At 50.2% G+C, this 278,982-nt stretch overlaps 11 protein-coding genes and 1 long non-coding RNA gene across 35 annotated transcripts in view; 5 read left to right on the forward strand and 7 right to left on the reverse strand.

Annotated features, from left to right (window-relative positions):
• Positions 1-37,571, forward strand: part of CDH23 (cadherin related 23) — a 189,188-nt gene extending 151,617 nt beyond the window's left edge. Inside the window, exons 31-69 of one of the 2 annotated variants that reach the window (XM_053949428.1) lie at positions 28-416; positions 509-610; positions 1,134-1,136; positions 2,172-2,321; positions 3,015-3,143; positions 3,265-3,393; positions 4,320-4,547; positions 19,718-19,939; positions 20,022-20,141; positions 21,983-22,163; positions 23,014-23,147; positions 23,379-23,588; positions 23,739-23,846; positions 24,277-24,379; positions 25,213-25,338; positions 25,423-25,626; positions 25,848-26,306; positions 27,127-27,243; positions 27,822-28,046; positions 28,130-28,299; positions 28,554-28,691; positions 28,847-28,966; positions 29,378-29,555; positions 30,181-30,392; positions 30,964-31,158; positions 31,463-31,573; positions 31,757-31,886; positions 32,045-32,308; positions 32,433-32,594; positions 32,711-32,967; positions 33,226-33,323; positions 33,409-33,529; positions 33,702-33,781; positions 34,086-34,126; positions 34,432-34,492; positions 34,891-35,020; positions 35,102-35,224; positions 35,398-35,511; positions 36,469-37,571. In XM_053949428.1, the coding sequence (XP_053805403.1) occupies positions 28-416; positions 509-610; positions 1,134-1,136; positions 2,172-2,321; positions 3,015-3,143; positions 3,265-3,393; positions 4,320-4,547; positions 19,718-19,939; positions 20,022-20,141; positions 21,983-22,163; positions 23,014-23,147; positions 23,379-23,588; positions 23,739-23,846; positions 24,277-24,379; positions 25,213-25,338; positions 25,423-25,626; positions 25,848-26,306; positions 27,127-27,243; positions 27,822-28,046; positions 28,130-28,299; positions 28,554-28,691; positions 28,847-28,966; positions 29,378-29,555; positions 30,181-30,392; positions 30,964-31,158; positions 31,463-31,573; positions 31,757-31,886; positions 32,045-32,308; positions 32,433-32,594; positions 32,711-32,967; positions 33,226-33,323; positions 33,409-33,529; positions 33,702-33,781; positions 34,086-34,126; positions 34,432-34,492; positions 34,891-35,020; positions 35,102-35,224; positions 35,398-35,511; positions 36,469-36,795 (6,371 nt within the window). In that variant the 3' untranslated portion in view covers positions 36,796-37,571. Of the gene's footprint in view, positions 1-27; positions 417-508; positions 611-1,133; positions 1,137-2,171; positions 2,322-3,014; positions 3,144-3,264; positions 3,394-4,319; positions 4,548-19,717; positions 19,940-20,021; positions 20,142-21,982; positions 22,164-23,013; positions 23,148-23,378; positions 23,589-23,738; positions 23,847-24,276; positions 24,380-25,001; positions 25,339-25,422; positions 25,627-25,847; positions 26,307-27,126; positions 27,244-27,821; positions 28,047-28,129; positions 28,300-28,553; positions 28,692-28,846; positions 28,967-29,377; positions 29,556-30,180; positions 30,393-30,963; positions 31,159-31,462; positions 31,574-31,756; positions 31,887-32,044; positions 32,309-32,432; positions 32,595-32,710; positions 32,968-33,225; positions 33,324-33,408; positions 33,530-33,701; positions 33,782-34,085; positions 34,127-34,431; positions 34,493-34,890; positions 35,021-35,101; positions 35,225-35,397; positions 35,512-36,468 lie in introns of those variants that run through there. The other variant, XM_053949427.1, reaches the window with a different exon arrangement.
• Positions 7,911-18,229, reverse strand: VSIR (V-set immunoregulatory receptor). Its single transcript, XM_053949430.1, has 7 exons — positions 18,018-18,229; positions 13,006-13,464; positions 12,292-12,339; positions 10,934-11,041; positions 9,472-9,499; positions 8,852-9,039; positions 7,911-8,606 (listed from the first exon to the last, which is right to left on the reverse strand). The coding sequence occupies exons 1-7, from the start codon at positions 18,079-18,081 to the stop codon at positions 8,569-8,571; spliced, it is 933 nt and encodes a 310-aa protein (XP_053805405.1). The 5' UTR covers positions 18,082-18,229; the 3' UTR covers positions 7,911-8,568.
• A 239-nt stretch (positions 37,572-37,810) lies between the features above and the next one.
• On the reverse strand, positions 37,811-45,390 carry LOC128791235 (prosaposin-like). Of its 3 annotated transcripts, none has more exons than XM_053948671.1 (14): positions 45,322-45,390; positions 42,092-42,216; positions 41,755-41,829; positions 41,543-41,668; positions 41,154-41,336; positions 40,520-40,663; positions 40,227-40,283; positions 39,802-39,909; positions 39,515-39,601; positions 39,233-39,416; positions 38,993-39,162; positions 38,834-38,914; positions 38,581-38,688; positions 37,811-38,495 (listed from the first exon to the last, which is right to left on the reverse strand). In XM_053948671.1, the coding sequence occupies exons 1-14, from the start codon at positions 45,380-45,382 to the stop codon at positions 38,460-38,462; spliced, it is 1,545 nt and encodes a 514-aa protein (XP_053804646.1). In that variant the 5' UTR covers positions 45,383-45,390; the 3' UTR covers positions 37,811-38,459. The 3 variants fall into 3 exon arrangements, with proteins under 3 accessions (XP_053804646.1, XP_053804647.1, XP_053804645.1); XM_053948672.1 differs by having other exon boundaries at positions 39,233-39,410; positions 41,755-41,832; XM_053948670.1 differs by having other exon boundaries at positions 41,755-41,832.
• Positions 44,239-46,077, forward strand: LOC128791236 (uncharacterized). Of its 2 annotated transcripts, XR_008432011.1 has the most exons (3): positions 44,239-44,364; positions 44,591-44,795; positions 45,721-46,077. It is a non-coding gene; the product is annotated as an uncharacterized LOC128791236 (long non-coding RNA). The 2 variants fall into 2 exon arrangements; XR_008432010.1 differs by having other exon boundaries at positions 44,239-44,795.
• Positions 46,078-47,589: 1,512 nt separating this feature from the next.
• LOC128791234 (prosaposin) lies at positions 47,590-68,408 on the reverse strand. Of its 2 annotated transcripts, XM_053948668.1 has the most exons (14): positions 68,320-68,408; positions 59,522-59,655; positions 58,439-58,513; positions 57,643-57,768; positions 57,198-57,392; positions 56,334-56,477; positions 55,752-55,808; positions 52,920-53,033; positions 52,046-52,141; positions 51,663-51,849; positions 51,361-51,512; positions 49,627-49,707; positions 48,982-49,089; positions 47,590-48,435 (listed from the first exon to the last, which is right to left on the reverse strand). In XM_053948668.1, the coding sequence occupies exons 1-14, from the start codon at positions 68,372-68,374 to the stop codon at positions 48,400-48,402; spliced, it is 1,560 nt and encodes a 519-aa protein (XP_053804643.1). In that variant the 5' UTR covers positions 68,375-68,408; the 3' UTR covers positions 47,590-48,399. The 2 variants fall into 2 exon arrangements, with proteins under 2 accessions (XP_053804643.1, XP_053804644.1); XM_053948669.1 differs by lacking the exon at positions 47,590-48,435 and having other exon boundaries at positions 48,842-49,089; positions 68,320-68,389.
• Positions 68,409-82,704: 14,296 nt separating this feature from the next.
• Positions 82,705-91,286, forward strand: CHST3 (carbohydrate sulfotransferase 3). 4 transcript variants are annotated; one of them, XM_053949691.1, is made up of 3 exons: positions 82,705-82,762; positions 88,677-88,881; positions 89,028-91,286. In XM_053949691.1, exons 2-3 carry the CDS (start codon positions 88,745-88,747, stop codon positions 90,256-90,258), a joined length of 1,368 nt encoding a protein of 455 aa, XP_053805666.1. In that variant the 5' UTR covers positions 82,705-82,762; positions 88,677-88,744; the 3' UTR covers positions 90,259-91,286. The 4 variants fall into 4 exon arrangements, with proteins under 4 accessions (XP_053805666.1, XP_053805667.1, XP_053805665.1 ...); XM_053949692.1 differs by lacking the exon at positions 82,705-82,762 and adding an exon at positions 84,988-85,414 and having other exon boundaries at positions 89,188-91,286; XM_053949690.1 differs by lacking the exon at positions 82,705-82,762 and adding an exon at positions 85,333-85,414.
• Positions 91,287-99,218: 7,932 nt separating this feature from the next.
• AIFM2 (apoptosis inducing factor mitochondria associated 2) lies at positions 99,219-103,873 on the forward strand. The gene is made up of 8 exons (XM_053949046.1): positions 99,219-99,440; positions 100,287-100,402; positions 101,087-101,206; positions 101,552-101,644; positions 101,914-102,022; positions 102,207-102,359; positions 102,679-102,879; positions 103,412-103,873. Exons 1-8 carry the CDS (start codon positions 99,266-99,268, stop codon positions 103,564-103,566), a joined length of 1,122 nt encoding a protein of 373 aa, XP_053805021.1. The 5' UTR covers positions 99,219-99,265; the 3' UTR covers positions 103,567-103,873.
• A 423-nt stretch (positions 103,874-104,296) lies between these two features.
• Positions 104,297-124,374, reverse strand: LOC128791406 (core histone macro-H2A.2). Of its 6 annotated transcripts, none has more exons than XM_053949049.1 (10): positions 123,438-123,595; positions 123,186-123,284; positions 119,773-119,990; positions 113,121-113,227; positions 111,703-111,900; positions 110,338-110,448; positions 109,873-109,972; positions 108,851-108,940; positions 107,021-107,195; positions 104,297-105,007 (listed from the first exon to the last, which is right to left on the reverse strand). In XM_053949049.1, the coding sequence occupies exons 3-10, from the start codon at positions 119,942-119,944 to the stop codon at positions 104,842-104,844; spliced, it is 1,119 nt and encodes a 372-aa protein (XP_053805024.1). In that variant the 5' UTR covers positions 119,945-119,990; positions 123,186-123,284; positions 123,438-123,595; the 3' UTR covers positions 104,297-104,841. The 6 variants fall into 6 exon arrangements, with proteins under 6 accessions (XP_053805024.1, XP_053805026.1, XP_053805025.1 ...); XM_053949052.1 differs by adding an exon at positions 105,413-105,459 and having other exon boundaries at positions 104,786-105,007; positions 123,186-123,595; XM_053949051.1 differs by lacking the exons at positions 123,186-123,284; positions 123,438-123,595 and adding an exon at positions 124,308-124,374.
• Positions 120,896-125,683, forward strand: LOC128791156 (basic proline-rich protein-like). The gene is made up of 4 exons (XM_053948496.1): positions 120,896-120,996; positions 123,515-124,220; positions 125,069-125,204; positions 125,537-125,683. Exons 1-3 carry the CDS (start codon positions 120,896-120,898, stop codon positions 125,192-125,194), a joined length of 933 nt encoding a protein of 310 aa, XP_053804471.1. The 3' UTR covers positions 125,195-125,204; positions 125,537-125,683.
• Positions 125,684-137,775: 12,092 nt separating this feature from the next.
• COL13A1 (collagen type XIII alpha 1 chain) lies at positions 137,776-195,438 on the reverse strand. 11 transcript variants are annotated; one of them, XM_053948867.1, is made up of 41 exons: positions 195,435-195,438; positions 190,185-190,220; positions 189,539-189,565; positions 187,763-187,813; positions 184,015-184,050; positions 182,516-182,542; positions 181,689-181,715; positions 180,603-180,629; positions 180,471-180,497; positions 180,165-180,191; positions 176,323-176,388; positions 172,664-172,780; positions 172,169-172,210; positions 171,331-171,357; positions 170,565-170,600; positions 169,225-169,287; positions 168,611-168,637; positions 164,804-164,848; positions 163,046-163,078; positions 162,446-162,472; positions 161,806-161,868; positions 159,947-160,000; positions 158,845-158,931; positions 158,327-158,380; positions 158,072-158,116; positions 157,421-157,489; positions 156,843-156,866; positions 156,368-156,421; positions 155,670-155,714; positions 155,244-155,396; positions 154,351-154,449; positions 153,179-153,220; positions 152,613-152,639; positions 151,281-151,361; positions 148,880-148,915; positions 146,750-146,803; positions 146,417-146,470; positions 145,636-145,671; positions 142,812-142,898; positions 138,748-138,786; positions 137,776-138,220 (listed from the first exon to the last, which is right to left on the reverse strand). In XM_053948867.1, exons 2-41 carry the CDS (start codon positions 190,203-190,205, stop codon positions 138,218-138,220), a joined length of 1,959 nt encoding a protein of 652 aa, XP_053804842.1. In that variant the 5' UTR covers positions 190,206-190,220; positions 195,435-195,438; the 3' UTR covers positions 137,776-138,217. The 11 variants fall into 11 exon arrangements, with proteins under 11 accessions (XP_053804842.1, XP_053804843.1, XP_053804844.1 ...); XM_053948868.1 differs by lacking the exon at positions 176,323-176,388 and adding an exon at positions 178,074-178,130; XM_053948869.1 differs by lacking the exon at positions 180,165-180,191.
• A 17,301-nt stretch (positions 195,439-212,739) lies between these two features.
• Positions 212,740-223,334, reverse strand: LOC128791157 (collagen alpha-1(XIII) chain-like). The gene is made up of 4 exons (XM_053948497.1): positions 222,991-223,334; positions 222,489-222,803; positions 215,036-215,105; positions 212,740-212,912 (listed from the first exon to the last, which is right to left on the reverse strand). The coding sequence occupies exons 2-4, from the start codon at positions 222,789-222,791 to the stop codon at positions 212,740-212,742; spliced, it is 546 nt and encodes a 181-aa protein (XP_053804472.1). The 5' UTR covers positions 222,792-222,803; positions 222,991-223,334.
• A 49,554-nt stretch (positions 223,335-272,888) lies between these two features.
• On the reverse strand, positions 272,889-273,434 carry NEUROG3 (neurogenin 3). The gene has a single exon (XM_053948498.1). The coding sequence runs from the start codon at positions 273,432-273,434 to the stop codon at positions 272,889-272,891; it is 546 nt and encodes a 181-aa protein (XP_053804473.1).
• Between the last annotated feature and the right edge of the window lie 5,548 nt (positions 273,435-278,982).

A 278,982-nucleotide genomic window follows, 5' to 3' on the forward strand; every position in this document is an offset into this window, starting at 1 on the left:
GCACCACGGTTCCTGCTCCCTCCCCAGGGAACGGGGGTCTGGTGAGCTACAAAATCGTGTCGGGCGCGGAAGGGAAGTTTGAGATCGACGAGAGCACGGGCCTCATCACAACCATAGAGTACCTGGACTACGAGACCAAAACCAGCTACCTGATGAATGTCTCTGCCACGGACCAAGCGCCCCCCAACAACCAGGGCTTCTGCAGCGTGTACGTCAGCCTGCTGAACGAGCTGGACGAGGCCGTGCAGTTCTCCAACAGCAGCTACGAGGCTGTGATCATGGAGAACATCCCCCTGGGCTCCGAGGTGCTCCGCGTCCAGGCTCGCTCCATCGACAACCTCAACCAGATCACCTACAAGTTCGACCCCAACACCAACCCCCAAGCTCTCTCCCTCTTCAAAATCAATGGGATCACGGTAAGCAGCCGCAGCGTGGACCCTCCTGGCCTGTTTGGGCACTGTGACCTTTGGTTTTGGTGGCCAGCACAGCTGTTGCTCATGCTTGGCAGGGTGTGATCACGGTGAAAGGCCAGGTGGACCGAGAGAAGGGGGATTTCTACACCTTGACAGTGGTGGCTGATGATGGAGGACCAAAGATTGACTCCACAGTGGTGAGTAGCTTCTCCCAATTTCCCCACCATCTGCTGTCCTCTCCCAGGACATCCTGTCCTAGCTGAGCTTTCTGCTCCAGCTTCCAGGGTCTAGAAATATTGTTTTGGGGGAAAACCTGCTAAAACAGTTTTGAAGGAGGTAAATGTAGGGGCCTTGAAATACTCCACAGTGGTTTGTGTTTCAGAGGGTTATATTTAGCAGTTTCACAGGCAGCCTGGCAGGGGCTGATTTGCATTTCTCTGCCGCGTGCAGGGCCAGCCCATGGGTGCCGATGGCTCTGCTCTCTGTACAGCACCATGCTCTTGTCTGAACCTCTCCCAGGGTGAGGGGCAGATATGCCAACGTCAGCTAGAAAAAATCAAAGGGATGCCCCAACACTGGAGCCTCCAAATCGCTGCAGAGGGGTACCCATGACCCCTGGCACTGCTGTGGTAGGATGCAGGGTTAACCCACACTTCCTCATCCCTCACTAACTCCTCATTGTTTGTGTTCTCTGTTTCTCCCTCTGCTTCCCTCCAACAGAAGGTAAGCGAGTTCGTCGTGCTGGGGAGCAGAATCCCTCCCAAGGTGCACACTGAGGGACTGGGGTGAAGGTCTCCAGCCTTGTCCCACCAGCACCAGCCTCCCTGCCACCCCCAGGACGTGGGGCAGCCCCATGAGCCCCGCTGCTGCCGCCGAGCAGAATCCCGGCTCCCTGATCTGGCACTTGGGACAGCAGCTGCCGGATCTGCCGCGGTGGCTGAATGAGCTCTCCCTGCTCCTGGCTCTCAGTTTTGAATTCAGCAGCAACAATAACTGAATCACCCCAGGGCGCACAGCTCGCTCCCCAGCTTCCTCCCGGGATGTTGTCGCATTCAGCCGGGCCGCACCTGGGAGCTTGGGGCACCCATAAATAAATCCCCGGGAACAGAAAGGCGCTTCCTCTCTCATTTCTCTCTTGCCCTGCAGCACTTTAATTACAAACTCGATGAGAGCATTTCCTCTGTCCAGTTGTGGCCAAGGTAGCCAGGTCCCCTTCGAGCATCATGTGCCTTTTTCCAAGAGGGAGCTCAGGTCTCCTCCACACCCAGCTTGCCCTCATTGAGTTAAACACACTCAGCTCTGCCTTCTTTGTGCCTTTTGAGCTTAGAGCAAATCCTGCCTGACCCTGCTGCTGTGAGCATGGATGAAATCACTGCTAGTGAAAAGTTTAGCAGGAAAGGGTCACCCTGCAGCAGCCTGAGCTGCTCTGTGCCTGGCTATTTGGAGGATAAAAAACAGAGGATGTTCCACAAAAAAATACACTGCTTGAGAGATGCAGCAGCCTTGCACTGTTTTTGAAGCCTCCAAGCGTCCCTCCTCCCCTCCTCCTCCTCCTCCTCCTTTGCAGGCAAGGATGTCACTTCAGCTCCCGGGCTCAAACAGCTGCCTCATTCCCACGGGGGATGGATGACACGCTGTTGGCACCTCAGAGGGGTGTGGTGTGTTGGTTGTGTGCCAGGGCGTCAGGGTGGCTGTCGTTGCCCACTGGGCAGGGGTCTGGCTCCTGTCCATGCCCTGAGTCCCGTGCCCCCCTCACAGGTGACCATCACAGTCCTGGATGAGAACGACAACAGCCCCGAGTTTGACATCACCTCTGACTCGTCTGTCAGCGTGGCCGAGGACAGCGCCGTGGGCAAGAGGGTGGCCCTGGTGCTGGCCCGAGATCCAGATGCAGGCAGGAACGGCCAGGTAGGGAGGGAGACGTTTGGATGATGCTCTCAGACACATGGTGTAATTCCTGGGGTTTTCCTGGGCAGGACCAGGAGTTGGATTCAATGATCCGTGTGGGTCTCTTTGAGGCTGTGTGTAGTGTTCCACTGACATACAAATCTCCCTGCCAGCATCCTCCCAACCCCTTCCCTCTGTGTCCCTGTGAGAGCAAACTCTGGTCATTAATGCCAGTGGTTTTGGGGGGGTTGTGCAGTGCGTACCAAGAGTCCTCAGGCAAGGCAGCAGGAGAAGTAAAGCATCGTCCTTGGGCTGTCTGGGACAAAGAGCTCTGTGGAACAAGTGTCAGAAGGAGCCCTGCAATCTGAAAACCAGCTGTGGCCTCTCCTGCCGTGGGGGCCAGCAGCAAAGTCCTTGGCAGGCTGAGCAGGAAGCTGTCTGACATTTGTTATTTTCATTACCCTGCAGACGAGCATTAATGAGGTTCCATCACCCGTAGTGGCAGCATGGGAGCTGCCTGGGGGGCTGGCCCCATTTGCTCTGGGGGTGCTGCAATAAGTCAGCACACCTGTGGATCCCACTACATTGGACCTTTTCAAAAAATGACACATGCTGGGGAACATGCTGGATTTATTTTTGTAGGGTCTCCTTTCCCTTCTTCCTCCTCAGCATCACTCTGCCTGCCTTGGATTTCTTTCCCTGTGATGTTTCCAGGTGACTTTCTCACTGACATCGGGGAATATCGGCCGGGCTTTTGAGATCCGTACCACCAACAACACCTATGGCGAGGTGTTTGTGGCACGGCCGCTGGACCGGGAGCTGCTGGATCACTACACCTTACGGGTCAGCACCAAACCACCCCCCTCACCCCTTGGGCTTCTGGTTTGAGCACCAAGGCTGTTTGCTAGGAGCTGTGAGCTTCAAAATAGCACTTTTTTCCTCGGAAATCCACCCCCGACCGCAGATCCAAGCGTCGGATGGCGGCGTTCCCCCCCGGAGGAAGGAGCACATTCTACGAGTGAACATCCTTGATGTCAATGACAACCCCCCTGTCATCGACAGCCCCTTCGGCTACAACGTGAGCGTGAGCGAGGTGAGCACCCAGCTCCTCTCCTTCCATCATCCCGGGGTCCCACAAGGCAGGTGGGAACAGCGGAGTGACCCTTGCAAACATCACCCTGGGTCATTTAAGCATTAGTGGCCCTGTGCAAACCTCATCTTTGGTCATCTGATGGTTGGCAGCCCCTTGCAAACCTCACCTTGGGTGATGCAAGGCTTGGTGACCCCTTGAAAGCCTTCACTGGTGATGTACTCCTCGTTTTGGGCTAGGAAAAAGCTCTACGAGCAACTTGAGCCCGTGAGGCTGCAGGGACCAGCCGGAAGGAGACGTGGCTACACACCCATGGAAATGCCACCTGAGTGACACAAGAGACGGTGTGGTGCAGAATAAGAATGGCTTTCAGGAAGCAGCTTAGCAAGGGCTAGATAATTAAGCAATAAAACACAATCAGGCATGAAAAAAGACAACTTATTTCCTGACAGTTTAATTCCTGTACTGAGGCAGGGGGGGATTCTCAATTTGGTGATGAAAAATGAAATATGAGTAATAGCCAGTGCCACTTAGCTGTGAGGAACTGCTGCTCATGATTTATAGCTTGGCATTAAGGATAGTGCCCTGTTAAGGTTTTCTTATCTATTTAATGCATGTTCAGAGCAGGCTGAAGAACAGAATTTCTGTTTTGATTTTCCCCATAATGGGACTATCCAAAAATAATTAGCCGAGCTCTGGGTCCATTACACGGCCTTCACCTTTGCACATACTGTGGGTTTTATGTTCTTCCAGGCTGTGCCAGACTAGATTAGACCTAATGTGCAACTTTCTGCTGAGCTGCCGGGTGTTGGGGCAGCGAGTTTGGAGCCCCAAGCACATCAGTGCCCTCTCTATATTAGAATGACATTATTAATTAGGCATTTCATACGTGATGAGGCTCGTGGGATTCATGTCGCGTATCTCCGCAGAACGTCGGCGGCGGCACGGCGGTGGCCCAGGTACGCGCCACTGACCGGGACATCGGCCTCAACAGTGTCCTCTCCTACTACATCACCCGTGGGAACGAGGACCTGACCTTCCGCATGGACCGTGTCACCGGCGAGATCGCCACCCGGCCCTCCCCGCCGGACCGCGAGCGCCAGAGCTTCTACAGCCTCGTGGTCACCGTGGAGGACGAGGGCAACCCCTCCCTGTCGGTGAGCCACCAAAATGGGCCTTTCGGGGGCAGGATGGGGCTGGGCAGCGCTGTGGGAGCGAGCTTGGCACTGAGTGTGGCATGTGAAAGGGGAGGAAAGGCACAGGGTGTGATGTTTTGGGCACTCGGGGTCCAAACCTGCTGTGCACGGATTTGGTTCAGAGTCTCCTTCGATGCCTGGTCGTGCAGGACCCTCCCTCACAGTCGTTCAGCAGGCCTCATCCCCCATCTCCAAATGCAAAAAATAGGAGCATCCCTATGGGGAGGTGTGCTGGCTGCTGCTGCCCTGCTCACAGGGTGCTGGGTGTGGAAGGGCTCCAGACATTGCCCACTCGTCTCAGTACTGGGAGTGGCTGGAGCAGCAGCTCAACCACAGTTCCATTCACCATTGACATGCTTGTCTGCTGCGGTCCTTGTGAATGAGAAGAGCTCTGGTGATTTTGACAAAGGCCTGGAGTGCCAGGACGAGGGGCAATGGCTTCAAACTGAGAGGGGGTTGATATGAGAGCTCACCCATCATCCCATGGTCTAGGGAAGTGACTGTTTTGCTTGGGTCATTGTTTGTGCCTCTGAGGATGACTCAGAAAGTTGAAAGAGCAAATACCATGTGGGCCATTTTCCAGCTCTGAGTCCCTTCTAACCCCACGTTTCTGCAGAGAGGTGACTGAGCACCCACGTGCACAAATGGTGAGATGAGCTGACGCCTTGTGTGACACTGCCATCCTTCCTGTCCCCCACCTCCACCTGCTATCTCTCACCATCTCTGTGCTCTGCCTACAGAGCTCTGTCTGCAAAGCCCTGCTCTACATTTTGATGAAACAGGTCGCAGCCAGCAGTGCAAACTGTGGCTGTGATTCTCACTTCAGGCTTTGCACTCTCAGCTCCTCCCTCCCGGCTGGTTCACACTCCAGCTTCTGCATTACCGTCTTTTCCATTAGTTGTACTGCCACTGAGGCTTAAACCTAGCTGAGTCTCTTCCCCCAGAATGAGAGAAGGCTGTGCTGTGGCTGCACTGCATGATGCCACCAGCTCCTCCTTGTCCCCATCACTGCTGATCCTGGTGTGCTGGGGAATGCCGTGTGCTGAGCTGGCAAATCCCGTTGCCGTGGCAATGGCCACTTCCCTTCCCAGTGCCAGCGGGGACAAGTGGCACAGCTTATCACTCCACACTGCCCAGGCAGAGTCCCAGCAGCCCTGCCTGTCCCCACAGGCCCTGCTGCGTGCCCACCATGTCACGAGCACACGTTATGCCAGCAGCAACAATCCGAATCCCAGCCACACAAAGTGCCCACTGACCCAGTTCCTGAGTGGAGAGAGGAGTTTTGGCCCTTTTCAGAGCTCGAGGAGGGCTCAGGTCTTGTGAAAGGCTGTCGGGCGTGTTGCTGGGTGCCCCTGGCCTCACGCCTGGCTGGGGAAATGATGTCTGTTAGAGCCTTGCTGACTGCCAGAAACTGGGCTTTCACAAGTTGCTCCAGGCTGATGCAACAACGCACAGAAGGGGGTGATTGTTTGTAATTTGCACATCCATCCACGGGTTTCAAGGTTTGGCCTTCCCTGTGTGGGAGAGGCAGAGGACATGGAATTGAGAGAGAACTGGGAAGTCCTCACTTGGAAGTGGTGATCTGGGATGCCCAGGACAGCAAGGGAGCAGGGAACACTGGCAAAGAGGAATCTCTTGGGAGCTGGAAATGTGGGAAGAAAAGGATAAAATGCTGCTGATAATGTAAAAATATTTCATTTAAAAAGCATTGCAGGAGAAAAAAAAAAAAACTTCACAAGCTGGTGATCTGCAGCTGGAAGGTGTGTGGGAATTGCAGGAGTCACCTGGGCACTGTCTGACATGGGGCAAGCCAGCAGCTGCACCTCCCCAGGGGCTGGCCCTGCTCCAGAGTGGTTGGGATGCTTCCTGCAGGAAGGTCTCTGCCCAAGGAGGCTGCAGCACCCCTGTGCACTGGGGCAGAGATCCTGCTGGCACCCACAGCCCCAGGCACTGGTGGCTCCAGCAAGGCAGGGTGGATCTTCACTGCCCAGATGTTGGTCTTGCAGCTGGGTCACCTTCATCACAAGCATCTGTGTCATCTTCTCCATGGAACTGGGGGCTGAGGTGTAGGACCGGCACCCCTGTGCCAGGATTCTTGCTCCAGAATGCGTGGAAGCCTGGGAAGCCATTTCTTGTCTCTCCTAGAAGTCTTTAATTTTCCTTCTGGAGGGAAAACTGATGCCACTCAATGCCCCAGCATGCCACACCAGAGCCTCTGGCAGAGAGCTTAGCTCTGCCTGCAGCTCCAGGTATCCCAAAAAATGGAGTTCCTGCCACACAGAGCAAAACCTGTTTCCAACAAAGCTTCGTTCTGTCATCAAGCAGTGCATTCGTTAGGGAACACAGCAACTTGGAGAGGGTTTCAAAGCCGTTAAGACCTGCAGGCAGGCAAAGCCCCGGCGTGCCTTTCCAGCTGGAGCTGCTGAGACAGGGAGAAGGAAGTGCTGGAGGCACCAGGTGCTGGATTCCCCTGGGAAGGGGCTGAGCTGTGGGTGGCAATAAAGCACGAGTCCCATGCTCAGGAACTTCCACCCGTGGTGGTGTGGGTGCTGGCTTCTCCTTCACCCCTGAACCACCCTGAGGGTGCTGGCTTCTCCTTCATCCCTGAACCACCCTGAGGGTGCTGGCTTCTCCTTCACCCCTGAACCACCCTGAGGGTGCTCCTGCTGAAGCCAATGCTGGATTAATCAAATCCTGCAGCTCCCCAGCCCGTTCCAGAGGCAAACACTGTTTCTTTCAGCCACAGTGTGGAAACTTGTGTGCTGCCGGGGATGCTCTGCCTGGCCACACTGCCTGGTGCAGCTGTTGCTCAGGTCTGACTCTGTTTTGCTATGACTAATGTTTATGTTTGTCTCATGGCCATTTCTTTACCCACCTTACAACGAAAAGAGAAACAAGAGGAGGAAAAAAAACCAAACAAAAGCAAACACGCTGAGTAACAGTGTCTGCCACAAGGTTTGATATCATCACCAGGCTGAGTCACGCTGGAGCCGTAGTTTCTTTTGGATAAGCAGTGCCAGATGCTGTTGTTCAGATGCTGCACGAGCACCCACGGCCCCCAGGGCATCACAGAGTCCTCTCACAGTGGCCCCAGCGCGGGCTGCTCTGGCCGTGCTGGCCCCAGGAGGGCAAGGGGAAGCCATCCATAGCATTTCCCACTGTGCCCCCCATGCCTCCAGCTCTCCACAGGGGCTCTCGGCCACCTCACAGGAACATCCTGCAACACCCTCCAGATCAGATGAACTTCCTAACTGACAGGCATTAAAAAAAAATTAAAAAAAAAAACAAAAACAAAGGAAAAAACCCAAATGAAAACCATAAACATCCTTTTTTCCTTTTAATCAGCATTGATAATGAAACAAACAGAAAGATAAATTGCCCTGATCCCAAGCCAAGGATAAAACTGCAGCAGAAATAAGGCTCCTCCCAACATGTGTTCTGCTGAAAGGCAGCAGCATCACAAGTCCATGGCTATTTCAAAAGGCTGGTAAGGAAAGAGGGCTCTGGTGGCAGCAGGGAGCCTCTCCCCTTCCTGTTTTGCAAAGAAAAAGGTAGTACAAGGTTGGCTGGTGATCCTGTTTTGTTCCATGCTGAATAAAGTATTTTACCATCCACTCCCAGAGAGGATGTTCAGTCAAGGATCCAGAAATGTGTTGATGTTGCATAGCTTAGACCCTGGCAATAAGTTAATCCTCAGGGAAATCTGCAGGTGCAGGACATCCTCAATTTTCAGCTAGTCTGTAAAATGTGAACAGTACAGAGCCACGCACTTCTCCATGGAAACAGGTAGTTAAAAATCGAAATCCGAGCATGAGAGATTCACTTCCAGTCCCAGAGCAGTGGCAGGATGGGAGACAAGGGCAGGGATCCTGCACACAGCTTCATTTCTGAGGCCATTGCTGCCCCTGGCCCTGCCACCCTCCCGGGGTATTGTCTTGGTGAGCGTGGCATGCTCTGCAGGATGTGGTTTCCTCTGGGGTCTTCAGGCTTTCAAGGAATTTGGTGAGTCAGGAACAGGATCTGGAAAAGGCACACCAGGGATATTAGTCCAGCTTACAGCTGAAGGGATATTATTCCAGGAAGTGACCAAACTCTGCTTCTGCTTGGAAAACAGAGGGTTTAGGTCCTTTGCATTTTTCAAGCCACGGGACTTGATGTCCCACACAACCCCAAGTTTCCCCGCTGATATTTAACCCCTCACTTTCCCCTTTCCTTCCCACCTCTCCCGCCATCTGCAGAGGGGCTCAGCATTGCCAGTCACTCACCCAGGGTGGGGAAGAAGCAGTCCCCGGGCCCGGGGGGGGACAGGGGGGTGTTGGGCTCCGAGAGCAGATGCCGGCCGGACTCGGAGGGCAGCCTGCTGGCCACGTAGGACAGCTGGGGCCGGGGCCGTGGCTCTGCGCTGGCCGACGGCACCGCCTCGAACACGGGGTTTTCAATGCCCTGGGCGCTGCTGTGGGACAGGAGAGGCGTTTGCATCTTTATTTCGGAGAGTTGTTTTTATCCCCAGGGGTTTGGCTGAGCGTTGGGAACAAGCAAGAAGGGCAGGGAGCAGGTTCAGGCCATGGCATCTCAGCTGAGAGGAAATGGGGAGCCCAGTGCAGGGGGAAAGTTCAGCCAAAGTGGTTTCAGGCTCCTCCTGAAACCTGCTCGGGGTGCAGGGAGATTCAGGCCCATGAAAAACGGAAGGAGGCACTTTCCACGTAGAGAGAGGGAAGAGAAACAGCGATTTCCCAGAAAGGGAAAGGACTCAGGGTGTGGGTGACACCCCTTTCACTCTGCCGGGCTGAGGATATGTGCTGGCTTCACAGGGAAGGAGGAAAGAACAAGACCTTTGCAGGCTCCAAGGGCGTGTGAGGAGCTGGGAGCTCGTGGGTGTCCTTACCTATCCATCCTGACAAGCTCGTGGGCACCTGCCAAAGACAAAATGTTTGGGGTGAGTGCTGGCAGAACAAGGCCCAGCATCAGGCCCAGACCCACTGCCAGGGCGTGTTCTGGTGTCTTATCCACCACCAGTTCCTCCTCTCCCTTTGCATTCCTCCCTCCCTCACCTGCTTCTTTAGCCCTCTGCTTTGCTCCCAAACCTCCTTCTGTGCATCCCTGCCCTCTCCCACCTTGTTCACTCCCCAGCCCAGCTTCCTCCCACATTGAGACCACAGGCTCCAAAGAAGGGCAGGAGCCACTTCTGCAGGCGTGGGGCGAAGTGAGGTGCAGCTGCAGTCTGGCCCCACTTGGGCCCAGATGCACTCACCACCCACCTGTGGCACCGTCCTGGGGCTCTGCAAATGCCACCTGGCACTTGGTTGCCCCTGTCTGGCTGGGCAGCACCGGGCTAGGCATTCCCTCACCCCCAAATCCCACAGCCCGTGTTACTGGGCTCTGCTGGGAGCCTGCCTGGCCATCACCCTCAGCTGAGGTGCTGGAGTCTTGGCCCAAACTGTGCCAAAGAAAGGTGCTAGGTGGAAATAACCCGGTCCAGGACACCTGAGAGGCAAACCCCCCTGGATTTTGACTGCCCTCTGGGGTGAAGTAGCATCCAGGTGATGCTTTGCAGGTGGAGGTGGGAGCTGCAGCCCAGCCACTGCTAAAGGGGCGCCTGAAGGGGGTGGCTGTCGAAAAGCCAGTTCCCATTCTCGTGGCTGGCACTGTGCCCTCTTGCTGCTGCAAAAAACCACTTCTCCAAAGGTCTCCTCGGGACCGCACAGCCGCCCACCGAGCTGGAGAGGAAAACCGCAGGGCCCCGCTTGCCCAAGGGCTGATGAAATGGCTCTGCCAGTTAAGGTGGTGCCCCTTTCCGCTTAATTACCGAAATCTCTGGGAGCCAAGCATGGGCAGGAGCTGGCAGCCAGCTCTGCCTCAGCACAGCCTGGGGCTCCAGGGCTGGGGCAGCAGAGGGGAGACCTGGCTTGCTGCAGTCCTATGGCCACAGACACGTCAGGGGTCTCTTTAAAGAGGAGGGTGAGAAAAAGTGCACATAGTGCTTTTAGAAGGCAAAGCTGCTATTTCAGGTGTGCAGTGGAGGGAGGGATGAGTAAATGAGATGGCTCTCACAGTGGGTGTGGAGGAAAGGGCTCAGCAGGGAGCATCCTCAGAGTCTCAGAGCCTCCAGCGCGCTGCTGGTGTCCCCTCCTATCCCACACTCCTCACCAGCAGCCTGCAGAAGGTGCTTGCTCCCTGCCAGGACAGCTCTGCAGGAGGCACCTGGCAGGGACCTGTCTTGGGGCCACCTTACACCATGCCCGTGGGACCTGGGGCAGCCAAAGCAGCTGATCCCAGCGGGGCACACCCCATCCAGCCTTGCCAGGCTGGTGCAGCCCAGCAGGTGAGCTGGGGGTCCTGGTACATACGTCTGCTGCTGGCAGCTTGCCTCTGCTTGTAAATGAGGAGCAGGATGAGGGGCAGGCAGAGGATGCCCACGATGCAGGCGCCCGTGGCCAGCACAGCGGCCGTGATATCTGCAACAGAAGAGCAGAGATGAAGCCTCCCATTCACCTTCCCTTTCCTGGGCTTCCCCAAGCCAAAATCACGGGATTGTTTAGGATGGAAGAGACCTTAAAGATCATTCAGTCCAGCACAGGGCAACCCCGTGTTGCCTCAGAGCTGATGCAGTGTGGCTCCCACACACACAGGATTCACACTGGGATGCGTTGCCAGCTGTGGAGATAAGCTCTGAGGCATCCTGTTAGAACCCCAACCACAGTCCTTCATTGCTGCAGGACATCCCAAGGCTTTTGGTCTTCTAGGCATGAGGAGAGAAGCCCTGATAAAGGCTCCCAGCAACTTTGGGGCTCTGACTGACCCACTGCCAGCCTCAAAGAGCTTGGGCATCAGAGGGCTTCTTACCCACAGCCTCTGCTAATTAATGTCACCCACAGAGGCTCCCAGAAGGGCTGCAGGCACTTCTGTGGCCATCAAGGTCCTTGTGGGATGGCTCATGGCGAGGCTGAGGGCTGCTTAGGGCAAGGTTCAGCTCCTCTCCTGCACATCCATCTGAGGAAGCAGCTTCTTTCCCTGTGTGTCTGTGTTTTAGGAGAGGACATTTTTCTCCTTTTTCCTGACAGGGCAGTGTGTCCCAGCCCTTGAGACTGAAGGTTAGGGACAAGAAAGCACAGCTCCTGGGGACCAGGAACTGCTTCCCTTGTCTGGGCATGCTGCAAAATAATTTTAGCCAAATCTGCCCATTTAGGAGCCAGCAAAGGGGGACAGACAGAGCGACCCAGCAAGAAACCAGCTGCACAGTGAAGTGTGAGCATCTCTGTGTCTAGACACAGCTCTGGGGGAGCCCCACTTTGTCTGAGCACTCAAGCAAGGTTTGGGTTTCCCCTGTTCAAGACAGAGGTGGCCCAGGCTTGGGGTGTAGGAAGAGGTTCCTGCAACTCTTTACCTTTCTCTCCCTTCCTGTTTGCTTATGGCAGTGGCCACTCAATCCCTGTTGTGGGAGGGGGCTCAGGTGCTTTAGAACAGCTTTAGAATGATCTCCATGGGCTTCAGGACAGTCATGTCCAGGTGATGGGCTGAAGAAGGCTTTGCTCAGCCTGGGGATGTGCCTGTCATGCACACCCTGTTGGAAAAGCACTGGAAACCACCCTCCCAACACCCGGCTGTGAGGTTGCATGTGGGCACTGGTGTGTTGGCAGGGATCCCTAGGGAATGCATGGGCCAGGATGGCGAGCAGCACATTGGAAAGAGGGGTTTTGCCCTTTACCTTTGCCGGTGGCAGTGTGAAATGTGCAGTTTTGAAGCCCTCCTTTGCCTGCAGAAGAGAACAGAAAAGCTCAGGATTCGCTCAGGTCCCACAGAACTCCCGACCTGCTGGCTGCCCTTGCCTTTTCTCCCTGGTATTGAGAACATCATCCCAGAGCAGCCCAAAGCAGGAGTTTAATCCTGACAAGTGTTCACTGAAATCCCTGCTGCAAGACCCCCTTTGTCCATGGCAGCAGGGCCCATCCCTGACTGTGCAGCCAATTTTTTTTTTTTTTTTTTTTTTTTTAGTCTAAAAGAAAAGCTATCTAACACTGCAGATCAAGGCCAGGAGATGCCTTCCCCTCCCTCATGCCTCTCCCACTGGGCTGCTGTCCCAAGGTCATCTGTGAGCCCTCACCCAGGCTTGGCTCCTTTTAAGTTGAGGCTTGTTTTCCTCTCTGCCAGAAGGAGGTTGAAGAAGATCAGCGAAACTATGTGCCATGGATTTTATTGCATTCCAGCCTCTTGAGTTATTAAGATTTCTTTTCTTTTTTTTTTTTTTTTTTTAATGTTTCATTGCTCTCAAGCTCTAATCCAAACCTTCAACATCTGCTGCTCTTTGACTTCTGGAACACGCCCTGCACTTCCAGCATCAGTACATGCTGCCTCCCCAGCCCCAGTGCTGCATCCCTCACCACCCCTTCCCTGGCACTGTGCCCTGCCAGGGCAGCCTCACCTCGCTGGATCTGCAGCTCCACAAAGCCATGAGCCACCTGCATGGTGTGGGGCTTGCCGTGACCTTCCCTCCTGACCTCCACGGCGTAGCAGCAGTAATTCCCGCTGTCCTGCAGCGTCAGGTTCATCACCACGATGTGGAAGGCGCCGTGGTGGTCAAGCACAAACTCCACGCCGTGGTGGCCGCTTTGCCGGCCCGGGGGCGGCTTTTGGGAGGCGTTGCCCGGCAGCTCGTGGTGCCTGCTGAGGTCGTGGCGCAGCTCCTTGTCGGTGACGTTGCGGATGTGCCTCTTGTCGGAGCAGCTCTGGTCGCCCGTGCTGCTGAAGTACCAGGTTTTGTAGAGCAGGTCGTGGCGCTCGGCCAGGGGGCCGCTGATCCGGCAGCTCAGGGTGACGTTCTGGCCCTCGGGGCAGACGCACCGCGAGTACGGCGTGGTGACCAGGAAAGCTGCTGCCCCTCCTGCCAGGGAGAAGGTACCAAGTCAGAGCCTGGGTTTACCCGGAGTTTGTAGCAAAACTGGCCAAAAAAACACTGCAAACCCACCACCGATGTTGGCAAAGGGTGGGGAGGCCCTAGCACGGGTTGCCCAGAAGAGCTGTGGCTGTCCCATCCCTAGAAGTTTCCAAGGCAAGGTTGGAGGGTGCTCTGAGCAACCTGGGATGGTGGAAGGTGTTGAACCTACATAATCTTTAACTCCCTTCTAACTCAAATCTTCCAGGATTTTGTAGTGGGGCTGGGGGCACAACATCACCCTAGAAACCAACTCTGTAGGAGAGACATGCTTTAAATGCAGTTAACATCAGCAGAAGGAAGGCAGAAGCTTCTCTGGGTACAGCAGAGATGTGGGGCAGGGAGGCAAAGGAGGACGAGAGGCGAAGCAAGGCAGCAGGGTTATGGCTTGTGAAGGAGGAAACACAAGCACAGCTGGGCCAGCTGCAAAAAAATAAAAGGAGCGAAAACAAACAGAAAAGTTCCAGGAGGAGCAGTGGCCCCCCTTCTCCCCCAGATGAGGCGGGGAGCAGGTCCCACCCTCCTTGTTTTTCAGCCCCCAGGGAGGAAAAGGGGGAACTGGCTGATGCTGACAGTGAGGAGCTGCTGGAAAATGAAAACAATTTTCAGAAAGAAATTCTGGAATGTGGGCAGGAGGCGTGGCAGAAGTGGGAGCAAGAGGCATTGCTGGTCTTTCCCCAGCACACAGATGGGGGCTATTGTTGGGTAAGGGGAGCTGTGCTTGAGGGGAGGGAAAAGTGCAAAGACAGGAGAGGTTTTCGTGCTCTGGCCCTGCCACTCCTTCATGTTTGCAGAAGCGCTAATGTCACTTCGAAAACAGAAGAAAAAGCAGATTCTGGCTTTATTTACTTTAAATTAGTGTGGCTGGTTTGCAGCAGAGAAGATGTTACAAGGACGAGATGGTGGTGGGGTTTTTTTTATTTTGGTAACATCCTGTTGTGCCACGTTTCCCTTTGAGGTTTCTCACTTGCTATATCGAGAGGCCGTCAATCGCAGGCAGGGCGTGATGTGCCTGCCCTCAAGCATCCAGCCAGGCCAGGGGCTCCCCAATGCTGAGCCACCCAGAGAGCATCCTCCTCCTGAGAGCAGAGTCACTGTGTCACCTGCCTGGCCCTGGGCTCTGCTGGAGAGAGTGAAACCAAAAACGTGCCTCCCACCTCTGGGTGGTTATCTCTGACTCTTCGGTGATGGTGCAAGAGAAGCCCCTGAGTCCCTGCCAGAGAGTGCTCTGCAGAGGGAGAGGGATGCTTTGGGAAGGAGATTGGCCCCGTTGCACTCCCTGCTCTGGAGCCCACAGTGCCAAGGAGTCCCCAGAGCCAGAGCTGGCGTGACCTTTGCCTGACCACTCCAGCTAATTGCTTCCTGCTCCCCACAGCACGTGCAGCAGCACGTCCTGGAGCTGCTCTGGGGCAGAGGTTTGTGTGGCCTGAGCTCAGCGCTGCCTCGTTCAGTCTCGTTTTCAAGCCCTGACTTCTCCTTATCCCGGGGTGCTGCTGGGGCCAGGATGCACAGCCAGGCTGGAGGGGTTCTGGCAGGCAGCAGAGCGGGTCCCCCACCTCGTCGCCAAAGCACCGAGCACAAAAGGCACTTCAGATGTGTTTCTGATACCTGCTGCAAGGGGAAGTGCCCCATTCACATTGGGGGTCTCCTGGGAGCCAGAGGAAGGGAAGCCAGGGCTCTATTGGAGGAAGTCACACTTGCAACACCTTCCAAAAGTATCTGCAGGAGTCTTTTGTTTCCCACACACCCCGCTCAGATGAAGTAGGGCTCATCCCCGCACGGTTTGTGAAGCTCTGCCTTGCTAAAAACCATCCAGCCTCCACCTCCAGAGCTTGATGGGAACCGTCTGGCTGGAAAGTCAGCGCAGCCCACGCTTTCGGGGAGGGGCAGAGGTTACCATGTGTGCAACCTTTGGCTTTACAGGCTTCCTCTCCTTCTCCGCAGCGGGGGAAGGCTCTCAAAAGCCTTTGAGTGGAGGGGAAAGCAGCTGGCAAGGCACGGTACAGGCCAGAGCAGTGCCAGGGCAGTTGGTGCTCCCTCCCCAGGATGTACCGAGGCTTCAAACACATGCTGGATGCCAGACAGAGCCCAGAGGAGACATCTTCTGGTGGTGTCTTTATGCTAAAGCCCATGGATCTTTAATCTCCTGGGCTTCTTCCATGCCCAGAGCCCAGGCTTGGCTCCTTCCACATCCCAGTCAAACCATTCCCTTTGAAGTCAGAGCTGCTGGCAAATGCCAAAATAAAGCCAGATGCCCATCTCTGTGCATCTCCAGCTGGTTGGACCAGCTGAGGGCTGAGCTGAGAGCTGTTGTCTCGTCACCATCTGGTAAAGGCAAAGGAGGTCTCAAGCAGGTGCCAGAAGTGCCCCTTTTCCTCTTTGACACCTCAGTAACTTCATCTCCAACCAGTGGTGGTGCATCGGTGAGGCGCAGAGCCCAGTGCAGTGTTGGTACATCCCAGTGCTGGCTGGCATCACTCTCCTGACACCTGGGAACTCTGCTTTCAGACAAAGCAGAAACACAAAAAAGTGCAGAAACCCATGCTGCTTGGCCGACAAACAGCTTAAATAAGTCAGGATTTCACACTAAATTCTGGGTCGGTGACCAAAAGCCTCTCCTGGCTGCTTCTCCTATGTTTGGTTCCCGGTCCTGGCAAGCAGGTGTTTGACCTGCACTGAAGCAGGTGATGAAGCAGGTGTTTGATCTGCACTCCTGTGCTTGGCAAAAGTGATTTCCACATGGGGCCACCTCTTTCCACTCCGAGGAAATCTGCAGGGATCGGAGGGGCTCACCTGCTGCAGAGGAGGGGCTGCTGGAAACAGAGGTGGAGCAAAGAGCTCTGCTTGCTTCCTCTTCTAGGAGTTCTTGTAGCAGGCTCACATCAAAGTGCCCTGAGCCCCATCGTCACTGTGCTGTGATTATGCCTCAGTTGTCAGCCAGGTGAGATGTGCAGGAGCACCCATAGCTCTGCAGAAGCACCTCAAGCACGAAAGAAAGAGGAGAGAAAAAAGCTTGCTGAAGATGCCCGAGACATGTTAACAGCCCTCATCTCCTGCACCCCAGGGGCCAAATGGCTTTCCAGCAGCGGGGGTACCCATCATCCAGGCACTGGAGGGAGCAGCCTCGGGGGATCCTGCCTTGCTCCTCTTCCTGCACAGCCCTGGCTCAGGGACAGCACTTGGGATGTGATTTTGGAAAGCCCAGCTCAGCTGCCGTGCTTTAGGGGAAGAGGAGCCACTTCCCCATCCACCTTGCTGCCAGCATCCCCAAGCTGGATGTCTCCAAGGGCTACTTCTCCATCAATCCCTGCTAAAATTAGCCGGGGGCTCAGAAAGTTTTGGCAGGCACGGGATTGCGCAAAGCTCAGTTCCTCTGGCACCAGCCTCACGCTGAACATCAGCATCCAAGCTTGTTGCATTGCAGAAGGCCTGAAGCTCAGTCCCAGCGCCCCAGATGCATAAATGAAATCATCCAAATCCCTGTGGAGGTGCTGGGAATTGCTCCCTGATGCCGAGACTCGGATGAGAAGCAAAACGTGGTTCAGTCCACACCAACCTTGCTGTCCCAGAGGAGAGGAGAAGGGACCTCTGGCCCCATTGCATTGGGCATCTTTGGGCATCTTTTCTTCCCGATCCCGGCAGAAATCATGGAGGCAGTCACTTTGTCCCAGGAGAGAGGGTGAAGCCAAGCCCGATGCTCATCCTCCGCCTGCGCAGGGCAGGGAGGGATCATGGTCCTTCCCAGCTTCCTTCTCTGAGTCGTTGCCCAGGGTGGAACCGCGGTTTTAGTGCCACCGCCCCCGTTCCACTGCCTGGCCCCGGACCCCCGAACGGAAACGCTGCCCACAAGGGCTGGTGTGGAGTCAGGCATGAAGGAGCCCCCTCCCAAAGCATCCCGCTGATAAGCAGCCAGCGAGCTTCCAGCACCGGGAAGCGCTCACTGCGGGGAAGGGCAACTCGGCAGCCACTCGCGGTGGCCCTGGCCACGGCTGGTTGCCCACCCGGAGGAGCTGCCCGGCACATCTCGGCGGAGCGCAGCATCCATAGAGAGGGCATCCCAGCCCCTCTCTCCGCTCCCCCTGGGCTGTTGGAAGGGTCTTTTCACCGTGGCACAGCCGGGGACCCCCACCGTGCCAGGGAAAAGTGCCGTGCGGGAACGGAGCAGCTTTTCCAGCCCGGGGTCTCCAGCGGGAGGCTGGCGGGACAGGGAGCTGTTTCCCTTCCACGCATGTTAGATCAAAGCAGAGGAAGAAAGAAAAAAACACCTCCGAGTTTTAGAACAGTAGTTTCCCTGTGGCCCCTTTACCCCAGCACAGCCAGCACCGTGTGAAACACTGGCTTGACCCGCCACACACACCAAAATCACAGGAGAAGAGAGCGAATAACGCCCCAAACACTCCAGATTCCTTGTGCCGAAGCGCAGCCCCGGGCAGGCGAGCGCGGTGCCCCAGTGAGGAGAGTTCCTCCGGGCAGGGAGGAGAGCAAAGCGAGCTGGAGCTTACCGTGGGAAGCCAGCAGGCAGAGCGCAGCCAGGAGCAGCCCGGTTCGGGGGGACGCTGTCCCCATGGCGGCGGGGTGGCCGCGGAGAGGTGGCCTCTGCGGAGCCACCGCACGCTCTGAGCAGCCCCGCAGCGACAGCCGGACTTGCACTCACAGGAAATTTCATTGCGATTCGCGCAGCGCTGGAGAGAACGGCGAGCACCCCCCGGAGGTGAGAGGCTGCAGGGAGCACCCGCGGGTGGGGATCGCTTCGGACCCCACCTCCTCGGGCAGTGGGTGCCTCTGCCGGGTTTCTTCCCTTACAGCCTCACTTAGAGCCAGCTGTGTGCATTTTTGGGGTGCTAAGGAGGGTGCTCGCCGTGCCAAGGGACTTGCGGGTTCTGGTCTCCATCCCTTTCCCGGCAGGAGCGGATTCCTTGGGCCGGCTTGTAACTTTGCTTGCAATTACTGTTTTTCCCTTGTTTGTGAGGATTTTTGTGAGGATTAGGGAGGCAGAATCTCTCCTGGGATGAACGGGCAGCAGGTACAGGGAAGGGTTACTCAGAGCAATGCTGACTTGGAAAAGAGAACGGAGCTTCCCCCCCCAAAAAAATGGGAGCAAAGCATCCCCCTCCTACAGCCCATTTACACTTTGCCCTGAAATAGCAAAGCAGCCCCGTGGTCTGACACATAATTCCTCCTGGAGCTTCTCTTCAAATTCCAAAGGCGTCAACAAAATTTCTGGCTGCAGCTGAGAGCTGCCTCATTTCCAGTCAGCCTTCCCTGGAAAGTGGAGCCCAGATAACGTGGAATTTTGCAAACCGCAGGAAACTTTGCTGCTTGCCTGCTCTGAATCCGGAGTGTTCAGGGAAATAGAAAAGTACCTAATTTCCACGTGGCATTTTGGTTTTTACAGCAAACACGGCTGTGATGCTCCTGCCAAAAATGTAACCCTTGGCTGGCTGGGAGAAATTTGTCACTGGGGGAAGGTGTGGGCATGAAGCCCAGACACCCCAAGAAAATGAGCCCTTAGGCAGAGAGGTGTGCCATTGTCACCTGCCCATCCCCAGGTGGGGTGACACCCCCATAAGACAGCCAGGACATCCAGGTGCCCATGCAGGGGCTGGGACCACGGGAAGAGGCTCCGATCTGGCTGAGCCTCACCAGCAGTGACGTTGTGGTCAGCAGGGAGGTGGTGGGACCATGGGAGGTCGGTCCAGTTGCCCAAGATGCTCGGTTTTGTTCCTCACCTGAGCCCTGGCAGCATCGTCTCCGGGTATTTTCCATCCGTATTGCCACGCTTGTTAGGAACAATCAAGGTGTCCCCAATGGCAAGGCAAGGACTCACACACGCCCCTTCCAAAGGCAGGGAGGCACAGTGGGGTTCAGTGTCTGGTTTTCCCTGTGCCGTGGGCTGCTCCCTGGTGTTGCCAGCAATGGTAAACTGTGAAAAGGAGAGGGATCCCACAGGGACACGCTTTGCTTGGGAATAAGGGTGTGATTTAATCTCAGTACATTTATCTCTGTACCCAGCCGTCACCTGGAAGTGCGTCTGAAGCCACGGCTCATTTCATCTGGAGCCCTGCACGCTGTTTGTGTCTCTTGGCAGTGTTGAGCCATTGTTGGTCACTGACCTTGACACATCCAGCCTTTCCTAGCCAGCTCCAGAGATTGCCCAGCAAATGCCTCCACCGTGCTTAACACGATGTCCCGTGTCCCACAGGCCACCACCACGGTGTACGTCACCGTCCTGGATGAGAACGACAACGCTCCCGCCTTCCGGCAGCAGCTGTACGAGGTGACCCTCGACGAGGGTCCCTCCACACTCAACGCCACCCTGGTCACCGTGCAGGCCCTGGATCAGGATGAGGGACCCAATGGCACGGTGGCCTATGCCATCACCGAGGGCAACATCTTGGGTACCTTCCACATTGACAACGCCACGGTCAGTACGGATGCCGGCCCCTCTCCAGACGTGTCCCTGTCCCGCTCCCCTCACTCCCAGCTGCTCTCCCCTGTCCTTGCAGGGGGAGATCCGCACGGTGAAGGAGCTGGACTACGAGATCAGCCACGGGCGCTACACCTTGATCGTCACCGCCACCGACCAGTGCCCCCTTGTCTCGCGCCGGCTGACATCGACCGCCACGGTAAGGAGCTGACGGAGGGGTTGCAACACTGTGGCCTCTCTGGGGTCAAGGAGTTCCCACTTGGTGAGCAGTTTCACATCTCCTTCCCAGTGGTCACCACTTGCTTTTCCCAGCTGTAGCTGGTTTGCCCTGTTGCTGTCGCCTTGCTCCCTCGAGGCTGTTTCAAAACAGGGTCATGCACAAGAGATGCTTCTGGGTTAATTAGCCCAGTTATTTGGTCCTGCAGAGACAGAGAAATTCCTGGAACTCCTTTGAAGTTGAATTATATTTTTTTGAGATGTCCTCTTGGTCCTTCCAGCTTGAAGGGACCAAGTCGTCCTGCAGGTAGTAAATTATTATGGCATTAATTTCAGCTTCATCTTTATCTTTTCTTGCTATTTAGGTGCTTTTAGAATTCCCTTTTCCCTTGTAAGGAGGTTATTTAAAGCCTGTAGTCATTTTTATGTTGTTTTTCTCTGTAGCTCTTTCTATTTTCCCTGGGCCATGGTGACCTGAACTTAGTGCACTGCTCAAAGACTGGGGAGGGCAGGCAAGCAGCTCCAAGGCAAATATTTTGCGGGAACCGATTATTTTTGTGACCAAAGCCAAAATTTGACGAATTGTACAGCACGCCCAGATTGATTTGGTGGTCTGCAGGTGGCAGGGACCTTAAGTCTTCTGTCTTGATTGCCACGGACCATTGTACCTCACCTTGATATCGAGCCACAGGTTTTGTAATCCCCCAAAAGGAGATAAGTTCTTGTGTGTGAAGGAGAAAAAGAAGAAAAACTGAAGGGGAGATACCAGTGTGGGAAATTTCTATGGATAAAATCTGTCCACACAAGCCTGGCAGTGGGACTCCATGCTTGGACAAAGGGAAGGCCTTCAGATTTGGGTATCTGATAGTGCTGGGGATGACTTCCTGGCTCTGGACAGAGCCAGGGTTTAACTGCAGGCAGCAAAGGCAGCAGCTGCCATGTAGTGCAGGCAAGGACAGATCTTCCCCTGCACTTGGCTCAAGCAGAGACATGAACTTGGAAACCCCTTCAGCAACAAGCACCGAAGCCAGGAAAGATAGGAAACACCCTCCCTCCACTGCTCAAGGAGTTTGTGCCAGCAGTGTACAAAAACACAGCTTTTAGGAGGAGGTTTAGGGATTATTTGAGATCCCCAGTGATGGGAAGTCCATCACCCTGATAAGGCATGCCAGGGTTTGTTTTCTCCACTGCTAGGAAACGGAGCAGAAACTTGGATGTACTCTCTGTAAAGATTAGATTTAACCAGCAACAGATGCCCATCTGGTGGATTCCACTGTTCTTCAACCCAGGAGGTCAGAAAACTCCTCATTTCCAGTGCCTTTCTCATAACCACCTGTACCACCAGTGGTGGTGGTGGCTTTGCTGGAGCAAGGATGAAATCTGTTAATTTTTTAAAGTTTGCTCAGCATTAGGAATTAATATTTGTTGGAGGAAAAGGGGTGAGCCAGTGCGCAGCTGGCTGCAGACATCGCGTGTTTCCAAACTCATCTCTGTGGTTTTGTCTGTCCTGCTTGGACGTGGATGTGGAGGACATTGGGCCTTTGGGCTGGGTTCCCCATTGTGGTGTATGGCCCAGAGGTTTAGCAGTGTGCAGCTGGAGTCCTGTAGTGTGGATGTAGGACGGGCATGATCAGGAATAACCGAGTTTGAATCTCCGAGCTGTGAGCTGGATGTCTGGTGAACCCAGAAAAGCCAGAAATACAGGAGGTATTTTGCCATGTCACACATTCACAGCTTCCCACGCTCATGGCCAGCGGGGTGGTCTTCCCTTCCCCTTCCATCCCTCTCCTCTCTCAACCCTCACGCTTCTCACCGTGGCCGCAGGTGCTGGTGAACCTCAATGACATCAACGACAACTGTCCCACCTTCCCACGGCCCTACGAGGGTCCCTTCGATGTCACCGAGGGGCAGCCCGGCCCTCGTGTCTGGACTTTCCTGGCCCATGACGGGGACTCAGGACCCAGTGGACAAGTGGAATACAGCATCATCGCCGGGGACCCCCTCGGTGAGTGGGGACACGGGGCGTCCCCTCTCCCGCTGGTTGCCCCATGGAAGAGCCTGGCTTGCAGGAGCACGGGGAGGAAGCGCTTCAGAAAAGCCGTCCTCCCTCTCAGCTCAGCCTGTCGACACCAGGAAATCCTGTTTTGAGCAACAGGAAACTTAACCTGTTCGTGCCTGGACAGGGGGTGGCTGGGGCTTGTGGAGGGAAGGGGGAAATCTGCTAAACAACAAAGGCAAAAAGAAGTCCAAAAAGCAAAAAAACAAAGCACAGAAAGAGAAACTGAGCCTCGTCCCTGAGTCCCTGTGGGGTTTGCAGAGGGCTGGGGGACCAAGTTGCTCTGCAGCACTCACAGCTCCATCAACACCATGGTGCAGATGGCAGAGGAGCTGGGGGCATTCCTAACCATGGGGACATCTGGATGTCCCTCGGTGAAGGGAGTGGTGACTGCGGTCCAGGGGATCTGGAAGGCAGAGCCCAGTCCCGTCTTCCAGCTGACCCCACTGCAAAGCTTTTCCAGAACAAGCAGGACGAGGCCCTTTGGCTCATGAAGGGTCTGTACTGTGTAGCCCACCCTGCTCTGGCCATCCCAGGGCACGGAGGGGCTGTTGGCATCTTCAGAAAGGCCCAGAAAACAGGGACAGGCACCTTTTATTTGGCCATTCACCCCATCCCCTTCTCCTGCTGCTACCTAGGGGTGCATCCAGCACAATCCCCAGCTGTCAATCCTCCTATATCTGCAGTAACGGGCCATGGGTTTGTCCCCAAACCTGCCACGGTGCCCCAGCTCCCAGACAAGCCACTCCCTTGGGGAGCCAAAGCACGGTGAGAGCCAGGGCCCCTCTGTCTCTGGCAGGGGAATTTGTCATCTCCCCGGTGGAAGGAGAGCTGCGGGTGCGGAAGGACGCCGAGCTGGACCGCGAGAACATCCCCTTCTATAACCTCACCATCGCCGCCCGGGACCGGGGCGTGCCTCCCCTCAGCTCCACCGTGAGTCCCTCAGGCTGGCACGGGGGGGCTGTAAGCTGTCCCCCGTGCTTAGTTCCTTCCCTTTTGGTCTCTGGCTTCACTCTCCTCCCCTCCACCTCCTTCTCCTCGTCCCTAGGCCTTCCCATACTGGGCTGAGTTGGGGAGACCCAGCTCTTGCCTGGGAAGTGCAAGAAAAAGATGGGAGGCCTGGAAACATGTGCCACATGCCTGCCCTGCTTCTCTCCCTGGCAGATCCTGGTGGGCGTCCGTGTGCTGGACATCAACGACAACGACCCCGTGCTCCTGAACCTCCCGATGAACCTCACCCTGAGCGAGAACGCCGCCGTCTCCAGCTTTGTCACCCGCGTCCTCGCCCGGGACGCAGACCAGGGCCCCAACGCCCTCCTGACCTTCGATATAACAGCAGGGAACACGGAGAATGCCTTCTACATCAACAGCACTGTACGGCCCCAGAGGGCGAGTGGGTTGCTGGGATAAGGAGGGTGGGAACCCAGCTGTGCTGTCTGGCATCCTTGTCCTGGCAGGAAACGCCCTAGGGGAAGCATTCCTCGAATCCCACGTGGTGTTTTCTGCCTTGCTTTTCCCCGGCAGAGTGGCATTGTGTACGTGAACCGCCCGCTGGACAGGGAGCGGGTGGCCGAGTACAGGCTGACGGTCACGGTGAAGGACAACCCCGAGAACATTCGCAATGCCAGGCGGGTAATTACAGACGCTGCCGGGGCCTCCAGCGGGGCAGACGGGAGGGCGGGTGGCAAAAATGGCCATGAACAAGCTGTGCCTTTGCCCACAGTGCTCCTGATAGCAACCCCACCCCCAGAAAGCACCTGGGGATCACAGGGAGGGGGCTACAGCCCCATTCCCAGCAGAGAACAGGATCAGTAGGATCTAGGGCCAGTCCAAAGTCATTTGTTTACTCCATGCAACAGCAGTAGATGTCATGGAAGGAGGGACAATGTTGGGCAACCACAATGACAGTGGAGCATCCTTTGATTGCCCCAAAAGGAGGGTCCCTGCACATCTTCGAGGCTAGTCCAGGGAGTGCAGCTTTGACCAGAGGTGGGAGAGGGGGAAGGTGAGCTCAAGGAAAGGACATTATGGTCATCGCCCTTTTGTCCCAATTTTCCTTTAGGATTTTGACCTGCTGGTCATTTCCATAGCGGATGAGAACGACAACCGCCCCCTGTTCACCCAGAGCTCCTACCAGGCTGAGGTGATGGAGAACTCGCCCCCTGGTAGGTCTCTTCACTCCCTTATGCGGCTGCTGGAGACTCCCTTCAGGGCTGGATGAGGGGAGGTGTCTCCTGGCCGTGGCGGAGGAGACAGGACGTTGAGCAGGGCAGGGCTGCATTGGGACAGGGATGCTGGGTTTGAGGAGCTTGTGCCTTGATGAGCCTTGAGGAGAGTGTAGCTTTGGTCCATGCTGCTTGTGGAAACCCTTCCTGGCACAGGTCAACAATGGGCACCATTTGGGATTTGCTCAGCTGCAGCAGGTGCCCGTGGGCTTAGCAGAGCCCTGGGGGCAGCCTTGAGGGCACCCATCTGCCCAATGCCCTGAAGAGGATGGGCTGCCATCTCTCCATCACCTGGAACTGCCTTGCTCCAGGGGTTAGAGATTTTTAAAAGAGTCCAGCCTGTCCAGATACACATTTCCCAGACAAAGAGCTAGAAACACTATTCTTATTTTGTGTTGCCTTCCTGCCATTTAAATTGCTCCCTGCTCCAAGACCTCGGGTATCCTGTCCCACCACTGAGCAACATCTCAAGCAAAGGGTTTGGGTGCCTCCAGGTGACACCCTCGGTGGCAGAGTGCTGGTGCCACCCCTCTGATGGATGTGTCTGTCTGTTTGCTTTTAGCTGGATGTCCCACCACCTCTCCGGGGCCTCACGAGTTGGTCTGCAAGGCTGCAGCAGCCATCCCCCAGTGCCTCATACCCCATGAGGCCCAGCTCTGTCACCTCCTCCATCCATTCATTGCTGTCCCTCATGTGTCACCGGAGTGGGAGGGGGACTGAGGGGTCCTGCGGGGGACTGCCACCCTCCCTAATGCTTCTGTCATCTCATCCAGGGACTCCGGTCACAATGCTCAATGGACCCATCCTAGCCCTGGATGCTGACCAGGGCAGCAATGCCGTGGTGACCTACGAGCTCCTGAAGGCATCCCCGGCCCTCTTTGTTATCAACAACAAGACAGGTGGGGCAGCTCTGCTGGTCTGTCCCCAGCCCAGGGCCACCAGGTCCCCATGTGGTCTGCCACTAGGCTTTTCCTCTTCTCCAGGTGTGGTTTCGGTGAAGCCCGGTGGTGTGATAGACCGAGAGGCTTTGCTGGACCCTCACCTGGAATTCACGCTGGTGGCTCGTGATGTGGGGGGGCTGAACAGCACTGCTAGCCTGGCAGTGACCATCCTGGATGACAATGACAACCGCCCCGTCTTCCAGCCAGCATCCATCACGGCACGGCTGTTGGAGAACAGCCCTCCAGGTCAGGACTGGATGTGAGGGTGGGAAATGGGGTGTCCTGGGTGTCCCCTTGGCACTGTGAAGATCCAGCTCCCAGTGACACAGTTGGCCAGGATGGGGTCAAAGGGAAAATCTGGGGATTGAGGCTGCCCATGTTGCTTGATGATATTTGCCTTGGGACCAAGGACTTGTTACTGCTGTCCTCCAACCCTCGCTTGAGAGGGCTGTGTCCCACCTTTCCAGGCTTCTCCGTCCTCCAGGTGACAGCCACGGACGCTGACAGTGGCCTCAACCAACAGCTGGACTACCGTATTGAGGGTGGTGGCCAGGACAGGTTCCTGATTGATGCCACCACGGGGGTGATCCGCGTGGCCAACATCACCATTGACCGGGAGGAGCGCGATGCCTACCGGCTGACGGTGGTGGCCGTGGACCAGGGCACGCCGGCACTCTCGGGCACCGCCACCGTCAGCATTGTCATCGACGACGTCAACGACTGCCGGCCTGAGTTCATCAACCCCATCCAGACCGTCAGCATCCCCGAGTCAGCTCCCCCTGGCACCGTGGTGGCCGAGGTGACCGCCATCGACAGGGACCTCCACCCTCGCCTGGAGTACTACCTGCTGGGGATCGTGGCCCGCGATGACACGGACGCGCTGGTGCCCGAACAGCAAGGAGCGTTCACGGTGGATTTTAGGACAGGTAGGAGAGCGGGAAGGGCGGAGTGGGCAGTGTGGACCCCTCTCCTCGTTTCTGCTTCTACTTCTTCTTCTCTGCCTGGAGGTAGGTGTCCGAGGTACAGGGCGGTGGTGCTCCTCTCCTGCCTCCCCGCCGTCCTACAGGTGCCCTGTCTCACCCTGCCCTGTCTTCTCATTCCTGTCTAACTGACTTAACTTTGCTTTCTTTTCTGGCTCTCGGCCTGCCAGGTTTGTCTCTGTGTCTGTGCTCATTTCTGTCTCCGTGCCACCCGTGGCCTCTCTCCATCTCACTCATCTCCACTGGCAGAGGTGGCCTCCGTTGCAGGCCGGGGGCTGCTCAGCCTTGGCAGACTGCACCCCAGCACCCTCCCTGGGGGAGCAAGGGGGCACTCCAGGGCAGGTGGTGGGCTCCTTTGGGGAAGGAGGGCCAGGAGCTCCCCGTGTCTCTTTTGGAGGCACAAAGCTGATCCAGGACAGAAAAATGCACTTGTTGGAAAAGATACAGGACAAGGTTGTTAAAGATGCTGAGCTCAGGTGGATGGGGTTGTGTAGGGGAGCAGCAACAGCTGCTCCCAAACCCCTTTTATGTGCACAACCAGGACCACCTGAGGCCATGTGGAACAGGCAGGTAGGAAGGACATGGAGAGCAGGGGGAGAGCAGTTGTCTCTTCCTGTAGCCCTCAAGTGTTTTCCTCATTTTCACTCTTTGGAGAGGCAGGAGAACAAGCGTGGTGCAGGATGCAGCAGTCGGCTGGAACACACCTCCCTGCCCAGGCAGGGGCACAGGCACAGCCTGTGACATCCCTCTTTTTTGGGATTCCCAGGAGCTGTGAAGATCAAAACTCCCCTCAACCGTGAACTAGTGGCCACCTATGAGGTCACCATCTCTGTCCATGACAATGCCAGCGAAGTCATCGACCGCTCGGTCAGCGTGCCCAACGGTAAGGGTGGGCTCTGCCCAGGCAGTGTGGGGACAGGGACTGGCACAGCCCTTCCCAGGCACCAGTGCAGCTTCTGGGTAATCAGCAGCTTTCCCACCTTCCTCTCCATCCTGACCAGCAACATTTCCTGTGGGACCAGTCCTGGACAAGCTCCCATCAGGTCCAGGTTCTCCCCTGAGGACTCCTTTAGAGAATGTCCCAGACATCCCAGGGCTGCGGTGGGTATGGAAAGGACTGTGTGCCCATAACCTTACCATGGGAGACACTCATCCCTTAATTACCTCTCCCATCATATCTTGCCAGCCCACTGTGGGTAAATTCAGGCTCATGTGTGAGAAGACACACAAAGATCAGGAGCAGGTGTCCCACTGCAGCATAGGGGGACACCCATAACGTGTTCAGGGCACAGTGGATTTAGGGCATATTAAAATTTTTCTTGATGAACCAGCACCTGCTGGCTCTCTGGACTTTCACATTTGTGCCTTTACAACCCTCCTTTCCCCCAACTTTCCTTCCCTTCTCTTTCTCACTTTTTCTTCTTCCCTTCTCTTCCCCTGTGGTTTCCACCGTGGCCACAGCCAAGCTGACAGTCAACGTCTTGGACGTCAATGACAACACACCCCGCTTCCGCCCCTTCGGGGTCACCTACTTCACTGAGCGGATCCTGGAGGGAGCCACGCAGGGCACCACGCTCATCTCCATCTCAGCGGTGGACCCAGACAAAGGTGCCAACGGGCAGATCACCTACGAGCTGCTGAACCTCTCTCCGGAAGGTTACGCCTGTCTGGAAGACCATTCGGCAGGTTGGTGGTCTGGGGAGGTGGGATTCTGGGCCAGGTCGGTGACCTGGGTCAGGTTTCTCATTTCAGGGTCTGCCATCCTCTAGGGAAGGTTGTGGCCAACAGGACAGTGGACTATGAGGAGGTGCAGTGGCTGAACTTCACCGTCCGTGCCTCCGACAACGGCTCTCCCCGCAGATCCGCTGAGATCCCCGTGTACCTCCAGATCGTGGACATCAATGACAACAACCCTGTTTTCAGTCAACCCTCCTACCAGGTGAGCACCCCTGTCAAGCTGTGTGGGGGGCTGGGCCCTGCCTGCCTGGTGAGGACAGGCACAGAGCTGGGGGTTGTCCAGGGACGCATTCTCTTCCTTCCGCCTGTGCTTGAGCCATTTGGAGAAGACGGTCAAGCCTGGCACGCGTCTTCTGGGAGTCTGGCTGTGCCCAGTCCTGGTGCCAGCTGTGCCCTCGGTAACTGCCCGCTGAGACAGCAGGGGCTGAGCCAGTCCTGCCTGCTCCCTCATTGCAGAAAGCTGTCTTTGAGGACGTGCCATTGGGTACGGTCATCCTGAGCGTCACGGCCACCGATGCAGATTCCGGGCAGTTTGCTCTCATCCAGTACAGCCTGGGCGATGGAGAGGGCAAGTTTGGGATAAATCCCAACACGGTAAGGAGCCAGCCGAGGCTGGAACAGAGCAGGGGAAGGGAGGGGAGGCTGAAATGGTCCCGGCTTGTGCCTTGCTCCCACACCTCACCTTCTGCCCCTTCTTGAGTACCAGCTCTGCCAGACGAGGTCCACCTGAAGGTCTCTGTGTGCTGCAGGGTGACATCTACATCCTGTCAGCCCTGGACCGGGAAAAGAAGGATCACTACACACTGACAGCTGTGGCCAGGGACAACCCTGGGGATGTCTCCAGTAACCGTCGGGAGAACTCTGTGCAGGTAGGGCTCTCCTCCTCCCACCACCCCCCTTGGGTGCTGGTCACCAGCAAGAAGGCATTAAAGCTCCACCTTTCCTCCCCAGTGGCTGGACTGGGGGGAATTAGGCAGAAGGAAGAGTGGGTGACGCCAGGAGCTGTGGGGTGGATGGTGCAGGGCACTTTGTGCTGCAGGGACAGCACGTCAGCACGAGGGGCAGGGGAGGGTGACACTATTGTCTGCAAGTGCTGTGGTATGAATGGGTGCCCCAGCCACGGCGGCCCCCATTGTTGGAGGCAGGAATTCAGCTGGTGGAGTTAAACAAATAGCAGGAAAGGCACCTCTCTCCAGCAGCAGAGCTGCAGGTCACAGCAAGGGTATGGCCCCGGGGGCTGCCCAGCCTCACATCACCCAGCTGGCTGTGCTTTGCCAAAGGTGCTGATCACAGTGCTGGACATCAACGATGTCAGGCCCCAGTTCAGCAAGAGCCAGTTCAGCACCAGCGTCTACGAGAATGAGCCGGCGGGGACGTCAGTGATCACCATGAGTGCCACCGACCTGGACGAAGGGGACAACGGCGTGGTGACCTACAGCATCGAGGGCCCTGGAGCGGGTAGGTGCTGGGAGCTGGGGGCTCTTCCCCAGGGAGGAGGGTTATGAGGAGGAAGGAGTCATAGGCACCATATCTACACCCCATCTCCTGCGGCTGGTTTGGACTCCTGGGAGCAATACTGAAAGCGTGGAGCTTTCTCCATTTCTCTGCAGTTTCCAGTTCCTCATGATGTGGGATGTTAGGAACTTTGCCTGCCTCCATCGTGCAGCCCAGCCTTGGCTTATGCTCTAGTCTTCCCCACCTCAGCAGGACTTTCTGTTACACCCAGTGTGTCTTGGAGCAGACTCGCTGCCTGCTTTAGGTGAAGGCTTTGAAGGGCAAAGAGGTGTGGGTGGATAGTGATAGTGCCTGAAATCCAGTATATCTGCACACAGAGAAATTGCAGAAATCAGTCTCCACTGTTCCAGCCTGGGCGGGAGGGAAGCACGGACAGGGCTGACCAGGGAGTAGGTCCCAGAGACAAGGATGTAGCAATGGGCTGGCATGCTCTGAAAGCCCTGAGACCACCCACACCCGTGGCCTGCTGTGAGGGGTGCACTTCAGCTGGTTATACTCATTTCTAGTCATAATTTATCTGGTGCAAAGTGTCCTGAGCCAGAGATGTGGGGTTTTTCTCTGTCCCCAGAGGCTTTCAAGATCAATAAAGACTCTGGGCTTGTCATATCCCGGCGGCGCCTGCAGTCCTACGAGAGGTTCAACCTGACTGTGGTGGCCACGGACAAGGGGCATCCCCCTCTCTGGGGGACCACCATGCTCCACATCGAGGTCATCGACATCAATGACAACCGCCCTGTCTTCGTCCGCCCACCCAACGGCACCATCCTGCACATCAAGGAGGTAAATCCCTTGGGAGGGAGCAGGGTCGTGGCATGTTGAGAGTGTGTTCAGAAGCACTCCTGCCTATAGCAGCAAAATCCAAACTCCATCTCCGCTGGGGATGCAGCAAGACCTTGATTTAGCATGTTGCAAGAAGGTTTGGGTCATGGGGGTGGATGTTCCAAAACAGCCTCTCTCCATACATGCGAGCAGGGTGATGGGGCAGATTTGGGGAACAGAAACCCCAGCAGCACTCAGAATTAGTAAACAGACTGTGTTTAATAAACATGGGAAATGCTGACAATTGAGATGCTTCTCCTTTCTAGGAAGCAGGCTTGACTCAGCCAGTCCCCAGTGCAATTCTCGGGCAGTCCCTGAGAATTGCACGCAGACACTGTCTCAGCCAGTCCTTACCCACCAGGCCAGAGGGGATCATGGCTCCATGTTGCCAGCCCCCTGTTGTGTTTCAAGTAGTGGGAGCTTGCTGACCTCCAAACCCAAGGGATTTTGGACCAAGGGGGCCTGGAGGGGCAGGGGGTGCAGGGGGTTTGCGTACAGTGCCAGGGCTGAAGGGCTGTGTGTGTGCAAGCAGGAGATCCCCCTGCGATCCAACGTCTATGAGGTCTATGCCACGGACAAAGACGAGGGTCTCAACGGAGTGGTGCTCTACAACCTGCTGAAAACCGGGGCAGGGAACAAGGACTGGGAGTATTTCAGCATCGACTCGGTCAGCGGGCTGATCCAGACGGCCATGCGGCTGGACCGGGAGAAGCAGGCAGTGTACAACGTGAGCCAGCCAGGGGCCAGGGCGGGCCTTGGGGCTGTGGGTCCAGCATGGGACTGGTGGGATGCGAGTGATGTGGTGGGGATGGCATCAGCTGACACAGTTGTGGAGATATCACACCTTAGCAGGAACTGGGTGGTTATCAAGTGTCTTAGGGGGGGTTGCATCCTGGTGGGCCAGCACCCAATTTCCTGTTAAATGCCCCCAAAATTCTCCAGCATGCAGCTGTCCTCTCTGTCCCTGCCTCAGTGATGTCTCCCAGCGCGTGTGGTTTTGCCCGGGACAGCCCTTTTGCCTCTCTCCCCAGCTGATCATCGTGGCCTGCGACCAGGGCCAGCCACCCTACGAGACGATGCAGCCGCTCCAGGTAGCGCTCGATGACATCGATGACAATGAACCCATCTTCCTCAGGCCACCTGTAAGGCACCAGGGTGAAGGGGGTGGGATGCAGGGGATGCAGGGATGGGGATGCCAGCGAGCACATGTGATGGAGTGTGAACACCTGGGCGTCACCATGGTGGAGAGCACCGTGGAATTTGTCCAATTTTGTTTAAAGCAACCCCAATGGTCATAACGTTCCTTTCCCTGGGGTCTCTGGCAGAAGGATAGTCCCCAGTACCAGGCACTCTCTGTCCCCGAGCACTCACGGCCAGGCACCGTGGTGGGGAACGTCACCGGGGCGGTGGATGCAGATGAGGGCTCCAATGCCATCGTCTACTACTTCATAGCAGGTGGGTGTGGAGATGGCAGCTCTGTTTCCCCCACACACCCCTCACCCAGGATTTCTGTCCTCTTCTTGCTGCCTCTCTGCCCTGCTCAACGGGCAAGGTGGCATTTTGGAAGCGCCAAGCCCAAAGAGGACTAACTGGGGATGCCTTTCTGCTCTCAGCTGGGAACCAGGAGAGCAACTTCCAGCTGAGCCGAGAAGGGAAGCTGAAGGTCTTGCGAGACCTGGACCGGGAGAAGGAGCCATACCACTCCATCATCGTCAAAGCATCCAGCCAGAGGAACTGGGCTCCTCCCCGGGGCCAGCGGGCAGCAAGAGCCCAGTTCTGGGACCTCAGCGAGGACCTGACCCTGCAGGAGGTGCGGATCTTCCTGGACGACATCAATGACCAGTCCCCCCAGTTCACCAAGTCGGAGTACACGGCGGGTAAGAGGTGCCAGGGGCTGGGGGGGCACCAGGAGCCAGAGATACTTCCAGGAAAATCCAGCAGGATGATGGGGCAGCGAGAGCCAGCCTGGCCCCAGGTCCCTTTCCCATCTCTCCCTCAAAGGGGTTGCCACCGATGCCAAGGTGGGGTCGGAGCTGATCAGAGTGCTCGCAGTGGACGCCGACGTGGGCAATAACAGCCTGGTCCTGTACAACATCCTGGGCATCCGCTACATCAAGCAGCACTCCAATGACTCCGAGGAGGTGGCCAACATCTTCAGCATCGGTGGGTGCCCAGCCTGCTGCAGGAGCATGGGGCCTCGGGCAGAGACACCCCTGTGGCCAAAGATGTCCCCATGGCTGGGGTCACTGATCCCGGGCTTGTCACCATCCATTCCACAGGAACCCTTGACGGCATCCTGCGAACCTTTGACCTCTTCACAGCCTATAACCCCGGCTACTTTGTGGTTGATATTATGGCCTCTGACCTGGTGGGCCACAATGACACGGCCATTGTGGGGATTTACATCCTGCGGGACGACCAGCGGGTCAAAATCATCATCAATGAGATTCCTGACAAGGTCAGGCAGTTCGAGGAGGAGTTCATCAGCCTGCTCTCCAACATCACAGGCGCCATCGTCAACACGGATGATGTGCAGGTAACCATCTGCCTTGGAGGTTGCTTTGAGGGGTAGATGGCCTTCCACATGCTGTTTGGGAGGTCTCCTTCAAGGGAGTCCTGCCTGGATAACCACAGACACCCCTGGGCTCTGAAGGTGATGGATACACCGCAGGTTGGGGTGTACTGAAAAGGTCCACACTGATGCTTGAGGGTCTCCTGCCATGCGAGCACACCTCGAGGCATGCTCAGGAGGAGGCTCCTCTCCCACCCTGCAGACCTTGCTGTCTCTCCCCAGTTCCACGTTGATAAGAAAGGCCGGGTGAACTTTGCCCAGACGGAGCTGCTGATCCACGTGGTGAACAGGGAGACCAACCGCATCCTGGACGTGGAGCGGTACGTCCCCTGGCCCCCCACCCAGCCTGGCTCCCTGGGGACCCTGATTAATGTCAAGGTGCCCAAGCAACCCTTCTCTTCCCAGGGTTATTCAGATGATAGACGAGAACAAGGAACAGCTGAGGAATCTCTTCAGGAACTACAACGTGCTGGACGTGCAGCCTGCCATTACTGCCCGGGCACCAGATGACCTCTCGGCTCTGCAGGTAAGGGTCCAGCTGGGGTTGGAGGAGCTGCTCACAGAGGGGGTGGTGTGCCTTCCCAAGGGGACTGGTCAGTGCCTGGAGAGTAGTTCCACCCATATAATTTGGGGCATGTGGCCACCAGCAGGTGCTGGCTGCATGCTGGAGGTTTCCCCCATGCCTCTGTCTCTCCTAGATGGCAATCATCGTGCTGGCCGTCCTGCTCTTCCTGGCTGCCATGCTCTTCATCCTCATGAACTGGTACTACAGGACAGTGTGAGTAACTGCTGGGCTCTGCCCAGCCCCTGCAATGTCACCTTAGACCAGGGAGACCACTGTGGCTTCTCCCGGCCCTGGAAATGCCAGCAAGCAAAGGAGGGCATCAGCTTCCCAAAGCCTCTTCCTCCAAAATGCATGATTTTATTACTGATGGTATTAGTACATCTTCCCCTAAAGCTCCCCGGCCTTATTTAATATTTAATGTCCACCCTGTATGAAGGGTTATTGCAAATCTGTGTGTCCTTCTCCTTTCCAGCATCTTCCTTATTTTCTTCCCCAATTGGTTGTGTTTCTTTCGCAGGCACAAAAGGAAACTGAAAGCCATCGTGGCTGGCTCCACTGGTGAGCAGTGTTTGGGGTGTCCCAGCTGCATGGGAGAGTGGGGCGCATGGAGAGCAAGGAGGGGGGTCACAGGGAGACGTGGGGATATCATGGGGATATCATGAGAAGTGATCCTGCCCAGCGAGGTGAGATGGTGGGAGGCTGTTCTCAGCATCAAGCTCTGTGTTACCTGCCACACCCCACCGTGTTTCTCACTGCCTTTTTGGTTCCTCTTTATCCCTCCCTGATAAAGAAGTGTCACCCCATGGTTTGCTGCTAAGCCCGTGCACGTGCTGCCCTGTAACTCTCATCCCTGCCTCTTGCAGGGAACAGAGGCTTCATGGACATCATGGACATGCCAAACACCAACAAGTACTCCTTTGATGGGTGAGTGACACCTCCCGGGGCTGGAGGCTGCTCCCAAGAGAGAGATGCCTGTGTTTTGGAGCCAGGAGGTGGAGACATGATGTCTCTCTGCTCTGCTCTGTTCTGCTCTGCTCTGCATGGATTATTACTGATCCTGGGGCACATGCTCGCTCTGAGAGCTTTCTAAGCTAAAAAATATCATTATTTCTCCTGTGACTCCATCTCTCCCAATCCTGGCCAGGTTTGGGGTAAGCAGAGATAATGGGCAGGGTTTGACACACACCTGGATCCAGAGCATCCAAATTCATACCTGCACAGGGCAGGAGGAGGCAGTGCAACCTCAGCAGCGTGGCTGTGGACGGGGTTAGGGATAACGCCGCTCCTTCCCTGCCCTGATGGCTGTTCCTCCCCCCGGGCAGGGCCAACCCGGTGTGGCTGGACCCCTTCTGCAGGAACATGGAGCTGGCGGCGCAGGCGGAGCACGAGGACGACCTGCCCGAGAACCTGAGCGAGATCACCGACCTCTGGAACAGCCCTGCCCGCACCCACGTGAGACACGGCCCCGCCGGGACACCGTGTCCCCGCGCCTGCCACCCCCAGCAGCCCCTGAGCCGCTGTCTCCTCCCGCAGGGCACCTTCGGGAGAGAGCCCTCCGCCGCCAAGCCCGAGGATGACCGCTACCTGCGGGCAGCCATCCAGGAGTACGACAACATTGCCAAGCTGGGGCAGATCATGCGGGAGGGACCCATCAAGGTGAGTGCTGAGGGCAGGCGTCCTGCGCCGAGGAGTCTTCCCTCACAGCTGCACCTTCCAGGTTCACAGCGCCGGAGGGTGACGTCGCTCCAAAAAATGCTGGGATGAGGCCGGCCTCCCTCTGATCAAGCCATCTGCCCTGGATAACCCACGGTCTCTCCCCCTCCACCCAGGGCACTCTCCTGAAGGTGGTCCTGGATGATTACATGCGCCTGAAAAAGCTCTTTGCCCAGCGGATGGTGCATAAGGCCACCGCCAGTCAGGGGGACCGCTCCTCGGTCTCAGAGGTAGAGGGGTGTGCATGGGTGTGGGGAGATGCTTGCCGTGCCCTCTGGGATGCAGTGTGGTCTTCCTGGCCCCACAGGCTGCGGTCACTCGCTGTGGCCGTGCTCCCTGTCACCCAGTGGTGCCCCCACTCTCTGCTTGGTCAAAACAAGCCGGATATCGGTTTTCCACTGGTTCCCACTGCTGGTTTTTCACTGGTTTTCCAGACTGCTGATTCCCCACAGTGACTCCCTGTGTTTTCTCTGATCAGCACGCAGCACCTTCTCCCTTGGTCTTTCTGACCCCAGGAGAGGACATCCCTTTTTGCAGATTGATTGGGCTCTATCCATCAGCTCCCATTTCTGCCAAGGCTGGCCAAAGCTGTGGGGGATCATCTTCCCTTCCTTCTGCTTCTCTGGTTTTTGCCTCAAAACCACAGATTTTTGAGCAAAACTGTTGGGATGCAGAGTGTTTGCTGGTGCAGAAGGGCTGGTCTGGGGAGATGAAACTCCTCCTGTGGCCTTCTACCCTTCACGGGGGTGCAAAACGAGGGACAAAGAGAGCAAAGGACAGCAGTGGGAGGGGAGATGCCTTTCAGCCCTTCTGCCCTCCATCTATCCATGCCCTTATTCCCCTTCAGCCCCATCCAGCCTTCCTTCATCTTCCTTCCCTGTCTGCCTCCTGCCCCTCCACCCTCATACAACCCCAAATTCCGACCTGGGTCCAAATTTCTCCTCGGCCACTCTGGGGACAGCTGCAGGACATACCACCCGCCTGGCAGCCGGTGCCTAAGCTGGGGCATCCGCCAGGGGCGATCCACGTGGAGGTCATCTCCTGGTGATCCTCATCACCGTGCTCTGAAGGTGCTTCAGAAGAGGAGGGCCCTTCCCTCTGGCTGGACTCCAGCATTGCAGGAGTCAGGGAAGCCAGGAGCTGCTGTGGCCACGGTGGCGATTCCCTCCTCCACGGCTCTCTTGCAGCTGATCCAGAAGGAGCTGGAGGACGAGGAGGAGGAGCGCAGCCCCAGCCAGGGCAGCCTGCGCTTCCGACACAAGCAGCCGGTGGAGCTGAAGGGCCCCGACGGCATCCACGTGGTGCACGGCAGCACGGGCACGCTGCTCGCCTCTGACCTCAACAGCCTGCCCGAGGACGACCAGAAGGTGCTGGGTCGCTCGCTGGAGACTCTGACCGCCGACTGCGGGGGCTACAGCGACCACAACGCCCGCACCGAGTCGGCCAAGTCCACCCCCCTGCACAAGATGCGGGAGGTGATCATGGAGAGCCCTCTGGAGATCACCGAGTTATGACGAGCGGTGCCGCCGCTGCTGCTGCTCCTCTAGGCAAGCCGGGGCCGGCGGGGATGAAGCACAGAGCAGGGGGGCCGTGGTGGGGGCCAGGGGCAGCCAGGTGCTTGGCCCCCTCTTCCCCTGCAGGAGTCCAGGCTACCCGGTGCAGATGGCTCCGGCAGCCTTGGAGAGCTTGGCCCCGGCAGAGGGCTCTCAGGACCGGAATGCTTTTACTCGCCTGTCATTTATCCATGAAACCATTAAATTTTTTTTATTTTTCTTATTAAAAAAAAAAAAAAAGGTTTTTTTTTTAAAAAAAAAAAAAAAAAAAAAAGGGAAAAGAACAGCTGAATAAATCTGATGAGTCCAGACTGGACGGGGGGAAGGTGCAGTGAGGATGCGGATGATGTGCTAACACAGCATCCCCGGGCACAGGCTGGGGACAAGCAGCTGTCACACCTCGAGCATGGGGAGGGCCAGGGAAGCGTGGGGAGAGACCGAATCCTTTTGGCATTAACGTCACCTTTCCAGTAAGGAAAGACCCAAAAAATTCAAAAGAAAAAAACCCAACCCAAAGACATTCCTCCATTTTGCTGGCTTTACCAAAACTTGTTGCGATGTCAAAAAAGAGAAAGACTAACTGGGGCTTCTGGATGTCAAGTGCTCGTGCGTGTCTTTTGTTGCCCTTTTCTTTCCCCTTCTCTCTTGCATTTGGGTTTGTTTGTTCGGGGGCTTGTTTCCAGTCGTAACCTTGTGGAGAGTTTCGGGCACGGTCTGTTACGGGACTCAGAAATACACTGTCTATGGCTTTGGGTAACCTGTCTGTCGTCCTTCCTGCCCGGATCCATTAGGCCCAAACCCCCTTTGGAAGAAAAGACTCTCTTTTAACTCACCCCTCAATCCATCATCTTCACGAGATGCCACCCTGGGTGTTGCTGCACCTTGGATTTTGGGGGAAGCATTAAATGTTCTCCGGGTTTACCCACACTCCCATTGCAGCCCCCAGCACAAGGAGGAAGGACACAACCAGCCAGGCTCACGGGAAGAGTTTATTTGTGATGGGATACTCCCATGCACGCCCAGGATCAGGCACTGCAGGCATCCCCCCGATACGGTGGGGAGGGACGAGCCAGCACCTCGCTGCCCATGGCTCACCACCACAGCTGGGTCAGCACAGGACCCCCAGCAGGGATGGGGGTGTGAAAGGAAATCCTGGCACCCAAACTCATTCGTTTTACGTTCAGGTGAGGCTGCCGCCAGCCAGCAGCGGGGGGCCAGTGTTTGGGCAGCAGAACCCAGCCCAGCCCACGGGGACAGATCCACGTTGCAGGATCTGGGCCGTACGAGTGGTTCAGGGTGGGATGGAGAGGTGGAGAAGGGATTGGGGATGGAGATAGAGGTGGGAATAGAGGTTGGGCATTTTGCAGTCACCCTGAGAGATGTCAAGGCTGAATCCCTAGTCCTGAAAATATTAACGAGTCCCTTAACCTGATTTGGAAGTCCAAGCCCCAGGAGTGGAAGAGGAAGCGGCCGAGGCCGCTGGGGTTCCCCGCAGCCCCGCCGGCGTGACGAGGCCGGTTGGCTCCTGCCGTTGCCGTCTGCGAGTGCAGGCACATCCCAAGGGAAGGGAGCCAGGATCCCGAACCAAACGGCAGAGCAAGTCCAGCCAGCTGGGGAGATGGCTCCTAGTTCCACACGTGGCGCTGGCAGTGTGCGACGGCCTGCGGGAGGGACGGGCATGGCTCTGGGCTGCGGGGACCGGCGGCACCCTGCCGGCCCCGGGGAGGGGACACGGCCGGCACTTACATTGCACTCGACCGCCGTGGCCATGTTCTTGCACCAGTACTGCGGGCCCCAAGCACAGGGGGCCGAGCCCAGGAGATCCTCCTTGCCCGAGTCACAGGCTCTGATTTTCTGCATTGCAAAGGAAAAGGGTGGGAGGGAGAGAAAGAGAACCTCCATGAGGAGCCTCTGATCACCCCGGCCCTCTCCCAGCCCGCAGGCTCGCAGAAAGGATGCACATCTTGGCCCGGGCCGCCCCAGGGATGAGGACACTCACAGTGCAGACGAAGGTGGGGTCCATCATCTGCACGAAGAGCCGCACGGCCGCCGGCTCGTACTGCAACACCAGCGCCTGGCACTGGGAGGGAGAGAGGGGTGAGCCCGGCGGGGCCATCGCGGGTGGTTTTCTTGGGTTGGGTGTGCCCCCTCAGCTCACCTTGCTGGTGAGCGGCATGGGCAGCATGGCGCAGCCCTTCTCCAGCACCTCGCCCAGCTCCTCCAGCGTCTCGTTCTTCAGCAGCTCGTTGTCGAAGTAGGTGATGACGATCTGGCAGACGTTGCAGAAGGCGCCCGTGCTGACCGCCAGCTGCTCCAGGGATTCCGCCCCTGGAGGACACGGCCGTCAGCACCCAGCGGAGGGGACACCCCGCTCCCCGGGGTCGGGGTGCCAGCTCACCGGGCCGGGTGTCCCCGCTGCGGGGGCAGCAGCGCAGCATGGTGCAGACGGCCGCGGGGTCGGTGGCCTCCAGCAGCATGATCACCACGGCTTTGCCGTAGGAGTTGACAAAGTCCTTGCACTGCCCGATGACGCCGTGGGGCAGCATGTAACACACCTTCTCGAGGTCATTCACCAGCTGCTCCTGCCGGCACAAGGCAGAAGAGGGAAACCCCGGCTCCTTGCCGCCCCTTGGCCCCCTGTCCCAGCCCCGCAGCAGCACACCGCGGCGGTGGGGCTCACCTCTGTCACGTTGTTCTCCAGGAGGCTCTCGACTGTCTTCACGGTGAACTGGCACACGTCACACAGCGGAGTGCTCCCCACCCTGTCCTGTCGGGACAAGGAGGTGGGATGCATGCCGAGCCCCTCCAGAGCCACCCTCACCCTGTTCCGCCACCATCCCCCACGTAAGGCATTCCCCACCTCAGATAAATGGAGGTGCTTGAGGAAATAAAATACAAAATAAGGCTCCCCCTTTGCAGTGTTTGGATTTTAAGGAGCACAGCAGGACTGAGGGGGTCCCCACGTACCCCCAGCACGCTCAGGACCTGCATCACCCTCTCTGTGAGCAGTGTGTGGAGGGGCAGTGCTGAGTTGGAGGCACAGAGTCCCAGCTGGCCACACAGCTCCGTTGGGTCCTGGGGAGAGAGACATCCCAAGTCAGGCAGGCTTTGGCCCCAGGGAAGGGAATTTCAGCGTGCCAGAGCATGGATCTCACTTACCTCAGCCTGCTGCCAGTGGAGGGGCCAGAAAATGGCAAGAGAAAATGAAAACAAAATATAATTGCAGCAGTTGCAAGGCAGAGAGGAGGGGGAAAACAAATCAATATTTTGTCGGAATATTAGGCAGTGAGTTTAACAAAAAAAAGGAAGCATTTGCTGATGAGGCCCCTTGGCTGCACCCCTCAGGCCCCCAGATGGAACCCAGTGACCTCAGGGAGCCCTCAGCCTCTTACCAGGTAGTGCAGCAGCTGGGCAGCCGTGTCCGTGTACTCGGCCAGGGAGCGCTTGCACTGCGGGAGGGACACACAGCGTCAGGGCCGATCCTGGCCACCCCTCCCCATCTACAAGAGATGCTCCCATCGAGGAGGAGAAGGCAGCCCATCCCTGGAGGTGTCCAGGGCCAGGTAGGACAGGGCTTGAAGCAGCCTGGGATAGTGGAAGGAAGTCCCTGCCCATGGTGGAGTGAGATTGTCTTAAAGGGCCCTTCCAGTCCAAATCCTTGTGTGATTCCCTGCTGGCCCCTCACCCGCTGTGCCAGGTCGGGTGTCAGGGTCTCGCAGACGCGCTTGGCGTGGCCCACCAGCGCCCAGGTGAAGGCGGTGTTGGTCCCCAGCGCCTGCTGCACGGCCGTCACCAGCTGCAGGCAGTCCCCACACACCTCTTCCATCTCCTGCAGGATAACAAGGGCAGGGACACGTTGGTACCCCACAAAATAAAACCAATCCCCCCACCCCCAACCTGCATTTGCAGGGCTGGGATTTAAACACTGGCTGCAATTTGGGGCAGCACTCGGACCAGCATCTCTCATTTCTCTCCTGCATCCTGAAATATCCCCCCAAATTTGCAACACTGCCAGCCAGAAGTCATTTCAGCTCTGCAGAAATTTTAGGGGCTTTCTCTAATTGCTTTTAAGTAGGTGATACTTCTAAGGGGATTCTCACCCCTGAGCAGCATTAGGATACTGGCACAGATTGTCCAGAGAAGCTGTGGCTGCACCATTCCTGAAGTGTCCAAGGCCAGCTTGGATGAGGCTTGGAGCAACCTGGACATGTTCCCTGTCCATAGCAGGGCTTTAGAACAAGATGATCTGTAAGGTCCCTTCCGACCCAAACCATTCCATGGTTCCATGACCAGCACCATCCTTGCCTGGGCCACGGTACCTGAGGCCGATCCTGGGGATGGAGCAGGAGGGGCACGTTGGCCATGAAGGGGGCGATGAGGTCAGCAAAGTCCTGGGTGGGGCCTGTGGCTGCTGGTGGTGGCTGCTGATACTTCAAGGTCCCCGTGGGTCTGTCCCGGCGCAGGCACAACCTGATGGTCCCACACACCACCTTCGGGTCTGACTGCGGGAGCAGAGGGGTGGGGTGAGGGCTTGAGGCTGCACCTCCTCCATCACACCAACTCCCCTGCCCCCACCCTAGGTCATTTCCCTCTCCATCTTGTCCTTCAGATGGTTTGTCCCAGGCTCCAGGAGCATCCTTTGCCCTGCAAGCCCCGAAGACATCCCGAACTACGGAAAAACCCAAACCCGGGGCTCCCCCTGCATTACCAACACTTGCTTGCCCAGCTGGACAAGGACGAGGATGCCGGTGTCCACCATCCTCTTGCACTTGACAGACCAGTCCTGGAAGGGCAGGTATTGGCATCTCTTATCCAAGAAGAGCCGCAGCTTCTCCTGGGTGACAGAGAGAGAGTTCAGGGCCTCGGTGGGGTTGGTGGGGAGGAACAACAGCCCCACTCCCCCTTCCCACTGAGACCCACCTCGGTGCGGTTGTCCTGCAGGATCTTGCCCACCAGGGAGACTGCCACCTGGCACAGGTGACAGGGGATCCCCTTCTGCTGAGAGAGAGGGGACATGTCGGGATGCTGTCGTGGCACCCAGACCCTCCCCAGATCCCAATCCTCCACCCAAAAAACATCCCACGTGAACGGCCCGGGGGCACCCATTGACTTTTGCCATTTGCTCTGCGGACGCGCTGCTGCCGGATGCGGGGTGCTGGGGTGGGCAGGCCGGGATCCTCCCGCCATCTCCGCGTTCTGGGGCAGATGGGGCACCTCTCCCGCAGCCCCCCGCATCCCCTGCTCCCAGCACGGTTACCCCCAGCGCCCGGTCCCACGCGGTGAGCCGGCAGAGCTCCAGTGCCCCGCACTTGGCCGCGGTCGCCACGTCGCGGCACCAGTCCTCCGGCCGCTCGCCGCACTCGTGGAGGGGGCTGGCCCCGGCTGTGGGAGGGGAGAGGAGACTGTCAGCCCTCAAGGTACCCCAAGGCATCAAACTAGCCTCCCTGTCTGCACCGCAGTGAGCTAGGAGTGATGCTCCTCACCCTCCCGCTGTGATTTCTCTTCAATCCCAAAGTCGTGGAGGGGGTGTTTCATTTATAAATTTTTTTTTAAGGTCGGCTTCGCCAGGCTGCCAGCTTTTCCAATGGGACGTCATAGGGTCAGAAGCAAAGGGAATTTGGGGTTCATCCTCAGCCTCCCAGCACCCTCTGACACGCTGCGAATGCGGCTGCATAGAAAAGCAGCAGTAAATCTTGCAAAACGGGCAAACCCGGGGCGCCGGCGCTCAGCCCCGCACGGCAGCCAGATAATCACGCCACGGCTCCCGGCAACGATTGAGCAACCCCACTTTTGGTGGGGTTCTTTTGGTTTTATTTCCTCCCCACGACAGCATTTTCTGCTGGCTGTAAATCCCCGGCACGGCAGCGGCGGCATGGCCCGCCCCGGCAGCGCGGTGCCGTGGCGCAAGAGCTGCGCTTTAATTGTCACCTTGGTGTGTCAGGACTCATTTCTGATGGGGCGAGTGTTTGTTTCCACCGGGAACTGTGCCCACCCAGATGCGGCTGGGGAGGAGGCGGCGAGAAGGCACAACCCAAGCCCTTCACCGCCTTGCTTTGGCCGGGAGTTGCTCCGGGAGTTTGGGAGCAGCACCCGAGCAAAGGGACAAACAAGACCCTGCTGCAGACCTTTGAGCAAGAGGCGTTTCTAAGCAAAGCACAACCCTCCCCCCTCCAAGCATTTACATCCAGCTTTTATCCCCCAGCCCTGTCTATGATTTTGCAGAGCAGGAATAAAGCCAAAGGCAGAAGCTGCTCCTTCCACCCGACCCTGCCCTTATCGGGTTTCTCCCCAAAAGCCGCTTTCCCTGCATGCTGGATTTTGGCAACGCCTCCAGCTCATCCATGGGACTGCAGCGTGAGGTGCCCACGGCCGCCCTGGAAATTCTCGGGGGCTGGGGGTTGTGGGGAGAGGGCTCCCAAGCCCCCCACGCCATTCCCGCCTGCCCCAGGAGCGCTGGCGCGGCCCGGCGGGTGCCGGGTGGCGTTTCAGCCCCGATTTCCCCATCGGGCTGACAGCAGCGCTGGGGCAGGCGGGCCCCGGGGCAGGGCGAGTCCCCCCGGGTTCCCAGGCTTCCCACACACCTTCCCAGCTGCGCGATGCCGTGCTCGCCGCATCACCTCAGAGGGATATATTTATGTTTTTCAACCCTGGCCCCAGCATCAGGGCAAACAGGAATGGCAAGTCAGCGGAGGCATTAAGGGGCAGCACCAAAACCAAGGAGGCGGGAGACAACAACCCCAAAGCTTTCTTCTGAGCTGGTCCTGGAGCATCTCTCACGGAGCTGTGCTGGAGCCTGGAGCCCATGGTGGGGTCGGGAGGATCTAAAAGACACGGGTGGTTTGGCCCCGCACTTTTCCTGGCTCGCAGAGATCCTCAGCTCAGCACTTACTCCTCACCCTGCTCAAGCTGAAAGTCAGGCAGCAAGTTCTGAGACAGAACGTAATTAGGACCAATCGTAACACCCAGCAGCTGAGAGCAGGGGGAGCTTCCCCAGGTGGAAACCACTGCCACGGGGCAAGCAGCTGGGGCAACTGGTGTCCCGTGAGCTCTCCTACACGTCTCAAAGCCGTGCTGGAGCCACCTCATGCTGCCAGGCACACGGGCAGCAGGGTTATTAAATGATGCCATTTTTGGCAGAGGAGCAAAGCAGGGATGCTCCCGTGCCGCTGCGGCTCCAGGCCAGCCACAATTGCCCCGTTCCTGCGTGCCGGGCCCGGGGGATGGGGTGGGCTTTGCTCAGGGGGTATCCAGCAGGGAGCCCCAGCTCTGGCAGGGCTGTGCTGGCATTCCACGGAGCCTCGGAGCTCCCCGGCCGAGCCGGCCGAGCCTGGCGAGCCGGTTGTGACGTAAACCCCGGGGGTGGCAGCGTGGGCCCCAGCGCCCCAATTCCCGGCCTGGCGCACGCCCCTGTTACAGCAAGAACCATAAATACACTTTCCCCGGCTCCCAAGCCCTTCTCTCCAAAGCTCGCAGAGTCCCCGGTGCCGCAGCACCCCCGTGCCGCTCGGCCAAGCCCCGCCGGCTCCCGGGGTAGGCGGCACCGCCGGGCTGGACGTGCCGAGCACGGGTGAACTTTCCTGCTCTGCCTGGTGCTGGCTGGAACACCCGGTCACGTCCCCCCCCAGCCCGGGTCATGCATGTGCACCCACAAAACCTGGGCACATCACCTCAGGGGAGCCCAGTGGGCCAAGCCTGGGCTAACTGGGGTGCAAGGGGGGCTCTTCACGCTAAAACACGGGGGGTCTGCTTGCAACAGCAGGGCTTCTCTCATGCCGGGGGAGATTTCCCCAGGAAGCAGCGATTTGCCCTCAAGCAAGGAGCAGGGGTTGGAAGCAGGCCTTCCCCAGCTTGTTTCCTGGGGATGGGCAGGGGATGGATGACTAAGGGACAGCAGCAGAGGTTCGCCTGCAGGAAGATTCACTCACAGATACCCAAGTGCTGATGCTGAGAGGGCTCCTGAGGTGAGTAGACAACATCACCCCATCACCCTTCCCAAGCTCAGCAAGCCGCAGCAGAGCCAACTTCCTGCCTCCTGCATCTCCTATGAGGGCCCTGAGGAAAAGGGCAGCTTCATGGTCACTCTGTTGTGACAAACAAGTGGCTTCCCCCAGCTCACACATCGGCAGCCAGGCCCCAAAACCAAGGGCAGTAGAGAGAGCAGCTCCTCTCCCTCACCACTACAGACACTCTGTCATGGCTTCCCTCCTTCCATGCCCCAACACACCACCAGCTGTGCCTGAATCCCAGAGAAAGGAGGGAACAAACCCCTTTTGCCCTGAGATCACCTTTAAAGGCAGAAGCTCCCACTCTCACCTCCAGGTGGGTAACACAGACAGCGGTGCCACCTTCCCCAGCTCTCCTCTGCCCAACTCCAACACCAGAGGAAGCACATTATGGAGCTTAGACACCAAAGCTGGGAATAGTTTTGGGTCTCAGCAGGGTTTTCTGGGCTGTCCACATCCTACCTACCTCCAGGCCTGGCCTTACCTTGGTAGGAGCCCAGGCACACAGAAATGATCAGCACCAAGCCACTCCATTTGCTCTCCATGCCGTTCCTAAGAGTCCTCAGTGGCTGGTTCCTCTCCTGTGCTGCTCCCAGACTGAGGAATCTTGGATGGGCTGGGAGAAGCAGTAAGAATCCACACCTACGCAGGGCAATTACCACACCCCTCACTTTATGCCTTGATTATAAAATCATCACCAGGGAGGGAGGGACCAGAGGCAGGCAGGTATTCCCAGGAGGTCAGAAGCAGCCCAGAACCTGCTGCTCAACGCTAACCTGGCTGCAGAGGGTGGGCACGGACAGGGAAAAGCGTCCCAGAGCCACATGACAGCACCACGTTCTCTGCCTTTGAATGACATTTTTATATTTTATTTGGAATCCAGCAGGGAATGAGGACACACAGGAAGCCACATTAAGCACGAGTCAGCAGGGAAGGCCGGTATCAAGAAGTCCCTCTGGCCTGCGCAAGGCAGCGATTGCAACACGGGGCTGTTGCCTCACAGCAGGCGTTGTGTTTGTCCAGGGAAGAGAGAGGCAGCAATCCCAGGCAAGCCTCTTCCACCTGCAACCCTGCTCAGCAGAACAGAGGCTTGATGGGACACGCAGCATAATGGGAACCTGAATCCATTCAGTCCCAGATTCCCAGTGACACCTTGGGATGTGCCCTCTCCTGGCCCTGCATTCAAGGGGAACCTTAACAAGAACCTTTGCCACGGAGAAAAATGAAACACGCAAACTTATCGGTTTACGGAAGTTTTTATTGTTCATTAAGGAAGCTTTTGTGCAAAAAAAAAAAAAAACAAAAAAAAAAAAAACAAAAAAAAAACCCAAAAAAAACCACCAAAAAAAAAAAGAAAAAAAAAAATCAAGACAATGTTCTTTAGAAAGCAACTGCACAGTATCCCCCCAGCATGACTCAAGCAGGTCAGGTGCCACAGTCCACAGGAAGGGAGAAAACTAAAGGGACTCCCAGCAGCAGCACAGGACTTCCCCTGGTTCACCTTGCCCAGCATGAATCCTACTAAAAACCCCAGGAAAATAAAACCTTCCCAAGCTGCCAATGCAGCCCCACCACCCCCCAAGAAAGAGCCACACCATCCAGTTTAAAACACCAAATGCACCCTCCGTGCCGTGGTGTCACACAACCTGTCCCTCCAGGGCAGCGCTGCCGCAGGGACAGAGCCCATCTCCTATCTGCTCCATCTGCCCCATCCAGCTGGGATACACCACCAGAACCACTGCACAAGCCTGCCAGGACAGAAAGCTGCAGGTATTTTATGTCTTTAGGGGAAATTTTCCTTTTTTTTTTCCTCTTGTTTAACACCATGAGTGCTTCAGTAGTCAGGAAACAGGCGAGAGCAACCTCTGTTGCCATCTGCCAGCACTGCCCAGGCTTTTAGTATGCACACATATCAACTAAAAACCTGCAGTCCAGTGGTTTTCCAATGAAAAATACTCTACTTGCTGCTACAGCATTGTTACTGGAGCTCCTGGATGCCCCACACACCACAGGAACAGCAGGAGTTACCAGCATCCTTCTGAACAGGACTGGAATTTTCAAAGCTCCACATCTGCCCAGCTGCTCCTTCCCAAAGGTCTCCTCAGAGCTACTTCAGTGCCTCTGGCTTTGGGGATTAACTTGATCAGAAGTGCACACCCAAAGCAAGGTCCGTCCCAAGCAACACAAGCAGGATTCTCCCCACCAAGGCCCTTCACATCAAGGGCCTGCCATGTTCCCAGGATAGCAAGCCTGCCTTGAAGGCTTTTTTGGGGGGGATTTTAGGCCATTTAAGTGGAATTTTAGAGACGTGTGAAAGGCAGGCTGTCAAGTGTGCCAGCAGAGCTTTAAATAGCTGCTTTAGTGCTCCTACCACCTGCCACCTCTGCTTGCTGCATTTCCCAACAGAAATGGGAACTCTGGATAACAATTCATACCTCCAGTTACTCACAAGGGCGTCAGTGAGAGTGGGTGGGCAGCAGTGGGAGGTGCCCCAGGCCTCACAGCACCTCTCAGGTTTCAGATGACTGAAATATGCTGTGAGAGAAAAAGCAGAATCAAGGAACAAACAGGTTACAATAAAACCCGTTTTTCCACAGATTCCACCCTCAGTGCTGAGCTCCCTTTGACATATTCCCAGCTCCTGCTGACTTGATCCTCCTCCATCTTCCAGTGACAGCTCACGCTACCTCCTCAGCACCCAGCTGGCTGCTTGTGGGAAGCTGCAAGACCAAGCAGAACTGAGCAACTAGGATAAGAAAAAAGGGATTTATTCCTCAGGTACACCAGCATGCTTCAGGAAACTGACATCCCACGGGACTGGGCTTGGCAGCAGAACACCCGTGCTGAGACTGAGCAGTCCAAGGAAATCAGAAGGATGTGATCAAAGGCTGAGGGAGGGTTTTCCTTAGCTATAGCAACACCATGAGCCACAAGCGTGGTCATTCAAATGCAAAAGGCTGATCACTCAAATGCATCTTTTTAATTACCAGTGACTTTGAATGTTAGCTGGGCACACAAAGCCCCCTCCTCTGCATCTGCAGAGCTTTGAAAATTCCAGCCAAAACGATTCCCAGATTCAGCATTATCCCTTAGAGTTCCCATACACAGAAAATAAACATTCCAGCCAGATGTTAAAAATGCAAAGCATGTAAAATCTTCCCAATGCTGCCTACAGAAAGACATTTGAAAGTTCAGTTGCTATCTTGCTCTTTTTTTTTCTAAATTAAAAGATAAGAGCCTTGTCTCATTTCACCATATCTGTCATTCCTCCCAGAACATAAACACTTCAGCCTACCAATTAAAAAAAAAATCTACAACACACTGACTATTTTTAGGAGCATAATGGGTTAAACTGTACAATCGGAAATATCTTTGTTAAGTCAACAATGAAAATCTGATCCTTCAACAGCAGCACTGCTACAGAAGAGTTACAACAAAGGAACTTGAAGGTCAAATTGTTAATGAGGCAGAGAGGAGGGACAGGTGAGATACAGCTCTCCGCCAAGCTCGGCCCACATTTCCTAAGAGCCATGGCAAACTTTCAGAACTGGAAATTCTTCTTCTAGTTCCACACATGACGTTTGCAGTGATCAACAGCCTAAAGGGGAAGAAATAGCTGATATTAGTGGAAAAAAGCCAGTTTGCAAACAAGCAGCTCAACACCTTATCCTGAGCCAAGATCTTGGGAGCAAATTTGTTTTCCTTAAATTAAGTGATTTCAGAGAGGACTAGAATAAATAACATTCTGAGCCCCACCAGCCAGGAGCTTTAGGAAAGAAGACTGATAACCCTTAACCATTAAGGCCTGGCAGAAAAGGCAACAGTGGAAGCCAATTTTTAGAACCTGCTGAGAGATCGTGACATGGTCTCTCAGCTGCAGGAACACTGACTAAATATAAAGCTGACACTGTACCTTACTATAGATTCTGAAATACTGGCACACAGGTGTGGGATACAAAAAGGAGAGGAAAGCCAGCTTTGAGAAAGCTAAGAGGTGTGAAACACCCTCTAATCAAACTAGTACCCTTTTGCTTATTTTGAACTGGAGTTCATCCACTTCAAAGTGCAGTAGAAGCCAAAAAGAGCTCAGAAGGAGCTGTCAGAGATCAGAAGGGAACTGGAGGCAGAAGGCTGCCCTACGTACGTTGCACTGAGCAGCAGTGTCCATGTTCTTACACCAGTAGCCTGGACCCCAGACACAAGCATCATTCCCCAGGAGAGGCTCTTTAGCTGACTCACAGACTCCGAGTTTCTGGGAAAAGAGCAGCAGCACAGTCAGCACCTTCCTAACTGCACCAAGAGATCTCAAGTCCAGCCTTATGTCTGAGCTTCCACCTGAGGGAGTGTGGAAGCTGCACTGAGGCAGCTGCAGGAGCTCTCACTGAGGTCACACCTGCAGCTGAACCAGCAGCCACGTAACCTGAGCCAGGGCAGAGTTAAGTTACTGGAGCTCCTTCATAGCAAGTCATGAAAAACAGATCTTCTAGAGAGGGACCTTTCTCAAGAAATGTCACTTCACCTCCCACCACATTCAGGGCTGTCACTGAACCTCAGCAGTGGCTAACCCCTGGCAGCTCCCTCCTGCTGCCCTTCCGTGTGCTGGGCTGGCAGTCAGACAGCTGGCCATTCAGGAAGCCCCAGGCCTTGCACAAGGGGCTTGCTCCAAGCATTCAGTGTGCTGATTTTGATTCCAGCAGAGTTTCTGCATGCTGGGCACTGAAAGGCACCCAGGACAGTAGGCAGCACTGTATCAGAGCCTGCCCTCAATAAAACCAAATGCAATACTCACAGTGCAAACAAAAGTGGGATCCATCACCTCTGCCAAGAGCTGCACAACCACGGGCTCATACTGTTCCACAAACTGCACACACTGTAACAAAACACAGGGTGAGAGGTTCTCCTGCTGGAGCCTCTGAAAGCAGAGGAATGTGTGGTCTGCAGCAGGCAGGCCTGCGTGCCACCCCGAACACCCCAACAACACTCTCCACAAGGACAGAGCAGAGGCTGGAGCCCTGCACATGGCAAAGGAGCCAGGCACTAATCACACAACTACACCACAGTTTCTGCTAGCTCATACCTGCCTGCAGCTGTCTGTAGACACACTATGAGGAGATAAGGGCTCACAAGGAAAAGAACCAAACAGGACAGGCTTTGGGAAAAGAACCGAGCAGAAGAAGCTTTGACTGCAAAGCTTCATCTCTGATCGTGGAGATCACGCCTGTCTCAAGAGGAAAGCACACGGAACCAGCTGGAGACAAACTTCCTGAGCAGGACAGCAGCAAGGACTCCCAGGCACTTGGACTCAAGTTATTCCCTCAGACAAGGCAGCAGCAGGAGCACTTCCTTCCAGAACAGCCTCTCTCCCTCTAGTGGAGAGGCTGGCTCCAGAGCTGAGGAAGATGCTGCTGCTCTCAGCAGAGACAGACAGCATCAATTAATAAACCAACCACAGCTATTAAACAGCCTCACAGCAGGAAGAGCTGTTCCACAGCTGCTTTTAAGCCTCTATATTCTATCCCCAGTAAACTTACAAGGAGCTGCCACTTGCTGACACTCAGCAGCCACCTAATAAGATTTTCAGGTAAATCTTGGTATCAGTGGTCTAACAGGTGTCCCACAGGCTGGAATTACACCAGCCTACTTTCAATTACTTCATTAAACCCCTGAGCAGGATCAGTGTTGAGAAAAAAAAAAAAAAAAAAAAAAAAAAAAAAGCCTTCAACTGTTCCCACCCACTGCTCTCAGAGGATTTCCAGGCAAACCTTTCCTGACTGCAAATTAGTACAACAATCCAGCCAGTCAATTCAGACCCTCAAAAGCTGACATCTATTCAAGGGCCTGCCAACTCCCAAGGATGGGAACTGAGCATACCTAATCCCCCTGCACCCCAAACTCTTCCCAGCCTAAAGGCTGTTACAAAAACCAACGAGAGAAGCTTCTCTCTAGCTTTTCCAAATACTCTGCAAGATGTCCCTGCCTAAAGCAGGGGGGGTGGAATTAGATAGTCTTTAAGGTCCCTTCCAGGATTCTGTGTTTCATCCTTCTGCTCATCTCCATCTGCCCTGCCCTGACTGGAAGGCAGGCTGCCACACAGCAAGGTCATTCAGCTGCCTCAGATCAAGCCCTTCCCCCTTTTTTTTTTCCTTTTGCTCCACTGGACAGGAGAAGCTGCTGTGCTTTGGTGCTAATTAGTAAAGGGAAAAACCTGTGAAGGATCAGGTTGCTGGACACAAGCCAGTCCCAGCTGCACCTGTGGACAGTTTGTCTCCAGCCAGAGACAAGGCATTTGGCCAAACACAGAGACCTCTGTTAGGGGTACCTGGACATTTATAGCAGAAGCAGAGACACTTGAGAGGCGGACCTAAAATTAGCATACAGACAAAATATCAGATGAAACACTCAGAAAATGAGGTTAAGCATAACTGTCACTGTTAGGACCTGTGTAAACCCAACAAATCAACAGGGACAGCTCCCAACCACCAAGGCCATGGCTTTTAGTCTGCCTCCTGCACAAACACCTTACCTGCTCACTGACAGACTCTGGCAGGAAGTGACAGACTTTTTCCAGTAAAGCTTCGATTTCAGCTGTCGTGGCATTCTTCTCTAGCTCTTTGTCTGCATAAGCCACCACCATCTTGCAGATATCACAGAAGCCACCTGCAGGTTTCACTACAACTGAGAAGGAAAATAAAAACCACACCAAACATCAGTGCTTGGGTAAAGAGAAAGAGAAGAAAGGAGGCAGTATCAGCAGCGTCCTCCAAAGAGATCTCACCATAGGTGAAACCAGCTCATTTTGAACACCACAGACCCCTCATCACCCACCTGGCTGCTGGGGAAGCTTGCTGGCTGCACAGCATTTCAGCATGGCACACACAGCTTCAGGACTTGTTGCCTCCAAGAGCATGTCAATCACAGCCTGGCCATAGACCTCGATGAAGTCCTTGCACTGGTCCTTGACACTTCCCGGGAACAGGCGGCAGACCACCTCCATCTCATGCACAATCTCCTCCTGAAGCACAGGGCAGGAGGAGTAAATGAGGGACACAGTTTTTGACTCTGTTCATAAGCATACCTCTTCTGTCCCACCCAGGATAGAAATGTTGCTGATGTGAAAACAGGCAATAAAATTGAGTTTCCTTCCCCTTTCAGTGCAGCCCCGTCTCAGGAAAGCCTAGGAAGGGGTACAATGCCCACCACTCACACACCTCTGTCTTGTTGCTCTCCAAGAGGCCAGTCACTTCTTTCACCATGGTCTCACAGATTTCACACAAGGAAAAAGTCTTCTCTTGAACTGAGGCCTTCTGAGTACACAGAAGAAATACACACACAATAAAATCAGCACTGGACCACATCTGACAGGGACAATTCCTAACAGCATTTACATAGCTGCTCAGTTTGGGCTGTATTCAAAAGGTCACACATAACCCCAAACCAACCTCAAAGGTCTCAGTAAAAGGCCTGGCTGAATGAACAGGCATTTTGTATGACTAATTTTCAGACTACAACCCCCAGGCTGTATGAGGAGTTGAATTTAGTAGACGCAAAGAAATAAGCAATCCCACACAGACAGAAGTCAAGGGAAATATACAGTGGTTTTTAAAATACATTAATGGAGGACAACATTTCCTAGAATTGAGAGCACCCTCCTGTTTGCAAAAATACCCTTTGGAGAAGCCAAGGTGCTTCTTCAAACTCAGAGCTTCAGCATTCTGACTCTGGTCCCTCATCTGCACATGCAGAGTGCTGCCCCATTTTTAAAAGGGATCAAAGCATTACTCCAAACAAGAAGCAAAACACAAACTGAGAATTTACATCTAAGGTGTCATTCAGAACAGCTGGATCAAAAGTTCCCCTTTCAATCCTGAAGCATTACCTTGTAGCTCTGCTTCAGTGTAGGCTCTGCTGTTCAAACAAATCAATCAGCTTTCCTACTTCAAAAATCAGCATCAGAAACAAAAAAAGGCCAGGAATTTATATGCAGGGAGACTTGGATTATTCTGTGCATGACAAATCATCTTTTTCACCTAGTTTTTTACACTAAAGCAAAAAGGAAAGCAAAGTACAAAAAGCCCAACTTACCTCCACAATTTCCATTTTCACCTCATGAACCACCTGAGCTGGCACCAGAGGCTGAAGGGGAACAGACTTCACAGAAGAACAGAACCCAACCATGGCACAAATGTCCTTTGGTTGCTGGAAAGAGATGTATAAGCATAGTTTTTAAAAGTCTAGAATTCTCTGCCCTTTCTACAGAGCCTGTGAGCAGGCACAGAGAGCAAAATTTTGAAAGGCTCCAACACAAAGTTTCATGACTACTTCTACTTCAAGTATTGCCAAAGCATTTGGTAAGGTTATAGGCAGGACAGCTACTGGATGGAATTTAGCAGTTCCTGTTAAAGAGGAAGAGGTTAAAAACCCCATTTAAAACAACACACCCCATGAGCCACCCTTTGCAAGCCCTTCAAAAGGAGTTGACTTAAGAGCTACCAACACCAGAACAAGCCACCAGCAGCATCAAGTCAGAGCTGCATCCACAAAGCTGCTCCCCAGCTTTAAGTAATCACAGGAGAGGCCAATTATCCTGACTTCAGAGTTCACCCAAAAGCTGAAAGGAATGCCTAGAAGAACCTCCTTCCTCATCCACAAACTACCTTCTTTAAAGCTGCCAGAAACATCACATTCTGCAAACAGAAACAGTTTCTCGCATTACTGAACACAGCCTACAAGAAACAAAAGTTGAGCTTGTTAAAACCCAAGCCTAACCATTTGTACTGCAACAATTGAACTTGGAGTGCTCTCACGGCAAGAGAAAACAGCAAACAGAAACCAAGTCTGTAAAAAGCCTTTCTGAGTCAAAGAAATACACTCTTTGTGCATTTCTTTTTTGGAACATACGTTACTAAACACACAAAAAGAAATGCCAGACATGAGGCAAACCATTCTAAAGAGGATACCCAAAGTCAAAAGGGCTGTACAGCGTGAGACACAAAACTTGCATTTTCCCACCTAGTCTACTTAAGCTAGAAAAAGACACCCTTGGCCCTACAGGTAATTAGAAGATCACATCTCACCCTGTTCCAAGCTTCCTACAACAGAGGCTTATCCCAGAGTTAATATTAATACATCATGCCACAGTCTCATGCACAGGCAAAAGCAGCACCTCAGAGACACTGTGCTGCTTCACACTACTCCAGGCAGCACCTTTAAGTCAAGCCCTTTGGTTCATGCATTGTAAGAAGCAGTTCCAGGTATTAATGTTACAGCAACACCCACATACACACAGGTTCCCTCACAGAGGGATGACAGACACAAGGTCCCACAGGACAGGTTAAATTAAAAGCCCAAATTGCTCTAGGAAGTTTTCACCTTTTCAGTTCATATACTTCAAACATCTATACCACTGTCCTAGATTTAAAGGGTAACCAAGGAAAGACCTGGGGACAGCTTTGCTCAAGCCCTTTTGAGCCCAGACTTTAAACCAGCAGCTGTCAGGAGCCACTGGCATGCTTTTTCCACATCTATCCTTCTGTAAGAGGGAGGATATTTTCTGATCTACTGGCCAAAGCATAATCCAGTTGAAATCTTGGTAGCACAAAGTGGTATCTGGAGCTGGAAGTTGGACTGATGCACTGGAGGAAACCTTTAGTCTTTCTCTGTTTTAATCACATAAATATCCCTTGTATCTGTCAGCACTGAGCACAATCACACCAAGTGTACAGCTAAGAGAGCAAGAAGTGAACTACAAGCCCTTTAAGAGCAAAGGGTGATCTACAAGCAGGCTATCACCACAGGCAAGTTGCTCACCTACCTGATCCTTCTGTTGACAGGGGAGATTGGAGACAGAGGAAGAAAGGAGAAATTGAAGATAACAGTTAAGAGAAAAAAACACATCAAGCACTTGGAACTGCATATATTCTTTCCACGAAGATAATGGAATATGACACAGTCCCCACCCCAAAGATCCTCAGCTACAGCAACTCACATTTAATTGCACAGTGCTAACCAGCATTATTCATCTGCAGTTATTATGGCATCCTGGGCAAGAGTACCTCCAGAGAGTCTGGACAACTCTCAGATGCACACAAGGGGTAGTCATATTCCAATTTCAGGTATTAACAACACACTGCGTTGCAATGCTTAGAATGAGAAACAAAGTGCTGCTGGAACAAACATTGACTTCCCCCCAAAATGTTTAAGAAATAGGAAGAGCTTCTAAGTAGCCTATAGCAACTAGAAACAAAAAAAAGGCCACTATGTTGCCAAATTCAGGTTCAAGTCAGCCACATATTCACCTGCAATTTGTTATGTCACCTGTGGCATCTACAGACTGCACTGTCTAAGGAAAGGCTTAGCCATTTTTTAAAGGCCCTCAGCTCTCTGGATAAAGAGGTGCTATGTATGAGGCAGATGTATGCTGCTGCAGAAGGTACCACTCTCCATGGCTCCCGTCAAGAGCCCAGAGAGCAGGAACCTTCAGACAGCAATTCCAGAAGGATGTGTAGCCTTGCTTTCAGGAGACACCTTATCTCTCACGGGTGAACTGATTTTGCAATACTGTGACAAAGCCAACGCTTACAGTATTTGGGGGAGGGGGCAAGTGGTGTAAGCACAGGACTGAGATAAAAGAATATAAAGGAAAATGTGTAATGTATTTTCATATTCCAAAGGTTTAGAGTGCCTTTTGCACTGAAGAAGTGGTTACAAAATAGAAAGAAACGTGCTAAAGAAAGCATCCTGAAACCGAAATTACAATTCTAAAAACACCAAGTTCAAAGCATTAACACCAAGACTTAGAGAGCAAGGGCTCTCCCCAAAGTTTCACTGCAGTGCATGTTTCCTATTTCCAAAGAAGTTAGCTACACATGGCAGAAAAATGAACTGAGAGCAAATAGTGCACTCTGCTGATCTTACCATGTGCATCATCATCTGGATGGCCAAGTCAGAATACTCGGAGATGTAGGTCTTGCACTGCAGAAAGGGAGAAGAGAAAGTCTCGTGACTACCAAACCACTCGTGCTGTAGAGTTCATCTAGAATTTTCTAATACAACTCAAGGTATTTATTTACCTGCTCTACTGCATAACAACAAGGTCTTTCAGAGCTTGGCCCAAACACAAGATGGCGTTTCAGGTTACAAAACTGCTGCACAGGTAACTGCTTAGCCTTTTCTCTTCCTCTCAGGGCAAAAAGCCCCAGCCCCCATTGATAAAACCACATTACCCACCCAGACCATTTTTGTGAAAAAGGCCTTTAAGGGCTAGAAGCAATCTGGAGTCCTTCTCCTCCTCCCCAGTCCCACACATCCCCCACCCAACTTTCCTGACCACAAAGTGTACGGTTTCAGTGTTGCCATTGTTATACTGTGTTAACACATGCAACAGTGTCTCCTTTGTGATATTAAACAGAGAATATGATCAGGGGATTAAGGCACTGAACAAACTATTTTATGTTTGCTTACAGGAACAGAATTTTTCAATAAAAAAGGACAGTTTACCATATCAGACATCCCAGGTCCCAAACGGTCACACTCCTCCTTGGCATGAGCAACCAAAGATTTCACAAAGGAGGAGTTTGTCTTCACAGCTTCCTGAACATCAGTGACCAGTTGAATGCAATCTTGGCACACATCCCCACTCGCCTAGACAAAGAGTGAAAGGAAATTCAAGTTGACACAGCTTCACATGACATGTTTTGGAAGCTCCTGTTACTACCAAGTTTTACAAGCTATTCTGAGCTCTGTACAAACCTTAATAAATACTCTGGAGAATACTTTGAAGCCTAAGCTGGTAGGGAGATGAGCTACTGCTGGTGTGTGCACCAGCCACTAGATGGAGATTAGGTACCTACTTGGCTCCAAAGCCAAGATAATAGTTAAGATACCCAATCTTCAAATCTCTTGGTTTTGTTACAGACCACAGTGGGGAGGTTTCTAAATCTGGCATAGATCTTACCTGCTCCACCCACAGCAGCTTGTTCTCAGCCCACTCACTGCTCAATTCCCACACCCTGGCTTGCTGTCAACTCTCAGCCTCTGCACCCAAGTTCACTGCCTCATCTATTCCCCTCTGTCAGCTACCTGTTCTTTTCTAATCCAGTCTGTCATCCCTATATTCAGAGACAAATGCATCCCCTGAGGGGCACAGCTACCAGGTTGCTCAAAGTATGGGAGAGTTGTTCTTCCTTTGAACCCTGGTGCCAAGCTTTCTCTCAGAAGAAATTGTTTCCAGCAAGGTCTGCTTGATTACCACAGTCCTGGACGGCAACAGCACAGCACAAGATTTGCCTTTACACACTGTAGAACTTAGTCCAAGATTATACATATGGTCCATGCTAGAACAGCCCTTAGTCCTAGGCTTACCTTAGGCTTCTGCTTGGGCTTGTCCTGAGGGTAAAGGAGAAGAGGCACATTAGCCATAAATGGAGATGCCAGCTCAGAGAAATCCAGCTCTGGGATCTTGTTGGTCTGGAGCTGTTTCTGCAGCTTCATTGCTGCAAGGTGCTTCTGAAGGGACTGGCACAGAGCAAGGGCACTGCACACAACCTCAGGTTTATCCTGGGGGAGACAAGATACACACAAAGCTCCAAACTGATGTCATTTTAAAAGTTCAGAGTAGAGTCATTCAGCTGAAACATGGTAAGACAGGGAAAATGTTTCATAGCAAGGAAGGAGTCTTCAAACTAATAGTACCAGTGATCCACAAAGGACTGAAGGATTGATGCACAATCTGAGGCAGAAGAGAAATTCTGGCATCAAGAGGAGCACGACTTTTAATACCAACAGCTGAAAATCGTTATCTACTTACGAGCTCTTCCTTGAGCATATCCATGATAACTGGTAGGTAGGAATCCACAATTTCTTTGCACTCAGAGACAAGGCCTGGGTCAGGAAGAAACTCGCACGTCTTTTCCAAGTAAGAGCGGATCTCATCCTATGAAAGATGAGGTGAGCAGAGATAGATTATGTCTCTCAAATGCTCCTTCCATTCCCAAAATGCACAATACAAGCTCCTTGGACTCAGGTAGGTCCAGGTAGCAACAAGCAAAACTAGAAAGAGGTTCTACATATTATAATAGATACATTTTCCCCAGTTCTGGGCCTTCGATGAGACCCTGCCACAGCACAAACATGTCATACTGCTTGTGTGGACAGCCCAGCCTTACCAGAACAGAACACTTACAATTATGAAAAGAAAGCGAACTTCTGGGCTCATGGGACAGTGACTTGTTTATACTCACAGGTTGATAAAAGAAAAAGGGAAGCAGTGCCCACAAAACAAAATAAAGGCCAGCTGGTGTAACCACCCACTCCTAGAGACTGCAGTACCCCACCTTTTAATATTGGTGCCCCAGTGGCACAAGAACAACTTTATTAAGCATCTACAGTCAATCAGGAATGTGCTAAGGCATGGGAGGTTCTAGAATTTGCTAATTTCTAAACCAGCAGAGGCTGTTTAAAAGCCTTTCCCCATGCACTCTAGTCCCTTTCAACATCTGCTGCTTATGTTAGGAAAACAACACAGACTACTCTTCCACCCCCTCACCACGACATCTTGAAACCAAGCAGTGTTTTGGGGTCAGGAGAAAAGGAGCTCTGCCTACCTCAGTGCCATTATCCTTTAAAATTTTGCCAGCAACCGTCACAAGCTCCTTACACAAGTCACAGGGAATACTGCTCTGGAGAGAGAAGCAGAGAGTTACTTGGAGAAAGAATTAAGTGTCTGTAAGAGCAGAATGTGAACAACACCACAAAGAACAAATATTATATCAGGGTTTAAGGAAGAAATATTGGTTGAGGCCAGGGTGGGAAGAAGCATTTTTAAACAAAGAGCGAGGCTATTTCAAGCATGTCCAGCTACAGTTTCGTCAGTAAACCAATGCTGTATGAAGAAGCTGGCATGCTACCACTTGTTCATTTCACGTCCTCCCAGCCCCTTGAAATATAAAATTGATTGCCCCAAGACACCTTCTCCTTTCCTTCAGAGAGTTCACACTTGCTGGAAATCTTAGAACATTTCAGGCTGCTTCAATCATTGTAATTGTGCTCTGACATTCCTCCTTTCCCCTACTCCTTTCCTAAAACTGAAGTATCTCTGCACAGACATAGCAAATGTGGACTGAATGCATCTGGAAGTAAAACACCTTTTTCTCCCCAAGAAAACTGTGAAACAATACCCAAACTACAGCTACACCAAGTAAAGCAGCCCTCACATTTAGTGCACATGCAACATGAAAAGCTGCACTATATGTACATTTCTAATATTATTTACTGTCGTGCCTTCCATAATTTAGCATATGGTGCATCTTTCTGGGAATTTTAACCTTTGAGAAAGACCTAAAGAAATACACAGCCTTTTCATAATAATTGCTCAAGTTCAGAAAAGACTCCTATGAATTAGGAGTCAGTAATAATATAGAGGAACAAGTGAAATCCACTAGCTCCATTCCATACATTGCTGGGTGATTGTGCAACAGGTCACAGGAGAAGTCAGCAGACAGGTTGTGCAAGGCAGAGCAGTGAAAAGCAACCTTCACCCAACACCCAAATTACAGCACTGCAACCTCGGCAGAGTCTGATGCAGCACTTAACTCCAATCAGAGACTTGAGAAATCTTCCTCAGCGCTGTGGACAGCAGCCACCTGAGCCCCAGGTGGAGCTGGGGGCTCTCAGGGGCTGGCACTTACCACGGCAGGCTTGTTCCAGACGTTCTGCTGGCAGTGTTTGACTGCCCCGCACTGCGACGCCGTGCGAATGCTCTGGCACCACACCTCCGGCCCCTTCGCACACTCCTTCTGCCACAGCACAGGGCTTGCCACGGCTGCCAGAGAGAGCAAACTGAATCAGCCTTTCCAGCTGCAAAAATAACCACCTGTTTATTCATGTTTTTAAGGACATTTCAATCCAGAAATTTTTGGCCTGTCCCAAACACAGGTTACAGAGTCAAAGGAAAAAAACCTGGAAAAGCCGTAAAGGTTGAACTTCCCAAGTCCCAGCACCTCAGCAGTCCGTTCCCCCATCATCCACCTTTCATAAAAAAAATAATTTTAAATCCCAAAATACAAAACCTCACTTTGCTTAGCACACAAGAACTACTAGATGATTTGAAACAGAAAAACTGCTCGTTACAGGAATCTACCCTACAGGCAGCCGATTGCCAAAGCTACAAGCTCCCTACTGGCACTTCAGCTCTGAACCTGCTTGTGATTGCTCTCTGCATTCCTCCTCCCACATGAAGCATCCTGTTCTCACACAGCAAGTGAGAGAGTGAGGAAAGAAATTAGATAAGAAGCCACAACAATGTACACATTGCATGCAAGACTTAAGAGCAGGTACAGACCAAAACACTGACCATAAACAGAAAGCTTTAAGAATGTTCTTAAGGAATGTTCTATCATACTTTTTAAACCCACTAAATCTATTTAGACTTCCCTTTTTTTTCTCTTGGTCTGTGTACAGAAAAATCTGTGGGGGTGATAAATGTACCAGTCCTTTTCTGGACATTACCTCCCATCCCATGTGGGACTGCCACATAACATATAGAGCTTTCAAGTAAGATACAGAATATCTCTTCTGGACAGTCCTGGTAAAAAAACGTAAAGTATGTGCACTATGAGCAATCAGTAGGACAGGTGAATCAAATGTATGTTTTCACTGACTTTCCAAGCTTCTTTTTTTTTTTTTTTTTTTTTTTTTTTTTTTTTTTAATTGTGCTGTCTGGACCTGGCACCCAACCTCTCCCAGTTTCTAAAACCATCCTATCTGTCAGTAAGCTCTGTTTCTTCAGAAGACAATGCCCTACATTGCACTAACCAATCAAGAAACAACTAAAATCCTACAGCAGGCAGGCTCCAAAGAAATCCACCACGCTCCAAGCCTACAAGGCACTGCTGCAGAACTCCACAGAAATTAAAACAGAACAAAGCATAAACCCAACCTGTTCAAACCTATTAGCTGTACAGGTGTTCTCTTTACATCAATGCTGTTTGCACATCACAAAACCCTGTAAAATGCCACTGTCAGCCACGAGGCAGGAGTTCAGGTGTTTCATTCCTGTGAAGCTTCTGGTAAGGTTACAGCAGATGAACAATCACTTTCCCATTTCTCATGCAGTGCTGTAGGCAATTAGAGGATCGATTTAAAGCTGAATTACCAGTGCATCTACAAGGTACACAGCCACCACTCAGCAAGCAGCCAGATAAACACTGCTTTATAGGTGGCATTCTGCAGCCTTCTCAGCTGTTGATTTATAAAGCCTGTTTACACTGGACTTCAGAGGAATGACCCATTTATTTTAAGAAAAACGTGCTTTGCACGCCTGATTTTTTGCACAAGAGCTTGAAGCTTGTCACCCTCTGTCACAGTAAAAAGCCTTCATTGCATATTATTCTTGAGCAGGACAGCACACTGGTACTGCCTGGGAGACTGCAGGAGCAAGACTTCAAAGCTTCTAACAATGTATGGTTAGCAAAATATTTACAGCCTATTCTAAACTCCAGCATTATTGATCTGGAAGCCCTAAGAATAGTTAATTTTCAAAGTCAGAGTGACTAGCCAAAGAGCTGTCAGCTCTGGCAGGGTGACAATAAACAAAAATAGACTTGGTTGAGGGAAAGTTATTCTTCCCTTTCAGATACTGGCACTGAACAGTGGTAGGAAGGCTCTGGAAGACAGAGGCAAGCTCTGAATGAAGTCAGTCAAGACCTGGACTTTAAACAGTGGAATCAAGGATTCCCAACTATTTACAAGCACAGCTTTTAACCTATGCCTTTATCAAAAGACAATTACTCCTCCTACATTGAAACACACTGTAAACTACAAAACTGAACTATACAACTCCAGTAATAGTTATTGCAAGCACTCTCTCAAACTCTTGATTGAGGAGAGTGTTTTAAAGCCAAGTGGAGGCATTCATGCTGTAACTTGCAATAGTTGGATCAGACTCTTAGTGAGCTTTCAGGTTTTGTTTGATTATTTTACTTTTAAGATCCTGTCACTCTATGACTTTTCAGATCTGTATCAGCTTCAGCACAATGTTTTGTTCCTTCTTCCTCACAGCCTTAACAAGATCATTATTAAGTGTATGGCAAAAATACTATACTTCAGATTTATTTTCAGTTATCAGCTTTGCTGGCTGCGTGTCAAGACAACTCTAAATTTTATGTTTTCAGTACAGATCTTTCCAGTCAGACAGTGACTAAGCAAATTTGTTTGTTAGGGCCACATGTGGCTGGCACATTTTAGAGCAGCTACAGAACAAAGATGACACAAACTAGTCATGGCTTCTTTTCTGACACCTTCCACAGTCACTTCAAACACAGTTAAATTCTTACAAGTTTGTTCTGTATTATGGGGAAGTACTTTTGTTTGAAATATTGTATCTAATATGAAAGGATGCACCTTCATTGCAACAATATCCACCCTCCCTTTCTGAACATCCTGGGAAAAAGAGAAACAAACCTAAAAAAAACTCTGCATTCATTCAGATCCTGCAGATTCAGAAAAGAATGGCTGGAAACTCTCTATTGTTACCACTTTTTCCCTTTTAGCTTGCTCTCCTATTTAGCTATGAAACAGAACTTTTCCCTCATATATTAACGTATATTACAACAAAAGCAAACATGTCAGCGAAGTGTTAAGACTCGTGCTGTCTCAGAACAACTAGTTTTGAATTTTAACTCTTCCCTCCAAATAGCCTTTGCTACAAAAGAGCAACACCTTAACATGGTATTTCACATCCCCAGCACAGCAGCAACCCAAGAGAAAGCAAAGCACAGATGGATAAACCCAAGGAATTACTTGCTTTGTTATCTCTGCCATCTCTTTATTTTATATATTGTTCTTTACCTAAGGTTATCCAATTTAATAGATTTCTCCTTTCTCTGTAGATCAGCTCTCAACAGTCACATGTATGCCCACCAAGACCTGTCCCCTCCATTTCCTGAAGTTCTTGCAAGCCACTGTTTTTAGAGCATCAAACAAGTTTAACCCTGAAGGCCAAGGTGTTCCTTTACTTGTCCTCTTCACTGCTTTCTTCCTGCCTGAACCACTTCAGATGTGGTTTCTTCAATGTAGGAAAAAAAGAGCCTTTGCTTTGCCAAGTTTATCCTAACACACAGACACAAATGTGGGAAGTAGAGGTGATGGCCCCCTCAGAAAATATCACCTTTTCCACTTGGCTTATAGAGCCATGCATGTGAAAGCACAGCCCAGTTCTTCACTCCTCTCCAGGAAACAATAACCTAAAAGGAAGGAAGCTTATAATGTCTGGATTACCATTCTGCAAGGACAGCTACAGGAAAATTGCTGGGCAATTACCTTTCTTGGAAAACACCTTCCCTTCCCTCAAGCATTTGTCTCACTCTTCTTCCACTGGAGAGCCAGTCTGAATTTTCTCATCTAGATTCTCAGGAAAACACCCTAAGAAATCCCCTCCAAAGCTGCACTGAAGCTACAAATGAGACTTAAAAGTTAACACCTTATATAAGAGTCAACGAACAGGGATTCTGAGGGGCCAGACCAGATTCCCTAAAGAGCCAAAGGATGAACCAGAAAACTACCATCCAGAACACAAAGAAATTCAACCTGAAGACTCCAGCCTCCTCCAAACCCAACTGCTAGAAAAACCCCTGGTTACAGACAAATTAATCTGTAATTTGAGGCAGCTCAGCACCAGGGAAGTGCTGAGCTGCTGTTCAACTCGATGGATTGAAGTAGAATGTGAAGATCACTTAGGGTGCTGTCAACTCTCATGCTTTTCGGACAGTCCAGCCTGCCTAAATGTATTAACCTATTCATCAGGAAGGATGTTACTCCCAGGCTGTCCTACTTGCTAATGCTAAAAAAAAAATAAATAAAATCATTATCTCCCAGAGACACTACAGACCAAGCAAATGCATCAGCCTCTGCCATCTGTGCTCTGCCAGTTACTGACTTTTCCCCATGTCCTTTGAGACTTGCAAAAGCAAAGCGTGTTTAAGTTAAAGAAGTCAAGAGGGCTCAACTTCTCTTCACCAAAGTTTACAAAGTGTCAAGAAGTGAAGGAGTGACCCCAACCTGAAGTTATCTGAAGGGCTCAATACTCCACAGCCTCTCTGGTCAGTTAATGAGTAAAACTTCAAAAGTTTTAACCACATCACACAGCAGTGACTCTTGCCAAAGGGCTCCTACGCCTCTGGATTAATGAGGCAGTGAAGTGACCATAATATTTGAGGGATTATGGGCAATTTGAAGAAAAAGTGGAAGAAATATGGCTAGCTGTTACCAGCATTGCAGTTAAAAATAAGTCTTCCTATCAAATATCCACTGATGAAAACCAAATTTGAAACATTTCTAACTAGCATGATGGGCAAGAAATGAGTTTGGAGTTAACACCACAGAACAGGCTCTTCCTCAAAGCTGGGAACTCATTCTCATTCTGGCACACTGCCTCTGCCTTCCCTTGCTTCCCTCACCAGAACACAAGCATGGCAAGAGAAGCACTGTGTGTGGGTAGAAGCAATCACAGCCAAGTTAAAGAGAGCAGAGAACTGGATGAGCTGGGAGAGTAAAAGCACCTCTACTGGCCCAGTAAATTGTCACAGGTAACTGCAAAGGCTGCAAAAGAATAATGTCCAAGTTGGCAGGATGCTGCCAAGCAAGGCCTGACTGCTGCCTGAGATTTTCCTACGGCAGAATCCAGAAGAGACAAGTGATGCTCTAAGGCACCTGGTAGTCATCATGCTAAGATATTCCCAAAAAAGTTATGGGCAACATTTTTCACTGCAGGAGATGCCTGTAGAAATACTCTAAAATGTTTGGGGCATACCTGTGGTCCATCTCCATTCTTTCTGGTTTTGTTCTGAGGGTTTTTTTTTGGGGAGGGGGGCACAAGGGACAGACTTCATGTGAGTCTCTGCAGAAATCCTGTATTTATCATTCTTTTTTGACTACACAAATATATACACGGCACAAAGACTGGGAAAATCTGTTATTAAGTAATTGAAACTAAACATTGCCCCATGACCAAATACAGAGAAGCACTGTCCTAAAATACATACACACACTTCAATGTAGCCTTTTAATTGCACAGGAACTTTGATATTTTAGTAGCAGCAAATTAATTGCATTTAAAAGCCATTCCATTAAAAAAAAAAAAAAAAAAAAACCAGAAAGTGAGTAAATCCTTTAAGAAAAAGCAAAGTCTACTTTTATGTGGTAGAGTTCTAATGCATTGCCCCAACCTGCTTTGAAGAATCATATCTACACGAGATACTGAAACAAAAACCCACAGCAGGCAGCAGTAACCGGCCCTGCTTCCCCCACAGATACAAAACCAAGATGTCCCTGCATTTTATACCAGAAAAGCCTTCCCTGAAATAGCACAGTCCAACCTCCCGGGGAGCCTCAGCTGACACATCCAGTTTTGCTGACAAGCTCCCTCTCTCTCGCTCCACCCTCCCCATCACCTCGGTGTGCCGGAGCAGCTCCTTTGCGGTGCACGAACAGCGCAGACCGGGGGTGCAGAAAGGCTGCCCGGGGCTAGGGCAGCTCTGCCGGGCGTGACCGTGCCGGGCAGAAGGGCTGGCTCAGCTCCTCCAGACACAACCAACAGCAACCCTTTCTATTTATACCTGCCCGGCAAACAAGGAGGGGATTGTGCAAGGGCAGGTTTACACAGGGCACATGACTGCTGTGCTATCAAAGCACCGGCTTCGCTATGTGACAGCCTGACGGCGCCTCACAGCCAGTCCAAGAAAACACAGATTTTATTGCTATATCATCACAGCACTCTTTAGGTCAGAAAAGACCTCCAACATCATCGAGTCCGACCTGTGACCAGCCACCACCTCGTCATCCAGACCAGAGCACTGAGTGCCAGGTCTGACATTTCCTGTACACCTCCAGGGTTGGTGACTCCACCGCCTCCCTGGGCAGCTCATTCCAGCACCTGACAACCCTTCCCGAGAAGGAATTCCTCCAGATTTCCACCCTGGACTTACCCTCCAGACCCTTCCCCAGCTCCGTTCCCTTCTCTGGACACGCTCCAGCACCTCGGTGTCCTTCCTGTAGTGACGGCCCAGAACTGGACACAAGATTCGAGGTGTGGCCTCAGCAGTGCCCAGCACAGGGGGACAGTCACTGCCCTGGTCACGCTGGACACACCACTGCTGACACATGACACCTCCCACTCTTCTCCTAATTTAATCTGCAGCAGTGGCCTGCACCAGCCCGGCTTGCTCTTTGTTAGAAACCACATTCATAGCAGAACAAGCCTGCAAACTACAGAACAGTCCAGTTATCTGCTTTATCCATATCCTCAAGAAAATTCAAGCCCAGCTAACTCAGCCTACAAATTTCCTGTCCCCACATGTTCTGGCCAGTGTTTGCTAGAGGAATTACACATTAACTAATCTGCCTTCCTTACAAGGTTTTAAGTCTACTATTTTAGGCAAGGGGGGATGTGAAAAAATCATATCCTCCAAGTTTTTACTTCCCACTCCCAGTTTAACTTCTAATTCAGCAAAAGGGGGGGAAATACTCAGTTAAAGAGAAACCAAGTCTTGCTTTAATAGCACACCCAGCCTTTCCCCTCCCTGCCTGGCCTCAAAGACAAGGAATAATCAGAGTGCACATAAGTAGTCCGGAGATGCCAGGACCTGTACACCCTGCCTTAATTCCTCTGTGTCTCCCTTAAAGGGAAGATGCACAGAAGCTCCGTAAGTAGGTCAACCAAAAACCCTCACGGGCTGTAAGGCAGCCAAGTGACTTCATTAGGATCAGACAAGGCCGGCTGAATTTTTACACAGCTAATTAGCGAGCTCGACAGACAAAAACGGTGGTTTGGGCTGTCACAGCGAAATCTTCAGGAAAATCTGCACGGTAGGTGAGGCAATGAGCAGTCGTAACAGAGCCCTGGTGAAAAAAGACAGCTGTTTATTTGTGTTAAAAGAGTGATTTCCTAAGGAAAAACAGGCCTGACTAGTCTCCCTGTGCCCTCAGCTGCATGCCATGCCTTTAACAGGTAGGCCAAGCAAACTCTCATTGCTGAACTGGTTTCTCATTACAATTTCCCTAACCACACTAATGGGAAAGCTGGTGGATACTTCAAGGTGAAGCCTTTTCACTTTCAAAGCACAAGAAACTGCAATGATTTCAGCGATTTGGAAGCAGTCCCAGAAGGAGTGGCAACTGATGGCAGCTAATTCAGTGCAGAGCAGACTCAAAGGACACTATAAAAGCACATAAACATGCAAAGTGAAAGCTGATATTTGCCTTCTTGTTTCATGCCTGAAAAGTCTGAGATAACCCATTAAACTGTCCACATATCAGCATACCAAATATTATCAGTATATCTAGGGGAAAGTGTCCCTGTCCTAGGCAGAGGGTTGGAAGTAGATGACCTTTAAGGTCCCTTCCAACCCAGGCCATTCTATTATTTTATGACATTAATACTACAATAAAGTACAAGACTCACACACAGTCATGAAAAATTTCACAGGATTATTTACTGTACTATGCCAGCTGGTTACTCCTATGGCCTTTAAACAGCCAGTTAGGCTTTTTTTTTCCCCCCACTTACTTCTGAAATGCCGCAGGTTAAACTTGTGAGCAAATAAGCTTTAAAACAGTCTTTCAGACTTTTAAACTGACTTTTTAAAACAGTCTAATTTAGAAGAAAATTCTCCAAGTAACTGCGTAAGTCCTTACATTTTGGGCTTTCTAGCTATTCCATCCCACAGCCTAAAGGTGTATTACCACTCGTCAGACTATGAATCATTTCTGTACGTCTGTCAAGCTTCTGTTACAAAACACAAGCATTGCATGTTCTAACCTCGAATCCTACAGCTAAAGGGAGACGATCACCCATTCCCCCCATCACTTTCACCTCAGCAACGACAGGTAATGAGACAGCGAGCAGCAAAACCAGTGGAATTTTCCACACGGAGCAGGAGCTCCTAATGCAAAACCACAACAGCAAAGGCAACCTGCCGCCATCTGCAAGAGGATTAGCAGCCGTCTGTCCCTGAAGTGGCGGAGATAAACAGCGCTGCTGGCAGGAAAAACAGTCCCTCCCAGTTGTCCCCAGCAGCCTGGGCTCTGAGCTGCCCGGCTGGTGTCGGACGCGGACGCACATCGAGCGCGGCTCCATCGGGAGTCACCTCCCAGCAGCACCGGGAACGGCCGGACCCTCACGGGGACTCCCCGCTTCTCCCTGCCTTGCCCTGGCGCTATTTTTGGGCGACTCTCCCCCGCCCCCAAACACAGGCTTTCCATCATACCCACCCCGAGGGCGCCCTTGAAACCCGCACTGCCCCCACGCTCCCTCAGCCCGGGCTGCGGGAGCGGGTCCTGCTGCGGGAATACAAACAGCCTTAGGAGCGGTCGTCGCCCCCTCCGCGCTGCCCTCGTCCTGCGCACGCTGGGCGCTCAGAGAACCTCTCCCCGAGCCCGCCGGGGCTAAGCTGGATGGGGCAGGGGCTCGGAGGCGGAGGGCAGCGCTTACCGGCGGCCAGGAGCCCGAGGAGGCTGAGGAGCCCGAGGATCAGCGGCCGCGCCATCGCTACCCCTCCGTGCCCGTCTGCAATGCGGCGCCGCCGGCACCGCCCGCGCCCGCCCTTATATAGGGGCGGGACGCGCACGCGCGCGCGCCCCCCCGCCCCCCGCGCACGCGCAATGGCGGGACCGGGGGGGGGGCGCAGGGGGTGTGAGGGGCCGAGGCCGCTGAGGGGATGCAGAATGGCGGCCGCGAGTCCCCCCTTGGGAGCCGGAGCCGCGGCTCCCCAGGCCCCCTGCGGCCCCCGCCGCTGCAAACGGCGCTGTCGGGCCGGGAAGAAATAAAGCCTTCAAGGCGATTCTTGCCTCCACGGGCGCTGCGCCCTCAGGCAGTGGGAGTCTCAAAGGCAGGAGCGCCACATACAGACCAGCTAGGCTGGCAGCATCTGATTGAGGCACACGCCAACATGGAGACATAGCGTTAAGGGGTTGGAATGAACCTTTCCCAATCCGCCGCCTTGTGCTTCCCACTAGACCAGGTTGGTCAAGGCTGTTTCCCACCTGGCTTTGAACATTGTGCCAGTGCCTCAACCCCCTCACAGTAATAAATGTTTCCTCCTAATATCCAGCCTAAATTACCTCTCCTTCAAATTGTGCAGCTGCTGGTGAAGAATCCCTCCCCAGCTTCCCTGTGGTCTCCTTCAGACAGTGGGGTGTGCTGTGATGTCTCTGCAGAACCGAATCACTTTGGGTATGTGCCACCACGGTGCTTCCCATCTTGCCTGGGAGGCAATGGGAATGCTGCTTTTTCCTTGCCGTTGTCACAGGGCAGCCAGGTATCCCTGTGGTCCAAATGAACAGCAATTAAAAGTATCATTAAAACCAGCGGCCTGAATTCATTTGCTGTCTCCCAGCCTCTTACTCCTGCCTTGCCCCTTGCACTGATGCAGCTAACTGGAAAAACAAACTAAACCAGAGGGAAAAAAAAAAAAAAAAAAAAAAGCAAGCAGTGTTTTCCTGACTGGATCAGCAAACAGAACCAGCTCGGCTGAGGGACAGAGCAGATCCCCCGTGGACTCCCCAGGACTGGGCAGAGCAGCCAGACCAGCTCCCCCTCTTCATCTAAACCCACACTCGAGGCCTGCTCTAGCTGCAAGAAGGGCCCTTGATAATGCTTCCCACAGCCTGGGGAGTTGGGCATCCCCTGTGGCCTCAGCGTAACACAAACGTATCCCATCTAAAGAGCTTGGCCTCTGCCCAGCTTACCCTTTCCTCTCTGGGGACCTTCCAGGTACTGCCCTTCATCTGAGGGCACACGTGTTTTTACCTTATTAGGTCCTTCCCTGCATGTTCATTTTTCAAGGACCAGACTCGTTGATAGCATTTAAGGTTTACTTGCAGCATAAAGGTTAGGAGGAAGTGGATCTGTTCTGTTTCACTTAGCCAGCATAACACACCTTTCTCCTTTCCTTATAAGACCCTTTTAAAAGCCCAGCTAAGAAGCCCCAGTTCCCATGATTCTCTTCACAAACCACAGCAGGAGAACTTGATGCTTACACAGGGCCTTTGCCCTTCCACAAGCGAGCACAGCTTCATTTGGAGCCTCCAGAGCCTCTGCTATCACCACATCTGGAGCCAAGTAATTCCCAACCTGGAGCCAGGTGCACCCAGACTGAATCAATGAGGCAGAAAGCCACCCCCAATTTTGGCCAGACTAAACAAGCAACCTTTACTCTGGCTCTAAAGCCACCTTGCCTAGGCAGGGCTTGGTGCGCTGCCCTTATCTCATGAGTGCACATAAAGTGTTGACGAGGCACCTCAACTTTCCAACCAGCAGCCAGCGACTAACCTGGGGAAACACACACCAAAAAAAAAAAAGGAGCTTTGTGAAGAATATTTAAAAGGAGGTTAAGTAAGACTGTCTGGAGCAGGAGAGCTATTTCAGCAGGCAGGGTGTTTTTCTTCTGGGAGCTGAAGGACGGGGTGGGGGAAGGAGTAGCTTGGACCTAGCAGGTTCTCCCCCCAGTCTGTTAGCATTTCAGGCTAGCCCAAGTTTTCCTGGATCTTTGCCAATTCCCATTGATTTGGGACCTTTTTTTTCTCTCTCTCAAGCACACAGCATATAATATCTGCCATTAACAAATTGTCTCCATGCCTTAGCTTTCCGGGTCTTGCCATACTGCCTGCTAGTTTCCTCACTTAAAAATGGAATTGAACAAAATAAAGCAGCATCAAGAGTTCAAGCACCAGCTCTCTGCTGTGAATGTTTGGAAGAGTGGGAAACTCCAAAGGATATCTCAGCCTCTTGGGACCAGGTCCCGCTCACAGATGTGACCTAGCACTGAGGGCGTGAGCTGCAGCCGCTGTCTGCCTACCACCTTCTGCTTTTGCTGAGCTTCTGCTGAGATTTGGGGTTTTTCTGCAGACAAACCTCCCAGATAAGGTACCAGAGGAGGCTTCTCAGGAAGGATCATGGTTTGTCTGTAGTGACGCACAGCTGAGTCACTTGGCTGCGGCTGAGGGAGAAGGGAGCCTTCCCCGGCCTAAACTTGGTTTTTAGCCCCATTTTCTGGAGGGCGCGTGCTCTGTGTGGAGAAAGTGAGTAGGAAGAGCTCGGAAAGCTGCAGCCAAGTGAGGGGCTCTCCTGCACACGTGACTCGCTTTCCAGCTGCCTCCCCTACCAACCAGTTGGACTGGGCCAGCACCAGAGCCCGGCTGGTTTTGATGCTCAGTTTTGTCGTGCCTACAGCACACAAATTCCTGCCACGTCACCTCGCCCTCCTGGCACCCAGTTCTGTGCTTTGCATAAGTGGGGCACGTGAGGAATCTCTGTTTGGCAATCCCTGGAGGCCAGCCAGAGGCCCCTGCAGGCTCTGGTTTTGCAGCCGCAGCCAGCTCTGCAGGAGAAGTGTTCTCTTTGCAAAAGAAAAAAACCAAAACAAGTGAAATAAATAAAGAGAGGCATTTTCCACAGCAGCCTGCCTTTCAGACTCTTTTGCATTTCCACTCAGACTGCAGCAGGAGGAGGAGAAGAAGCAAAGCCAGACACAAATTACAGCCTGACAGCCTCGTGCAGAGCCTTGAACACATTTGAAGTTTATTCCAGCCCGAGAGCAGCCTCCCTGTGATTCATCAAATGGTTTGGCTTGTGGGTCCCACTGGAGTGGAGACAGACACCCACCCTTCCTCACCACTAACATGCTGCAGAGAAGCAGCTCCTGCTCTGACATTCTTCCCAGAGCAGAAAGCATCAGAGAATGTTCCAAATGGGATGGCAGTGCTGCAGGGACTGCATCCAAGGGCAGAGCTGCAGCTCAGCAACACCAGCAGCAGCCAGAGCATGTGGGACCTGTCCCACTCCTCCTGGCACACACACACAAAAGAAACAACCAAAAAAAAACCACAGCCCTGACCCACAGAAACAGATGGTTCTTGACTGGATCAGGGGCCTCAATCAGCCCAGGGTGCAGAGAGCAGTACATGATGAGCCAGCTGGGCTGTGAGAGTGAGACTACGTCAGCTTCAAACTGGAAGAGAGTAGTTTTAGGTGAGATATGAAGAAGAAATTCTTCCCTGTGAGGGTGGGGAGGCCGTGGCACAGGCTGCCCAGAGAAGCTGTGGCTGTACCATCACTGCAAGTGTTCAAGGCCAGGTTGGACAGGGCTCAGAGCAACCCAGTCCAGTAGAAGGTGTCCCCACCCATGGCAGAGGTTTGGAACAAAATGGCCTTCGAGGTCCCTTCCAACCCAAACCATGCTGTGATTCTATGCCCCTGCACATTTTCAGCCTCTCAGCCCCAGCATCAGCTCAAACAGCCTCACACTGCCGAGCCCAGGGGCTGATCTGGCTTTTAGGGATGATCCCCTCCTCTCCCCAGGCAGTTTTCCACCTGGATCCGGTTCCTGTCTGAACTCCTGTGGCTCAGCACGGAGTGAAAGCATGGAGGACCATCCCCCTTTGGCAGCCGTGCCACAGCAGAGCTCTCCATTAACACTGCCATGGTCACAGGCTGCATTCCTTCCCACCTTCAGCTCAGCCCAACTTAATTATCAAAAGGGGTCACATCAAGTACACTGGATTTTCCAAGCAAAGCATAACATAAAACCTCAAATCACTGCAGCTAATTCCACTGCAGCTAATTCTCATTTCAGTATTTTCTTTGTCAGCTGTCACAAGTTGTGCATTTTAGCTACAAGCTGTGTTTTGTTTCTAGGTTTCCTCAGCATTTTAGGTGCTACTTACTGGGATTAGACTCTTATTTCAAGGTAAACCATATCCCAAGGCAACTGATGCTCCAAACCAAGCAGATCAACACAAAGAGCATCAGCACCCATAATGGCTTTGCCCTCGTGAGTCAGGATTTCTGACCATCTCTAGCAAGATCTGGAACAGCAACAGAGTTGCCAGAAAAGCAGATGATTCCTCCTAAATACAAGGGAATCAACAGTGCAGCACCAGCTCATCAATGTTTTAAAGGATGTGCACCAAGATGCAGAATTCTGTTCCTGCTCCCATTGTGTCATCTTGTCAAGGTCATAAGCAGTAAGATTGCAGCCAGATAAATCTCTGCCACAACCTTTGAAGCAGGATTTCTTTTTATAAATGCAAAGTAATATGTTTCTCTAAATCCTATTTAACCCAACCGCCCAAAAATTTAGAACTATGTATCTAGGCTATCCAGGAAGTAAACAAACAAAAATGTATAACAGATTGTAAAATATATTTCAGTACAAGTATAGAAACCAAAAAATATATAGAAAATAGGGGGCTGAGTTCCTTTCATTAGGTCCCTGCCTTGCAGGTTTTCGAGGATTACACTTAGAAGCTTTTTGTTTTTACACTTAGGGCTTTTCCAGCAGTGGAGGTTATTGCCATCCAGTGTTTTCCATCTGCTGTGACTCATTTGGGCTCACACGGAAGTGATTAGAAAATCGCGGGGCTCCAGGAGCTACGGCTTTAAGGAAAAGCACAACGAATTACAGCTTCTGCAGGAAAAATAAGAGTGGGCAAAGAACAGCTACAAAGGCTGCTGTAAGGAACCAGCCTGGGGAAACACACCCACCCCCTAAACCTTCTTCACACAGTTTCCTTCTCTGTTGAAATACTTGCTTTCTCTTCCTTCATTATCCAAACCAAAAAGGAAGGCAGTAATTATTGACGATGAAGGTACAAATACATAGAGTCTGGACTGGAAATAAAAGCCCAAGTAAGCTGTCCTCAAAACTTTGGATGAGCTAAGAGCTGATGTGTAGGAAAAAGAGAAGGAATAGAACAGGAAGATCATGTAGTTTAATACCTTAACAAACAGCCTGAGAAGTCAGGCAGGGATTGCTGCTTTCCTGCTCACTGGATTCCATGCTATTGTAAGGTCTACAGCTCTTTTTTTAGGTCACAAAAAGCATCAGGCAGCACCTCCTCACATGTGATCTCACCTCAGCTGCACGCTCACAGCCCAGGACTTTTAAGCCAGGCTGTGGATTTCAGTGAATTTGCAGCAGCAGCCGATTGCTGTGGCCAAAAGTGGCACGGGTTGGGATTAATCAAAGTCACAAGGCCACGGGGGGGAAGTGGCAAGTGCAGCCACTGTGGCTTCCACCACGAGGTTTTTCTTCATCATACCAGTGGATACAACCCATGCCCAGAGTCATGGGCATCTGCATAGCTGCCCTCTTCTACAAAAGGGTAAAAATACAGTCAGAGATTCAATCTCTTTCTTGCACTGTCCCAGCTAAGTCTGGGATTTTTAACAGTTTGGAGCAAGTTGCCCAGTGTGGTGTTCATCCCTTGATTGCTCCAAGTTTGACGTGCATCCCACAGCAAACTTCCTGAGCCTCTTCTAGAGTTTCTTCACCTTCCAATTTTATAAAGCAAAAGCATGTTTCATTCCAGGGAAGAAAACCACCAGGACTGTGGCACAAGAAGGACAAACAGCTATGATTCAATGCCTTTGGATTTCACGAGAGGACTCCCTGGAGCAACCTTCTTTCCCGTGTCCTTCCCACTGTTCACCCAACAGCAGCTGGGCAAACATTGGAGCATCTCCTCAAAACAGCAAACACAGGCAACAGAGATGCTTTATGAATTCCATGGGCAGTGCTAACTAATGAAGTATTGGCAGCCTGGTCTTCCATGGCAATCACAGTGGCAGCCTGCAGCCTGGTTTTCCACAGCAGTCACAGTTTCCATGATTATCACCTCAGATGTGCCTTTACACTTGCTCTTCGCAGAAAAAAAAAATCAATAAAGGCTTATTTTCACCTTCAGTTTGTTAATCCTGGCCCTAAGAATGTCAGCATCAGGTACCCACACAAGCTCAGCTACTGCCAGGAAATAGCTGGAGCAAAATTCACCATTCTACTGAGCTTTGTTTGCCATGGTGAACGTCAAAGGAGAAACAAAACCCTCCTTATCCTTCCCCAGGGAAGGGCAGAGAGGCGTAGGAGTTAGCATTCAACCTTGGGCACTGCAACCCATTCAGCTGCAGAACAAAAGCATGGCTGAGCCCATGGAAGGGAGGGGAGGAAAAAAAGGCAAAACCCCACTCTGTCTAGAGCAGCAAATGGTATTCCTGGCTTTACACACTGGGTCACACCCAGCACTTGTGGAAAGACAGGGAGAAAAACCAACCCAAGGCACCTACCACAACCCTGCTGAAAAATAACCATCCTCATATCCTCACTAGGCCACTGCAACCGCCTTTTAAAACTTATCCAACAGCTGCCTCCCCTCAGGTTGTAATTCTCATGCTCAGCTGCAGCTGGTCTCTCTTTGTGCTCCTTTAGTGGGACAGGGTTCAGAACCATGTTCTGTCCTTGGTAGCCGATCTGCAAATGAGACTTAATTAACATCGAGAGATTTGGAAGCCATTTTTTCCATAAAAATGAGGATTATCAGGTTTGATCTGCTCCTGTTTCACAAGGAAGCTTAGAAAGCAAACAGGTTTCTATGACAGGAACAGGAAGATACATGGAATTTGTAGTGATTTCTAGTAAAAGTGTCTGGGTTTCCCAGCTTGTCCTGAGCACGTGTTCCAGTGACAGCCTCCCTGCTGGCAGCAGTGGTTCCTCTTACAGGTGACCACACAAAGCAGGTGATCTTGGTGGGCCTCACCCTGCTCCCTCCCTGAGACCCATGGGTTCTATGGCAGGAGGGTCCTGCCCTGCGTCACACGCTGTTCTCTCATCCCACACCACGCCTTTCAAATGAGACCCACCACAACTAGAGCAGCCGAGGTGGAGAAGCTTCATCCTTCCAGGCTGCCAGGATGCAGCACTGCCATTTCCTAAGGGTGGATCTTGCAGAGCTCCAGCTGCAGAGCTTGGCTGACCCTATGGACATCCCAGTGAACTCCCCAGGCTTCTGGGCAGGTACTGGTTCTCTGTCCCTTATCTGCTCAGATGCTTTAGTTTCAGATCCTTTTTTGGAAAGGCCCTTCTCTGTTATGAGCAAGGCTCCAAAGGTCCTGGTGTCCTCATTGTGTGTAAAGCAATGAGGACCCGGTTATCACCAAGCCAGAAAGGTCTCCAGGCAGAGATGTTATCTCCCCTTTGTAAACAGACCCACAAGGCCAGAGTGTGACTTTAGGGGTTGTCAGGAGCCACCCAGGTGGTGTGAACACTCAGTGGTGTTCACAGTGGAACTCTTGCACGCCTGAGCTGGTACTGGAAGGGGCTTCCCTGCCACCCATCACCCCCTGGGCACGTGCTCCTGCTGCTTCCCTGCCAGACTAATCCTGAGTAGGCCTGATCAACTCCTGATCCAGCCACATCAGGAGGATCAGGGAGATCCAACTCTAAACTCCTCCTGCAAAGGAGAGGCAATAAAAGATAAGATTACAGGCTCACTTTACTGCAGGTCTCACAAAGGGAGGGAGAGGGAACATGTGTCAGGGACAGAAAGAGAGCACAGATGATCCTTCCCCTGCATTAGGTGGATTTAAGCACCCCATGGAATGGCAGGGCAACAAAAATATGAAATACAAATAACCCATTAGGGCAAGGAAATAAGCTGCACCAATTAACCCCACTGATGAAAGCATTCAGCGTGAGGAACCTCTTCCAACCTAGGTAGGGCTTCTTGAAGGTTTCATCAACATTTGATAGCACCTTGATAAAACCACACCATTTCATAAAAAACTTGACACCAAGGGTTTGGCTTAGATTATTAGCAAGTCACTGTTGCCAGAATTTATTTCCATACTCTTAAGACTCGTGATGTTTTGGGTGAGGGGCAGAAGAGGACAGCCTGCAGCAGAGACCACACTTTTGTCTGTGCCTGTGGCCCTGTGTGGTGCTTCCCAAGTAAAACCCAGCGGGCACCTGGCTGAAAACTCAGCACCCAAAAACCTGAGTCACTCCTTGGGTTTTCTGGGTGCTCTGAACTTTCCACTGCAAAGTGGTTCTCACTTCCTTCTATTTGGAGGTCAGAGAATGAGACAAGTCACCATTTTTCAGACATTTCCTCTCCCACTGAGGCCCAGAGTAGGTAACTGCTGCCATTTAGCACAAACAGCTCCATTTTGCTGGGGTTTTCTCTTCACACACAGGCTGGTGGGAAAGAAAAGGAGCTACACTTGGTTGATCCTAAATAGAGTTCCCTTCCTTGAATGGTGTGTTGGGAAAGTGGGTTGGCCAGATGAGGAGTTTTCATGTTTGTAGAGAGCAGGGAGACATGGATTTTACCCAGCTGAGGATGCTGCTGACCTTGCTGAGATGCTGACAGCCACATGATGGCATTTTTTTCACTGCAGGGCTCCTCCAGAGCCAATGACACTGGTACAAATGCACTTGCAGCCTGTATGTGATCCCCCCTCCCTTCTCACTTGCCTTTTTTCCTCCGTGACAGAAGCTTCAAACGCTGAACCAGAAAGCACAAGGCTTCCTGCTCACCTTGGAGAACAGCAGACTGGCCTTGCTGGGATAGGGGACATCAGAGGCTTTTTCTACTGGTGTCACTACTTTAAGGTTTGCCAGCCTCTCTTCTTGACAGAAATCCCCGTGGCTCAGCTGCTCTCATCATGTCAAAAGTGAATCTTTTGCGTTGCAGATTTGGAAAACGTTTGCAATGATTAAAAATAAACCAACTTCTTTATTTCGCCCTCAGCAGTTTTAGTGAAGCGGAATTGAAAAAGGAACAGAAAATGAGGTGCAGGGTCATTTGAAGATTCCACACATGTTTGTGGGGGGCTGAAGGAGGCAGTGAGGGTAGGGTGAGTGGAGCTCAGTCGAAAGCACATCAGCTGTCAGCACCTAGATTCCCACTGAGCTCCCACCCTCATTATGAAGGCCTGTTTTAATTACACCTGCTGCAAAAGTGTGGGAGAGAGCCACTGAAAGCCTCTCTGGAGAGCTCAGATAATGGGATGTGCTGGGGATACACAAGCCAGACAGCCAGGAAAGCAAACATGAGAAATCAGCTGTGTCCACAGGTCCTGGATATAAAACTGGCCAAGTATCAGTTCTCCGTGGAGAGCAGAGCTCCTTCCTTGGGTGCTGAGCAGACAGCAAATCCTGCCGCCTTAGGGACAGCTCTTTTCATGCTGTTTGGTGGCTGTCATCTCCCCCAGCTCCTGGGTCCTGTCACCAGGGCCACTGTCTGGGCTTGCTGTCCTCTTGGTGGGCAATTTGCTTTTTCTTCTTAATGGCAACACCCTCCCCATGACAGCTGATGTACCAGGGCTGTGCACCGTGGCATCGGGTCTGGGACACCCCTGGGGGGCTCAGCAGAGTGGCTGAGACAGGAACAGGCACTGCCGGGGGAGACAAGGCTGAGGCAGAGAGCAGACGGGAGCTTTTTTGGGTAAATCCACAGAAGAGATGGGGAAGGAGGTACAGAAAAAGCAGATGTGAGGTCTGGCAGCGCTCGCTTTCCCCCTCCAACCTGCAGGGCCAGGAAGCACGGGGGGAGCTGGGCTCCCTGGAAGAGGAACCCTCCAAACCCAAGGCAGCAGCCGCTCCAGTACGGGCTGCGGCTGTGACACCGGCCCCAGCTGGCACCGAGGCGAGGGGCAGCGGTCGGTCGGCAGATGGCAGCAGGAGCGCGGTGAGAGGAGCGGCTGCAGCCCCGGGCTCTGAAAACGGGCTAAAAACACGGAGTTTCCAAGCTTGGCTTTTTTACAGCCTTCTTTGACACGAGACCCATCAGCGGCAGAGAGGGTGGAACACCCCGCTGATGGTTACAAGGAGAGAGGTTTCCCAGTAGGAGGGAATAGAAGTATTCAATTATTCATACAAACATAAAAACAAACAAAAAAAACCAAACCAAAAACCCAAACAAGCAAACGAACCCCAAAACAACCAAAAAAACAAAGAAAAAACCCCAAACAAACAAAAAACGCTAGAAAAGTTGCAACTCTTAGTTCTGCATTCCACAGGAAAAGCAGGACAGCCTTGGCACAGAGGATGGAAACTCCCTTGTGAGGTTTATGTGGGAAGGCTTAAGAGGAAAAGTCCAAGGACAGGTGGATCAGTGATTACAAACAGCATTCAGCCCTTGGAAGATGACAAGGATTTGCACACTCATCTTCCTGGTACCAGCCCATAGCCAGGGAGTCTGGAGCTCTCATTAAAGCACTGAAAGTGCTTTCCTTGGGAAGGCCTGCTGCAGGTTATGGGAAACTGGAGCCCCTGGGATGGCTGTGCACACACCCACACACACCCTGCTCCCAGCTCCGGGGCGATACACCCACACCCTGGCACGAGGATGAACCTGCTCCCTCTTCAGTGGGAGGGGCACTTGTTTCCCCCTTTCCTTTGGGGGAAGGAAAAGAGGAGGAATTGTAAAGTCTTCTGCCAATAAATTGCATCCTTTGGGGTTTTCTAGTCTCACACTCAGCATCCACAGGAGGCATTTCATTTTAAACAAGCTTTGGAGACTCAAAAAGGTGCAGAAATAGCAATGCTTTATTATGCCAAAGGAAAGTGCAAGTTAGCCTGTTCCCTGAAGATTGGGAGATTTGCTTTTAACTCTTACCAGCTCAAAGGGCTTTAAATAATATAGAGGGGAAAATAGATTTCGTGGTTGGAACTAGGTGATCTTTTAGGTTTTTTCCAACCTAAACCAGTCTGCAACTCCCTGATATCTCCCTACATTTATTTGTCATGGTTTCCCACTTTCTGCTCCCAGCAGATGAAGCCACTGGTGGTTAAAAAAGGTGGAAGTGGTTTGAGACATGGATCAGTCCTGCTGCTCATTGAGTTAGATGTTTTTCAAACTGAAAAATGATATTGTGCAATAATCTGTGATGAAGACTGAGTTCCCTAGAGATTAACTCACATTTAGCCCTCAAAACTTCATTTTGTCCTCTACAAATTAGCACAGATTTTACAATAAAAAGAACCATCTGACTGCCTCTATCTTATCTCCAAAATGTTCATTCTTTCCCCAACAGATTGTCTACATTTTACCACTAAAAAAACCCCTGCTGATTACTTCTAGATTATTGCAAAAATGTCATTCTGTCCCCTACAGATCATCTCAGATCTTACTCCCAAAATATTCACTGTGCCTTACAGATCACCTAAAGTTTTCTGGATAAAATTTTTCCTACCTGTTGATTACCTCATTTTTACCTCAAATACTTCTCTTCCCTACAGATTAACTCGAATTTCCACACCATTTTGTCTCCTACAGTTTAAGTAGATTTTACCACCTAAAAAAAACAACTGATTACCTCTATTTTATACCCAAATTGTTGAAGCAATCCTGCGAGACGGGGACAATGCTTTTTATCATGCCAATGTCCTCGGCAGATGCTGCCCTGGTGCCAACAGAGGAAAAACCAGTGGAGGCTTTTTTAAAATGAAGCCTGACCTGGTCACTGCCACATCATCAACTTGAACCGAGGATGTAAAACCAGCAGCAGATGCTCGGTTTAACCAGCAGATGCTGGTTATTCCCCGAAAACCCAGAGCATCCTGGTTGCTATAGAGACACGTCGCCCTTCCCTTGCTCCTGATGTCATTCTGGGGACTGCTCCTTTGCCTCCACGCCCTTGTGCAACACAGGGAGCGAGGAGCAGCGTCTCTGGTAAGCCCTGGGGAGGAGGAGTGGGTGACGGAGGGAATGTGATCCCTCAGGGAAGCGAGGGGCGGAGGAAACACAACTCCCTGCTTCTCCCGCCGCCTCTCTCGGCAGCGCGAGGGGTGCAGGAGCCACTTTGTTCCTCCCCGTGCCAGCTTCATTATTGATGAAGCAGGAAGGTGATCTCCGTCCCCAGCCCCACGTGTGCCTGCAGAGCTGGCAGGGAGTACGCCCCGGGCTCAGGCTGTGCCCCACAGCGAGGGGAGGCCCCTCCTCTGCTCCTGCCACCCGCGGGACTGCCGCAAAAGCATCCTACAAAGACAGTGACACCCCACTAGTGTGGGTGTTCAACTGCCCACCAGCCTCTCTCTGCCCTCACCTCAAAATTATTTACATCTTAGGGTTGTATTTTTGCCAAGATCTTTGCCCACAAAATCCGAGGCAGAATGCCCTGTTCCAGTTGAAATAACAAGCGAGGAGTTTAAAAACGTTTTGCCCCATCTCAAAACCCCACAAAACTCCTGCGGTGTGCGGCCAGCCAGACTTACCTGTTCCTTTATTACACGATCAACCCAACAGCCGACACAGGCCTGATCCTGCCAGCCCTGGGTTTAGGCAGAGACACTTCAGAGACACTGCCCTGCACCCCAGCTCCATCAGCAACGCTGCAGAAGCCAAAGCCCTGGAGTTACCAGAGCTATCCTGCCTATCTGCAGCTGGATTGCAGAGCCACGGGCTGTGGGTGCCTGCTAAAACCAGGAAAAAAGAGGAGAGGAGAGGAGAGGAGAGGAGAGGAGAGGAGAGGAGAGGAGAGGAGAGGAGAGGAGAGGAGAGGAGAGGAGAGGAGAGGAGAGGAGAGGAGAGGAGAGGAGAGGAGAGGAGAGGAGAGGAGAGGAGAGAGGAGAGGAGAGGAGAGGAGAGGAGAGGAGAGGAGAGGAGAGGAGAGGAGAGGAGAGGAGAGGAGAGGAGAGGAGAGGAGAGGAGAGGAGAGGAGAGGAGAGGAGAGGAGAGGAGAGGAGAGGAGAGGAGAGGAGAGGAGAGGAGAGGAGAGGAGAGGAGAGGAGAGGAGAGAGGAGAGGAGAGGAGAGGAGAGGAAGGAAGGAAGGAAGGAAGGAAGGAAGGAAGGAAGGAAGGAAGGAAGGGTTTGTTCACACCCAGGCTTTCCTGCCTTGCTGTGCCACCAGCTGCTGGCACTGTCCATGCAAACCCATCCCCATCACCTTGGCTCACAGGAGCCACTGAGGAGCGATGAACGACGTTGATCATCACACTTAAATGCCAAGAAAACTTGCATTTTGCTGTCTATGCCACATGCGTAGCAGAAAAACTATGCCAGGAATGTGAAAGAAGGCGGAAAGTTTTTATGGGGACTAGTGTTTTGGATCTCTCTCTGCTTGCAGAGCCAGATGTCTTTCAGCTCCTTGGTGTCTACCATTACAGAGCTCTGAGGGAGCTGGGTGAATTTCTGCACTTCAGCCAAAATAGTCATTTCTGTAGGATTTAATGCTCCAGACCCTAAGCCTGCCCTGCAGGGACAGTGACAGCCGGTGTCCCCCAGTGCTCCTGGGCTGCTCCCAATAGGATGCTCTCACTCCCTGCCCTCTTGGAGCACAGAGATGTGACCTCACCAGCACAGCACATCACATCACAGTGGGACCAACCCCCCCCCCCACAGCTCCTATATGGGGACAAAGTGGGGTTTGGGGAGGAAGGTGCTGACCTTGAAGCCAGTTTTAGCTGAGGATAACAAAGAGGAATGTTGCCACAAGGTGGTCACAGAGATGGAGCCAGGTTCCTCAAATGATGCGATGGTGAGAGCCAGGGCAGGAGAGGTTTGGAGTGGATAGAAGAAGGACCAATTTCTCCAGTACAGCAGTGAGCAAAGAGAGGTTGTACTAGCTCCGTCCTTGGAGGTTTGCAGGATAAAGCCCTGACCACCCCAGTGTGACCCTGCTTTGGGCAGGAAGCCTACAGCCCAAATCACCCCGTGGTGCCCGGGAGGGGACTCACCTTGGCCCAGGCGGGACAATTTCGAGGGGTGTCTGTGGGCTCCCAGGACCCCACTTCCCCCCTTTCCCCACCCCAGCGCCCTGGCGGTCCCTTCCAGCGATCCCGAGGCTGGGATCGGCAGCTCCCGGTTTCCCAGCGTGGCCTGCCGGGGTGGGGGCAGCGGGGGGGTGGCCCGGGGACCCGGCCCGGCCCCGCCCCGGGACCCGCGTCCAGGCGCCGGGACCGCTCCCCCCGCCGCTGCCCCGGGAGGGAGGAAGGAAGGAAGGAAGGAGGGAGGGAGGGAGGGAAGAGGGGAGGGAGGGAATCAGGGAGGGAGGGAGGGAGGATGACAGCACAGTGAAGAAAAGCAGGGGACCCGCTGCTCTCTCTCCTCCCGCACGGCAGGACCGGGCGAGCTCGCCCCGCGGAGCGGCCGCCGCCGGGTAGGTGCAGCGGGGTTCGGGACCGACGGGGCCGGGGCCGCAGCGCGGCCGGGGGCCGGGACCGGCGCGATGGGCAGCGGGAGCCCCGGGGCGAGGGGGAGGATGGCGGCGGGGATCGAGTCTTTCCCAGCGCGGCGGGGAGTTGCGGGAAGTTGGGCGTGCGAGGAGGGGCCGCGGCCCCGAGCTCAGCCCCCCCGGCCCGGGCAGGGGGAGCGGGGCCGGCGGGGAGCCCGGGGCTCGGTGGCCGCATCCCCCCGCGGGGCGGCCCCGGGCTCCGCCGGCTCCTTTGTGCGCCCTCCGGCCTCGGCCGCTCCTTTGTCTCGGTGCGGGGCCCCCCACCGCCCGTTCCCGCAGCGGGGCAGCGCCGGCGGTGCCTCCCTTCCTCCTCTGCCTCCCTCCCCTCGGCGGACAGCCGGATCCCAGCACCCTGCTGCCGAAAGTCCTCCCAGCACATGACTGCTCAGCAGCTCTCCCCGTGCCTTTCTTTCGGAGAAAAAAAAAAAAAAAAAATCAATGGAATAGGATCGAGCTCTGCAGCGGCAGCGCCGAGCCTCCGTCCGGAGCGGAGCGCGTTTGGGGCGACAGAAGGAGACTCTGGAAAAAGAGAGTTTCTCACAACCATCCCGGAGTTGCATCATCCGTCCTGTCAGCCCCGAGCAGGGAGCACTGGAAAGTTGTTCGCACCCTTTCCCCTCCTGTCCCGGGGCCACCGGGGCACGCTGGCCCTCGGCCGGCTCCCGGCGCCCGGGAGCCAGCGACATTTCTGCCGGAGCTGGGACTCTGACACCCTCACGGCTCCCGACGGGACCTGGATGGCATGGGGGTACCTTGCGGGGGAAAGGCTATCCCAGCAGAGTGCCCCCTCAGTGCCTGCCGGGATTTCAGCAGCTGCTCCCGGCCGCACTGGGGAGAGCTGCCCACACCCCACTGCCTTTGCACGGAGCCTGGCTTTGGTGCCTGGAGGAAAGCGTCTCCTTTTCCACAGTCAACGATTTACAACATTACACCAGGACAGACATTTAACTCTGCAATTTTTCCACATCTGCCAAGTTGCTTCAGCATACGGCTCGTTTTCACACCCCCAGTCTCCCTGTGCTGACTGGAGCACAGCTCACTGTCCCCTCGGCCAACATCTCTTGCCACCAGTCCCTTCTGCATCCCTGGAGCGTTACCGGCGCCTGTCTCGGGCTGAAAGGGGAGCAGAGGCAGGCACAGAGAGCGCCGTATCTCTGCTTTTGGGGTGGGTTTGGCCGAGGAGCTTCCAGGCGAGCGTGGAGCAGTGAGGGGAAGGAGTGTGGGGCGGTGGGAGGGACCGTGGGCTCTGCACCCCAAAGAAAGGGCTCATTGAAGCAGGGACGGGCATTTGCGGTTCCCAGCGTGGCCGGGGGACGCCGGCACGCACAGCGGCCGGCATTGTGCCACCGGCGCCGAGCAAACAGGGCCGGGCAGACCTCTCACCCGTCTTGGTGGTCTGCTCTGTAGCTCCCCTCGCTGCCCAGCAGTTCGGTGTGTTCAGTTGCTCACCTTTGCTGCAGGTGGTGCTGCAAACCCCACCCCAGACGTGTCTGTGGTTGCCAGCGGGTTGGCTTCAAGGTTGAAGGTGTTTTAGCTGGGTCCTGGTCCAGATCCAACTCCAGAGGCTGGTCCCTGTCTGGCAGATGCACGTGTTTTATCCCCATGCCCAGCACTGATGTCTCTGAGCCCCATCGGGTTCACCAGGGGCAGGAGCAGCAGCTCTCCTCTCTGCTGGGTCAGGAGAAAACCTGCTTTGGACGCCACCACGGCGAGGGAGAGAAAAGACCTGTCTGTCCTGGCCATGAAGCCTGTGCTGGTCCTGTCACCAACATTACTGTGCCCTCACCAGCCTCTACACCCCTTCTGCACAGTGGTTTCTGGGACATGAGGAACAAGGACAGCTCATCTGGGTCATCACAGAGAACAGGTGGGACAGTAAAGAGTGGACAGGAGACAACCTCATGCACCTGGAGTTTGAGAGCTCGTGCAATGAATACAATGTTGTTCCAGTGGTGCCTGTTTGTACCAACACCGTTCCTGCTGCTGCTCCTGAGTGCAACCTCTGAGTCAGAAGGACTTTCCATTCCCAACTTTCTCCTCCTCCAATGGGAACTTTCCAGGCTTCAGTTTGATGAAGATTGTGACTATTCTCGGCAACTTTATAAACATTGTAGGAGGTGACTTTTTTCCCCTCTTTTTTTTTAGCTTGACGAGACATGTTTGTAACCAAAAAATACCTGCCTGGACAGGCTCCTTAGCTGCGCCGCAGGGCAAACCGAAGCAGTGCTGTGCTTGTGCCATGCCTTGGAGGACAGCCAGGACCAGGATGAAAATTGTTGGGAGATGAAAGCAAAGTGGGAAGCTCTGGTGGCACGTTTCCCAAGGGCAGCCTCGGGAGGAAGCTGGGAGCGGAAATAGTTGAAAGAATAAATACAAAGAGTTGTTTTTTTTTTTTCCCCTAGGTTGCAGACAAAGAGCAGCACGGAGAGCAGATAAGCCCGTGCTCCTTATCTCTTTGTTGTTCCGCCCCTGTGTTTTGCTGATCCGAGTGTCTGCTGGAAGTCTGATGAAGCAAAGGACCGTGGAGGGAATTACTCAGTGCAGCAGCAGTGCCAGGGGCAGCGAGCTCAGCTGCAGGTCACTGTGGGCTTCCATGGAGGGATGCACGGGAGTGGATGGGGGCTGGATGGTCAGAAGGATCTCAGGCAGGGAGGGAACTCTTGCACGTGGGTGTTTCATTGCCTTTCTGTGTCCAGAGCTCAGTTGTTGCCTGTTGAGTCATCAGAGGAAAATGTGACTTCATCCAGTCTCACCTCCAGCTGGCTGCCTCTGGCAGCCACAGACATGTTTCTTTCCTGGATCTCACCTGGTGGAGGTTCAGGGCAGCCGGAGATTGGGAATGAGAGCCCCAAGGCTTTGTGTAAGACCTTCCCTTTCCCAAAAGAGAGCTCAAAACCCCTGCTCTGCTCTTCCAGTCAGACAGTCCTGTGGAATGCCCTGCAGAAAGGAGACACGAGCGTCCCTTCCCTCCTTCCTCTCACAGGGCCTCTGCTCTTCTCACCCCACCTGCACCACCAGTGGGAATATCCATCCCACAAAGCAACTTGCTCCAGCGGACTGGAATGATTTGGTGTCTCCATTACTGTCCAAGTCCTTCCTTCTTGCTGTGGCAAGGTGAAGTTAACTTGCTGGTAGTGGCAGATCCCACCTGGTCAGATTTGTATGGGAACAAAATCCCCAGCACCACCCAAAAAAGATCCTTTTCTGGCTTTAACTCATCTGGGAAATCCATAAATCCTATCATCTCTACAATGGGAATTGCAGCCGTCCCTGCTGAATTGAAAAGCACTCCCAGCTTTTGAAGGGATAGGAAGAGGCAGGGAGCAGCATCTGAGCTGTGGGTGCTGCCATCCACAGCATCTCAGTTTAGCATTCCTGGAAATTATTCCGCTTTGCTTTGGGACGTGAAGAGCAAGAGGACGCTGCCTGCCGTCTCCAGGGATGATGTTCATCCATCCCTCTGCTCACACAGGTGCATTCCCCAGCAGTGGACACTGGCAGGGCACCCTGGGGCAGCAGCAGCACCTGCTGGTTCTCCTCATCCATCCCATCCCAGCAGAGCCCTGGAGGGAACGTGCAGGGGACACAGAGCCCCTCTGTTCCCCCTCACAAAGGGGCGCTTGTGGCTTGTGCACTGCTCCAGCCGGGCTGAGCCTCACGGGCCCCAGCAAGGACGAGCTTTAGGATGCCGAGCAGCCCCACCAGGTCACCCGCGTGTCCCCACCCCACAGCTCAGCCCTGAGGGGGCCCCCGCGCCTGTCGCTGCCGCTCCGCGGGTCCCAGGCAGCATCTGCAGCCGGTTGTTTATTTAATGAATGATGTCTGCCCTGGGCCTGTGAGTGAGGGTTTTGCCAGCGCTACCGGACATGGTTCTCTGTGTCACCCCTGTGAATAATTCCTGGTCTGTGGCTCCTTTGTGGTCAGGCAGCTGGGGGCATTAGAGGGGGAAAACCCGGGGCTGGCTTTGCCCAGGGATTTGTCTGAGGAAGCGGCTGATGCCATCCCCTGTGCGTGGGGACTGTCCCCGGCTCCAGGTGAGGGCTGGGATGCAGACCACCGCCCCTTGGGGATGCCGTGACTCTGAGACGCGGCCACACCAAGGACTTTGTGTATTTGATTCTTTTCTCTCAGTTGCTCAAATACTCTGACAAATCCTGTCATCGAGGGGGCATGACCGAGGAGGGGGGATATGAGGGGTGGCTGGCGAAAGGCACCTGCCCCGGCTGCCGGCCTGTCCCCGAGGAGCGGTGTGATGACAAACTAAACTAACAGGGCTGTTAAACACACACACACACACACACACACACACATACACACACACACAGACACACACACAGAGACACGTGTGCCGGGGATTTCGGCGCCGCTTGCTGAAAGGGGGAGCTGGGGGACACTGTGGGAGGGCTCTGGGGCTGCCAGGGCTCTCCAGAATCCCTGCATCCCACTAAATCCTGAGTTTCCTGGGTGCGTGGGTGTGGATGTCTCTTTTTAGAAGGTTTTGCTGGAAAGGAGATGGCTGGAAGCCAAGCCTCCGGAGCTGAGTGGTTTGCTCCAGCTGGGAAATTCCTGGTCCTCACAGAGAGGGCTGGGAACCTGACAGGCTGGGGTGCTGCCCTGAGCATGGGACACATCCCACCCCTCCTGCCCATACTCCCTCCTTCCCAGCCGGAGGGGCATTCAGCGAGCAACACTAAAAAATGCACATTTTGGCCGAGCATGACGCGGAAGAGGTTGCGACGTAACGCAATGCCTGGCAGGGCTTCCCCACTCCACGCTCTGCCGGGGGCTGCAGATGCCGAGGCTTGGCCAGGGCATCTCCCCTCCAGCAAACTCTAGGGCCCCCCAGAGGATGGGGCTCTGCCTGGCCCCCCTCCTTCACCCCAAAAGCAGGGGTGGGACAGGCTGCCGGGGTCGCGCTGGCGGAGCCCAGCCAAGGCTAAATAGACTTTCCCTGAGTCACCGAAAGTCTGGCCAAGAAAGCGGGACGAGCGAACGGCGTCACCCACGCGAGCCGGCGGGGAGGTGGCAGGTGCCAGCACGGCCTAGAGGTGGAAGTCTGCACACTGGGGACCTGCCCCAGACCCCGAAACAGCAGCTGTGGCACCCAAAATCTCCCACTGGGGTGTGGGTTTGGTGCGACTCGGAGAGATTTCCAGCAACACCCCGATTCAGGCGCTGAAGGAGAGGCTGGGGGGCGGTCTTTTCTGCTGGGCGGGGATGCCAAGTCTCCTGGTTTTGCATCCCACACCAAGCAGCTGCATCATCATTTGGATTAGTTTTTTTTTCTTTTTTGGCAAAAACCACCCCCGGAGCATTCTACTCCCCGAGGGGGACTGGCAGCAGCAGTGTTTTCCGGCCCGCCCTTGTTCCTGAAGACTCTCTGGGTTTCATTTTCGAGGCTCAGCAGCCGCTGCTGCCATGCTGGGGGAAGGCGGAAGCTGCTCAGCCCCACACTGGGGCCCTACAGTGGAGCCTCCAACCCTCCCCTTTCCAGAGGCTGGGAGGCACAATGTGCTGAAGATCTGCATGATCCAGGGGCTCCCTCGCTGGCAGCAGCAGGTTTTTGCCAGCGGGAAGCAGGCAGCTGTCGGATGGCAGGGATTGGGTTTCAGGGTGGGCAGGGGCAGCTGGTGGAAGCGTGGGAAGGGGTTCTGTCGGGCAGATATATTTTGGGAAGGAGGAGGAGCAGCCGATGGCATTCAGGCCACTGCTCCTCGGGGGGTGGGATGGAGCTGTAGGGAGGAGCTTCCTCTTTTTTACTGCTCTTGTCCAGCCTTTGTCAGCCTCTGACCCTGCGTGCAGGGAAGCATCGCCATGCTGAGCCTTCTTCTCCCCACAGGCAGGGCTGGCAAGGCCCTAGCCCAAGACACCTTCCCGGCGTGCAGGAGGGACCTGTGTGTGTTCCCCATGGAGATCCGACGCGCTTTGCCCCAAGATATCCGGGAGCTGCTGCACTGCTTGAAGATGAAGAGCAAGTACGCCGTCCTCCTGGTCTTCGTCATCAGCCTCATCATCATCGAGAAGGAGAACAACTTCATCTCCAGGTAGGCAGTGGGCATCTGAGCCACCCCAAGGTTTGCAGCCCCTCTCCCCCAGTCCCAGGCTCCTATGCAGCAGGAGCCCCCCAGGTCCCCTGCTGGGATGCAGGGTGGTCCCGCTGTCCTCCAGGCTGGGCTGGGTCTCCCCACAGGGTGTCGGACAAGCTGAAGCAGTCACCGCAGGCACTGGCAGAGGCAAACAGCACCGAGGTCAGCCCAGCACCGGCCAAGAACGGCTCGCTGGCCTCGCTGCAGGAGCTGGACGCTGCCTTCTCCCAGCTGAGGTCCCACCTGTACAACATCACCCTGCAGCTGGCAGGTGATGGGGACCCCGGGCCACGGCGGCACGTCCTGCTGATGGCCACCACCCGCACTGGCTCCTCCTTCGTCGGGGAGTTCTTCAACCAGCAGGGCAGCATCTTCTACCTCTTTGAGCCCCTCTGGCACGTCGAGAAGACGGTGACCTTCCTGCCGGGGGGAGCCAGCGCAGTGGGCTCAGCCTTGGTTTACCGAGATGTCCTCAAGCAGCTCTTCCTCTGTGACCTCTATATCTTGGAGAACTTCATCTCACCGGTTCCCGAGGGCCACCTGACGCCTTTCTTGTTTCGGCGGGGCTCCAGCCACTCGCTGTGCGAGGAGCCCGTCTGCACGCCCAGCACCAAGAAGGTCTTTGAGAAGTACTACTGCAAGAACCGCCGCTGCGGCCCCCTCAACATCACGCTGGCGGCCGAGGCGTGCCGGCACAAGCAGCACGTGGCCCTGAAGACGGTGCGCATCCGGCAGCTGGAGTTCCTGCAGCCGCTGGTGGAGGACCCTCGGCTGGACCTGCGCATCATCCAGCTGGTGCGGGACCCCCGCGCCGTCCTGGCCTCACGCATGGTGGCCTTCTCTGGCAAGTACGAGACCTGGAAGAAATGGGCGTCCGAAGGGGAGGCTCCGCTGCGTGAGGAGGAGGTGCAGCGGCTGCGGGGCAACTGCGAGAGCATCCGTGTGTCAGCAGAGCTGGGGCTGCGGCGGCCGGGCTGGCTGCGGGGCCGCTACATGCTGGTGCGCTACGAGGACGTGGCGCGGGCGCCGCTGCAGAAGGCGCGGGAGATGTTCCGCTTCGCCGGGCTGCCCCTCACCCAGCAGGTGGAGGAATGGATCGGCAGGAACACGCAGGCTCCCCACGACGGCAATGGTGTCTACTCCACGTGCAAGAACTCCTCGGAGCAGTTCGACAAGTGGCGGTTCAGCATGCCCTTCAAGCTGGCACAGGTGGTGCAGGACGCCTGCGCCCCAGCCATGCAGCTCTTCGGCTACAAGCTGGCCAGCAGCCCCACGGCGCTGGCCAACCGCTCCTTCAGCCTGCTGGAGGAGGCACAGGCTGCCTGGGTCACGTAATGGCGTGGGGCGACGGCGGCAGGGTGGAAAGAGGGGCTGCGGCTGTGCTCCTGGCCGGTCCGGAGACGACCTGGGGGACCCTGCTCTCAAAAATGCTCCTCGGTGCTGCCAGATGGCAGCCCCAGGAGCTGGAGCATCTTGGCAGAGCTGGCCCCAGAGTCCTGCAGAGCCTGAATTTCATAATTTCTCCGGGAATGGGGAAATGGTAACGGTGAGGGGTGGTGGGGTCGGCAACAGGGCCACCTCTCCAGCTCTGGAGCTGCACTGAGGAAGAGGAGGGTGATGGCAAGCAGAGGGGAACAGGACCAAGCACCTCTGCCTTGCCACCCCCCAGGCCAGCTGGCATGGGGCAAGGACAAAATCCCTGTGGTGCCAGCAAGCACCCAGAGACCTTCTTGGTTTGGTGCCTTCATACACCAGCAGAGACTGGAAACTGCCCACAGAGCCCTGGACGGCACTTGGGCTACAACCAAATGAGGTGACTATGGTTTGGTGCTCTTCAAACTTGGTTTTGGAGGTTTGGGTTTATTTCCTTTTTTCCCTGTGTATTTGCATACCAGGTGGATTTATTTATTTATTATGTGAAAAAGAGGGGGGAGGCTGGTCAAGGAGCTAAGCCTAAAAATCAGAGCAGCACAACATACCACAAAGGGAGACACCCAGAAGAGAGCTCATGTTTTAGCTGGAGACCACCTTCTGTATGATCTTGGGTCAGCCCCCAGGGTCTGACGGGCTGTTACCCCCCCAGCCCCCGTGCAGCAGCGACTTCAAACTTCAGCATCGTGGAAAGACAGTCAGATTTATCTGATTAAAAACAAAACCACCAGCACAGAGTCCAAAGCATCTCCTGTCTCCTTAGTATTGGTGGGTGTCCCCTGCCCAGGGGGAGTCCCAGAAATATGTGCTAACAGCACTGATGGGTGGCCAAACCTGGTAGAGTTTCAGGGTGTTTGCCATTTGCAGATGTTGACTCAGTGCCGAGCTGCACCCTCCAATTCACATTTCATTAATTAAAATGCCTATTTTTAGCCCTCTTTGTAGCTCATTCTTTTTCTCCACCAGGTATTTTTGGCTTATGGCAGCCACCCGAGGGAGGAGTCAAGCATTTTGGTGGAGAGTGGTTGTCTCCACCTCGGGCTTGCCAGCGAACCCTGAGGGATCCCAGCAGCCACATGTCCCCTTCTCCCCAACTAGAGCTGTTGGCCAAAAGCAAAAATAAATAAATGAAGCGAGGCGGCAGCTGGCCACAGCTGGGCTGCGCTTTGCCGGCCGGGAGGAACGCGCTGGGGCTCCGGCGAAGGGCTGCGGCTGGGCTGAGCTCACAAAAGCCGCGTTTTTGACCCAAGAGGGAGAACAGAGGCGGCATTGAGGAGCGCGGGGCCGGCCGGCGGGGAGCAGCCGCACCGGAGCCCCGGGCAGCCATCCGCCCGCCCGCCCCGGCTGCGGAGGTTTTCCGAGCAGGGCCGGGCTGCATCAGGCTTTAAGGTGTGATTTCAGGGCGCTCGGTGCCAGCTGGATGGGGAAAGGGCACAAAAGTGGAGATTTTTGGCAAACCCTCATCGCTCACAGGCGATGGAGAGCGTCAGCCTCCTCCCCGCCTCACACGCAGCACTCGGCATCACAAGCAGCCCTGGGGCTGCTGAGTGAATCGGGTTTTGTTTGGAAGCTTCCTGCTGGGAAAGCAGCAGGGTCACTGAGGTCAGATGGATATTCCGCAGCTGCGCGCTGGGCGAAGCCCACAGAGCTCAGCCAGCATGAGGGGGAACGAAGTTGGACGCAGCGTCCTGGTAAACGCCTCTGGAAAAGCACCATTAGGTGGGATTTTGCAGAGAAAATAATTTTAGGGTAATTGTTTGTGAAACAGCATGAGGGGTGAGTAGCTACCGAGCTGCCACAGCCGCAGAGGGGACATTGGAGAGTGGCCAGCATCCCCCTCCCATCACGCCGCGGGTGGAGGCGCTTCGGGGCTTGGAGAGGGGGCAAGGACAGGCAAATCCAGGAGCATGGAAAACAAGCAGTGAGGGAAGCGGGAGCTGGGCTGAGCCGAGGCCAGAGAACAGAACAGATAAGAACAGATAGACTAGGCTGGAAGAGACCTTAAAGATCCTCGAGTCCAACACCTCAACTAAACAGTGGCACCGAGTGCCACATCCAGTCTATTTTTAAACACATCCAGGGGTGGTGACTCCACCACCTCCCTGGGCAGACCATTCCAGTACTTCATCAGCCTTTCTGTAAAAAACTTTTTCCTAATATCCAACCTATATTTCCCTTGATGCAGCTCGAGACTGTCCTCTGGCTCTGTCAGTGCTGCCTGGAGAAAGAGCCCAACCCCACCTGAGCACAGCCACCTTTCAGGGAGTTGTAGAGAGTGACAAAGTCACCTGAGTCTCCTTTTCTCCAGGCTGAGCACCCCAGTTCCCTCAGCCGTTCCTCACAGGGTTTGTGTTCCCAGCCCCTCTCCAGCCTCGCTGCCTCCTCTGGACGCGCTCCAGCGTCTCAACGTCCTTCCCAAACTGAGGGGCCAGAGCTGGACACAGCACTCAGGGTTTGGCCTCACCAGTGCTGAGTACAGGGAAGAATGACCTCCCTGCTCCTGCTGGCTACACCGTTGCAGAGGGGACGGCGATGTTCTTATGCCTGTTCTTACCTGCGCTGCCTCCGCCCTGGCTGCCTCCAGCCCAGCACTGCTAGCCAAGCATAAGCAATTGTTCCTGGACACCCTCCAGCTTCCTGTCAAAAAACGTCTCAGGACAGAGAGAAAACATACCCCCGACCCATGCAGATTTCCGCAGGGCTAATTGCTCCCATTAAACCCACGGACTCCAGGCGCATCGGGAAGCCACAGGGGACGTGGCTCCTTCGAGGCTGGAGCAGCTGAATTCCCCCTGAGCTGGCTGGGGGGAGGTTTGTCCCCCCACAATAGGGGCCTCCTGCTCAGCCTGCTCTGGCTGCTGCCAGGCTTTGCCTGGCTCTTTCCGTAGAGGATGAAAGGCATGGATTTGGGAGGGAAAGCACGGATTGGGAAAGCCATAGCAAGAGACTGCCTCAGAGCAAGGACATACCTGCATCCAGACCATGCAGGAAGCCCACAACAGGAGCTGCAACGGATGCAGCCTCACCCTTTCTCATAGACACCAATGACAAAAAAAAAAAAAAAAAAAAAAATCAATCCTCTTTTCAAAAGATCTAAGCTTTCTGAAATAAAGCACTACTAAAGCTTGTTTTAAAATAAGGAAATAAAAGAACCCAAACCTGCAGCTGTACTGCCTCCAGGCTCACCTCCCAGCCTGCTGCAGCTATGCTTTGGGGTGAATTTGAGAACATTGGGGTGATGCTAATTATCACCAGAGAGACCTTTTCCACAAGCAGCCCAGAGCAGTGAGGGGACACATGTCCCGTGGGACAGGGCCACCAGCCAAAACTGCTTCTCCTTGGGGTCATTGCAGGTGACACAAGATGATGTAGCACCAAGGAGAACTTGAACAAATTATGGATGTGCTGTTTCCCTCCAAATGGGATCTTTCTGGGAAATTATTCTCTCCTGCCAGTCTGATCCGGAGTTGACTTTGGACAGCAGGTACATCCTGCTGTTTCTCTGCCTCCCCCTCAGAGCACTCAGAGCTGCCTGGGGCCATGCTGGCATGGCCGGGTTTGCTGTGGAGAGACAGCTCTTGCTGGAGGTAGAAGCTGCTGGTGCCAAGTAGGAGAGTGGTCAAGGTGGGCAAGTCTTTGAAATGCCACCTTAGATGCCCTGCAGTTTAACACCCGGGTGGCCCTGCTGGGCCATGAAGCCAAGCCACCAGGCAGGTCCTCAGCAATCCATAAAAAGGCCTTTTTCCAGCCTGGCATGAGGTTTCTCCCAAACAGCAGAAGAGGTGGCTGCTGTGCTGGTTGTCCTGACCCCCCATACCCTTCTCCTCACTTGTTCCAGCTCCATTTAATGGGATCGGATGAGCTAATCCCCCATGTGTCCTCGCAGCCCTATCAGAGGGGATTTCTGCACAGGGCTGGAGGGAAGGAAATCCATCACACCAGCAATTGCCTGCCCTCACCCAGCCCCACTGGCTTCTGCTGGAGGCTGGATCAACCTTTTCCTTCTCTCCCTCGTGGGGGCTTGGTGTGGTTGTTGCAGGGAGCTGGTCCATGGCTACAGCTGCACCATCCAAACATCCAAACACCGAATCAGTGGGGAGATCCATAGGCCAACGAGGGACCCACAAGGGCTGCAGCACATGTGGACATTTCAGCATTAAATGACAACCTTGTTTTCTGTTGTGTTTTTCTAAGAGACTGCATGCCTGACCAGACTGCATTTCTTGGTCTGCATCCCATATTTATCCTGTAATTACACCTTTGGACAAAGGCTGCCTGTCTGTGAGGCCCATTTTTTTCAGGACACAGTTTTATTCTATGCTCTGCTTTCACTGTAATGAAGTCTGGGGGGCAAGGGGAAGAAAACTCCCCACATCAGGAGTGAAAGCTGTTCTTTCTCAAAAGCTGCCCCAAGAGCAAAGGAGCTTGCACAAGCCCTCTCCTTTTTCCCAAAGAAACCCCAGCCACTGGCATCCTTTATGCTTCTCTACCACCCCACAAGGATTAATGCCACAAACCATGTTATCCCATAAAAGAGAGTTGCCACCACACTCTCAATCTCTGGGCTCCACTGCTGGAGGAGCCAGAGGATTTCCAAGGAGATCCCTGCAATCCTTATAGCCAGGCATCTGACATGAATAAAGCTGATAAAGTTTCTTGTTGGCACCTGCCTGGATCACATCACAATAAGGGATGAAATCCCACAAAATGGCATTCCTGTAAAATTCCCAATGTCTGCTATATGCTTGGCTCTGGAGGGGTGGGAAAGATCTGCATGGCACAAAACCCAGAGGCAGTTTCAGGAGCTGCCTGAGCTGGGGTTTCCTCCAAGGGGAAGGACAGCCCTGCTTGGTCCCTGCTCACCCCATGCCAGGGGCTGACATGAGTCTGGCCATCCCCATTTCCCCCAAACCTGCCTTGGTTTGAGCCCCAGTTTGCAGGTGGCGATGGCAGGTGAGGTGAAGCCTGTCACCACAGCACGCTGAGCCTGGCAAACTCATCCTGCTGTATCATGCAGGAAAAGAGGAGCTGGGCAGTACCTTGGCACAGAGCACACTGTGATCCCAGGGAAAAGGAGAACAGCTTTGTGGCACAGCCCTGGGATGGGATGGAGGGAGATCCCAGCTCCCCGTGGCTCTTCTCATGGATACAAAGACCACTTCAATTGCAGCGACCATTGCATTTCACCCTTGGGGCTTTCCCACCCTTTTCTGGCTGGGATCTGTGACCAATTTCTGGGCTGACATGTACAGAGATGCTGCCTATAAATACACATCACTGCTCCAGCCTGACCAAAATAGGGTGATTTTGGTGCTGTCATCCATGGGAAGCAGCTTGTCTTCTCAAGCCACTGAAAAACTGGAAATGAAAAAATAGGTTTGTTGGGAAGAGTATAAATGTAAGTGGAACCTTGTTGATTTCTGCTAAAAGTAGATTTTTATGTATAAGGTATAAAATAGCCTGTGTTGATGTTTAAAAGCAGCCAAGAACTGTCTGAATTGGTTTTTCCAGGTGATTCTTTGCCCTGAACTGACACAATTCCACCTTGGCTGAAGCAGAGCTCCCTGAGGCATGGGGGGCAACCAGCTCACCCAGGCAAAATGGGGAGCTGGGGGCCAAGGATGGGCCAGGCAGTTTGACTAGAGCAATCCCTCATCCCTGGGAGACTTGAAATCCTCCTTTCCCCGAAGCAAAGCCTCCAGGGGCACAGCCAGAGAGCTGCAGCTGCCCTGGTGCCACTGGGGCTGTCACAGGACAATGTGCAGGACATGTCTGTGGGCAGAGGGAATGTGGTGTGTGAGGCTGCTGATACAGGAGAGGATTTTGGGTTTTGCAGAGATGGCTGTGAGCCAGAAACAGTCTCCAGCAGCTCAGGCTTGGCAGGGAAGGATGAGGCCTTCAGCCTGGCCCAGGTGGGAGAACTGTTCCCTAGAGGAGGGTGAAGGGAGGAATGTTATCCCTCTTCCAGTCTGTCTGGGTTATTGCAAAATTAGGGATGCCAAACTCCCCTGATGATCAGGGAGGGCAGGACAAAGATGTAGAGGCTCACAGGAATTTGGGCCAGTGCAGAGCAGGGGCAGTTGTGGCATCCTAAGGTCTCCCCAGGCAGCACTGTTGTACCCATCCATGGATTAATCATCCTCAGAGGGATGTCTCTCAGCTCTGGATGATGCTGGATTACACCTGCTGAGGAGAGCACTCACAGACAGGAACATATGCCCATGCTGGCAGTATCACAGTGGCAAACTGAGACAAGACCATCTCACAGAGCCCCTTCCCTACACCTTTTCCCCCTGCCATCCTGCAGGGAGCATGGGTTCCATGGAGCAGCTTTGAGGAGAAATCCAGGGAGCCTGCAACAGGGCAGAGCAGGACAGGGCAATCACTGCCCCGGGCCTGCCCAGCTGTCCATGCCCCCCACAGCCACCAGCAGGAGAAAAAACCCTGTCTGAGGCTGATGAACTTTCACCACCTGTGTGCACCCAGCTGAAGAAGTATCATCCAAACATCCCACCTGCCAAACCTGAGCTCTGACCTGCACACTGAATGCTCACACTGGCCACAGCTTTGGGTATTCCAAGTTTCTTCCTGTTTGCCTGGGGTTGGGAGTGAGGGTTTCACAAAGGCCCCTTTTACCCTCCCTGTTTGCTCTGGGCAATCTTTTTGCCAGTGACCTTTTCTTGCTTGTTGGTGCATCTCCAACTCACTGGACCAGAAGATTTTTACTCCTTTTTTTGAAAGGTTGTCCTGATCTTCTATTGTCCAACTGGGTTCACCTGAAAGTATACCTGGAGGGTGAAAACATCAGGTGACAGGGGAAATTTACAGAGTACTGCTGGAGTAATGGATTGCTCCCAGCAGTGGGCATGTGCTGTAAAATACAGGAAAATGCCTGTCATAAAAAGCCCAAAACTGCCTCTGGAAAAGACAGAGCTGGACACAAAGGTGCAGAGGAAGGGGGACAGAAAGCAGCATTTGGGAAATAGGAACTCATTCTCAGCATCCTTATCTGCTAGGAATGGGCCTTTGATCCAGCTTTGCTCCAGCAAGATGACACACCAAGGAAGTTATACAGGTAAGGAGAACCCTGCCCTGACTGGGATGGCTTCACACACAAGGGGTGCCAAGCAAGCAAGGTGTCCATGCAATTTTACAGAAGAGCTTAAACCAGATTCAAATTGCAGAGTTCATCCCTTTAGAAATGGAGGTGGGTTTGGTTTTTCACAATTTTTGCAGTGAATTGTGCTTTCCCAAAGCCAGCCATTGCCAGGCTCTTCCAGCAGCCTCCTCACACAGGTACCATTCCAGTACCAGGAGAAAAGACAGGCACCAGAGCTGCAGCACTGTTACCCTGGGGGTATTTCCCAGCCTCTGGACATTCATAGCTCCCGGATCTCCTAGCCAGGACAGGTGTTTAGCAGCTCTGAAGGTTTATATTGCACAGATTAATAAAAAATTTCTCCTATTGAAAACTGCAGCATTTCCAGCTGAGTCCTGTGTAACAAACAGCCCCAACCTTCCCGGGGTGTACTCCAGTGGAGCCATGGCCTTTCCCATCAAGGGCCTTCTCCATTCCAGCTTTATTGTTGGCTGTTCCATCCCTTTCCTCCCAGCTCTCTTCCAGGCTGAAGAGCATGGGGTGCGGGAACGTCTCCCGCTCCTGTGGACCCCTTTGTCACCCTCCTTCCCCAGTCCCCGAGCCCCTCCTGTGGCCGAGGCAAGGATGCGCTGGACTGGGACACCGTGTCCCATGTCCCCGCTATCGAGCTGGCTGCACCCTCTGGCGGCAATGCTGAGTCCAGGCCCTGCTTTTCCCGGAAAATTGCTTCGTCGTCTCCCACCCCCAAGGCTGGAGGGTGTTTTGCTGGGAGGGGGTTTTGGCAGCGGGCTGTGTTTCGCTGAGGGAGGGCTGAGGAGCAGGGCGGGGGCAGGGCAGTGTAGGAGCAGTTCTGCCAGCTCACAGCACCGCAGTGTGTGCAGCAGCTATTTTTACCCAAAGGGCCAGCAGCTATATTTATCCAGAATGCCACAAGAGCTGAAAGTCTTCGGGGCAACTTCCCGCTGTGGAAGAACACGATCTGGATTGTCGTTTATACCGCCGACCTTCTCCACCCCCTACTCCCCTTCTCCTGGGCCCTTTGCCACCTCCTCAGCCCTTCCCTCTTTATGTCCCTCTGTCTCCACCGTGCTGATGCTGAGCTCGTGTCCCTGCCCATGGTGGGGAGGCTGGAACCAGATGGCCTCTAAGGTCTCATCCTACCCAAGCCTTTCTGAGATTTTGTGATCTTTTGCACAGCCATCTCTGGGCTCCCTTTGCTGCTCCACTCAGAGCAAATACACGTTTTCTGTGTTTAAGTTGAACATCAGGAGGAATTTCCTTACAGAAAGGGTGATTAGAAATTGGAAAGGACTGCTCAGAGAGGTGGTGAATTCACCATTCCTGGAGTTGTTTAAGGAAAGACAGAGTGCCATGGTCTGGCTGACATGGTGCTGGTTTGGTCATAGGTTGGATTCGATGATCTCAGAGGTCTTTTCCTAATTGAATCTGTAATTCTGTAATCTTAATTTCCCTCTCCGAGAGGCTGTTTATTCGGGTGGAGTGGACCATCCTCCAGCCTCGTGAAGTTGAGCAGAGCCCTCAGTTTGTAAAACCCTCGATGCCTTCTCGCGGGGGGGGATGTAGGCGGGGGGCTTAGGGCAGGTGAAGCGCTCTGCGCTCGGGACACGCTGCTCGCCTGGCAGGAGCCACTCCGTGCCCGCGACTCTCCTGCCCCGCAGCGCCGGGCTCCGCAAGCCCCGGGCAGCGGGCTCAGCGCCCAGGAGCCCGGCTCCGCCCGCAGCTCCGCCCGGGAAGGCCGAGCGCGCCCCGGCACGGCCCCCGCGCCGCGCCCCGCCGGAGCCGCCGCTCGCCATGGGCTCCCGCCTGTCCCTGGACGACTCCGTGCGGGTCGTGGTGGTCGGGGGCGGCTTCGGAGGGACGGCGGCCGCCAGCCTGCTCAAGTCCTGGGCCGTCCCTTTCGTGCTGGTGGACGTGAGAGATGCTTTCCATCACAACGTGGCCGCGCTCCGGGCCGCCGTGGAGAGCGGTAAGGGCTCGGGCAGCCCCTGTCCCATCTGCCGAGGGACGCGGGGAGCGGCAGGGAACGCGGTGCTCGCACTGCCTTCTCCGCCCTGCGATGGTGAAAGACTCGATGTTTTCCGTCTGGAAAACAAATACTTGGCACCGGGAGGATCCACAGCCCATCTGTGGTTCAGCTAATTGCACATCCACTGGGAAAAACGAGCAAAAACTGCTCAGACCATCCCTCCTCCCCCCCCCCTTCCCCCTCCTCCCCCTTTATTTTATTTTTTATTTCAAGAGTTTAGAAGGTGACTAAGCTAAAAGCAAAGCAGCTTGAAGGGGTGAGTCAATCACTTTCTGTCCCCGGCCCTTGAAATGTGGAGCATCAGAGCACCGAGGCCCTGGATGATAAAACCCTGGCAGAAAGCTGCTCAGGCCTGTCTGGGCCCTCAGGTGGAGGCTGGGCCAACCCTATTAGTCACTGGGGAATTTAGGGATAAAGTACCATGTTCGAGGCTGGGAAGAAGCATTAAAAGGACAGCAAAAGTTTGGTCTGAGAGGCAGATTACTGAAAAAAGCCTCTGACACCCAGCCAGAAACTGCCAGGACCACTGAAACAGTTATTGGTAAACCAGTAGAGGAGATACGAGGAGCAGAGACAAAGCCATCTAGTCAAGGGTGTAATCTGATCTGAGGCAAAGGTCCTGAAGCTCCTTGCTGGGCAGAGATAACACCCAGCAAAAGTCCAGCCCATAGTCCCAGATGCATTCCATGCTTTTGTCTGAGCAAGGACAGCATGAAGGGAGAAGAAAAGAGGGGGTGGTTAGCCTCCAGAGAAGGAGAGCTCTCCCATTGTCTCCTCTTCCCACAGGATTTGCCAAGAAGACTTTCATCTCCTACTCAGTCACCTTTGGGGACAGCTTCCGACAAGGCAAGGTCGTGGCCATAGACCCTGGGAGGCAACAAGTTGTGCTCAGTGATGGTGAGGTGGGTGTTGCAATGACCTGGATGCCTTATGGGATCACCTGCTAGTGCAGGCAGCCAGCCTTCAGCAGGGTGTGTTCCATCCTCCTGAAGAACTTGGCATCCTTCCCTGCACAGCCCCATCCCTTCCAGCCGAGCTAAGTGGCCTTCAGCTGTGCTGGGATGTGGGTGTGCAGTAAATACCCAACCCCATCTCCTGCTCAGCTGAGCTTTTATTCTTAGAGCTGGATTTAGAGCTCAACAATTAAACCTGGGGCTCAGATCCTTATTTAACTTCAGGAAGAGCCAAGAGCAGCAGCATCAATCACTCTTTTCAGCCAGAGCATCTCACCTCTGTTCAGGAGAGAGTGAAGGAGATAAGTTAGTCTCTGGAACCAGCTGTGAGTGTCCAGCATAAATATCAAGTTATTCAAGTAATTTCTTTAATTACCTAAATTTCTTTAATTACCTTAAATCTCTCAACTCACCTGAATCGTGCTTAGCTCAGACCTTGAGGGACAGTTACTTGGTGTGACCTGGACCAGGTCTCTTCCTAAAGTCACTTCCTGACAGTGACAAGTACTTTCCTGGTTACCAGCAAAGGATGGAGATGAGGGAATGAGTGACCAATACCTAGGAGGCAACCACTGCGTTCTAGGCTCTGCTTTTAAGAGGTCTAATATCCCATTCTACCTTCTGCCCTCCCAGGAGCTTCACTACTCCCATCTCATTCTTGCAACAGGCAGTGATGGGCCATTCCCTGGGAAGTTCAACCAAGTCATTGACATGGAAAGTGCCATCCAGACCTATGAAGACATGGTTAAAGAGGTGAGGAATCAACTCTTAGGAAGTGCTGCCTGCTTTTCTTCAGCTTCCCTGTCCCAGATACCACTATGGCTATCTGGAGCCAGCTGTGTCTAAGAGAAAGGGACACTGGGAACAGCCAGGACAAGGAACTCATCATGGCTTCTCTAGCACAAGGGGAAACCTGAAATGCTCAACAGTATTACAGGGTAGGCAGGAAGAGTGCACAGGGCACTTCTTCTTGTTGCCTCTTAATGAGCTAAGAGGTTTATTGCTGTTGGGCCTGTGCTGTGTCCCAGAATGTTCATGGAATGACTGAAGGCTTCCTGCCCTTTGCAGTTCTCTTGTAACACAAATTTTCTCTTGAAGATTGAGAAATCTCAGCGCATCCTGGTAGTGGGAGGTGGTGCTGCTGGAGTGGAGATGGCTGCCGAGATCAAAACGGAGTACCCGGGCAAAGAGGTAGGAACATCTTCATCACAATGACCTTCATCCTGGTTCTGATACTGTTCCGTGATGGTGCTGCTGGAGGTGCCTGAGATGACTGCACATCTGGTTGCTGAGCCTATAGCCAGCCACCAGCAAGGACTGTGGCACTAGGTGTCCCTTCCTGACTTGTTCTTGCAGGAATCGATTAGGGTGGAGGGACACCAGCTAGAGCTGCTCCCACCTTGCACGCAGTGAGTCCTGTTCTGTTCCTGTGTCCCCATTTGCTGTTTTGTCCCCAACAGGTCATCCTCATTCACTCAAAAACTGCACTGGCTGATGTGGAGCTGCTACCCAGTGTCCGCCAGGTGGTAAAAGAGATTCTCCTCAGGAAAGGAGTCCGGCTTCTGTTAAGTATGTCCTTAACGATGCTTCTGAACACCTACAAGCTGCTCTTCCTTTAGCCAAAGCATCTCCTGATGTCCTCTTTCTGACTTTTTTTGGTTACACATGGCTCCCTTGAATTACTGTTTCTCTGGGTTAGCTGGAAACCACAGCCTAGCAAAGCTTTGTGACCCAGGGCTCTCTGTTGCAACAGGTGAAAAGGTCAGCGACATAGAAAACCTCAGGCCAAACCAGTTCCAGAAAGACATGGTAGTGAGGACAGAGAAGGGCACCGAGGTGGTTGTTGACATGGTGGTGCTGTGCACAGGGATAAAGATTAACTCTTCTGCATATGCTGCTGCATTTGGTAAGTGAAAAAACCCAAACCATGGGGTGGGAAAAAGCAACAGTTCTTCAGAGTGTGGTGCCCGAGGGGTGTGAGGTGGGGAATGGACTGTGTACAACCTGTGGGGGTGATTCTACTGAAATATCAAAGGATGATGCATTGCACGAGACTGCAGTGATTAACTACAGCAAGGCAAAAAGCATCTCTTCCCTGACACGTAGAAAAGAGGGTGAAAAACAACCCCTCGCTTTGTGTCAATTACATCAGCAGAATTTTGGGGTCTCAGGCCACAAGAAGCAACACAAAGCTGCTTCTAAAAACCTGCTGTTTGGCAAAACAGGTGACAAAATGGCAAGTAATGGTGCTTTGAAAGTTAACAAGCACCTCCAGCTGGAAGGCTACGAGAACATCTATGCCATTGGGGACTGTGCAGATGTCAAAGAGCCCAAGATGGCCTACCATGCTGGGCTCCACGCCAACATCGTGGTGACAAATATCATCAACAGCCTGACACAGAAGCCTCTCAAAACCTACGAGCCAGGTAAGGTCAGCTCCTAGCACCTGGCCTTAGATGTTGGGCTGCTTTCCCACAAGGAACAGCTGTCTTAACTCTCGTGAGACTCTAAACTCACTGAGTTCACTGTGAATAAACTCAAAATTGGGGTAATGTCAGCTTGTAGCTCAGGCTTCATATTACTCCTTGCCAAAGACACAGTGTAGATATTAATTACCTGTATCAGTCTACCACACAACGTGTTCTTTCTTCACTAATGTCTTGATCAATCTACTGGTGGGACCCTGCTATTCATGGAACTTATTTTCTTTTCTTAAAATTGCTCACTGTCCAATTAAATCTCGGGAGTATGATGACTTCCCTTTTCCTTATTTCTCCCCTTAAACTACAACAAACACAAACTGAACAGTCTGGTCTCAAAAATCTAGCTGGGTAATGGGTCTTCTTCTTCATGAGCACTGATGTAAACTTACCAGAACTATGCTGAATGCTGTTCCACATGGATGCAGGGGAGCTGGACAACAGTTGCTTCACTTACACCTCTACATCTTCTTTGCAGGGTCACTAACATTCCTGCTTTCCATGGGCAGGAACGATGGTGTAGGCCAGGTGAATGGTTACTATGTGGGACGTCTCCTGGTGACCATTGCCAAGAGCTGGGATCTGTTCGTCTCCAAGAGCTGGAGGACGATGGGACAGACAATGCCCTCTTGAGAGGGCACCAGTAACAATCCAGCACGGAGTACAGCAACTGGAAGGGGGTGAGGGTGCACATCTATTGCTTGGACTGACTGATATTGTCCTCTGCAGCACCTCCTCAGGCCACCTGTCACCGTGACACATAAAAGGGGTGCCTGCCTTGCTGTGAAGGGGAAGGAGGCACTTCCCAAATGAGCTGCACAGAAGTTCCCACAATAAAAACCAATGAAGAAAAGTTTCTTTTACTCCCTCGCTGAGAGAGCTCTGAGCAACAAGCTTGGCTTACCTTGATTTGTAACAATAAACACTGTGGTTTTCAGAACATCCGTGGTTTGTTTGTAATGTGTTGTTTTTTAGGTTTTTTCCCCTGGCTTTCTCTATTCTTGCTCTTCTAAGAAGGACCTGCTTTTTACAGATCTGGCGTCTGCTCTGCAGCTTGCAGGGAGAATGGCTCACAGTGCTGCCAGGGTAATGCCTGTCTAAAACCTGGAAGGGGATATGGTAAGCCTGGATTTCAACAGAATATAATTCAGCTTTGTGTAAAAATCTCCTCAGCTGCTTTAATTACATCACTTATAGCACCAAACTTCTGTCAGAAAAGCTGTTGGTTGTGATAGGGCAAGCACTGAATTACAGATGCTGCTGCTGCTTTTTTTTTCCTTCTCTTTTCCTTTTTTTTTTTTTTTTTTCTTTTTACGGTGAGAAATCCCCTGAGCAAAATTAGGGTTTATAATAATAACCACACTTGACACATCTTTTTCTTTTTTTCTTATAAAACAAACAAAATCACCATGAAATAGTCTCAGTAATTACAGAGGTTATTGTGAGCTAAAAGCAAAACAGAAGCTCCTCATGCATCACTTCTAAAACCCTTTTCACCTCTCTGTGGGCTGAAGGCAGAAGTTTACCATCTACCCTCAAGGGAGGGGAAAAAGGAGCAGAACATTTTTAAGAGCTTTCTTGAAAGTGGCGTGTGTGTGTGTGTGTGTGAAGAAATCATCACTACAAATCTAAAATGAGGTTACTCTTTAAAAACTTCTAAACTAAAGTAACAAAGGACACTAAACTCCTGAAGCCAGATGATCACTCAACTGCTTAAGGTGATAAAAATGGCATGAAGAAATCAGACTAAACCCCTCTCATCTCTAATCACAGCTCTCCATCAAGTCACAACACGTCACACTACTACCACTCTCCCTCATCGTCACATTGAAAAAATAAAACCCACCTCTAATGCTTTTAATGCTACTCAAGTTTGTTGAAAAATAAAGTTTCGTTTGGCTGCCGTTGCTACTTCGTGTCTAGCTTGGCCATTTCTTGCACGTAGATGCCAATGCTTTCACTGTCGAAGAGCAGAAAGTAAATGTTCTTCAAGGAGGAAGAGCTGGTGCCATCAAAATGGGTGGAAATAGCTCTGAGGGTCACCTGGGCTGCCGTCTGTTTGGGGAAGCAGTTTCTGTGTGGGCAGGGAAGAGAAGAGAGCAGGTGAGTGTTGGGCAGGGATGCTGAGAGAAACCAGCCAGGGCTGTTCCAGCCACAGGCTGCTAAGATAGTGCCACTTGCATTTTGGCAAAGGCCAAGGATTTGATAGCAATATTCACCTGCTGCTGAATTAAGTTTCCTTGCTGGCACAGCTTCAGTTTTCATCTGCTTCTACTTCTTAGAACCAAATTTTTTTGTTTACAATTTTTTATTTGTTTTTATTTTTATTTTTTATTTATATTTATTTTAAATTTTTTTAAGGTTGCCCTTAGAATTAAATTTTTCCATGCCATGCTGGGCACGCTAAAAATTTCAAAGGATGAATTTTTTTTTTTTAGCTAAGAACTGAAAAAAAACCCAAACCCAAAACATCACCTACTTAGCTGACTTCCTCGCTCTGTCATTAAAATACTTTGCTTGGGATTCCTGTGAAAATAATTGAAATTACAACTCCAAGCCATATTAAGGTCGAGATGCATTCATTCACTCCTCTTGATGGTAATATTCTCTAACCTACAATCATATTTATTTTGAAAACCATCAAAAAGATCTGGCACAACTGAAGTATCCCAATGTTACATCAGTTACTGTGAATAGTCCCTAAGATGGGACAGAGCAAAGTTAAAATTCACATAACAGATATAGTATAATTCTTTATCTACCCACAAAACCATAATTTCAGGTGCAGACATGTAGGTAGAGTAAAATGACAGCAAAACCAGGAAGTTCTATTTGAAAAACTGCATTTTTTTCAGGAAATTTTGAGGTCCCTTGATAAATGAAGTGTAAACCAGCAGCACTTGGTAAGACTCTTCATTTCTGTTAGGAGGAATAATTGTAAGAGAAGAAGAGTGAAATGGAACAAAGCAGCAGAAGGATCTGCAGTAAGACTAATGGTCCAATAATGGATTATTCTGATTCTAAGCTCTTAGAAGACATGAAGTCTAGAAGCTATTTCTATTGGTATCAAAAGCTATAGATATTTTTTACACTAAAGACTGTTAAAACAATGTATCACACTTTGCTTTCACTGAAAACCATAAACAAAAATATCTGTATATTTTAAAAATTACTAAAAATTCCACTGCCCCTCTATTTAATCTTTTGTCCTGATCTATAAAAATATTTTTTTGCTTTGAAGAGTAACTGTGTAAAAATGGTATTTTCGCCTACTGTGTATGCAGTGATGTGTGGTGATTTCACTGATCAAATGCAGTTTTACTTTCATTTTATTCACTGTCAGGCCAACACAATGTACTCTTTGGGCACTACTACCAAAATCAGTGGATAGATTTCAAAATAAATATAAGCACATTAACTCTAACACAAAATAACACCTACTGCACTTAGCAGTAAGATCTCTTGTCATCAGAGACCAAACTGTTGATTCTGAAAGAAATTTGAAAGAAAAAGAAGAAAAATACTTCAGGTTCCTAAGTCAAACACATTCTACTTGCTAGTTATTAAGAAAGAAATGTGTTGCTTCACACTTGGTTTAATAGTTTTCCCTTTTGAAAGCAGATCTTCATTTGATTTTCTTCTGAAAGGTTTATTTGTGACAAGTCTTTTCAGGAGGGTTTAAGTGAACACCCCACGTCCACGTAGCTCAGGTGGCACCACTGTTACCTGCCTTCAGTATTATGCTGCTATAATCTTATTAGTGCAAATGCAGGTTTAATAAGACTCCCCACAGCAGAATGAAGGGACACAAAACCCGAGGTGGCGCAGAGGAATGAAAATGACTGCCTAGCAATCGAAAACACAGCAAGCCACTCAGCTCTCCTGTGGGTTGGCTAATTTCTCTTTACAAAGGCTCTCTGGCAGTTTCATGCAAACGCTGCACTTCAGGCTGGATTCCTCTGGAGCAGCTCTGTGTCAGATGGCAGCAGCAGAGGCAGGGTCACAGAGCACAGGGCACCTCTCTGGCACAGCAGCAGCAGCTCTGACAGCCAATTCCACCTCTGCTACCTGACACAGGGAGTCCTACCTGCCGCTGGGAAACGGGGGGAAAGCCACAGACTTCAACTTCTTGTCTTCTGCAGCTGTTAAGCAGTTCTTGACAGTCTCCTCGAGCTGCTCTTCACACTTGTCTGAGCCCCACTGTGGGATGTGACAGTGGATGACAAACTTTGCTGCTAGGCCGCTAGACTGAGTGAGTGCAGCTAACACAAATGAAAATATAACATTTAGTTTGGAACAGAAACCGCCCTGCAATGACCTCTCAACCCAAAGTACCTTCTTAATTACCTCACCTCTCCAAAGAAATACATTTGGGATTAAAATACACCACAATGGCTCACTTGCAATAATAATGTGTCTCATAATTCCTTTTGTGATCAAATGTTGTTTCTTTGGAGACCAAAGAACCCAGGGCTCATTTGGTTATCACACAGCTACTCAATAATGGATTTTAGCTCTCCCATTCAGCACGGCCTCTGGGTTTGTTTTATGCAAAGTACAAAAACCTCGCCCTAAACACAGTATCAGTAATCCCCACAGACATTTCTGCAGAGCTGTCACTGAGTGCTTTGCACATATATCCTGCATCATCATCATCATCTTTACAGCTCCAGAGAGTTGGGGAGTAATATGTAGATCCACTTCACAGCTGGGTAATTTCAAACAAGGACATGAAAATCAAAGTTGTTTGTTTGAAAGTCCCCACCAGTTGTGTCAGATTAATTTTTCAGAAAGTGTAATATTTCTCTGGGACCTGCAGAGCTTACAGCATGGCATCAGTTTGCTTTTGTTGCAATTGTCACCATCAGCACAGTTGAAAGTCTGGGTGTCTTGGTAATCTCAGGTTAAACATTCTGAAATCAGCTGTGCAGGATGGAATTAGCCCAAAGATAAAAATCCTGGATGTATTCACTTTTTCTCCATCACAGAGGAATTCTGTTGCAGGCACAGAGGAATTCTGTGCTACTTAAATTTTAACCAGCTGTCTTAATAGTATAAAAGGAGTCTATCTCTTAGTTAGGTAGTGATGTTGACAGAGAAAAGTAGTTTACTTTGTTTTTACAGCATATAAATTTGATTTGATATGAAAGTGAAGCAAATTATCTTGTATAAAAAATTCTCTATCATTTCATATGATAAAACTAGGCTACTCAATTAGGAATTTTCCCAAACTAGACTATTTAAAGATTTTTTTTTTTTTTTGTATGAGATACTAAGCCAAATAAGGCATATTGTAACTTTTCTCCATCTGTCTTTCAGACACCTTCAATTGGTTTAATCTGTCCACAAAGGAAGCACAATCTCGGGTCCCAAACTATTCCCTGCTACAAATGTGTTAACCCTTGAAGGGAGCTCCTCTAATAAAGTAGCTGCAGTGCCTGAGCAGTTGCTCTTCCAAAAAGAGTGCCAGTTCTGCAGATTGTATCACATCTTCATTTGTGCTCAAAGTAAGGTAATTATATGGGTCATGTATGTTCATCAAATATGCACAAAGGAGAGTAATTTATGAAGTATCACTATTTTTTCCTATGCCTCATATGTTAGGCTGAGAGCTGTTTCTGATTCCCACTAAAGCTGCAGTACAAACAGGCAGGAAAGGTGGCACAAGATTTCCTTAACTTTTGGACTCCCATACTCAGAAATTGCCTAAGACAAACTGGTCAGTCTAAAGACAGAATGTGCACAGCACACAGGTATCCTATTCTTCCTTTTTTTTCCCTCTCAGTAGGCTGCCCATATCAGCAACAGCTTTGAGGAAACATTTGCATCACATAACGACAGGAACAGATCAGAATGTCCAGAGAAAAGAACATATAAAATGAGCCATGTCCAAAAGAGAGCAGAGTATCCTTCTTACCTTCAGCAACTTCCAAAGGTCCTTGAGATTTGCGAAGCTCTTTCACTGTTTCCAAGAACTCTTTGCCTCCAGCCTTCTCCAGTGCCTTGCCTGCAAGGACACAGAGCAAAAGGCCTTGGCTTCAGAGTATCAGCTTGGAAAAACAAGTCTACATTATTTAAAAGAATGTTGCACACACACTATCCTGTCTCCCTCCATCAGCAGCAGCTGATTTTTATGTTTACCACTCTGCCTAGACACAGATAAAGTTTACTTCTTATGGTTTTGAAGAGCCCTGTATGCTGTTACTGGAAATTAATATAAATATCCGTAAGAATGCTATTTACTCTGACTCATGGCTAAAATAGTGTGGAGTGGGATTTTCAGGACTCAGGCTTTCAGCCTCCAAAATGAACCCAACATACAAACCCTACTACTTCCTGAAACAAACACAGCTGGGATGCCAGTCTTGATGGGTCAGACCCTGCCAGAAGGTCTTGATGACTAAAAAAACAAATGATCCAAAAGCTTGCTGCTAGATTCTGTGCCCCCTGTGTGACTGGCTGAATAGCTTTTTACCTCCCTCCTGCTTAAATTCCCATATTTGCAATAACAGTATTTCCTTATTTTGGCATGAGCAGTACAAGGCTTTGTACATGAGTATTTCTAAATTACATAACATCCTTCAATGAAAGTCATAGTTAGAAGTGTTAATAACATATAATTTTGCAATGCAATTTTCAGATGCAAATGTAAAAATAAGCCAATATTTTACAATATTTACCTCAATAATAATTATTTACACCTTTGCTGCTCATGTACTTCAATGAATTATCTGTGTTTTGCTTGACATTAAAAGCTAACAAATTAGTGATTAGCCTGTTATACCTAGTCAGATCCAGCCTGATTTTCAGAAGCAGTAAGTGATATTTTATGGCCTGGGCTACATTCAGATGAAAGAGGGTGGGATGTCAGCAGGCAGCCAGTAAACCAGCTACTGTTCCAGCTCTAGGTGATTTTTTTTTGCATGTACAGAGCCTCACCTATTTCCTCCTTGAGGTCTATTTCAGCAGTTGTAGGGTGAACGATGCCTTCCACTTTCATGGAGCCAATATGGCTGATGTCACTCTGTGTCAGAGAAAGCTGAAAAATAATAATAATGAGAGGGGGCAACAAATAAATAGTAATCCAAGTGCAAAATCATTTTCATACCAAAAAGCTGAAGTGAAAGAAGGATTCAGTCTTTCAGAGACCAGCTATTTTATTATGCTCAGTATGTGTGATTCTGACTTTTAGCTTTTAATTAATTAATTTGCACACCACTCAGATTATTTGGTGATATGCCCACAACTTGGGAGCTTGTTCCAGAGGAAAGCTGTTGCTAGAAAACAAATGTTCTGACATCATAATTTAAAGAAAAAAAAGGCTGATTTTGGCAATGCTTTGGTTTAAGAGAAAAGCATTCTTCCCTTCATGCTAAGCCCCAAACTGTTATTGTTCTTTGTTACCTTTTGTCCTGGCACAAGGCTCTTGGAGGACAAGATAGTGAAACCATCCCCAGGTCCATCTTCAGTTGTTGAATTTGAAGCTCCTTCTTTTTCATTGTCCTTTTGTTTGTTCTATTTGATAGGAGAAAAAAAAGCAAGACTTCTCAAAGGAAACAAAATAATCACCATCTAGCATTATTCAATAATGGAGAGATTTAACTTACTACAAATCTTATCTTCTCAGATCAATACAGCACTCATAGCCTTGTAATCCCTTAAGATTATGTAACAACAGAGGTCTGCACTGTTTATATAATGCTAAATCAGTGGTTCATCTGAGGCATTACATACTTTTGTAGTCACATTCAGAGGCAGGGCACCCACACCCATCTGTAGATTTACTGACAATTAAGGTTGTATTTATATGGGTGGGCATGTGTTAGTTTATTTTTGTTGCTAACGGAGCAGAACCTCATATTAAATCAAACTTAGTCACTTAGTAACCCAGTCAAATGCTCCAATTTGAAGAAAAAACAACTTTCTGGTCTGAAAAACAAATGTTTAAGTCTCAGTTATTAAGTGATAAAGCCTTCTTATAACTTACTTTCAGGAGCACCAAACCTACCAGTCCTAGAGGGCTAAAAAAGCATCTCCTCACATCTCTCAATATTTGCTTTAAGGTATGTCAAGGAGCTACCACCTCCTAACAAGTCCAAACTCTGCATGTGCACAAATCAAAGTAAGGTGGTAGCTGAGATCAATGCACAAAGGGATCCAATTAAACATCCCATTAAGCAACTCTGTTTTCTTTTTAAAGGTCGTTTCTGCATATTAACAGCTATGGAACTGTATTAAAACTGTAGAACATGCTTAATCCAAGTTTTAAAAGTTTAAGTCAAAGCTTGATATCATTTAACCCTACCCAATGAAAAGCTCAGCAGTGTTTCAAGGTGCATGCTCTGAAATGACAAACCAAGAGCACTGATCTGGGTTACTGCTTTACCAAATTAATCCATTTTGGATAGTGATAGAAGATGGGCAACCCTAAGGGAAAGTGCAGTGCTCAAGTTCTGATTGATTTATTCTTCTTTTAAAAATCACTTACAACAGCACAGCTAGGAACACATGAAACAAAGAGCTTGTCACAATGACATTTGACTTTCCATGTCGGGACAAATTCTCTGGACAGTGATAAATCTTTGCAACCCAGTAACTGTACAAGGCTGAAGGCATGACATCTCTGTGGTAGAAAATGTTTTAGAAAACAGCTTCCTTTATTTTAAAAGGGTTCACTGCCACAGTGTTAATGTGGAGGTAAGAGATTCTACACAATTATCAAGAAAATATTGCAGAGGGTGACAGAATCTGTACCTGCGCCGTGCTTACCTTTTTGGATGTCCGGGCCTTGGTAGACTTTGCCTTCTTCCCAGTCTTTTTGTTCACCATGGATTTCCTCCCCTTCTTCTCAGGAGCAGGGGAAAGGATGGTGTCAGATTTGCCTTTGGCACCCCGTTTCTTGGCTAGAAGCTCAGGCTGAATTCTGGGCAGGACACCTCCACTTGCAATAGTCACACCTTTGAGCAACTGCAAGGAGAAGCAGTGCATGGAAGCATATTACAGATCCTCTTAGTCTGCACCACCAAAAACAATTAGGGAGAAAATCCACAATAACAGGGAACTTGGCAGGTGGCAGCAAAGTCAGCAGCACATCCTGGAGAATTCTGTTGCTGTACAATCATTCCTCCCCCTTCCAGTGCCTGTCTTAGTGCAAACCTGTCCTTGGTGACTCACAAGCAGTGAATAAGGGTAAAAGAAGAAGAGTGTCTGTGGGCTACTTAAAAAAAGGACTGCACCACAGCCCTGTTCAGAGGAGGACTGGATGCAGATCTCTTTGGCAGGAAAACAGATGCAGTGAAAGCAAGGAAAAGCTCCAAGGACCTGCTTTGCAAGAGGCTAACAACAGGAATGGGCTGTGATACCATGTAGAGGACAAAGTCTGTCTAATTCCTAAGAGACAACTGATCTAGATCCCAGTTCACAGGTCACTGACCAGAAACACAGAGCTGGGAAAGGGCTGGTAGTGTTAGCATACTTTCTCTTCTAGCCTGTTTTGAATTTTTACTCTGCTTGACTGGAAACAGAGCCACATGACTTCATGGGCACCACATTTTCATTATTTAAAGCAGTCATATTAAGTGCAGGAGTATTCAAAGTGTGAATGACATCATCCATCTTCATACAGAGGAGATAGTCTGATGCTGACTGAACCTTTTCAGCAGCCCTGAAGAGTACAATCTACAGCCCATGCTGTGATCTCTGTCCTCACTCAACAAGTTTAGCAGAAGTGATCCCACAAGTGATCCCAGGAGTCAGCGTGCTGAAAACCACAGTTTGGCCAAACAGACAGAGAGGCAGCAATAGCAGAGAGTGAGCCAGATCCCTACCCAGCATGGGCCTCACAGCCAGTATAACAGAAAACACACATTTCTACAGCTTTTGGGAAAAAGTCTTGCACATTTTCTTTAAGTGTTGAATGTCCCTGAGGAAAAAGTGAAGCATCAAGACTACTTGTTTCAACAGGACTCATAGGCTAAGAAGAACTAAAGTTTATGTCCATAAGATTTAAGATGAGGTATGTAATAACTTTAATTTTTGTTTGCTTTTTTTAAGACCTTCTTTAAGTCTTCTCCTCCAATAACTGCAATGTCATTCATGACTCAGACTAATCTGTTTCTAACCTTCCCTGGTAGTAGCTTCACTCAAGCCACAGCACACAACTCCTGCACCAAAATGTAAACAGGCACCTGATTCAGTTCCTCATCATTTGCAACTGCCAGGAGGATGTGTCTGGGGGCAATCCTTCCTTTCTTGTTGTCCCGCGCTGCGTTTCCTGCCAACTCCAGGATTTCAGCTGTAACACATAGAGATAAAAACCAGTAACAAAAATGCAGCTTAGGTACATGCTGCATACACATTTTACACTGCTTCTTAATATCCATTTACCTTTTCAGGGATGTTTCCAGATTTAAAGGGTTCTCACTAGACAAAGGCAGAAACCAAACCCCACTCAATATATCTCTAAATTTAGATAAATTCATTTGTCCTTCCTAATTCCCTAAAGGAGAAAATATGCTAAGCTTGGTTCACATAATTTCTTTTAAGAGTCTCAAGTTAGAATTCTCTTTCAAAAAGGCAAAAAAAAAAAAAAACCTAAAAATGTACATCAGTAGTCCAACATTTATCAGCAGCCCTGTAAAAACAGAACAGTCAAGCATGCAGTGAAACCCTCAACCTGGAAGACAGCTCTGGCAAACAGCAAGGATTCTCAGGACCAGGGAAGATGAAGACTGAGGTGCATTTGAAGAAATACTTGGAAAGCCAACACACTAGCCAGGCACTGCTGGAATTCTGCATTAAAGGGCACTGAAAATCTGTGAGAAGCTTCATTTCAGAACAAGATATGAAAGGCTTGATCCAGATGCAAGCAGAGACAACGTGAGAGCTTCAATGCATGAAATATTGATAGAAGGGTCCTCCTACATCTCTGGGAAAAGGAGGTCACTTCAAAGGTAGTTTGTCTACCTACCAGTTAGAGAAACAGTAACATTTCTACTGTAGCCAAAGTCACTGAGCTGTTCCTAATTATTGCAGAAATACAGACACTAAGTTTATTTGGACTGTAGCAATCAGTATAATTCATTAGCTTACATAGTTTGGCCTCTACTCAGAAGCTATTTCACATATAAGACCTCTACTGAAACACTGAGAAGGAAGGAGAAAGGAATTTTTTCCCTCCAATTACTCTTAAAAATCATATCCACACTTTTTTTTCATTATAAAAGTATACAGTGTCCCTGTCTTCTGGGTTTGTGTTTGTCAGTAACAGGAATATGAAAATTACAGCCAATCAGTGTCCTGTTGGTAACTTATTGATGTCTTAATGACATCCTACTCCTTTTTACAAACTACATAAAGAACTATAACTATTATAAAAAGAAGGACTTTCATGAAAAATCTAGTGGAAACGTACATAATGTTTGGCTAAAATCCAAATTATTTCAACATGGGGCATAGCTCTAGCTCATGGGAAAAATACAAGCTTTCAATTCCACTCAGAATAACAAAAGTACAAACTTGTCTTCCAGTTTTCACTGCTATGCAGCACGCATATTTAACTGAATGTTGGAAATGTAAAAGCCTTTTTTAAAAATTTATATGCATATTCACAGTGAATTGTAAAAGTTAGGGCAGGAACCTCTCAGCTCTAGCATTTCCTAGTCTGTCCTGGGTTTTAAAGGAGGAAACGGAAAAGAGATCTCGCATAATCCAGCTATATTCACCCCCATGGGGCTGGAAGTGTCAGACCCTCTCCCAGACCTCTGCCAGCAGAGCTAGCACAGCAGCAGACAGCAGGAACAGATCCCATCCATTGTGCAGACCAGCAGAGAGCAAGAAAAGAGACCCAGGCTCCTCCAGTGGGTTTTGCAGATGTATGCTGACAGCAGAGGAAAATTGCATTGGGGGAAAAAAAAAAAATCCAAAACCAGCACATACTTACCTGGGTGGGAACTGAAGTTCTTTCAGGTGTGCCAACAACAGGCACATCCTGCTACCTGTGTGCTCACCCCACTGCCCCAGGTTTGGGTCCTTTGGCCAGCAGCATCCTGATGGTGCACTCTTAGTCCTCTGCCTAATGTTAAGAGCAAAAAAGGCAGAACACTCAAATGCCAGCCATCCATCACAGGACACTGGGAAGAAGGGAATCCGAGGCACAGGTGATGTATGGCAGATTGTGGAATATGTACATGACTTACCAAAGGATGCCAAACATTTGCATAGGTAAATGATTGTCTTACCTCCTTCTAGTGAAGGTTTCTACTCATATTTTTTCTAATGGTTGAGGCAGGGGCTCATATTCTTAAGAATATAAAATGGCATTTACAAAATACAATATCAAAATTGGAGGCTTCAGTTATCACATGCTCTGCTAACAATAACAGATCCCTAAAGAAACTGCTTTACATTTCAAGTAGAAACTTCTTAACTGCTGAGTTTACCTAAGTCTGAGAATATAGGTCCTATAATACCTATATAAATAGGAATTAGAGACTATAATAGGAATATAAAATATAGGAAAATAGAATACAGGTCCTATACCATAACAAGCTCTCTTGGAACTGGGCATCTTGATATTCTCAGCCACGAGTTGGTTTTACTTTGTGCTCTAAGCACAGACATTAAGAATTGCATTGAAATCTCAAATAATATTGCTTCCTGCAAGAGTCAAAATCCACAAAGATGCCTCCACATCAGATGTTTAATTTCAAATCCAGACATCTTCAGAAGCACATAACTCTCTTCCAGCAGAGACAAGCTGCAGCCAAGCTATGACCTGAATGGGATTACATCTTGTCATCCTGTGACATTACAGGGAAAAAGAGGTTTCTTTAGCTGGTGGATCAGCAAATTTGAAATGTCTGGGAACTAAAGCATCCTAGCCATGCCAAAGGTTTTTGTTCAGCTGAGCTTGTAGGAAAGTGGACTGCTAAGAAAGATCTATGAGAATTACTGATAGCAAATTGGAAAGATTTCATCCAGGTTGTCTTGTTTTCCACCTCCCCTTCAGGAGAAATTGTGTCAGCTCCTGTTACACTACCACGTAAAAAATTTACCAGTAATACCTTCACTCTGCAAAAATCTATTGATGATGGAGTCCTTGTCCTCCATTTACAGGTGGAAAGCTGTCTGCTGGATTTGTCTCTGCATGGCAGATGAGCACAACAGGCAGAAGAGTATTCCAGGTGGCTCCTGTGAAGGAAGAAGCCATTGCTGGTGGTGTGTTCTACCCTAATTTAGAGAGGATGGCTTTCCATTGAGATCTTCCACAAGTTCCTCTGACCAGCACACCCTGACATGACTTGTGCTTCCTCATCAAGGAGCTTTTGTATTCTCTGCCTACTTTTTGGAAAGATGCCCTGTGGGACATATGCAATTGATGTTTGATTTAGGTGGTTGTGCCTGCAGTCAGCTCTGTGCACACTCAGAGCATGAGTCTGTTGCAAAATCCACCAATCAGATGGGACTCAGGCCAATTTTTCAGAGAATTTTAACTCTGAAGCCAGTGGAACTCTCAGCAAACACAACCTTCTGGATAGGAATTAAGCTGCAGTTTTACAATATGATTTTCAAGCCTAAAATGTAAAACAACATAGAGAGATTAAAAATAAAGGTTTAGAACAGTGAGGAGATCTTCACATGAGCTGATCAGTTGAGGTAAAAGTACCTCTTCCTGAGATTCCACCACCTCTACACTGTGGTGATTGCTGGCATTTTAATGATGGGGTTGATAAGGCAAAGTGCACATTTGGGGGTGATAATGGCTGTGAGGTGCTGCCATGATCAATCTTGCTTACAAAGGAAAAAAACAGGGGTCTTGTATCTCTGTGACACAGAACACATACCAAAGCCAAACAGCAGTCTCAACTTCATAAACTGGGAGTAAGGATGCTCCAGATGAATATGCACCCTCTGGATGATGCCAGCCACGAGGCTCAGTGCTCTGGGGCAGCACAAATACAGGCCAACAGCAGACCACACAGGACTGGTCACTCACAGAGATCTGCTGGTCCATGCCAGCCCTGGAGGAATGCAGGCACTCAGGTGGTTCTGGTTCTGTTTGACCCTTCCAGCCTCATCCACCTTGCCCCTATCCCAGCCATGAACTTGCTTCCCCACAGCTCCAATCTCCTTTCCCTGGCAATCCACACCAAGACTTCTATCTCAGCACCTTTCCTGAACAGTCACTATCTTTCCTGTCTACTCAGGCTCAATATTCCTGCCCAGGTTCTTTCTGACCAGCACCCCTCCATCCAATCCTTGGCCTATTTCCTATCTTTTCAACTTGCTCTCCAGGTTCCTAGCAGGGTGTCTGGACACTCCTCCCCATTTATTTGCCTACTGGTCATCAGCCCAGCTCTCCCCAGTAGCCAGACCTACCCCTGCTCCTGTCTCTAACATCAATATTCTTCTTCCATAACCACTGCCTCCCAACAATGTTACGATTTGGGAGCTGAGAGAGGCTGGAACGTGTTCAGTGAGGACCAAGTCTTCAGAGATTTTAGATGTTAAAGTCAAAGAAGTCTCTGCTGAGCATAAGCAACCTGTGTTTTTTCAAAGTTAGAGGCTGGCCAAAGAGAACAGATTTCTCTGAGGTGGCAGAGACCACCCTTCCCCTTTTGTAAAGCATCAAATCTCTGCTCAAACACAGAGAAGCACTCAGGGGTTTAGAGGAGAAGTTTTCCTGAATCTTTTAACATAACAAAAAAATACGTTCAACCTGCTTCTGTGAAACAGCTAAAAAATGACAGTCCCTTCCTGCCACCCTCCCAGATTTAGCCTGAAGCAGTTCCCCTGTGTGCAGCCTTTCATCCTGAGGAACCACCATTTCACAGCTGCAAATCCAGAAGAATGCCATTTGTAATAGAAAGATCAGATAATGTTAAGAAAATTTAGCTGTTTGACATATACTACCCCCTTCGACAACATCCTTGGAAAAACCTATTTTGTTTCTACAGGCTTCCGAAAACCAAAGACTTTATTCACCTGTAATATTAGGAATAACTAGATCAGCAGGGCTAGATGCTGCAATGCTTTTTTTCTTTCTAACTGAACTCTCCACCTCTGTAATATTTCCAAACCAAACCCTGGATGGAGCACAGGAACTTTGGTTTGGAAAGCACACAATCCACCAGCAATAGAAGTTTGCTCAGAAACATTACTCCATTCCATCACAATATATACAGGAGCTCTCTGCTGAACCAAGCAGCTGAAAATAGCATTCCCTTACAATTTATGTGGGCTCCCAGCCTACACCTCTAGCAATCTTCTTGCCTGCTTGACTACACATTCTTTTTTTTCTAAAGGAAAGTGTAGGCCCACACAGAATCTGCTCATATCAGATTAATGATTTAAATTAAACTGCACTTACTATCCAGGAGCAGAGCCAAGACATGCATTGTTCTAGTTCAGGTAATAGGCAAACAGTGCTGACCACAAGTCAGTCTGCACCACTGAAATGTTGCGCATACCAGATGTGCTGCTGACAATTTATTACTGCACCTTGTAAAAATTGCCACAGCTCAGAACAAGCATCTCCAAATGTTTATCCAAGAAATATCTCCCTGTGGAGTAGGACAAGAAAAGAAGTATTTCTCTCCAGACAGGAAGTCAGCAGAGTCACAGTGCATCACATTATGTTATAAAAGTTATTGTGATTTCTTCAACACAAGCAATACTTTGTCACTCCAGCTCCAGAAGTAGCCACAGGGGAAAAAAAAATAAAATTGATTCTCATCCTGGAATATACTGCCACAAACATGGACATTTTTATAATGTACTATTAGGCTTCATGATAAATTTAATTTTAATAGTGAAATTGTGAAATTAATGAAATTTATTAGTGAGATCTCAGATTTTCTCCACACCTTTGAAAGAAAATAGTGCTTTTATTGTCTGGTAGTGACAACAAGCTTCATGTGTAAAAAAGACAGCAGTGTTTACATAAAATCTGTTGCATGGACAACCAGGCTCCATGCAAGCTTCTTCATGCCACCTTGGCAGTAAACTACACTCCTGAAACACAACTCACTCAGCTAATTCCATCCAGGTTGTGACTCCTCACAGGTTCTCTAATGCACCTCAGTCTTGATCTGTAACCCCCGAGTACCCTGAACCAGAATCCTCTCTGCACCGTGAACTCTAACAATTTGCTGAAGTGCTATTTTCCATAATTAAACAGGAAACTCAGCAGATATGATCAAAGGACACTCTGAAATATTTCTGTACAGAATCACAGTACATTGTATCACCATGGGACACCTGCCTTTTCCTCAAAGTTCAATTTCAGAAAGGCAGAAAAAAGAAAACTCAGGGCATGTAGGAAGAATAAACCCTGGAACACTTTCTTTATACACTTAGGCAAAACAAAAGGGTTTTCAAAATTTAAAAAAAAAAAACACTTTTATATTTCATAATACTTAGATACTCTCCTGCAAGGAGAAATGCAGCCAGCAAAACAGTTCTCTCACTTAAAAAGCGCAGAAGCAGCACAAGGTGGGTTTGGGTTTTTTTTCCTTCTCCTATTATTCACATTTAGGTGTATCAAAAACCCTAATTAATACCATTTTTCTCTGGGACAAAAACTACACAGATGTGACTCCTTACTCTGCAAAGCAATAAAAAAATAACACTTCCAGCTAGTGACCAAGCATGGTGCCTCTAAAGGAGAGAATTTCCACCCTCAGCCTCTCCAGGAAACAAATCAACCTCCTCAGCATTTTCAGCAGGTTTCAACAAATCCTCATTTCCAGGAGTGCTCCACATGTTCGCATCCCATCCCGTGGCTAAGCCTGGCTTCTGTGTGTGAGGAGCACTCCCAGGAGCAGGTTCTTGGTTTACCTGCGAGGTACTCTATGACAGCTGCCATGTACACGGGCGCTCCGACCCCGATGCGGTACTTGTAGGTCCCTTTCTTCAGGTAGCGCATCATCCTCCCCACGGGGAAAATCACCCCGGCCCTGCTCGAGCGGGACAGTTTGGACATTTTCTTCTTCCCGCTCCGCCCCGACATCTTGCAGCCTCGTGCTTCTCAATTTGCCTTGCTCCAAATCCGAGGGCTGCAAGGGAAAACCAACAGGATTGGTGAGAAACAGCTTCATGTGTTTCTGCTGCTCCAGAAGAAAAAATTCAAACCTGCCCTCAGTGCCTGTCAAAGTGCAGGCATTATTCATTAAAAGCTGGATAACCGGAATATTTACTATAACTTTGCTTTTGAACTGCACTGTCAGTGTAGAAATAGCAGGAGAAAAGAAAATAAACCTTGTTTTCTCCTTATTTTTCTGGCAACCACAAGATTAGGGATAAACAGACAACAAACCCTGGAATATGCCACTCCACTCCAAAGCTTGCATGTGGTCACAATTACACCTCCAGTTCTCACTCTCGGTCAAATAATGTTTGGGAAAGTTTTAACTCTATTTACAAAAATTGGTCTTATCTCCGTTTTGATAGCTGCCCTGGAGGCCTAATTATGAGCCTGGTTACTCCTCGGAAGCAAACAAAGAGCAGGTCTGCCACACATGGTATTTCTGCCAAGGAAGGCACAGTTACCTCACTCCCAGCACTCACTCACCCCAGTGAAGCAAGGAAACACAATGAGGGAGATGCTTTGAAAAGCATTAAAATGAATCTAGGTGATACTGCTAAATTTTATCATATGCTTTTCATTTATGATATCAAAGGTATGAAATCAGCAGGGAGCTGTAAAAACTTGGCATGTCCTTGTGTATCAGCCAGACAATTTTTTCTTTCTGCATGCAATGTATTATGTGGGCATGATAAGGAAAGTTGGGAAAAATTAAGCCAGTAAACCTATCAGACACAGACACATCAAAATTGGCGTTGCTCATCATCCCACTCTGAACTCCCTGCCAACTGCCACCAACTGGAACCACGAGTGGTGGTAACAGAGCTCAAAGGGAAGGTGAAAAGAAGTGGGGAGGCATGATAGTGGTCTTTAGAGATGCAAGAGGATACTGTGAAGGTGGAGAGAGAAAGTGTTCCCTACAGCAGTGACTCTTACAGAAGCTGTATAGCAGAGGGGAGAGAGCAGAACTGGACTCGGTCAGACAGGGAGGCAGCAGAATCTTCCCAACAGGACAACTTCAGAACAATTTGAGAATGTATGTCAGAAATCACTCGAGCAGCACTGGATCTGCCTTGGGACTGGAGGCTGAACAAGGTGATTTTCCAAGGTTCCTTCCTTAATGAAACTTGCAGTTTGTGAGAAACCCTTTATAAACTTTCAATTTCGTAATAATAACAGCTCTTAAAACGCGTCCTTTTCAGCTTGTGACAACTGACATCCAAATAATAAACCTAGGCTAGGAATTAGGCTTCTAGCCATCAGAGAAGCCAGTTTCTGGAACAGCCTTCTCTTTAGAGCAACAATAACTCTTTTTGAAGTGGAACTTAATAAAGGTATGCAGTAGGGTACAAACAGGTTCCTGCAATGCTGGCAGGACAGTTGCATCACCCAAGAGTTCAGTCCAGCACTATAGAGAGCCATGCTGAAAGAGTACACTCCATGTATCAAAACTGCATTAAGCTAACCTCTCATATATTTGTTCTTATAGCATCAAATCCCCGTTGAGTGAAAATCAGTGGAAAAAGGCAAACGTCAAGGGATTAGATCCACAGAAAATACCAGTGTTACACTTGATCTCCATGACAGAAAATCAAAACATATTTGTATACAATTAACCACACTGCTCTGGGCCATGCTGCTGCATTATATAAATGTATGTTTAATTACTCACTTTTGGCTCGTTCTTCTGGTGCCATCACTGAACTTTCCACCCCTGCCTACTCCTTTATTTTCCCCTTCTCTCTCACAGGAAGCCCTCTGCCATTATTTACTCCCCTGCTGCCAAGCCAACTCTTGGAATCCCAAAATACTTTCCAAATGCACTGCAGGTTACATTTGCATAATTCTGTGAGCCTAAATACAAGACATTTCTAAACTCTGCCAACACTGTCTCTGCTTTGCAACTTACACGGACCAGGGTGCACTGAGGAGCAACAAACACAGCAGTGTGAGCAGTGTGCTCTTGTCTTGACTCCTACAGGAGGTAATTTTTGGTAGAAAGCCAAGCTCTGGCATAGTCACAACAGGATCCAGACAAAGAAACATGTGGGGGAAACTCCTGTGAACCTGGACAAAGAAATCCCACAGACAGGGATCTGGTTTCCTAGCAGGAAGAGGCACATGGGCTCAGCCCTGCCACACTCACCTGAACTTCAACCAACAGGTAAAGAGCTACAAGTTGAGCACTGCTGTCCTAATTGCTCTCTTCTGAGGACACAGCCAAGCCTCAGGGGCTTATCAGTTGAAAAGTCTACCCACACTCGTTCCCTCCCTGCTAGCTGATTCATCATCTCTGCCTTTCTCTTCATGAAGTGCAGCCTCCATTTAAAAATAAACCCGTGCCACTCGTGCTAAGTCCATCCTCACTGAGCTACAAGGGCTGTGTCTGTATCTGGCTGCCGTGACATCAGCCTTGGGCAATTTCAAGCAATTATTTTCCCTATCCCTTAATTGGTCACAGCACACTCCCACTCTGCCATGACTCCAACATCCCCGTGTTGCTATGGGGGATTGAGTAGCTACAACATCTCATGGAGCTCTCAACAATATGACTGCAAGCAAGGCTTTCCTCTGCTGAATTTTGCCTTCTTGCAAACAGTGATATTTCCCTTCTGCCTCCTGAAAAAAAAAAAATACCTAAGAGTCCACCTTCCACAGGAGCAGGTTGCTCCAAGCCCCATCCAGCCTGGACTTGGACACTTCCAGGGATGGGGCAGCCACAGCTTCTCTGGGCACCCTGTGCCAGGACCTCACCACCTTCACAGGGAAGAATTAAGGGAAGAGTTCCTTCATAACATCTGACACAAATCTCTCCTTTTTTAGATTTAAACCATTCCCCCTCGCCCTGTTGCTATCTGCCCATGTAAAAAGTCCCTCTCCCTCTTTCTCACAGGCCCCATTCGAGTACTGAAGGGCTGCAGTAAGGTCTCCCCAGAGCCTTTTCGCGGCCAGGCTGAACGTGCCCGGCTCTCCCAGCCTGTCTCCTGAGCAGAGAGATTCCAGCCCTCGGAGCACCTCGACTTCCAAACACTGACGGAACTCCAACTAGGCAGTCAAAGGCTAAAATAAAGGACGTGCGGGACTATCCACACAGCTGCACTTCCCTCATCGCCAGCAGAAGATCTATTAGAACAGTTAGGAGTTGGCAAGGAACTCACAGACACACCTTGGGTCCAGCTTGGGCTGCACATTCATTTAGAAACGAAATATTTGTGAAAAACAACGCAGAAGACCTGAAGCAGGAGCTCGTTGTCTGACCGAATCGCTAAGGCACCAAAGCACAAACATAGCGCTGTTCAGGGGGCAGGTGTAGTGTCTCCCGGACTCCAGAACCACCCACACAGAGCGCGTTCCCAGTGAAAGAAGCTTCCAGGGCACCCCAAACCCCGGGGTCCCTGCAGAGGCAGCTCCCACTCACAAACAACATCGGGCGAGCCCTGCGGCTGAGAGGACGGGCCTCAGTACGGGCCCACGGCGAGCCTTTGGACGCCGCAGAGCTCGGGGGACACCGCGGCCGGAGGCGGCCGGAGCCGCCCCGAGCCCCCTCAGGGCCCGCCCGCCGAGCGCCGCCGCCCCGCCCCGCGCACGCCTCGCCGTTGCCGGGACACGGCCGCCCCGCCCCCTCCCCCCGCTGATTGGCCGCTGCGGCAGCCCGGGCTGGGCACGGAGCGCGGTGATTGGCTGCGAGCCGCCTGATCGACGGGAGAGGGGCGGGGGCAGCAGCAGGGCCCGCGCAGGCGCAGCGGAGTGTGTGTGCGCGCGGGGGTGTGGCCGCCGGCTTTCCCGCGCAAACGCTCCCCCCTCACGTCCCCCCCCCCCCCCCCCCCTCACGCCGCCCTCGGCGAGCGCCGCCGCAGCGGAGGCTTCGCCCGCTGCCCGCCAAGGGGCGGCTGTGGCGGCGGCCGCACGGCCCCGGAACGGGAAGCGCTGCGGGGGCCGAGCGGAGGCAGCGAGGGAGGAAGAACCGCCCCCTCCCCCCCCCCCCCCCATACACAGCTTACCCGGAGCCGGCCCCGCGCGCGCCGCCGCTACCGCCTCGCGCCCCCCCCCCCCCCCCTTTATGGCCGCCCCTCACCCGTCCCCCTCACGCCCTTTCCCCTCACGGCCTCGGCCATGGCCGAGCCCTCCCGGAGAACGGCAGCGACGCCGGGAAGAGGAGGAGGAGGAGGAGGAGGAGGAGGAGGAAGAGGAGGAGGAGGAGGTGGGTGGTGCGGCCGAGGAGAGAGGGAAGGAGAGGAGCAGGGCCTCGCCCCGGCCCCCAGAACCCCCGCGCCGCCGCTGCCCTCACCTGCCGGCGCCCGCCGCCGCCGCCTCTTCCTTCTTGTCTTCCCTTCCTCTTTTTCCTCCCCCTCTTTTCCTCCTCTCCTTGCCCCCCCTCCCTTTTCCTCCCCCTTTCCCTTGTCGGCTCCCCCCGCCCTCGCTCCGCCTCAGCCGCTCTCCCCGTATTGTATGTTTCAATGGCGATGGCGGCTGCTGGTGAGGGGGGCGGCAGGGGTTTCCTCCCGCTCCGCACATACCGCCTCTAGGAGGAGTCACTGCAGCCCGGGCCCGCTACAACCCCCCTCTCTCGGCTGCCGCCCTCGTCGCCCGGGCCCCAGGGCTGCAGTGGGGGCAGGAGCCCCCTCCCCGCCCAGCAGAGAAAGGGCCCCCCTGACCCCTAGTCCCAGTGGGCTTGTGGTAGCCAGGAGCATAAAGGCAGAAAGCCTTCCCATCCTTTGCCAGGGTGGAGGAGTTCGGAGATGGAGAGGTTTCAAGGCAACCCCAGATTGGGCTAAAGCTCAAGGAGTGCCTGGTTTTTGTTAGAGAGAGCCACCCATCCCTCTATCCCTTTGGCAGGGTGGCCTGTGTGCCTCGCCATGGTGCCTCCAACCCAAATATTCCAGCATCCCCAAGTCGGCTTGGAACGGCCGTAACAAAGAGTGCCGGCAGCTCTTTGTGTTGGCTTGCGTTGGAGCGTTCTGGGCGCTCACAGGCTTTGCAACTCGTCCGTGAGGGCTGCAAACTTCCCTTCCGAGTGGAAGCTGAGGGTTTTTCTTTTCTTCCCCGCAGTCACACGGATTCAAGAGCTCGAGCTCCAAGAGACGCAATAAGCGATTGTGTTTTGAGTCTTGGCAGCGCCAAATCCGTGAGCAGAGGCTGGTGCAAACAGGAGAGTACAGGGCTACACCTCTTTAACTCCTCTCAGGTACATTTTTACATCAGACTGCGTTTATATCATTATTCCTAGACGAATACTTTGTTGCACTGATTTCGCTATAAAGACATTAGGGTGCTACTGTAGTGCACAAGGAGATACATTATTAACACAGACCACTCCTGCTTGCTTGCAGTGTTACTTTAGGAGGGTGTCTGGGAACAACAGAAAGAGCCATTCATGCATTCAGCATTCTCTTTGCCACCGTAAAAAATCATAAAAGATTCACTTGAGTTTGGTTTTTGGCTCTGCCAAAGTAAGCAATTTTATGTCTGCATAGAATTGGATTTGGTGGGTAGAAAAGCAATGGAATATTTCCCCAGGTTTTGTTAATTGTGGATCGTACCATCTCATGAAGAATGAGTTCAGGACCTGTGTTTTCCTGTGACCTTGGGTAAAGCAGTTCCCTTTACACAGCTGTATTTTGACTGTCGTTCAAATGGAAATAAAGATACCTTTTCTCTTTTCAAGCATTGAGTAGGAGTCTCAATGCATTGGCGTGGATTAATTCTTTGGAGTCTGTTCTCTTCCTCATTTTTTTGAACACCAGGTCAAGGTGCCTTGAGACCATAGGAAAAAAAACTCACCTATGACTTATTTTACATGTAAAAGGAAGCCTTACCTTTATCTTGCCCACTGAGAGTTGGAATTTATCAAAGGAAGAAGATATCTGTAGGCTTGTCAGTGTATTGAACCATATTGGGAGGGTAGGAGGAAGCTCAAGAAGATTTTCAAGCACCAAGCATAATAAAAATTAATGACAATGTAAAACCCATGTGAAAAGGAAGAAAAGCATTTCCATTTTTCTATTTCCAGATACAAATAACTGCATCCAAAAACCCTTACAATCATGCATGCGGTACGCGGCTTTGTAATTTAAAATAATTTGAGATGAGGCAAAATAAGCTCCCAAGTTTTTGAAAACATTCCCAGTTTGTCAGAGTTTAACATCAAATAGTTGCTGTGTGATAAGAACACGAGCATGTGGGAGGTCTTTCAAGGGAAAAAAAAAAAAAGTCTTTGTGTGAGGCAAACTTTCAACATTAGGAGAACTCCCTCTGTTTATAACAACATTTTTCTGTTTATAAACAACATTCTCCTGAAGGAAACAGGAGTGCTGGAGAAGTGCGAGAGGGGACGTTGAGAATTTTCACAGTGTAACACTTTTTAAGTCTGTCATAATGTCTGAATTTTAATACTAATTTTTATGTTGTTGTAATTTTAATAGTCTCATCATAAACTCATATTCCACTCTTTATTTCTCCAGTGAATACAGCCTATCCTTAACCTAAAAATTAAAAGCATTACATGGATATTTTATGTTGCTTCAAATGTTTCTGGAAGATTCAGAGTCACTTGGTGACACAGTAAAGAATTTTTGACTAGAGCAGATCAGAGCAAGGAAACACTGGAACAGTTACTGGGTGGGAATTGTTCTGCAGTAACAGCAGAACCCTTGGAACCAGCTGCTTTTTAGAGCAGGTAAGAGATTCCTGGTCACAGTACTGTATGCTCCAGCCATTTAGATGGAGTTGTTCAAGGAAGAGCTGTTACTAACCCTCATTTGTGCCAATCTCAAACGTTACTAACCCTCATTTGTGTCAAGCAGAGCTTTCCCCACTCAGCAGGAGCAGGGCCTGCCCTCTCTAGGTCGTGCAAAGACCATCTGCCTGTTGCCTTCCGAGCGCAAATACAATCTGTTACTTTGTCAAAATAAACAACACATCTATCTGATCATTTCTAGCCTGCTGCCTGCCTGACTCTCCAGCTAGGGGGGAAACAGCCTGTTTGTGACACTCTCATTTTGGGGCCGAAGCTGTTGTATCTCAAATATTGCAATGAATATTTCATAGCTCCAGAATTCAGAGACAGGGCTTCACTCTCGCTCGGGCTGGCAGGCGTTCAGGGTCGCCCTGGCAGGACAGGAATGCCAAGTACTCCAAAAGCTCCATTTTATGTGTGCACATAATCCAGAGAACTTGATCAAGTCAGTGTAAGCATTGCCTTGACATTAGGATAGCCAAATGCAATCAAAGGTGATTTGTTCCTATACGATGGTCATAGAGAACAGCTGTAACAACTGAGTTCTGCAACTAATCTATATTTCTGTAATGATGATTTTTCCCATTTTTAGCCATTTTTAAACCCTTCCTCCACCTTTCATATTGCTTATGTGCTTGTTATGTCAGTAGATTTGGTACCATGGGCTAAAGAAGACTGAAAACCTACATCCTAACTTTCTGGAGAACTCTCTTTTAGTAGTACTTTCTTAAATTAGAACATCCCAAGTAGTTCAGAATTTGAAGTCTTTGTGTGTGTCAGATTCTGACATGTTGTTAAATGTGGGCTGATTAGCTGCAGTCACAGGTTAGCTATAGTGTGTAAGCAAGGGGAAAGGTCTTTCCTCCCCAGACAGCAACTGATTCTCAAAGTTAAATGTGGCTTATTAGCTTAACAAAATATCAAATATGTCTTTTCATCCTTTAAAAGGAGGTTTTAATCCTTGTTACTTATCCTTAAATGCAGATATGCTGACTGCAAAGATCTTTGTCTTAATTATTACTTAGTCATATAAGTAAAAATACCAATTGAATGTTTAATCACAATCAACATTTTTTTTCTTCTAATAGAGATTTACAAATATATCTTTCAGAATGAAGAGAAAAAGAATAAGGTAACAAACCCCAGAAAATAACATTGTTTTCAGCTGAGGAATACAGTGTATGCTCCCTCTCCACAACTCAGAAATCATAGCCAGAAGGGGATAGGGAAAATTGTGGGAATCACAAGTATAGAATGGCTTGTTCAGATAATTAGGACAGGTAAGGACTTCTAGCTAAGGAAACTGAGTGGTGACTTGAGAAAGGACTGATGCTCTTGGCTTGGTGCTCTGTGCCTCCCCAAGGATTGCAGTTTTTTACATTAACTACTAAAATACCTATTTCAGTTTCTGAGTTTGAGGAAAGCTGGATGGATAAAACCATACATTTGTGAGTGATGCTTTTGGCAACAGATCAATGTGATAACCAGGCACTGCCAAGCTAAAAGGCAGAAAAGCCTCTATCCCTGTGAATTTCTTTAAGAAAACTACTTGCAACCATGGGCATTTATTATAGCACAGCTTTTTGGTGCAGAAAGTGACACATTCGTTGTCTGGGGACTCCTGATGTGATGATTTGGGTTTGGCATCTGCAGAACTGTATTTGTTTGTCAGAGGAGCAGAGACGCAGCAATGTGTCATTGGATTGTTTGAGCACCAAGTCACTCAACTCCATATCCCTCCAGATCAGCACTGAATAGATCACACTTCCCACTTCTCACCATGTTGCAAAGGGATCTTAGAGCTGATTGATTATTCCTGTGCTAGTAAGGATTTCTGTCCCTTTGCTGTTACACCCTCTGGTGTAGTATGGAGCAGTGACACACACTTCCTTTCTCCTCTGGTGACACAGACAAGCACATTGTCTCCCTGGCTCAGCTCCAAGTTTTTTTCAGAGCAGCTTCACAGGTAAGGACAGCACAGCACTGCCTGTTTGTCTGCTTTCATAATTGTTCCTGAGTTTGATTTAAAACAAAACAATTTACCTCATTACCTAATTTTCCTGCTAACTGCATAGCCCTAAAAGAAAATAAAAATTTCAGCTGTGTCCTATAAATAAATGAAAATGTTTTGAAACAAGCCAACCTTTAGGTCTCAACCTTTGGTTTGTCTGAGGCAGGACAGAGCAAGCCTCCAGAACATTTATTTAGTGAGCAAGTGCAAGATTTCACTGCTTTACCAGGGTAGAACAATACAGGAGCCATCACTTTATTAACAAGAGTGACCTTGAAGCCTTAAGAAATGATAAAAGCCAAAGTTTCAAACACATACTCCATTCCCAGTTGGATCACCAAAACATGTTTGTTTTCCTATATAACTCTATGCATCAGTCACTGTTAAACATCCAGATCCTTGAGGATTTTGCTTCACTCCAAGCTCACTGTCTGTACCCAGAGGAAGTCAGGAGTGAAGCACACTTTTGTTGTCTGGCCACTGAGAGCTAATGGTTTTTCATCACAACACTGATTGCAAGGAACCTCCACTGCACTGGTGTTTGGGCTCACACAGAAATGCACCCAGGCATACAGGAGAGGGGAGGGAAAGGGCTGTACCCTAAGCTGAGGGAAGGGAGAGATGGATGGACACCTTCCAGTTGTGTCAGTTTCAGGGAAAGACAACACACAAAGCTGATAATTACAATAATTTTAGCATGGGCATAACTAGAGAGAGCCTATCTCTCCCCTCTTTGCCCTTGCTCTCTCAGTTCCACAGTTAGTGTGGGTTTGTGACTGATGGTTGATTCATTCCTGCTGTAAGAGCAAGCTGCTGTTTGTGCCATGGGAGGTTCCAGGCTGTCTTTCTCCCACTGCAGATACTGCAGTATCCAGTGCTAGGGCTCAGCAGATGTTGTTGCCTTTCCCTTACACAGGCACTAGGTAGGACTCTGTCCTCTCTCCAGCCATCTAATTTTATAGTGATAACAGTCTTTTTGAGGTTTCTATTCTTCTAAATCTATTGAGGTTCCTCTCCTAAATCCATTGACGTTTCCCACCAGTTCCACAGTTCCCGGGCCTGACTGGCAAACAGCAGATGGCGTGGTTGCCTCAGCACAGGAACCTAAAACCCACCCCCAAAGGGGAAGTGAATTCACCTGTAAGTGAATTTATGGGCTATGCTTTGCATGTGGTGTCATTTACAAAAGACACAAACTATGTGCAGGTAACCAGGCATTTTTATAAAAGGAAAAGAAAGTATGTACATCGTAGGGAACAAATGCAGACTGTACTGGAATAGCTATCTATGTATGTATTTCATTTATAAATTAAAATAGAAACTTCACTAAAACATTGACACAAAGGACTAAAGCTTCAACACAAGGCACAGGGAATTCATCAAGACTCCTCTTGGAAAACAATGGGATGACACTTTAAATATGTCATGCTTACCATTACAACCACCCCCAAGCCAGAGATAATTTTTCATAACCTCCTGCCTGTTTTTTTAGCCCACTTTCAGTTATCCAAACTTATTCCCCAAGCAAACTTCCTCTTAAAATCTCACGTTTTTTCTCCTAATGTAGATGATTAATGTAAATACCTTACTAAGGTAAGGTGTTTAAAACAGTTAGATACAGCTCTGAATAGCAGTTTTTATCACAATATAAACCAGCACCTCTGATAATATCGACACTGGCTTCATTATCTGATAAATGGGTACTTGGTGATGTAAGATAAAACTCCCATCTTTTACAAGACGACAGAAATGCTTTGAAGGTGCTATATTTAAGCAACACTTTACTTTCACAAAACTCAGCTTTATTTACTACTGAGGAGTGGATTCAGGAGGTTCTTTTTAAGTGTATCTCTGGTTTCCAGGACAGGGATGCTTTCATTGAAATCACTGGATTAATTAATGGATTCAGGAAATGTGTAACTGAAATTCAGCTTTTGTTCTGACAAAAATTCCTAAGCTATTTTTCACTCATACAGATGGAAATAATTTACCTGAATCTCTTTCCTTGTACATGTTGAGTGCTTAGTCCTTTAGTGTCTTTTTAATCTTATCACACTGCAAAAAGATTTGCTTAAAAACTTAATAGTGGAAAAATATTTATGAAGAAACACCAAATAATTACAATATTTCAATTCTTTTATGATCAGTATAACTCCTTATGTCACAGCTGTCTCTGCTTTTGTAAAATATTGCTAGGAATGGTCAACATGGAATTCAGAATTCCCAGGATTAAAAACCAAACAAATCAGCACTATCATAATAACAAGAAAAAAGTGAAAAAGAAAAGTCAAATGCTCATTTTGGCTGAAGAAGCTCCTACTGAGATTGAAAAGTTTGTGGGAAAGAACATCCCTTTGTTCTCTTCATTCTAGCAATTATCAAGCATGGAATTTTGTAGAAGTCCAAATAATTCCAAGTAGCTAAACTATGTCAAAAGGAGTTGAAATAATGTCTTAGAAACAGCACAATGACAGTAAAAATTACTGGTAGCACAAAAGTATACACAGCACATACACGAATCAATGCCAAATAACATTGGATATTCAATATACAGGTTGAAAAGCTCAGTGTGAAAAAAAAAAGTGTACAAAACGTATTCAGATTTAAACATCTCAATCAATCAGTGTCTGTAAGAGAAACAGAAACAATGCCCTGTCAAGTCTACTCACAATTCATCACTTTACTACAGCTAAAATAAATATTCTACATCCTATGCCATCAAAGGGGAAAAATCTCTCTTGTAAAATACAAGGAAACCAGATATGAAAGGACACAGAGTTGCTTCCAGAAATCGTTCTCCTGCAGGTTGTTAGCATTTGTCTGGTGTTGGCTGATGAACAGATCTTGGACAGAAAGTGTCCCAGTACCAAAGAATTTGGTGTCCGAGTGACACAAAGATGAGAAACAGGAGCAGTGCCAATGACAGAAGCATTGCAGGTGTGGGAGAGGCCATCAGGGCCATGTTTCCTGTTGCTCTGAGGACTCCGAATGCCAAGGGGGGATCAATGTGACTTCTTGGAGGAGCTAAATCACCAGGATGGGGGACAGCCCACCTCCAAGGCAGAGCATCAAGAGAAACCCCACAGCCACTCACTGCACCCACTGGTGATGGAAGTGTGGAGAGCCCATGACATCCACAGACTGTCCCCAAAAATCAGGAGCTCCCTCCCGTTGCTGCCCTGCTCAACATCTGGAACTCATTCTGCATCACTAAAGCCATGAGAATGGGGTAGGGTGAGGCTCCCTGCAGCAGGGGGATAATCTCAGCCCTTCTGGGATGGGGGCAGACACGACAATGAATGCTCTGCCTCAGTTTGCCCAGTAATGGTGAGTGAGCACAAGGAATAGCAGAGCCAAGGGAGTGGGAATGGGACAGGTCACGAATGAATGCTGAAGGACCAGGCTTGGAGAAGGAGTCTGCTTATGGTGGCCTGCACAGTCTTGCTGCCAAGTGTCTCCCCTCTCCTTTTTACTGGCATCATCCAGAAAAGGCTGTGGAATTCATGGAGCTAACACACTTCCTTTGGAAGGTTCAAAAAAAGATGAAACTGCTCGGTCTGTGGCACTGCTGATGGGGTGCAACAGCAGGGTAAAAGTAAATCTTTGCAGGAGAGCAAAAGGCACAATTTACTGAAGCAACATTTTGAAACATTACTGTGAAAAAACAATGGAATTATCACAAAATGGAATTTTACACTCCCAGCAAACCCCCACTGGAGACAAGAGACTGACAAACAGCATACCATGGAAAGCAATAGTGTAAGTTGCACTTCACAAGCTCCACAATCAGTCCTCTCGTACCTGTCATTAGTATCTAACTTACTAAGCTCTGAAACAGCAGCTCAACAAACTCATGTTTTGCAGGAAAAACAAAAGTTTAGTAGGTTTTTCTTGAAAAAAAATCTGCAATATTCTAACTCCATTTAAAAAAGAACAAACAAAATCGTAAGAAAGCTACAAAACTACACCGCCCTTGCTGCCTTTTAAACAGTAAAAGCTTTACAGTCAACTCTAAAATAAACCACAAACATCTACAGTCTTAATTCATGTTTTGTCACGATGTTCTCATCAGACCAAAACGTTTACCAAAGCAGGCCTACAAGGAGGGAGAAAGGGAGGACAGCAGGAAGGGTAGATAATAACAGTGAGTGGAAAATGATCCAAATGTGACCAACAGAGATTTTCTGAAAATGTAGAAAAGCAAGCAGTTATTTTGTCTGGATCAAAGACATCTGGAAGATATAAGGACAAAAAGAGGGGAAGGGAAGAAAACACCCAAAGTGTAAAAGAAGGGGATACCTTCATCCAGCAAAGCTCAGGGTGAAGCACAGCCTAAAGCTAAGCTTGAAACTGAGTGTGCTGCTGGATTCAGCGGAGGGAAAACAATAGCAACAGACATTAATACTTGAGCAGGTACCCTCCAAGAACTTGCCATTTTCAAATAAATGTCTTCCTAATTTAATTTTTCAGCTCTTTCAAGCCTGCTATTTCAGGCTGTAGAAGGTTGCTGAAGAGGACACAGCGACTCTTGCCAGACTTCATTGCTTTCAGACAGACCACCTAAGGTGGAAAGAGACCATTTCCAATTGGCTGGTCCCTAACATAGCCCTTTCGGTCTTTATAAATGTAAATGAAGAGTTGTGGAGGGAGCGTTTTGTCTGGGAGAGGTCACTGGCACCTGGTCCCTAGGTGTGGCCTTTGGGGATATGTTTATCCCCACTAAAAACGTGTTTGCCGATAGAAAGCACCTTTTCACTACTGAACTTGGGGAGAAAAAACACGACAGGAATGTCCGTAGGACATTTTGGGTGAGGAACTTCTATGCACTTATTCCAAAAGCCCATTAAAAATATACCTAAAAGAAAACACAGGAAAACAGAATAGAGCAAACAAATTGCCCCCAAAAATCATTAACAAAAAGTGAAAGTAACATTATCAAACTATATATATAACGGTTTTCATTAAAAAAGAAGGAAAAATGCACACCTACCGCCTGCAGTTCTGGTCAGGTTCTCCCTCTGCCCACCCCAAAAAAGTAAAAATTAAAAAAAAAAATACAAATAAAATAAATTAATCTTTCCACCAGCTTGGTTCCCAACTGAAACAATTTCTTCCCCCACTACTCTATTTCCTGAACACATCTGTTAGAAATCTCAATTAAAAAATCTGCAATTCTTCAGATGAACATGAAAGTAGGACTTTTCTCCCAATCTTTGCAAACCTGGACTTATTTTAACAGTAGACTTTCTGTGCAGTGGAGAGAGGAGATGGGTGTCAGGTACAGGTGTCCTTATCAGAAGATCAGAATGATTCCACTTGTGTTGACAAAGAGTGTTTGAATCTGGGATTGCTCTGGGTTAATGGCATCCCTTTGAGCTTGAAATCAACACTTTCTCCCCAGCTGTAATGTGAATTGCTTAGCACTTGGATCTGTCTAATGATTGAGATAATATCATTCATTAGCTCTAATAACAATGGCCCTGGCTCACCCAAGTATTTCAATATGCAAATAGCATCATTTAGGCCAGCGGGGAATCACTCCCTCAAAGTTAAATATGTGGTTTAGTTCTTGGGCAAACGGGATTCCCAATGCACTTAGGAAAGTAGAGATGTTTTGTCATGTTCAAAAGATAGGCACTTATGCTTGGGTTTTTTTAAAATAAATTGCAAGAGCTGTGGTGGAAAGACACTTGAGCTTACATGTTAACCTTCAGCAGTGGGGGCTGAGTAAAGGATGCCAGGTTTGCATGGCAGCTGGTAGGAAGTACCCAGATTGTATATTCTGCCCTTCAGGCAGCTGGGAAACGTCCTCTGAACCCCTCAGCACTTTGCCAAGTCTTTATTTCCCTTTAGTGAACATATTAAAACATGTAACAGTGGAACGGAACCTTTTCCATCTGGATGTACATCTGTGGAGATGTGCCCACAAAAGGGCCTTAATGGGTCAGCAGAAAACATTTCTGGAGGGCTCCAGACAAAGTACATCCAGAGGGTGCAGTGGAGACCAAAGCACAAGTACAGGAAGCAAAGGAATTAGTGAAACCAGACTTTTTCCACCCTCCACATTTTTCTGACAACATATTTCATGCCTTCAGAATCCAGTATGGTTTAAAAAAACCCCAAACAAACCAATGTAATTTCCTTATAATTAAACGGGAGAAGAAAGTTTGTGATGAAAAGGTTAAAGATGGAATCATCAATGATACAGGTGGAAGTTTGTCACTTCGTAACCAGAAATGGTAGCAACAAGTATTATCACATCCTCTCTGAGCAGCACTCTGAACTGAACACAGTTCTGGGGTTTCTCTGCTTTTCTAAAGAGAAATGTTCAAGAAGGGTTTCTTTCTTGGATCAAAGGATCCCCTCCCAGAAATATTGTCTATGTCTTGCACTCATTTATGTAGCTGCTGCTGGAAAATTAGCCTAATTCTTCATCTGAAGAGTCTGACCACAATAGTAGAATGAAGTGAAAATGACCAAAGCAAAAGAATATAAATGGTGCCATTCTCAACCCCTGCCACTCTGGGAGAAAACAGAAAGCAAAGCAGAAAGTGCTGGCATGCTGAGCTCCTGCAGCCCCAGCATCTGGGCACACATTCCTGGTGCACTGCTGAGGAACTCTTCCCAAGCTCCAGGGAGGGAACTTGCAAAACATCTCCAGCAAATCTTCAGGAAGGTCCTCCTTCTCCTTTCACTCTGCTGCCATTTCCCAAGCTTCTCCACCCCCAGATTCACTTTCTGGCTATCAGCCAAGGAGTTTGACCCTTGAAGTGGCAGACAAAAGGTTTCACGTGAAAACAGACAGGCAGAATTGACAGGAATCCACAGCAATAGCAGCCGGGTGACAGGTTTTAGTAGGGACAGAGCCTGAAACTAAATTGCCACACTCAGGGTGGTACAAACCCAACTGCCCTGCTTGGGTTTCTTTTGACGTGTAAGGAGCTTAGGTTTGGGAAGAGCAGCAGGTCAGTGTGGTATCACTGATTTGAGCCCTCCTGTGTACCCCCAGCGGCTAATGAGATTGTATCAGTACTGGGGCTGTGGAACAGCAACCCAAAATGGTCATCTGGCACTTCAGTTAAGATCCCCAGCTATAATCTGCAACAGCCACAGGGAACATTTGTCACCATTTTTCCAACCTTTAAATGAGTGGGTACCCTACACATATTCTGTAGAAGGTAAATAATTTCTGACCCAAGTCAGGTACTATCAAGAGTTCTGGCAATTTCACTTCAAGGTCCCATACACCTCAGGCAAGAGCTTTCTCACAAATACAGCAATCAAAAGCAGCCCAAGAAATAAAACAGGTACAGCATCACCTCAAGAGTCCTTAACCTTTTAGAAGCTGTGTCAAGACAAGGTGGCAGACGTGCTCTCGGATTAGATAAAAACAACCAACAACAATCCCATGCAGTGCAATCACAAAAACCAGCTACACAAAAACTATGCTACACAGACCAAAGGGAACAGAAAGCATTGGCAGCTTCTCCTAGGGATCTCTATATTTTTAAGGATTAAGAATAGCCAGGATTTGTAGAAGGGACTGAAGCATTCGCACACCCTACCTTGCAGCTGAATGCTTCAAGATCAGAGCAGGAACTCGCTACTGCTGCTGCTACAACCTTCCAAACCCAAAGCACAAGGAGTACACCTGGCTGGGACTTTAGCAATTGCTTTAACAGGTGTGCAATTAAAACACAGCTGGAACATTAGCTGTTCCAATTAGCTCAGCTTCACAGCTGCACAGCCTTTTAACTGGGAGCTGGGGCTTACACTAATGACATCTATTACTGAGAAGACCAGGGAGAATCCCTCAGTGCTCTCTGGTTCATTTTCTTTCTGTGCCGTTTCAGCTCCAGTACACCAAGCATCTCATGAAAACATCATGCATGGAAACGTTTCATCCCAAGGACAATGTTGGCATGAGAACAAATGGTTGTAAATACCATGAATTAGTTTAGGTTGAAAGTTGCAAGGAGTTTCCTAACTGTGAGAGCACTGGAGTCGGAACAGCCTGCAGGGTGGGGAGGGAAAGGACACAGGGCACTGGAAAACTCACTGGTTTTTAGATGAAATTCAATAAATTTCTGAAAGGGTGAGGTGACAGATGGATTGCAGCAGTCAGAGGCTGGGATGGGATCCTTGGGCAGTCCCCAGCAGGCCTTTCCCTGTGTACAAGGGAACTACGTCCCTTACTCTGTCACTTCATTATAATGGTGCTAAAATGCTGCATGGAATCTTCTGGAAAAATACCCGATTAATAGTTTGTGAACAGATGAACAGTTGAGTATAGGGAGGATCATGGTGGTGACCCCTTCCACCATGGTACAGCTGTACCATGCTCCTCCTGGTACAGCTGTAGCCAGGAGGAGCCTGTTGTAGTGGCAGCACCATGCAAAGAGCAGGACCTCAGTGGATCAGTCCCACTGATAAATCACCACTTGTGTTTCTCCTCTGGGATCATTAAATACTGGTAGTTTCTCCTCTGGGATCATTAAATACTGGTAGCTGAGACTCCTGCATTGCCTTTGTCCCCTGTGAGAAGGACTAAGGCAAGTGGACGTGTTTTGGGGAATAGATTTAGCCTTCCACTTTCCCCCTCATATCCTAAGGAAAGCACGCTGTTATGCTCACTTTAGTCTGGTAGTGTTTTCCTCTCTGGGTAGTTTAGACTTGAGACACCAACAAAGGTAGGTCAGGAAGGATAATCTAGATGTGCATATGCAAATGATAATTACACACTCTGCAAATTTGCATGCGACCTTTGGTTAACATTTTTAAAAGCCACGTGGATTGATTTTACAAACATTTGTTAGGATATCAAGGTATGCTGTGTTATGCTTAATTTTAAATAAGGCTTTAATTAAGCTGCTTGAAAGCCTACAATTTAGAAAGGCATTGAATTTCTTGCCAACCAGGGCTCCTTGTCATGAGGGTTATTCCAGCTCATGGGAGAGTAATTGTAAATCATGGTGTCTCTACATTCCCAGTGCACAGGGACTACTATGAGGTTTTTCAGCACCACTTTAATAGATCACAACAGAAGTGTTAATATTTCACTTTAATAAAAAATACATAATATTTTGAAATATTCTTGAATGATCCAGCTTGAAAAATGAAAATTACCTTTAAATCTATACAGGGCAGTTCCTTTGGGCACTTTAAATGCAATAATTTATTAAGTTCCTATATTCACCATGTGTGCACAAATATCATGTAAATATTACAGCTGTACTCCATGACAAAACAAGCGTAATGCAGACATAGAATCATACAGAGAACTGACAAATGGGGGGAAAGGGAGATCTGGTATTTTCTGTACAAAAAAAATATGCCACTTTTTGATAATTTGTAAAAATGCATAACTTTTGGCATTTCAGAGAAGAACACAGTATAAAAATAAATATTCTATGTACAGTAACACACACAGGTCAGTCCAGGGTTAGAATCATCACTGCAAAAGAAAACATAAACAAGTGTTAGTGACAGCTCACAGGGGTAAGGACACTGTTAGGGAAGCTGGCTCTGGGCTCTCCAGGAGGAAAAGCAGTGGTGATGGATCTCAGCAGGAACCCTTTCCACCTCTCCAGGTGGCAAAGTGAGGGTGGGAGATCCATCCTGGGCTGACTCTGCCCCCACTCTCACCCACTTGGCATTAACACCCCCAGCAGGCAATGAAGGGGCCAGACCCTGGGGAGTGCGGGAGGGGGCATCTGAGAGAATCCAGGTGGAAATCTCATCTTTGTGCAAGGATTGGAGCACTTTGGGGCCAGGCAGCTCAAAGGCCACAGATACAGTTCTCTCCTTTGTACAGAGCTGAACTGTGATATTTAAATAAGGAGGAGTTTTGGTTGCCACTTTTCTGGGATACAGTCCTGGAAATCCCATCCATGCATCCACACCTCTTCTGCCCTTAGCCAGATTCATGGAAAATATCAGCACTGCCAACTCAGCACAGCAGCACTTCCAAGATTACTTTACCTTATTCCAGCAGCCTTGAACTGGAAGGCCATCTTCTCCCTGTGAAAAAGATGGATGAAACAGCAGTTTAGGACACAGAAAGTAGTACGGAGATGGAGAAAGGAAGGCATGGGTTAACTGTTACTGCAACAAACAGTTGGACCAGGGCTGGAGGAATAGTCTGAGAGATATTCCTCATCCTTCAGATGACCCAGACTTCCGGCTGGCAGAACCAGTGCAGCCTGAAGCAGGGGCTGGGGTGAAGAGGGGAAATGCCTGCAGGCTGTGCATGGGATTTATGTACCCGAGAACCTCCCTCCCCTAAGAAGACAGGAGCCTATCCAGGCTGCCTTGAAGGAAGAAGAGAAGAACACAGGAGGTCCACTCCAGTCAGATAAACTGCCAGGGGCTGGCAGTGGAAAGTGAGAGGTGGCTGCTCTGTGTCCTCAGGCTTGGCTCAGTAACACTGAGCTTAAAAGCCAGTCCCAGAGTCAGCACTAACCTCAGACCCTGAGGAGGGTCTGCAAAAAATCTCCATTTCCTTTCTGCCCTGTTAAAGGGCTTGCTTTGTCATGTGAGACACTGCCCAGTTGTCCCCTCTTGCCTCTGGGGAGATCCTGCTCCAGGGAAATTAGGAAGGCAAGCAGCTGGGCAGCCCCTCTGCTGGTTCAGGATGTCTCAGCTGACTCCCTGAAAAGGGACTTTGGCTTCAATAACATCAGTGGGATTTCTGTGGAATCCCCTGGCACTTCTGCAACCGTATTGCCTTGGGCTCCATGGCTGGAAAATGCTTTTGTCAGTTACTGCCATTCATTTCAACCCTGTGCTGCCCTCTTTGATGGGCTAGATATGACACCAGTGCTAAGGTGCTCTGGAGCAGCAGATAAAGTCAGGTGTAAGGAAATACATGTCTGACACGAGAAGTCAAATTCTTGTGCTGTGTGCACGTGGCAGATTCAAGGTCTATCACTATTCCCCAGGAAACCCCAAAAAAATACAAACAGAAAAGCAAATGCACAGTAATATATTGAGAAATGAACTATTTACTGGAGATGCACTTCCAGGGGGCTGATGTACTGAACGTTGCCATGATGTTATAACAACATTGCTTTTCAAATGCATTTTTTGGACTTTGGTCTCCTTGTGCTGTTTCCTCCCCTTCCCCCAACTATGTGGAAATAGGGAATTACAAATTATTTACTGGGTAAATTGTGGTGTTCCCATTGGTACACTGGTGGTGATAGGAATGACATGGCAGGAGGAGATGGGAAGTTAGGTGTATGAAGGAATGGGAGGCCAGGGAGTCACAGCTCAGGGATCAAAGGAAGACCAGGGTCACAAGGAAGTGTTTGTTGCGGGCGAATGTGCCGAGAACGGAAACGTGGCATGCTTATTAGTACCAAGGATCTCCTTCCACATATCTCAGATGTGCAGAGAGTTAGTTCACAGCCTCCATAAGCTACACACATGGATGTGTCAGCTGGATGCCAAGCTTTTAACCTAGTTGGATCAAAAAACATGCTTATTCACGTTCCCAAGCTAGCTTGCATGCCAGAACACCATGTATAAAAAAATAACAGCATCCACATTTCATCCAATTTTCTGGCAAGTTTCCCTTAGTGAAAATAGGTATGAAAAGAAGTGTGAATTCTAATATGGCCATGTGGGGTGAATCCTCACTGGGAACAGTGACAAAACCAGAAAGGTTGTCTGCCAGGGCAGGGTGGAATCCTTGCACCTGTGAAATTAGGTGCCTTACTCAACCAGAAGTTACTCCATGGAAATCTGGCTGTGATCACTGGGACACAAAACACACAGCTCTGTGGTCTTCCTCCTTTGTGCACTGTTCTGGGCAGGTATGGTTTCACCTGTGGGACTGGCACAAGTTTCTACTACCCAGAATTTACAGAGCGGCAACTGAGACTTTACAAGTGGTCGCTGTCCCAAAGAGGCAACGGCAGCAGCCAAAGGAGGGAACACTGGAAGGAAAATCATGTTAGCTCTTCACAAAGCTCAAATAACAAAGGCTTTTAATGGCAGTTTCATGGCTTTTTTTTTTTTTTTTTTCTCAAGAAACTAGGAAAACCTTTAAAACTAAATGTGGCTTTTTGCTTTGGGATGCATTTTCCCAGGTAGTTGAACTAACAATATCCCATCCCTTTCAGATGGCATCAAACATCCTTAAGTGAGCGTAAAGCGTGGAAAGACCATCCTCAAGCAAGCCTTGTCATGACAAACAGGGCTGGATGGGCAGGGGAGTAAAGTTTCTTTGTAGTACTGAGATGTTGAGACTGTCCCAGGGAGCAAAAATATCACCTGAATGCTGCATCTCCAGAAAACTCAGAAAAATTGGTGACCTTTACTGGGATACCAAGAAATCAGTTGAAGTTAAGTGTTTCTGAATACTTTTGTCCTACAACAGTTGGGCTACATCAGGCACTAATACAATAATCATTTTATCACTTGAATAAGATAGATATTGGGAAATAGGCAATCCTAAATTCAAGTTTTTTGGATGCTATGGGTACAGTTTGGACTTCTGGGGACAGTCATAAATAGGAATTATCCAGCATGGAGATTAAGTGTCCCCATTAATATGTTTCACATGGGCTTACTAATGGGATAGCTATTATTTTCAGTCATCTTCATGTATGGGGTGACTGAGGTCATATGGACTCATGTCAGGCTGTTCTCAACACACACAAGCAATTAGAATCAGAGTTAATGAAGGACACAAGCACTTCCTCCTTGTGAGAAAGCCAAGCCAGCATAGAGCTGGGTCTGCGTACATTGGTTTACTGGAAATTATCAAAGGGAAGGCAAAGGAAGAAGCGAAGCAGTTGTAAATAAAACCACATTCCAACTCCGTATTTTCTCATGCCACAAAGTACTGCTGACAGCAGTTGGGAATCAGAATGAAGGGAAAGGCCTGGTTCTGACAGCAGCAATGAGAGGGAGGGAGTATGGAGACAGGTAAGGAAGGAACTGCCAGGTGTTTCTAGGGCATGCAGCTGTTTGGGGGAATCAGAAAATAGCACCAAGAGCAAAAAAGCAAACGAGCATGCAGGAAAGGGAAGGTACACCATACCAATGGGCATGGGGCATCCAGGCCGTCCAGCCCAGGTAACCCCGGCTCACCCTTCTCGCCTTTAAAACCTCGGAGACCCTGTTTATGAAATCAACCACTATCGTTATTTCAGTCAGTGCCAGCCAGCTCCAGGTCCCAGGAGGAGAGGCCGAGTCCCCGCTGGGACTGGCACAGGGCACTCAGCTGCACACCCAGCACAGAGCCCTGTCTGCAGAGTGAGCTGTGTCTGCAGCAGCAGTTTCTGTCATCTACGAGCCAGGAGATGCTTCTATGAGTTAAAGCTGAGAGGATGGGAATGGCGTTTCCTCCATTCCAAAATCAGCCATTGCTCCGATCCTCACTGAGAGACTCAGCAGCTGGGTTTCTAAAACAATAATCCCCAAGTACTCCTGGAATTTGTGGCACTGCTAGCAGATTTTTGGCAGTATTTGCTGCAGCGTATGGATTTAGATAAAAATGTACACATATTCCTGTATTTATTCATTTGTCTAGACTTATAGCAAATCAGTTTTGACAGAAACACATCCCATTTAGGAGATCTGAGACTTGTTTTCTCTCTGGGTAGTGCAGCTCAAGTGCCCTGTGTGCTCTCAGGCCATCACATCAGCTGGCTGTTATTCCAAGGCAAGGAAACCAGCATTCCAGTTTCGCTGTCACGTAGCTTTGATCCCATCGAGCATCTCCAGAGAAGAGCTGTAACCAACAGCAAAGGAGACAGGGCTCTATCCGCAGGGGAGAAAGCCCTGAGCTCCCAGCACATGGGACACCCCATGTACCCAAACCTTTGTGAGGTCTGGAAGAGGAAGGAACATAACCATGGTCACTCAGCAGCCAGAGGATCAGCTGGTCCCACAGCTTTGCCACAGGCTGTGGTGGGAACCCAGCTGGGCTTATCCGAATGTTGTACTTTTGCAAGACCATTATTTATGTTATGATTTCCTTCTGTCTTCCCCATCAACACATCTTAAAACAATACATTTGATGAAACAGGACATACCAACGGACAGGGTGCATCTAATCCAGGTGCTCCTTGGTCTCCCTTATCCCCTTTAGACCCTCTAGAGCCTTTCTTGCCCCTTTCCCCCTGTAAATAATAGTTTAGTCCAAGAAAAAAAGAATACACAAAAGCTTTAGGATCATCCATTTCAAACAAATGTCAGCGACAGTTTAAAAAAGGATAAACATTTAGGAAACATTTTAAAATAAATCTCCCTCTGAGATGTGAAGAGCAATGTATGGAGCTGCTGAGCTGTAGCTGAGCTGCATAAACAGGGGCTGTGGCTGCAGTCCCACACTGACAGACTGAGAGGGCTTGGCATCAAAGGGATCATCACACCACTTCTCAAGGCTTCCCATACATCAGAGAGGGGCACCTTGGCTGATCCCAGACACACAGGATGGGAAACCACCCCTCTGGCCACCAGTGTGCCATCTTATCTCAGTCTCCAGCTGGCTGGGAGCTCTTCCACTGGAGCTCTAGGATAGCACTGTGATGCTCTTAATTCCCATTCTTACAGAAAGTCTCACTCAGGGAACTGTCAGCCAGGGAATGAAGGAAGTACTCAGCTCTGAGTCTGTACAGTCTGGCTATCCTTTGGGATGCTCTGAGTAGTGCTCTCCCAAAAAACCTGTTAGACCAGGGAATAGTCCTAGGCAGCACAGCCACAGGGCAGCAACTGGTCCCTGATCCTTAACTGGCAGCACAAGGCGGGGCATAGTGTGGTATTTGCCAGTTACATCCATAGCAAATCCTTCTGTGTAACAGGAAATTCTCAAAGCTGCTGAGCATGAAACAGGGGGAAGGGGCTGCTGCACAGGGAACTGAGCTTAGGGTCCTCGTGGAGAGTGTTAAAGGAATTAAGGGATAAAATCAGACAGCACAGGCTGCTGCTTCTTCTTTAAAAAAAAAGTGTTAAACCCAAGCTGGCAAGAGAAATGGATGGGAGAGGAGAGGCAATGAGGAGAAGTCACCCAGAACCAAGCACTGGAATGGAGAGGATAATCCAGGAAAAATGCAGCATGGGTTGCTCCAGAGGAAGGAACCAGGAAGAAAGGTGGAAGAGGAGGAAGGGATAAAGGGGACAAAGGTGGACCTGTAGGAGCGAGGAAGATGCACAAACACACACAACCCACCCACCCCCCGCCCCAGCATTAAAATAACAGCAGGACAAGTTCAGGGTTCACACTTTTTCAGCTGGATTGCTCAAGATGCTTCCTGTTCCCACTGCCATTAGTGCCACAACCCCAGGCACAGCTATGCTGATCTCCTGCTCCAAGCAGAGAGCAGCAGGAGCATTTCTGGGATTTAAAAAGCATGGAGGAAAGAGAGGATTCTGGCAAACTGGGACTTCAGAGTAAGGGGAAATCCCTGTAAAAAGGCTCAGTGGCAAAAGGGTCCCCATAAGATATTGCACTTGCCCATTTACACTCCTGAGTCTCTCACACTTTGCCTTTGCAAACCATGGGCTGCAGTGAGGCAGAGTGCATGCACGCTTCAAGGGCCAGCAAAACTCCCCACCGGTGCTTTCCAGCTCATCCTCTACAAGGAGTTGCAATTTCTCCCAGTTTTCACTTGCTTTTATGCCAGAGCTCAAAGAAATCCCATTAATGAAAGCTAATGAAAGACCCTTCTTTTAACTAAGGCACTCCGTTCAAAAACCAACTGAAAAAGTCTAGGAATTAAAAATGACATTTTTTTAGAAGAAGCCACACAAGCAAAACAAAAGTGAAGAGAAAGTTAAGAAGCAAAGCCAGAAGTGCAATGATTAAAAAAGGGGAGAACTTTGGTGCTTCCATGAAACTTGAACCTTTCTCCCCTAGTTTAAGATGCCAGTTGGCTAGTGCTGCCCAGAACCGCCCTTTCTGTGCAGAGTAAGGTCAGAAATCCATTGCAGATAGATAACACTCACTACACATCAAAAGCAAATCCATATAATGAAATCATCATACGGGCACATGCACTATAAAAGATTACACCTCCAGATAAATGTAGGTGATGCCAGAGTCTTATGAATAAAAGGTGTGACTACATAAACTTGTACTGTATTGAACTTCTTCACATTTATACAATTGTAATAATACAGAGACTAGAATCCAAAAGTAATTTTTTTCTAAAAATATATTTTATCCAACCATAGGTCCTAAATGTTTTTATCAAAAAGATACAGATTCAAAGCCTTAACAGGCAAGAAAACCTGATGAAAAAGAAGGAGCTTCTCAACACACATTTCTTATCTTACCATAACACAGGTAGTACAATGAGAAAGCTGCCATTCCTGTTTCTGGGTTTGACCCAGTTCCTCATCATCACATCAGGACAATGCCTGAGGATTCAGGCCTGATTCTTCAAAATAGGCAAATTTAATTTATCTTCTCAACATTTCCATCCTTCAAATCCTCTGCAGGATTGTTTGCTAGAAGACAACCCTCTTTTTCATGCTTCAGGGACAATTTAAAAGTACTGAACTAAGATTTGCTGGCTGCACCTCAGCTAATTCTCCCAGGAATCCCTACAAACATCAGTAACTAGATAAGCAGGATTTCCTAAGGCACACCATTGCTGGCCTAACTCAAGTCCTATGTCTCAGTTAGAACAGAGGTGTGACCAAAATGAACACATTAGAAAATCCCTCCTACAGCCTTCAGCGAGATGTGTAGCACAATGTTCCACGTGATGGAATGAGCTACAGGTCTCACCTTCTAAAGTCACTTGGATGAAGGTGTGGCACACAAACACATGCTGGCTGCTACAGGAGTTAACTGGGCTGTCACTGTGTACAGGTGTTAGCAGTTAAACACAAGGAGTTTGCCTGGTAACTTACCCGGACTCCCTTGTCACCAGGTAGACCTTGTAAACCCTGAAATGCATCAACACAGAAAGAAGCATTTGAAAACAAGCAGATTTCACCATGTTCCCACTAAAGAGAGAAATGTGTGCTCAGGATTTTGGTAAGTTTTTCCATTTGTACCAATGGCTATGTCAAAATCGAACAAAACTTTCCACCAGGCAACCTCCTCTTCACCTCCATCAGACCATCCAGGTGGTAACACCACTACTACCTACCCTATGGACTCTTCAGATATGAAACAAATTAGTTATGAGCATGCAACAAACTTGCTTTTTTGTGTTAAACAACAAAGCTGCTCCATGACTGCATTAGACCCACAGCACCAACATTGGCCCCATTTTGCCAAAAGCAATCCCAGTCAGTGGAATTAACCTCACTGAAGGCAGCTCTTGTCCCTGCAATGACAAGACAGGGCTCTCTCAGACAGGAGGCAGGCACCCAGGCTGTGAAAGGTAAAGGAAGCTGCTCAAAAGCAGCATTTTGGACTAAGAGACACATCCTGGGAGTCCCACACAGCTTCTTTAGGAACTTGAAGGACCAAGGTGAATTAACAGTTTTCTTTCAGCCTCCTCCACATCACTCTGAGTCTGCTTTGAAGCTACTCGGCTTTTTCTGTCACTCCCATAGTGAACAAAATCTTGTAACCTGAGTTATGCCTAACCCAGCTGTGACTGCAAACACTATTACAGCAGAATCTTCAACCATATCAAGGAAACAGGCTCTGGAGATAAATCCCTAGGATTTCTGTACTTACAGGAAGCCCTGCTGGCCCCATTGGTCCTGCAACTCCAGGATCTCCTTTACTGCCCTGAAATGGATACAAAAGAGTAGAAACTGTTCACATTCCTATTTAGTACAAACAGGCAGCAGAGCACCATAGAAGAAAAAGCAAAGGATGCATTTCAAAGCACCTGAAAACCCCCAAGGAAGAGATACTCAAGCACCAAAGAGGCCCAGCTGAGGCTCTTGTATGAACAAGGAGAGGGCAATTCCAGCTCTGGAAAAGCCTAGAGCTCCTCTATCCCTCAAGAGCTGTGGTATCTTCAGAGAAGTTCTAAAGCATCTGTCAGTTCTGAAGAAAACTCACCCTTTCTCCTTTTGGTCCTGCTGGTCCCGAAACCCCAATTGGTCCTGGAATACCCTGCAGTTGTAGGAAAGAAAACACATCAGGATGCTTTTATTCCAGGGCCTCCTTAAAGCCAGGAGACACTGCTGCTCCCTTAGGAAAAGCTCAGCTTGGAAGGACAGGCCGGTGGAGGAAGGCACCTAGCACCACTACAGCTTTCAGTGTTAGGGGAGATGGATTTGTAGCTGGTAAGGCAATCTGAAGAACATGGGAACTGCTATGTTGGATCACACCAGCACCACCACACAGAGCCTCATTTTTAATTCTGAAGCTCGCTCTTGACAATTATTTCTACCAGCTCCATACACAGGAATTCTTTCTTTCCAGTTTATACCAGATAAGGCTGAAAGCTGTAGCAGAATAAAGGCTATTTACACAGATGATAAGCAATTTGCTTTTCTTTTTGCTTATTTCCTTATTTCCTCTACCCCCTCCCAGAGTCAGCGTAGTTGAGGAGATGGGAAATGCTGGATCAGTGGTTCATGCAAGCTGACAGACCCCAAGCTGCAGAGCTGAATGCAGGTGAGTACAGGCACAGATGTGAGCTGGGAGGGGCATCCTCCAGTCCCTCTGCTCCTCCTTTGCCATCCCTGTCACTCCACCAGGCTGGCAGCCATGCTGACAGGAACACCCAGTGTTTTCCCTAGCCCTTTGACACAGAGCCCATCTCCCACCAGCACACCAAACTTCCTTGCTGGTGCTCCTGAGACTTGCCTGGCCTCTGAGAAATCAATCCAAGTGATCTTTAATGTTGGCAGCATGGTGGTTCAGTAACAGTCCCTGTGGCTAAGAGCAAGATTCCAGCACCTCCAACTCAGACTCCTTAAACCACATAGGTATGGGTTTACAATTCCCTCATGGAGCCTCAATAAAGGGATGCTTTTGAGGCACATTACCTCATTCCTAGGAAGAACCAAGGAGCAAGCTTCCCAAAGGGAAGAGTCTTTTTGTAAAAGCCTTAATGCAAAGGGTCTTGCACTTTTTAATGTCAGTCTGCAATCCTTAGTCACTAAAGTAACCTTTCTGATGAGAGCAGGACAGCTCACGTGGATCAGGAGAGCTTTTCAGAGAAGTCAAGATCTGCAGAACACAAGTTGTGTGTCATGCAGCACACAACTTCAGCATGGCAAAGGAAGAGAAAAATCAGGCTCTCCTTAGATCCGTGCAATCCTGGAAACCTTAACTGCCTTCACTTATGCATCATTTACTGCTAAGGAATTGAAATCTCCCCCGCACATCTATAAAATTGTATCTACAGTTTCCCCAAACACTCAGATTCTCTTCACAAGTCAGAGCAGCTGAAATTATTCCCAGCTACACTGAGGAGAAGGAATTGCTTTTTGTTTTTAAATAGCCAAATGGATTGTACATGGGTGATCTGTGATTTCCCAAGAGGGATTAAAAATATTTGGCTGTTATTTAACAGCTGTTATCCAAGAATAGCAGAGTGGTTTGCAGAACCAGGTTGGCATTACTTAAAATCATAGAATGGTTGGGGTCAGTGGGGCCCTTAAACATCATCTCGTTCCAACCCCCTCCCATGAACAGGGACACCTTCCACTATCCCAGGCTGCTCCAAGCCTTGTCCAACCTGGCCTTGAACACTTCCAGGGGAGGGGCAGCCACAGCTGCTCTGGGCACCCTGTGCCAGTACCTCACAGTACAGAACTTTTCCCTAATACCCAATCAAAGCCTACTAAAATCTTTCATTTTGAAGCCATTCCCTCTTATCCTCTGACTGCAGCTCCTGATGATGAGCCTCTCTCCCATCTCATGGAGAATGACAGGTTGGAGACCCGTCAGGATAAAGAGGACAGGAGAACAGAGCACCATGGAATCATGCAGAGGTTTCATTCCTCTTGTTACTGAGACAGAGTGGAACAAGGAGGCTGTGATCCCAGGATCCAGACTTGCAGCATGAAAGAAGACAAGTGGGTGACAACACTCCTCATTTTAAGTTTAACCCCCTCCTAAGCCTGCTTTGGTAAAAATAAGATTATTCCTGGTATAAACAAGACTTGGGTGGAAGACGCAACACAAGTCACAATACTGGGGAGGACAAACATGGGGTAACAGAGAAATGGAACTCACCGGTGGTCCAGGCCTGCCGTCTAAACCTGAAGCACCCTGAACAGGCGGGGAGGGGTCACAAAAACAAGGCAGAGGAGAGGGGAGGAGGGTGAGGGGAAAGGAGAGGGGAGGGGAGAGGTGAGTAAAGCAGTGACTTGAGACAAACATATGCTTGCAATTAACAAAAATTAAGATCTCAAGGACAGGTGATGGCACTTACAAGCAAACCAACAAAAACACAGAAACACTGAATACATATAATGTTGACCTGCAATTTTCAGATCCTCCTAAGACTGCAAATTTCTCCCACTCAGTGCCCCCGGGAAAACTCCTGGGGAAGCAGCTGTTCTATGACAGGTGAAAAGGACAATGTGACAGAGGAGCCAGAATCTGCATTGCCTTTGTGGCAGGCTGGGCAACACAGGTGAGACACAAGGCTCAGAGGCCACTGGTCACCAAGGCATTTACAGGCAGGGCAGAACCATCAGCTGTTCAAGCTGCTACCAAGAAACCCGGGGCTTGTGGTGCCCACTAGGTCAGCTGCAGGCTTGCTCCACTCCACATGCAGTTGTTTGGGGGCTTATGAAACAGGTGGCTCATCTCCCTGTGTCACCAGTGCAGCTTTACACCAGACTGAGATCAAGTGGCACTTTGCTGTCTGCTCGGCTCCTGCCCTGAATTTCCTCATCCATGAGACCTAACAGTGGTTCTGCCCAAGGCCCATCAAGCCCAGTGGCTTCTCTCAGACAGTGGTTGGGAGGGAAAGCTGTGGTAGGATGTAAGTACCAAATACTGAGTTTTTCTCCACTTGAGCATTACAAGCTCCTCACCCTATCAGCCACGGAGAAGCCCAAGGCTACTGCAGACAGTCAGAACTAGAATTTCAGCATCATGTCAAGCCCCAAGTCAGAGAAAAAGGCAGAAGATCCAGCTTCAGGATTTTACAGTCTGAAATATTTCAGAACCTGCTTGGCACTGCATTTAGTTGGACAGGCTGAAGATACACTGGATCAGGCACGGAAAAGCTTATGAAGAGAGTTCAATGGCTCTGAAGAAAGATACAAGTTCCACAGTACCTGATCTTATGAGCTGTGCTTCCTGGTTGGCCAGCCAATATTGCTGATCCCAACAAAATATTCCTAAGAGGACCCTTCTGAGCCAGTCTTCCCACCTCCACAGCTCATGAAGAGTGATGGGAAAAGCCAAGGGACCTTTGGACCCCCATGGGGCTCGCTGCTGTAGGAGAAGCAGCTAGCACATTCCTTCCCACAAAAATGAGTTGTTGGGATAATTGCTGGGGCACCTTCTGCTCGGACTGTCACAAGGACCTCCTTTCCCTGTCCAGATACCCCACTGGATTGAGGCAATAACCATTTACACAGAAAACTTCCATTTGCATTTCTCAGGGGACTTTGTTCTGACTCCTCACTGCTTCACTGAGGCACAATCCCTGGCCTTTGAGCCTTCCAAAGCACCCCCTTCTCCCCTGCTCTGCCTGGAGCCCCAGGGAACGTACTCATGCTGGGCTCATCTGAGAGCCTGGAGTTGGAGGGGATTCATTCAAACTCTACATGGGAGCTACTGCTCAGCACAACTAAAGGAGGAAAACATTTTACAAATAAAGACACGCACATTTCAGCCAAAGTCAGGGACAAGGGATCTGAGTGGTTGAACACAGGACAACAAGCCACACAGCACATGAGATGCACTCTGCAGTGTTTGTTCCAGGCAGAACATTGTGGGAAGGTCTACTGTGCCACCAGTGCTTTTTATGATGAGAGAACCTGGGGACTGGTGGAACAACCTGGGGGCTGGGTGGAACAACTACCACCAACTCATCATCAGAGTTGTATCTAAAGCTCCTGCAACTTCTCTATAGTACACTGTGCCCCAATTCCTCTCCCTAAGCCAAGCGAGGCTCTAACACCAGGCTAATGGAGCTGTGTTCACACACAGCAGGGACACGCTGGGCCAGGGGGAGCACTCATTCCATGGCAGAAGGGACAGGAATGTTTCAGCTACCAAAAAAAGCTGGTTGCATTAAGAACCACCATGCTTTGTACAAAGCTTAGCCCAGGAGACAAATGGCTGGTATTTCTCTTCCCACATCTCTGACTTATGTTTCTGGTCTTGCCCTGAAGTGCAGACAACCTCCAGGAAAGCTACTGCTTGTTTTTCCCAGTCCTGCCAGAAGCAGGAGGAAATAAAATGATTGCTTATCTATTCAACAGATCTAGAAGCTGAAGGCTCAGTACAGAAATTGAGGCTTTGGGTTTAAAAAGCAAAGGCACAGTTATTTATAGAGCATCTCTTTCTCTGACTCTGCATACCAAATCCCCACGTGCGTCTCCTATTGAGGGATCTTTTTACAGCTGATATTAAGTTTGGCTCACAAAGTGCTGCTTGCTTCCTGGATACTTACGGGTAATCCCAGTGGCCCTCTGTCTCCTTTTTCACCCTGGGCACCCTTCTCTCCTTTCACTCCATCAATCCCTGCTTCCCCCTAAAGGAAGGATGGAGCAGAAAATAAACCACCATAACAGCACTTATATAACAAACATTCCTCCCTTCAGAGAGAACTGGATAGCAGAGGGAATACAAGAGGCAGCAGAGTAATGCTTTAGCCCAATTCTCAGCCTAATTTGAAGAAAACCACTGTCATTCAAATTACCCCTATGTGAGCACCTGTTTTAACTCAGTGGCAATAAGAGGAGACTCAGGCCCTGTGAGTAAAGATGTTCAGAGGAGAGCTGAGCTCACTCTGGTGCTGCTCTCCCTGCTGTTGTTGCTGTATATATATTTATATATAAATAACCAGAAGTTATCTGATACGGTGGGTTTACATTTTAAGATGTGCATCCAGTTGAAATGAATGACAGGTGTCTACAAGCCTTGAAGAAAAATCATACAGAAATGATGTTTGGAGAGACTTTTGTAAATGCTAAAGCATCAGTTTCAACAATTAAAAAAATAATCAGCATTCTTTTCCCAGCTGTATTTTTAAAATTCTGTTTTATAAACTATAAAGCAGTATTAAACATAATACCCCTTTTTCTTAAAGTCAAAATGTAACCCAAAACTTCTTTCTTCCTCGTTGCTGTTCATAAGGCTTTTTAAAACATACCCGTCCCTTTTAGCACCCAAACAATGCTGGTGGCCAAAGGACAATTAGAATTAAGACACTTGGCACATTTTCCAATCTTTGTCCAGAACATCACCAGAAATATGCAGCTCTTCTCGAGCATTTCCACTCTACTATTTTTTGTGTAGGCAACTGTTTCACAGCAGGCAAGCCAAAGGTGCAGGCTGAGCATTTAGATGGAGATTAGAAAGATTCTCACCACCAAGGACGGTGAAGTTCTTGAGTGCTTTACAGCAGAATGTACAGGGTAATTTTAAGACTAATTTTTAGCTAGAGTTCAGTTCCTTAGGACTGTGTGCAGACTATTCATCCCACTGTACAAACCTCCACCCTCCAGACAAAGATTTCAACTGTGTTCTCATGGGCAGAATTCCATGGACCAGTGAATTCCCACTTCTCTGCATGAAAACTGGAGGGAATGACCATTTTTCTGGGTCCTAAAATGAGAGCTCCTAATCCATTTCCTTCAAGAACATATCCAGAAGGATTTATCCTCTTACCAAGATGGAAGAAAAGTACCACCTGAACTAAAAAGATGTTACTTAAGGGAATTCTAGTACCTGGGACAAGTTTTGTTACGTTTCAGTATGTAATAATACTTTGTGCCCTTACCTTGGGTCCTGGGACACCCTGAAGACCCTATATTTGGGATGAGAGACAAGATGTAAGTAATGTTTCAGGATGTTACAGGTCAGGATGTTACAGGTTCAGGATGTTACAGATGTTAATGTTACAGGTATCCCAGTTAAGCATGCAGTACAAAGGTTTTGCTCTCTGGGGCAGGAACCCTCAGCCCAAAGGCCTCTATATTTGTGTAACGGGCACTTCATGTACTGTTCTCATCTCTAATCAGGAGCCTCTTGCCAAGCACACCCTGGCAGGGGGCCAGGTGTGCTGTTAAGACAATTTCTGCAGTTGATCCCTTTAATCCCATCCAGCCCATCTCACTACTGTCTTCCCTTTCATCTCCAACTAACAAAACCTTCTTTCTTTGCCCTCCCAGCCCACTGCAGCTCTGACCTGCTCTGGGGGTGGGTTTGGAAGTGATACTAAGCATGTTCCCATTTCAACACTGCAGTGGTTCTGGCTGTCTTCTCCACACAGAATCCTCCCCAGCCACTGCCTGCCCTAATCCCATTCCCATTCCCTCGCTCCTCAGGTGAATAACTCAAACTTACTGGAGGTCCTGGAGGGCCTTGGGGTCCAGGGGGCCCAGTTATCTGGAAAGCAATGCAAGAGAAGCCACCATCAATGTGCTGCCCTCGGGAGCAAAGTGGGGCTGCTCAGAGGGGAGACAGGACACAGGGTGCAGCAGAGCTCCTCCACCAGGCTGGGAAACCTGGACTCCCCCTAAGGACTGTTAGGAAGCAGCAGCAATCCAGGACTGAGTGGCTGGCAAGCAGCAACAGGACTCAGGGGAGGGTTATGCAAAAGTTGCCAATATTTAAGAGGAGGGAAAGCAGTGAGGTTTTTTCCAAAGAAAGGTCCACTTCCACTACTCTACCACCATTCCTACAAGGAGGCAGAGAGTCAAAGAGTAAAAGATATTAAAGAAGGTGTCTGGCTCCACATGTGTCAATAGCTTGTGGGACTTCTTGCTGCAGGGCACCCCAAAGCTAGGGGTGAGCAGGCAAATTCAAGAACAACAAAATCTTTTGGGAAAAAAACAAAAATATGTGTATATATACACATGCAAATAATTGCCAGGAAATAATTTACTGCAAATGCTGAGGAAAGTATTTGTTATGCTTTCCAAGATCTGTTCTTCCCTAGGCATTCCTTATTGATTGAGGGTTGTGAGACAGATTGTTCTTGTGTCAGGGAAAGGAGGGCATCAGGAGCCAGAGGTGGCTGGTCCAGCCCCACAGCATGAGGCTTGCTCTCCTCAGCCAAGGGGTGTCACCAGAGGAGGGTGTGCCAGTTTCCAGCAGCACTGCTGCCAGATCATCCCTCCCCTGCTGCCGAGATCACGCAGGAACACGGGAGCAGTGACCTACCGACTCTCCTGGATTCCCTGTGTCTCCACGCTGCCCAGGCTCACCCTTCTCTCCCTGCACACAACAGCAGAGCCCTTCACCACCAGCTGTGCTCTGGAGTCTCCCTCCACTGAAGCTGCCTGTGAACCACCCATGGGTTGGCAAGCAGCAGTTCCTCCAGGAGAAGTGGGAACAGAGCATGTGTTTCACATTCCCTGTGTGCTGCTGGAGGTCTGATGGACATTCTGTGACACCTAACAAAGGGGTAGGGTTCTGAGGCTCCCAGGATACTCAGCACTTTGGGAAATGTGCTGCTCTATGCTATTTTCTCTTTACCAAGCAGGAAAGAGCAGCCTTTTCTTTTCCATTCTTACTGTCAATCCTGGAAGTCCAATGGGCCCTGGCAATCCTGATGGTCCTGGTATCCCTTGGTCACCTTGTTCGCCTTTCTCTCCAGTGGGGCCATCTAGACCCTATAGATCAAGAAAGACTCGTAGAGTTTTGCACAACTAAGTCAGGCAGACATAGAACATATCAGTATAAGAGCCAAGACGGCTCTGGTCATCCCAAGAGTGCTCTGAAAACCTTGGATATCCACTGGGTATCCAGGGAAATGCAGGACTTCACTAACATTGAAAGCAGAGGGGCAAATGGCTGAACATCCTCCTGTCACTGTGGATGTACCAGTCCCCAGAGTGGGGATGGAGTGCTGCTTTCCTGCCTCCAAGTTCTGCTTAGGGTTATGCAGTTTGCTGGAGTCTGTGTTAGCAATCACTCCCCACAGCCAGCTGTTGAGACAGCTGGAGTTTCATCCTGGTAATCCCATAGAGAGGCAGGAAGTCATTGCATAAACCCCCCTGAGCAGTGCTGGGGACACAGAGGCTGTGACAGACTGAAGCTGGGAGGCTGGGCACTCTGCCCCAGTTAGTGGCTGGGTTGTGAGGGGTTACCCCATGCAGCTGCCCTCCCAGGAGGGGTTGTGCTGGTGCCTTAGCCTCTGGATCACAGTCACACCTGCTTGCTGCCAGCAGCATTTCAGTGCCAGCAAGACACCAGGCAGCAAGCTGAGGAAGGGACACGGTGCCCAGAGAGCAGCCACTCCAGCAAGAGGACAATACATGTGCCAGGAAGCCAGCATCTCCTGTACAGTGACACTTCACACAGCAGCACCCACCTTGCAGGGGCTCTGAGGCACCCAAGGAGTCCTGGGGCCTCACCCCATAAGCTGGGTAGCCAGCAGGACTTGGAGAGGCTTTGAATTACTCACCGGTGACCCTGCTTGTCCTGGCTCTCCCTTATCGCCCTTTTCTCCTCTGACCCCGACGTGGCCTGGCTCTCCCTTTATTCCAGGAGGTCCATCCTTTCCTGGCAGCCCCTGAAGCCCAGGGGGGCCCATCTCTCCAGGCTTGCCACGTGGTCCCTAAATGAAATTCACACAACATAAAGTGGAACACTTACAGATGGAGTAAAGCCCAGAGCTTCTTTTTTCTGCTCATATTTCCCTCCCGGCTATGCCCTTTGGAGACAGGACAACGTAGTGTTTCCATGACAAATGTTAGGACACTGACAAACCATTAATACTCCTTCTTGTGAAGCAAAATACTTTTTTCCTCGTGGGAAAAGCAACTGTGTGATGTCAAAGACAGAGATGACCCCAGGTAAGACCTGTGAAGGGAAGAGCATCATGCCTTACCTTTTCTCCATCGTGGCCTGGAGGACCTGGCAAGCCAATTTCACCCTGAAACACAGAATTGTTACTTTGGCAGTTTGAAAGCAGCTGTTCTGACTCCTTCTGTGGAGCACTGTGATGAAAAAGGGCAGGCATTGCAGAAATAGCCTGCACAGACTACTCACAGGAGAAAAACACACAAAAAATCCAGGTTTTTTTCCCATAATCACCAAGAATAAAGCATGGAAACACCTGAGGTTTTCTGCAGTCATAGAATTAAAAAAAAACCCAAAACAAAAAAAACAAACAAACAAAAACCCCCCCCCCCCAAAAAAAACACCCAAAAACCCCCATGGAAACCCCTCTTGAAACATTATATTATGTGACTGCCTGAGCATTTTCCCAATCTTGTTGATCCTGCCAGCTCCCAGTGCTGTCATGCAGTCCCCAACCAACACAATCCCACAGTTTGGTTCCCACAAGCTGCTTCCTGAAGGGGAGGGCAAGTAGAAAGGATCCTTCATCTTTCAGATTAGGCATTATCATTGTGGGAAAAGAGATTTTCAGGATACTGTGTGTGAGGAGGAGTGGCAGAGGACAGCAGGACAGTCTGATAGTGCTGGACAGGAAATAAAGGAGCACTGGGAAGAGTTGTGGGTGGGAATTCTGTCTGGCCACTCTGAGTTTCCCTGAGGCCTGCAAGTGCTGAACTGAGACAATACCTTCTGTCCTGGTGGCCCTGGAGGTCCAGCCACACCTGGACGTCCTGGGGGTCCCTAGATAAAGAAAAAATTATTTTCATTTTTGATATATTTTTGTGCTTTGAAACCAGACATCTCTCCTAAGTTTAAGGGGCAATCACAGAGGAATATTCCAAGGGATTCCTTAAATCATATTTTGTTGGGAAGATGAGCAATGGAGAGCCCTGAGAGTTGCTCTTCCCTGCTCCTTCTGAGCACTCCCTGTTCTGAGCAGCATGTATGACCTCTTAAAGCAGAGAGATGAAAGCCCTGATTAGAATTCAAGTGCCAAGATCAGAAGGCAAGATGTGCTCTTCTTTCAGCTGTCAGCTGCCCCAGCTTTAGCTCCCAATTGCAAAGGCCAAGTGTTTTAGCTGCACCTAAATTGTCAGGCCATCTGCTTAGGATGGACATATGGCTACTTGTGTAAAACCCCACAGCATGGACAAGAACTCACCATCAAGGCCAAAGTTCGTATTTCCTAGGAAAAAAAAAGTGAAAAAAGTAATTAAAAAATAAAACAAACATTGGAAAACTAAACTTTTTCCTGGAGTTGGCTTGTTCTCCTCTAATGTAACACTGGCCCAAATGAGTAAGGAGCTCACAAAATTAATAAGAGGGGAAAAAACCCAAAAGAAACCCAAACTAAATACTCACTTCAAGTCCCACAGAGCTGTTATTCTACAATTTCTCCATTTTCCCAGTGGAGCCCAGGCCAGCCTGGAGCTGGGCACAGCCACTCACTCTCTGCACTCCACCCTCACATTCCTTGTGAGGAAGCTTTGGTGACTTTATTCACCACTCACCCCACACTGTGGGCCACTCCCAAGGGCATTCATGTGACCTGTATGTGAATACACCAGCCCAGCCAGTGCACAGGTATTCACCAGAACACTGCAGGCAGTGAGCTGTGGGATGAAGGGGACTGTGGCACAACCAAGTGCTTCCCTTCCCTGCACTGTTCCCTGTCTGCATCCTTGAGAAACAGTAAAGCAGCCAGCAATCACCTCACAGGACAGGAGGGCAGATGCTCACCTGGAGAGCTTCACTGATGTTCCCATCATAGTCCATCATTTCATCCTTCCCAGGCTCTCCTTTGGGGCCCTGCAAAATACCAGGTCTTCAGCCACGGGCTGGGACTGCCCTTCCCTTGGGGGGCTCAGAGCTGTGGTTCATTCTGCAAAAGGGGGCTCAGAGGGGCCCATTTCACAAGTGTCCAGTTTTTCATTTATTAAAGAAAGCCCCTGCAGTGCAGGAGATTCTACAGAATTGTAGCCAGCCCAGCTCAGACCACCATAACATAGGCATCAAAGCTGGCAGTCTGGGAAGAGGTGAAGTTGAGGCCAGAATCCAGGAACAGGATTGTCCCGACCAATTGTTAGATGTGTGGATGCATCCACCCTCTTGCTGCCCTTTTCTGGTAGGTCAAGGGCCTGAGTCCAGATTGGGATGTCCAAACCCACCTCCTCCTATGAAAGAGCCACCCTGAGATGGCCTGGGAGAATTTTCTTCCTCTAATGTAGGGGTGAGGGTATGGAGTGGAGAAACAGCCCACCTCAAACTTAGCCACTGCCCATCTATGAGTACTTTTACTGACAGCAAGACCCAATCTGGACTATCAGTGTGGTCCCACTATCCTTAGAGCCCTCTGAAGGGCCAAAACTCTGTCAGTGAAGGAACACCTACCCTTGGGCCCATGGGTCCCTGGTCTCCTGGTGAACCACGTTCCCCCTGAAACAGGAAGATCACAGTTTTAGCAAAGCCTGTCCCTTCACTTTCTTGAACTCCAGGTATCACACTCTGCTGGCTCTCTGAAACGGTCTGGGCTAGACAGCTTGATTTAAAATTCTCTTTCTCAGCTAAGTTTTGCACACACAGGAACAAATCTGCAGCTCCTGAAGCTCAGAACCCGGAGCTGGGCTGTGCAAAAGCATTCCTTACCTTTTCTCCCGGTGATCCTGCAGCACCAGGCTGACCAACGTCACCAGCTTCTCCCTGACAGGGAGAGAAAGGGAAAGGCATGGCTTTCTGTTGTGTTGAGAGGGTGCAACTTCACTGCTGGCTTCACGTTTCCAGGAGGAAGAACTGCAGAACTGCACCAACCAAGCACCCCTCCTGTGCTCCTTCTCCTCAGGTAGCCCAAATCTCCTGCCACGACTGCCCATGAGGCACCCTTCTGTTCCACCCAGTGCAGAGGGAATGTTCAGACTGGTTTCTCACAGAGCCTAGAGGGGAGTTATATGAGCACAAGAAGGGGATTTTCCTTCCAAAAACAGTTCACAGACTCTCTCACCTGCAGCATACAGAACAACAGTACTAGAACACTCTGTAGAACCTGATATCCCTCCAGCAGGTGATCAGAGGTGGGCACAGATGAATACAACCTTTGCTCCTTCCTACAGACCTTGTGCTGGGTGCAGTCCCTCACAACACAACTCTCTGAAGGAAAAATCACTCACCTTTGGTCCAGGGGGTCCAGGCAGACCTGGAGGGCCAGGCTCTCCTTTAGCTCCCACCAAGGCATTCTCAGCAATTCCCTTGTCTCCCTGTTCGCAAAGAAGAACAAGCCACATGTCTCAGTTCAGACTCTGCACCTCTGTAAGTTCCCTTGCCAAAATACTGGCCAAGACAAGATCCATCAGCTGGACTCTTGATAGGCCAGAGAGCACTGCTCCAGAGGCAGCAGCTGGCCAGGAACCAGGACAGCATGGTCCTGCCTGAGGGTCCTTGTGGAGCCCTGCAGCAGCCACAGCCACACTAATCCCCTTGGCTGCATCAGGCAACACAAGGCTGCCTGTGGACAGGCCTCATCCCCCAGCCTCCCTTTGAACACTCTGTTCTTCTGTTGATGAAACTGAGCTGATTAAACCACACAATGATGGCTTCTTTTGGAATGCCTCCCTCTGGAGCTGTAGTCATCAGCCACTCAGCCCTGCACACCACGTCCTCTGCACAAAGCAGATAATAAGGCAGTAACAGGAAAGTTACCACTACACTCTCATCCCTTCCTGAAATGGCCACTGGCATTCACTGCAGTGTCCCCTTTCCCAAAGAAAAAGCACCCTGTGCAAGTCTGATTTGAAAGGTGTGATTTCTATCTGAAAATCTCAGAGCACAGGGCAAACACCAGTTTCAGGGCTTAGCTTTATCTCACCGGCCCTGGGTCTCTCTGAGCACAAAGTTACTCCTCCAACTCAGAGCACAGCAGTGCAGCTCCCCAAAAGCCCATCACCTCATCATCCATGGATCTTGGAGCAGGAGGGAGGCTGAAATGCCATGTTACATCTGGGGTCATGCTTTTAAAGGGGAAGTACTGGAACACAATTCCGGGGCCTTGGTCCCAGGACCACAACCTCCCCCTTACTGCATGAGGGCATGCAATTCCTACAAAAAGGCATCTTTTGTGTGCCTCCCTCACATCCCTGTCTGAAGATGACATTCAGCTGAGCAGTGCAGAACATGCTGCCACAGTCAGCTAAGAATGTGTGAGCTGTGCACAGGAGGGAGGGAGGAAAAGGGGTGCGAGTGGCCCCACCAAAAAAATTCAGGAAAGAGACAAACCTTTGGGCCAGGAAGTCCAGGAATTCCAGGGTCACCAGCTCGTCCCTTCTCACCCTGTTGGCAAAACAGACATGGTCAAGGCTGACTCTGCAGGCTCTCCATTCTGGAGAAACAGTAAAAGGGTGATCTGCACCTGGTTTCACACCCTCTTTCCCTTCCCTAAGGATTTTATTTTGGGCACAGACCTTGAGCAGTACCAGCTCAAGACATTACAAGTTTTTGCCCATCCTTTTGACTATCTCTGCACATCATTGCCATTCCTCTCCAAAGGAAGGTGAATGAGAAAGGGATCCAGGGTCCCCCCTGTGCATCTTCCTTATCCCTCCGGTCTGCTAAACACTTTTCCCTGATACTTCTTCTGCACAGGCTTTCCCTGATCCATATGCCCACAGAAGCTGTTGCCCAGGGTGAATTTTAGTTGGAGTGCAGGACTTTCTCCATGCCCTGCTCCTCTTCCCTAGCTCCTTATCCCAGACTCATCATGCTCTCAAATAAACCCAAGCAGTGCAGCGTCTCAGCTGGCAGCCAAGCTCCAGGACACGCACTGGTCGTGTAAGCAGTGAAGACAAGAGTGGCAAAAATGGCAAAGACAGCAGCTGATGGTGTAAGATGATTCCTGGAGAGCTGCAGGCTGAGCTGTGTGAGGCACCATGGAGGATGCCATGGGCAGTGAGCAATGGAGAGCATCCAGCATTCCCTTGGTGAAGTGGCTTTGCTCAGTTCACCATGACACCTGGGCCATATTTTCAATATTGGAGCTCAATGACTGGTCTTTATGTTGAAGTTAAGATCTCTTCAGACCATTCCACCCAGCTGCTAAATTCATGGTTTCCAAGTACAGTGTCCTGTTTGGGAGTCTGCATTTTACCAGGACAGAGAGAGATATTGGAGGTTTCTGTTACCCTGAAGAGATGTTTCAAATGCATCACCAGGGAAAGGTGTGTTCTTAGCCACTATCCCCACAGCTCCAAGACTCAGCAACTTGTCCACATTATACAGGACAACTCAAACCCTCTTTTCCCCCACAGGTGGCCAGCTCTCTCATGGAGCCATGCTGCTGGCCTGCAGAGGCTGGTGCTGCTCATCAGAGCTCAAGGGCACGCATCTGACATGCACGGGACTTGCATCAATGCTCCAGGAACAGACATGCACTGGTGGCTTCCTGGAAAATAATCTACTAGCAGCAATCTTTTTGTCAGGCAATTCTAGAGTGCAATGACCCCTTTCTCCAAGGTAATTTGGCTTCCAGCCACCTGTAAGCCCCCCCCCCCCCCCCCCAGCTTTCTTTCCCTGCCAGAGCATGCACATTGTTAAATTAATGCTTCTCTCTCTGGAAAGAGGGAAAATATTTTCAGGACCTCATACCCAAGGAAAAGGTTTGCCATTGAAGGTTTTTGTAAAACTATAATTCATAATCCTGTCCCAGAGCTCCATGAATCCCTGATTCTGCCTTGGTATCTCACTTTTCATTCAAGGACTGTTTTGAATACATGTGTCCATAAGAACTACTGAAAACATCCTGTGCTGCCAGAACTAGGGTGCAAAGCAGTGGATTTCTTGAGGAAGGAGGTCAGATTACTGAATCCCTGTTTAGGGTGTTATTTCTGGAGTCAAGAGAAGTGGCACTGTCCTTAGTCGTTCCCGGGACAAGACTGCATCCCAGGCATCTCATGCTGCCCTGCCTGCCAGCAGCCCCCACCTCCTGCAAGCGGGAACACACAAACACACTTCACCAAGGGGGCAAGAGCCAGCACAGGACACATAATCCCCTGCAAGCACGACACTGCAGCACATGGCAGCTCCCACTCGCAGGAGCACAGCGCTGCCAGGACACCCAGCCCAAACACACAATGTCCTACCCGCTGCCCCCTCTTCCCTGGCAAACCTGGGGGGCCCATCCTCCCTGGGACTCCAGGATCTCCCTTCGTGGGGAAGAAAAGAGACAGAGAACGTGTGTGTTATATGGCTGTCACATGCTGTAACATAACCCAGCCAGCCTCAAACAAGGGGAGGCAGCTGCTCCGGGATGGAGAGGGATGGGGCACTAGTGCACCGTGCCTGCCTTGGGAACTCGCACCCGGTCACGCTACACTGAGATGGGGACGGCCCTCTGCAGGGACATGGGAAGGCTTCTGTGGGCACAAAGTGCTGGGAGGCAGAAGAGGGACACGGGAAGGGGCAGAAGGAACCTGCTTCCTAAGCAAAGTGTGCCCTGTGTCTCTCGTGGAGTAGGGAGGAAAGGTGGAAGGCAGCTGGAATGTATTCCCATGGACACAGACATGAGCAGGAGCATGGAAATATTTGCAGCATGGTCCCTCCCTCACCTGGTATCACTGTATCCTAGTACCATTTTGCTTAGAGTGGCAGGTGCCATTAGGGCCTGGATTTGGGCACTGGGAAGTACACAGACATTCCTCAGCTCCCTCAGCTGCTCAGGGAGGGGAAAAATACACAAACCAAACAGAAGTGCAGGCTCAGAGCAAAACCTTCTGAGAGTACCTTTTCTCCTGGAGTCCCAGGCTCACCCTGGTGAGAAAGAGAGAGAAAAATTGAGTGACAAACCAGGAGGAGAGAGTACAAATCCTCCTAGAGCTATCAGAGTGGGGGAAAGAACATTCATCTATGGGGGCCTTGAGCTGGTGGCACAAGAGTGCTTCAGTTGCGTATTTTTGTGCCTGGAACTTCTTTTATCTTCATTAGCCAGCTCCCAGGCTGCCCTAAGAAACCACCAAACCTCAGACTCGTGGCTTCCATAGAACAGAGTAAGCACCTTGCAGTACTTGCAGATGTTTATCAGATACAAAACAGCAGAGCAAGACAAGACTCATGTGCTGGCACAGAGGAATTTGCCACTCCCTGCTCTGTTTTCACAGAGGAGCAAGGCTGCGGGTGCAGCCGGGGGAGGCTGTGCTGATACGAGTTCACCAGACCCGCTGCCGGGTAGCAGGGGTGAGGCTGGAGACAGGTCTGGCACCTCTGCCAAAGGCAGGCAGTTCCGATATTCCCCATCAGCGGGAGCTGTCCGACCATTCTCCAGCGCCCTGCGCTCTCCCAGCTCTAGCCCGTGCCCAACCCAAGGCACTGCAGCCCAAAACTGACCTTCATCCCTGCGGCGGCCATCCCGGGAGCGCCCTGGCAGAGAGAGGAAAGACAGCAACACCTTGTTTGAAATTAATCGGACAGAGATTTTTTAAAACGAAACAGCATCAGTCAGGTGAAACTAAAAATGCAAAAATCCACATCTTCTCCTTTCCACAACTCAGAAGTAATGCTGTAACACCACACAGCACACATCCACACTCCCTGAGCAGCTGTTCACCTACAGCAGTGGCTCTGGGTTCCAGAAAGCTCTTCCAAAGGCAGGCACCATGAGCACAACCCAGTCAAAACAGACAGATTTCCACCCCCACTGCCCCCGGTTTTAGTCCTGCAAGTGAAGCAAAGGCCAACAAGCAGAATAGTGACAAATAACTGAGGAACGCAAAAACAGACCAAGGACCAAACCCCCACTTCAAGGCTTGAGCCCAGATACCTCAGCTCAAGCATCCTGGGAAAGGCTGGCTCATACCCTAGAGCCTTGGCCTGGCTATTCCCCCTCAACCTGCTCTTATCACAGAAGACAAACCCTGCAGTAAAATGTTTCCAGGAGAGCTCTGAAGCCAGACACCTTAGGGGAAAAACCAGACTTGCAAGCACTGCAATTCAGGTGTCATTCTGCAGTACAGAGCAAACCACCACCATGGGGACCTTGGAGTGCAGGCTGCCCTGCCATCCCAGCAGGTGCCTCAGAGCCTCAGGAGGCAGCTGCTCCCACAGGGACTGCTGCATTTCCCTCAACAGCACTGATGCAAAAAGCAAGTTGTCCCTGTCAACCATCCTCTCTGAAATCTCTGTATCCCCTGTGTTAGCATTAGTTAGGTCCTGGTTAGAAAAGGTCCAGTTAAAAAGGCAAATATGAGGGATAACTAAGGAGAGGGGAAGGAGTGAAGTGGTGTTAGAAGGTGGGAAATATGAGGGTGTGGGATGTAGCACATAAGGCAGTGCGGAGGACTGGGAGCCAAGTTCAAAAGTGAAAAAAGCTTGGAAAAGTTCAAACAAGGAGGAGTGGGGAGCCAGAGAGCAGCAGGATCATACCTCTCAGCTTTCTGAAACAGAAATCAGGGACAAAAGCTAAAAAACACAAGGACAGAAGATGGAGATCAGGGATTCTATGCAATAAATGGGGGGGGGGATGCATTCCAGATTGTCTCAGGGTCAGTAGGTTTTAGTGAACACGGGCTAGAGTCATGAAAGGGATAACATGCAGTAAGTGCCTTTGGTTAGGCCTTCGCAGAGCCTTGGGATGCCTGTTCCTCATTTTTCAGCCTCTGAACAGCAGTGAATGCAGATCATGTTATTTTCTAGTATTCACCCTTAAACTGCAATCCACAGACATGCAGAGCTGCTCACACACTGAGCCTGATTCATCCCTGCGTTAGCCCAGGCTCCCACTTGGGCAGCCCTGCTCATCCCAGCTGGGCTAACACACACCTGCAGTGGTCACCTGGGACAATTTACAAAATGCCAATTCCCTACAAACATCAGCAACTGGCTGCTCTCACTGGCATAAAGCATTAAGATCCTGATGTTGCAAGTCAGCATCAGACTGGGCATGCCATTTGCTCTTTAAAACACGTCTTCCCCCACCACTGCCTTCATAAATTAGGCCCTGTATTTTGCAATTTAGAAGCGTGAATAATTCAGCTGAGGACAGTCACTGGCTCACAGACACACACACAAATGCCTGTGCATCAGGGGCAGTCGAGTGCTATGGGTGAGGTCAGGCAGACAAGCGTCACTCCTCTGGTTACAAGGTACCTTAGAGCCATGTCTTCCTGGCAGCCCTGGCATGCCTCTCTCCCCCTGGAAGCAGAGCAAGACACACAGAGAAAGACAGCAAGAGACAGGAGATGAGTGCTCCCAGGGCTCCATGAGAGGAGTCCAGGGCACAGGTGATGAGAAACCCTCCTGAGAGAGGTAAGGCACCATTTTCTCCACCTGGCTGCCCTAGCTGGGGCCATTTCCCATCAGAGGCCCCTCTCAAGACTTACAGCAGGACTGACCCCACTGAAGTGCCATAGCCTCCATACCCTGCTACCACATCCCAGCATGCTGTAGGGCACAGGGAGGCACTCGGCCTGCAGCGACCCTGGGATGAGCAAACCTATTTGGAGAGACAGAGAATCCAAGGGCTGCCTTGTGCTGTTAGCCTGAATTTTGTCTGCTGATAACTGGAAAATAAAACATCTTCAGGCAATCTGCATACTGTCCCTGTCATTTTGTTCTGGGTGTTTAGTCCTTGCTTAAAATGGCTACTTATATATATATATATATATATGCTTTTTTAAAAAATAACTTTTTGCAATTACAGCACCCTGTGAACTGTATTTTGTAAAACAGCTTCTAATACTATAATATACATGACCTAGTGTGGTCACCTCCTGCCCTACACAGACTACTTAACTACCCTATTTTCAGCAGTAAGAAAAGTAAAGCAAAAATTAGGAACACTTTGTACTGGAGAACGTGGATTGGTCTCTCTCCTTCCCAACTATGCTCCCTGTCTTTTTTAAGGGAGACCCAGCAGGGAAGACCGATGCTTTCTGCTGGGAGACACCCACCCTGCTTGCAGAGACCATCCCCATAGGGCAGCCCAGCCTGTGACAGTAACTCCCCTTCCCAGAGACCTTCCTGGAAGAACTGCCTGCCGGAAGAGCTGCTTAATTATTTCGCCCTGCAAAAGCAAAGCCCCCTCTGTGAGAGGGAGCACGGTAACCCCCACAGGGGCAGCTCAGAGCAACCACCCTACACTGCGTTCCCTGATGACGCTGGCACAGCCCCCGGCACCGGCGGGATCACACAGGCACTAGGGCTAATTAGAGAGGGCAGCAACAAACGTGACACCGCACCACTGAAGAACAGAAAGAAACCCAGCGCCGGAGAAAAAGCAGGAAAAACAACTCTGCGGAACATCTTTAAACCTTTAAGCGTTTGAAAGCCATTGTAGTGCAGCGAGTACCCGCTGGGCTGCTCCCTTTGTGATCCGCGGTGCCCTGGGAGCTGCACACGGTGCCGCAGCCGGGCAGCAGCACCGCCCACCAAAAGCAGCACTGGAGCGGTGCAGCCGAGTCAGGAGCTGGGTACCAAAGGCAAAACACCCAGCGCTGCTCCCCAGGGGGCTTCAGGAAGGCAACCGGTAGCACCTCCCAGTCTCATGCTGATTTAGGAACCAGTAGACCTCCTGAGTTTCACGCTGATTTAGGAAGCACTCAGATGTCTCTGGAAGAGTTAGGCTACACCTCTCCCCTTCACACAGAAACCTCACACTCTACCTGCTGTGAGCAGCTTTATCCCCACTGGGTGCAAACGATGCCTCACGCTGATCAGCTCATCAGCTGCCAATTAAAGCAGACACCCTTCCTTTTTGCTCTTTACTGTGAGAGGCAAATTATCAGGGGTTTATTAAGAAAGGCTGTGAATACTTTATGGCTCCTTCCTCAGCATGAGAAAAAGCCTTATCCTATGGATCTTTCAGGGAAGAAAAGCAAGAAAATATCAATGAAGCTGAATGTGACAGGCTGGGGGCACTAAGTCAAATGCTCATTCAAGTGGCCCAGGTGATCACAATCACTGCCTAATGACCTTCATGAGACACAGATTTAGGTCCTTACATGATCAAAGTACAAACGGTGGCCACAGAAAAAAAACAGCTGAGACACAATCTAGGTTGTGCTGTACCTACCACTGGGTGGGGAGAGGTGATTAAATGAACAAGGGGTCTGTGTGATACTAGGAAACCTCTTCAGACCAGAGATATTCTTCACTGCCAGCCAAAGCAGTGATATTCCACACAAAATTGGCCACTACAGCTGAACTATGAATCGTGGTGTTTGTCCAGGGCTCCTCAAGGCAAAAAGAAGGTAAAATCTAGTCTAGGTAATTGGATCCAAAGTTGGAAGATTTAAAAGTCTTCCAGAGTCCCAATCAATCCTCCTAGGTGGGAGGACAACAGAAAGAAGCAATTTCCAAAGACAACAAATGCACGTGCTGTTGGATGTTCGGGAGCTGCTACTGAGTGAGGTCTGGCTGCTGATTTAAGAACGTGTCTGCACTTCCCTTTCAACTCCTCTGAGCAAAAAGAAAGGAAGTCAAGAGAAAAGTGACCTTGACAGTAACAAATGATGGTCTGTGTGTGAAAGAAGCTGCTGCTTTGGGGCTGTGGAGGTGCCCCTTTGGAGCTGCAATTTAGTATCTCAGAAAGTGGGGAGGGTTTAATCTCCGCTCTTCCTAATGTGGGGTGCGTAAGACATAAATAAAGGGCCAAGTAGCAAGACTGTGTCTCCAGGGTGGCCCTGAGTCAGGGAAGGCTCTCACCCTCTGGATGACCCTGAGACATGACTGCAATACCTGGAGACTTTCCCTTTGCCAGAACCCACATGAAGAGCTGGCTAGTGCTTGTACATGGGCATGAGCAAAGCAGGTGTTCCAATGCTAGCAGTGAAACATGGGAGTTTCAGCAAGGACTAAACACAGCTTCTCCTTTCAGCCTTTTCTCCTTCCCAGGCAACATTCTGACTTCCTTCAGTACAATTTAATGGGAGATGTGCTGTTGAGAGAGCAGCAAACTGCAAGCCCTCAAATCACATCAGTTCTGGGTGCAATTCCACCTTCATTCACACTGGCACAAACAGGAGCAACACCTTTGTGCCTGACAGAATTACACTGATGTGGAGATGGACACAGGGAACCTTTGGACTCTACATCCACTGTAGTATTTCTGAGGAGGTATTGTCTTCTTGTAGGAAGACAATCACTGCTGCACTGTTCAGCTATGAACCCAGAGCCTGCATTCCCAAAGAGCATTTCTTTAAACTCCAAGTAATGCATCCTTGGTAAGCTCTGAAGGGGCCTTTTCTCTCTTCAAACAGTAATTCACCCAGATGGAAAAGATATAGAAAGTGTATGTGCTGCACGATAAATGAGCTGCATGCCACACACTAAATACTTGAAATGTATGTGTCCCACTTAATGCCTTTCCAAGTATTACAGGACCAGTCTTTCCTCACGATGTCTAAGATGTATGGCATGACACAGTGTGCTCTGACTGCCATGAACACTTGCCAATGTTGTAATGTTTTAAGCACAGCCTACATTGAGTAATATACTTTAAATATATGGGTACAGTAAATTTCAGTCAAATAGATAACATCTGGGCAGAGACCATATGAGCCTGTAAAAAGTGTCCAGAAACAGACAGAAAAGCTGGTGCCAAACCTCAGCCTGAATGGCGGAGTTTGAGTGGATTTGATGCGTCAGCTAACCAGATTTTATGAGGAAACCCCAACCTAGCCCATCAAATAGAGAGATGTAACAAATCACCAGCAAGCTTCATAGTCAGAGAAATGCCTTTGGTAAGCATCGAATTCCACCGAACGGATGAAGGCAGCGTTTACTGCCTGAGCTCGGAGTGCCTGTCTGTGGTCAATCAGAGCACAGATGTGTACTCCACCAAATACCCCACAGAGCTGCCTTGCACCCAGCTTCCCCTTACAATCCATCAGCCCAAGGAGCAGTATCTCCCAGGTGATCTACTGTGAGTTAGAAAAACATATTTGTCGTGCCTACCTTTATGCCAGCATCCCCTTTTTCACCCTGCCCAGCAAAGGAGAGAGAAAAGAGGGGAAACAGGGAGGGACAGTAAACATAAATGGAAACCAAGCAAGCAGTAACAGCAAGAGACAAAGCAGCCGGAAGAGGGGTGTGATAAATGTAACCCCAGCAGTCCCGGTCTCCTGACAGCAACATGGTACCAGTCAAGCACTGGCTGCAGCCCTCCCCTCCCAGGGAGTGCAAAGGCACTTTAGGTCCTTGGGGCAGATGCTGGAGGTTGTCCATACTAACGCTTTTCTACATTATAAGGGTCTAGAAACCATTAAAACATTTCATGGTCCAGGGTACCCTCATTTTCACAGCCCTGGTGCAAAAGCCTCTAAAGGCTGGGTTGGTTTTATTCTTTAATGGGGGACTGTGTGTAGGTCCTGGTTCAGGACAGCATGGAATCACCTTGGCCAACAATTGCCCAGATTCTTCACACAGGAGCAAGTGTTCCTGTCTGTGTGGTTCATTCCAGGCTCTAGAGAACTGCCTCCAACCCTGGCCTTTGGTATCCCTTTAGGACAGGCGTGTGCCAATTATCTGCCCCTGAGAGGTGCCCCCACTGACTCGAGTTTAAGGGTTACCTTGGGGCCAGAGGCTCCAGGGAGGCCATGGGCACCGGGCAGACCTGACTCGCCCACCTCACCCTGAGGAAGAGAACAAAGAAAACAGTGGAAGAAGCAAACACAGCAGCAAGAAAAGGAGCTGTGGGTTGCCAGAAAGGTCAGCAGAGGTGTGAGAGGGATGTCCCACACTGAGGTGTCCCATACACACCAACCTACCCCTCGGTTTCTGGGAGAGGAGCACCACTCTGCATCAAGAAGGATACTCAGTGTATGAAATGTATGGAGTGAAGGGAACAGTCCTATATCCTACATCATAGCTGAGTTAACAACTTTCCTCAACATTTAGCCTTCTTTTCCCTTCCTGTTAAGATTTGGTCCCCAACATTCATCCATTCCTTCCAGCTTTCCCAGGGAAAGCCTTGGGCTCATCCTTCAAGATCAGTGTGGGCTCTTGGCTCAGTGGTGAATGAGCCAGACAAGTTGTTTCATGTAAAAGGAGCTGGTAGGAGAGGCCCTCGCTGTGAGGTCGCTGCCGAGAGCTGCCCGCCCTGCGCACACGGGACAGGACGGGCTCCTAATGGAAAACCCAACGGCTTGCTGGGAGAAGGGGCAATAAATCGTGTCTGTCTGCAGGAGTGGGCTGTGGTCTGCAGGGGCTGTAATTTCCACTTCCTGACATAACAAAAACTTCCCCGTTTATACAGAGCTAATTAAAAAGCTCTCAGGTCTTGCCATTTTGCTTGCTGAGCACACATAAAGCAATGTGGAGATAACAGGGCACACAGGATTCCTTCCTGCTGGGAACATTCACCTTCCCCTTCTCCAGCTGCCATCTCTTTAGCAGTATCTCTTCATTCCCTCTTCTCCCATTTGATCTTCCTTTGTGTTTTTCCCCTGTCTCTCTTCCTGTCTCTTCATTACACCCTCCGGGCTTGACAGCACTGCTGTTAATCAGCTGCTGCTGAAGGCATTAGGGCATTGCCAGCTTCTGCCTTTTAACCCAGAGCAGGAGTGACTCTTTCCTGTATCCCAGAGAGCAATAGCCAGGGATTTGGCCCTTTTCAGCCTCCATTTGGGTTTGGATGCATAAGAAACGTATTTCAGCCTGGAAGTGGTGTAGAGAGGCACACACACAGAGGGAGATAATTGTTCCATAGCTGCTGGAGAGTTAAAGATAACTCCGGGCCCGGGCTCTCTTTATACACAGGTGATAGCAGGGAATCTGTGGGACTGTTGCAAAGCCAGCAGGAGCAGAGCTCCACAGAAGGCTCCAGCACAGTCCACAGGTTTTCAGCCATGATTCCAGAAAGCATCAGTGCACTTAATTCATTTAACAACACTGGAGCTTCCCTCCTTACCTTTCTGCCAGGGTATCCCTGAATCCCAGCGTCTCCCTGCAAAAGGCAAAAAGACAAAAGAAAGTGAGGCTTGGCCTGAGAGGGACAAATCTCTGCCCTTTTCCCTGGGTATTGCTGGGATGGAGAGCATTCCATGGGGAAAATTCGCCTTTTGCTCAGTGATTCCAGTGAGTTCCCATCCCTTCAGACCCACAGGCCAGCATTACCTGTACTGGGCTGAGCCCTGGCAGGAAAGCCCTGGCAGACAACTAACATGTGTCAGCTCTGTGTCCCAACTCCACAGTTCCAATTTCCTCACCTTGGCTACATATCTCAGATAAAAACAAATTAGGTTGGGTGGCTGCAGCTGAAAAACAACAACAACCACCCCCTCCCTTGTACTTTGGCAAGTGAATAAATGGGAAACCATGGCAGAGTTAACAATAGCATTGCAAAATCCATTCCTGAAGCACTGGGAAATGCTTTGAGAATGGAAGAAGCCAATAAAGCTGTGTGTGGCAAACAATTTTGCAAGATGGGCTGATGAGGCGTGCCTGGCTCAGTCGAGATGCAACTCAGACGTGTCGCCTGGATGAAACCCATGAGTCAGCACACGGGCCGGGCCCCAGAGGCAGTGCTGAGCTGGGTTAGAAATCCTTCTCAGATGTTTGATGTAACCTCTTTTACCCCTCCTCCATCCATCAAAATGTACACATCTGTCCTCGTCAGGAGAGTCCATCTCTGCTCATCATCTTTCTACACCTCTAAGTGAGGTGAGATGTCTCACCTTTGGTCCAGGAGGCCCAGGTAAGCCCTGTGGATAAAATCAAAACAGACACTGGGGTTGGAAAGTGTAGACATTACATGGACAGCAGGGTGATGGGGGGGTGCTGGCTGGTTTGATTTGAAACAACCCTTAGAGATTTGCACTGGTGAGCTCAAACATTCCCAATCTATTCTTCGTGTAGATATCTTAGTCCGTACACCTAAACAAACTTATGCCCATAGTTCTCCATCCCCCAGGTTTGTTCTTGCTGATTTTGAAGACTAAAAAGCTGCTTTGCCTTATGCATTATGCTCCAGAATCTTTTCTGTTTCTCTGGCTTGCTTGGGGAACTTGTTCCCAGCCCACTGCAGCTCTGGAGTAAATCAAGCATATGCAGCTTCCTCTGGCAAGCCAAACAGAGAGAGTATATTAACAAACAAACCACTTGTGTCTCTAAATGAGAAATAACAAAAAATTTACCTGATATGAACTATGAAGCATACCAGACAAACGTGTGTGTAAATATAAATAAACAAAATATCTATGCAGGAGCTGCCTGTGAGCAGGCAGGAAAGGAAAACTACTCTAGATATGCTCTGATGCCTATGCCACCTGCTTTGGTAATTCAGGTGTTTAGCCATCCTGTCCTTGGCTCCTCAGAGAGAGATGGAGATCTCTCAGAGAGAAATGAGGGTGCCAACCCCTGTATTGTGTGCGGAGAGCTGCATTTGCCTCCAGGGATAAGACTTGCTTGTCCTGCTAGCAGACCTTGAAAACTCTTGGAGATGGAAGCTCCTTTAATTCCCAGTGGCTACAGAGCCAGCATGCCCCTGGAACAGAGCTGGATTCTTGTACCCACCTTTCCATCTCTGCCAGGCTTTCCAGGTTCTCCTGCTCTGCCCTGTTGCAAGAGAGGGGTACATTAGCAGCACTTTCTGTCCTCTGCCCTGCCATTCAGCAATGGCATTATTTTATAAATGGTGCTTCTGCTCCCACCCTCCTCGGCTGCTTGCTAGGACAGGGACAGGACTTCAAAGGGGTGGCAGGGAGCACGACAATTACACCCCATGTGTTACTTCCTCCCCGGGGGCATCTGCAGGGGCTTAGGAGGAGGAAATGAGCCTGGGGTCACCCACTGTGCGTCCAGATAGCAGCAGCACCCAGTTCACATCCCTGCCTTCCCTCTCACTCCCCTCTTTCCCCGGAACTTCTTCCTCTCCACACATCCACATTCTCTGCAAGCCTCCTGTCCGTGGCTATCTCAGCTTCACTAGAACCAGCAGTGCCCAGAGGAAACAGCCTGTGCCCTGGGGGATGGGGAAGCAGAAGGATTTCAGTTTTGGTAAGGACTTACAGGGGGTCCAATTGGCCCAGGACGTCCTGGGATTCCTTCAGGTCCAGCTGGTCCAGCGGGCCCTGGTGGACCAGGGGGCCCCGGGGGACCTTGGATCCCCGCCTGTCCTTGTTCACCCTGCAGTTTGTAAAACAAGAGTTACCAGCAGGCAGAGCAAAGCCTTCACACCATCACCCTGAGGGCCCAAGGCAGGCCAGCCTGACTGAAGCAGAGGAGATAGAAGCAAGTCCCAGGTTACTGCCAGGAGAAGTTTCCAAGAGTGATGGAGAGCCCTGCCGAGGACAGGTGGGCTGCCTGGGAAGCAGGAGCCAGCACCCAATGGTTTGCAAAGACATCTGAGATCACCTGGTCAGAGCTCCCTTCTAGAGGGATCTAGTGATGACAAAGCAGTCCAAAGAGACCTTTTTCTTCACTGAGCCAGCCAAGTAAAATTTATGTGTCAAAGACCAACATCTCTTGAGTCTCTGAGGAGGCTTTCCAAAGCACTTGACAGTCACATGTGAAGCAAAGCGTCCCGTGACGACACTGGCACTTCCAGGCAGAGCCACAGTGTCTCACCTCAGCCAGTTTTCCCCCCATACTATATTTGTTGGACAACACTCCCTCTGTTTTGCCAAGGACCAAAAGTAGAAATGCCACAAACCCAAAAGAAAATAACACGATCATCATGGCATTCCTGGAGCCCACCCAAGGCAGGCCCATGTACACCAGGCAGAGCCTGTTTTTCTAAGATTTAACAAGGCAGTGCATGCTGAGCCACCTGCCATTTTCAGCTCTCTGAGATGGAGCCGTTTGAGCCGGTTCCTCCCCAGGTCCCTCAGTAGCCATTCGGCGGCTGTGGCTCATGCCTCAGCAATGTCATCTGGCCCAAAGGGCCTGGACGTGGCACCAAGCGGCACTGAGGAGACAGTGGGTTGGAAGCACCACGCTTGAATACCAGACTGCTGATCTATAATTGATGAATCCAGCGAGCTCCTAGGGCACTGTGACACCCGTGCTAAGCTGTTTGCTTATTAGGCTCACCTCCCTAGATAAAGTACCACGACAGCTTACTGCTAGTGATCCAATTTAAATCTGAAAAACTTCCTTTGGTGGATCCATGGGAAGCTAGAAACCAAACATGGCTGTTTCTCAATTAAAAGTCAGTGGGTGTGCAGTTGGGTCTCTGCTGCATTTATCCTCTCTACAGCCTTATACACTGGAGGAAAATGCATGAAATCTGTCCCCTGTGTTCCTACCAAGTGCACTGTTTATCCTGGCTGCCTTTAGTAAAACATGCAAATACAGGGATGTTTGCTTTATTTAGAATGATAAATGAAAAGTAATAAGCTGCAAATTTCATCCTTTCTGCCATGAGCTCTATTTAAAAGAAAATTTCCAAGACGTGGGCCAGGCTCACGAGAAACTCGGTCATATGTGGAGCAACAGCCCTTTTCCTGTGCCTCGCTGCCCAACCCGCAGCCCACGCTGGGAAGCCTGCAGGGCCAGGCAGGAGGGGTGCCCTTGCTTCTCCCCATTTTTAAAGTGGATCTTCATTCATCCTGTGGCCCTTGAAAGGGAATGCAAGTTCCTTCCTAAGCTTCCTTATCCTCCATACTCAGTGTTATTCAACTATCCTGTAAATGGTCTCATAGCTTTTAAACATGGAAGGTAATTTGGATCTAATGAAGATGTTGGGAGGACACTGGAATATATTTCTAGATTTCCTCTTGCCTTAACCTCTCATTCCAGCTTCAAAGACTTTCCTCACACTACATCTTATAATATCCCCAGCATGGGTGCACCATGGGAAGGCAAAGGGGGCTTTGTCCATCTTACTTTGGCTCTCTCTCTATTCCCACCTCAGCTACTCTCTGCCAGCCCAGTCCATGCTCGGAATTTAGGGCACTAAAATGCAGCATGGTGCTGGAATGGGGTGCTGGTAGGGGACAGGGAGCTGGGCAGAGCAGGAGCCCTGCCCCAGCACAGGGAGTGGCTGGAAGGAGCTCACCCGAAGTCCTGTTTGCATCACCCTCACTTTGCTCTCTTGGGACAGCAGGCTTTGCTCAGGCAAGTGCCCATCCTTGCAGATCCCTAAACACACAAAGTGTTATTACCACATCATTATAGTCTCATTAACATGTTCAGCATAAACGGACCCCCACAGAGCTAAATGGACAGTAAGTGGACACAGTAAGTGGGAGATCAGGTGTCATTTTCCTCAGTTGTCATTCTGTATTTTTAGCTGTCGACTGGAACTATTTTTCAGTTCTTTTAAACACCAGCCAGCCACCCTGACTGCACCCCAGCATTGCAATGCTTGCTCAGCCTCCTCACAGAGGACCCCACTCAGTCCATGCCTCAGCTAAGTCCCAGCCCTTGAGCAAAGCACTCCTGCTGATGTGCTCAGAGGTATCAGCAGGATTTTCCTCTCTTCCAGGCGCTGGTGCTAACATCCATTTTGCAGCCTCACTTTTTTTCTTAGTACTCATACACTGTGCTCCTGGAATTGCCTGGTGCTGTCAGATCTTGTAGGAGCAGACCACACCCTGTTGCATTCAGAGAATGAACACAGCAAAGGCAAAACGGATCATGGCAAAACTCTCCGGTGAAGGTTTCCTCTGCGGACAGAGGGAATTTGCAGCCCTGGCTGACGACAGGATGCAGGGCAGCTATTCAAGTTTCCCACTTCATCCTGGAGAGGAACTTCAGCTTTCAAAGCCTTCCCAAGAGGTCAGTCCTTGGCCTGGCTCTCCAGACTGTCACTTTGAAGGGCAAACAGCGCGATACATGGGGCTCTGTGTGGTGCGAGTGCTGAATCGATAGAAACTGAACTGAAACCATGGGCTCAAGTGGGAAGGTCAGGATTTGTCCAGAGGTGGGCAAGGACCAGGCACCTCATGGCAAAGGTTTCTTGTATCCTGCAGTTCCCTGCTGGCATCCGACTGTCTAGACAGGCAGCAGGGTGACAAAACCCAGCCACTTAATAAAGAGTGCCCAGCACACTTCAGCGGAGTAATTGCAGCAGTTTGTCCACACAGGAAAGCTAATCCCAACTGATGGAATGAGAGAGCATAAAGTGGGCTCATTAAAAGCCACATGAACTCTGACTATGGACACTCTTATTCACTATTCATATGGCCATAATTCACTTTATGAATTCATTCCCAAAATAAACTAAACACAAATTATGGCCCTGGAAACCAAAATAAATGTGTTTACACAAAGATTTAATTCAATTTAATGAAACCATTCTAAGAGCTTATTTAAACACATTTCCCCAAGTGCCTCAGACTAGACTAGCCCTTAGAAGAAGTGTTCGCCTATTCATTCATCTCAGTTAAATTTCACAGACCTTAGATGAATTTCAGCAAGAGGCTTCCAGCCTCTTCTGGAGATTGAATATGCAGGAACTGACTCCTTAAGGGAGGAGGCTGCTTGTCGACAGCCCCAAGAACAGCTTCATGGCCCATTTATTTTAGTTCAAAAATCTGGCTTCACTGCATTTCTTTTTAGCAACAATATCGCATCAAAGATTTCCTTCACTTTAAAGGAAGTCCCTCAGCTCTGCCTGAAACTCTTGGAAAGCCCTCTGTAGGGGAAGAAAGACAGGTAGCAAGCTGATTAATTGCAAGCATTGGGATAAGCTCAGAAACAGGCAACAAGGAGGAGAAGTCTACCTGGAAAGTGCGTCTCTTTATGACCGGAGGTGGAGCCAGCCGCACTGAATTGAGGAGAGGCAGCAGCTGAAGAAGATCAAACCAGAAGGTCGCAGGCCAAAGGAGGCCATTAGGGCACCGAGAGTCAGAGAGCAGCCAGGGGAGAGAACAGAGAAGAGGGGAACAGAGAGACTGCCATGAAAATGAAGCCCGGCAGGAGAGCGGCGCGGGGCGGGTGCAGCGCAGGTACCTGCTGGCAGACCTCTGAGCTCCTCCGTGCTGCTCACAGGGACACCCACCAGGGGCCAGCCTGGCACGTGTGGGGTGCCCACTCGCCATCCCAATGCCCCCACTGCACAGAGCTTTCACAGCTCCCTCTGCTCGGAAACAGAACTTAGCCAGAGGATTTCTGACTCAGCTCTGCTGATCTCCTTAGGAACGGCTCACTGCAAGACATCCCTCACTGGCTCTGCTAGGCTGTCCAGCAATGGGACTGTTTCTCTTAACTTTCATCACCATCAGACTTGGGGCAACTATCAGAATTACAATTTTCTCCAAGTTTTCCAAGTGTAGTTTTCTAGCTCTCTTACAGGAAACCCAGTGTATCTCCAGGTCTCACCCTTCCTCCAGGTGTGGAAGGGAGCCGAGAAAGGCTAGCTGGGGTCAGCAGAGAGGTTCTGCCTGGTTCACTTAACTTGGCAGACACAACCACCATGGCCAAGGGACAAGACCAGGCCTTGGAGCTGGACACCTAAGCAGGGCATTGCCCTGGCAGCCTGCGCTTTGTTTTTCCTTGCTCAACAGTATCATCACCTTCTGACTGCTTATAGCCAGGAATGTTGCCTTAGGGCACAAAGCTGACCCGGACACACGGAATCAAATGCACTAAAGCCCAGGAGCATTTGTTCACCCTTCTGCAGTATCCAGTTTCCACTTGCATGCACGCTGCTGTCACCCTGGCACCCACCATGTCGGCTCCAGGCCCAGGAATGCTGCTCTGGCCTGATCCACTTTCCTGTTCCTATCAGTTTTCCATTGAAGCTGCTCTTGATTTACACAGGGAGAGGCGAGAGAGAGCCTTTCTGTGCTTGGGCACAAAAACGTGTCCATGTGTGACATTTCCCCACGTGAGCTGTGCACTCAGATCCCAGAGGTGTGCCCACAGGCGTCCCACCACAGAAACCATACACTTCCAAGGAGCACATTTTATTCCCTTTAAACATTGTACTTCACGTGTGCAGTGAAAGCAAGGATCCAGTCCTGTTGCAAAGAGAAGTAGTAACCCAATTTTGCAGCATCATGATCAAGTGGTTGTGTTCAAATGCACTGATCCAGACAGCCACAAGCTATCACTCCAAAAGCAGTGCTGCTGGAAATTCAGCTGGGCTGATTTTACCCAAAGGCAAACTTCTCCTTTCTAAAAGACAGTGCAGGAGGCCCCTTAGCTCAGGAGAGCCGGCTAAGCTGGCTTTGCCTGGCTGCTTAAGTGCTGAAGGGTATCTGAAATATCATACAGCTTACAGGGAAGCTGAGGGAGGATGCTGGAAAGGATAAGGAGGAAAATGGAGAGAACCAGTCCTGAAAACAGGCAAGACAAGACCCTGCAATGGATTCAGGTGAGAAGAAATCTGAAGGCACTTCCACCCAGCTCCTGCTCTGCCCCCCTCTGTGTTCCAATGGGAAGTTTTTTCAGAAGGCAGTGTGCAATATTGGATCTGCACCCTTGAGCCTTTGCACCAGGACTGGGTCCCCTCAGACCGCTACCCACAAACCTTCAGCGTAAGGATCTGGTTAGAGCGCAGGGCTGCAAGTGTGGTGCTTAGGTATTCCTGGGGAACAGGGAACACACACGAGACAAACGGGGTCAGTTAGACAAACAGCACTTCTGAGAGCAAACGCAGCATGGCTGGTCTCCCCATTTCCCTGAGTGGCACTTTGCAGCAGCTTGAGTGGCCCTCTCACCCTGAACGGGCAGCCCCAATGCCTGGGCTTATCCCTCACAGCAGTGCAGGCCACACAGATTCATACAGACAAAAAAAAGTAGGAAACTACAACAAGAGCCAAGGCACATACCCTAACCCTGTATTTCCTTCCTAAGAAAACAAATATGAAAGAAAACTGAAACATCATCCCCGGTTTGTCAGGATGCTGGTTTTCATTTCCTCACCCAGAACATCTGACAAAGAACCTTATCAAACAGAAAAGCAAGAATAAACTGCAATTCGGTCAACAGTGTCGCTTTTTTGCAACAAGGCCCATCCTAATTTTCATTCAGAGAGGAAGAAAGAGAACTGCACCTCTGCTGGCTGAGCTGTGCCTCTGGCTCCCTGAACTTGCAGTTCAGGACAGCCTGTCCTTGAGTTGATCTGAGGACAGTCACCCCTCCCGTGAGTGTGTCTCAGCCTTGAACAACTCACGGGCTTTTTATAATGTTGAGCTTGGTGCCTCATGAGACCAAAAGTATCTCCATGAGAGGCAAGGAAACACTGCCAGGATGTGAGGCTTTGCACCCACCCTTTTCCCGCTGTCACAGCCCTGCAGCTCACCAGCCAATCTACAACCCTGACCCACCAAACCAGTGTGCTCTGCCCCCAGGCCTGAGCCCAGGCTATTTCCAGGGATGCACCAGCTCCCTTCCCAGTGTTGCTTTGGGTCCTGCCACTGCTTTTCACCTTGAATACTGGGGACAGTCAGAGCCAAGGGCTGTAACAGGAACTCAGGACACTGCTCGGGTGACCAGTGTTGTTGGCTTCTTTTTAACATAACAATCTAGTGAGCCGGCTCACTAAATAAACACAGCTGACCGGCTGTTATTGCACGGGGGACTGGCACTTCCCCACGGCCCCCTTCTCCCTTGCTGCCAGCCGAGCTCACTCTCCAGTGGCTCTGCTGCTCCAACCCTGCTCCCTCTGGGCCAGGGACCAGAGCCCAGCTGATTATCCAGAGGCCCATCAAAAATAAACAGAAAGCTCTTAAGCTTGTCTCCCTGTACACCCCGATTACAAATTCCAGCCACTTCATATGATGTCGTTCCAATGCATTTCCAGTGGATTTTCAGCACTCTGGTTGTTTTTAGAACTGGTTAAATCCCCTCAAACCCCATGATGTTCTCTCTCCACTCTTGGCTGCAGCACATGCTGACCAGGCCAAGACGAAGGGGCAGGTGGGGCAACATCCTGGCTTTCATTAAAAAGCTGCTGGCATCAACCGTCCCACTCAGCCTCTTCCTTGCAGGGAGAAAGTCCACCAGGCTTGGGGACTAGCACGGGGACCAACTCGTGGGGACCTGACAGAGCACCATGGCCAGGCAGTGCAGGGTTACCCTCAGGGAGCATAACCCTTCCCCTTGTCTCTATGCAGGGATGACACCAGCACGAGGGAGAAGAAAAGGGAGGAATGATGATAGAGTTTTCCCCAGGTCTTCAAACCCCACACTGCTCCAGGCCACCCAACCAGAGCAGAGGCTGTGGAAGCAGCACGGAGCCAGTGCAGCAGCTCAAGGCATGAGTGGGTGACCTCTACTCCTCCAGAACCCCAGGTTTCACTGGATTTTGGGCTGAGGACCTTCCCCTCTCCAGCACAAAGCACAGGAGGGTCTCCAGGAAGCAGAATTGACAGCAGCTATCTAGGGGTCAGCTCTGGTGGGCAGGAACAGACAGACCGGAGAACCAACATCCCTCCTGGAAAACCTTATCTGCTGCTTTTCTGCGAAACACATCAATCAGCCAAGCGCTGCCCCGGGGGCCCAGATGACGCATCCTGTTAATGGAACGATCTCTACTTCCAACAAAAAGCCATTCAGACGAAGGAGGATTAGCATGCAGGAAGGCACGGGACGGAGGATAATAACACTAATGACTTACCCTGTGCGGGTACTCTGCACACTGACCCTGTGAAAGACGGGGATTAAAAAGGAAAGGGTTTAAACCACAAACAGAGGTGACCAAAATAGGCGCGCAGGGTCAGATCCAGACGGTGTAAATCATTGTGACTGTATCAAACTCAGTGCAGCTATGCCAATTTGCACCTGATAAGCACCCTGCCTCCTGTCCCCATCCCCTGAGCCCTCTGCTCTTGGTACTCCTCACTCACAGTCAGATCAACCAGCACCAAATCCACCAATTCCCTTCCTCTATTTTAACTTTTAACAAGGCCCCCATTGAGATTACCTTCTCTCCTTTTTGTCCTGGGGGTCCCTATAAGAGAAAAGTGACCAAAAAGGCCTCAGTAAATGAAGGAATTCAGTGAATGCAAGGGGAAAGGGATTAGGGTGAGAGATGGGATAGGGATGAAATACTTACAGGTTGTCCCCTGGGACCTGCAGCACCCTTTAAAGAAACACAGAATTGAACATGGGATGATTTTCCATTTACAGTGACAAAAAGACAAGGTATGGAGTAGATGAAAAACTGAGCTGTTAAAAACAATTGTGAAGAAAATTCCCAAGAGAGATCCAGGTTCCCTTTGTTACTCTGGAGGAGTGAAAAACGCACACATGCTCTGGCTGCACCACGGGGGGGAAATATAAAAAGGAGAGGGAAAAAATCATCAGGAAAACACACCCTTATTGTTCCCAGGACCTCAGCTGACAGCGCGTCTCCTCGGCCGACGCTCTGGGATGGAACCAGAAGCAGCCAGGACTGAAGCCTGAGCTGGGATTGTGCAACAGGGGAGTGGGGAGGGGATCTTCAACATGTGCTTGCCAGAGGGCTATACTGACACTCGGGCTCAAAAAACAGAATTACAGAATTAGCAGAAGAAAACATTCAACACCTCAGTGAGCGAAGGTGACTACAGAGCCTCTCTCTTGACATACTCATATTTGGGATTTCATCATCAGAGATGTCAAGAGGAACAAGACACCATTTGGGCTTCCATAAAGTGCAGTCTAAGTTTATCATTTTCAACCAAAAGCGTTTTAGTATGATGCACATATGAAACAGAGCTTCAAGAGGGTGGGGGGGGGTGGGGGGGAACCACATTTAATACAAAAAATATGCTTTTTTTGGTTATTGTTAGATAAGTTGAAAGCTGCCAGATGGGTTTTCAGAAATCTTTCCATCAACTTTTACTTGTCCTATGAGGCCAACCACAAAAAATGTCAGCTCCCAAAATATATTTAAAGAACATAATTGCTAAGTGCAAGGAAAACACATCCCATGAGTAACTAGAGAGTTGCTGTTGTGGCATGATGAATGTGCAAGCCATAATGCAAAAATTACAGACATGCATCCCAGCACTGCTATTATGAAGTTACAGAATTAGGGATGCAGCTAGTGCATCAGCTGAGGTAGGATTGCTACCCTGCCCGTGAGCTTGTTTCCAGCTGAGGCACAACATCACTGCAAACCAACCCATCACCCGCAGACAGAGATATGTATTTTTACCATCTCCCCCTTCTGTCCAGGATGCCCCTGCAAAGGAAAGGAAACACACGTCAGCTTTGGCCACTGCAGACTGTAGATGATGTTGATTTAACAGCTTCTGCTGAGTGAAGTGTGTGTCGCCAGAGCAGTACAAGAAAGGTGCTATCACATCTCTCCTGGGGGTGAAGTTCCTCATGGCAAAAAGAGGGTCCTGCTGCAGGAAATTAGAAGCCAGAGGTATGGGCTACCAACCAGCTCCTTCTCCATTACAGCACTGGAGGAGTGTGTGGGGAACCTGGCTGCATGGCTGCTGCGTGGAGCTATGGATTGCATGTCCACTGGCTTCATGGAGAAGTAGCTTGTTTGTGCCCAGCTCTGAAGGATGGGAAGAACTTGGGTTTCTACTGCAAATCTCTAAGGACAGCATGGAGGTCTCACAGAGGTCTTTAGGATCCTTCCCTCCTCTACTGCAGCTCTTTTCAGCACGGCTGCAAAGAGAAGGAAGCTGTTGGCTAAGGCAGAGGGCTGATACCTCAGGGATCTGCTCTGCCTGTCTGATTCTGGGTGGGAGTGCTTGCTAAGGCTTTCTCTGCAGCAGCCAAGCTGCTGCACTTGTGAACTATTTTACAGATTTACCTAGAAAGGAATAGGCCATACTCTGCTTTTCTTAATCTCCTGACTCCTGCATCTCCTCCTGCCTGCCAATCTCCTAATTTTCTTTTAATCCATGCATGTGCATGACATTGCAAAAGAATCCCCTTTAAACACACGGTGTAACACACAGGCTGCAGCACAGTGGGACCTAGCAGGAGGCAGGGCAGAAGCCTGTAGAGAAGTTCTTTGCTTACCGGTTTGCCGTCCAAGCCAATAGGGCCCTGAAAATAAAAGAGGAAAAATGATGAGAAATGCTTTCCCCGGGGTGTCTGTCCATCTGCCCAGGAAGAACTATGTGCCACAAGACTGTGTGGGCTGGGGTGACATGAGGTGACTCCTTGCCCTCCTGTCCAGTCCTGGTAGGTCCCTGGTCCACTGAGTACCAGCCCAGAATTCAAACTGCTTCAGCAGGGATTTGCTCGCTGTCAGCACATTTCAGCAGCAGTGCTGGACACAGGAGTAGAAGCAAGGATGGATTCAAAGGCAATTTGCAAAAAAAAAAACCTCAGAATTAAAAATTTTACAGCATTCAGTAAACTAGTTGAATATCAGTAGTTTTCTCAAGACTTTGATTTAAAAAGGCACCCACCTTTGGGGGAAGAGGAATTTTTGCAAATGATGGAATAATAAAAGTGTCTCAGGGAAGAGGTGACATACAGCGCAACACATGCTGAAGGTACTGTTTGATGAGAAACAGGCTCCACAGGGCTGTCCCACCCAGCAGTTTCTCATGAGCTGGGCCGATTTGTTTTCTGCTCCTCCAAAAGCCAAAGACCACAAGGGCTTGGAGAGATCTGCTTCTCCTCAGCCCAGGGGCAGCTCACAGCCCCCCTTGTCACAACGGGCAGAGCCGTGGAGCCCGGTCAGACAGGGGGAGGCTGCCAATTCCTCCCATTTTCCAGGCATGAGAGTCCCCCCTGCAGACCTGCTCTGGCTCATCCAGTGTCCTGGAGCAGCAGCTGAGCTGCCTGGCGGGAGCAGGGATGTGGGGGGTGTTTGTGTTTGCCTCAGGCTTCCTAGCTGTCCAGGATAAATGCACATGAATAAATAGCAACGGATGGAGCTCTTCAGCAGCCTCAGCGCTTCAGAGAGTGCTGCCAGCAACTGTAGGATTGAAATGAAATTTGCTTTGTCCTCTCCTGGGCATTATCTCTGTTCCCTTGCAACTGTGCTGGAGAAGAATTCCCCCTCATGTCCTTTCCCTTTGGCATGACCAGGGTAGCCTAGCACAGTCCCCAACTGACCCTCAACAGGCCAGGCCTTTTTTGGATCCCAGACACTTGCTGCTATTGGAATATCACCTAAAAGCTCAATTAAAGTTGGAATTTCCCCTAGCTGGGGGTTGTTTTCTTTGTTTGGGATAGGGGTATTTCTCAGGATGGTTTTCTTTTACCAAACAGATCTGGCTTTAACTATTATTTTAACTATTATTTTAACACTTGGGGCTTTTTATTTAATTAGTTTTCTTTCAGAGTTGTGCGGTTTGGTAGGTTGTTTTTTTTTTTCTCCCTAAGTATCATTTAAAAGAAAAACAAAAGTAGTAGAAAAACAAATGAAGAAAAAAATTGCTTTTTCCAGTGATATCAGATCAGGTCATTGGTTTCAGGAAGAAATGGTGAGATACAGCAAGCACTTATGAGGCTTCCTAGTAGTATCACACATCCGTACTTCATAAATTAAGAGTTACACTTACCGGGAATCCAGGAAAACCTCTTGTTCCAGGCTGTCCCTGGGAAGGATGGAACAGAGACAGCAGTTTAGAGGAAGTGAAATGAATTTTGATGGATCCTAAGTCCTCTCTACAGAGCCTTTCCTCCAGCCTCTGACCAATTATCCTACAACTATCCGAAGAGATACCCAATTCCCCTCCAAGGGGAAAGTGTCTTGGGAAGGAGGGGAAATCTCTCATCCCCACTCCAATTTGTACAGGGCCAAGAAAATGCTGGAGCAGCTCCAGTTTGGATTGCAAGCAGTTTCCTTGAAGTTTCTACATTAATTAAATGGGTGTCCCTAGCCCATATGTTAGGCTTTTGGAGTATATTCCAGAGGCTGAGCTCATTTTATGGCAGTTCTTGCTGCCATAAACCTGAGATGTTTAATGCAGGGTGCTGTTCTGTGCAAGACAAGCCTTGCAGGTCACTGGTGTCTAAATACAACCATCCCTCTCCTCCTCCTCCCTTCATCTTATATTCCAGTTCATTCATTTTCCTCAGAAATAATTCTGGAGATGATATTTTTTCCTCTTCTGCTTTTTTTTTTTTTTTTTTAATTTTTATTTGTGTCCTCTGAGAGCTAAGACAAGAAGGAGAGTTAGGCTGTGTGATGAGAGGAACATAAGCACCACAACTTTTCCCCCTGCCCCTTCCTGGCTAGCTAGCTATGGCTACCAGTTTGGGATCAGGTACAGCAAACACTGGCTTGGGATGTGTTTGGCAGCTTCTTCATCCCCTGCTTAAGAACACCAAAAAAAGAGAAAATGTCCTGGCTGTTAATTTTTTGTAGTTCTTCAATTTTTGGGGCCTGTGACAAGGTCACAGTTACCATAGTTTTGTTGGTATCCAGGAAAGATACCACTTCATTTAAGGATTTTTCAATCTGTTTTCCAAGAAAAAAAAGGAAGGAAGCATATGGTCCATCTGGCCCAGACTTCAGCAGATCTTGAAGCACTCTCATGTAGATAGAAACAGCCGGATGAGGTAAATCCTGTGCCACGCTCATCAGCTGACCTCTGTGGCATCTTGCCTACCCTGAAAGCTGTGCTATGATGCCAAAATGCCCAGCTTCCTTATGCGTTCTCTCATTTTGGGGAAAAAAATGCCTTCTTCAGCAATTTGAGCTGCCATGACTGGATTGCTGAAGCCCCACAGGGGTTTCCTAGGATAGAGCTGGGCATAAACAGGGTGCATCTCTGCCTTAACTAGAGTGATCCCTTGTGGTGCTGAGGGAAGGGCAAGGAGGAGATGGGGCTCCTGGGCTGAGAGGTTGAGGTTTGCCACAGTGAAGCAAAAACAATCCTTTGGGAGACCTCAGAGTTGCACTGATAGGGAAAACCTTCAGGTAACATCTCCAGCCACCCTCTGTCTGCAGAGAGACTCAGTAAGGGCTTACCCCTGCACAGGATGGATCCAAACAGCCTCCTTGCAGGGTGTGAGGGATGCCCCTGCCACAGAATCCCTCACTTCACACTGAAGAGCTCTGTTTTTCCACGCAATGCTAGCAGGACCTAATTACATTTGCACTATTTCTTTAGTTCTGCAAAGTTGAACTTGGTCAGCTTTGCTTTGAAAGATACACACAAAACCACCTGGCCCTGTTGGCCAGTGACCAGGAGGGAAGATAGGCTATAAATTAAAGGATCTGTCCACTGCTGGCTTCTGAAAAGGCAAGAAGCAAGAAGAGCCTAGCCAGAATTCTGGTTCCCTGCTGGACACCTCCCTGACAAAAAGTGCTAAAAAAAGAATTAGGGAGAAAACCTGGAAATAGTGCAATTTGGCTTCCTCTGTAGACTACAGACTGCTGCTTCTTTCTCCTTGGAGGACAGCAGAATGATTTGCACGGTATCACGCCAAGACAACAGTTCAGCAGCGAGCAATTCCAAGAGACTGTTTTTGTTGGGTGGCTGGTTTTCCTTGTCTCCTTTTAAAAATGTTGATTGTATGAAGTATGTAATCCTGGGAGCTGCCAAATCATGGAGACCGTCTGTTTCTGCCACTATCGGTGCACTGTCCCTCTCTGGCCAGGAGTTAAGCAGCTCTGAGCTCAGGCAAAAACTTTAACCTCCAAACAAAAATCTGGAAACTATTTGTCATCCCACATCTTTCCGAGTGGCCCCTTGGCCAGGGTTTCCGTGTTTGTCTTCAGTGCTCAGCCATCCTTTTGACCTATCACCAGCTCCCCAGGAAACTGGATCATCTTCACAGTAGGCTTGGCAGGGGGAAAGTGTGGACTTGGGCCGGCCCTGGCACCTCAGGGTTTTGACTGGTGTAGGCAAAACCCCATTTTAGATACCATTTGCCACCTAATTTTTCTGCTGCTTTAAAGATGCAACGTGCTCTGCACTTTCCCAAACAGCAGCAAAGGCAGCAGCACCAAAGCAGACAAAACTGTCCTGCAGACCAGGCGCAGGTCCTTCAAGAAAACTGTCTCCTTTGCAGGACCTGATGGCTTTTCTCTCTGATTACTATAATTACACTGTTCAGAAGGCTGAGAGCCAGAGCTTGTGAGAAACAGCAAAAACAACGGGGCACTTACCCTCCAAAATCTGCTGTTTGTGGAGCAGGGTGGTCTTGCTCAGACCTTAGCTTGAGAGACTTGCCAGCCCCTCTTCCTCGCCTGGACACGTGGCCCGGGACCATCTGCTAGGCATAAAGCACTTGGGGAGACCCATTTGGGTCCTGGGCTTTGGTTCTGTCGCTTCTCAAACTCCAGCATCCCCGGCAGGTGGGCCTGGGGACCAGCAAAGCTGTTTTTTATTAGAAACACTTGTCATGGGGCTTTTGGGAAGTTAATTGGAAAGCCAGATGTAGCCAAGTGTTCGCACTGCCTGGGTCTCTCTCACTTGACCTCGGCTGTGAAACAAAGGTTGCCAGCAGCCCATCCTCTCTGCAGGTCAAGGACGGTGCTCTTCACAGGTTAATCAAAATCGGAAGTGCCCACTGGGAGGGAGAGAATTGAATCTCCAGGTCTTTTTTCATGGAAATCTCCGGTGGAGGCTGTGCAGGGATGGAGTGGAGAGGTCAGGCTGCACTCGCACAAAAGCAGAGGCTTGATGGCTGAACCACAGTGCAAGAAGCATCCAGCATTTAGGGCACGTAAACACTCCAACCCTTCATCTTGGTCTTTTTTTATGACCCAGTCCTTGCAAAAAGTTTTGTCTGGGTGCCTCGTTGCACCTTGTAGAGACACTTTTACTGGAAGAGGGTGCAAAATCCTGCCTTTTTACAGACAGATAAGTGGTAACCATGCTGACAAAGAGCTTCCAAGATTTTGGTACACGACAAAGACCTCTGAACTACCCTTTGTCTTTATGAGCTCCCCAGTCACTGGCTTAGCTCTGATCCTGCCCATCAGTAAAATCAGGGGGCTTGTTCCCTTGCTGATTAAACCGAAGGCTGAAATTAGCTAGGCAAAGGGCAAATTTTCTCCGAAAGTGATAGCAGCCCTGTTGCACAAAGGAAATATGCTTCTTCCTTTTAAATGCAGGACTTTGGTTTCCTTGCCAAGGGAAGGCTTCCTCATTTGTTCTGGAATATGAGCTATAATTTCATTATATATAGTATATAATAGCAGTATAAAACCAAGGCTAGCTCAGCATGGGAACCACATTATACAGGGTTTTTGCTCTTTCCAGCTGATGCTGAGTCTCAATGTCCCTCCTAAGCCTTCCCCAGTAACTTGCCCACATCCTGCATCAGACAAAAATAGAGAGAAAAGCCACTTACGGGTGGACCGCGGGGCCCGATGATGGACATGCCAGCTTCTCCTGGAGCACCCTGCAGAGAGACAAAGCAGAGGAAAAGGGGTGAGAATAGGAGAGGAAAACACAAAGACAACTATATTCCTGTCAAGACTGTGAGTATATGAGGGTGCCTTAGGTGTGAGATCTTCAGGGCTTATGGGGCAGCTGCTGTTCTGCCTCCCCCAGCTCCTGCCTGACACTTTGGGAGAAAAGATGTCCTTGAGAGCTGCTCGGATGTGCCAGAAAATGGAAACTGCACAGCAAGGAGAAGTATAAACACATAAAATACTTTCTGGCAAAACAGAGGTTCTGCCCCATTGCAAGTGTGAAAGATGGCCTGAAACCCTTTCTGTTTCCTTCCTGTGAGTTCCAGGAGGGTTGTGTCCCGCAGAAGAAAGAAAAAGAGGGATGTGCTGGGCTCCAGGGAAATGGGAGCTGCAGGCAGCTTATTTGGCTGCCTCCAGAAATGCCTCGCTTGCGTACTTCTCAAACTCAGTTGAGATGTGGATGAAAACAAAGCAAAGTGCTTGCTGGAAAAGGAAACAGCTGCCTCTCCAATTCCTAGCCACCCACAGCGTGTGATGGGCAGAACATGTCACTCTCTTTGGAAACATGGTGTATTCCTGAGCGGCAGCTCCAGAGGTGCCCAGGGCTGAGGAGCTTTGGGACAGAGCATCCCATAAACCAAGCAGCCTGCAAGAAAGCAAAGCACTTTGCAAAACAAAGCTATGGACTGCCAAAGATTTAGGGCTCTCAGGGAGGCCTTTGGGGCAGCAGGAGCAATTAGGAGTGATTTTTTTCCATTGTTTGTTTGTATCTATCTGCTGTCCCTTCATGAAAACTTTGGCCAGAAACAAATGCAAGGATATGCAGAGAAAAAAGCAAAATGGCTTTGGGTGGGAAATTTTGGTCTGTTGGATGTTGGTTGGCTCCAATGAGCAAACAGTGAACACAAGGATGAAAAATCTCTATCCTGCCTTCCCCTTCTGTGTGGTGTTTTTCTCTCTATTATGAAGAGGAGCAAACGGGTCTGGTATGGTACTGCAGAGATGACCTTCCTTGTCAGGTAAATATCCATACCTTTCTTAATTTCTACACGTTGTAATTCAATTATTCATGAATCCCAAACACCTCCATTTCCCTGCTCTCACAGGTGGGAGGTACTCACAGCTCTGGGGAAAATATACTAACACTGAAATGCCAAAAAATTTAAAACAGGGGCCAGCAGTAGGATCGCTTTGTAAACCAGCACTTCTTTGCGGGTACAAATCTTAACTCACTGCACAGCAAACAGGCTGTGAGATGGTGTCCCACAGACCATCAGCTTTCCTCAGGAGGAAGAGTCCCACCGTGTCAGAAATAGGAGCATGCCATGCTACTTTTATTCCTCGCTCCCACCTGCACCAGGGATCAGGCTAACCTGGGAGGCAGAGGGGAGCTGCAGGTTGGCTGGGGCAAGCAGAGCTGCCAGAGGGGGAGAAAGTCAGTGGTTAAAATCCAGGAAGTCTTGAAGGAAGCCCTGCATGTGCCCACTGGCTCTTACGCTGTTAGTAAATTGTCATAAACAAGAAACACAGCATCTTTGGAGGCTGACTGGCCTGGAAGGAATTTGGGAAATATACTTGCACTGACACGGAAGATGGGGCAGCCCACGGGTGTGGAAGCCCAAAGCTGGCTGCAGTGGCCACGACTGTGACAGGGGAGCTTGGGCTGACCCTAGAAGAGGACAGTTTGGGGGTGCTACAGGGAGCTGACTCACCTTCTCTCCAGATTGCCCTTTTAGTCCCTGGGTCAGTGGCAGCCGTCACAGCCACATGCAAGAGGGGGCAGGGAAGAGAGAGAGAAAGGAGAGAGAGACAAACACAGGCGTCAGCGGCAAAGGCACGCTCTCCCACCCCACCACCCTGGCCATGGGGCTGGCATGAGCAGGGCGGCCTCAGCTCCTGCCCCGGTCCTCTTCCCCATCCTCACCATGGGATGCCCGAGCAAGGAGCAGCTCCAAAATACAGCACTCAGCCAGGCAGGGGATGGCCCCTGTTGCAGAGTTATTTGGAAGGGGCAGCTGCCAGTGGCAAGCAGGGGTGCAGGTTAGGAAACCCAGGGTTAGCAAGCCCAGCTGGCGCACGAGGTGGCAGCGGGAGACACCCAAACAGGGGGATGCTGAACCAGAGGAGGGCCTGGATAGTACAGCAGGTGAAATGGAAACACCTCCCCAGCATGTACGTGGCTTGCAGGGCTGGTCACCCTGCTGAGACCAGGGGAGCCCTGCAGGTGTGGGGCTCAGGGAGAGTAGTTTTGCTCGAATTGACAAGGATTATCCTGAAAGCCACCCGTCTCCACCCCCAAATCCTGGGGGTTGGAAGAGAATGGGAACGCTAAGGCACACAAAAGAGGGTTTGACTTACCGGCCGCCCAGGGATTCCCATCGAACCTTTGTCCCCCTGGCAATTAAGGCAAAAATCAGAGAGAATTGGTAACTGGCCAAAAGCAAGGTTATAAAACAGCACAACTGAACTAAGCCACAGCAGCAGCTTCACACTGTGGTGCAAGTGTCCAGGGATTTTGAGAGGGAGAGAGAGAGAAAGTCAAAGAGTAAGAGGTGTTTGCGTGTGCCCGAACCTGTCTTTAGAATGTGTGAGCCACCAGTTCATTTCCACATATAACAAACCCACACATCTCACAACAGAAATTACATACAGCAATTTAGGCAGCAAAAGGAGGACAGGAGTCTCCAGTCAAAGTACTATCCCTATTTCCAACACTTCATAAAATCCAGGTCCTGGGAACTGGCTTCCTGCAGTGGCCAACTGTCACATTTTTCTCTTTCTTGACCAAAGTCATCTGGGTGTTAGCTATTTATTTATAGAGTTATCACTTTAAAACACAATTCTCTTAGACTTAAAAATGCTGTCCTGTCCACAAGCAAGAGAAAAATGTGAGAACACAAGCTGACACAGGAAAAAGCACGTCTGGAAGAAGACATATGAGCAGCTGTATTCAGTGTCCTCTACCCCTTTGAGATACTTCCCAGTGCATTGTCAGCATGTGAGTGATCCTAACAGTGGTTTTGGGAATGACTTTGGGTCAGGTGACACTGGACAGAGCCTTGTAAACACATGAACATAGGACCAGTGACAATTTTCTTCACCCACTTACCTACAGGGCAGTTGGCTGACTCTTACAGCTAAATTGTACTATGCAATTACAAAAAAAAAAAAAAAAAAAAAACAACCCCAAATTACCCCCTCTGCATTCCTGGTCACCAAAACTGAAGGCTGTGCAGATCTGGAAGACAGCAGCTCATTGCTAAAGGATCTTGATGATTATGGTTTCAGCAGTCATGTAGCTTTTGCTCTATATTTTGCAAAAATGACGTGATAATAATCCCTCAGTTCTGTTTCCAGTGATGCTTGGGGTTTCCTTATGTAAAACAGAATGCTCCTGCCCCTGGCTGACTGTGTCTGTAGACATAAACCTGGTTTTCTGGTTTCTGCAGCTGGAGACACCAGCCTCATTGGTGCCACCTCTTTATCCCTCCCCACACGTTCAATCCTAGCCTGTGTGAACATAATCTGAAATCTCTGGAAGGGGAAGGCACTTAGCTCTGTTTGTCCTTCTGGGTGTACACAAAGGCTGTGTATCCCAAACTCAAACACTATTGCTTGAGATGAAACCATTCCCTGGTGGAAGCTCAGCCACGTCCCTCTGCAGAGCTGGGGGGGCTGTTTGGTATGGGGGGCACTCCTTTCCAATGCAGCATATGTTGTGATAAATTGAAGAGCCAGGTACACTTTGCAAAAGCACCCCTTTCAGATGGATGAAACCCTGAATAGCTGCTTGATTTTAAGTTTTGTTGAGGATATGTTACGGGAAACTGCTGTCTTCTAGGGTTTTAGGTAGGTTCTGAGTTCTGCTAATATTTGCCTATCTCTGTGTGCCAGCAGTGAGCGGAGCTCCTGGTGTCGGCATCTGGCCCTGGGATTACTTTGTGGCTGCTGGAAAACATAATACTGAGCTTTCCTCTGCTTTTAGTCCCTTAAATGCTGCTTTCCTCCAGAGCTGAGCCCAGGCTGATTTCCCTCGTGGTTTTTGAGGTAAATGCTGAATTTGCTTCTTCTGCCTCTGCTATGGCTGGTGCCCGAGCAGGAAGAGCCCAAGGTCGGGGCTGAGCTGTGTCAGGTCCCCCGCGAGTACCTGGAGTGGCACGTGACGGCACCGTGTCTGGAATGTGATTGTGCAGCTACAGCAAAGGGGGAGCTCCCAGTAGACAGCAAATAAATGCCAGATGTTTATAAGGAAAGGTTGTCTGTGACAGGGAGCCAGGAAAGAGCACTTGTGGGTGGATGATACCGTGTAGGTTGGTTACAAAGTCATGAAAAGCTGCCTGAAGCTCCCACATCAGAGTTAAAAGAGCCTGACAGGCAACCAGCAGCCCCTATCCTGAGCCAGGGGAGAGTCAGCAGCACAGTTTGCATTTCCTTCACTGGGAAACTGCCTGCTATGGCTCGTGCAGTCTCCAGGTGAGCTGCAGCCTGCAGAGCAGGGAACCATCACCAGGAAATCATGCTGCTGTAATTCCAAAACCCACGCTCCTTCCTCAGTCATGACTAACTCAGATGCAGATACTGTTATTATGGATTTTTGCATTTGTCCCAAGGTGACTTAGGCCTTCTAAAGGCCTGCAGCTAGCAAATCCCACCAGCGAGAACACTGAACACTTTGCCTCTTCAACCAGACCCTCAAAGACATCTTCAAAAGTAGTGTTTCCCACACACAGGAGGGTCCATGAGAATTATGCTACCCTTTAAGTTTGGACCTACAAAGCTCCTGTGGTCCCTACTCTGTATGGGCCATGTCGTGTTTGCAATATTTTATTCCAGGTCCCATTTTTTATGCAAATCTACTTTCTATCACCTTATGAATGCTGGGGGCCTCTTGATCAAAGTACTGTCAGACAGAAAGAATGAGGGAATGAAACAGAAATAATGAAGTATTTACCAGGAGCTGTGGCCTTTCTGTGAGGCCCTGGAACAAAATACATTGAAACAGCAAAAGCCAGCCTCAAACTCTGAAAGGAGGGCTTGATAAAGACATGGAATCACATGGAAGGCTTTAGGAAACAGAATGGTTAAAAAAAACTCTCCACAGCTCCTTGACCATCAGCTCTGATTGCTTCGGTTTCCTAATCTCCTGCTTGTGAAGTTTTCTCTCCTTTTGGCACGACTCTACCCACAGCTCTCCGCACAAGCTCTGAAGGTATCTGCAAGTCCACGGAGAACAAGCTAATTACAGGGCTTTGACTTTCTTCCTTAGTTTCCATCTGCTAAATATTATTTTTTCATGTATGGAATTGCTGCAGTTGCCACAGAAATGTTGCATGATCAGAATGGGAGAGAAAATGTCCATGAGAGGATCATTTGCTTCGGATGTGGTCCAGACAGCAAAAGGACTATTGCACGATTTCATCACTTCCTTCCTTCCTTCACCCCTTTTAGTCCCAGTCTCATCAAATATCTTACATGACTGCGGGTTGCCCCTGTCTTCACCAAAGCCTGCACTGACTTCAGGAATAAGGGTGGAAGTGTTCGTTGGGCAAGAGAGGAACATGAAGTTCCCTTCTGCTGCTCTGGTGGTGCTCACCCATTTCCCTGGCTCTTGTTGTCCTAGACTGCAAGCAGGGTTCAGTGCATTTCTAATGAGTATTTCTGCCCATCTCCACACTCAAGCCAACACCTGCACTGGGAGCTAAGCCCTGTCAAACAGTGTGTTGTCTCTTTTGCACGCTGGGAAACAAAAACAGGAGAGAGATGTGAGGTGGTCATTGCTTTGGGGTCACTATCCAGAACAATGTGTGTGACAATCAGCCAGGAAGGAGCTTGGGTCGTTGCTCATAAAACCTTTTCCATTTCAATCATGAGAAATAGGGAAGGGTGGGGGAATACTTCCTATGGTGACATGTAGAACTCACTTGGCTTTTCAGAGGTGAACCTTTGCTCACAGTGACTGAGCTGATCTCACTCACCAGCTGATCAGAAACCCAAGAGGTCCTGAATGAGATGAGGGTCCTACTAGTCCAAGACAAATTCTACTTTGGCTAAGAACACTCAGTCTGCCCAACTTCCTCTTGTTATTTCCATTGGCTGTAGCATTCCTCACGGCTTGTCCTAGAAGTCTGCTTGCAGAGACAGGTTCAGGGGTCGCAATAAGCCAGGATACAGTAGCATATAATGTCAGCACTTCTCTGGTGGTCCCATGTGCTTCTGCCAGGCTTCAATCTCTCATTACAATATTAGGTTTCTAACCCTTTTTGCGGCAGAGGAAGCCTGGAGTGTGCGTCCTCCTCACCCCACAAAGGCACTGACTGCTCTCTAAAAGACACCTGTGTCGATCTAGTGATTTCTCTCTAATTTCTCACAGCAATAGTAGAAATGCCAACATCACCACCAATTTTGTGCCCACCTCATCCCTTTAGTGGCAACATATGGGCTGCCTAGGCTGAAATGGCAGGGACTGCCATGGAAGGACTCCAGTCGGAGCTGCCTGCAGAGGCGTGATGCAGAGGCTTTTTCCTCCCAAAAAGCCACAGCTAATGCTGAAACACATCCACTTCAGCAGCCAGTCCTGAAAGCCCCTGGGATAAGCTATCGCTGAAGTTTTGTGTGGATCAGGACTTCCAGCTGTGAAATGCTTTCAGACCTTTTGGCCTAGAAGGTGCAACTTTTTGGAAGATTGCTGTCATTAAATAGGTCTGTGCTCGTATATCTGTGGGAGTTCAGTCTATAGCATTTCAGCCCGATGAAAGGGGAAAGAAAATAGGTTGTGCAGCAACTACTACTCAGAACGTCATCTGCAAACTGTTTAAGACATTTTTGCGTGAACAGACAAAAGATGACTACCGTATGTTTAACTTCTCATGTTCCTTCACAGCAACCCTGAATAGTCCCTCTATTGTACACGAATATAAACCATTTCCTCTGGAAGGACCGTGCTAGAGACAATGAGGCATTTCTTTATAATCCTGAGAGCTATCGATACATGGCTTCAGTCCTTGCGTTGCTGCTTCTGGTTCACTGTGGGTCTGGTAATAGCTGCAAGAAAATTTCTGCAATAACCTAGCTATTTTCCTGAAGCCTAAATTGTCTGCGCTGAGGTTTTACATTAGCTAACATTTGAAAAGGAAGCTGTCAACACAATTTTTCCTCTGAAATTGATAGTTGCGCAGCTATACTTGAAGGCCCAGCAGCTCAGCCAGCCTGGGTGAGTAGCAGGGAACAAGTCCCTGCAGCTCAGCTCCTGCCATGTGTTTGTGATCTCTCTTTCCCTTTTCTGCAAGCACATCTCATTCAGCACGTGGCATCCCATGCATGTGAAGCGCACACAGCCGGTTCCCCCAGCGGCTGTGGGGCCAACTGCAAACACAGAGATCTCTGCACCACGGGAATCTGCCATGTCCAGTCCCTGCCGAGCTGCAGCCAGGAGCAATCCCACCCCAATCCAGTCCTGAGCTCCCGCAGTACTTGCTGTTTGGGATAGCCCAGGCTGCCAGGACTGCAAAGGTGGCTACCACACCAGACACCACAGACAGGAGGCTGCTAGTTCATGCCCCGCAGACTCCACGTCAACAGCTTCCAAAACCGTAGAGGCTTGGTACTTACAGGCGGACCTGGAAGAGAGAAGAAAAATAAACAATAATTAATTTTTTAATGCAATAAATTCTAACAAGAAGAGCTAGAAAAAAAAAATTACACCATCTTTTGGGCTTAATCCTCAGGCTGCTCCCATTTGCTGATGCACTTTCACCAGCTCCCTGCTTGTTAATTAAGGTATCCCCACAATTAGCAGCTGCTAATAACTACCGTGAGCGCAGGACAGTCTCTGACAGCCCTGTCAGAGCCCTGTGTTGGGAAGGCCATGCAAGTCAGGCTCTTGACACTGTCAAACCCAGTTTTGGTCCTCCAGCACACATGAGAGTGGGAAACTTGTTATTTATGTGACTCCTCTTCACATCCTGCCCACACCTGGGGGCTGAGAAAGTTGAAATTGAGGCGGCAAGAGCCCCTTTGCTGCTAAAATTCCTACCCATTTCCCACCAGAATCTGTAATCTTGCAAAGGTGTGAAATGGCTAATGAGGAAACTACAGCTATTAAAGATATCAGGTACCTTTTCTCTTTAATACAAGCAAATTTTCCCCTTTTCTTTTGCACCTGATCCTGCCAACCTGGCCTCGGAAGAAATTCCCTCAAATTCTTTGAGTTTCTTTTGTTTTGGAAATCTTTTTTAGAACCTGCCAGTGTGGAGCACTGCATCTCCCTCATACAGAATGCTTGTACAATATATATCAGGGCTTAAACAGCACATTTCTTTCATCAGTTCCCAGAAAATTCCTCAAAATCCTGACAGATATTGTGTGTGTGGAAAGAAACCCCTGGACTCACTATTTTGTGGTTTCCTCTCTGTGGGAGAAGCAAGACACACCATACAACTGTCAGGGGTTTCTACATTTTCCATACTTTATAGACATTCTGTTTTCTTTTTTTTTTTTTTCCTTCACACAGGGTGCCAAGAAGTAAAGGCTAAGCAGTATAACAGAAGAGCTGACAGATAACAGGCAGCAGCCTCCTCCTTGCACAGGAGGCGGATGTCACGGTGAGCACCTGCGGAACACGTCGTCATCCTGAAAATGCCCCTGGCTGAAAGTCCACAAAAGAAACTGGAGACTTTGGATGAACAAACGCTTTCCACATTGGAAATCTCTCACTTAGCATGACTCTCTCAATACCAGGTTTGGCGACCTGAAACTGCCCTGTCAAATGCCACTGTTAGACATGGCTTTCATTGTGGTTGATCAGAAGAGGTTAGCTCTAGAAAGTAACTTTTGGTTAAAATACAAAGAATAATAACCACCTTCATGATGGCTGACAGAGCTAAAGCAAACACTCGCAGCTGGAAGGCTCAACAACTCAAAACAACTCCAAATTTAGGACAGGAGCTATGGGGCGATCCAGATTTGGTTGGCCTGGCAATCACCCACCACTGGTGCTGATGCTGAGGCCACTGTCCTACTTGGTATACCTAAACAACAAAAGGGCTTCTGATCAGACAGCTCATCTAGGAGGGCAAGGTCAGACTGATGCCAGAATCCTAATTTATGCCATACTGGGAGAAAAGAAAGAAGAAAAAAAAAAAAAGAGAGAGTTTTCTGAGTCTGGCTTGGATCACAATAAAGTTCTGTGAGAGAACTGTTTTGGAGAGATTTTGTTTCAGACTGAGTGCCCTGACACAAGGTCAATGCTTACAGCTTGCCAATACACGGACTTTATTTCCATTAGCAACGCTTCAGACCCTTAATAACCCACCTAACTGTCTGCGTGGACTTGGGCACTCATGGACTGCATGAACCGAACTGCTGAGCTAATATTAAAAGAAAATCTTAAGGACATGCAAAGCCTGAGCCATCCCTGCCCTTCCAGCCCAAACACAACCAGCCAGCAGCACAGCCTGTAATGGTATTGCCATACCACTGAGAGCAAACATAAGCTCTTGTTTGCTCCAGAAGCTCCGTCCACAGAGCAGAGTAAATCAGCAATGCCGGCAGCTCTGGGCCACACACCCCACACAGATCAAAGGCAGGAGCAACAGTGGAGGCCCATCTCTGCTATGTGCCCCCTATAAAATTAATGGTTATGTGAAGGGGACTGCACAGTCTTGTGTAAACACTCATCAGTGAGCTGCAGGGACACAGTCTTGGCTGCAATAAGTCAATCGGGAGACACCATCCAGGGACTGGGCTTCAAATGCCGGGATCATCCGTGTGACCCAGGAGAAAGCAAAGCCCTCAGACACAGTCATTTCCAAAAGCAACATCATCTTGCATGGGCTGGAGGAGGAGAAGGAGAAGGAGGAGGAGGAGGAGGAAAGATGTCCTAAAGACAGCAGGAAAGGAGGAGGTGCTGCTGGATAAGCTGTTGCAAAGCACAGGGGATTTTACGAAGCAAAATAAAGCTTCGGCAAAATGCTCTGGTCATATTCTGTCACAGTGATAAATGACAAGGTGGAGCAGAGGTTCTCAAGTGGCTCAGTCCTTAATACAAGTAGTAAATTAATGCACATTAGAGGAAAGAGTGGATAAAAGGACGGAGATACTTGAGCCTCTACTCTCAACAGCCCCAATCACCAGCAGTGCAGTGAGTTCGGCCCTGGCCAAAGCTCTGGCAGAGCTGCTGAGGCCCAGGAAGGGATGCTGACAACCCTACAAGCCAAGGGAACAAATCCATAAGTTGACCAGGCTGCATGGGACCCTTTACAGAAGCCACCTGAACTGCAACAGAGTCACCACACCACCACTGCCTGTAGTCCCTGTGTCATATGTCTCTTGCAGGCCCAGCCAGTTTGGGGCAACCACGTGGAACCAGGCCTGCTTGCCCCCACATGGGCCAGGTCTTGGTGGTGAACTCCAAAGAGCTCCAAAAACAACCAGGAGCCAACAATCTTGACAGCCACAAGCACAAATCACACCTATTGGGGGTTCCTCCTCTCCTTACAGCAGGCTCTTTTGGGGTGAGACAGAGGTGGTGCTGCACAGGAGATGAGCTAGATCCCCTTTCCCTATAAACAGTCAAGAGAGAAAGGATGAGTCAACAGAGAAGCGATAAAAGCTACTGTCAACATTTCCAAGCCCATTCCACAGCGAAGCCCAGCCAGCAGACAGACCCAGAGCTTCCAGATCACCCAATTCCTCAGCCTCGCACGGACAGAGAACCCACACTTGTAATTTGCACCTCCAGATCCTGTGTGTTTTGAAGCTGATCTGGCTGGGAGCGGAGCGATGCCGGTGCTGGCACGCGGGCTGCAGCATGACCGTCCGCCCACGGCGGGCTGCTCAGGAACCGTCTCTCCGTGCCGGCGCCTCGCTGGAAGGCACTGGAGGGCTGTAAGTGACTGCAAGCGCTGTTTATCCAGCTGCGAGGCTTGTGGAGCAGCAGGGGATGGAGGAGGGGACGGGGAAAACGTGTCAAGAGTGGACGAGTGGGAGGAAGCAGTGGTCTCCTGCAAAGAGGAGACCTCCAGAGTACCTTTGAAACGGAACATTGAGAAAACAAAGAATTCTTGTAGGGGTACCCAAGGTCCCTCCAAACATATGGCCTCTGGAAATTAGCACCATCTGCACTGTCCCTTCTCAGCTGCACTGGTTTTTATGCAGACAGAAAACTTCCTTAAAGAAGCTCTGCCTTTTCGTAGCCCAAGTGAGCAAATGAGCAGCCACCTAAGGGTAGGTCCACCTTATTGCACACACAGAAAGGCCATGCCACAGAGCCCTCTGCTCACTTGATCTTCCCTATGGCCCATTCAACCAGTGAGTGACTGAGCACAACAGAGCTGCAATGACTCCTTTTCTCTCAGCCACTAAGAGAGATAAAATGCCACCCTCCACGCCATAGCCTCGCTGGCCTCAGAAAAGGAGAGGCTTCGTTTTGCAAGCCAGTCAGATTTATCCTGATCTGGAAAGTCTCAAGTTCCAGACTATCAGATGTTAAAAGCTGGACGTAGAGGAGCAGGTTTGGTAAGAGGCCTTCTGCTGATGACAGAGATATTCTCCAGCTTGAGTCGGCAGTGCTCTCTGGACCGAGAGGATCATTGAAATTATCCCATCCACTTACGGGCATTTCCTGAAGTCTGGAAAAGTGTCCATTCTCAAAAGGTTCCCAAATGCTGTTGCTTATTTTTTCCCTCTAATTTCTTGGATTCAGGCAATACAGTGTCTGCAATGTATCTTCCAGCCTGCTCCAAGAGCTCACATACAAGGGCTTTTTTTCCCCTCCTGTATAACATATGTAAGACAAGGAGGAGAAAGAGGAAACACGAAGACATTATTGTTGGTTACTTGGGTCATCCTCACAACACACTCTGGCAGCAGGGAAGATGTAAACATGTAATCCATCCCTGTGAGGAAATCCAGCCATTTCACAGACCCAGAAGCCAGCCTTAGGGAGTTAGAGAGATACAGTTACTTCCTGACATTCAGGGCTATGTTAATTGATAACAAGATAGCTGTGGCCAGGCAATTAGTTATGAAATGCTGATTGAAATGCCAGCGGCCTGAGCATGACCCTGCCCAGGGTGGCATGGAACCCCTAATTCATGGCTCCATGGGCATTCAGTGCAGACTGACCCCATTTCGGAGCAGGCATACCCCAGCTGGGTGCATGGAGTTTGGCCTATTTTAAACACAGACCATGCTGCAGTTTTCTCACAACAGATCCAGAGTACTCATACTCTTCTACAGCCAACTTCCCTAGCTCCATCAGGGGACAAATTATACAAGTGGAGGCAGAGAGAACATTAACTCAGAGAACTTCAAAAGAAAAGGCAAAAAATGCCATGTACCTTGCCATAATTAATTATTATTAGCTGGTGGAATTAAAGATAAAATATTAGCAGGTGGAATTAAAGATAAAAAAATATTGAAAATAATAAGAAAAATTTTAAACACTGACTACCCAAAGCACAACCTCCACTAATTTTGCTTCAGGTTTTGTCAGCAGTGGCAGACAATCTGCGTGGATAACTCACTCTAGAGAGCAGAAGGCCCTTGCAAAAGGCCAGGATCCTCCATCCCTAAAACATTCCCTTCTAGGCTACACCCTTGCAGAGCGGCAAGAGGTTCTTCAAAGGATTGCAGAAATGTTGGACAGTGAAAGGATCATCAGGATTTCACTGCCAAAAAATCTGACCAACGCTAAGCTGAAGCACCAGGTTATGCCAGTCATTCAAGCTCGCCCCCAAAATCAAACCCATGACATCACTGAGAGTCAGCAGTTAATATCAGCAGCTGTTGAGGATAAAAGTCACTGCCCAGGCACCCTGAGCATCCCAGCGCATCACCACCACCAGCCCAAGCCAAGCAGAAGGCCACAAGCACAGCACCAAAAAAAGTCCAAAGGATGCTGCTATGATCAAAGTAGACACCAAGGTGAAGCCTCACAGAAAAATTAACATGATTAAGCATTAGTCTCAAAAATAAAAGAGGGGGGTCTGATAGTGGAGTTTAATCACAGATCCCAAGTGCATCTCCAAACATCTTTGCTTGTTTCAAAATAAGGACAATAGGAGCCAGTCAGCCTCCAGAGCCAAAATAATCTAATAAGGGTAAGTGAGGCCTTTGGCATAACCACAGCCAGCCCGTTAGGCAAATTGAAGTGCTCAACAATAGACAAGCAGAAATATTCTGACAAACATTTGGCAGACCCCCTTGAAAAACAAAGGGCAGGAAAGGGTCAAGAGCAGATGGGCCACACAGTGCTGGCTGTACCCAGGACAAACAGAGCACCTCTGGCACCGCCAGGGGAAGAGATGGTGGGATGGCCAATGCTGGGCAGCACAATGCTCCTTTTGGGCAGGCATCCATGGGTCAGCAAGCTCTTCCCAAGCAGCAAACAATCACATTTGTCCCTGCCATGCGGAAGCACTTAGCACCACAGAAAGCAGAGAAATCCGGGCGGGGAAGGACTCCCAGGGTCAGCTCACCCAGTGGGTTTTCATACTCGAAGGCCCCCCCGCAAGGTTTTCCACTAGTGGTGCAGACCCCTGGATGGTAAATGGAAACCTTATGGTGGCAGGCTGATTCCACTCCACCACCTTCTGCCAAAGAGCCCCCAGGCTCCAGCAAACCACCAGCCCAATACTGCTGTTCTTGACTATCCCCCTTTCTCTTCCCCTTCTGCCTCCCCTGAGCAAACCAGAGATTAAAGGATTCCTGTGAAATGAGAGTGACACGAAACTGAAGAGGGAACATCTTCAAAGCAACCAAAGGAATAAAAAGTCTGTACCTAGTCCATTTGGGCAAATATTTCTCTAACCTGTTGCTGTCCTCTGGGGATAGCAACACCACATGCCTCCCTAGTGACCCAGTCCAGGCAATACCCAAGCCCTGATTCATAAGGCCATATTTATTATCTTTCTTAGAGACTACCCAAAATTTCCAGTGTTGTTGTTTAAGTCAGTCAATGACCTCTGATGCACAGCAAATTCAAAGAAGAGATTTTTTTGTTTCTCTCCTTTTTGCGGTTACCTCATGTATTTGATGTCTGCTGTCCTGTTCTTCAGTCTTCTCTTGTCTTTAGACTAAACAAAACCTAATTCTTGCAGTCTCTCCACAGAGGCCATGTTTTCTGGACCTCTGGTTGCTCTCATTGTTCCCCCTCAATGGCCTTTTTGCCTCTTGAAATGCAATATTCAAACAGCAACCACCTCTCCAGCTCACTTCATGAGTCAATGGCAGATGACTTAGTGAAGGCAGAAGACGCGGTGTCTATTTACCTTATCCGCAGGGTCTTACTCACAGAGGGAGAACGAGTTCCTCCCTGTCACCACCTCTGCCTTGCCCTTATGTTCTGACATGTCACTTGTTCTCCATTAGCCCTCAAAGGCTCTTTTCTATAAGAAGCTGATGTTCTCGCTGTCGGGTGTGACTGGCATTTATGTTCCAGTGAGGAGGAAGGTCTCCTGCTCGCTCACAAGGAACAACTTCAGCCTTTTCTTACTGTCCTTGACAGTCCCACCTCACCCTAGGCTCTCAGATTTTCATCTTGCACACCCATTCATTTTAAATCCTTTCAGCTTTACTTTCCTCCTGTCTTGAATTTCACTTTGCAGAGGACTTTGTGATTTTCTTTAGCTGATCTCTTCCTGTGGCTCCTTTGCACTGGCACAACTTCAACTTGTGCCTTCAACAGTTTCTCTGTCAGGCTGCTGAGTTTTCTCAACTTCTTCCACAGTTCCTGCTCTCCAGGGGCACTACCCCACCAATTCCCCAGCTCCTTCTGTGTTTGTGAAATCTACCTCAAACACCTGGGCACCAGAAGCACCTCCCAACTCTTAGTCTGAAGACGCACATGCCAATTCAATAAGGTACCACTCCAACAAACCCTACCCTTTGGCAGATGTTTGATTATCTCTCTGGAACGCCCATCCTGCGTCCCCTAACACATCCTTTTCCATGCCAGGAATCAGAAGGTGGTATCTGAAAGCTCTGGAGAGATCCAAACCAGTTTGAAAGTTACAGCTGGTTGTTCAACAGGAGTCTCTTGTTTCTGCACCGAGGAGCTGGCTTCTTCAGCACTTGGCCAGGCCCTGCACAAAGCCCTATTCCTCAGAGAGTTGCAGAATTAGGAAGGAACCACAAGGAAAAAATGGCCAAAGTAAATCATGGCTGGGTAAAGCAAAAACCAAAATCCATGGCATTTTTACTTCCTGCTGAAAATTACAATCTCTCTTATAATGTGGTTGTCTGGGAAAAGTAGAAAGTTGGACCTTACTACAGCTAATAATTACTTGAATAAATTCTCTGCTCGTGCACTTCAAATGCAAACGGCACACTTTATTCATTTGGCAAATTGCATAATTCATTTTAATCCTATATAATTTTTGCAATTAGCAGCTGATTTTAATAACTAGTACACTGTTACTTTTTTCTCCCCCTCAATTTTTGTTATTCTTTTCTCTTTTCCATCTGCTAACTCTTTTCTTCTTACTTCCTCCTTCCAAAATACTTTGCAACTTTTATAACAGCAAATTCTGTCACCTACCCAGGGACGAACAAAGACCATTGTGTTCAATTTATCTTTTAATAGACTCCTTCCTCAAATACCTCACGGACTGCCAGTACTCCCTTCCAGACCCTGTCTCACACCCTTTTGAGTTATGAAAATGTTTGGGAGGGTCTTTCCTTTAGCCCAGACATTTTTCCACCCCAGATGATTGATAGCTCCCAGTTACCACTAATTACCCTATCAGCAATTGGACATGAGCCTAGCCGCAGTGCTCTTCCTCCAGAGGCCAGCAATGCATCCCTGTCGCTCGTTATCCTCTTCTTCAAGGATGGAACAAACTTACTAATTAGAGACACCATAAATTCTTCCTTCAGGCTCTTCCTGATGCGTCGCCTTGTTTCCAAACAGAGCATGTGGAGGAGAGTGGGGCTGATGCTAGTCCTTTCAAAAGGAAAAATGTGATGGGGTTTATGAGCCTAAGTGGGTTTGTTCAGCATGTTTTATGGAGCAGAAGAGGAGAGTATTCATTCAGCCAACTCTAGCTGATGCTTTTTAGCACATCCCAAGCTGGAGAGGTTGGCTTGGCTTGGCTACCCCATGCCCAGTGGGAGCCAGGCTGGGGCAGCATGCACATATGGAGACAACCTGCACTGGCTTACACAGGGATAAAGGACTCATGGCTTCCCTTACCTAGAATGAACTGTGCGTGCAGATCCCTTCCCTGCTGCCTCCAGTGCCAGCACCAGATGCACAGCACACACTATGGAGAGAGCCAGCCCAGCGGAAAGGCAAGGAAGGAACCCCAACCAACTGCTGCCTCCCGCCGAGCATGGTCTGGAAGGCACCTGTATGCTCTCATCTTCCCATCATGGCAAATTTGTCTCAGTAAGTTTGCTAAATTCTGTCAGGACCTCCATCTTGTTTGGGAGGGCAAGATTTTTTCTCATTTAGGCAGACAGATGGTTATTTTTTAAGGTAGTGAGAGATCCCATTATAATCTCAAAAAAGAAAAGAGAACACAAAGAAAATGAACAAGAAATACTTTCCCTTCTCCCCAGAGCAGAGAAAAAATAACTTGGAGGAAAGTCAAGCAAGTTTAGACATCAGTTACACTGAAGCTCTTCCTCCCAGACAAAAGGAAAGGCCCTGAGGGCACAAGGGCAAAAGAGTATTATATTCAGAGAGAAGTTTCTCCAAAGTACATGGGCCGTGTGGTACACCTGGTAAAAAAAAAAACGTTTGAGGCTCTTCAGCCACTGCTAAAGAGGCAAATTCTATCAAAACAGGAAACCCTCACTGTTCTGGAAAAGAAGAGAGCAAAGGGGAGGAATGAGAACCAAGGTCTGCAACAGTTTGCTGCATGGGAAAGGCACGTAGAAAAACCCATGTGGAGGAGGGGGGAATGGCTGAATGCATGCCAAACCACGTGGCGCATGCCCCACGCCAGCCCTCGAGCCGAGTCACATTTTTGTAGCTTCCCTTCCTAAAGGGCCTGAGAGCCACTTCCCATCACCATCCCAAGAAACTTCAGGACCCTGCCTATTAAGATACAGTTTAATGCAATAGCAGACCATGGGGATCTACCCAGGATGGCTTTGGAATTCAGAGACAGAAATATTCACAACCACACCTGATAGCCCCCATCTCCACCTGCTTCCCCAGAAAATAAGCATTTTCTATAAGCACTCATACATAAGCAAGAGATCACCACACACATGAATTGGGGGTAAACCAATAAACACAAGGCCACACCTTTCAGAAAAATACACATTTATTTTGCCCTCTCTTCTCCTTTTAAACCCAGATTAAATCACATTGCACAGGGGCTGGCAAAAAGCCTCACAGTAACACAGCTTCTCCCTGGGTTTCAGAGGGCTCAGAGCCAGGTAAACTGCTCCCTGTTGAGAAGAGGGCTGACACGTGGCTCCCTCACTGTGCCCAGGGCAGTGCCACAGACCTATAAGCTCTGTGTGTGCTTTTGGGGTTTCAAGCCCTCTTTCATATGTGTGGCACTTGTATATCGTAGGGTCTAAGGGGAAGTTAATCTGGAGGCAAGGACTGCCATTTTGGGAGACATTACTACTCCCTCTTTGCTGCCAAAACCACTCTAATAAGGAGCTAATATTTAAAACCTAAACAAAAAAGGATTAAAAAAAATCCTAGCCCATTGTGTTCTTCAGCTCCGTTAGGGACGAGGCCAACACACAACTCCCAGCAGCTGCTATTGCCTCCAGCAACATCTCCTCCCTGGGACAGCAGCGGCAGATGACAGAGGAGAAGGACAAGCAAAGAGCAGCCACCAGGATCTGGCTGCATCCACCCAGTGCCACATTCCAATACCAGGTTCAGCCTCTGGAAGAGCCCTCCCAAAAGGTCCTCTACCTGCTGCTGGCTGAGCCGCCCAGCAAGGGTAGCCTGGCGCGGATGGGACAGCTGGGTGGTCCCCAGCGAGGCGGACACACTGCCCGGAGCAACACCAAATCACAATAAACAAGTCCCTCACACAAAGCTCTGTCAGTTTAGATTCCAGTTCAGCTGATATAATCTTCATTTTCTCTTTGAAAGAAAGGAAAAAAAGAAAAGCAAAAAGAAAAACAACAGACATCCTAAGGGAGGAGTGAGGCAAGCGATGGATTGATATTGCCCGTGTGCGCCTCAGCCCCCCATGTCCCCCCATGTGCTGTTAATCAGCTGCCCCCCTCCCCGGGGAATACGCTGATTTAATTACCGCCTGCTTGCACAGCCCGTCTGCGATGCTGCTCACCCAAGACATTGCATGAGGAAGAAACAGACACTCAGTCTCAGCAGCCAGGCTAGAACAGGATGGGCAAGCAGAACAGGAATCATCCCAGCACCGGTTTGGGGAGTGAGGGGTTGAATTGATCCAGAGAGCCCATGCAAGCAGGCTGCCACCCAATCCCTTATGTGCAAGAGGTAGACACCATCAAAGGGCACATCACTGCCCCACCAGAGCCCTGGGCACTGCAGAGGGGATGGATGCATCAGGATGTCACCTTTCTTCTATCTGAAACACAACCGTGTTTTGAAGGGAAAACCAAAGACACACAATGGGCAACGAGGGGGTTTCCAGACTGGAAAGGGGAGAAATAGCCAGATGCAATAAAGGGCAGATGCCCAGTTACCACATTTCATGTCACAGCCCACTCCTCTCAGCAGGTGCGTGGCACAGACCCCACACGTGAGCACATCTCTCTGATTCAGATGAACACTACAGAACACTGCTGGCATTCTGTAGTGTTCATCTGGGATGCTGGAGAATCACTCTAATGCAAACAAATATTTTCCAGGGCTTCTGCTTCACAATTATGCATTCATAATGTCAAAGAGGGACACAGACCTGGTACAGCTCCTGGAAGGGGAGAGCTGCATCAAATGCATCCACCCTCAAAGTGACTCATTGGACTGTCAGTTCGAAGGGGCTTCACAAGGTGTGGATTGCTGCTCTCCCACCTGAGTAACAGCCGGGAGGTTTAATAATTAATGGCCATGCGTTCGCCTGCGAAGGCTGGCACAAAAAGCGTCGCTGCGTCTTTAACAGCTGCCAGCGATGGGAAACTCATTGGAGTGTGTGTTCGGAGGGGAAGAAGGTTAAGATGATTAACTGGTGCTAACAAGTTTAGGATGTGGAAGAAGTATTTTCTTGGACGTCCATCAAAGAGAGGATTGAATGTTCCCCGGCGGAGGGGGGGCGGTATATGTTTAACAGATGAGGTTTCTGCCTCCCGAGGCCCGCCCAGCCCCGCATGATGCAACCTCTCCCTTTTAAAGGCTGACTCTGCCCCTGTACCATCAGCGTACCTTCGGCCCCGGCCTGGCACAAGGGCTGAAAGGCGATCCTGGGGAAGGAAAACCGCCTCTCCCCTCTTCCTGTTGATCTGCGTCCTGGGACACCCTCGGGCACCGGCGGATCAGCCTGGTCCTTGGTCCCCATAGGGCAAAGGTGTAGGCAGACACCCGGAAAAGCCAACAGGGAATCAGGTATCACCACACTGAAAGCAGAAACCTTGGAGAGGACGGCTCCTCACGGGCCTCTGCATCCCACTGTAAAACCCCTCTCTGCCGCACCACAGGGACACCAAACAGAGCCATCCTGCCACTGGCCAGGCCAGCAACCCACTTTTTACCTCCCCATGGCCCTCAGGCGCATGGCAGCATCGAACATCGGCACCGAAGCAAAGTCCCCTTGCAAACAGCTTCGGACTGAGCCGCTTGGCGCCTGCAACATCCCCCTTGGCCCATCCTGGGTATTTTCGGCGCTCCTTGGCGGCTGGCGGGCGCCCACGCTTTGCGCAAGGGGCTCGGCCGGCACCGGGCGCCGTGCCCTGCCGTGGAGCCTGGCGGCCGGTACGGCTCACCCTCATTCCTCCGGCCGCCGCAGAGCTGCCAGCATGGGCAGCACACGCGAGACCCACGTCGCGGGGCCCGGACGTGCGTCAGCGGCTGACGCAAACCAGCCCGGCCATGTGCACACAGTCCAGGCCTGGGGAAAATCCTCCACCCCGGTAGCACGCTCGTGCTGAATCAAAGCCCTTGCCATACAGTAGCAGTGCAATGTGCTCCTCGGGTTTCCTCAGCCAGCTGGGATGTTTTTGCCTTGCTTTGTCAAGGCGCTGATTTATGCCCATATGTACCATATACATTGTAAGCACAGGCACGCAATGGTGTAAACACTTCTACCAAACATCTGTACGCAAACCCGTCAAACATGCAGAAGCTCCCTGCTGCAGCCCTCAACATGCGGCCCGGTGCCCCACAGGCAACCTGTCGGGCCTCAGTCTGCACGTGGGGTGCCATGTGCCACTGGATTGTTATTGAGACATGGACAGTAAAGGTCACATCGGGATCACTGCCTGATAAAAATCAGCACAGCCACAACGCTTTTCTCCTGCCCCAGTCTGTGCTTTGGCCGGAGCACTTCACGGCGGGTATCTGCTCCAAAATCTCCTTCCCTTGCATTTAATCCTCAATGTCTCTCTCTGCACCATACCTTTGCCTGAGAAATAGGTTCGTTTATCCCTGGTTTTGCATGGAGAACAGCTGTCTCAAACAACCAAGGTTTATCCAGGGCTAGGATGTAACATTTGGGCCATAATATACAACCACCGTTAAAGCTAATGCTTGCATCACCAGGACTCGTGCATACCTGAATATAAATGTTCACCTGCTTGCACCTTTAGGCAGAACTCAGTTTCCAGAGAAAAAGTCCCATAGCAATTCCATGTCTTTGGAGGAAATTCTTCCCACCTTCCATCCAATTTAAAATTTTAAAAAAGCCAAAACCAAAAAGTTTAAAACAAGAAGACATATAAAAGACGGGGGGAGCCCTGGGGTGTACAGGAAACAGGCCTGAGCATGGCAAAGGGGAATTATCTGAACAAGTAGATGGGTGTATATAAACAGGCCACCCACTTTCAGAGCACCAATGTTCCAGAGTACCTTCCCTTTTCAATGCTTTGGTTGTTTCTAAGCATATTTTGGATAAAGAGGGAAAGGCTGAGGTGTTTGCCATCCTAACCCAAGGATGCTTGGAGCCCTCCAACCATTTTGCAACGCAGGCCACGCTCACAAACGTATTAATGGCTTACCCAAGCCCTCCTAATCTGCATTCAGGCAACAACTGCAGCTTAATTAAAATCAATTAAATACTCCTTAATAAAGTCAGTTTAAATCCCAAAAGCAGACTAAGCCGGATGAGTTGATGCTTAGAGGTTTAAGGAACATCCTTTCTCCTTCCTCCTGTCCCTCAGCCACAATGTGGCAACATACAGGTGACAAAAGCCAAGGTTGGGGTGACTCCTCAAGCCACTCCAGTTAAGAGCACAGCAGCCTACATGTTCAGAGAAAGAGAGTTAAGTGACCAAACTATTTGTTTGGTTTTTTCCTGAATTGTTCATCCCCATTTATTCATAACTGCTCACAGAATCCATGGAATTCATTGTGTGGTTTGCATCTTCAAAACAAATGAAACAACAGTATGTCTAAACCAAACAAACCCCAAACCAAAATACAGCCAGCAGCCCAGGGCGCATGAGCAACTTTCCAGGTTGAAGTGTGTATATACTCTGGAGGGCCCAAAAATGTGGATGGGGGAATATATTTAAATTTCAGGGAATAATAGAATTACCGGGGGGAAAAGGAGGGCAGTATTTAAGCAATTATTATACTGCAATTTTTCCTCCAGATGTGCAAGGGGGGTGGCATGCCAGAGAACCCCATTTTCTTCATGACATGGCAATGAGCTGCCGTGGCTGCAGCGCTGCCAGATGCCCATCACAGCAGCCCAGGCACTGCTCCCTCCACATCCCAGCTCTCTGGTCAGCCCTGCCACGAGGGCTTAGTCCTTCCAAGGGAAAACACAATTCAGAGAGCCCAAAGCTTCTGGCAAGGAGCAGCCGCTTGAGACTGAAGTCCTCTTTTCCACGTTTTTTGTCAGCGCTTGTCAAAAAGCTGCTTTGAGCCACTTTCAAAGCAGAAAACACCTTTTGCACAGTCAGCATAGAAAGCCACGCTGACTTACTGTCCTCAAAAGGGGTGAAATACAAAACCATAGCATTTCAACCAGTTCTGTGCACCTCCTGACAGTAAGGCCACAGGGCCAAGGGTGTTCCATTGCACTGTCCCACCTCATCCTCCTCATGGCTCTGAGCCAGGGCCACTGACACAGCTTGTGGCTGCTGGTGTTTAAATAGCTGGAGTTGACTTTTCCACACCCTCACCCCACACCAGGGATCCCAAACACCTCCTTCACCTCTCAGGGCTCACCAGTGTGTTCATGTTTTTAATCTCATGGGAGCCTTTGAGCAGCATTAAGACACTGGCACAGGTTGTCCAGAGAAGCTGGGGCTGCCCCATCCCTGGAAGTGTTCCAGGTCAGGTTGAACAGGGCTTGGAGCAACTTGGTCTAACAGAAGGTGTCCCTGTCTGTGGCAGAGTGGACCTAAATAATCTTTTACGGTCCCCTCCGACCCAAACCAATCTATGATTCTGTGATCTGTCCAAGTAGCCCCAGCAAGTTGAAAAAGGATCACATTAAACATGACAGCGAGAAAATATAAAAGCCATGAAAACAACCAGGCAAGAGATGGAGCACCCCAGCTGTGATGTGGGGAGAAGGCAGGACTTAGGGACTGTCCCCCTTTTTGGCTCATCTTCACAGAGATATCTGGGGAGAAGATACAAATCCCAAGTTAGAAACGGGTGCATCCACTTGGATACAACATCCTGCCTGTATGCTGCAGGGCCAAGGCTCAGCCCACAGTGTCCAGGAGTCTCCCCTTGCTCCAGCCATCCCCACCAACCCCTCATCTGCTGCATTTCCCAGCCTTTTTCCTTCCTCTGCACCTGCCTCTGGGGACAGGCACAGGTTGGGATGTGGGAAATCCACTTCCCATCAGCTGGCCCCGCCGGTTCTGGGTGTCACATCCTGGGTGGAAGCCAACACCCCACTGCAGCCCTACACTGTTTCTTGCTGGCCTCACCCAGCAGCTGCCAGTGTGTTGAGGGGTCTGGACAGCAGAGAATGGGCACAGCCAAGAAGGAAAGCAGAATGCCTGGACTGAGCGTGTGCATCAAGTGGCACACATCCACTGGGTGCAACTGGGGCCATGGCTGCACCTTGGCTCCTGCAAGTTTCCCTGCAAGAAGGGGAACAGCAGCAACAATTTTGAGCTGCAGTATCTCCTGCTGGTATTTCTGTAAAGTCAATCGCAGCTGAAGGGTGGCCAAGCAGCCTTCTCTGTGCCCCGTGGTGGGGCAGATAGGAAACGGAGGTGAAATTTTGTATGAGAAGAAATGCCCAGAGGACATTCCTTTGCAAAGCCTCAAAGACATTCCGGAGAAAACCTCAACTCCTGGCCACTGCCAAAATTCTTGCAGCTGCCCCACACCATCCTCCAAGCCCCTGTAACAACAGAAGGTACATTGGTTTGTGGAAGGGCTGTGCAACCTTCTGACTGCCAGTGCCAGTGCCTGGGAGCTGCCTCCTCCTGCAGCCCAGGACCCTCCTCTGCCCCCAAGTGCTGCCACAGGGAGGGATGGAAAAGTCATTCAGCATCCCTCTGAGCTGCTTCCCTGCTTGCATGGCTGACCGCCTCCAGCACCGCAGGCTCCCAACCTGACCAAGGAGAAACCGGACCAAAACAAGCACTGTGGAGGCAGAGGGAAAGCAGCCAGCTTATTTTTCTTTTTTTTTTAAGCGATATTGAAGACCAGAGCAGAGAGCCAGCACAGTGAAAAACAGCCACGTGGGGACTGTGAAAATCAGAGCTGAGGAGAGGAAGATGGGAAAGGTCTAATAAAGAGAGTCACCATATACAAAATACACAAGCGCCCACCTCCGCCAGGAAAGCTGTGGGAAGGGATTGTGGTGTAATCCCTGGCTGTTTAAGGCTGCCCAGGCAAACACAGTCTGGATCTGCAACTGGATCAAGAACAGACCAGGAAAGCTTAGATTTTTTTTGCCCTGTCAACCTGAAACAAAATGCTTTCCCCTTGCAGCATTTTTTTACTACATGGAGGAAATTAAGGGAGGTCAGTTGCCTGTAAGAGGATCCTCCAGCCTCAGGTAGTTCCCGACCACATCCACACACCATATGGAAAAGCATCTGCTCGGTCCCAGAAAAATCCCCAAGTCACATCCAGGCATTCAATAACCTCAGACCAAAACAAGTGTGAGCTCCCTGCCCACACTTGGCCCCATCCCCAGCACAGGGTCTGGGGTTGGAGAACGGCTGGGTACAGTCATTGTTGCCATTGAGGTTTCTCTTCTCCAACCTGTACAAAGTTGTCCCAGATCTGTCTAGCAGTAAGTGGGGACAGAAGGAATGACAGAGGTTATCTGTTGAAGGGAATAAAGTCATTAATTACCCAGATAGGTTATGTTAAACTTGAGGGCTGTGTCCTCCCCACCAAGGCACTGCTGGAGAAGCCCACTGTGACCTCTAAACCCAAAAAACGCAATGCCAAGGAGCAACATCTCACAGGTAGTTACACCCAGCCCAAGTGATCTGAAGTAGCTGTTTTCCAGTCAAATTAAACTTTTCTTATCATTTGCTGTAAATACAACTGTGCTGTTTTCCTGACCATGTTATTTCTAGAATCCTTATCACACACTCTCAGATAGCCACAGCACAGTCACACACTTCACAATCTTCTTTTTCTCCTATTCTCAGCTTTTCCAAACCATTTCTGTTCACAATCCCATCTGTTCAGAAGCTCTTCCATGGCAATGGGTGACATTGCCCTGGACCTCCACATCCGCACTGAACAGGTCAGCAAATGAACTCGTCTTCCTTTTCCCCTTCTCTGCCATGCAGGGACCTGACTCACACACAGGGTGAACTCAAATGTCACTTCTGATAAACATTTATTTTGCTGAGGAGCACGATGTGTTTATGGGCAATGAAGTGGGCCAGTGAGAAGCAACAGGCATGCGCCAAGTCTTGCAACATCTTGACGCTTCTGAATACCTTGGTCTCCCGCAAAAGTCATCTTGTCTGGTCCTTGGGGCGTTTTAAACACCAGGGAAAAAATGCATAGAGGAAAAGGATTCCCAAGGTCTTGTGCTGGAAGAGAGACCACGTTGAAAAATGGTCAGGTGGGCTGCATTGCACCAGCCTGGATACCAAAGGGAAACACCCTGGAACAAAGGGTCTAAGAGGAGACAACAGCTGGCTGAAGGTGCCTTTGTTTCTGTACTGCTCCAAGCCAATCTAAACCTCACCTGCCACAACATCAGCTTTAGACCATGGTTTCACAATTTCCCTCAACGTATTAGCTGACGGGTGGGGGAGAATTTTATATATAGTTTCTGTATCCACAGAATATTTGACAAAGACAAGCAAGTTTGACAGGTAAAAAGAAAGCCTCAGTCCTTAGGAGACATTTATTATTACTGTCCTCCTGAATCAAAGCTGTTATTCAGCAATACTATGAGCTTAGTGGAATGAATGGGCACCTAAGATTTATGAGAAATCCAGCACAGATTGCTGCCAAAGCTTCCCAAGGGATGTGGGTATCTGGAACCAAGTGTAAAGATCTCAATGCTGAAATGCCTGGGCGATGAATCCATCACACAAATGGTGTAGGAGTGATATTCAGATGGCCTCAAAAGGGAACTAATATCTTTTTTCTCTGCTCTGCATTCAAGTTCTAAGTTTCCCTTTTCAAGCTGGCTCAGACACACCAGGAGGACATTCACTCCTGTGGTTTTATGGCATTTATTTGTCAAGTCCAGGCAAGAACTTAAAAATGGAGGAGGGCTGTGATTTGTGCTCCTACTGAAGGGAAAATATTGGTATTTAAAATCAGCTGAACTCAGTTTTGATCTGTTCTTTTGAGAGATGAGACTTAGAAAACGTTTCATTTGTACCATCTTTTAAATTTAAACCAAAATTGCTCCTGTTGCTTCCTTCTGGGACTAAAAATAAAGTCCAACAGTCCTGATCTGGACTAGTCAAATCAGGCTTTTTCCAATGTTCTACAGTTGTGGATCCTGGATTTTAGTTCTTCTCCACCACAAACCTGTAGAGCTTTAACTCTTGCTTTTACAAGCTGCTGTGCTGCAAATTCATTTTAGTCTGGCAAGAGACTATGTCTGTACAAGCCTAAATGCAATGATTTTGAGACCTTACCTACAGCGAAGACACCCCCTTTGTAATTTTATCCACCCTTATCCCAACTGCTGACCACATTTAAATACCCTTTGTTAAGCACACTGCCAGATACTGTCACACTGGACATGAAGGAGAGCCAAAGGGGAAACAACTGAAAATGGAAATGCTACTTTCACGTGCTCATCCAGACATAACTTTCCCTGCCACCTTCTTTGCAAAACGAGTTTCAGTCACCGAGTTTGAATATACAGATTCAAATTCTCCCAGAACTTCAACTTTGGATGTGAGTGGTAGCTGGAACTTCTCTATTTTTTTCTAGTCAAATGCATCAAAAGACAATGAGAAAGGCTGAATGATTCATACTCATGGAATGAAATGCCATTCACAAACGTTTTTTCCATAGCAATTTGTCACTTATTGTATTGAAACCACTTCAGAAGATGTGTCTCAAAGAGCCTTTTGATATTAACATGATTAAAACCATAATGCAATTAGGCAATCCCATAATATTTCTGTATGTTATATGAGTGGGACCTCAAGTGACCATTTCATTCAAGCCCCTCATAAATGGCTGCTTCTAGCAGAAGGCTGTTAATTCTGCAACATGCCTCGGATAGTTGTAGAACACCAAGGAATTCAAATCTTCTCACCCTAGAGGCATTTTGGCTCACCAAAATTCAGCTTTGGTGTTGGATCTAGCCTACATGTCTCAAACCTTCCAAAATCAGCCAAGAAAGATGCACTTCTCAAGAGCTTCTCTGCCCATTTCAAAACTGATACCTAAAATCAGTGGGAACATTGGCTCTCCAGATGTGTCCTTCTCTTTTGGCTATCTAGACATCCACCTGGATGTCTATCACTTTTGCTGTTGTTCTTCTTACATGTTGGCACCCACGCACAACACCAAACTTGTTGCCCACATCTCCATATCAATTTCCTATACCTCGAGCAAACTGTTATGCAAGTACACACAACTTTGCATTCACACAGGCGACTGCATTAAAAAATCCTTCAATGAGATGTAGACAGAAAAGTTTTTGTCACCTTCCACAGTGCCAGCTGTGGATCCCTACCTGCCGGGCAGTTGCATCGCTGGTGTGTGTCTCGAACTTCTCGATGTCTTGGCAAGTGGAACTTTAATTTCTGCCAAGAGAGGAAAAACAGAAGATTAATTTGTACCATTGAAACCAAAGCCTCAAATTCTTGAAAAAGTGGAACTGGGAGGGGATGCTGCACAAGTAGAGATGGGAGAGACAGGGCAGAGCAGTTTGGGAACGAAGAAAGGCAATAAAGTTCATAGCCCTTAACTAGAAATGCAGGGTTTGATTGAAAGCAGGCTGAGGGAGTTTCGTAATGGCCTCCAAATGTGGTCCTCCTGACAGGCATTACAAAACCAAGAGCCAGCAGTGGCAAATAAATTGGTGACTGTGCCCTCGTGACAAAGCCGCATTTCTCAGAAGACCCGCTCAGTGGGCAGAAAATGAAGATCTGAAGCAGGTCCTCTTCCACCCTGCAGCACATTCCTTATGTTCTTGGAGACACCTGGATGGACAGAAGGGTCCCACTGCAAGATTGTGGCTGAAGATTAACTGAAAACAGCAACAGAATCCCCTCAAATCTTCAGACGCTGTCAAACTTATTTTTTCCCCAAGGGAAGAACACAAAAAAACCTATCAAGAGCTTCCACAAGGTGGAATTTTGTCAGAATGTTCATTTCATATACAAGTTTGGATTTCTAATGGTGCCAGCGTGCCAGTCTCCTGCTCTCTGGGCCCATCTGTGTATCTCTTGAAGGACAAATAAAGTCCACCTGAGGTCACTGCATCTTCCCTCGCTGGGAATGTCAACGAAATTAATCCATGTCCTGAGCAAAATGCACTTCAAGGGTAGCATCCCCACCACCCCTCACAGACTTTATAAAATAACCGTAATTTAGTGAAGAAAATGCAAATCAATCCAAATAGGTTATTCATTAATGCCTGCAAACCACACTTGGTTAATGATTTGAGAACATTGAGCTGCTGGGGTTCCTAAGCTCTGGAGTCACTCTCTCTTCCCTCCTTACCTCCAAGCCCAACTTCCCATCCCTGTTGAGCCTTCCTATATTTTGAACTACTTCACAAGTGGGCCAATATTTCAAAAGAAATAGCCTTGTATAGGACACAACAGAAGCCCGTGCCCAAGATCATATAGAAATTGCTTTATTTTCACAAGTAATTGAACATCTTCCTGCAAGAAGGTATCAGTCTGGGGAAAAATTCTTTTAGAGAGGATAAAAGTAAATCAATTTGCTTCTGCCTGGGATGAAGGAAGCCAGAATTGGCTGGAACATTTCCATTTTTTCACTTTGAAAGGACTGGCTTCCTCATTGCAAGTCAAAAGAGTAACGGTTGTTGTGACTGCCTAGAAATTAAATATTTTCAGAGTTTTATTTTGCATGGTAGATTGAAATGTTTTGATAGCAAGTTGATTTGATAGCCGGGTGAGGAGAGGGTTTTAGGCAAGGAAAATTGACAGTTCCCATAGGGCATTTCATCAGTGTTTACCTTCTCAGCTAAAAGCACAGATATGTGAATTTCTGCATTTGGGCACGTTCTCATCCTGCTGCCACCCCAGATGGCACAGCTCTGCTCTGCAGCACTGCCTGGTTTTTAACTGCTAGTGGTCAAACATAGGCACAAGCAGGACAGCAGAGCCTTTATTTGGATACTCACTGGCATGTGGACACACACAACCTCATTCCCATCTACAAATGGGCCAACCAAAACATCTCCAACGCCAGACTGCCACATTTGGGTGGTGCTCCCATGTTTGGGAATCAGGCTCAGACAAGGAAGGGATGATGGTTTGCAACAGCAGGAGCAGAAAGCCACTGCCAAGCCAACAAGGGTCCAAACACCCTGCATGCAACAGAGGCCTTTACAGGACAGAGATCTGCACGGAAACACGGAACAGATCCCTGCCCTGTGATCCAAGTGCAGAGGCACTGGAGGGGCTGTAAGGGGGAATGGCCTTGGCTGGGCTGCTGCACAGGCTTACAAAGAGAGGAGCAGCATAACTGGACAGGGAAGTGATGACCCAGCAGGACTTGAGCATGACTGGGAACGGAATAGGGCTGATAACATTTCCCTGAGGCTTTATCTGCAGGGTCAAGGTAGTGGAAAGACCTGGGACAATTGAAATAGCCTTCTCAAGGCCAGGGGCCCCTGGGGAGGGAGGTGCAGGTGCTACTGGGCAGGCTGGAGCACAGCCCTGTGCACCATGAGCAGGCAGCCATCGCACACTTACCAGCATTTGGACATTCTGCCCCATCCCTCGTGTCTCCCTCAAGCCCAAGCACTCTGCACATCCCTGGGGAGTGCAAAGGGCAGTGGTGCCGTGGGACTGCTCCCCTTTAGTGGGAGGCAAAACCTACCAGGGATTTAGGAGTGCCTGGTGTTCATTCTCCTGCACAGTCTATTAAACAAACACTGCCACAGAAAAAATCCTTGGCTCTTGGAGACCTCAGTTCAACTTTGGGTGGAGATGGCAAAACAAAACAAACCCCCCCAGCCTTTTCTGCTTCCCTTGTTTCCACTGTGCAAAATATTGCCTGGTCCAACACTAGAAGCTGGCTTTGTTCAGGAGAGCAAACCAAATGTAATTTCCTCTAAAAATGTAATTTCCAAGAGAAAACTTTCATTCCCAGGCAACAGAAAACCATTAAATTTTAGGGCAAAGTTGGCTTCTGTAAGGAAAACTTAAAAAGGAGGTAGGTTCTGGAAATCTAGTGTTAGCAATCTCCTTCTTGGGATCTGGGGTTTGCTTTTTCACCTAGGGCATACCTGGAGCTTGTAACATCAAGAGCAGCAACAGGCTGCCTTCCAGAAAGGTTGACAGCACTTCCTATGGAGGGGATTGCATTGCCAGCAGAGCCTGCTCTCGTCTGTCACGTTATCCAGTGACATAACAGCTGCATCTTCCCCCTACACCACGGCAAGTGGCTGAAAAAATCCTTTGCCAGCGCTGGAGCCACAGCTGATTGCCCCCACCTGCACCTCTGTGGATTCAGGGAGCCATGGCACATTGCTGAGTGTGAGGAAAGGGAAAATCCCCTCTCCAAGAGGGCAAGGCCAGGAGGGTCATGCTGAAACACCTGCTGGGAATGGGCAGTAAAGTCAGCACAGGCTTTTCCCATGGGTTTAGTTAACTCACCACAAGTGTGACAGGACAGGGCTGACATGGGTGGACAGAGCAGTGACAGCAAGACCACTTCTGACATTAAAGGACCATGGCTGTGGTCTCCTAAAACTTGCAAGTGCCTGTCTATTTTGGATGGGCACTTGAGATTAGGTGAGAGGGAGGGCACTTCTTCAAAGGGGGCAGATTAATAGCTCTTTAGCATTCCCAGTTGTTTGCAGTCACCCGGGGAGGTGAAATCATTTCCCACCACTATCTCCAACAGCTAAGAGAAACACGTTTTAAATAGATAATCTATTACAACCATCAGGAGGATTTCAGGGGTGGGTGGTTTTGTTAACTCTTATTGTTTTACCTCCAATTTCCCCGTTTTTTTAAAGGCCCAGCTCCTGGGATCATGGGACCATATGGCACAAAGCAAAAGCGAGCAGCGAGTCCTCCCAGGTGGAGCAAAAAGCTTGGAAATAACACCATCTAGGTACAGGGATTGCAAGCTGCTGAAAGGAAATGGAACTTAACTACCAGAGAAGCTAAAAGAAAAAAATAGATCTCCTGACTGTAGAGCAAAGAACACTAAGCTAAAGATGTGGGCAGGGGGTGCTTAGACCAAGGTTACAGACCCTGGGAAACAAAACAGTGTGCTTTGAGATATGGAATAAAAGGAGGGGAGAAAAACGCTTCAAGTCAGGAGGGAAGGAGATTTCTGGTGTCCCTCCTTTGCTTGCATAAGTAAGGAAAGAGTTCCAGAGAAATGAGACTATTGGGAAAGCAGTGAGGATCAGTGCTCCCTCCCCATTCACAGGCACATTCCTGAATCCCTTCAGAATCACGAAAACCACAACAAACACCTTCAACACAAGCCCCTAAGAAGGCTGAGGGGCAGCTGATCTTCCCCCAGGGTGCACAGGATTACCTGCTGCTGCATCACACATACGCATTTCTATCTCTACAAACCCACAAATTCTGGGATTTCTCTTTCCTAGCAACAGCTCTGAATCCATCCCGTTCTCCACCCTGATGAGCTTTTGGCAAGTGAAATAGCACCAAGTGTCCCCCAGCATGGGAAAGGACTTTGTTTTCTTCTTTGGAAAGCTTTGCCTCTCTTGCAAATGCAAGTAGTGAGTTTATTTGTGCTCCTTGTATGATTTTATGATGTCTCATAAATGCAGAGGAATTCGAATTCCTACATGGAGTTAAAGTTCTCCCTGTACTACCTGTTTCTGGCCCATTCTGCACAGATGTTTTTACAAGAAAACCTAGTCAATTTGAGTCTGGTAGAAAATTCCCTTGTGGTATTCGCCTACACCAGGCAGAGGTTTACACAGTAGCAAATGAAGCACTGGTCAGGCTGCTTCTGGGAAAGCATCTGCCGCCCTCTCCTCGCTCCTCCTGAGCTGAGATGGAAACTCTGTCACAGCCAGCCACCAGTGCTCGAAAACCAGGCTCCGAGATGGAGAAAACATCCCCACCAGCTGCCTTAAAATTAACATCTTAAGCAAACCACCCCAGCTCCTCTCTCTGCCACTTTGCTTTATTTTTTCCATGTCTAGAAGAAAGGCCTCTAAAAGGACTTTGGCAACATGCACTTCTCAGTGCAATCTGTATGGTGTCCCTTGCAGACCCCTGGGAACACCTAGGGCGCACCTGGGCACAGCCATGGCCCAGACTGCAGGGCATTACACACTCCAACTCAGAGCAGTGCAGGTTTTGAGCATAACCTCAGAGCTCCTCTGTCAGCCCTCACAGACTTTACTTAGTCACATCCCTCTAGCTCATCTTCACAGTCACCAGAGCTAGAATTGTGCTTCTGTGCTGTGCCTTCCCTCCCACCTCTGATAAGCTTTTTCTAAAGCTGGGGTTCCTTTAAAGCTTTGCTGTTTTATTTTGTGATGGATAACACTGAGCTGGCAGCTGTGAAACCCATTAAGGTTGAAACACCAGGAAACGGTGAGGATGTGGCAATGAGAGGCGGCGAGGGTCTGAGCAGGGGGAGATGAATATCCTACTTTCACGTCCATCACAGCAAACCCATCTGCAGCCCCTCTCCCCCACTCATGGTCAGCACAACTTACTTTGCTTTCCTTACCTTTTTCTCCCATCCTTTCCCTGCTCCCTTTACCTAGTCTGTTCTTCTCCATCCTTGCCCCTCACCAGTCAGTCCTGGGCCCCACTTCAGACATAATGAAAAGGAGGACCGGAAGGATTTTTCTTTCCTAATCAAAAGCCTGATAGGGCACCCCACCATCTGTCCACCAGCAGCCCCTTGCCCTGGAGCTCGAGCTGTTTGGTCCATGCCAGTGCCTCTGGCTGAGTGTGGAAGTCTGAGGTTTAGATGCTTAGCAGAAGTGGGCAGCACAGCTGGAAAGGGTGTCCTCCCTGAGGGACAGAGCCCACCTCCCCCACGGGCATCAGACCTTCACCGGTATAAAGGGACAGGAGACGTGGGCCAGGCATCCCTCTCCAGCACTTTTCTCCAAGCTCTTTTTGAAGCTGTGGCTCAGGATGGAGCTGATAATCCTGGCGGTACTCAGGAGCAAGTGCTGGTCCCTCAAGCAGTCATTCCTGTCCTACAGCTGCTCCCCACACTGGCTGCAGTAGGGACTGTGGCCACCCCTAGGAGCACAGGAGGGGCTGCTCAGGAAACAGGGGTGCTGCTGGGCACATGGGCATCATGAGACCCCCACTTCCTCGCTAAGCCGAGCTATAAAAAGGTGGAAAGGTGTCGCTGCCAGCAGAGCCAGCAGGACACAGAGCCATCCGGCCCCAGGCACCATTCCCGGGAGGCACTTCTCAAATCTCGGTAGAGATAAACTTCGACTTCCCAGCACGTTCATGCCAGCAGCAACAGAGGGATCGCTGCACTGTCCCCTGCCTGGTGGCAGGGAAGGAGTCCTTGCAGGAGAGTGCAACCACGGGGCATGGATCCAATCACTCGCAATGCTTCTGCCTCCCCAAACCCCTTTTTAAAGCAGGATATTGCCCCATGGACCCTGTCTTTCCCTTATTCCTCATCCAAAGAGGCAACTCAAAACCATATCCTTCAGCTCCTGCAGTGTTTGCTAACTCAAGGTTCACAGCTTTTGGCTGCACACCCCAGCAGATCCAGGGACTGCTCTCACAAGACCCATAAACAGAAGCGGAGCCTGTCAGCTGTAGGTTTAAACTCCTCACCGCAGACTTTCACTGCTCCTAGAAAGCAGGAGGGGGTCCGGGTCACCCCTGGTGCCAGGTAGCACTGTCCAAGGCAGGTCCCAGTAGTCAGCACTCTGATCATCCCATTCCTCACCTCATCTGGCAATAGCAGCCCAAAAGAGCTTTTTTTTTCAGCTACAAACAGTTTTTGGGCTAGCCCTAGGGATCTCTCCAGCATGACTCAAACCAAAGCTAGAGTAAACAGAGAAAGGAGAGGTGGGTGGAAATGGCTCCATCCCTGAATTTCACCCCCAAGCCTCTCCTAGAGCTGTGGGAACAGGTCAGTGGGGACCTGTCTGGAGAGTTCAAAGACATGAGCCACCATCTGCTCCCTGACACATGTCAACACCACTTCAAAGACCAACAAGGCAAGGAATACTCATCGCAGACAGAATAGAGGAACACAGACAACCCACAGTAGCATCAACACAGCAAAGTAAAAGGTGTCAGCAACAACAATTTGCGCTTTTGGGCCCTCTTTATGGACCTGCTGAAGCCAGTAGCAGCATGCCCCCATCACCAGAGGAGGAACAGGGTCCAGTGGAGTCTGGATGGGACTCAAGTGAGTATAACACAGCCATATGCTCTATATTGATGCCCTGGCAGTACCAGAAACCATCCTGGCAACACCAATGTGTCTCATTTTCCTGAGCCAGGAGCTGTGGAAAGGGTCAGGGCTGGTACAGGAGCAACCTGTGATGCCAGCCCATCACAACACTGGCATGTTTGCAATTACCTCTGCCCATAGCCATGCTGGCTGCGACATGCCTTACCCGTCCCCCTTCCGGGGCTCAAACCTATGCTGAATCCCCAGGTTTAACCTCTAATTCTAACTCTTTCAGCATGCAAGACTCCTGAAGAGAAGGGCGGGAGGTTTTTGCCTCCCCAGCAGGATCAGGGTTGAGGCTTTCCTCTTTGCAAAGTGCACGCTACAGCTACAGCATGGGCTGGGAAGAGAGAAGTAAACGCCAAGCAAGTTTGAGAGGTGGGAGGGACCTGAAGGAACTGGGAATTCAACCTAGCAGCAGCATCATTCGTACACAGATAGATTTTTAAGGAAGGGGGGAAAAAATGGATGATGCGACTATTCAAGCGTGCATATGCCTCAAACCTATAATACTACAAACTATACATGCAAAATGAAAGAACACTGACCTCATTGAGCAGTTGGTCAACTCTTCCCAAAATAGCTGTCTCCATTTGGTCTGCTGAGAGCCAGGCAGGGAGCTGCGTGGGTCTGTCCGCTTCCAAGTGGGACACCCGGGACTGCAGATCGGAGGTCCGAAAGTACAGCAGGAGGCTCAGCACCAGAGAGAGCAGGGACACGCCGGGCAGCCCCGAGCCCAGCAGGAGAGGGAGGCGGCAGCATCTCTCCCCATCGCCGGTCCTGGGGGGAGCCACACACCCCCTGTCAAAAGCTGCTTCGTCGACACCTTTCCAGCTCTTCTCCTCCAACATTCCCTCCCTGTCCTGAGAAACAATAAATAAATAAGTAGAATAAATAAAGCTTCACTCCTACTCCAAGACGCACAATCCAGAAGGCATAGAAAAAGAACGTCGAAGGGAATCCCAGTGCCAGCAAATCAGAAGTGACAGCAATGAGAAAAGTGGATGGGGGGGGGGATGTCTTTAAAAAATATAAACAAACCACACACACATAAAAGGGGTGCAGAAAAAAAGGGATCCAACTGCAGCAAAGAGTGCGAGGGGGGAAAAAATAATCTGATCAAGATTTTTTTTTTTCCCTCCTGTATTTCAGTCTTTTGGTTCGCTGGTAGGTTTTTGATTCTTTCTAAGCTATCAGTTTCAGTTCCTTCGCAGACTGGCCAGGAGCTCGCACATGAAAGTCCCCATTAGAGAGAGGTAATTCTCAGCTGCTGCGGCGACGTTGTGCTCTGGCTGATCGTGGCTCCCCTGTAACATGACACACTCCCTCCGAACTACGGGGCTGGGATGAGCGAGCTGCGCGGCTTCCCAAAGTAACCTCCTCTGCTCGCCCTCTCTCTCCACCTCTCCCTTGCTGCATGATTTATTTATTTATGCAAAGCGCCGGGGTGGGATTGGGCAGTGGGACGCCCCTGTCCCGCTCGGTCCCCAAACCACCTCTCCGTCGCCAGCCCTTCCCTTTGAAGTGACTCTCGCCGAGGTTATTTATAGTGGCAGGAAAGAGATTGTAAAGCAGAGGCTGGGCTCACACCAGCCTGCGTCTTCCTTTCCTCCAGGCAGCCGAGAGCACTTTATGGGATGGTACAAACGGGCTGTCGCGTCCCCCACGCAGATCCTGGGACAGCCCTGAGGCACCGGCAGTGGGGTATTTGGACCCCGACATTTTGAGGAGAGCAGCCAGGCAGGGTGAGAAGCAGAGGGAAACATCTGGAAACAAGAGCTGGCAGCTGAGGGCTCTGCAAGAAACAAGTGAAGGGCAGCAGGGAGAAACACCCCAGGCAATCAAGCTGCAGTGCAAGGGGGGAACATCTGGGGGTACAACCTGGCAGGGGTGTTCAGAAGAACTAATCTGCTGAGGCCCTCTAGTGAAGCAGAACTTCCCATCATCTCCGTGTCCCACCAGGCACAGGGCACCAGACAGACAATCCCCCTTTGGCAGCGAGCAGTCTCCCCAAAACGTGCTGTAGGGCAGCTCTGAGCCATGCGTCTGGGAAACAAAGCCTCCTTCTGTTCTTCAACAGCAAGGGAGGGCCACGTCTCCCAGTTTTTCTGAGCATAACATACAATATTTTATCCTCCAGGGTGACATGCAGGCTCTGCTGAGCCCCTGCCTGTCTGTCTGTCCATTCTTTCATCCTCTCCTTGAGCACGCTCAGCAGTGAAGCAGCACAGAGCTCACCGTGGTGCACAGTCATTAAAACCCAGCAGCAAATTGGTCTCTTAAAATCTGGCTCCCTTGTGGCTCTTTCGCTGTCATTTACACATTTTAAATGAAGATTTTGCGTGCAGTCTGTGCTGGAAATTAACTGGCAGAGAAAACTCATATTCATCTCTGGCCTGGTCTCTGTTTCAGGGGGCTGGAAGAGATAGACCTTCTGGGAGCAGGTTAACGCAAGCACGAGCTGTTCCTCCTCCACCAGACAAACCCTCCGAGGGCCCGGTAGCACACAGCCCCAATTCTTTGAATGGCCTCATGCCTTTCACAGCCACTCACTTCCCAAAATGGGGTTTTAGCGTCTGCGAGGCAGGAAATCCTTTCTTTATTTCTTTTAGTGGGTTTCTTGTCATCTCACTGCTCAAATTTGCATTGCTGTTCTGGCACGCAGGGAAAACACCCCTCTGATGGCTGCAGCCTTTCAACAGTTTTTCATATGAGCGGGGCAGAGATGTGTAACCCACAGACCCGGCACTCGTTCAGGAGGTGTAGCCACCCCGGTCTCCTACCCCCTGCCCAGTCTCCCCCCGTGTTAGCAGCCTACTTCTTTACCAAAGGAAAAGACGTCTTTGAGGCCCTGGCTCCATGGGAGTTACCCAAGATACCACCTGCAATCACAGCAAATAAGTAGACAGAGAGAAATGAAAGGGAGATGCCTAGAGGCTGATGATACAGTGTTTGAGAAGCAGAGATCTTCTCAGGAAAATAGCAGTCAGCAACTGGTGCCGAGTGTCCTAGAGAGTGCTGCAGTACACTACCTCAAGATTGGGGTTGAACTACTGATGACTGTAGCTACCTGCCTGTGTTATACGAAGTTTCACCTAAGGCTGTCTCTCTCCCCCCACCTTTAGCACTGAAATCACAAAAACACACCCTCTAAGCTAAAAATGGAAATCTGCTGGGTGTCTACACCACATTTTCCCCCACTGGCTGGGGAGAGCTCTCTGCTCTTTTGCGCTGGTTTTTGATACAGATCCTGCAGTCCAGACACGAGCATCGCCTGAATGACTCTGTAAGTGCCTTTTCCTGCCTCCCCGCCAGCCCCTCTCCAGCTGATCAGCTCATTTGGAGGGTATGTCATAGTTGCTGCAGGCTGGGGAGCTGCAGTCAGACGGGTTTCACGCAGAAGCCTTTGCTGCAGATGTGCAGGAGGGTAATTTTTTTATCCATGAGATATTACGGAGCCCTGTCACCCCATGCCAGTAGAGATGGACTAATTTAGCCACAAACCTGAGCCAACTGTGCATGTCGAGTCTGCAGCACTGCTCAACAAAAAAGCTGCCTCCAGAGACAGGCCTGGCATGTGGAATCATCTCAGCACTCCCTGAGTTGAGCACAGCCCAGACTTCAGCTCTCTGAATGGCCTGAAAGGAGGTGAGCGCTGGCCTGAAACTAGTCCTCCTGCAAGTTCGTGACTCTCGAAGTTGGTTGAGTAGAAACAAATACTCACTTGCAATCAGGAGTGATTTCACTGACTAGTGACTCTTAGAAAGCCCTGCACACACTGAGCTTGAGGCTGCATCCCTCTTTCCTTGGGGAGGTTGATGATATTCCTTACAAGGACAGCAACCACACACTTCCATTGCTTCTAACGCATCTTCCGGGATGTTTAAGGACCTCAGCACAAACGTACAAAGAACTGGAGTGAATAGAACTCACATATAACCTCCTAAAGCAGCTAAAACTCCTCTACAATGAAAAAGTTTCACATCTAGCCCATGGCACTGGGTCAATTGATCAGTTACAAGCAGGTGTGGCAAGATTCCAGCTTGGTCAGTCTTGAGCTGGCACAGGCACTTTGTCTTTCTCAGGGACATCTGTACGTGGGCAAAGCACCTCACAGAGTTTGCCCAGCACTGCTCTGCAACAGACACACAGTGCTCACAATATGTGGGGATTCCTCATATGGCACAATGTGGTCTCATTGCAATAGACCGTAAACCCTCTTTGACCCAAGGCAGGTACTGTGTACATGAATCACTCCATGCTGCAGGCCAGAAATGCATAGAGCTGGACATGGATGAGGTTCTTGCTTCTATGAGCACAGTTCAAGCCAGTGAGGTATCTACAACAGGTCTTCACCTGTAAAGGGACAGGTAACAACAGCAGGCTTTCCTCACCTTCCTTCACTTAAAGACAACCTTCCATTAAAAAAATAACATGTCCTTCCTGCCACTAACTGGAAGTTGAAGCCAGCTGCCTGGAGATGCCATGTGCTCAATCCTGTCACTAATCTTCCCCTTTTCAGACCGTTTACCAGGGAGAAAAACCCCACCCCAGATCTCTTTCTGTGCTTCTGCTTTCCCCCTCCCCCCCCCCGCCACAGGAAACATGGGGGTCTCGGTGTGCTCGAACCACCATTAACTAGCAGCCGACATCTCCAGCTATTGTAAATATATTAACTCAAGGCCTTTCGCTGCATTTATTAGATTCAAGAACAACATCTGGAAACAGATGTTTTCTGAGCAGAGAAGAGAGGAGGAAGGAGGGTAACAAAACAAGGGGGTGGGAAGGACTCTTGCAAGTGGAAGTACACGGTCTGCAGACCATCCCTTTGCAAAATGCTGCTCAGATGGAGCACTGCAAGGGGCTGCGGCAAGCACAGCCACATCCCTCCAAGGCAAGGCAGTGAGAGTGGAACATCTTAGGGGGGCTGCCTGACAGAAACAGCAATGGGGGAATAGAAAAACCCACATCAGTTTTCAGGGCCCCTGTGAGGAAAGGTCAGAACTCTCTCACACAAATGGGACAGACACTGGGGCAGAGAGATTTAGGAGTTTTTTTCCTTTCCTGGTCATGGACCTTCCCAGTCCTCAGCTGCTCTATATCCTAGAGGCTGGCAGGCTTGTAGTGGGACAACATCACCTCCATAACAGTTTGGCAGCATCTGCCACTGGGCTCACAGTGCAGGCAAGCTATAGGGCTCCCACAGTATCCTGTCTGTCCCCAGCAGCCTGTCCTCAAAAGGCAATCAGAGTGGAAACCTCCCATGCCAGGGACTCTGAAGGACCAGGGATCCTGCTCTGATGTGGAGTCTTGATGTCATGGCTCAAATTTAGACAATATTTAGAAAATTACACAGTGTTAACTAGGGACAAAAAGCGCACATGCATACTAAAAATATATCCATGGCAGTATTGAAACTCCATTCTCAACTAGATACACTTTGGCTTAGGTACCAGAGATGCCTAAGGTACAACAGAGGTCTGAGATCAAAGCTTCCCTGCATTTCTTTTGTGAGAAATGTAGTTTTACACATACACATACCCTCGCTTTTTCCTAAAATAAAACTAAAGGCAACAAACAACTCCAAAAACTAAGACAGAAAAAACCAAAACCCCATAACAAGTATTTTGTCATCTTTAACCTCAGGTTCACAATGGGTATCTCCACACCCTTGTCCCTCTGAGATGCAGTTACACATACTTTGCAAGTAAGGTCAGGAATACTGAGTATTACCTACCTAATTTGGTATTTGTTTATAAGAAGTATTAAGTGGCCTATGGAGCAGAACAATTCCCGCCCGAGGAGCTGCTCTAGCCCATTGTGGAGTTATAGAATAAAGACACATTTGATCCTTTGGGAAAAGGGTTATGAAAATACATGGAAAAAATACACTGTCCATGCATAGTAATATCATGGCTGTTTTCAATCACTTGGCATCCTACAAAACAAAGGGGTTCACTGCACAATATGAACTCCTAGCACTGGTAGCAGCAAAGGAAGTAAGCCAGAAGCAAAGTTAGTAGTATCTGGGTAGGGTTTTATATTTTCATAACCCTAAAATGCCTGAGCTCGTTGTTGCCTCTGTCCCAACAAAGCCAAACTGGCTTCGTGCAGCTGCAGTGCTGGGAACCTGTCCCCAGAGCTGTGTGAGAACAGCCAAGCAGAGCTGAGCTGCGTCCAGGGTGGGAGCATGGCCACCAGCAGCTCCTGCAGAGGCTGGGTCAGAGCTTCCAAGAGAGGATGGAGCAAACACAGGTTTTGCACAGTTTGGGGCCACCCCTTCTCCCAGACACCCCGCAGAGGGAAGGCTTTGCTGGAGGAAAGCACGGGACAGCAAGTGGTGGTCACACAGTTAAACTGCCCACGCCTGTCCTTGTGTTTTCAACTAACCTCTCACCTTTTGTTCAGATGATGAGGGAAATGGTTCTGAGGAAACCGGGCTCTGCACCCTTCTTCATGGAGGAACTTTTTCCTCACAGCAGAAACCCTTCATGGCCAAGAAGCATTTCACAGGAAGAAATTTTATTTCTTTGCAGCAGTTATTTGGTTTTTTGTTTGTTGCTGGGCTTGTTCTTCCTTGTTTGGAGCTGATTTTTAATTTTCGGTACCACTGGAGTCTGCAGAGATGGTCATCTCTGCTAGGCTGCTTTTTGCTGTTATCTTGGTTCCTGCAGAGCTCTGGGTGGGAAAGAGAATTAAATTAAGAACAACATTGCTACAAATAAGACAAGAAAAAGCCTCCATCCCTGAGGCAATATTCGCCAGTATCTTGCAAGTCTAAGAATTCCCACAGCAGCCTGTGGGAGATGGGTTTTGCTCATGACAGAGATGTGCCTACAGTGGGAGAGCTGCTTTGGAAACTCTTTGTCTTGGGACAAACCTGGGAAATCCCTGGTGCAGAGCATTGCTACAGGCTCTCAGCACAGCTGGAGCAGTACATACCTTTAGCTGTAGCAAAGAGGTTCTCAGACTGAATACTCAAAATCTTCTCATCCAGGTGGAAAAACAAAGGTGAAATTTTCAAGCATGAAATCATCACGGCACAACATTCTCCATCCCAAGGCTGGGGCTCTGAGGAAAAGCTCCTCTGTTCCCAACAGCAACTCCCTTGGCCCCTCACTGAGCAGAAAATCTCCCTCTATTAAAACCTAGCTCAGGCATTGTATGCTCAGTTAGTTACTTGTACACCGTGGTGCTCGCCACAGTGCATTGGCACACGTGGGACTGATAAGCCAGAGCACTGATTTGCATTTAGATTTACCATTAAACAGTTTAGTGAAAAGCTACTGCTGAAAGCCTTCAGCCTCACTGCACAGCTGGGCTATTCCATCCACCCCAAAGCCCACCTTCCTCCAGCCTCCCTCTCCCCTCTGCCAGGCAGAGGGCTCTTGTTAATCCTCCACTACCTATTTCCACACACATGACTAAGAAAACTCTTTCTCTTCAGCTTTGGCAGGTGCATATCACACTCAAGCTGCCACCAACCAAGGACAACAAGTCAATATATGTAGGGTGAACACTCTATGGGGTGAGCCAGAAACCCCAAAATCTTGGGTCCAGCCCAGGGCCGACCAGATGCCGCATGCACAGGGGAGGGAGGCAGAGCTGTGTCACAGCTCTGTCTAGGAAAACCAAGCCCTGCAGTGCCAGGGCAGGCGTGTATCCCTGCACAAGCAGCTGGGAAACCCGCAGCAGCTTTGTATGAACTTTGAAGTTAATGAATCAGAGCTGGGAGGACTGGGAAACCCAGACTAAGTGACAACTGCACTGGGGGAAGCAAAAGTAATGAAGCAAGGCTCCCCCAGAAGACTGATTGTTTTGGAATCCAGAAGCAAAGGAGAATGGATATAGCAAGCTCAGGAAATTGAAAACAACTTTAGGTAAATACTTCCTCTCATTCCAACACTTGGTCTTTTATCAAAGCTGATTCATACCCTGACAGCAGCGCACAAGGCAGCTCTGCTCCATCATAATGCAAAAGACAGGCCCAGTGGATGAGAGGTTAGTGGCTAATGGAGCGGAGTCGGGTTCAATTTCCCTGGAAATTACTCGCGGAGGAAAGCCAGGAGACAAGGAGCACTGCTGATGTCCTTCTGTAGCTCCACTGTTCCCGTGAGCAGGGCAAAGCCCTCACTCGTGCCCTCTGCCCTCCACGGGTCAGTCCCGCACACCAGTGTGAGGGACAGGAAAGCAAAGTGAAGCAGGAAGGGTGTGAGCCTGGGAGCAGATTGTTGGTGTCAGAGAGCAGCATGGCTCCACGGCAGAGTTTTCCCTCCCACCACCACTGCATTCGTAGCACCTGATGTAAATCCTCCCTGGCAGGGTAATTAACCTGGTTTATTAAAAGCAGCTTTACCAGTAAACCTTCAGCATCTACAGAGTCTCTTCCAGCTTGTTAGGTTTTTAGCTGCCACTGGAGGCTCTGCCTTCTTTTAGCAGCATCACAGGGGGACAAGGGAAAGATGCTTTTTCTATCCCAAAGGTACACTTGGCAAGACCAGTTCACACGATGGCTGCAGTATTCTAGGATGTAGCATCTCCATCAGGCTGGGCACCCAAAGGGCACATCTGAAGCTGAGTGCCAATAAACAAAATGTTTTAAGAAAAAGGGTCCAATCCTTCTCACTTGGGACTCATTAAAGTCAATGGAAAAAAAGCTCTTTTTAGCTTCCTTAGTCTTTCCCACTTAGGTCTCGTGCCAGCTCAATGTCAGTGCAGTCACTCTAGATTTATGCCAGTCCAGAAAATGGGAATCTGTTGTGACAGGTCCCAGTGAGAAGAGGGAAGATCTGGGTCGTCTCACTACAAAACTCACTGTCCACATGGCTAAGCCAAGCACTCCTTTTTTACCTCAGGCATCTGAAACCTCATCTTGATGCACTGTAACATTCTTCTTCTTTCTCCTCAATAAACCAGTGCTGTCCACTTCATGTGCATGCTTTGTACCTTTTTCAAGTTTGAGAGGCCTGTTGATGGTTATGAACAGCGGGAAGTAAAGCATATATAATTACTAGATCAGTAATAAGTAGTAAACAGACCCTTGCAGTGGCCCTTGAAGGACATCAGTCTGAAATGGTGGTTCACTTCCTTCAGGCTCAAAAAATATTTTTCTTTAATTTGGCCACATGCTGCTACCAATACAGCGATTAAAATAAACTTCTCTGCTTTAAGAGGGGTCAGCAAGAAGACAGCATGGAACCCCTTGTTAGTGGGGACTGCTGCCTACCACACACCTTGTAAATTACAGAATCATTTAGGTTGGAAAAGACCTCCAAGATTATGGAGTTTAACCTTTGTCCAATCACCTCTTTGCCAACAAAACCACAGCACTAAGGGACACACTCAATCATTGCTTGAAAACCTCCAGGAATGGTGACTCCACCACCTCCTTGGGCAGCCCGTTCCAGTGCTTGGAAACCCTTCAGGTGAAGAAATTCTTTCTGAAGTGCCCATCCTGCCTGTGTCAGTGGATGTTGCAACGGATCAGGGCAAAGCCACCACAACCCATGCTTCTCCACAGAGGTTTGCCTTTCCTGAGGGCTCTGACATGTGTTGGTGAGGAAGGAGCTGCCTCCCACTGGCGCCCCAGCAGTGGGGAACACTGCTTGGCTCTGCACACAACTGACCCTGCATATTTGGAGCACGGGGGTTTAGTGCAGAGGCTGAAATATCACGCCTATCAGTAGGGCCCTGTGGACAGAAAATAGCAGAGGATCTGGTGGCAGTTTCCTTTCAAGACATACAGGAATAGCAGCACACATCTCTGCTGGATCATGTGGACTGAATTCCTCAGCTGAACTCCTTTGGCTTTGAATTCTGTGAACCAATTTTTCCCTCCTTGGCTTGTTTGTTGTTTCAGGACCACTAAACTACCAAGAATGGTTTACATTATATAACCACCCTGTCCTTATTGCATTTCGAGGAGGAGACTCTGACAAACAGCCAGATCTAATTTGTTCTTTAAATTGGTTTCTAGGCCAGACAGTCATGCCTTCCAGATGGAAAATCCAGTTGCACTCACCAGCAAATATCCCAGCGCATTCAGGTCCCAGATCAGCTTTGTCCAAAGCACACTCTGGCATGCAATTTGATTTTTTACACCCTATGAGAGGCTAATGGTCACTTCAGTGCCTGGTGAGGCAGCATGGCTTTTTGTCACCTGTACCAGCTCAGCTGTCAGCTCTGCCCCGCTGTCCTGTTATTTTTCCTAGAAGCCTATCTGACAGCTGCAGCAGCTTTATAACTGCCAGATTCGGAATTGGTCTTCCTGGGAAAGTCCTTTCAGGTTGCCTTTTCCAAGGATGACTCTCTCTCCTAGGCTTGGTCAACCTGTTTAACACTACCCCACATCAAACACAGTTTTAAGAAAGCAAACGGCATGCTCCTTTTGGATTTGGATTCTCTCGTCTCCTGCCAGGACAGAATCAAGGATACATTCAAGGCTGGTTTAGGTTACAGCCAGAGTAGGGCCAGTGGCACGCTGTGCATGGGACACTAACATTGCTGACAGCCACAAGGTGCTAAAATCCTGCCACTGACAGCAACAAGCCCGAGCTGCCATTTGCTTTGTTAGGGACTACTGAGGCAAGGTGGCAAGTGCCTTGAGGTAGCCCCCAAAAGTGGCTGGGAGCCAGTCTCAGAGTTGCACTGTTCCACACATCCAGTTGGGAAGCTGGTGGGAGCAGCAGCTCAGGCTGAAACACAAACTGTATCTCACAGGCAGGCACAATTCCAGGGGCTGACCACTTGCAGGGAAACAGCACTGGAAGTGCCCATTGTCTGCAGCAGAGACAGGTGTAATCTGCATAAGAGGGTGGCCTCAGATAGACAGTCTGTGGCTTTCTCTCAATCCCTGTGACATTTTTGTCCTTTAAGAGTTTCTGTTGCAAGGCACATATAATTCTAGGGCTCCGTGGCCTGATGGATAGACCACTTGGTGTTTTTCCCACCTCTGCCACTCCACTGCTCAGTGGCCTTTGGTGATCAATGAATGCTTTTCATTCTTGGGGTATTCTTCCCTTTCCTCCTCATGGAAACAAGGCCACTCTAAGCTAAGCTGCCTCAAGATAAACTGCTGACAAGGGTCAAAGTAAGAAAGAGATGAATAAACAGTCAGCCACAAGGAGTTTCAAGGCAAAGTTATCAAACCCTTACTTTCTAAGTCCTGAATCTCATGCTGCCCACGAAGGCATCCTCCTCCAGGTCTGGAAAGGTTCCTGTCAAGCAGGACATCACTTAAAAGCATGTTTATGTTCAACTCACACCTCCAAGACACACGTGCCATGTGTCATCCAGAGAAAGGCAGTGAGTGGTGCTGAGGGTGACCTGAGAAGCCCTTAGGGACACACCAGTGAGTAAGCCTCCCTCACTCTTAATGCTTTGATGCTGACAGAAGAACAACCACTCCATTACAATGACCCTGTGCCCTTCCCAAGTTCCTCCACGTTTTCAGGGGCTCTGTCAGCCTAGCAGTACGCATGGCACCAAAATTAGCTCTCTGGGAAAAGGTTAAGAACAAGCTTTCCTGGGACCATTGTCTCTGGACAGCCAAGGGTTGCAAAGGAGATTAGAGGATTGTCATTCTGTGGATGGGCAAGATCACTCCTGAAAAGCTTTAGCGAAGCCCACACTGCAGCTGAGTGGGTGGACTCACTTGTAACAAGCACTGCATTACACAAGAACATGACCACAGTGGCTGGCCTGGAAAGAGAGGCTCAGCCAGGCACGTTTTCTGTGTGGGAGAGCCAAGGTGTTGAGCAACACCCAGCAGAGACAGGCACATCTGCTGCCAGGTCTCCACTAAACAACCTAACAGTACCCACACATCTCCCCAGCCTCCATGTCCCAGTACCTCCTGTAGGGACACACATTTAGCAAAGAAGTGTAAACCACCATCAAATCTGAGTGGCTGCACTTTACAGACACTTCGGCTCAGGCCCAAACAACTGCACAGAGTCCGCACTTGCAAAGACCAAGCTGGTGTGTTACTTGAAAGCAAGAGTTTGTTTTGGTTTCATTTCCCTGCCCACACCTCTCCGAAACTGCCCTCTGTTTGTCTGGGATATTTGCAGGCATGCAATGTTTTCCTGGCTGACTTCACAAGGGACACTGTGGTCCTAACACTGTGCCTTTGACTCCTGTGCTGCTGCGGCCAAGTCCTTGGATTCCTCTGTGGAGTAAATCAAATAATGTGTGCAGAAGCAGATGTGAAAAAAATAACATATGCAGAAGAACTGACACGGTAAACTATGAGCAATAACTGCAGGTGTGCAAGAGAGCTCCAGGGCTGATGCTCATTGCTCCACTGGATAAAAAAAAATTAAAAGCCTGGAGGACCAGGCAGCTACACAGTAGGATCCAAGTCAAATTCAGGCAATTTTCCCCAAAAAATGGCATTTTGCAAAGTATGGAGACTGCAACACCAAACACTGTCAGGTTGCAAACAGCTCCCACCAGGCCCTGTCCCCTTTGATGCTCCCCTTGCACGGGACTGGGAGGCCCAGCAGCAGGGACTTATGAGAACTGGTTTCTGAAAATAAGGAAAACAAGTCTCCTGAGGGAAAAGAAAACTCAGGCTTGTTTCACTTTGAAGCCTTGTTTGTTTGCTGCCTTTGGAAAAATGAAGGAAAATAGTGATGGCTTTGATGAAAAGAAAAGCACAAATGCAGAAAGAAATAATGAAAAATTAAATATTGTTTTTTGACAAAAGCACATTGCCTGGCCGTGTCTATGTCAGACATAACTCGGAATCAACGAGAGTCCTCACGACCACTGCTGGCAAGAGCCACTAAAAATCCCACTCCGGCCTGGAGCTCACACTCCCACTATTCATATACATTGTGTGCAGTTTCTAGGAATGCTATGGTCCCAACAGCAGTCATATTTATCAGTCTGTTAATGGCAAGCTGTTGCCTACCACATGCCAGGGTCACCAGTTCCCTCTTCTTGCTCTGCCTCCATCTAGACAGAGCCCAGTGTGCAGGTTTTTCCACTCCCACCCTACTGTGCCAAGAAGCACCTGCTGCGGATCAAAGCCTCCTTCCATCAGGGAATCAATTTCCTAAGCACTCTCATCTGGCAGATTTCTTGGGGGCTACCAAAGAACCATGCAAGGGGTCATTGTGGGGAGCGGCGTTGGAAAGTGCAGAGATTCACAGAATGCATCCTAAAATTATTTGGACCGCAAGGGACCTTAAAGATCATCTCGTTCCGACCCTCTCTCATGAACACGGACACCTTCCACTAGATCAGGTTGCTTCAAGCCCTGTCCAGCTTGGCTTTGAACACATCCAGGGATGGGGCAACCACAGATTTTCTGGACAACCTGTGCCAGTGCCTCATCACCCTCTAAGAATTTCTTCCTGAGCTAGACCTCCCCTCTTTCAATTTGAAGCCAGACACTAAGCAGTTAAATATTTTTTCTGGTGAAAAACAGAGCTGTGTGAGCAGCAAATCAGTCCATCAAGCTGCCTCATGCTCCCAGCCTCACGAGGACAAAACCACAATGAATGATCCAAAGAAGTAGTCTTCAATATCCCCTTTTAGCCCTAAGCCAATTAATCTGCACAGTCATGAACTATACACAACTCTACAATATACCAGAGGGAGGGATACCTTTCCTGGCAGAGCTGCGTCTCAGTTTACATCACGACTGCAATAAAATCATGTTATCTTCATTTAACTTTGCACAAATCTATCAAATCTATCCTATAGTCAAAACCGATTGTCTCACAAAATACAAGTTATCAGTTGCAAGTGCCAAGGCAACTTTTCTTCCTTCTTTATTAGACAAAACACCTTCTTGTCCCAGAAAATGAGCACATTACAGGGTTTCTTACGTAAGAGAAACCTGTGTTGTGATCAGAGCATCTAGTACTCTGAAACTGAAAACCCACCCAAATACTTCCCTTGAAATGAGAAAATGGAACTAAAAAGCTCTGTGTGGACCCAGCAGTGGGGTCCGCAGGGCTTGAGCTGACCCTTCAGGGTCTGTCACTCGAACCCACAGCCACACAGATGAAACGCACGTTTCTGTGCTCGTTTTCCACCTTCTCCTCACATAACTGATGTGACCCAAACTCAGGTTGCGTCGGGTTGGAGGTGTCCAGCTGTCACCCAGAGAGTCACTCACACTTCTCACCTCAGCAGGACAAGGAGAAAACCGGGGGCCATGCACCTGCCCCATCACGGCATCTTCACAGGTAGGACCCCCACCTCCTCCTCAACCCCCCTGGTGCCCACTGGGCTGTTCATCACTTTTTTTTCCCCCCTCATTCCTCTTTATTTTCCAGCATTTTCCCCCTTCCTTACCTCGTTTTGCTCAAGGCGTCACACCGGCGGGTCGGAGGGGCTGCACTGAGCCGGCTGAGCCGCCAGAACCGGCTGGAACCGGCTGTACCTCGGGCAGTTCCCGCCTCCCTTCAGAGATCTCTCAGCCCCAACGCCATCCTTGGGTATTCCTACCTCTCATCACAGACAGTCTTCAGCCCCACCGCCATCCCTGGACATTCCCGCATCTCCTGAGAGATCCCTCAGTCCCACCTCCACCCCCGGGCATTCCTACCTGCCCTCACAGAGACCCCTCAGCCCCACCGCCATCGCTGGACATTCCCGCATCTCCTGAGAGATCCCTCAGCCCCACCGCCATCCTCGGATGTTCCCGCCTCCCCTCAGAGATCCCCTCAGCCCCATCACCATCCCCAAGCATTCCTGACTGTTCTCAGCCCCACCGCCATCCCTAGACATTCCTACCTGTCCTCACAGACAGCCCTCAGCCCCACCGCCATCCCCGGGCATTCCTGCCTGTCCTCGCAGAGATCCCTCAAGCCCCATCGCCATCCCTGAACATTCCTACCTGTCCTCACAGACAGCCCTCAGCCCCACCGCCATCCCCGGGCATTCCTGCCTGTCCTCACAGACAGTCCTCAGTCCCACCACCATCCCTGGGCATTCCTGCCTCCCCTCAGAGATCCCTCAGCTCCACCTCCATCCCCGGGCATTCCTGCCTCCCCTCAGAGATCCCTCAGCCCCACCTCCATCCCCGGGCATTCCTACCTGCCCTGACAGAGACCCCTCAGCCCCAATGCCAGCCCTGGGCAGAGGGCACCTGCTCAGCCTCGGTGGTTTGGATACCTGGGATAAACTGGTGCTGGTGCTCAAGGAGCAGCCTGTTCTTCACAGGGACCACTGAGGGCTGTAGTGCTTCACTTCAGCCGCCATCTCTGGGGGTCCCACCCTGTGCACCGATGCACCCCCATGCTCAACATACCCCTCTCCCCACCTCAACCCAAGTTTCACAAAATGACAGTAATTACAATATAAACACTGCCCTTCCTTCCCCTCCACCACCTCCATGTGTTTTCACTTCAGCAAAACAGCAGAAATATTTCCTGGCAGCTGTTTTCAGTTGAGGGCAGGGAGGGAGGTGAGCTGGTGGAGAGGAGACCTGTTGAAGGGACACACTCTCTAAGCCTCTTCAGAAGGAAAAAATAAAAGGGAAAGGGAGAAGGAGGAAAGGTGTCATTGCTCCGTTTTCTATGTCAGTGATGCTAAGGACAGCCATAGGAAAGGCAGGCAATGAATACCAGCCCCATTACCTCAGGTTCTGATGGCAAAGCCTGTGCATCCAGTCTACCCTGCATGACAGGTCCTGCTGCAGCTGCACCAAGGGGAGTCCCCATGGCTGGGTCAGAGGATCTTCACAAGAGGTAGAGAAACTTTTCAGAAACCCATAGGAACCCACTGACAAATCCCTCCAACTGCAAGAAAGTATATGATGGTAAAGAAGGTTTGCTGTCTTAGGGGTGAGGGGGTGCTTTCACACACTACTTCCCAAGCCTCGGAAACCTGAAGTGCCCCTGAAATGCTTCTTCCCAACTGGCAGTCTCCTGCATGAGGTGTGTAGAACCTGCTGGCAGCGAGGGTAGGAAGTGATGCTGTCTTGGCTTAATTCACAGAAGGCAGGTGTTGCAAGATGAAGATCAGGACTAGAAAAATCAGGGACTACAAGGTAGAGGATCATCATCCAAACCTGCTGCAGGTCAAGGAGCACTTGGATCTGGACAAAAACTCTACAGCTGTTCTTTGGGGCCAGGGGCTCATGGCATCACATTCCTGTGCAGAGCTGTCCTGCACCACAAGAGCAATACAGTGAAGTATCACCTGTAAGCAGGCAATTTCACCTCATCCCCATTCCCCCCATGCACACATAGTGCTTATTTTCCTGCAGTACATGAGGTTCTCTTCAATATTACAACACTTCCAGCTGATCCACTTGTACTTTTTTTCATAACCTTTCTGAGACATATTAAAAATAAGTAAATAAACAACTCAGCACAAAGCTGTTTTTCATGGTATAACTTCCTGGCTTCCCTTCTCCTTTCTGTAATCCCAGCTTTTTTAGGACCTTGTACCAAAAAGGTCATTTATTTACATTTGAAACACACTCCTGCTCTGTCCCAGTCCCTGTGCTGAAGTAGCCATTTCCAGAATGAAAATCCAGTAATTAACAATCATCAGAACCCTGGTGGTTAATCACTCTGCATGAGTTATATTTGCACTTGCATTTTCAGACAGCACCATCCATCCCTGCTCTGTTGATCCTCTCATCCATAAAAGCCAGGTCCCAAACAGCCCTTTCCAGGCTACTCCAGCTTTTATATTTTGCTGCACCAGAGGCTTGAAGGGCAAATGTCCCATGCAGGTTTCATCATGCCATAAAAACTAAAATATCTCAGCTGGGCACTTGTTTCACTTCAATATGCTACAGAAACCCCCAAGTACACTAAAATGTGCATCACAGTTAAAAAATGGGCAGACACAGCCAGCCACGTTCAATACTCAGAGTTGTACCTGCATGGGAACATCCAGAAAATCCTCATTTTACAATGTCCTCTTTACCTTTCATCTTAGGCCCCCAGTCCCATGGCAGGAGAAGCTGAGCCCCACCTTGCCACACACAAGCCCTTCTCCTTAGTCCTTACAACAGCATGCAATCAGGAAGGTTACTCCTGCTGCCATGCTTCCTGGTGGTCCCAATTAATCCCACGGAGTCAGAATGCAGCACGTAATCGGGAGCTCGCCCGCACAGTCGGCAACTGGAAGCCCCAGACGCACTGTATTTATCTGTAAATCAAAGTGAAGCTAAGCAGCTCCCTGGCCCTGACAGCGTTGGTGTGTCTCCCAGAACATTTTTACAAATTGCTTCTGTGACATCCTCCGTGTCTTTCCACGTTGGACAACATGTTTTCTCAAGGGTTTCTTCCGAAAAAATGCCAAGGACAGCCTGTTGGGACCAGAATAAATTCAAGGGGATATACTACTCTGTTTTATTTTTTACCCATCAATAGCTATTGTGCTGTTTAAAAAACTCAGAAGAGTTTTGTTACTGGAAAGCTTTTCAACACTTTGATTTCTACTTTTTTATCCTTCTTTTGCCTGCAAAATTCCACTTGCAATTCCTCCCCCTTTTTTTTCTCTGGGTGATTATGCTAAAACTTCTGCTCAAAAGCTTTTGGCCACATTTTGCCCTCAGATATGCACATTCAACTGCCAGTGAAATTAGTGGCTTGTTTGCATGCAAGTTGGAGGAAGGAATTTGGCTCCATCGGCAACATTTTCGGAGTGGTCACAGAGTGCATGCACACCAATTTTTTGGACCCCTGCTTCAGACACCACAGCCAAGAGGCAGCTAAATTCCCAGACCACCTCAAGTAGCATACCAAAATCTTCACACTGGTGAGTGGTGCAGGAAACACACTCAGGCCTTGGCACTGGAGGGGCTGTGACATATCCCCATGGAATGCCAGCATGGGAACCAGATGCTGGCTTTGCTCTCCAGGACCTCACTGCCTTTCTGGTCACAACCAAGCTCAGCTGCAGGTAGGGTCAGCATGGAGGGAAGTCGGTGTTATGCATTAAAAACGTGCATTACCCACACGTTGAGGATCTCCCTGAGGTTCTTGGTGGGCTCGTGAGTGATTCATCTCATGTAGGAGCAGCTCCCTCGCTCTCCCACTGGTTACAGAGGGAGATGAGTGTCTCCATGCGCTGCCTGGAGTTATTTCACCAGACATCCACAGGCTCAGATGTCACATCCCATCAGATACCCCCCACAAAGGCAGAGTGGAAGGAGGTTTGCTTTCATCCTTCCTGGCATCTGGAAATGTAACAGCCGCTCTTCGATCATCTGCTCCCATTCAGGCTCATACCTTCCATGTGTGGAGGCAGAAAAAAGGACCTCAAGGGTGGCTTTTCCAGTTGACCCCGGCAGGAAGAGCAGGTCACAGAAAGGCTGCTTTGAGGACTGTGGCAGACTCAGGTAATGACTCAATTGACTTTGTGCCCAAGAGTCAGACCAAGCTCAGGCCTTTCCCACAGACATATGTGCATTTAAATGTGAGCACACGCACACATTTAAATACATACAGGCAAACATTAAATTAACAACCCTCACCCCTTATTGATTCTAGTGAAAAGCAATTAGCATGCAGGCTAGCCTTGTGTTGGGAGCCTGGTGTGACCAAGCCATTCTGGGGAAGCTTGGCTCCTTTCCTATGGCTCTGCCAGCCTGGTGGTCTTCATGGACAAATCTGCCGCTACATGGAAACTGGGACAGCGGAAGCAGCGATGTGCGCGGCTGGTCCCCTTGTTATTTTGGTTAGTGGCAATGAATGGTAATGAGTTCCAAGTTGGGTGGAGGGTGGAAAAATGAACCAGCCCAGCCTTAATCTCTTTTGTTTGTTCAGCTAACAGCATAATCTCCAAATGTCCACAGACAGTTCTTCTGAAAAAGGAGGATAAAGAGCAAAGGATGTAACATGCACGACACATTTCCAGTCCAAAGGCCTTCCTGGTACTTCTGTCTGTCTGTGTTCCAAACTACTCCATGCTGAGATGGTGTTTTTTTCCCTATGTATCTCTGACCCAGGGCCCAGCCAACATACTTTTCAAACTTGGTTTTTCCCTCTCTTGGGTTTTAGGAACCACCCTAAAACACACCCTGAAATGGGCTGTTTGTAGAGATCTCCCAGGTCAGCTGTTGAACAGAAGACAAATAAGGCATTTCCAATCTAAAGAATTGAATCCTGATTTTTGTCAACAGGATTTCTTAACACCTCCAGACCAGCACTTTCTTCCAGAAATACACAAACAACTCAGTCATTAAAGCTGCCAAATCTTTCAGTCATTCAGTTGACTTTCTTGGCCCTTATCCTGCAGTTCATGTTCTGCAACAGTCCCACTGACCTCCATGAATCTGATCATTGAACAAACACTTCTTGCCATCAACAAGAACATCAGAAGGTGACTTTGTAGGAACACATGGGACTTACAGACCTATTGGGGTAGTGCAATACTTTCAGACCTTCTGCCCATACATTGCTCACAAATAGACGGCAAGAGCTTCACCTTGATTTTAAACCTGGAAATATTTCTATTCCTCAGAAGTCTCTATACCTCAGTACATGTGAGGGGACTTTTTTTGGACTGAACTTGTCCTCTGGCATCCAAGTAGTCCCAGTGGATCTGAACCAAAAGAAACTTCAATAAACTGCTCAACTAAAAGAACAAAAATAATTGCCCCCAAAGGAAGAACCTCTCCAGTGTCACAGCTACACAGCACAGTGATAAAACTGAGTAAAACTGGTCTCAGTCTCTGTTGACTCCTGAGACATGGATGGATTTTGTTGCCATCGCTTTGAACTGAAGGACACAAAAGACCTCATTTAGTCTTATTTCTTCGTTCCTTGCCATAAAAGCCAGGAAATGCAGTAATATGGCATTTCCAGTGCCATTTCATTCACTTTGTGCCTGAATTATTTTTATTTCCCAAGGCAAATGGAGAAGCGTGAGACAAGTATCAGTCCTTAATTCCAAATTTCCTGCCATTGCCCAATTTAAACCATAGATTTAACGTTGTTAGGACAACATTTTCTTCTATATGTGTCTTACTATTGATGTTAACCACTTACTGTTTATTTCCTACAGCAGCTGGGAACATGGAAACATGTACTGAAAGGACTGAGTCACCTCCCTGTTGTCTCATGTTAGCCTTGCATGGCTCGGTAAGGTCATTTTTGACTCCAAATTCAGGAGCCCCTCATTGTGGCTGAGCACAGACCGTCAAAAAGAAGAAACAAGTAGCAAGGAACTCTGCCAAAACAGGGAAGGCCAAACAAACAGCGAGCAGGGGTGGACAGTGGACCTTAAATCCCACTAAATGCAAAGCAAATAGCACTGAAGGAAAGGGATGTCCTACTACTCTGTCTGGTTGTCAGAACAGCCAGGATTCCAGCTCTTTTGTGGAGAACAAGAGCTGGCAGGAATGGAGGAGAGCCTTTATTTCCTCCTCAGTTTACACCACCAGCTGGAGGCGAGCCCCCAGCAGCAGCCCCTGGCACCAGGCTGAGGACCCCTCCATGGACTCAGCTTGGGTTAATGACATCCATCTTCCCTGGGAGCTAGGGATTTGTTGTGGAAACTCTGCCAAAAGAGCCTAACTTTGGCTTCTCTTCCCAAACATTTGTGGAAAGGCTGCAAAGCATCTGCTAGGGCCCAAAGCTGAAGATAAGCCAAAGACAAGCAGGGATAGCTGTCCCATTACGATTATAATTCCTGCCAGAAATGTGGTGCAGCATCAGATCCTGAGTCTCCTGGGTAGGAATGGATAGAGGCTCCTCTTCTTCCTTCCCTCCTTTTTTTCCAAAATCTTCCTCCAGAAAAAAAAAGAAAAGGGGGAAAAGCTAAATCTAGGGGGCTCATAGGCACCAGGGGTGAGAGCTCAAGGGCTCCTTACTGCCCACACCACTTTTGCACATCTCCCTTGGTAAGGAGAGGTAAGGAAGGGTGCAAGGGAAACATAATTAACTTCTTATTTTTTTAGGGAAATAAAGGAAAAACAAAAATGGAGAATATGAGACTGCCAGCAGGAAACCAGGTCTTGGCAAAGTGAGGTGTAATGAACAGAAAACACCAGTCCGTATGGCTCTCCACAGGGGATGGTCACAACTGTAATGGAGCCATCAAAAAATTATTGTTTTCCTTACAGTAACACCTCAAGCTCAATTTACAACAAAGAAGAGAGAGCTGTAAAAGAGTTGGAAGTCTCTTCATCCACTGCTGCTTCCCAGGGACTGCATGAGGCCAGTTCAATTTGCACCTTTTATCACCCCTGCCTGTGTTTCACTTGTTTGCAGGAACCCTCACCCCTAGGCAATAAAACCAAAATTACTGCAGAAAGCAGAACATAGAAACTGTTTGCTTGGAATTAAAAGGGGCTTTACTGAGGTGAGAGCTGCCAAAAAGCACTGCTGGACCCCTCTGCCCCAAGCACCCAAAAGCCCTGATCCCACTAGTGCCCTTCACACAACACTGGAGCAGTACAAGATGAGCTCCCCCATTTCCTCGAGTGCCTTCCCATCCATGTATTTCCTTCTACCTCCACTTGAAAGCCCCAGCCCGACAGGAACCTGGAGGCTGAACCCTAACCCTAAAACAAATACAATTTTTCACACATCTTAGGGAGCCACGGCTGCTCAGCACCCAGCAGGACCATGCCCGTTTTGGGTTCAGCCCAAAACACAGGAAGATTACCAGCTCTACTTGGTTTTCCAGCTTGCAAGCTTTTCCCCCAGCTTGGCTGTTTGCTCTTGTCATAGAAGTATAGACCAACCCTCCAAATTTCAGCCTGTTTTAGGGCCCAGCTGCTAACCACAAGAGCAGCAAGCCCCTCTCAAAACTTTTTCCGTAATTTGTCTTCTCCATGTCTGGGAATTAGGGTTCACAGGGCTCCCTGCCTCTCTCCCAGTGCAGCACTGCTGAGGATGTGAATTGCCTCCAGGAGCTGGTGCAGTCATCAGCCAGGACACATAGCACCTGCATGGAAAGGCAGCAACAGGGGAAATAAAGCTTTTTGCCAGGGGGTTGATCAGGATGAATTTTTAGGGGCCTAACTGTGTTGATGATCCACAAGCAGCCAGAAGCAATCCCCAGCTTGCTCCAGAATGCCAAAGGCATTTTTGCCCATCATCTGCATGGTTCTGTATAGACAAGAAATTAGAAATACAGGCAGCCCTGCTTCTGTGGGCTGATAATTGCTGTGAGCTGATAAACTGCAGTTCTTCAGGCTGCTGTGACCTGCCAAGCACCCCCTTCCTGACCCAGAACTCCTCTCCCACTCAGCTTTGCTTTCAGGAAAAATTAGGCTGAGTTTCAAGCAAACCTGGGCTGAGCTTCAAGTGAGCCTGAGCCAGCTCCTAATTTATGCAGTCAGCGTATTGTTTGGGGTCAAAACCATAAGACACATGAAGGTTTTGCCTCATTTCTGCTCCAACCTGCAGGCACATCTGAGACATCCCGGCTGCAATTCTCGGCCAGCAGTGCTCTGGACCACAGCACAGGACTTAGCTGGGAGCAAAAGGCAGCAGGTCTCAGAGGCCAGGCTGGAGCAAAGGGTTAATGCACAGGGGACCAAGTCCAGCCCAGGCAGTTATTTCCGCATTGTCCTCCAAAGTGACGAATTCTCAAAAAAACCCCAAACCTCACTGCGGGGAAAGATGCTGTTACTCTTAATTAGGCAGAGCTGCACCTTAACAGGTAACCCTTTGCCTGAGAGGGCACTGCACAAAAGGTGAAGTCAGAAAGAGGCTTCTGAAAGCTGTGGAGGCAGAGGGGCTGGGTGTCACCCCCAGTTAGCAGGGTGTAGGGAAGGTAAAGGTCAACTAGGAAAATGGTTTTTTATTTAAGGATACTCCAGAGACCAGTTGCATTTTACAGACACTGGGGTATCAGAGGGGTTATCATACGTGCCTGTTACACTGCAGGCATAAGGCGCTGATGATGCTTAGCTTTGCCCCTTTTGAAATGTGAAAACTGACTCCTCTCCTGGTCACTTCTTGTAGGGCAGGACAGAAGAGACTTGCACTGGAAAACAAGGGCCAGAAAAGCCACTGACTCATTCCCACAGCAACAGGAGGGCTGCACATCCAGAGCCCCTCTGCTGCCCACACTGACTGAGACTACTTGCACCACATCACTGCTGCCAGAAAGGCAGTTACAAGTGTAGGAAAAGGTCTCCCACCTCATAGCAGATCTGCCAGGTGAACTGAAGAGCAAAAAGTCAGACTTTCTCCTTTTAAAACCTCTATTCCGCTCCTATAAAATTCACAGAGAAAGATTTGGCACCATAAAACCCCAAACCACCTTAAATTAGCAAAAAGGAATGGTAAATTAAACCAGTATCAGGGCACTAAGGTAGGATAACCCCATTCTCATAAATTTTAGCAACAGCACTGCTGGAAAAATTGGTCAAACTTCACCAAGAACCTCAGTTCCATGCAAAAAATCCCATATATCTGTGGCATATTGGTGTGACATACAAAATACATTCAAGCCACCTTTTCACAACATCAGCACAAGAGGCAAACCGTTGTCTGCAGTGGCAAACAAGAGGTCTGTAACTGCTTTCACAGCAAACACTGGGCTGAAAGTGGCTACCAAGAAGGTGTCACAGGGGTTGCCATCTCAGTGGAGGAGGACAAAGGAGAACAGCTCTTCTCTGAGAATTTTGCTCATTTCTATGAGAAAGTTTAGTCTTGCTGGGAGGTTGCATTTATATTGTGGCTGAAGGACTGCTCCAAACTGGAGACCAGTAAGTTAAACAATCTCCCCAGCTTGTCTTTGTGCTGCAAATATGTTCCACAGTGCTTCAACAGTTTGGGCAACAGTGGGGCTGTGTGTCATGTATTATTTCTGTCCATCTGGAAGAACCATTAACCACAAATAAGCAAATTTGCTTGTTCTTTACTGCAAAGAAAGAAGAGCCTTGCCAGAGCAATGCTTATTTCCACCGATGACAGATGTTTTGGGTATGCTGGGGTACCAATGGCTGCATGTAAACCAAGAGTCACCCTCCTCCACCCTGAGGAACTGCCAAGTTTTATGGGCTGAGATTCTGAAAAACTAGAAAGAGAGGGGGAAAAAAAGATATTTTTTAAAATTGACCTTTTAATATGAGTTAAGTTTACTTTTTCCCTAGGTTTCTGACCTGGTGTCCCTGTGGAGTGAAGCTTACCCCGTGGGTCTCCACTCCTCCTTGCCCTGCCAGTTTTTGCAACCCCGGGCAGCTTGCAGGCGAGGTAGAAGGAGCTGGCCAGGATGGCTGCCTAGTTGAGGATGGAGGCACAGGCACAAAAGCAGGGCCCCCATGGACCATCTGAACTGGTGCTTGGGGGGAGAAAAAAAAAAAAATCCCCAAATCAGGGGATTGCAAACTTCAAGTGCCAGCCCCACGTTCCCTGTATCCATACACACTTTCTCCCCCACCTTCTCATACACATACAGGCTGCTGCTCTCTCTCCTCCAACCTCCCACATGAGTCAGGGGGACAAAACGAAATCAATAAATAACCACTGTTAGCTCCTGCATTTTCAAAGTGGCACTCAGGGATTTGAGTACATGCAACTTTCATTAACCTCATTTAAAGTCAAAAACATAACACCTTGGCCACTGTTCTGCAAACACTGAGACTTTGCTGCAAGCCACTGGTGCTGGCAAGCCCCTGCTGTTTCTTTGCCCAGACCAAGGCTGAGCTTTGGGTTTGTTTTTGGCTTTTTTATTGCTTTGCTTGGGATTTTTGGGTTGGTCTTTTTTTGGTTGTTTTGTTTTTCTTTTTTCAAAGAGGAACAGTTGGTGTCCTGAATTTCTCATTCCCCCATTATTGTTTTTGATTGCTGACATTATTCAGAGGTGATCTAAGATCCAAGACCATCACATCCCCATATGTCAAGGTTTCAGCAGCAGGCTGACAAAGTGCTCTGTGCTTTACTGCTAACTTACGTCTGCTTGGAAGGAACACCCAGACAGTCTTGTTTCTTGTAGAAGGTACCCCAAAACTGTGTGGGCCAGGAGCCCCTGGCTCAGTGCAGGAGAGGGTTTAGGTACAGACTCTGCTTCCTCTTCCAAGGCTTGTACATGTGCAGATGTTTATTCCAGGATAGGGGTAGAAATCAGTAAGAAAATAAAACTGACAGGAGGTTGAGGCTTCAGAGCCTCCAGGACACTGCACGGACACCGCTGTTCTCCCAGAACTGGGAGCAGGTACACGTACACTCACATTAGCCTCACAGTGCAGCTTTTGAAGAGCACATCCCCTCTCCCATTCCACAAATCCAGAGGATTTCCACAAAGAGCCATAACACGGCAGAGCGCTGAAGCAAGCACTGCCTACCAGAGCGGGAGGGCAGGGAGCTGTATCCCACCCAGCTCTGGCAGTCAGGAAAACATTGCTGCATCCCAGCAGTACAGGCATTTGTCATTCCTTTTAGAAACAACCCTTTCTTTACACCAGGCAAAAACAAAGGGCTCACTTGCTGCAGGCATTACTACTAGAGCAAAGGTTTTCTGATTTCTGTGTTTTTCCAGCCTTGATAGGCAAGGGATAGAATCAGCAAATTAAAGCAATCACAGTGTTCCTTGTCTTTACTCTGAGTGGCACTGAGCAGCTACCCAAACCACACCTCAGTTCCATGTTGCTGTGCATTTACACCCTGATGAGCCCAGACCTTTGATTGTGTATTTTTAGAGAAGCCTTAGAAAATACGACAATTGTCTCCCTTTTTGGAAAGTCCTTCCCAAGAATACTAATCTCTAATCAGGTCTGGTTGCAGAAGAAAGGATCCTTCCACAGGAAAGAGCCTTCAAAAAGGCTTCCAAAATGTTCAGCAGCAAGTTTGGGAGGCAGGTGAACTGTTCATAGAATCCTAGAATGGTTTGGGTTGGAAGGTACCTTAACAATCTTTGTGTTCCAAACCCCTGCCATAGGCAGGGACACCTTCCACTAAACCACATGGCTCCACCTGGCCTCGAGCAATTCCAGGAATGTGGTGTGCACAGCTTCTCTCGGCAACTTGCACAAGTGCCTCACATTATTTATTTCTAATATCTAACCTGAATCTACTTTCCTTCAGCTTAAAACCATTCCCCCATGTACAGGGAATTGCTGCAAGGTTTTCCTTTGGACTCGTTTTCTCTTCTTATCTACTAGAAAGTAGACAAGAAAAATGGAGAAAATATTAATTTCTCTAAAACAACAAAACAAAGCCAAACATTTGTAAGAAAAATGGCAAAGAAAGAAACACGTACATGTAAATTTTATGTAACTGAAAACGCTACTTCAGGTAAAGATACTTCCATAAGTTCATTCCCATGGAAAAAAAAAAAAAACAAACATAAAACATTTGTAACACTTTTGTCAGAATGTTTTTAAACAAATGCCTTTTGTTTAAAGAAATTCAGCTGCATCTCTAGCAGTTTAGCACATGTAAAGAAAGTGTGCAGGCTGTTGGCAAAGTTATTTCTCTGTCAGAGCAGTTGCAAGGATTTCATATTAAAGAGAGCAGCTCTGGGCTCTTTTCCCCTCCCTCAGCATCACCAGTGTGGATGGTGAATCCATGAGCTTGGTCAGTGGAAAAAGCTTAATTATTCTATACATTAGCTAAAAAAAAACTATGCAGAGGCTAGTTTTGCTCAATGAATTACTTGTTTTCAGCTACTCTTAAGCAAAGCTTTCAGGTCATGTCTGGAGATGAGTGAACAAACCCCCAAAATCTGTATTTGTACACATGGATGCACTTCCACATACCTGGTGATAAAAGAACAAGGCCATCTACGCCGAGCAGAGCCACTGGCACAGGAAGATACAGCTGTTGTATACAGCTGTGGAGCAGTGGAGTTTATGAAACCCCCCTTTACTACGTCCTCAGACATCTGGCTTAGACTCTCTGGTGTCTGATACAAGCTGTACTCACACAGCGTTCCCCTCAAGCACATGGAAAGATTGTGCTTTATTTAACCTTTTTATAAGGTCACCCATTTTGTTCAAACCCTGCGAGAGTTGAAAAGCCATGGGGTTTTCTCCCCCCCTGCCCTTAGCTCAGGCTGAAGCCAGCCAGTGGGGAAGACACACCAGACACTACGCACAGAAGCGCTGCCATCGTAGCTCACTTCATTTCTGCAATAAGCTGACCAAACCCATCAGCAGACAGAACTGTGTGTAAACACAGAGTCTCTGCTCAGTTCTGCACCTACATCTGGATGCAGAGGGGTACAAGTTACGGTAGAAAACACTACCTGGGGTGCAGGAGCACACACCTCTCTCACCATCAGCCTTCTCATCGCATAGCACGGGATCTGCCACCCTAAAAATAGGCAGCCGTTGGACAGCTGATCCCCACACAAAGGGCCCTCCGTATCCCAGGAATTCCACATGGCTGACAGACAGGGGAGCAGCCCTGCTTTGTGCCCCGAATACCACTGTCAGCCCGTCTGTCCCTGCCCAGCACCGCAGCATCCCTGCAGCTGAGCTCACTGCAAGCCCCAGCAGCCCCACACGCCCCCGCAGATGCCTCTCCCCATACCCCGCTGCCGAGAAAGCCAGCATGGATTTACACCAGCACATAAAAACTTGGGCTTTTCTTATTCGCACAGGCTGGGCTGATTTTCCATACAAGAGGTCTTTCCACTCCTTTTCCTTCTTCAGCCTAAATCTGCTCTTTTCACCAAGTCATTGTAGTCTTTATGGTGGTGCTTTTACAGCATCCACGCAAACTGCTCAGGGCAGGGCATGCTCATCATAGGAGCCAAAGCCTGCCAAGCCCAAGAGCAAGCTAGGAGACAAACCCAGACCTCAAACAGCACAAAGCTGCCTGAAATGCATCAAAATTATGCCATGGGCAACATTATGAATAGTTATGGTGGCTTTGAAAATAGCCAGCAAGCTTGGAAAGGACTTGCTGCCTGCCGGTGTACCACTCTCAGTATTTGAAGTATCCTTGGACTGCCAGTGCTGCTATGGCAAAACGTTGCGACACTTCATCAAAGCCATTGCATCGTTAGGTTGTTGGTTTTGTTCCTACCCTGAGAGCAGGCAGGAAATGGAGCATCTGGGGACAGCAGCACCTGAGGGGGAAGCACAGCCCAGCCAGAGAGTGAATAGGGGAGGAAAAGCCTAGGTGAGGCTGCCCAGAATGACCAGTGGGCAGGAGGACAAGCCAGGACCTCACAGAGAGCCTTTTATCCAAGAGCAGTGGATAAGGCTGGATAAGCCTCGACCTGGGGCAGCACATGGCAGGTATCACCACAAATTACAAGAGATAGAGCTGAGGCAAGCAGGGCACCTTTTTAGGACAGCAACAGCCTTGTGTAGGAGCTGTCTGGGCAGCCAAGGCAGGAGCCAGCAGCTCCGGGCTCCGGCTGGGGGGTCCATCCAAGTGCCACCTGCTTTGGCCAGTCAGCACCGCAGAGCGAGCCCACTGCAGATGGACAGAGGTCTCTAGCAGGCTGAGAAATGCCTTATCTTGTCATTTCGTTATCCATGTGCACTTAAACCCCGGAGCAGATTTCACTGGCTCCCCAGCTGCATTTCCCCACTCGCGCCTGCCAGGCTGGGCAGCAGAAAGGTGGGAGAGCTGCTCTGACACCAAATCTCTTTGTTGTCTATTTATACCCTGCCCTCTGGAAACAGCTCACTAGCGGCTGTCACTTGGTGTCTTATCTCCCCTCTCTTTGCGAACTGTCTCCTGGCAGCCCACAGCACCCCTGCCACCGCCTGGGAGGCTGCTCCCTTACCACTCACTGTTTTTTTGTTTAAAAAAAAAAAAAAAAAAAAAAAAAAAAAAAAAAAAGAACATCACAAGACTTTTTGGCTAAAAGACAAAAAGGCAGGGCTTTACTCTTCCTTGTCAAAGGCATAACAATTTGCCAATGATCCTAAGATCCAAGCCCTTGCCTTCATCTCGTTCTTGGCATGCAGAAGTTGATGCCTCCTGCTGCAAAAGTGGCTTCCTAAGGCAGGGCACTAAATAAAATTCATCACAATGAACTCCAGCCATGCCTGCTTGCATAGCCTTAGATCTCCAAGTCCTTTTAAAGGAATTTCTGTGTTGTTATTCTCGTTTTATAAAAGGCAAAAACAGAGGCACAACGGAATCAAATGACTGCACATATACACTCAAAAGCCATGATCCCAAAGCCTTTGAGTTTGTAAGGCACCAAGAGGACCAGGTCAGCAGTGACTGACCCATGGATTCACATAGCACCCACCTCCCTTCACATCCCTCAGTGTCAGCACTTGAGGCCTATTCTGTTCACATCTGCAGGGACTTCCAAAGAAGCCAAACCACATTCACCAATCATGGCACAGTATCTGATTCAGACCAGAGAAATTTCCCATTAAACCATCTCTCCAGCAGTGGCTCATGACACAGTCTCCCTCAAAGAGGAGACCCACATTGGCATCGGAGCCCAGCACCACACAGGGATGTGTCCCAGGGAAGGACCGTGGTGCATCCTACTGGGAACCAGCCCCCAGCCCTCTGTTAATCCTCATTTTTCCCCATTTCAGGCAGCAGACAGGCATCCAGGCACCAGGACTGACAGACAAGGGCTTTTATGAGCAGCCTATGTCTCTGCACCCCAGGGAGGCTCCAGCTGTCTCTGGAGCTGCTTGCAAAGCCACAAGGCCAGAAAGTGTCAGCTGGGGCTGGGGGAGCCCTCCCTCCCCGGGTCTTGTTGCACAGTCAACTGGTGGGGATGGAGGAGGATGAGGAGGGAAGCAACTGGGCTGTTGGTACCTGCTTGTCACAGAAGAGCAAAATAGCCAAAACAAGGAGTGAGAAGAAGCAAAGCAAAACTGGGTGCTGTGGCCCAGGTGAAAGGAAGGCAATGGGGTGTCAGAGATGCATGATCCCACCACAGCAGCAGGGACACGCACAGGAAGAGTGACCGTGCCCCAGGAGCAGAGAATCATCACAGAAAGGTCTGGGTTGGCAGGGACCTTAAATATCATTTGGTTCCACTCCCCAGCCATGGGCAGGGACACCTTCTACCAGATGAGCTCACAGCCCCATCCAACCTGACCTTGAACACTTCCAGGATGGGGCATTCTCAGTTTGTCTGGGCAACATGGGCCAGTGCCTCACCGCTCTCACAGGGAAGAATTTCTTTCTAACATCTAATCTAAATCTCTCCTTTCTTGGTTTGAAAATGTTCTTCCTTGTTCTGCCACTATTTGCTTATGTAAAAAGTCACTCACTCTCTTTTTATAGGCCCCCTTTGAGTACTGAAAGGCAGCACTGGGCATCACTGGGGACAGGCTTGCCATCAACCCGGAGCCCTCACTGTCACAAGAGTCACTATTGCAGCTTCCTGAGCACCCTCTTCCTTTCACCCAGCCTGGCCTTGTCTCCCGACTACTCATTCATCCTGCCTCCGAGCTGCTTGTCCTCAGAAACAGGCTGGAAATGTGGTCCCAGCTCCGAAAAGCTACTGCCATCTCCTGGAAAGAGGCTCCTTCCCTGGAGAGTGGCGAGAGCGCTCTGGGACCGCCAGGACAGACGCCAGAGGGGACCTGCGGCCAGCGGCACCTGCTGCTGCAGGGATGGCCTGATCCTCCCACCCCATGGCACACCTCTCAGCCCGGTGAGCGAGGGTGATGTCAGAGAACGGGATTACAGGCTGGTACCACAGAGAGAGCAGCTGGGGACCGTGGGGACAAGGGCTGGGGCCACCCTTGGTGGCAGCACAGCCTTCAGGAACACGCTCCTTCCCAGTAACTGTTAGCCAGCACAAACAAAACTCAAGGCACAAGGGTTTCCTTCTCCCCCTCCCGAGTGAAAAACCAGAGTTTTTGAGGAAAGGAGACAGCACAAGATGTTCCCCCCAGATCAGGCACCAGGACCCCATCACCCCCAGAAGGCTGAGGGGGAAATCTGTTGTGCTCACTGGGTCTCCTTCCCTCTCTGCAGCACCGTGGGCTATGCATAGCTGCCCAAAATATGACCCACCCCTTCCACAGCTCCACACAGAGATAACTGGCAGTCTCAGAAGCCTCTCTATGCTACTGATATGCATTTTCATAAAACACATCTGGCAAACAGTGCTGACATGGCTTTTTTTTTTTCCTTAAAAAGAAAAAAATCTGAGCCATCTCTTCCTGATGCTGCTAGAGCAAGGAGTTCAAATTGCCTTCCCTGAAGAGCGGCGCCCGCTGAGGCACAGCTGATGGCCCCACACCGGGCTGCTTGTGCCCAGGAGCTCTGAGCTGGCCCGAGTAAACGTCACTGCAGTATTTATATCCTTTTATTACACTTTAAACCATTGGGGAGAAACAGGTGCAGAGCTGTCTGTGCAATAGTGGCCAGCAACTCCCCCCTCCCTCAAGCCCTGAGCTGTTTTATACACCAGCACAGACACACACACGAGAGAGGACAGAGCTGGACCTTTTAAATCCCTACGAGTGCCAAAGTCATGGATGAAAGCAATCCAGGAGCAGGACACACACCAACCCACACTAAAGATCTGATGGGTTGATTAAACACAGTTAATCTGACAAGGACACCCGTGCAGCAGTTCAGAGGGGTCACAGTCAGCTGGAGATACCCCCAAGTGCCTAAGGGAATCTTTTCTGGCTTCTTTGATAAATAAATCACTGCTGCCCTTCCACTGCCACTCCAGGAGTGCAGTCTTAGGGGGATCTGCTCACAGATGCCCGGAACAGAGTGGAAAGGCCATTTGTGGTGTACACAGGTCTTGGTCTGTACTTCTTACCGTGTTTCTCAGCCAGCAGTCCCGGGGGGTTTGCTGGGGTCAATCTGTCACTCCTCTGCAGAGAGGCTGGGATATCTCCTTCACAATAAAACAACTCTTCTGGGACACAGACCAGGCTCTACCCATTTGAGAGCCTCTGAAAGCTACCCATCTTCTTCCTTAGAAGGAGGATGGTTGGCACATTTCCTTGAGGAATCTCCAAGGAAATACCCTTTTCCAAACCAGAGTGGAGTCACAGCATCCTCCAGGGAACCAGAACAGAAGCGTGGCCCAGGATGGGTAAGTTATTGCCCTCACCCCAGGCAGGGTGTCACCATCTAACCTGAAATAAACCTGACCCAGACCTTCCCAAGGCAAACTTAAGGGACAACTGGAAGACACCAGTAGTTTTTTAGCCTGAAGTCAGCTGAAACAAGAGTCAAGTGCCCTCACTGAGCAGATCAGCAATGCCACAACTTGGGTTGTGTTTGGGGACACCTCCCAGACCTGTCCAGCCAAAAACACATCAAGGGAGAGCGCCAGGTGATACCTTCAGGTTCACAGCTGGCTAGCCAACACTCACTTTTCCTGAACAGGGATGAAGGGTGGAATTAGGATTACCAGTGTAATACCAGTGCCTCGAGCCTGCCTGGCCTGCGGCACTAGTGAGCTGGGCAGCAGAATTCAGTGGAAGCACCTGGATTCAACTTGCCTGGTTTTCACAGGAAGGACACAGGAAGCCTTGGACTAATCGATTTAGCATTAATACTTCACCGCTGGAAATCAAAGCTGAGTTTAGCTTTGAAAGCCAGCTTTTATGAGTAGAGACATTACCCAGTGCTGCACCATACTGTATTACTCCAGAGCAGGATAAATCCAGGTGCCACTGTGACAACTGCTATACTGAAAATGAGCCCTTTTCCTTCCCTTTCTTCCCAAGCAGGGGAGATCAATGTCAGAGTCCCCTGCAGCCGAGCACCTCATAAATCTCCCCTGTGGAAGCAGGGCAGCCCCACTCAGGGTGCAGGGAAGAAAGCAGGTATTGTTCAGCCGGGCCCACGTACGCCGCGGGGAGCGTCTGCGCCGAAACCCAAACGCGTGTGCCGTGGGCCAGGCTGCTGTGACAGCCGACCCTGACAAAGGGCTGCAGCTTTCCTCCCAGCCAGGCTCCAGAGAATTGTGCTTCCGAGCCTTGCATGGCTTCAGAACAACCATGCACTTAGTACGAAATGGAAATACCAAGATCAGGTTCACATCCTCCACTCCCCCCCTGCACGTGTGGTGGGGGTATCTGTTGCTGGACAAAGCTGAGGGGTTCCATTTCCCCCAGTGCCATCCCCAGCAGGACAGAGCAAAGCTTTCACAGCCTACCTACCAGCATCCTTCTCCTTGACTTCAAGGCAAAGTTCAGGGCACCTTTCCACCCCAACAGCCTGGGTTTGTAGATCTATATAACATCTGGCTCAGCAAGGGGAGACCCCCATCCTCTGTGTCACTGCCATGGGGAAAATGCTTCCTCTCCCTCCACACACCTCCCCTGGGAAACCAAAGGTCAGGGGAGCCAGAGGGAAATTTATGGGCTTCCCCTCCTAAAAGACTTCTCCAGATGGGTCTCCAATGGTGGAATTTTTTTTCCAGGTGAAGGGAGACAGGAGGAGGGAAGGAAAGGTGGGGAGATAGGTAAGGGCAAGACCACAGGTCACACTTTTCTTCTCACAGCAAGCACATTGGGCAGAAGGACCAGGAAGTGGCCAGGCTGTTATTCCCTCTCAAGCCATGATGGCAGCAGAAGATGCAGGCTCAACAGCATGCACAAAGCCAGCCCAGGCTCTGCACTCTCAGCTCATGCCAGACCAACAGCAGAAATCCCCATCACAGCAGCCAGCAGCTGGAGTTGCCCCCTGGAAAAGCTCCTTGTGCACACAGCAACGTTTTGGTGATTTGAAGCACCAGCCCACACTGGGAACCAGCAGTGTTTTAGCTGCACAGAGGCACTGCACCCTGCCTCTATTTCAGCCAGACCTGCGAGCACCAGCCTCACCAGACCCCTTGGGCAGGAGGGCCAGGGGTGACATTATTTCAGTGCCCCTGCTCTTCCTAGCCGTCACCTGTGGCACAGCAGGACTACAGGCATCATCCAGCCTCCCCGGATTGCCTGTCAGGAAGAGGAAATGCCACGCATTTTCCAGCTGCTTGTACGCGTGCCAGGTCTAAGTGCCACCCCTAAAAATACCCACGGGAAGGAGAGATGTCACCGGCCGCTCACTCACTGCAGCCGCACGGTTCTTTTCAAATGAGGCAGCAACACGAAGCAGCCTGAGAGAGCCCCAGGCTGGGCTTTTGCTCCTCCCCACACGGGTCAGACGGTGACAGCCCAGCATCACCCACCACAAGGCAGCAGCAGAGCCACGGTAACACACTCAGACTGCCGGGAGCCGACATCCCAGAAGCTGCTCTCGGCATCCTCGGGACACGCCAGGGACTTTGACCTGTGCTTCTAATGAAATTATGCTCCTGCAACGCTCCTGTCTGACCAGTGGCCAGCCCTGCATTGCTCTAACCCAAAAAATTTTGATCCCTCTGGTAAAAGACGCCAGGCACCTCGCTGGCTTCCCCAAAAACCACTCCTCAGTAGAGATGAGGTAGTGGCACCCACACAGAGCAAAGCTGCTCTGTTTGCATCAACATCCAGCCACAAAAAGCATTCCACAGCCCCAGACATGTGCATCCAGTAGACCACAGCCTGGCTGGAGCAGCTCTCCTGACTTTTGGTTTGTTTTGTTTTTTTTTTTTTTTTAACTGAACAGTGCCTTATTTCCAGTTCTGACTTATTAAGGATAAATCTGGATGAAACCACGCAAGTCACTAAGAATTACCTTCTCCTTTTCAGCTGCTTTCATAGCCCTAACAGGAAGAGATGGTTGGGACAATTCAGGGAGGCATTAGACACCTGGGCTGGGCGTCATCTCCCTGCAGCCTGAGCCGTTCCTCTGGGAGATTTGCAGCTCTGAAAAACTGGCACAATCCAGGGCTATCGCATTGCTGGCACTGAGCAGGCAGAGCTCAGCAGTGTCTCCTGCCTCCCCTCCAAAACGGACCCCTGCAGCTGGTGGTACCTGCATAATTCTCCTGACATCAGTCTGAAACAAGGGGGAGCTTTGCCATTTGCTGTTGAAGCAGTACCACCCTCTCACCCCAGCTCCTGACAGATCAAGGTGCAAAGAGCACCCACACGCAGCAAGATGGACAAAACACCTTGGGAGCCTTTCAGGGCCAAGAAACGCAACAGCTGCAGCTCAGCAGCCTCTTTGAGGGGGTCATCTGCAAAGGCAGCAGAGCCCACCTCTGCCTGCACCCAGGATATAGCACAGGCAAGACTTTGCTGCCCAATTAATATAGAGAATTTAAGAGTTTAAACTTAAAGAGCTTAAATGCCAGGCTGGCTAAGCAGGACTTCAGAGTACTTATTTAGAGCTAAATAATGTACTTTTTTTGGTGCAATGCATTCCTGTCACCTCTTTGAAGCCACCTCAAGCCCTGCTTGAATGTGTGGACTCTGCAGGCCCACCTGATGCCTGTGAGCATCCCAGGACAAAAGGCTTCTGTGAGGATGAAGCGGGTGTCCAGGGGTGGGAGTGCAGAGGCCACCAGGGGCACATGTGCAGCTGTCCCAGATCCAAAGGGATGCACCAGCACGATGGGGAAAATTGATGATGATGAGGGAAGTCCATCAGGCTGCGTGCTGGCCCCACAGATTGATGGCCTCTGCAACGAGCCACACATAATGGCCAAGTTCAGGCTGCAGTGGCCGGGAGCTGAAAGGCAACAGCCATAAATAAGCCAGGAGAAAGAGGGAAGACAGAAAGCTGGCAGGGATAAATAAATACTCATGCTGCAGCAGGGCTGGGGGTAGGCACAGGAGCAAGGCCAGCAGCAGCAGAACGGGATGCAGCCCATGCTGGGATGGAGGTGCTGTCACAGAAGTGGCTGTTTTGGGGTGAGGTGTCCCCATTTGATAACACTGAGTTGTTTCCTCCCCAAATCATCTTTTCACTCAAAACCACAGCCAGGTTCCAAGTGAGGATGTAGGATGGGAGGGGGGTGCCACCATGTCCTGCCCCCAAAATATAGTGCAGGGGGACAAAAGTAACCAAAGGGGCTTGGGACAAGGGATTTTAGGGTTATAATCCCACTATTACCAAAGCTCCAACTCAAGTCTGAGGCTTCCAAGACCTGGGCACCTCAGCAAGTTTCTCCCCGACTGACCAGGCCAGCTGGGCTTTCCTCATCACCTTCCTCAGCCGGCAGTATCAACCTCAGGCTGTTTCCCCTTTCAGCTATTGCCCAACAATGAAGAGGGGAGATGGGGGAGTGTAGATGGAGTTTTCCCTCACTGTCCCCCATCTGCTTCATTCAGGACAGTTACTCTTCTCCGGTGTAAATAAACCCTTTGCATTTTGTTGTGGTTCTTTTCTCTCTTTTGCTCGTCTCCGCCGTTTTGTCAGGAAAAACCTTGCCCAAAGGGCTGCTGTGATTTACGGCTGCCTTAACAAATGTCAGAGCTCGGGAGCCTTGTAGGAACCGCTCGCTGGCAGCCTGCCTGGACAAACACACTAAAAGTCAACCCTGGCGTGGATACTTGAGGAATTAGTGTCCATACAAAGATGCATTAAATACAGGGAAAAATACGGGGGATTTTTACAACAGAGGCTTGAAAGGTTCCTCCGGGCTGTTTAACATATGGTGCTTCTTCCCTGCACCTGCCCCTCACTAGAGCAGCTCCTGGATTCTCATCCTTGTCACTGGACCCAAATGCCACTCGAGTCACTGTCCCCAGTGGGTGCTGTCAGTGTGGCAGGGGCTGAGCCCGCCTGCAAGCTGGGGGTTTGTTTGCACATCCATGTGTTAACAGGTAATTTTGCCCCAGTGCTCTTCTGCAGATGGGCTTTGCTGGTAGTGGACATATCCTAGAGCAGCCCCTGCTCAGCCAGGTAAGATTCCCCTCTTACTAGCAAATATATATAATTTTAAAAATAATTTTAATACATATTTTTCAAATTTTCAATGATTTTTAATAATTTTTTAAATTCAGTAAGTAGAGAGAAAATTTTTTCAAAGTCCATAAATCGAACATTTTTCTCATGAAATCCTTACATCCAGCTCAACCATAGGGGAGAACAGACCCAGGGGACCCAAGGGTGGAGAATTATCAGGAAAACAGAGACACAGTGGCAAAAATAACAATGTTTAAAAACTCTCAACATTTCCTCAGTGGCTGCCAGAATCTTCTCAACCCTGCCTGTGTTTGGCTGGACCCTTGTTGCCTTCAGCCCAGGCCAGCCGTGCATCCCACGCAGCCCCACCGCTCTGTTATTGCCATTTGCTCAAATCCCAGGTGCTGCATTAGAGAGGAATATTTTGCATATGCGTTGTCTGTATGTTATTAAAGTTAATTCCTCCTCTACCACCTTCTGCTCAACAGATTTGTCCAGCAACAGTGTAGAAAGCAGCCCCATGCCAGGAGAGACACACTCACCCTTGCAGAGCATGGCCAGGCAATGTTCCCTGGCCAATGCCAAATTTCCAAAAAACCAAAAACAGAATATAGAAAAATATCATGACCTAAAGTTTAAAAATGAGGTAAAATAAACACCCCATGGGGCTCTCAATTGCACAAAACATTTTTCCCAAGCAAATCCATTCCCATATATGCACTGTCTGGGGTGTGGCCGCACATATTTGGGAACGGGTTTGCTTGGGGAGCAGAGGCGGATGGGGAAGGCTCTGGAAAGGCAGTTATAAGAACCAATGTGCTGTAAATCTCCTGCATTAAGTGGGATATCATAACCCGTGGTAATTTAGCAACTTAAGAATCATCATGTTGACCCAGCTGCCATGATGTTACCTCAGTTTACCTCTACATTCTGCCTCCAAAGCAGAGCTCCTCACCCATCAGGCAAGACCCACAGGAGCACACTAGAAATTGAAGGAAAAGTTGGGAGTCTCTCCTGGGTATTTATGCAGATGGCAGGGAATGGATAAAAGAACCACTTTCCCCCCACCACACTGCATCCTCCCTGAGCCAGCCCAGCAGAGACAAAGCCATTCTCCTGCAAGCCTGGGCCTTGTGCCCTCACCACAAAGGTTTGCCTGCACAGTCACAGCCAGGAGTGGGAAGAGGAAGACTGTCTTAAGTTGAAAGATTTAATTAGGAGCATGTATTCCATTTGTTATTTGTTAGAAGTGGGACATATTTTGTGTTAATTGGGCAGTTTTCTTTACCTCTTCTACAAACTAATTCTCTTTCTGGGAAATATCTTCTGTTAATAGGCTATCGAGTATCACGGCATGACTGGTAAAATGACATCATCGTATTGTGAGATGCTCTACTCAGGGCGAGGAGCTAAGCATTTTTATTTAGACATAATCTGAGATTTAGAACTCTAAAACAGCCTTTTCCTACTAGATTTCCAGAAGAGCAGCTGTCTTCTTTACTAGATTTCCAGAAGAAGACTAAACTTAACTACACTACTACCAGACTTTTAGAGGGCAGCTATACCCTTCTACAAAATTACTACTTCAACAGAACTACATCTGCCACTCTAAGAAGACTACAGCCACTATTTAATTAGACTGCTACTAACACCCTGACAAACAGGGTGTCAGGTCATATTTTGGCTCTGCTAGTAGTTTTTCTTTTTTTTTTTTTTTTTTTTTTGGTACTATTACATTTGTATTTTTAATTCTCCTATTAAAGAACTATTATTCCTATTCCCATATCTTTACCTGAGAACCCCTTAATTTAAAAATTATAATAATTTGGAAAGAGGAGGTTTACATTTTCCATTTCAAGGAAAGCTCCTGCCTTCCTCAGCAGATACCTGTCTTTTGAAACCAAGACAAAGATGCAGCCAAACAGTCCCACCTGCTCACAGCCCCGCACCACTGACCTCACACAGGGCACAGCTCACCTTTCCCAAAAACACACTCACTGGATGAAACCCTCTCCTTCCCCACACCACGGTGACTTTTCCCCACCCAGCCTCTTCCTACCAAGAAGTTGTTCCTCCATCAGGTGTGTTCCAACAATCCAGGAAGGGGTGTTAATCTCCAAAACTGCCGGGGTGTAGGACACAGAGGGACCTGTGAAATAGACCTTCCGTGTAGCAGCTGGCCTACCTGCACGGAGCAGGAGCTCAGCTCTCTCCCCAGATTTGCACCCTCCTACACCACCTGGAGAAAGGAAAAGAACAACCACCCCAGGCTGGACTTAAATAGAGCCAGACCATGGGTGTGGGGAGGCTCCAGGTGAGGCTGCTCAGGGTCATTATGATGCCTCAGGTTTTAGCTTTTATGTTTTTCACATTCTGTGCTGCTTTAGTGTGTGGGTCTGGGCTTCACATTAGGGCATGGTGAGCTCTCTTCACAGAGTAGGGAGACAAAACAATTCCTTCTCCAGCTGGGGACCAAGGACAAATGATCCAAATCTCAGGCCCAAGAGCATAAATAACTGAAGAGAGAAAAACAAGCAGGATGGGACTTCATAACCTAAAGCTGGAATTGGACAATGAACTCCAATATGCAAATGGAGCAGAACTGATCCAAGTGAGAGACCCCGTGACTGAGTGTGCATTTTGTGATCATTTTGGTTCATCTTGGGTGCAGCCCTGGCTGGGCTCTTGTGCTGCCCAAGGTGGATCTGTTGAGGCCTCCTAATAAATCCCTACTTTATTCTTTAGCTCTGTCCAATCTCTGTTCTAGGTCAGCCTTCTCAAGGCATCATTAATGCAAATTAATGCCCTCAAAGCTTGACACAACAAATAACTGTCTCAGGGGTCGTGTCCCTGCTGGGGCTCATCCTGGGGGTCTCACAGCTCTGTCTGCCCCTAAGCTGTGCATAGCCCTTGCACTGTTTCACTGTGCCCTGGTTAATCTGGACAGCTGGATCCAGTGCAGGATTAGTGCCCACAGACTTTCTTTGCCCATCCCCGAGGCATAGCCCAAAGTCACCCTTGCCCTGCAGAGCCTTCACCGGCTGAGCCTGCCGTGGTCTCTGGGCAGGGCCTCAGGGCAAAAATCTTCTTTATTTGCCCTGCCAGGCCTATAAAGCTCAGCTCGGGCTCGAGCCTAGCCCTGAAGCACACGGAAAGCTCTGGCTGCGCTTCCTGCCGCAGGAAGCCCCGGCACCGTCCCCCCCAGCCGGGTGCGGCACACGGCAGCATCACCAAAGCCACCTCTGCAGCCAGCCCGGGCTGCGGCACCTCTGACAAAGCCCAGCCTGTTCCTCGCCTTTCCAGCGGTGCCGAAAGGGCTGCCCCTCGGCCTTTCCACGGGACGCGGCTCCGCCATCAATGGGTCCCTGTTCCGCTGCACTTCGGAGCCCAGGCTTTTATTAGCCCCCAGCCTCTCCGATTCCGAGAAGCTCTAAAAAGACACTTTGATTCCTATGGTCTGTTTTTGCTTTGGGAGTTAAAATACCTTTCGTCATCGCACACAGTAGAGCGGAGTTAGAGAAAGCGGGAGGGGAGGGGAATTAAAGTAATTGGGGGGAATTACTGGAATGTGCAAGGCTGCTCCAGACGCATCCCTGCCACGGGAAAGGAGCTTCAAGCCCATCTTACTGTGGCAGGAAAAGCTCTGTATGTCCAATAAGCGTTTCTCAGCCTTCTGGGGACACGGAGAAGCCCCTCTGCACAGACCCAAGGCAGAGGTGAGGTGGGGAGCCCTTAGCAGAGGCTTGGCACAGCCTGCCATGGGCTGCTTGCCCCAAAAACCCAGCTCACCGGCTTCTCAGAGCCTATGTAAACACCCAGACTCACAAAGAGCAGAAGCATGGCCACTTAGCCCAGGTGAAAAAAGTTTTTCAGCTGAAAAGTAAGAAAAAAAAATACTTAGGAATGCTGACTGGAGTTAATGAAGTCATTAGAGCCTTATAAAGAGAGAAAGGGCTCTTTAACTGCTATTTTGATACAAATATTAAACCAAGAGTACATTGCTGTGCATTAGTGGTTGAGTACACCCATCAGGTTGTTCTGAGAGAGGTCGTGCAGTTTGCCTCTGGGGAGATGAACCCCATGGCCAAGGCTTTTTTTTTTTTTTTTTTTTTTTTAAATAAATTCTTTTAAAATCTTGTCTGTATACATAAAGATATAAAAAGAACTAGGAAAACAATCTGGCTTCTAGGAATATGAAAATGCTGGGCCAGTCCATACCTGGCTGATGCCCTTCCAAGGTGTCCTACAGGGCAGAGGTGTCTTGGAGGGTTCCGAGGGTGAAAGCAGGGCTTTACTCAAATGCCCTATAGCAAAAACACAGCTCCCCAGCCCTGCTTCTTCCAAACTGTTTCCACTGGTGAGATTATCCTGTGAGGGGTTATAGCAACAGTAATCAGGAAGCCACAGGGTTCCCCCGTCTGTGTTTTACAGGGCTGACCTTGCCGGGGTGAAAAGTACAGGGGGAGCAGTGGGAAAGGCAGCACAGCCCCTTGGTCTCCCAGCTGCTTGGATTTTTAATTTGCTTTCTGCAAATCCCCCGTTCTGCAACAAAGCCAGGTCATTGCTGTGGCCTTACCAGGGCCAGCAGTGTGGATGTGACGGCGGGAGGTGGGATGAGCACAGAGTAGTGCCAGTGGCAGAGGCAGACACACAGACAAGCCACCCTCCCATGGGAATCCCCACACCAAAGCCAGGAGTAGGGGAAGGAGAGGTGGCAAGCATTGGCAGGGCACAGACTCAGGCCACAGGAGGCAAAACCGGCCAGTGCTATAAGAAATGCATATTTTCCCCCTTCATACCCCTCCCCCAGGTTTGTCCGCACACCATTACCAGATCTTATTTCTGCCTGGGCCAGCCTGCTGGGGAATAGTACAAATGCAAAAATTGAGCAGTTTGATGAAGTATAAATAACTGACAAATAAGTAGATGAAGAAATATTTGGGGAGCTGCAAACATCTCATTCAGCCACTCTAGGAACATGTCTGGACAGAACAGCCATGCCATGGCATGGACCCTCAGGCCAGGAAATGGTCTAAATCAGGCTTCTTCCCTGCAGTGTCCTGGGCTGCTTCCTGAGATATTGTTCGGTTTTTTTTTCACCCTCTTGATGTATTGTCCTGCAGCACATTCGGGGGCTCCCAGTGTGTGCCAAGAAACCCCTGGCTGTGACGCACCAGCCCGCTTTAGGTGGCCAGCAGCGGCTCCTTCCTGCGGGAGCCGGGAAGCCGGGGCTCCCCAGGGCTCCCCCACCCTCTGCTCCAGGGAACCTGATGCATTCATTTTTAACACCATCGAGGCATGTGAAAAATGACAGTCTGGGGGAAAGAGGACTGTGAGCAGCATCTCTGCAGCCCTGTGAACTGTCTGGAGCTGTCTGCAGAGCAGAGCCCATTGCACTGCTCCAAAATGTAAGCCATCCCCTGAGTTTTCCTGGATTTGGTCAAATAAAGATAGGGAAGGGAAAAAAAAAATAAAAACAAGCCACACCTTTCCTCAGCCTGGTTCCCAGGCAATAAAAATATCTTGGAGCAGGAGTCCTGGCTTCACAGCTTGGCCAGTGACACAATCACGCTGTGAGCCAAGGCAGCGGGAGCTCACCTACATCGCTTGGCTTTGCTTGTCCATAGGGGGGATTTTGAGGATCCCAGTTCCCAGGCAGCATCAGCAGAAATCATTTGAATAAGGAAATTAATGGTCTTCCCTTCCCAATGCTCCCACTGACCCCTTCTCCTCCTCCTTCTCCTCCCCATCCATCGCCTGCTTCGAGCACTGGTGAACCCCTGCAAAATCCCAAATCTCTCCTGGGGACCATACACCCAGGGGTACATTTTTCCAAGTGTCTCTCCCAATATATATGTCAGCAGCCGAGAGGGGAGGAGAGCAAGAAAGAAAACCATTTTCTGAGTATCTGTCTGTTTGCAGATCATTAATTCTCCCTGGGGAGCCCCAGAGCTCTCTCATCTGCTTTTTGCTAAGTTTAGGTCACAGAGGTTTTCGGGTGCAAGTGTGGTTCAGGGAAAGGCAAAGGCGCTCTGGGCTTTAGCAGATCACTGAGGAGGAATTCGGGCAGGCAACAGGAAAGCTCTTTCCCCGGCTGGGAGGCATCCAGTCAGGACAGAAACAATCCTGGCTGCTGGAGGCTTTTATAAAAGTAAGAATAGATGTTTACTCGCAGGAAAGCGAGGAACGGAAAAAGTTATCAACGCCATTGTTTGCCACGAATAATTTCACCTTCTCTAGTCATACGGTGCGTTCAAAAAAAGCCCTGCTCTTTCTTATCTAACATCTCATACCGGGGGCAGTTGCGTAGCCCACACGTGGCTGGGCTCAGCCCGGCCGGCCCCGAGGGCTCGGCTCGAGCTCAGCCCGGGCAGAGCCCGTTCCCATCCCCTCCACATCCCTTTCGTGCTCCGCAGCGCCCGGTGGCCAACACGACCTGACCCGAGATCCGGTTTTACGGACGAGCTGCCCCTCTGCGGCTGCATTTGGGGGTCTGACAGCTCTGTAACTGCCGTTTATGAAACACCCTTCCACAACCCGGAGTGCAAGAAACGTCTCAGTGCTCAGCTCAGAAACCGTCTCTAGCACATGCTGGCTGCAGCATCGTCTGCTGCATTTGTACAGAATCTAAAAAATAGGAAAGCTAAAACTTCACCTTCCCCTGATTGCAGCGGGGTTTGGGGGCTCACGAGCGAGCTCAGGCAATGTCAGAGCAACAGGGGACCGAAAACGCGTCCCCAAAATACTGCTCTGCAGGCAGAAATTGTGGCCTGTCCGTCTCTGAGGCATGCTGCTCCGGGGGAAGGGTCCTTCCCGGTCGGAACCATAGCTCCCTCCTTTTCCATCGGGACCTTGTGGAGGGCTCCTTGCTCTCCTGCCGTGACCCAGCATCGCCTCCCCGACCCCTCGCAGCCGCCTACGACCGATGACTCCCTGAAAAAGGCGGCGTGCCCAAAGCCCGGCGCCTGGCCCGTGTCCGGCCAAGGCCAAGGGCGCAGGATCCCAGCACCACCTCCTGGTAAGGCACCGCCATGCACGGCCCGCAAATCCCCCCGCAAACCCGGGGACAGAACCAGCTGGAGAGAGAACCTGGGGCTGCCCAGACCCCAATCTTTCGCCCAAGCATGGGCATCTCCCCCTCTGCCTGGCACCACGGCCGGCCCCGGGGTGGCTGCCGGCCCCGGGTCGCGGCAGCTGCCTGCTGTGGGGTGAATAGCGGCGCGGCTCGCCCGAGACGGGACCGAATTTAATTTGAGATGAATGGGCACCTCCCTGCAGCCCGTGACATTTTCATTGCGGGCTAACAAGGGGAGAAAAATCCAATTAGGTGACAAAGAGGGTCCCTAATCGGCCGTGCAGCCCGGCGTGGGGCAGCGGGGACAGCACAGCATCCCACAAGCGAGCAGGGACAGACCATGGGAAAACAAGAAAACGCTCCAAAAGATTCCTCCTGTGATAGTGCAGAGGCCATACTGCAGGATGGCAAGTGCACTCAGAAAGTGGATTTATAGCGTTGCTATTTGCACCCCCAGGGTCCCGTCTGTCAGTCTCCCACGTCACTGAGACAAAGTGCCCCAAAGTGAGCTGGGCAAGGCAGGGACATCTCCCAGCTACAGGTTCCAAGGGCAGGGGTAAGTAACCTGCGGCCAGAAGCACGCTGCTCCTCAAAGAAAATAATAACAAAATTTGGCAGGCTCCTCCCATGGCACCCACCCACCACCAAACATCCGACAAAACCAAGTTCCAGGAGCAGGCGAGAATGAACCACATCAGGGTTTATTAGCACTGCAGCTTTTTCAAACCACAGAAGGTTTTGGATAACCCGGGTTGCAGTTCTTCCAGCAACAGGTGCCTTTTGCACTGTTTGAATGTGTGCAGCCAGCAATACCATTTATCTCCAAGCTCTGGTGCCTCAGGGGGGGAGGACTGATGGTGGGACCCCCCACACATGCAAACCCCTCCCCTGCTAAAATGTGGGGATGTTGGGGCAGCACGGGATGCAGCGAGGGCATAGCAGAGCACTGGGGAAGGCAAGGGGGGTGCACACATAAATAACAGCTGGGGTTTGGAAGAAGGTTGATAAATGGGAACGCTGCGATCCCTCGGGAATTATTAACGGTGGGGGAGGCTGAAACCTTGGCTTTGCCCCAGGAGCTGGGCTGTGTGGAGAAAGGCGATGGGTGGGAGCGGGCAGGAGGAACAGATGGCTGGGGGAGGCCCAGGGTCCATCCAGGAGCAGGGGCTCTCCACCAGCACAGGCAAGAAGCTGTGGGACACAGCTGGGCTGTGTAGGGGGGAAAGACCCCCTGTGCTCTCTCCTCCCTGGAGCCCCTCAGGTGGCTCCAGTCACAGCTCCAGGTGGCCACCGCTGAGTATTGACCCAGCGCTATCTCGGCTCCCACCTTATCAGGGCAAAAGCCAGCTCTGGGCACCAGCACCTGCCCCATTAATCTTCCCCCTGTCCCGCAGGCGTGAGGTCTCGGTGCCTGAAACAACCTGGCCAGGGAGGGAGCAGCAGGGCTTGGGCCCTGGTGCCCAGCACCTGGGGATGATGGATTGGTACTGGGGAGATGACAAGGAGAGGTTTCTCTTTTCCCCTTCAGCTCGTGCTGCTGCCCCTGCCCTGCAGAGGCAGGGCATATATGCCCTTTATACCTGGGCATATTGGTGGCAACTTTTTCCACTGAAATTTGTGTACTGTGGACTGGGGATGTGGTGCCTTGAGGAAGAGAGGAAATGAGCTCCACTTGTGAGCCCGGGGTGGGAAGGAGGGGAGAGATAATTTCCCTGCAGTTTTGATCTGAAATAACAAGCTGAACGTGGGCAAGCAGCCCACATTTCATCCACAACCTTTAGGCTGAAGGTGGAGATGCGATTCCCCATGCCAGGGCCAGCTCCGGGCAGAGCTGCACAAAATCCAGGCAAAATCACATCTGAGGCCCCTGGAAAATGAGGCAAAGCCTCACAGCTCTGGCTGAAACGAAAACAAAAGGCAGCAATTCTTCATGGCTGCAGCTGCACAACCCCTGGCTTCAAGGGTTAAATGCAGTCAGAAATATCAGTGGGGACCATTAAGCACAAAACTTGTTTGTCCCTCACACAGAAGGGAGAGAAGCCCCATGCTCTGACCAGGCAGAATCCCCGGCGATGATGGGGCAGCTGAGGAGATGCCAAATGTCTCATCCCCAGCATTCTGCTCTCCCCCGTGGCCCAGCAGACACCACTGAGGGGGTGTACGGAGCTCAGAGGGGCAGGAAGCTCCTAGTGGGAAAACTCACACTCCTGCTTGTCCCAGCACAGGTTTTCTAGGGACATTCCAGGTAAGAGAATAACAAGGGAGGCAGAGTGACCCAAGAAAAGGCAACGCTGAGCTTTTGCCGTAAAACCCATCAAAGGACACTGTGTGTCCAGGAATGGAGAAAGATGCTGGGGGTGTTATCACACCCCTCCTGCGACGGGAAGGAAGAGCATCACTAAACAGTCTAAGCTGAGAAGAGTCCAGCTAGCCAGCCAAGGGCTTGGATTCACAAGCACAGAGCACCAGCCCAGAGATTAGTTAACACAGTCTGGCCCAGTTCAAAATACAAGTGCACACTGATCTACCCTTTTCATGTGCACTGTGAAACCCACAGCTCCCAAAGGGCAATGCAGAGCAGTCCTGTTGGAAAGCAGTGCTGTCACATCAGCCCAGAGGACACTGTGGCACAGAGGCCATGTCAGTGGCTGCTCCTCAAGAAGCTCACTGCTTGGTGGGTGCTTTTGGCCTCTCCTTAAAAGCCCCTTAAACCCTCAGGTTATGTTTCCCTTGACAGAGAAAGGCCCAATTCTTTTGGTGAGGGTGCCACATGAAGCCCAGGCAAGGCTTAAGGTGACTTAGGGGTACTGGCACAGTACCACACCCCCTCCTGCGCTCCCCGTCCATGCTGTGCAGAGAGGATGGAGTTTCCTTACACAAACTTGGGATCTCCTTTCAGCCATTGCTCTTTTTTTTTTTTTTTTTTTTTTTTTTTTTTTTTTTTTTTTTTTTTGTATTGATTTTTTAAAAGGGGGCACTGCGGCTTTAAAGAGCTTCCCAGACTTGCCTTTGTGACCGGAGGAGAGGGTGGGGTGGTGGCGGAGGTGGGGACCCAGAAGAATGAAATAAAGAGAAGTACAACAAAAAGAAGTTAAAAGTGTGAGTGACAAGTTTTCGGCAACAGGCTTCAGCCCCTGTGGGGTCGTTTGGGCGAAGAATGGCTACAAATGAACAAATGAGCTGGATTTTCATGCTTGGTGGACGGTGAATGAATAAGCATCTTTTAAAACCCTATCAGGAACTCTTTGGATTGTCATTATAGCCGGGAGGAGGCGGGGGAAGGCAGACTTTTGAAGGCTGATCATGTGAAAGAATCCCGATTCTTCGCCTTTTCTCTGCCGGCAAGCCCGGCTACACCGAAACGTGCGGGCAGTGCAGCCGCAGCCGAGCATCCTGTCATGGCCCGGCACAGGAGCACTTCTGGGGGACACCGGCGTGCCCCGCGCACTTTGGAAGAGCCGAGAGGGTCTGCTTTGCTTGCAGGAGCCCCCGCTGGTTCCCAGTGGCGTGGAGGGGACGGGCAGCGCTTTGCAGCCTCCTCCTCCTCCTCGGAACCTGACTGCACTGTCAGAGGCAGACAATGTGAGAGGGCAGGAAGCAACTCACTTAGAGCCTTATTTAGAGCGCAGAGTGGAGGCTGAGGTCAAAGGAATTGCCCTGGGATTATGGGAATCACCTTCATTTTCTTGCCAGCCTTCAGACGCGAGGGAGCCGACCAGGACCAAGGAGGAGGGGGGATGAGTCTGTTGCTGAGGAAAGGACCTGGGTGTTTCCCCTTTCCTGGCCCTGACAATGAGCCTGGCCTCTCTGAACCATGCAAATAATTTACAGCCTCTGTTTTCAGCTGTTTGTTATCCTCAACCCCCCCCCCATTTTAACCTTGACTAGAACAGAGCATTGGTGAGACAGTTGTAGAAGACTCCACAGCCAGGGTTTGCTGAATACCTGTAAAGCCACAGAAGAGAGGGAAGATTCAGAGCGAGACAGGAATAAAATCTCCTTATTTCTGTAATAAAGTATAATGTCACATATTCAAAAAATCGAAGAACTGTGGAAGTGTTAAGGTTAGAAAAGACCTTTAAAATCGTCACGTCTAACTGATCTTTAGACTGTCTTGTCTAAACAGAAGGACTGAACGTTGAGGGCATGAAAACACCAGATCGTAGTAAAGCATTCTTCCCTGGCTGCAAAAATAAAAGTTGAGTTCACCTGGCGTGGGATTTCAGCAAGCAAACGTGGCAGGGCCCGGGGTAAGTTGGTTTTCATCCTGTCGCCTGCAAGTATGTGAGGGCACAAGCCTGAGCCTCTGAAACAGCCACAGTCCCAGCAGCCACCTGTTTCTCCCACATCAAAAAGTCCGGAGGCCATTACAGCAGCCGTGGTTATAAAAGCCGGGCACTGGCACTGGGACAGCCCCGTCAAGAGAAATGAGACCATCATGCACTAAACATAGAGAAAAGATAAATGGAAAAGGAGTCTTTCAGTCTTCATTATCAAGTTTCCATGGGTTTGCTAAAACCATAGCAACCAGTTCAAGCAATGATTAACCTAATAATGTGGAGGCAAAGAAAAAAAAAATGCATTCAAGCCCCTAAAGAAGTCACTAGTTCTCTAGAGGTAGTAAATCTGCCCCCCCCCCTTCCATCCACCCCCAACCTACAGCCCCACTGCTGGAAGACCAGAAGCATCCTAAGTCTCCAGAAAAAAAGAATCAGCAATGCAGTAAAACCCACTCTAGTGATCCCTTTCTGAAAATACAGCAGTACAGACATCTTTGTGAACTTTTGTAATACCTGCTCTTCTGGACTGATCTGCTCTTCTTGCTCCTTTTCTTGCCTATGTCCACCCTGAGTTCTCTTTTGCCATTTTCTGCACAAATGCTACTTTTGCCGATAAGTGAGTGTGTTGTGATCCTCCTCAGTCCCACGGTACATGCAGATAGTGAGGGCAACATGATACCTCCTGTAGGGAGATATCGGAGTGGAGCTGCACTAGCAGGGAAAACATTAAATGATTTTATCACCCAAATGATGACGGTGTTTCGCCTGTGGCCACACACAGAGGCCTTGGAGCACTTTGCAGACAGTTAGAGTAGGAAAACAATACACAATTCAGCCAGAAAGGGGGGGAAGGGGCAGGAATACTATTAGGTCTTTCATTCTGCCTATCTGATCTACGACACAGATAGATCACGTTCAGGACTGTAAGAGTACACACAGAGATAGGCCCACACGGCCTTTTCCGAGTCCTCGGCCTTGCCCCATGGCCTGCGTTTCTCCAGCAATGTGGGTGTTTCTTCTCAAAGCAGTGAATAGGCAAAGGAGGGGGGCTCTGCATAGATGGGCGGGTCCCAGGAGGCAGCAGAAAGTGCAGATCTCCAAAAAAGCTCAAATAGAAAGTGAGATCTGCTCACCTTGCCTGTCAACACTGGCGCCGTGGTGCCCTCGCTCCCTTCTCCCAGCTGCGTGGGACACCTGCAGCTCCTCTCCGTGGGACAGTTTGTTGAACGAGGCTGGATCAAGTGCACGAGTAAAAGGTCACTGCTTCTCCAAAATCCACCCAGCCCCGTGTGTTTCCTGATCTGCAGTGTCTGGTTAGCACCAGGGCCGTGCCGGCCTCTCCCTTCCCCGCAGGACTGGGCGATGTCCCCCACAGCCCACCTGAACCGACAGCACCCCAGCAGCTCCCGGGAGAGACGCACCCGGGGCGGCTCCGCATCACCCCGGGTCGGCTCGGGCGGACCCCGGCGGCTGAGCCCCGTCGAGGGGGCAACCGCGCCGTGTCCCCGGCCGCCTTCAGCACCATGGCCAGAGCCCGCGGCGCCGGTGCGGGACGGGGCGCCGGGGCTGCTGCGGACGCCGCTCCGCGCACCCACCAGCGCCCGGCCCTCCCCACCGCTGGCGCTGCCCCACTCCAGCCCGCCCCACGGCCCCGGGCAGCGGGGGCAGCGCGCAGGAAGGGGACGCGGGGGAAGGAAGGGGCTCCCCGTGGTGGTCCCCCATCGGCGGGACAGGGGGTGGCGAAGCGGCGAGACGAGGACCCCGGGCTGTCGCGCCCGGTCAGGTTCCACCCTCGTCTCTTTCGCTGCGGTGCGGGAAGGGGAGGTTGTTGCGTGGGGGGGGGGGAGTTGTTTGTGCGTGCAGCTTTGTTTCGAGTAACCAAATTTCTTTTGTTCTACAAATTGCCTCAATAGCGTCTCTTTGCCGCGGGCAAACGGGCTCAGCTGAGAACAATTAGCATCACAATAAGCTTTTGGCCTCGCGGGCCGCTTTGTCTAGCGGCGGCCGCCCCGCCGGGGCAGCGCGGAGCGGGGAGGCGGCCTGGCCGTAAATCTACCAGCTACAAATTGAGTCCCGGCAGGAGAGGGCCGGGAAGGGCTGACGGAATTCATGCGGGTTCTCTTCTCACCGTGGCACCGGAGGTAGCGTCTTTCCCATCTCCTGCGCTCCCCCCGGCCCCGCTCAGGGCTTCACGTTCCGGCCGCTGCCCCCGGACCCGCCCTGGCTAAGCTCACCCGCGGGGAACATGGGGTCGGCCTGAGGCGACGCTGCCCCGGGCACCAGCGCCGCTCCAGGTGCTGGAGCGCTGTGTCCTTAAAACAGCCCCGCAGCCGGGCACGCCTCACCAGGAGACGGTGGTACGGGAGCGGCCGCAGGTCTGCGGAAAAAGGCACCTGCAGAGAGGGGCCGGTTTTAAATCCGAGCGTGGGCCTCGACGGGCACACGCCGGCGTGCGCGCAGGAGCGGGACCCCGCTGCGCCGCTCTCCATCGCCGCTCCTCCCCCGCAAGGGAGCGACCCCGCGCCGGGCACAGCGCCCGGGGCCCCGAGGAAGCCCCCGCGGGGCCGGCGCTGCCCTCCCGGCGCCGGTGCGCGCGATTTTGAAACTCCCGGAGAGCCTTAGGTGATAAAAACACGGCGTCGCACAGGTCTGGCCGCGACACGCTTTATTTTTCCTCTTCTTTTTCTTCAGAAAACCCAAAATATAGCTGCGGGCACAGACAGCGGGACCACCGTTGCTAAAAATTCTCTTATATACAAAATACATATTTGTTACGAAATATCATCAATAAATACCGATAGCGACAAATTAATATAATTTACCGTTAACGAGTACAAAACCATGATTTGTTTTTGTCCGCCCGCTCCCGCTGCGCTTTCCAGCCGAGCGGGACGGGACGGGACGGGGCGGGGGCAGCGGGGCTCCCGCCGCCCCCGGGCGCGCAGCGCGGGGAGTCCCCGCTCCGCCCCGCCGGCTCTTTGAAGGCCACAACGGGGGGACATTGGCCGGGCGGCGGGCTCAGAGGAAGGCGGGGAAGGCGGCGGGGCCGCGGCGCAGGGCGACGGGCGGCGGGGCCGCAGGGCAGGGCGAGTCCCAGGGCCCGGGGGAAGCGGCGGCCGCGGGGGGTGGCGGCGGCGCGGGGGGCTCGGGCAGGTTCTGCTCGGCCAGGCGGAGGCTCTGTGTGAGCGCCCAGATGTAGTTGTGGGCGAAGCGGAGCGTCTCGATCTTGGTGAGCTTGGCGTCGTCGGGGAAGGTGGGCAGGACGCTGCGGAGAGCGTCCAGGGCGGAGTTGAGGTGGTGCATGCGGTTTCTCTCCCGGTCGTTTGCCTTCATGCGCCGGCTCCTCTTCTGCTTGCTGAGCAAGCCCTCGTTCCGCGCCTTGCCGCGGCCCCGCCGCGCCTTCGCCTTCCTGCGGGCCGCCGTGTCCCGCGGGGCCAGGGCGGTGCGGGCGGGCGAGGCGCCCCTGCTGCCCCCGGAGGCCCCGCCGGCCGCCGAGGGGGGGTCCTCGGCACCGCCGAAATACGGCTGCCCTTCGTCCGGCGAGCGGTCGCTCTGCGGGGCCATCCTGAGAAGCCAATCCCGCGTCGGCCGGCCCGGGAGAGCCCTGTCCCCCGCGGCTGTGTGCGCTGAGCCCGGCCGAGGCTGCGGGGCAGAAGAGCGGCTCTGGCTTGCGCGCTCCGCGGCGCTCCCCGCGGTCCCTCGAGTGCGGGCAGGAGAGGTTGTGCCGCCGGCACACGACTGCCGTTAAGCCCCTATATATAGGGCCGGCAGACAATGGGGATTTCCCGGCCGGGCGGCGTGTGCGCCCCCCCGCCCGCACCCACCCCTTGGCACGCTTTTATCTTATCAGCCCGACGGGAGCGTGCCGGCTCCGGCACCGCCCGCTGCCCCGGCCACGCCACGCGAGACCTCTCTGGCTTCCACGCCGCGTGGTGCCGGGACCCCCCGGCCCTGCCCGCCAGCCCTCCCCGGGACGGGACCCCCGGGCCGCGCCCGCGGCGGGGGGGGGGGGGGGGGGGCTGCACCACGGCCGCACTCTCCGGGGCTCCGCCGGGGTGCCGTGAGGGTCGGGGCGGAGTACAGGGGCCCAGCGGTGACAGAGGGCTCCCCAGCACTGGTCTTCGTAACGCGGGGAAGCGCCGGCCCCCCGGAGTGGCCGGGGACGCACCGCCGGGCCAGGCGGTGTCTCATCCGGTGCCAGACGTGAGGGTCCAGCTGGCACCATTCCGGCTCCGCTCCCCTCGGCGCAGCCACAACCCCTTCCCGCTGCTCCGGTGCCCCGGGGCACTCCCGGAACATCCCCTCCTATGTTCCATCCGCCTCCCGTCACCCTTCTCTTCGCCCCTGTAGCGCCGGGAACATCCCCGCGCCCCCCGCGCATCGACCGGCGGAGCTGTGGGCGCTGCGCTGAGGGCGGCGAGGGCCAGCACCGGAGGGGACGGAACGCCGTTCTCCAGCCCCCACTGGCGTCGTGACTTTGCTCCCACAAGGGAAACAGAGGCTGGATCCCGCGGGGGAAGGGCCCTCCCAAGGCCCGAGGCCGCCCCCGCCCCGTCGGCCCGGCACTGGGCGCGGGGGCGGCCGCGCTGCCGCGGGAGATCGGTGCGCAAAATGTGCCGGGCACTTTTGCGCACCGGCTGCGGCGGGCGGCGCGGAGCCGTCCGGGCCCGGGGCATCTTTCCCCGGCGGAGGGCGAGGGACCGGGAATAGTGGAGCCGGGCTCCCCCTGCACGGCACGACGCCCCCGGGGGTGCGAGCAGGGCCGCCGGGAGGGCGCAGCCCCGGCGGGGCGGGAGTCCCCCCTCTCCTTCACCAAAGCGGCGCGGCGGATCCCGGTCGGGGATCCCTGTGCCGGGAGCGGCCGGAGCGGCCCCGTTGGGCCGCGGCGGGGCGGGGGACAGCTCCCCCTGGCCGGCCTGGTCCCCGGCCCCACGGGGTGGCCTTGGGCGGCGCGGTGCGCGGCGGTGTGGGGCTGTGCGCGCTGCCTGCCCAGGAGCGCGGCGCGGCGGGCGGACAGCCCCGCTGGGAGGGCGGGGGAGAGTGCCGAGGGGGGCCGGCCACCGCGGCGGCTCGGGCGCCCCTTCTCGAGGGGCGGCTCGGAGGGCAGCGGAGGATGAATAGGAAGGGCCCGGCGGGGTTGGGGGTTTTTTTTGTGCCTGTGCAATTGGATGACAAAAAAATCTGGCGAGCGAGTTTCCAAGCCTCAGACTGCCCACTTCAAACGTCCTTCAAACAAAAGCTGAAGAGGAAAAGAAAGCCCCACCTGGTACCGCTGTTTGCTAAAATAATAATAAATAGATTTCGTTTAATAAATAATTACAAGAGATTGTAAAGTGGAGTACTTTGGGAAGCATTAATCATGGGGCTGGGGGCAGACATCACCTGCTGGCAAACAAGACAACTTTATTGTTAAATCACCTTCCCACTGCTACTTTCCGATAACTCCCTCCCGTCGCCACAAAGCCCGGCCGGGGATGTTTACTCATAGTTAGCATAACAAGCACCATATTACCACGAACGTGATAAAAACCTGCGGGGGCACCGCTGCGGGCTCCCGCTCACACCTGGCCGGGCCGCCCGGTGCGGAGCTGGCACCCAACGGCCCTTCCAGGAGGGGCCCTGCTGCCGTTTACATTGGCCTGGTTTATGCTGCTTTATAACAGGTTTACTGCAATCCCTATCTCCAGGCCCTATTTGTCTTATTTTATTGAAAACATATGGTAACCAGAGCGGCCCCGGCGCATCTCTCGCCTGCCAGGCGTCGGGAACGTTTGGCGAGCCGGGGCTCGGCCGCAGCCCGCCCACCCGCCCGCCGGGGGCTGTTTGCTCGGGAGAGGGGAGGGCAGATAAGGCCGGGCCCCCTCTCGATCCTGGGGGTGACCCCAGGGTCCGGGGGCCGCCGGCCGCTCCGCGCCCGCCACCCACCCCGGAGCCACCGGTGCGCGCCGGCGGGGCCGCTGCTGCGGCGGCGGCGGCAGCGGCGGGCGCACGGCAGAGGCACCTGCCCCGGGGCCCTCCCCATCCTTGCCCCGCTCCCTCCGGCCGGGTGGCTCAGGAGGTACCGTGATTTGCGCTGCCATATGTCGGGCGGGTCGGCGGAGCAGCTGCCGCCCCGGCCCTACCTACCCGGCGCATAATACCTGGGAGCCGCAGCCCCGCGTCCCCCTTTGAGAGGGCAGCGCGGCGGGGCCGGGCCCGCGCCGCTGTTTTGTGACTTTATTGTGGCGCCCAACAGATGCACGCCGGCCCCTCCTGCCCCTCGCCCCGGTGCGAGCGCGCTGCTCGGGACACAAGGAGCACAGATGCCCGGCGCAAGGTGCACCAGATGCCCCCCTTTGTGATTTCAAACAATATTTCTCCCTTCCTCCCCCCGCCTTTTCCTACAAGAGTGGGAGAAGAAGGAGTGCAAAAAGAAATGTGTATATATATATAAAAAAAACAATCTGGAGAGGAAAGGGGAGCCGCGGCAAGAGGCGGCTGGAGCGCGTCCCCCGGAGCCGCCCGAAGGAGCGCACGGGCGGGCGCAGCGGCGCGGCCCCGGGGAGGGGGCCGGCCGCGGGCAGGGGCCAGGAATGCCCGCCGGGACGGAAGGAGCCGCCTCGGGAAGTCGTTCAGTACCTCCTGAGCGCTGACCTGGACACCACAGAGCACGGTCTGTCCGTTCAATGGGCGGCTGAGGGGTGGAAGCTCCAGAACGAGCCGATGTGACCAGACCTCAGCACCTGTTATCACGCATCAATTTGTCCCTTGAGGCCACGAAAATGCTCTAAGGGCTGGGAGAACCTCTGCTATGAGACAACCTGAGAGGGCTGGGAGTGTTCAGCCTGGAGAAAGCAAGCCCCTAGGGCGACCTCAGAGCCCCTTCCAAAGCCTAAAGGGGCTCCGAAAGAACTGGAGAGGGACTTGGGACGACGGCACGGAGTGACAGGACAAGGGGGGACGATGGCTTCAAACGGAAAGAGGGCAGGGATAGATGGGATATTGGGAAGGAATTCTTCACCATGAGGGAGGTGAGGAGCTGGCACAGGCTGTACGGAGAATCTGGGGCTGCTCCATCCCTGGAAGTGTCCGAAGCCAAGTTGGACAGGGCATGGAGCAACCTGAGATAGTGCACGGCATCCCTGCAGGGAGTGGAGCTAGATGATCTTTAATATTTCTTCCATCCAAATCATTCTATAACTCTATGATTCTGTGCAAGGATAAACAAGCCCTGGGATAAGGGATGCTGTCACTACAGCAGAGGAGGAGAAGCCCTGATAGAAACCCAAGAGTTTTCACTTGGGCTTTCACTTTCACTCGGCAATAAACCTCTCTCTGCTTATGTGCCCTCAAACAGCCAGACAGGAGATGGCTTCATAAGGCTGCAAGAGCAGACAGCTGTTCTGAGACATTCTGGATCAGAATGCAACAGTCTTTAGCATAGAAAAAAACTGGATTATCTCTGGATAGGAGAGAGGAAAGGAAAAGAAATACCACGGAGAGGAAAGGCAGGGAAAAAAATGCCAAGTACACAAGGGTCAGTCTGTGATGCCTACAGGTGGGTCCTGTGAAACCTGTTACCTTAAAGTATTTATTGAACCATCCAAGCATCTACCCCGGCAGAGAAGGATGGTCCTCACTTCTCTGGGAGCCAGCCTCCTCCTGTCATTCCCAGCTCTGCCAGACTTGTTCCCCTCTCCATTTGTGGTCAGTGGCTCCCTGCCCCAGCCTGTCTCACCTGCCAGAAAAAAAGGGTTTCTCCTCCACCCTGTTGCCAGCCTGGGCAGACAGGGTGGGTTACACATCTTCACTTAGGTTTTCCAAGTTCTTTAAGCTTTACACCAGGTTTTGGTGAGCTCTGACAGGATCCAGCAGCACTCAGACTTCACCAGCTGGCACTGGTCAATTTACCAGCCACCAGCTGGGCAACACAGACTTGAGGCTTCATACTCGTCTGCATCAACTCTCCTTTGGCCTTCAGTGAATAATTACAGACCATGGCTATGCTGAGCTCAGACCGCCACCTTCCTGACCAGCCCTTCATTCCTATAAGGATAAAAATATCACTTCTGGCATTTTGATGCATGATGGGGTTAGAAGCACAGCAAACTGGTCATATGGGCTCTCTCTGAAACTCCTCACTCTCCAGGTGCCCATCAAACAGCCAGATGGTCCTTAATGGCCTCCAAAAATAATAAAAATTGTGTTTTCCTCTCTTGATTTAGAAGCTCCACCGGTCAGACTTCAAACACACCAGAATCCACCAGAGCTGGCTTTTGAGAAGCAAAAAAGTTGCTAAAAAACTAGGAGTTTGGAAGGAAATACCCTGTCCCGTCTGAAAAAAAGGGCAGAGGTGCCCTGATGGACTCACACAGCACCCACCCCTCTACAGAGCTTCATCAAAGCCCACAGTATGAGATGGAGCAAGATGGGGGGAGAGAGGGGGGTTTTAACCCTTTCTTTGCAACTGAATTTAGCGCCAGGCCGCTGCCACCACAGAGAGATGTGCCCAGTGTGGTGCAGGGGTCACTGCTCAAGCCAAACCCCCGCTGCCAGAGGGATGTGACTCAAACCTGTGGCGTGGATATTTTCCCACTGGCCTCATGCACTTGCTGGTAGCCGGTTCATGCTCCTCCCATCGCCATTCCCGGCTGTGCCATCCACCTCTGCCACCCTGCAGTGCTCCACAGGGTTTAAGGTACTTGTAGCCCTCACACCAATCCCAGCCACACCCACACTCCCGGTGCATGACCCCATCCCCTCCCTGACCAGCCTGGTCCCTTCCCCTCTTCTCCCTTTCAGTCTCGGGTTTTCCATTCCTGCCCTGCTCTGGTTTTCCATTCCCTTGCTCCCTTCCCCACATCTTTACACTCCTCTTCTGGTACATGCTGCCCTGGTGTCCCTGTCAGGCAGGCACGGTGCCCCATTGCAGCATCCCCCAGCCATTCCTGCCCATCTGCACTCCCAACCCTTCACCCAGCACTGGGCTCCATCTGCCAAACTCCCAGCCTTTGAATTGGAGCCTCCTCCTGTCCTGCAGTGCTGAGTAGAAGAGGATTTTATGCCCAGATGGGACCATCTGCTTCCCCAAGCCCAGGTGTATAATGAACCTGGGGAGGCCACAAGCAGCACA

This window comes from Vidua chalybeata, chromosome 8 (assembly GCF_026979565.1).
Source record: "Vidua chalybeata isolate OUT-0048 chromosome 8, bVidCha1 merged haplotype, whole genome shotgun sequence".
Lineage (NCBI taxonomy): Eukaryota > Metazoa > Chordata > Aves > Passeriformes > Viduidae > Vidua > Vidua chalybeata.

Bases quoted from the DNA above. Each gene is read 5' to 3' on its own strand.
- AIFM2 (XM_053949046.1), top strand. From the start codon at position 99,266: ATGGGCTCCCGCCTGTCCCTGGACGACTCCGTGCGGGTCGTGGTGGTC. The intron at 100,403-101,086 runs GTGGGTGTTGCA...CTGCCCTCCCAG, and splicing joins TTGTGCTCAGTGATGGTGAG to GAGCTTCACTACTCCCATCT. The intron at 101,645-101,913 runs GTAGGAACATCT...TGTCCCCAACAG, and splicing joins CGGAGTACCCGGGCAAAGAG to GTCATCCTCATTCACTCAAA.
- LOC128791157 (XM_053948497.1), bottom strand. From the start codon at position 222,791: ATGTTGGAGGAGAAGAGCTGGAAAGGTGTCGACGAAGCAGCTTTTGAC. The intron at 215,106-222,488 runs GTCAGTGTTCTT...CTCTCTTGGCAG, and splicing joins TTGACCAACTGCTCAATGAG to AAATTAAAGTTCCACTTGCC. The intron at 212,913-215,035 runs GTAGGGATCCAC...TCTCTCTTCCAG, and splicing joins GCGATGCAACTGCCCGGCAG to CACAAGACCTTGGGAATCCT.
- VSIR (XM_053949430.1), bottom strand. From the start codon at position 18,081: ATGGGGACAGCGTCCCCCCGAACCGGGCTGCTCCTGGCTGCGCTCTGC. The intron at 12,340-13,005 runs GTGAGGCTGCCC...TCTCTTCTGCAG, and splicing joins GGAGCTGCAGATCCAGCGAG to GCAAAGGAGGGCTTCAAAAC. The intron at 11,042-12,291 runs GTAAAGGGCAAA...CTTCTGTTGCAG, and splicing joins TCACACTGCCACCGGCAAAG to ATATCACGGCCGCTGTGCTG.
- LOC128791156 (XM_053948496.1), top strand. From the start codon at position 120,896: ATGCAAGAGGATACTGTGAAGGTGGAGAGAGAAAGTGTTCCCTACAGC. The intron at 120,997-123,514 runs GTCAGACAGGGA...TGGACGCCGCAG, and splicing joins AGAGAGCAGAACTGGACTCG to AGCTCGGGGGACACCGCGGC. The intron at 124,221-125,068 runs GTGGGTGGTGCG...TCTTCCCCGCAG, and splicing joins AGGAAGAGGAGGAGGAGGAG to TCACACGGATTCAAGAGCTC.
- LOC128791406 (XM_053949051.1), bottom strand. From the start codon at position 119,944: ATGTCGGGGCGGAGCGGGAAGAAGAAAATGTCCAAACTGTCCCGCTCG. The intron at 108,941-109,872 runs GTGAGGCTCTGT...GTGTCCTTGCAG, and splicing joins AGACCTCAAGGAGGAAATAG to GCAAGGCACTGGAGAAGGCT. The intron at 107,196-108,850 runs GTAAGAAGGATA...CATTTGTGTTAG, and splicing joins ACCTTTGGAAGTTGCTGAAG to CTGCACTCACTCAGTCTAGC.
- LOC128791235 (XM_053948670.1), bottom strand. From the start codon at position 45,382: ATGGAGAGCAAATGGAGTGGCTTGGTGCTGATCATTTCTGTGTGCCTG. The intron at 39,163-39,232 runs GTGAGCTGGCAC...CGTGTCCTCCAG, and splicing joins CAGCGGGGACACCCGGCCCG to GGGCGGAATCCCTGGAGCAG. The intron at 38,496-38,580 runs GTAAGTGCCGGC...TCCCTCCCGCAG, and splicing joins CCACGGCGGTCGAGTGCAAT to GCCGTCGCACACTGCCAGCG.
- CHST3 (XM_053949689.1), top strand. From the start codon at position 88,652: ATGCTGAGCCTTCTTCTCCCCACAGGCAGGGCTGGCAAGGCCCTAGCC. The intron at 88,882-89,027 runs GTAGGCAGTGGG...GTCTCCCCACAG, and splicing joins GAGAACAACTTCATCTCCAG to GGTGTCGGACAAGCTGAAGC.
- LOC128791234 (XM_053948669.1), bottom strand. From the start codon at position 68,374: ATGGCGCGGCCGCTGATCCTCGGGCTCCTCAGCCTCCTCGGGCTCCTG. The intron at 55,809-56,333 runs GTAAACTGTCCT...CCCTTTCTGCAG, and splicing joins GACCTGGGATGTCTGATATG to TGCAAGACCTACATCTCCGA. The intron at 52,142-52,919 runs GTAAGTTGGGCT...CTGTGTACTCAG, and splicing joins TGAAAATGGAAATTGTGGAG to AAGGCCTCAGTTCAAGAGAA.
- COL13A1 (XM_053948867.1), bottom strand. From the start codon at position 190,205: ATGGGAATCCCTGGGCGGCCG. The intron at 184,051-187,762 runs GTAAGTGGCTTT...CATCCTTCCCAG, and splicing joins TCGGGCCCCGCGGTCCACCC to GGACAGCCTGGAACAAGAGG. The intron at 168,638-169,224 runs GTAACCCTTAAA...TTTGCTGGGCAG, and splicing joins CTGGAGCCTCTGGCCCCAAG to GGTGAAAAAGGGGATGCTGG.
- NEUROG3 (XM_053948498.1), bottom strand. From the start codon at position 273,434: ATGGCCCCGCAGAGCGACCGCTCGCCGGACGAAGGGCAGCCGTATTTC.